This window comes from Dendropsophus ebraccatus, chromosome 13, assembly GCF_027789765.1.
Source record: "Dendropsophus ebraccatus isolate aDenEbr1 chromosome 13, aDenEbr1.pat, whole genome shotgun sequence".
Classification (NCBI taxonomy): domain Eukaryota; kingdom Metazoa; phylum Chordata; class Amphibia; order Anura; family Hylidae; genus Dendropsophus; species Dendropsophus ebraccatus.
Window position 1 is genome coordinate 43,985,699 of NC_091466.1, and position 288,358 is coordinate 44,274,056.

At 41.8% G+C, this 288,358-nt stretch overlaps 1 protein-coding gene across 2 annotated transcripts; it reads left to right on the forward strand.

Annotated features, from left to right (window-relative positions):
• Positions 1–32,113: 32,113 nt before the first annotated feature.
• On the forward strand, positions 32,114–221,377 carry KCNH5 (potassium voltage-gated channel subfamily H member 5). 2 transcript variants are annotated; one of them, XM_069949842.1, is made up of 12 exons: positions 32,114–32,260; positions 73,805–73,928; positions 80,999–81,105; positions 84,323–84,451; positions 102,666–102,781; positions 112,246–112,638; positions 119,716–120,145; positions 173,366–173,565; positions 198,184–198,436; positions 207,521–207,717; positions 220,442–220,710; positions 220,759–221,377. In XM_069949842.1, the coding sequence occupies exons 1-12, from the start codon at positions 32,188–32,190 to the stop codon at positions 221,375–221,377; spliced, it is 2,910 nt and encodes a 969-aa protein (XP_069805943.1). In that variant the 5' UTR covers positions 32,114–32,187. The 2 variants fall into 2 exon arrangements, with proteins under 2 accessions (XP_069805943.1, XP_069805942.1); XM_069949841.1 differs by having other exon boundaries at positions 220,442–221,377.
• The last annotated feature ends 66,981 nt before the right edge of the window (positions 221,378–288,358 follow it).

Below are 288,358 nucleotides of genomic sequence, written 5' to 3' on the forward strand. Positions count from 1 at the left end.
TAAAAGCAGGTGTGCCACCATACCTGTGTGCCCAACCGGCACTGGTGTCACAACACAACATGTCAGGGTCCGGCTACATCTCGGCCAACCACCACCGAAGTGGCGTCACACCTCACCACCTAGCAAATGACTGGCCGTTCCTCCGCCATAGTACCACGGGGGCTCACCACACATAGCTTTACAATGTGAGTTTATGGAATCATCTTGGTTGTGAGCACAAAAAAAATAAAGGGAAGTTCTCAGCTGTGTGCTTCTCTCTTCACTTAATTTAGAGATTGTTCAGACTCCAATCTAATATTAATATATATATATATATATATATATATATATATATATATACACACACACACACTGTATGCACTTTAAGCTGGCCTTTCACATAATGTATGAATTGCTTGCCGATTTCGGCAGGACTGACAGACCATGTAGTATGCTTGATGGCTTCCAGATTTTTACACAATGCTTGCAAGATGTTTGATTTCAACTGCCTGATCCTTTGGTTTTTGGGGAAATAGGTAGCCACAAGAGGAGGCCGACCACACATGCATGATTGGCCAAGCGTGTATGTGTATAGATAAATAAATAGATGATTACAGATACATATATGTCATACAGGTCTCACTGATAACATAGGTCCCAGCAGTTTTACTCTGACAAATGAGTTTTACTCTGGAGTGCCAATGAGTTGTCAAGGCAACTGGAGACCTAGTGAAGGCCCCCAGCTCTGCCATCTTAGCACACCTATTAGGCTCTGCCAGGGGGTAAGGCCTTGTTAGGGTGTCTCACAGCGTTACAAGTGTTTCAGTGTTTTATACCAGTGGGACAAAAAAATTACAGAAAATTTCAAATAACATGTTAGAAAAAAATAAGAGGGAAAAATCATATTGTTGTTTAAAGAGAATCTAGCAGTAACAGGTGCTGGGACACTGAGATGAATGCTATGCACTGTTTGTAAATCTGTGGTCTTGTTTCTAAGCAGTTCCTCTTTGCACTGAAAATTTCACTTTTGCCCTTTCCAAAAGAAAGGGGAAAAGTAGGAGATCGTGGGGGGTGCGACCCCTCATCCACCGTACTTGCCTCTTTCCGTCACTCCATAGGAATTAATAAAGCCGCGGGTCACGTATTCATAACATCACCCGTGTGTGTGTGTGTTTCAGGGGTTGGACCCCTCCGCTATCTCCTACTTTTCCCGGAATACCCCTTTAAGCAATGATGCTAAGCTATGGATGAAGCAGTGTCATTGCCAGGCTGGAAAAGAGGTAAACTGAGCACCACCACCCATGCACCATGGAAGCATATAACATGGCTATGTTCACACACATTATTTTGGTCACTATTTTTTCAACCAAAATCTGGAGTGCAGAAACTGTGCAAACAAATTGACAACATATACTGACAGAAATACTGGCCAAAATACTGTGTGTGAACATAGCCATAGGCTGTATCCACATTTCCAGGGCTCTCTAGGGCTGCCTGGAACTTCATCAGCTGCAGATAAAGGTTGCTCGAGGTTTGCACATCTATAATAAGGATTTGTCTATAAAGTTTTAGGGCAGTATCTCTGGAACAGGACACTTTGGACAGTGAGAAAATAAAACCCAAAAAACAAAACAACATAAAAATCCCTGTGTCCTCCAGGCCCCAAACCTGCTGCATCTTTAGAGATTTTTGTATGACTACTATTCAGCTATGGACAACATATACTGTAACATTGAAAACTGCACTGAAGAAACATTTATCGATGTGGCAATGGTCCCATAGGGATGGCTCTAATGTCTGGACAGTCAGCCTGTCCCAAGAGACAGGCATCGTGATGGACAGTTAATTTACCATGAAGAGGGAAAATGTTTCCTGACGGCAACTAGAAGTTTTTTGTTTTTCACAGTTGGCCTTGTAGGTATATTATTATGCTATGTTTACACAAAACGATAATTCGCCCGATCGTGCGATTAACGATGTCGGAGTAACGTTTTTTTAAAAATAACAATTAGCGTTTAGACGGTACGATATATCGTACAGAAAAATCGTTTTAAGATCGTTTTAAGATCGCCCCACCCACAGCCCGGCCCGCCCTCAGCCCGGCCCCCTGCCCGCAGCCTGGCCCCTGCTCATCCGCAGCCCGGCCACGCATCCTACAGCCCTCCCCCGCCGGCTCGATTGCCACCCCCGCGGCTCTGATCGCCACCCCCGCTGCTCCGATAGCCCCCGTCGCCCCAGCCACAAGCATACCTTACCTGCTCGGCGTAGCGGGTGTTCGAAATTCCCGGCACCCTCTTCAGTGAATTGATTGGCTGAAGAGGGGAGCCGGGAATTTCAAACGGCTCCTCTTCAGCCAATCAGTGCTGAAGAAGAGCACTGATTGGCTGAAGAGGAGCTGTTTGAAATTCCCGCCTCCCCTCTTCAGCCAATCAATGCACGGCAGGACTAATTGGCTGAAGAGGAGGCGTTTGAAGATCCCGGCTCCCCTCTTCTCGTCCGTCGTTCGATCGTAAACGCAGCATTACACTACATATTTAACCCCTTAAAGGAGAAACCGGCCAAAACAATTTTTTAATATGTTATTACTTATGGAAAGTTAGACAAATTTCTAATGTACATTAATTATGGGAAATGCACATTAACTGCTATTTCCCTTAATTTAGTAGATCAGGGAGACTTCAGATTCTCTGAAATACCGTTACGTCGCGAACCGAGGGTGTAATTACAATGGAGTGTCCAGCAGGGGCGCACTATATACAGTATATAGAAGTCAATTGGTACCATTGACTTCTATATGTAGTGCGTCCCTGCTAGACACTCCATTGGAATTACAATGGATGTGTATGTGAATGTAATATACAGTATGTTTTTGATTGAATACATTTATGGAATACTTTGGGGAGCAAGTGTCCTTGCTCCCCAAAGTAATCCATAAGTGTATTTAACCAGTAGATTTGGAGGGCACTGAGCAGGGAGGGAGAGAAGTGCAGATAATGGGGGAGTAGTACCTGTGCTATCCCCATAACGAACGCCGCCGCCGCACAGCTGCTTGTCACAAGGGCTTCAGCATGCCGCCTCCGCCGCTCTCCCTCCTCCTTCCAGCTAACAAGTTCTAACTATCGCCGCCGCTCACCACCGCTCACTGCCTCTCACTGACGCCGCTCTCTGCCACCGCCTCTTTCTGCTCGCACATACCGCTTTCCAGTCCGCACTGCATGCCGGCCGGGGACAGGAAGCACCGGGAGCGCCGTGCTTCTTGCGGGGTGGGGGTACTTCCTGTCCCCGGCCGGCATGCAGATCGGACGGGGAAGTGGTATGTTCGAGCAGAGAGAGGCGGCGGTAAGCGGCGGAGAGAGGCAGTGAGCGGCAGTGGAGAGAGGCAGCAAGGCCGGTGAGAGGCAGTGAGCGGCAGCGGAGAGAGGCAACAAGGCCGGTGAGAGGCAGTGAGAAGCAGTGAGCAGAAAGTTGTCTAACTTTCCATAAGTAATAACATATTAAAAAATAGTTTTGGCTGGAGTTGTCCTTTAAGGACAGAGCCCAAAATGGCCTTAAGGACGGGCCAATTTTCAGTTTTTGTTTTTTCCTCTTTGCCTTCTAAGAGCTATAAATCTACAGGGCCATGTAAGGAGTTGTTTTTTTCAGAAACAGGTGTATTTTGTAATGGCGCCTTTCAATCCACCATAAAATGAATGACGGAACCCCCAAAATATCATTTATGCGGTGAATTTAGGACAAAAAAAATACTATTCCATGTTTACCTTATGCACTTTATGGTAAAACTGACATGTTTATTCTGTAGGTTAGTCTGAACACAGCGATATGCATGTTTACATAGCTTTTCGAATGTTTTACTATTTTTATTAACAGTAAAACTTTTTTTTTGCGCAAATAGGTATATTTAAAACAGCCCTATTGTGACTGTTATAGCGCTTTTATTTTATCACCTACAGGGCTGTATGGGCGGTCATTCTTTGGGTTAAGATTTCTTAGTTTCATTCTTGGGTTTAAGTTTTTATTAGTACCGTATATGTGTAGATTGACGTATTGATCACTATTTATTAATTTTTTTTATATATAACATGTAATTAAAATTTCAGCAATCCTGGCGTTTTTTACCGCTTTTTGTTCATGCTGTTTACCGTGCAGGAATAATATTGTTTTATTTTAATAGAGCGTACGATTACGCATGTTACGACATATAATGTTTATTTATTTTATTATTTTTATGTGTTTTATTTATCAAATGGGAAAGGGGAGAGATTTTGACTATGATTGGGAGAGGGGCTTGGGGCATTGTTAAAACATTTATTTATTTATTTTATTATACTTTTTTAGTCCCCCCCGGGAACTATTACATACATGTAATAGATTGCTGATCATTGCTATGCCATAGCAGGGATGATTGTCCGGCATTCAGGCAGTGCGATCGGGACCCCGACAGACATGCTGCGTGGGTTCCAATCTGTAAGTGACAGGAGATGCTCCTGTCACAGTTAAATGCCGCATTCACGTTGTGATCACGGTGTTTAGCCCTTAGGCAACCCTGGACGTACCTGTATGTCCAGGGCCGCCCACAGATGTTGAGAGTGGTGCCGCGCGGCAGCCGCGCTCTGAACAGCCGTGGTCCCAGGTGCCGCATGTAGCCCGGGACCGCGGCTATTAGTGGGCACTGTCCGATCGCAGTGCCCGCTAATTAGATAATCGGATGCAGCTGTCAAAGATGACAGCTGCATCCGATTACCTGATGCAGCCGTTCCCTGGTGTCTAGTGGTGGAGATGCCCCCCCCCCCCCCCCGGCTCGGAGGAGCAATCCCCGTGTCTTCACCCGTCCGGGGTTTGCGCCGTAATGGCGCTGATCCTGGCTTGGCCTTCGGTTGCTTCCGGCTGCAGCAGTGCCTATCTCATCGATCTATGTTGTATTACTATGCAGCATAGATCGCAATGAGAGATCAGTGAGTATATAGTAGAAGTCCCCCATGGGGGCTTCTAGTATAAGTGTAAAAGTTAAAAAAAAAGTGTCATTAATAATAAAAAGCTCCCTCCCCTAATAAAAGTGTAAATCACCCCCCTTTTCCCATGTTATAAATAAAAGTAAATAAATAAACATGTTTGGTATCGCAGCGTGCGTAATTGCTCGAACTATTAATTAATCACATTCCTGATCTCGCAAACGCAAAAAAAAAAAAGTGGAAAATTGTGCATCTTTGGTCGCATCAAATCCAGAAAAATTGTAATAAAAAACGATCAAAAAGTCACATATGCGCAATCAAGGTACCGATAGAAAGAAGACATCATGGCGCAAATAAGGACACCTCACACGGCCCCATAGACCAAAGGATAAGGCTGGGAATGGAGCGATTTTAAGGAACATATATTTGATAACAATGGTTTGAATTTTTTAGAAGCCATCAGATAAAATTAAAGTTATACATGTTATATATCGTTGTAATCGTAACAACTTGAGGAACATATGTAACAAGTCAGTTTTACCCCAGGGCAAATGGCGAAAAAAATACCCTCCAAATAAAAGAAATGTGTTTTTTTTTTTTCAATTTCATAGAAACATAGAAAATTGTCGGCAGAAAAAGACCACCTGGTCCATCTAGTCTGCCCTTTTAGTATTTTCTTTCTTATTATCTTAGGATAGATATATGTTTATCCCAGGTGTGTTTAAATTCTGTTATTGTAGATTTACCAACCACCTCTGCTGGAAGTTTGTTCCAGGTATCTACTACTCTTTCAGTAAAATAATATTTTCTCACGTTGCTTCTGATCTATAGAAACACACATTTCAACACACATTGAATTTTTTTTCTGGTTTTGCAGTGTACTTAATGAAAAAATTTAGCCTGTCATTGCAAAGTACAATTAGTGACGCAAAAAAATAAGGGCTCATGTGGGTTTCTAGGTGAAAAAGTTCAAGTGCTATGGCCTTTTAAGCACAAGGAGGAAAAAACGAAAACGCAAAAATTGAAATTGGCCAGGTCCTCTTAGGGTTAAGGGGGGACTGATAGCAGCCTGTCCCCACCTGTTATGAAATTAGCTTAGCTCCTGAGCCCACTCCATAGCCCGGGACTCCGGTACGCCCTGCTGCGTTAAGGCCCAGGCAACAGGGGCGTCCATGTACGCCCGCCGTTGTTAAGGGGTTAAAGGACCATCCGTTTACTTTATGGTTCTTTACTGATATTGTTATTTATTGTTATACTGATTGTTATTTATATATTACTATCATGTTCCATAGCAATGTACAGAGAATAGGTGTACTTTCAGGCTAGATTTCTCTTTTGGGCAGTTTAACAGTTGTCGTTATATAAAACTTTTGACATGTCATAGAGACATGTCAAAAGTTTTGATCGGTCCGGGTCCGAGTGATCAGACCCGTACCAATCGGGAAATAGAGCGGGGAGAAGACACACGGCAGTGCATCCACTCTGTTCTGAATTAAAAAAAAAAAAAAGAGTCAGACTTATAATGGGCTCCTATGGACCGCTACTCTTTTTTTAAACTCAGGGAGAGGACGCGCTGCAACTGTGGTCCTCTGTCCGCTCTATCTCCCAATCGGTATGGATCTGAACACTCAGACCCGGACCAAAAAAAAACCTTTGGAACAGCCATGGTGTTGTTTCTGCCACCTTAAAGTTTAAGATACAGTAACTTGCAGGCTTATATTTTCAGGTAATTTTTTATTGCACTGAAAATACCCTATATCTTTCCAAACATGCTGTAATATTGTGACTACATGCAGATATCAACTAGAAAGAAAGATGTCATCTATACCTTTAAGCTAAATTGTTCCCCAATGTACTTTTCTTATTGAGTTAATGTTGACAATAAATGCATATAAATTATTCCATTAGATTATATGATGCTGTTGGGGTACATTGTTTCCAAACTTATGCTATATTGTACTTCTCCACAATTTTAACAAAAGGCGTCTTTAGCTTCGAGGCATGAAACTTAAATTGATGTTTCGACTATATCATATTTCTTGCAAAGCCAGCAGTAAAATCTAATATGTTACCAAACAGTAAATTGCTCCCGCCTTTATGTGAGCTGCCTGAGCTCTTTTGGATGAGAGAAGGGAGGGGAGGAAAGAAAGTTATTCTGTAGCATGCTGTCTGCAAGGTTTGAATCACATTATGAGCGTATAATATCATATGGTATTGTTACAGTACGTGGGTTTTAAAGATGATTCACTTATTTATTACAAATAGGGAAATATAACACCTGCATGTGTGTGTGTGTGTGCTCTGGATGCTGAGAAATACAATTCCTGCACTATTCAGTGGTGGCAACAATTATTTAAACTTAAAAAACCATTTATTCTAGGATACTATACGTATGACTGGTAAAAAGGAAAACAGGACCTTACCCATGAGGGTTTACTATTTACAAGTAAGGGCCTAAACATCCATTTTATGGTCGGGCGGATTCTGCCGTCTGCCTAAAGAATTGACATGTCACTCCTTTGGGTGGATTACGGAATCTGCTGGACCATAGAATGGAGCCTGTGGGGGGAGCGACAGAATCTGCCGGAGCTCATCTGCGTGATTTCCTCAGAAGGGAGTAGGTGAGGGTATAAGTTACTCATAAAGTTTTTGTTTTTGGTTCCAAGTCTAAGCACTTTCTAGGTTTTCACCTTTTATTCCACTCCTAGATGGGGAAGCTGGACTGTGGAAGACTGTAGCAGGCCACTTCCAAATAGTAGTCTTGGTTTGGTAGCTGTTGGCCCTGGGTAGAGGCACATGGGAATCAGACAATAAGTGTAGTACAATAAGGTACAGTTGGGGTCTGATGCATGGATCAGAATACACAGGGTAGTGGGATTGGAATTACACATCTTGGCTGAAAGGATATGAAAAATAGCTCTCACACCTCTTAAGCAAAGAGGTGTCCCTTCAAGTCAGTGTTTTACTGTATTTATGGAGAATAAGAAGAATTTGAATCCCTCAGTCCCACACCTTGGCTGGATAGTCTAGAAAACAACAACACTCGGAATTGTGGGCAGGATACACTTCAATAGCTACAGATGAGAAAAAATAGGTAAAAGAAGTATTGGTCCTTTAAAAAAGTGTGTTCACTTAAGGCACCCACAGGTGCAGTAAAGAAAGCATGACGGTGGGCGGAAGAGAGGGTCACAAAATGGTGGACAGAGGAAACAGCAGCATTCCACCTGGAGCCATGTGATGACAGGAGGAGAGAGGAGCCAGAGATGGGTGAACGTATATGACAGAGCTGTAAGCTGGCATTACCAAAAATTTCAGTGGTGGTAGAGAACCTGATGTGCTGAGGTTTCAGAGTATGGGAGAGCATGGAGGAAATCTTGAAAATGACAATGTTAGCATTAGATAAAGGAAGAGCAAAAAAAAAGTTTTTGTAAGAATTGAAAATTGTTTTTGGTATGGTTTGGGCAGATTAGGACGAGGTTGAAGAAAGAGCAGATTCGAGAACATTTTTGGAGGTGGCCAGAGATGGTAAGGGCTTGGGCGTATGGTTTTAAAAACAGAGCACAGTCAAAGGTTATTCTGAGGCTGTGGACTTGTATGGAGGTGTGGAGCTATTCACTGTAATTGATATTTCTGGTTGGGAATAGAGCAAGATGGGGGAAAGACAATGAAGTGTTGAGTTTTGAAGAGGAGAAGAAGAGGAGGAGGTAGCTTAATAACATAGAGGTAATATCTGGCCTAGATTTAAGTGTCGTTAGTATAAATGTGGTGCTGAAAGCTTTGGGATTCTATGAGCTGTCTTAGGCCAAAAGTATAGACTGAAAATACTAGAGGACTAAGAGACACAAAAACAGTCATTAGCATTTTTTTTATTCCAGACTGTCAAAAAGTCTGGACCCCCATCATCCCCATTGGGGTTCAATAGCTTTACTGGGATAAAGGTAAAAAGAGAAGGAGCAAAAGCAATTTCGGGGAAGGTGCAAATTTTGGGGACATTGTGAGGAGTTGGACAAGGAAAACAGAAGTCAATAGAGTCTATGTTAAAGATCGGTGGACAAATTCAGGTGCCAGGAGCTCTATGGTGGGTGATAGGCTCACATAAATTATGGCACAGAAACTATTAGATATATGAGCAAGTTATAAATGTTTAATAAATTGCTACACCTGAAGATCTGTTAGCTAGGATATTTCAGGTAGAACCATGCTTAAAAGCCATACCATAGGATTAAAGGCATAATTTATGATGAATAGACCACTACCAGACAAAATAGTCCAAGCATCAGATGTGTAACTAGTCCCATAGGGATTCATTACTTACAGATCATGACATTTCTCTGATACATTCTGACTATAGATCAATTGTAACCCAAACTCCAGACTGTGAATTGCTCAGGTATACAGTTTTTTGTTCTATAGTTAACAAGCAAAGACACACAACAGACTTAAGTATATATGGTGTTAATATAGCCTTGAGGTACCATTGCAACTGAGGTACACTTTGTGGACCTTTTCTATGAGCTATAAATGCATAGTAGGGTTTAAACCTATTTTATCAGACTTTTAAAGCACAAGTTGTCCTTTAGTTGCTGCAGGAATACAATAATCAGTGCTATACTCCAGCACAGTCAGCTGTATAGGGAACTAGTGACAGGGAGTTAATAACTGGGCATCATGAGAAAGCTGAGTTACAGAATGGGCTCTTCAGCTCTGTATATACAAAAGAAGAGGTTGGAGCTGCAGTGGGTGGGGCCAGTACTGAGGTGGGTGGGGCCAGTGCTGCTAACACATGTAAAATACTAAACTGGCTTACTGTAGATATGGTCAAAGATAAATTAAATAAACTCAATGCAACCAAAGCTCCAGGGCCTGATGGATTACATTCAAGAGTTCTTAGGGAACCCAGTTCTGTAATTTCTTTACCCTTGTATGAAATATTCTGTGATTCTTTGGTGACTGGTATTGTGCCGAGTGACTGGCGTAAGGCAAATGTAGTGCCAATTTTCAAAAAAGGGCTCTAGGTCTTCTCCAGGTAACTATAGACCGGTAAGCTTAATGTCTGCCATCACACATGGTTGTTTTTTTTGGAAAACTGCTCCTGCAGTTTTTGAGCCAAAGCCAGAAATGGATCTAGCAAAAAGCAGAAGGATAATTCCTATAGTTTATGTTCCTTTTGAATCCACTCTCAGGGTAGCTTCACATGTACCGGATCTGCAGCGGATTTCTAACTGCGAGTTTGCAGCGAAATCCGCTGCTGATCCTGTACTGTGAAGCTGAATGGGTCTCATAAACGCAGCGGATGCGGCAGCCGCCCGCATTCCCGGCTATGAGCATACATTACCTGTTCGGCGCCGCGACTGTGAAGCTCCAGGCTCCCTTCGCTCCCTATCAGCCAATCAGTGCTGCCTGATTGGCTGATGGGGGAGCGAGGGGGCTGATGGGGAGCGAGGGGAGCCGGGAGCTTCACACAGCCGCGGCGCCGAGCAGGTAATGTATGCATGGTACACTGGTTGATGAATCCTCATCTAGCCTAGGATTACCATGGAGGTGAAGCAGAAGGACCAGTATAGAAGACTCCATTTAGCATAGGATAAATTAGGTGTGGAATTCAAAAGGGATCACTAGGTGTTACAAGCCAGGCTGTGTGGCTGTCTCCCAGCACTGCTGGAGCACACAGCCGGCCTCCTAAACATGCCGATGGCGTTCCTGACAACCAGCCAGGCTGGTTGCTAGCGCCACGTCTGACTGGCAGCCAGTCAGTCAGCTGTATAGTGTGCTGAGGGGCTGGAGTCTCCGTCCCTAATCCCGTCCTAGGGCTGGGTCTCAAGCCTCAATAAAACTACTTCCCTTACTATTCCCCTTGCCTGCGATAGAGCCTTATACCCTGAGTGACTTTTGACCTATCATTGTATCCTGACTTGTATTTCTGGTTCCTTGAGTTTCTGTTTTTGACTTTGTGATTACTCTTTGGATTACGTTTTTGTACCACACAGACCGCTAGTTGCCAACTCGGACCCCTGACCTTGCTATTCCTGAGTATTGTTTATCTTGTCTCTGTTCTGTGTCACACCTGTACAGGCTAGGGACTGTCGACCAGTTGTCCACTGCCACCTAGGGCAGTCGAGGCAATTAGGCAGGGACAGCGGGGCGAGTGTCAATGCCAGGGCATCACCTGTCTTGTGTCGTCCAGTTCCCTACTCCTGACACTAGGTCTTCATCCCCAGACAGCCCCCAGAATAGTCAATGGCTGGCAGCAGTAGGACTGATACAGCAGTAGTATGACCAGGGACATCACCTGAAGCTGGGATTAGATAAAGCAAATGTACCATCAGATTAGTAAATTTTTTCTTTTCAGTACCCTGTCAGCGCTGGTGCCGTGATCCCAGTGGTATGGTCCTTTTTTCAAAACGCCACTGCCCAGTGACCGCACTTGGCGCCATCTTCTTTTTGTGCACCAGCCGGCTCGGAGCACTGGAGACAGGCCTGTACTGACATCCCATCTCCCCTTGGCACACCTCCATTAGAATCAAGCCTAGCCGCGTCACCAAGGGATGGAGATATCGCTACACTGGGGGTGCTGGCCCTGGGCCAGTGCACAAGAAGAAAACGACACAGAGCATGGGAACTGGGTGGTGTTTTAAAAAAATACCACACCACTAGGATCACAGCGATGACACCAACAGAGTAATAGGAAGAAAAAATTCACTAATCCTGATGCTGAATTCACTTTAATATGATATTTTCTCTTTTTTTATTTTTTTTTAATTTTACACAGCAATATTCACAACGTTAAAAAGCAGAGATTGAGAAAGTACCATGCAGGTCTAACGCCATACATGACAGAAAGTCTGCAAGTTTATTATTTCCTCCGCAGAATAAAACGTATGACCACATTTCGGTTTGCTTGGTCTTAAGTTACTGTAATAACAATCTGAATTACGGTTAAGTGGAGTTAAAGAGTAAATAGGTATTTTGTGTAAATTGAATGCAAGAATACCATTTTGTGGCTACAGTGTATGTTAACTACTATGAGAACAACAAGTCTGCTTCACAGCTTTACAACGTTTCCCAATAAATTATTCAAAAGTGCAAAGTGGCTTCATACAGGGCAACATCTTCATTGAGAAGATGTAAAAGGAATCATACAGTAACCATCTGTACATGAAAAAGTCCTATAGCGTGCAAACTTCTTAAAGCGAATGTGGTGTGATGGTTCACATGTAATGGCACATGAATAGAACAGTTCCGGCACAGGGAAGCCAATGTCGTGATCCTTTTTTGAGAATCAATGGAGCCGCGTCATAGAGGGGTAGGGGATTCCTTCCACTAGGGGTTGACCAGCCAACCTTGAGTGCTTTAGCCTGGGCCGGTGCTGGGTAATAGACTGGTGCCGTGTGTGTGTAAACTGGGCCATAGTTCAAAAGAAGGACTGTGGCACAGGCTTCCCCACGCCGTTGCCGTTCAAGTGAATGAACCTGATGGTACATTTGCTTTAAATGTACTTTAACTTCTTGAGAATGCCCCATCCATACTTGCCAAACCTCCCACCCTGCTGCAACAAAGGAGGGGGTAAAGTATATTTGAGAGAAGTTTTTTTTACAACCTAGAGGCAGAGTAGGTAGAACATTTTGGACATGTGCTGACGGACAAATGGGCTCCAGAAAGCAGCTTTGCCTTGGCCAGGGTATTTAGATATAAAGCAAGGGCAATAAACTGAATTTTTGCTCATGGTGAAAAGACACCTAGTTATGGCTATGGCCAGTTTGCAGATTAGAATTGAATACGGTGATAAGGTATGCTGTTAACAATTATAACCACATTATTGGAGCCTTTACTTCCTTTGTATTACCCCCCCCCCCCCTTACCCTGAGACCCTTCCCCTTCCTCTTTTTCTTTTCCAGGTTCATTGGTATGGTACTCACAACACAACAATAGTTCAGTATGTTGCTTAGTTATATGAAACTGTTTGTATGAAGACAATTAATACTCAAACTATCACCCTGTATACCACCCTCCCCCATCACTCCCTTATATCTCCCCCACCCTCTTTTTTTATTAAAATTCCCCCCCCCCATCCCCTCTTTTCCTTTCCAACCTGTTGATATTGTTTAGTGTGACATGATGAGTGTAAATTTTGAATGCCTTCATTGGATTTTTGTTTTCATGTTGTTAAAACACCCTCTTTTTTCCCCTTAATAAAACTAAATTTGCTAGAATTGAATACGGCAATTTATACGGTATAACCCATAGAATCCACTATAAACCATATTGAGAGCTTAGCTTGCAGATGGATACATCATTACTCATACGTGGCAGAAAGACATTATTGAATTTTTCTTAAACTGTCACTACAGACATGTCAAAAGTTTGCTTGGTTTGGGAGTGCTCAGACCACCATTGATCGCTAGAAGAAGAAAACAATGCCCAATAAAGCACTTCTCTCCCATCTGGCTACTTTGAGCAGGATATGAACTCTATAGTAAGTCTGTGGAGACTGTCCACTGCAGCGCAGAGAGAGATGGGGAGAGAAGCACTTAGCCGAATGCTTATCCCTACTCATTCTAGTGACCAGTTGAGGTTGAGCACCCAGACCGCAACTGAAATTTTTTTATGTGTATCTTTGACATGCCACAAGTTAATTCAAGTAACAAAAGAATGATGGTTGACCTTAGGGAGATGAACCAGAACACCGCAGAGACACCATTGTGTGTTTCTCAACATCAATGAAACTAGGAACCTTGGCCCCTGGGAAAATATGCAAAAATACTGCAGAGACACCATGACATGTTTTTTAATGTCAGTGAGCTAGCCAGACCTAGCTAGCCAGCCCTAAGGCTGTTTGGAAAACACGAATATAGCCATAGGCCATAGGCTCAGGGCCAGTTTCAGCACCTGGCTTACTAGGACAAGTGTTGGGGCCTACAGTGCCTCTAGGGGCCCAGTTTTACTACGCTACACTTTTTTTTTAGTTCTCTGTATTGATCCCTACTTACTGTCTGACTGTCTTAAGTGGCATTTCTGCAATGCAGTTATTTCCCACCTAACCCCATCCTCACTGGGCTGGGTGCACACTACACTAAGGGGGGATGAGAACGGGGGTGTTTTGGGGCATCATCACCCAAAGTGCCAAGGCCTGACTTTATGGCGTCACAGAGGGCCCTTCTACGATATATGTAGGCAGAGGCAGCTAACTGCAACATGGGGGCACATTGCGGGCCTTACTACTGTATGGATGCACAGAGGGGGCCTAACTACTATATGGGGGGCACAGAGGGACCTAACTACTTTATTAACTAAGGTAAATTACATCTCCCACAAAATGTAATATATATTATATAAAGGCCCCTTTAAATATTTAGATATTCAGGGGTGTTTAACCTGCAGTCCTCAAATTGTTGCAAATTCCCATAATGCCTGGACATGTAGTTTTGTAATTGTAGTTTTGTTGCAACAGCTGAAGGACAGCAGGCTGAGCACCATGACCCATGGATATATATTCGTGACCCCTGAATACATACAGGTAGATAGGTAGATTTCATATATATCAGGGGTATTGAGCGTCCCAGACTCACTTCTCACACATACATACATAATAAGCTTCTCTGGTTGCTGACACTTTCTTCAAACAAAGTGAAAACAATAAACTGCAAGAAGAGCAACTAAGGACTTATTACGAACATACCGCCAATGAATAAGAAGTGGCACTCCGCCTAATTACTCTGCTCAATAACGAAACTTTGTTATCGAGTTTGGACACATCGATGAATACTGAGTTTGCGATACGTTTTGCTTCGGATATCCGTGCGGCACCAGCTACCTGCTGTGTATACAGAGAGAATTGCTTTTATTTACCAGCTTATCTAAAAGCTCAGCTTCTGTGTTTAAGATTCCTCAGAAATGCTGATACTGTAAATCACCATAAAGAGTGGAGCATTTCCCTGATGGATGTGTACTCTATGATAAGAGCTGTTCCTTCCTATTTTCTACAAGAATTTACAAGTAATAAATGAAGCTGTTCTACTGGCTTCCATCAATTCTCTTTATTCTTTGCAATCATCCCAGGCCGGCTACACACCACACAAAAATGGCTGCAACAAATTATAAAAAAGAACATTTGTACTTTTCCAGGCTCCTCTACTGCTGCCATTAGGTGGACTGTCAACCTAGATGGATATTATTGGGGAAATGGAAATTAATCTGAAATGACCAGTTATGGTGGAAGAAGCATATTAATCAATAAAAGGGCAATTTGCTCCAAATGAAGTAAAATAGTTTATTTTCGATACCAATTAGAGCTGAAAGCAAGGCTATAAAATGCAAACTCCATCCATAAAAGTTTAATAAAAGAATGTGAAGTATAACTTCTGCAAGTTTGACTTTTTTAGAACTGTTAGATGAAGATTTAGTTTTTGTTGGAAATTCAGTAAGATGTTAACTTCAAAACAAATAGACACTTTGCACTGTTTTCTGTGGAAATGAATATAGTAGTGTTTTCTCGAGGGAGTTGTCTTTATTTAGCCAACCAGGTGTTAACTGGAGACTGGCTGAACAGGTGACAACATGGTACAACACTTTTTATATGGCATGGAAAATCTGGTAGTGCATGGCTGACACTTATAGTATTTGACTGGGCTGCCAAGAGCCTACCTGTTAAGAGCACTCTGGGTACCCATTTTAAATTACAAAAAATTATAACTTTCTTAGACATTCAGCATACAGCAAAATTACCAAAAAGTTAACATGCTTTTTGCAAAACAGGTGCATTAGTGCCTCATGTCTCGGTGCTATCCAGGAATTCACCCGTGATCTACCTGTTCCCCTGTGGGCAAGTCTGGGTCCACCACTAAAATTAATAGTTTCCTATGTGTGGATGGGCCAGGTCTGTACCCTGGTGCAAAACTTTATATTTATTCACATTGAACCTCATTCAGCAAGTGGATGCTCAAACACTCAGTGTGTCATCTTGTAACATCTGCTCATCTTTCATAGACTGTACTGTACTACAAAGCTTTTTACCCCTCTCGCCGCTGCACTGTAAATTAACGTCGTTGCAGCCTATGCCTGAAACTAAAATGACCCGGGCATTGATGCATCAATGACCCATGGTCGTGAAAGGGTTAAAAAACAAACAAAAGGGGCCCAATACTGAGCCTTGGGGTACACCACTTATAACCTGATACCATTCAGAGTAGGAATTATTTCCCACCACTCTCTGAGTACATTATGGTGCCGTTAGGAGGGTACAGGGTGCTGCTCCTGGCTGCTATCAGCAGCTGGGGCCATGGTTATTAGCTGGCACTGGCCTGATTTGCCATTCTGGCTAATTAACCATTTAAATGCCACTGTCAAAACTGACAGCAGCATTTAAATGTAGTTAAAAGGCATTCCGCTGGTCTAGTGGGGGTATTGGCTTCTCACACTGCAATTGTGAGAAGCCAATACCTTATAATTACCCGACCAGGCCACAGTAATGTTCTGACACTGGTCAGGGCTCGGTGTGTTCTGCGTTGATTTCTATGAGCAAGCATGGTATTGCTCATAGGTGTCCCCCAGGTGGACTACAAATTACTGTAAAAAAAAAAGTAGGCTGTATCCATGCCCAGGGCTGCATCCACTGCTAATCAGATGATGAGCGCTCATGTTTGGATGAGATTTGCTTATGTGGCTGGTGTCACACAATGAAATCTGGATTTAAGATATGATTTAAGCCAGGTCAGAAAATCTGATGGGCCTCCATGGTCATGAACTTTTTACACTGCATGTTGTCCTCAAGTCGTGAGCATGAAATAAACCTTCCAAATCACAAACTTGTAGCTTTTTTCTGCCATGAAGTCATAATAATTCCCTTCACTTACTTTGTTCCTGTGTAGGCCAAGGTAATCTTTCTAAGTGACCCATTTATAATTCTTGTATTTTCCCTACTTGCTTATTGTTGCATGTTCCAGGTGTTTTCGATGATGGTAAAAATACAAGCACAGTTCTGTTTTGGGGATCTTGAGCCTTAGCTGAGCAGGCACCATTAGTTGAATAAAGGTCTTTGAATCAGCTGGAATACAAGGGGTTGCACCACTCCACCAACAACCTGGCCACATGAGCTTTTCCAGTTCTAGCACAAATTCAATTCATTCAAGTCCAGCACTCTACAGGGACTTTGAAACTGACTTACAACAGCATACAGAGAATACTCCACAAAATTCTCTTCAAGAACTTTAAATCAATCTGAGACCATGTTCTTTCCTAACAATTTAGTTTCTTTGAGAGACGACTCATGCCCAAGTTAGAAATGTTTGCTAATGGTGGAGGATCCAGCACTTCAGAGATGACGGATTCAGTTAAAACCATAGAGTTTAATAATTGTACATTAAAAACATTCCAGTGGTATCCTGCTACACATGACGCATAGTATAGTAAGGCAGGGTATGTCCAGAGTGCTCAGACTGGCCCCTGTTCACCACCAAAATTGTCAATGAGCATATGTGCATCAAGACTGGACCATAGAAAAATGACGGCGGACTGGTCTCCTGAACCATATTTTGCTATACATCATGCGGATGGCTGTATGTGTGTGGACATTACTTATTGCTTACCAAATGGTAAATATGCCACCATGATGAACTATGGAAGAATGGTGACCTAGTGGAGCCAGTGTGAAGCTCTGGACATTTCCCTGCTAAGAAATTTTATGCTTTAATGTAGATGACACAGACTTCTTACCTAAATGTTGTGCAGACAAAATGCCCCTGTTCATCGCAGGGGGATTCAATGGCATTGGCCACTTTAAGCATAGTTAAAGCGATTGTACCAAGCCAGTGTTACAGTCTCTTACAGTTACATGGCCCTATTCCAGCACAAAAAAAACCCTCTCCTCTGTGACACAGCTCCATTACAATTAGCCACACTGCAAAACTTGTTAAGGAATAGTTTGAAGAACAAGGCAAAGAGTTGACGGTGTTGACTTGGTTGTCTAACAAATCATTCGTGGGATGTGCTGGAAAAACAAGTCTGATCCATGAAGACCACAACTTTCAGGATCTACTGCTAATGTCTCTGTCCTAGAAACCAAAGGGCACCTTCAGAGGTCATCTTCATAGTGGTCTATAATATACCAGATTAAACAATAAGAAATTACCCAATCCCTTTTCATTATTCGATATCTTTCATACTGAAAAAGTTCACAGTTCCAATATTTTCTATGTAGTGAATGTGTTGCTAATATTGTTATGGATTAGTCCTAGTGCCTATTTGAGTGTACAATCTAATTTCCTTATGAGAAACACAGACCAGGGCCAATTTGATAGGAAGTCAATTACAATCTGATTTCGCAGGCTCACACACATGTCCCACACTTCATTGAAAGCCAGTTAACTGTTTGTAACATGGAGACCAAAAGCAGCATAAAAACAGAGAATTTGCAGCTGCTTTGGCTTGAGGCAGGTATGGATCCAATAAAAGACATGATAAAGAAGTTGCTTAAATGTCACTTTTTTGGACACAGATGTTGATGCCAGAATGATGTCAGGATACTAGATTTTCCTTATTTTTCATGTCCAAACACAAGACAATACCAATAATATAAATGAGAATTGTACAACAATTAAGGAGGTGTTCTCTTTGGACAATCCCTTTTTGTTAGAAGGGTGTCTCAATAATAAGATTAATATAGCTGACTCTTTAATTTACTAGGAAACTTATCAGTAAGCACTCAATTTCTATACAGCACTGTCACATGGGAACTAAGGCTTTACACATTGTCCAGATGTCTGATGTCTGAGTACTGAATTGGCTTCCCTGGTCCTTTAGTGCAGAAGCTGCTCTTTGTCACTAGTTTCACCACTTAGAATGATAGGAGGAGTTCTATCTTTAAAAAAAACTGTTCTTATCATCAACATTCTAATTTAAACATTAAAAGTTTCACGACTTGGGGACTGGAGGACACAACAGGTGATGCCCTAGCACTGACACCTGCCCCGCTGTCCCTACCTAATTACCTTCAACTGCCCTAAATGGCAGTGGATAACAGGTCGACAGTCCCTGGCCTGTACAGGTGTGACACAAAACAAGGAGAAGACAGACAAACACAATAATACAAAGTCAGGAATCTGAGTCAGCAACAACCGGTCAGCGCAGTACCAAAACCTAGTCTAAAGACAAAGTCAAAAGACAAAAACTAAGGAACCAGGAACACAATCAGAAAACAAGATAGGTCAAAAACTCTCAGGGTGTCAGGCTGGGGAGACACAGACAATACAGTGAGCCCTGAACTTGCCCCAACCAATTTTGCTTCCTACTTGCCATGCATGGCCCTAAATGGCCAGGGACAACCATGGAGTCGGTCCCTACACTAGTAGGTGAACACACAGAACGTAGACAGACAAACAAACAAAATGGAGGAGAGTCAGCTAGCCAAGTCAAAACCAAACGGACAACGCAGTACAAAATCAGAAAGAGAGCAGATAGTCAGAGGTCAGGCAAAAGGTCAGAAAACTGCAAGGGTATTAGGACAGGGGAACACTGGGAAAGGAGCAGGGGAGCTGGGACTAGTAACAACTAATAGCCAGCTCAGAATGCTGGGCTTACATACTATTTATACAGAATCAGGAACTCAGTTCAGCAGCTGATTGAACCAGCCCCTGATCCTCCACACAGCTTACCTGCACAGCAGCAGGTTAACCCTAAAACTGCCAAGGCACAACAAGCAAGACGGTTGGGTCTGAACAAACCTTAAATAAACCTGTGTTCAAGACAGGGTTCTGGAATGCACCAACTCAGCGCCTTCTCGGACTGACACAGGGACTAAGGCTCTATCTCAGGCAAGGAAGGACACACAGGGGAAGATACTTAAAGGGAATCTGTCATCTCCCGGACCCTACCAAAGGTGTTGACTTTGATGTAGCTGGCAGGCCCCTAGTGAGCATTGCACCTTTTGGTAATTTGTCCGTGTAGGGGATTATACACTCAGACTTATCTCAGGTCTCCTACTGTAATGAAGTTGTTTGTGCCACACTCTGGCACCCCTCACCACTCCTTCCCCTCCCTCCTCTTCATGAATAATCAATGTTGCCCGGCCTCCTGCTCGCTCAGCTGTCAGCCAGTGTTTCTGATTGCAGACCAGTCCTCTGAAGGCTGAAAGAAACACTCAGATATTGTTGAATCTTTGAGCCCAAATCTGTTGGAGCTGTGCTCTAGGGGTAACTCACATGTCTAAAAACCTGCCTGCACTTCATTTTCTGGTTCAAATCCCCTGATGGAAATGAAATAGAGGTCTTTATTTTTCTTTTTTCTTTATTGTATAATTTTTAAGGCTATGTTCACACACAGTATTTTTGCTCAGTATTTTGGTCAGTATTTTGTAACTGAAACCAGGAGTGAATTGAAAACACAGAAAATTAAGTGGTCACCATTTAATAGCAAATAATTGCTGATATTTTGAAACAATGCAGTTATTTGCCATTAATTGATGGCTATCCGCTCAATATCAACAGTGTTTGAACATAGCCTTTCTGGGGGAAATTTAGAAAACTGGTATATTTTGCAAAATACTGAGCAAAAATACTGTGTGTGAACATAGCCTTAAAAATGATACAATAAGGAGAAAAGAAAAATAAAGACCATCATTTCCATCAGGGGATTTGAACCACAGAATGAACTGCTGGCAGGTCTCTAGACAGGTAAGTTACCCTAGACCAGAGCTCCAACACATTTGGGTTCAGAGATTCAACTATATCTGAGCGTTTATTTCATGCATAAAATGCCTACAGAGGACTGATCTGCAATCAGAGACACTGACTGACAGCTGAGAGAGCAGGATGCCGGGCGGCATTGAATATTCATGAAGAGGAGGGAGGAGGAAGAAGTGGTGAGGTGTGCATGAGTGTGGCACAAACAACTCCTCTTTGACTCTTCATTACAGTAGGAGACGTGAGATTGTATATAATTCACTGCATGGAAAATTACCAAAAAGTTACCATGCTTACTAGGGGACTTCTAGCTACAGCACACTGTCAGCACCTCAGGTAGGGCCCGGGAGCTGACAGATTCCCTTTAAGGAGACAGGAGTCCCAGCCCCAGGAGGTGATTGGCACTGAGACTCCAACTCCCACAATACAGCAGAAGCTGACTGGGTGTGGCAGCCACCAGTCAGCACAAACTTTATATCAAACACCTGAGCTGAAACCTGAGCGAACCCGGCGGAGGAAACAACTACTGAAGGAGCCATCGTGCTCCTAGAAACCTGGCCAGCCAGAAGCCATGTACGCCATCGGTGCGTTCTTCACAACTGGCCGTACACTCTGGCGTACACTTGTGGGAGGTCGGTTGTAAACACTGGCTGTGCTGGGAGCTGACTCCTGACAAAAAGCCTATGGAAGTCATTTTATGTTATTGAGTTATTGTGTTATTGCATTGTGTGTATTATGTCTTTTTTGCAATTGATATGAATTAAAAATTTCTTAATAGTTTTTCTTCTGCAGCCTGAATGTTGTACAGTACACTGCAAACTGCTTGATTGCTGACCCTGTTGATCTGATCTGTTGATCTCTATCCCAAAAACAAGCTGTTGGGATAGAGCAGGCTCTCCAGCTGTTGGGATAGAGCAGGCTCTCCAGCTGTTGGGATAGAGCAGGCTCTCCAGCTGTTGCAAAACTACAACTCCCATCATGCCTGGACAGCCAAAGATTTAGCTTTGGCTGTCCTGGCATGATGGGACTTGTAGTTTCGCAACAGCTGGAGAGCCAAGGTTCTCTACCCCTGGGATAGAGACTAAACAGAATAAAGCAGCTTGCAGTGTGTTGTACTGCATGCAAACTGCAGAAGCATAATGGTTAAAAAATTCAATGTATGCCAATTGCAATAATGTTTAATATGAGAGAATACACACAATGCATAAAAAAATACAGGTGTCAATAGCCATGTATTATAAGAGCTTGAGATAAGTGCCCATAGCCTTTCATCATAGAGCCAGGTGTCCATAGCCATGTAATAGAAGAGCAGGACAGGATCCAGGTGTCTATAGCCTTTCATTGTCATAAAGAAAATAATAATTACACACTTCATTGTCTACTCAAAACCTAAAACTAGTATTTTCCCTATTGAGTAATTGGATTTTAGGCCTTATGCACATGGCAGAGCTGGTACATGGAGGCACATGAGATCTCTGTAGCTTCATACGTTATGCCTTTTAGAATCGTTCTCCCCCTATACCTCCTTATCAGAATAGTACAGTGATAAAATTGGGTCCAATAGTTTGTCGTTTCCTTGTTTTTTTGCGTGGGTTGCACGATTCCGCCATGTTAAGTGACTTGTTTATAGATTGAGGCTATAAATGAAATATCACTCAGATAATTCCACTTATCTAAATGAAAAGGAAGATAGGTGAATTCCAAAATACAATTGTGCTGATTCCACCGCTTTAGTGGAAAATACGCTGAGCTGATGCAATCAATTACTGGCTCAATAACCGTTTATCAGAACAATTAATGGCCAACACTTGTATATAATTTATACACATATAGCACGGCTCATTCTGTGAAGCCTGGCTTATGGGCTGTTTATATTAACCTGTTCTGGATTTTGTCGGAGTACTTTTTTTTATAATAATTTTTTTTAGCTTAGACCTCATGAAGGACTTCAAAGAAAAAATAAATAAAAAAAGATTATGTTAAATAAAAAGCTAATTGCCAGTGGATAAACACAGGCAGGGGGTCAGGTTCTGCTGCAGGGGAGGAAACAAAATAGCATGAGTACCATACCCAAATACTGGGCCCCATCCAGTATGCATCCCATACATGTAATTATAGATAATACCGCCAACACATGACCAGGTATTGCAGGTTTTAACCAAATATTTGTGTTGATGAGTTGAATATACCTCTCGTAATAATAAGACATTGACTTTGCTTTCCTGGGATGAAGCCAAATATTTAAGCGTTCGATGTTCAACAATTTCCATTACTTTTCTGCCACCTAATACATCATCTCTGGGTGAATAGGAACCTAACAAAGACTGACACATATTCTGGTACATTTGATTATAAGGCTTGTCAGAATTATGTAGCCTGTTAAGAAAAACCCTTCACTTGTACTTTTCAAGTGTTTCTCTGGTTTTACTTACTATTACAGTTGTACATTGTTTTATATTACAATTGACTGTTATTATATAATGAATAACTAATGTTCACATTTTCTGGGAAATTAGCAGTATCTATCTGTCTATCTATCTATCATCCATCCATCCATTTCATATCTATCTATCTCTCCATTTAATTTATCTATCTATCTATCTATCTATCTATCTATCTATCTATCTATCTTCTATCCATCCATCCATCCATCCATCCATTTCATATCTATCTATCTCTCCATTTAATCTATCTATCTATCTATCTATCTATCTATCTATCTATCTATCTATCTATCTATCTATCTCACTATCTATCTATCTATGCATCTATTATCTATCTATCTATCTATCTATCTCACTATCTATCTATCTATCTATCTATCTATCTATCTATCTATCTATGCACCTATTATCTATCTATTAATTATCTATCTATCTATCTATCTATCTTCTATCTATCTATCTATCTATCTATCTATCTATCTTCTATCTATCTATGCATCTATCTATCTCCTATCTATCCATCCATCCATCCATCCATCCATCCATCCATCCATCTATTATCTTTCTCAAAATCTATTTGCCTCTCTCACTGTACCTGATATAGCAGAACTCATGTGTTTCTCATCTCATATCTGTTCCAGCAGAGGGTAATAGTGTTGGAGATATGATGTTCACATAACTTTAATCCTCATACCTTGTTATATATATACTTCCAAATTCTTACCTAATTTTTTGGTCCTGGCTACTGTCCTTTGGAGGCAAATAATTGTCAGAAACTTGCAATTTTAAATGTATTATTACTAGTGAAAAGAAACAATGAAACCTTTGCCTGTTTTAGTAATATAACTTACGATAAATAAAAATCCCTTTTCCTCTTAGATTTAGTATAAATCTTTGTATAAAAAAAAATCCTCATCAAGGAGATATGCAGCGCACAGGGACAGCAACCCAGGGGGGGCAGATGTTAGGAAGGGCCACTGGGCACTTAGCATGGTTGCCAGACGTGGAACAAGCTATAACCACCCCTGGATACACTGAACTGGTACTGGGGAAGTACTAGGAGTTGTAGTTATGGTAAGGGGTGGATAGTAAACTGTATGTAGCAAGGTGCAGGTGTCGTGGGGGAGGAACAACAGAGTGAATAGTCTGATAACGCTTAACTATGGAACAGTTTACTGAATCGGCTGAAATATAGTACAGAATATCCCAGTCTCTGAATACAATAGACAGTTTGCTCACAGTTGCAATAGCTTCAGTAGGGGCAATTACCTGTAGTCTTCTTAAATCGCATAGATACAGTACATATATAGAATTCACAAACAAGGCAGGTAGATAAAAAAAAAATACTTTACACAAGTCTTTGAATACAGTAGTGGCTTAAAATGCTCTTGAATACACCTGAGTATATTATAGTTAGTTAAAATAGGTTTTTTATCTGGTGTACAACAGGGTTACTTGAGATCTTGCAGGCTACAGACTGGTGCATATTTAGACACTGCGGTTCAGCTGGGGCTATGAGATAAAGTTCCAGAATCCATGGGGAAAGACATCCACCTATGCTACCATGTGGGCACAGAGTGACACACGCTCAGGGATTGCAGGCCCACCTAGTTGAAGACCTAGTTATCTGGGAGACCCTTTAGGTACACTAGCAACTTGCAGTAGAGGCTTGGCATGTGCACTTAGCTAAACTAATGGTAACAAGGTAGAAGAGAAGAAAATGGCTCCCCAGCATGAATAGGTTTAGTACTTTCCTACACCACAGTCCCTTCACATGGTGCCCTGGCAGGCCATGGCTAGCTATTCAGGAGATAGGAAGAAATAGAGATTAGTCTTGCCCACTCACCAACTAACCACCAAAAACCAGAACTGACCGACACCTGTGTGTGTGTGTGTGTGGGGGGGGGGATTTCATTGGACCAGAAGACAAGATAACCCTCTGTGATAGAGCAGTGACGGCTGAGGTAGGTAACTCACGAATTGGACAAGCACAAATTTGGAGACAATGGCATGAATATACACAATCAATAGAGGAACAAATTAACCCTTATATAGCTTAGCTTTCAGCTGTGCAGTAGAAGTTGTGCATCACAGTGACAGCTGGTGGTGGGAGTACTACAGTTATCTATTGCAGTGCATACACATATACAGGATAACCACCAATCTCTGCTAGAAGAAAGAACAGTTGACCCCCATTCTGGGACACTGCATATACATATAATAAAGGAGGGCCAAGTGTCTGTTATAGGGCCTTTAAAGGGGTTATCCAGCAAAAATCTGTTTCTTTTAAATCAGCTGGTGTCAGAAAGTCTTCCCATACTTATTAGCTGTTGTAAATCATGCAGCAAGTGTTTTTTTTTTCAGTCTGACACAGTGCTCTCTGCTGACATCTCTGGCCGATGTGAGCAGAGAGCACTCTCTAGAGTAGGAGAGGCTCTCTATGGGAATCCCCATTGAAAACCTCTCCTGCTCTGGACAGTTCCTGTCTAGTCCAGAGATGTCAGCAGAGAGCACTGTGTCAGACTGAAAATAATTTTCTGCATGACATACAGCAGCTAATAAGTATGGGAAGACTTGAGATTTTTCAATAGAAGTAAATTAAAGTAAATTACAAATCTATATAACTTTTTGACACCAGTTGATTTGAAGACGAGAAAAGATTTTCACTGGATAACCCCTAGGTCAAAAACAACAGGATCGACACTGGTAAAGTTTCCAGTGTAGTTTATTGAAGCTCAAACAACCAACGTGTGGTTCACATATACCCTTAGTCATGGCCATGCAGCTCGATCACATAGGAGCTTCTGGCAAAGACAGCGACCTCATTGAAAGCACAGAAAAATATGTACTTTCCAGGGGGTCACCATAAGATCACATGATCAAATTGAAGAAGATACAGTAGATGGAAAATGTACATTTAGTGGTGGTCCAGCCGCAAGGCCCTTACTGATCAAGAAAACATCAGACCGTCACACCACTCATCTTGTGCTACAACCTGTACTAGACTTTCTATTAAGAAGCACTGCATTGTTAATAGAGAATGTGATGACCCAAGAGACATAGATAGGTGTGGAGGAGAAAAACCTCTCCCCAAATTTGGTTTATGTTAACCCTTGCTATGGGCTCCCCTCTCTTCTGTGGCCAGTATGACATCAGAAACATGCAGCTATCAAGCATGGGTGCATGTCTGTGGGTGCCATACTACAGTTTTAGCCAACTCAACACAACAAATCTGAAATATGACTGTGTAAATGAGCCCTTGAAGTGACAGACGTAACAGAAGTATAATGAATATGAAGCACTCCTGTGTCTCCGGTGTCTAGACACAATGAAGAATTCTCTAATCCTAAGTCTTTCTATGCACAGTTGTATTTAGATGAAGAGGTCAGAGTCACATTATATCTCCTGGATCCAGCCAAATCATCCACTTGGCTAAATGAAGTGTGGGGGAAATGAATTTGGCTCGTGACTTGTTGGATGTATCTCAAGCATGACAATAGAGGAAAAGCAAAAAGTGCCTCATAGAAATTCATCATTTTTAAAGGAATGAGCTGGATATAGTTATAATGCTATAGACAATAATGTGCCTGGTCTTTGATGGAATAGTGAGTTTCTACTGACAGCAGGGATATAAATAATTCATTAACCTGAACAGGGCCATAGATTTCCAAGCACTGTCTATAATGCAGTCAATGTTTTTTTTTTAAGGATCCGGGTAAGCATGTGGTCCGGATATACAATGCATAAGTATTAACACCCAATATCTTGGGTGATAACATTTAAAGGAGTTGCTAAAATGTGTGTATAGAAGCCTTGAGGCTAATGGCTTAATATTATAATCTATAACAAAATACTTAGAATATATATGAAATATGAAGATGATGCATACAGTACATAACGCCCATGTGCTTGGGTAAGCCAGTATAAATGGTGCCCTTCATCCTTCCAATCAGTCATTGGATATTACATTAGGGTAAAACAACTGGATGGATAAAAGGTAAATTTTTAGTTACCACAATCCACTTCTTATTCTGTTGCATTTTGAAGACCTAGGACCTGTTCTTAAAGTGAATGTACCATCTGTACATTGGCTTTAAGTTATGCACATGAATAGAACAGGGCCGGTGTGGGGAAACCAATGCTGTGATCCATTTTTTTGAACTGCAGCCTGGTTCCCGGGATTCTAATGGAGCAGCGTCATAGAGGGGCAAGGGTTTCTCCCATTGGGGTCAGGCTGACCTGCCTCCAGTACTTCCCCCCCTAGGCCACTGCTCATTAATAGACTGGAGTCGTGTGCAGGAATTGGGACACAGTTAAAAAAAGGGGCCACGGCACTGGCTTCCCCGTGCCAGCGCCATTCTATTCCTGTGCAGAGCTTGAAGTGAGTCTACTGATGGTAGTGTCAGGATTGTGCAGTAACCTGGTGTGAACTGGGCCTGTTTTTCTTTTGTGTGACACCCCTGCTTGCTTCTCAGCTTCCTGGCAATGCAGGAGTTAAGCTGAGAAGCTGGTGGACTTGATTGATGCAGTTGAGTGGCTTTGTGACTGGCTTGTACCTCTGCCTGTCTGCAGCCTGAAGGATCAGAGCACCAGTCCAATGAGGATCTGGACCATGCTCTTGGTCAACCTAAAACAAAGCTGAAACAGCAATAGTGAAAAAAAAAGGGTAAAGAGAGATACAGCTCACCGGTTAGTAGATACAGCAACAACAAGTAAGACTGAGGAGGGTGCTCGATCTTCAGGGCATTGGCCAGGCGCCGTATGCAAGGCTTAGCTGAAGAGGGAAGGTGTTGAAGTCGGCACTCTAACGGTAAGCATGGCAGGACCTACGCATAGGTCCTGCCATGCTAACCGCTAGATTTTAATATGCACGAATAAAAGTTATTTTAAATTTCTACGTCCAGGAGTACCGACTTCCACACCTTCCCTCTTCAGCTAAGCCTAAAACAAAGCTGAGGCAGTCTCTCAGCGCTGGCTATTAGGTTAATACCCTGGTCCCAGCTCCCCCTGTCTGTTCCTGCGATCCCCGTCCTAACTCCCTCCGCTTGCTCCACTGTGTTACCTGACCCCTGGCTTTGACTTATGACTATCCGACTGTTACTTGTTTTTGTACTGCACTGCCCGTTCGGTTTTGACCCTGGCTGTTTGACTGTCCCATATTGTGTTTGTTTGTCTTCTTCTGTGTGCACATATCCAGCGCAGGTGAACATCATTGTGGTTGTCCACGGCCGCCTAGGCCCGGGTGAGGAAAGTAGATAGGGACAGTTGGTAGGTTCAGCGTCAGGGCTCACTGTTGTGTCTGGCCCCAACCTGCCCTGTCCTGACAGATACATTTGCTTTAAAGAAATTTGCATTCAGTGTATGAAATGTATGATGCTTATTTCTTCTGCTTAATAGGTATGACCACCTTTACAAGCCCCAATGTATCTACAAATAATACAACTTTGTAAATTCAACATTTTGTGTATACAGCATCTATCCCGACTTTAGTGTTTTCTTAGTATAAAACTGCAAACAAATCTTATGTAGTCTGCCTGCAATCATACCCCTTCTATCTGTACCTTACTTCTGGATATTCAATAGGTTAACAAGAGGATTGAAAATAAATACAACTGTGGGATAAAATAGGGTTTGTTTGTGGCCTGTGACCAAATAGACCTGCATGGGATCTGTATACACATAATGGTAAAATATTTTTTTTTTATATAAATACTATTTATAGGATTGCTTATTTATTTTTAATTTAAAGTGTCACTGTCGTTAATTTTTTTTTTTTTTTTTGCAGAAATCAATAGTCCAGGCGATTTTGAGAAACGTTGTACATGGGTTTATTAGGCAAATATGCCATTATCTGCATTCAAAAAGCTTTTCCCCAGCCCCCCCCCTCCCTTCCTCTGTCTTATCCACTGCTCATTATCAGGAAATCTCGACTAGTTTACATCGGTCGGACCCTGTCTGTGCTATGGAGAGGGGAGGGGGGAGGAGGGATATTAGTAGGCAGCAGAAAGCAAAGGATTACACAGCAGGAAGCTGTGTGAAGCCAGTATTCAGAGGTCAGTGCTGACATCAAAGGAGATAGCCCTGTTATGTAGCTGTAAATTAACTCTTTGGGACAAAGATGGTGCCTCATTTCCCTCAACCCCTCCCCTCTACATAGACAAGGGGGAAAACTTCAAACTGTTTTTTCATTATAAAAATTCATTTTTCGGCTAATAAACCTAATTACAAAGTTTCTTAAAATCGCCTGTACTGTCTGTATTGATTTCTGCAAAACATTTTTTTTAAAGACAGTGAAACCTTTAGATACATAGAAGAAAAAATGAAGATATCCTTTAAATAACTGTTACAAAATTGCATGTATTAAAGTAGGGATAGGGGAACCTTCTGCCCTCCAGCTGTTGCAAAACTACAATACCCATCATGCCTGGACAGTCTATGCTAAAGATTTGGCTGCCCAGGCCTGATCGGAATTGTAGTTTTGCAACAGCTGGAGGGCGGAAAGTTCCCCATCCCTGTGTTATAGAAATACAGGGGAGGCAAACGATTAGATTATAGTTCTTATTTTTGGGAGATAGTTTAGAGAATGAGAGAACTGTTCTAAATGACTGCAAGGGCAATTATCCTTTTTTTTGTATTGTAGAAGAAAAAATTAGTAGGGGCACTCACCCCATCTGTCAAATGGATACTTTATGAGGATATTAAAAGCAGATCATTTAAAGTGTATTCCACAAAAAGCGACGACTATTTCCCGTGACAATGCTTCTTCCGGGCTCACTATTGTAGGATATTTATTGTTTAATACTGCAATCTGTGTGGACTTTATAGACAGGTATCCTGTGACAGAGTGGTAATAACACAGTATTGCCAGCTACTTGTATTTGCATGTGTGATGGGATTTGTGTATGCATTACTCCTTATAGGCATATGCAATTTAATTAGATTACATAGAGAGAGTAGGAATATACAACAAGAAACAGCACATCTAGTAAGATCTGTATCTATTTGGTCTGTAACATCTGTTTTGCAATAAACAGCTTTATTCCCAATGCAGCACCTATGTGATCTCATTTCTATCCAGCTGAGAGATAGAAGAGCTGCAGCAACTTCAGGAGGAACCATTTAACTTCTTAGCAGCCACCTCCCTTCCTCTGTACATTGCTAAGAGGGTCAGGGAAACAGAGCAGACACAACCTGTCAAGTGATACTATCATCAGAGCAGGTCTCCTAGCAGGAGAGGATAGAAAGGGTGTTGGAGGATTATGCGAGATCATTGCAAAAGGGAGGGGAGTGGTTTAATGGGAGAGGATTTATTGGTTAGATTGGGAGAATACTGCAAGAGCAGAGCATGCCAATAACACTACTGGAAACTGGGGCTGCTACAGGAGTGTGGAGAGAAAGTAACTGGCAATACTAGGAGACAAGGAGGATACAGAGGAAGAAGCAGCAACTGCAAGGAAGAAAGGAAAGGTGACCATAGATGAATCCAACAAAGTGCAAGGCAAGCAAATCAGAAGGATGTTACCCATGCATGAGGAGGAATAGATCATGACCTCAGTGACTGGAGGGCTTTCAATACAGGAGCTGCAGTTATACTAAGAGGGGTGAGTATTATACTTTCTTTTTAGAGGATTAAAGCAATCATTTCCTTTGTTTTAACTATGACTCAGGGGTGACTCCCTGCTATTGAATACAGCTGAATGACACATCAGGTAGAGGATCCCACTCTTTGTTCTTTTTTTGGAACATTACAGCACACTTTGCACACCTCAATTCAAGTGCTTTCAGGACATATTCACTCTGTTAATACCCATAAACACAAAGATTAGGGACCACCAAAACTGGGAAATATCATTCTTCATTAGGTAAGGATAGTCCCACTGGTAAAGGTTTACATAGGACTTCACCATGCTGATCTCACTGTCTTTACTGCTTGCAGGAATCAAACCCATCTAGGTGAACCAAGTCAGAGTTTCCTATGAGACACAAGGTGGGAGCATCGTCCTGAGATACAGCTGTAGGGATCGGCACTTCTTCCCCGAGTCCTGAACTGCCTGCAAGTGTATGGAAAGCCTGTCTGATTACTTGATCACACTGCACGTTTTATATTAGGGACTATCCGAGGTCCCGAACTGCCTGCACCTATTGTCCGAGGTTCACTCAGTGCACCACAGAATCAGAGCTGCCTGCACTTTTTGCATTGAGAAGCTGTCCAGTTCCAGGGCTGCCTGCACTCTTATTAGGACTCAGTAGTTGTCGGATGTGCTGAACTGCCTGCACTTAGGCTGGGACGCTGCTTGGGGTTCAGAACTGCCTGAACTCCTATTTGGACGCTGTCCGGGACGTTGTCGGATGTGCTGAACTGCCTGCACTCAGGCTGGGACCCTGCCTGGGATTCAGATCTGCCTGCACTCCTATTAGGACGCTGTCCGGGACTCGGTAGCGTCCAGCCGTTGTCGGATGTGCTGAACCGCCTGCATTTAGGTCGGGACGCTGCCTGGGCACCAGAACTGCCTGCACCCCTATTTGGACGCTGTCCGGGACCTTGTCGGATGTGCTGAACTACCTGCATTCAGGTCGGGACGCTGCCTGGGCACCAGAACTGCCTGCACTCCTATAAGGACGCTGTCCGGGACTCCATAGCGTCCAGCCGTTGTCGGATGTGCTGAACTGCCTGCATTCAGGTCGGGACGCTGCCTGGGCACCAGAACTGCCTGCACTCCTATAAGGACGCTGTCCGGGACTAGGTAGCGTCCAGCCGTTGTCGGATGTGCTGAACTGCCTGCATTCAGGTCGGGACGCTGCCTGGGCACCAGAACTGCCTGCACTCTCTTCACTGGGACGCAGTCGGCGGGGCTGAGGCGCCTGTCCTGGCACTGAGACGCTGTCCGAGGTGCTGAGGCGCCTGCACTGGCACTGGGACGCTGTCCATGGTGCTGGACGGCAGCCAGATTACGCAGGCGCAGTGTCTCCAGAGCCTGCAGGTCCCGAGCCCTGTGAGCAGCCCTGCCACAGTCTCAGCACCAGCAGCCCGAGGAGCGTTACCATGAACTGCTACACCCATCCCAAAGCTACTCACCCGGACTCGGTCACCTCCAGCATCACAAGCAGCACCGTGTCCCAGCCCAGGAGCTTCCCAAGCGCAGAATGCCGGGGGGAAAACGAGGCTTGGTGGCACCTCAGAACACGTTTTTGGAGAACATTGTCAGGCGTTCAAGTGGTGAGTGCCAGTCCTCTGTGTCAGTGGTCTGCAACCTGTGGGCTGTTGTGAAACTACCACTCCCAGCATGCTATGGGGCCACCCTGGGAGCTAGAGTTTTACAATGGCAGCAGAGCCACCTGTGTGTGAGCACTTCTTTATCTTAGTGTGATGAGTGATACATGTAAGAAACTACTATATTCATCTAATCTCAGCTCTAGTTGCTGTGCAATCTCTTTTCATCTTTAGTCTATACAAACTGGTGTAAAAGATTAAAATCTCTGCCCCCCCCCCCCCAATCATTGTCACTACTTACACCCACAAAGTTCTGAGAACTTCCAGAAATCTCTGACCACAGTAATACACTTTATGGTACTAGTTCACCTGTATTATCTGTATCTATTAGTGCAGTCCTTTAATGGTAGTGGTTTTACAGATCACCAATTCAAAACTGAGGTATGGCAGAGGAGCCAGCCCAGATCAGACAGCAGCACAGGACAACAGGACAGACAGCAGCACAGGACAACAGGACAGACAGCAGCCCAGGACAGACAGCAGCACAGGACAACAGGACAGACAGCAGCCCAGGACAGACAGCAGCACAGGACAACAGAACAGACAGCAGCCCAGGACAGACAGCAGCACAAGACAACAGGACAGACAGCAGCCCAGGACAGACAGCAGCACATGACAACAGGACAGACAGCAGCACAGGACAGACAGCAGCACAGGACGGACAGCAGCACAGGACGGACAGCAGCACAGGACGGACAGCAGCACAGGACAGACAGCAGCACAGGACAGACAGCAGATCTGAGCCGGGATACCACCCTGTCTGCAATTATTACAATTGGATTGGGGTCATTGTGTTAACTTTTAATTGGCTGAAGAGTAATTGGAGTCATTAGAGAAACTTAGTTTTGCTAAGTACATGCTAAGTAGATGTGTGCTCCTATTTATTTGTGAAGTAGTGGTGCTTGTGATGGATTATGTTTCCATCTTAAAACTATACTTTTATTTATAAAATATTTGGAACTCAACTGTTAATGGTAACAAACTAGAGGAGATCTATCTATCTATCTATCTATCTATCTATCTATCTATCTATCTATCTATCTCCTATCTATCTATCTGTCTATTATCTATCTATCTATCTATCTATCTATCTATCTATCTATCTATCTATTTCTTATCTACATATCTATCTATCTCTTTCTTATCTATCTTTTATCTATCTCCTATCTATCCATCCATCCATCTATCAATCATCTTTCTCAAAATCTATTTGCCTCTCTCACTGTACCTGATATAGCAGAGCTCAGGTGTTTCTCAGTTCGTGTTAAAGAAACAGTTAATTGGCTATTTAAGTTTTGCTACACCTACACATACACACGCAGGTTACATTGGTAATATGTAACAGTATCTATCTATCTATCTATCTATCTATCTATCTATCTATCTATCCATCCATCCATCCATCTCCTATCTATCTATCTATCTATCTATCCATCCATCTCCTATCTATCTATCTATCTATCTATCTATCTATCTATCTATCTAATCTCTATCTATCTATCTATCTATCTATCTATCTATCTATCTATCTATCTATCTCCTATCTATCTATTTAATATCTTTCTATGTATCTGTCTCTTGCTCGATCTATTCTATCTCCTATCATCCATCTATCTATCTATCTATCTATCTATCTATCTATCTATCTCAATTTATCTATCTCAATCTCTCCAATATTCTTACACAATATAAATTACTAAATAGACTAAAATAAATTGATTTAAAAAAAGCTGCAATTGGGAACGCAATATGTTATGCAACATAGGACACAACCAAGGGAATAATTGGGATATGAATAACCGGAAGCTATTATCCACATTAGATAAGCTTCTAGAAGAATTTTATATTTCTTTCAGCTATTTAGAGTTGTTCAGTGATCCAGATGTAGTAGAGCTGAGTTTGTTATTTATTGCTACACCTAATGATGCCATTATATGGTATTTGTAGACTGCGGGGAAGCCTACTACATTATTGCAGTGCTGAGAGGAAGCTGTTAAATGAATTATTCAGCTCTGCTACATCTGTATCTTGTTTTATAGGTTGCAGTTATATCAGGTATAGCTGTATACAGTTATTTTATACTCCCTTTGGTCACATGAAAGGGAAAACCAGAAGGCTGGGTCTCCCCTTGGTGACATAGTTTACCTTACTTTCCTGACTTGCCACCAGAGGTCATCCTAAGTGCTTCCATAAGCTAAAGGCTCCTTAGCAGTAACTCACACCCTTCTAAAATGTTCCGATCAACTTACCGAGATATAAGACAGAAGTATAAAGGTTACACATAGGGAGTTTACATGAACAACAGAAGTCCTTACCAAGTACAAAGTCCTCTCCTACTAATACTCTTAGAGGGCTAACCCACTCGCATCCTTACCTAGTCATTGCCAGACAAAGATTCGGTTTGTTGCTTTAGCCCTATATATAAATATATAGCCCACTCTGCCACCCCTCCCCCTTACTTATTCTTCTGAATTTTTATTTACTGTCTTTCTTGCTTATAAATAGTACAAAATGACATCATATACCAGGACTGAGCCAGCCAATCAAGGAACACCACCGATTATGTCATAACTTTCATGCCATGTAGTGATTGGTTATTGTGGTCACATGACATAACGTATAGCTTGTATACAGAGCTTTCTTCACACATTGGAGCTGAGACAGGAGGGATTCCTTGACTTGGACTCCAGTCATATGACTGTGAGTCAAATATAGGCAAACATATACATATGATGGTCCAAAAGTAGGTGGATGTTATGTGTAATAGGGTTATGAAGGAGGAGATTTATCAAACATGGTGTAAAATGAAACAGGCTCAGTTGCCCCAAGCAACCAATCAGATTCCACCTTTCATTCCTCACAGACAGGAAAATGAAAGGTGGAATCTGATTGGTTGCTAGGGGAAACCAAGCAGTTTTACTTTACACCATGTTTGATAAATCTCCCCCTTCATAACCCCATTACTAATACTGTCCACCTACTTTTGGACCATTAAAATAAGTGGAACCTTATTACATTACATTAGGAGACTCATATATGAATATGACAGACTATAGGGGTGCTAATGTGTTGGGAAATTGGTGGTCAGAGTATGGGCCATACATTTGTAACAATTTATACTTGATTTCTGAGGCCAGTGGTCCTTGGATCTATAGCCACCTGTAAGGCCTTATTCTGATGGCGCATTGTATGTGTGTTTAATTGTGCTTATTAGGAATCTAACTCTAACAATCTAAGGCTGGGTTCACACTACGTATATTTCAGTCAGTATATTTCAGTCAGTATTGCAACCAAAACCAGGAGTGGATTAAAAACACAGAAAGGCTCTGTTCACGCAATGTTGAAATTGAGTGGATGGCCGCCATATAACAGTAAATAACGTCCATTATTTCAATATAACAGCCGTTGTTCTAAAATAACAGCAAATATTTGCTATTAAATGGCGGCCATCCACTCAATTACAACATTATGTGAACAGAGCCTTTCTGTGTTTTTAATCCACTCCTGGTTTTGGTTGCAATACTGACTGAAATATACATATACTGACTGAAATATACATAGTGTGAACCCAGCCTAAGGTTGTACTGAACCGAGATTACATCCCATAGGAAATCCAGATGTTACATCCAGAATATGGACAGTTACATACAAGAACAGTATGCCAGTGTTTATGAGGCCTAAGGCTATGTTCACATAAAAATTTTCCTGGTATGTTCAAGGTTTATGTCAGCAACTTGTAAAAATGGTACAGTATGCTGATTCAATTTAAAGGGAACCAATCACACACAAATTGGCCATAAAGATAAGGAAACGTGCTGGTACATCAGCCAGCACGCTTCCTAACCATCCCCCTGTCCCCTCCGTCCCATGAACATTCAGCCCGCAAAGTTAGTTTAATAGTGTCCCGCGCTGTATGCAAATTACCATCTAAGTAGTCAAGGTGGGCGGGCGGCTGGTCAAGTAGTCACGGTGGGCGGGGGCTTCGTCATGTAGTCACAGGCTCCTGGGCCGCCTCCGGTGCTGTAATCACGCCCCTCCGGGCGTGTTGTAAAGCGGCTCCTGGTGACGTCACTCGGGGGGGGCCGGCATTGCACGTCGGCCACGCCGACGTCTTTACTAAGCTGCGCATGCGCAGTACAGTGGGTGAAGCCGCTGCTGTACTACGCCGCGCAAGCGCAGTACAGCAGTGTCTTCTCAGGCTGCACTGCGCATGCGCAGCTTAGTAAAGACGTCGGCGTGGCCGATGTGCAATGCCGGCCCCCCCGAGTGACGTCACCAGGAGCCGCTTTACAACACGCCCGGAGGGGCGTGATTACAGCACCGGAGGTGGCCCAGGAGCCTGTGACTACATGACGAAGCCCCCGCCCACCGTGACTACTTGACCAGCCGCCCCCCCCCCACTTTGACTACTTAGATGGTAATTTGCATACAGCGCGGGACACTATTAAACTAACTTTGCGGGCTGAATGTTCATGGGACGGAGGGGACAGGGGGATGGTTAGGAAGCGTGCTGGCTGATGTACCAGCACGTTTCCTTATCTTTATGGCCAATTTGTGTGTGATTGGTTCCCTTTAAAGGACTGGATGTACCCTACTAGTGCTAATGTTAGGTCTATTTTTTAAAGGTATTAAATCCTGTAAAATGAATGCGTACATGTGGCTAAACCTCATTACTAGTTGACTATGTTTGTTCCATTAAAGTCAATAGTCTCCCTGTCTGTACACCACAGTGCATCTGTATACTTTTTTAACAGGTTGCTGGCATAAACTCCAAAAATACTAGGAAACCATTATGTGAACATGGCCAAAGTCAGATACTTACAATTAGAAAAACATAGCCGCCACACATCGTCACACCTGTCCTCAGGTTGCGTGTAGTATTACAACTTAACTCCATTTACGTCAATGTAATTGAGCTGCAATACTGCACACAAACTGAGGAGTGGTGCTGTTTCTGGAAGAAAGCAGCTACAGAATGTTTAACTAGTTTTGGATATCCCCTTTAAGATCAATGTACCATATACTCCATCTTGCAATCAAAGAAAAGAATATTTATTGGCTTCACTGAGCAGAGAAATGGGTTTCCGCTGTGCTAACACAACTACAAAAGTCTCCCTAAGGGTTCATGCACAATATACAGCCATATGGCTATATAACTGCTGTATAACGCTCCGTCAGGGGCTGTTTCTTCTTAGACATCCTCGCCTAGAATCAATGCTGCTAGTAAAGAATACCCCAGTACATATGAGAAGTAGCAAAAAAACTAAGGGAACTGCCAGATGTCTACTTATCCTCACAATTGAATTATATTAAAACATAGCTTAGGAATGGGCTTCAGGTGAAGGCCACAACCACACATCTTTTTTGGATGTGTTTTTGGACAGCCATCGTTTTTCACCCAGATAGGGCCGATTATTTGGGGGAGAAATGACGGCTGTTCAAAAAAATGGCCAAAAAATGTGTTGTGTGGTTATGTCTGTGTTATCATACAAAACTAAACCACAGCCACATTGAAGAAACATAGGTACATACTGGGTTTTTACCTACATTTATTATACGTGCACCCTTAGTATAAAATATAACAGCGACCCATTGTTTTCATCTGCTTAACATTTACAACGAATGTACACTGAAGAACTATTGTGCTGTTTTTTTCTGATGAGCCCACTCCATATGAGCGGTTCTGGTTGTATAGTGGCAACTGTTTGTGGCCAGGATCAATGGGTTGGCCTTGAAGCCAGCGTTCTGGTAAAGGTCTCCAACCCTGCCATCATAGTCCTCATGTTACTCATTACTAGGAGTGCAAATAGAAGATTGGTAAAATCACAGTGTACTGTAAAAAAGATATATTGCAGTGTGTTGTACAGGGTGTCTTAAAGTGTCACTGTCGTTAAAACTTTTAAAATCTAAATCAACAGTAGATATGAAATAAAGCCAGTTTGCAATATACATTCATTATTTTTTGTTGTTATCATGCTGTAAAACAAAGCTGAACTTACCAGAAATCCAGGTCCAGTCTCCTGAAGGCAGATTTTCTGACTTGTGCTGGTTGAAAAAAACTGACTAACAACAGGAATTCTGTCCAGTACAGAGAGTCACGGCTCAGTGTGTCCATCAATCACATGACTGACTTCTCTGTGAGCGTTCAGATGGCCTGGGATACATAGGACTTCCTGTTTTCTGACTGTTTCCTGATTTCTGAGAAAAAAAACAGGAAGTGCCGTGTTTTACATGATAACTATAAAAAAATAACCAATGTAAATTGCAAACTTGCTTTATTTCCCATCTACTGTTGATTTAGGTTTTGAAAGTTGTAACGACAGGGACACTTTAAAAAAAAAGTAAGCAAAAGTAATTTTTTATAAACATTTATTTAAAAAAACAAAAAACAAATCTCAAAACACTATCCAGTTTCCAATTTCTTATGTAAACGATAAATGTAATAAGTAAAAAACATACCATAATATCACCGCATCTGGGAAAAAAAATACCCATTGCCAGAATTGCTATATTTTTGATCTTCTTACCTCCCCAAAAACTGAATAAAAACAAATAAAAAAGTAATATAAGCTCAAAAATAAAACCGATAGAAACTAGGGCACCCTACAGAAAAAACAAGCCAGGAAGCGGGTTGCAGTTGTGCAGAGCCGAATCAGGGCAGGTGAGAAAACCCCTTAAGGGTATGTTCACACTTACCGACTCGCAGCGGAAATCTCGCTGCGAGTTTTGCAGCGAGATTCGCTATGAGCTAAGGTCCTGGCAGGTCCTTTGCATTTATACTCGCAGCGGTCTGAAAGACAGCCGCACCCTTAACCCCTTCATTGACTCCCGCTCTCTGTATACATTACCTGTCTACATTACCTGTCTCCTGCACTGGGTCCCGGCTTCCTGCTCTGCCGCCCAGCCAATCAGTGTGTTGCCCAATCACAGCCACTGATTGGCTGGGCAGGAGAGCAGGAAGCCGGGACCCCGTGCAGCACATAGTCGCCTCCTCCTTAGGGTAATAATTAGAATAAGTAAACAAACAAAAAACAGCCACACATGAAAAAAATGCCTTGAAAAATGTCACTGACCATATAATTTTTATATAACATACTGGATAGAGCAAAACTGTTGGCCTAGATCCCTAACACTGGGTGCCTGAGCATCAGCCAATCAGGGCCAGACTTGTTATGCCCCACCCACACCTGCTCAACACAAGCTGCAGGGGAGGCAGGAGCAGTAAGAAGATGCACAGTAGGGGACACTGAATATGGAGGGACAGAGGGTATGTGGGCTAACTACAGAGGGGGGGGGGAGGTATATAGTATGGGGACTACCTGCTGAGGGGGAATGTATACAGTATGGAGGAACAACTACATAGAGGGGAGGGAGGTATACAGTGTGGGGGCTACTTGCAGAGGGAGGATATATACAGCAAGGGGGCATACCCTGTTTGTCTGACAATAAGACCAACCCCAAAAATAAGACTTAGCACTTTTTTTCAGAGAATATAATAATAATAATAATAATAATAATAATACCCGGGCTTATTTTTGGAAAAACACGGTATATGATGGAAAAAATCTTCTGGAAAAGGGGCAGACTTTGCAGAAAAATAGAAAAATCAAAGGTCAAATTCTTCTTTTAGCCAATCCTTATTATTATCTGTAATATATATATCCTTTTATACATAGACATACAATGTAATGATTACACCCAGATTAATTATATATGACTTTCTTATGACTTCTCCATTCATTTTACTGTGTAATTTATGAGTTTTCCTGCACAACTGACATTTAATGTATCTAATAATATATTTTTATCATATTAATCTACTCATTAATTATAGAAGTGTGATATTATACAGTATATAGCAGGAAGTAAGAGAAGATTCTGTACTAGTTACATAGAACATGGTCATAGAGGATAATATATAGAAAAGCTTTGTCTCCTGACAACTACTCAGCTGTTTGGTAATGAAATATTCATAACTACCTGTTGGCCTATAACACTGCTTCCCTGATGTTCTCTGATAATTCCAATGTGATCCTGTCCCAGTATACATGTATATATGTGAAAGGAATATATTTATTTTAAGATGTTTGTTTTCTCTTTTTGATAATTTTTATTAAAGGGGTCTCCTTAAATTAAGCAGGTTATAAGCTGTTTGCTGGCAAGACTGACATAGCTATCAGCTGTGATATGTGATATGTTTATTTATAGAATATGTTTTATACATACTGATAAATAATAGTATGAGTTTGCTTATTTTTGTTGGATAACATAATATAGTTTGTTGTGTGAATAAACTTTTATTTCTTTGGACATTGATGCACAGAATTAGGCTGTGTTCACACAACGTATATATTCGTAAAAACCTACAATGGCTGTGATTTATACGAAAATATATGTTACCTTCCCGTTTATGGGATCCCGGCCGGAGCGTATACACAATGTATACCCTTTGGCCGGGATCCCTAGTGGCGCCGCAGACAACTGACAAGCTCCATAGTGTGCTGTGGGGAGTTCTGATGTGGGCGCGCACGGATACGCCCGCATCAGAACACCGCAGGGCTAAAGATCACCCGGCCGGTACTGCAGTACTGGCTGGGATGATCTTTTCAGAGACCGGCCAGGGTCACTGGACAGACGGTCTCTTACAGCGTCTGCACATGGCCCTACATTGGATTGGGTGCTGTCACTTGACATAGAACAACAACATGTCACTTTTGTGTGAACGCTATTCATTGAATAGCGGCCGCACGGACATATCAGCTCACACAATGGAGAGTGCGGCTCCAGCCCACATCCCAATTCAACAGAAAGTGCACCAGAGGCTCCTGGGACTGAATCCATCTTCTCCAGGCTGTGGGATTCAAATACCAAGCAATGGTGCAAACTTATTCTAAATTCAACTCTAGTTGGGATTATTTAGGGTCACCCTAGATGCACTAGCTGAAAATCCAGATTTTGCTGAGAGTGGTGATGCCTACTCCATCGCAAAACTTTTTTGAGTACTTAAATGCAGTACATAAAAAAAAAAAAACAGTGTTTTTAATAGAGGTCTATTATTTTCCCTTGACTACTTCCATCCTCAGCAAGCTGCTCGGCTTTTGTGCAAGTTACATAATATTTTCCCATGGAGGATTTAGGAGATCTTGTCATTCTAAACTACAGCTTTTTGTTTTACTGCATTAGCAGATAATTGAATATTAGTGATGTCGCTTGACCTTGTTTTGGGATTTAGGTCAATGGGTCTAAAATCTGCCATGACGTTATTAAACATTATAAAGCAAAACGCAAAAATTACAATGACTCGTGCAATATTAAATCAAACAATATCAGATTCTTTTTTCTAATCTGTTTTTATGCCTGATCAGGAATTTAAAAGTTTTGCTTTATATAACGCACAATTACAGCATCAGAAAAAGACTCATGGACTATTAGAGAGTGTTGTGGGCATGCCCTAAGGGTCCTTTTACAAAGAAAGATTGTCTGACAGATTATCTGCCAAAGATTTAAAGCCAAAGCCAGGAACAGACTATAAACAGAGATCAGGTCAGTAAAGTAAAGCCTGAGATTTCTCCTCTTTTCAAATCCATTCCTGGCTTTGGCTTCAAATCTTTGGCAGATAATCTGTCAGATAATCTTTCTGTGTAAATGGACCCTAAGGGTGGTATGACATGGGCCGATGGGGGCCCGATAATACCTGTAAATGATCGCTGATCTGCTAGATCGGCACTCGTTTACTGGGCCTATATCACGGCCCGATAATTGTTTAACAAGAGCTGCGAGGACATCATTACCGATATCCTTGCAGCCCTTGCTTAAACTGTATACTTTACCTATCCACGCTCCAGGGCTGCTCCTCCGGTCCTCTTCTCCCCGGGTCCCTTGCGCTCTAGCTTCAGAGCAGTCTGTCAGCTGACAGGCCGCTCAAGCAATCACAGGCCGGACCGCCGCGGCCTGTGATTGGCTGAGCCGCCTGTCAGCTGACAGACTGCTCTGAAGCTAGAGCGCACGGGACCCGGGGAGAAGAGGACCGCAGGAGCAGCCCTGGAGCGTGGATAGGTAAAGTATATTGTCAGTCGCCGGCTGCACACCAATATTACACGTAGCGGTGCGCGGGCGGCGCCCGACAAATATACGTTCTAACCTATATCAACAATCAGCTGATTATCGTTGTCATCGGCTGATCGTTGTATTTATTATACGGAACGACAATCAGCCGAATTGCTCCGATACTAAGGAGCAAGCGAGGGCCGACCTGTCAGGTTAGTGCTCGCTTCTTCCTTGGTGCCCATTGGCTGTCTGTGCGAGTAGTAGCACAAGCGGGTAGGAGTCGGGGGCTGCGGGGAGCAGCCTGGATGATCTAAAGATCCCATAGAAGATAACGTTGGTCTTCTTCTGCACCTTATACACAGAGCAACAGCCAGCAGAAGGTTAATATCTTTGTCGTTTTAATAGAAAATGTTTTAAGAGAATGATCAGCCGACATTGTGCATGTACTGTATAATATAGCTGAATAGGGAATTAAAAGGTGTCTGCTTGATGGTTAATAAAGTCTTGTGGTTACAGCAGCCTAGGCATTAAACTGTGTATGTAGAGGGAACCTAATACAGTGGTGCCTTGGATTAGGAGCATAATTCGTTCCAGGACTGCGCTTGTAATTCAAATCTACTCTTAAACAAAGCAAAATTTCCCATAAGAAATCATAGAAATGCAGACAATTGGTTCCACACCCCAAAAATTATTATTTATTATTCTGAATAACATGCAGATCAGATTAAACAAACATTCAGAAACAGCAGAATCTGTGATATTATAAGTTACTGTACAGTAATGGAGAGGATGGGAAACACAAGGGGTGACAGAGACTGCAGGGAGCATGAAGGAATGAGCAGGGCAGATGAGGGCACATACATGCAGCACTCTCTGTCCGGGGAGAGAGGGGTTACAGCTATGAAGAGATTTCCCCCACAGTCCTGTCACCTGATGTTAGCCCCAGCCTGAAGTGGATCTGTTATGATTTGGAAGGTGAGGGAGACTTCCTGGGTCAGAGTAAAGTGCTGTAGACCCCGCTATGCAGACTATCCCCCTCCCCTACTCGCGCTCCCACCCAGTACAGGAAGCTCCTAAACCAAAGCAATGCTCTTAAACCAAGTTACAATTTTGAAAAACTGTGAGCTCTTAAACCAAAATGCTCTTAAACCATGGTACCCTTAAACCAAGGTACCACTGTAGTTAATAAAGTCTTGTGGTTACAGCAGTCTAGGCAATAAACTGTGTATTTAGGGAAAACCTAATAGTTAATAAAGTCCTGTGATTACAGCAGCCTGGGTATTAAGGTCTGCGTCACAGCTCCTGTATTTGTAACAAAGCAGCTTCCTGTTGGTGAATTAGAAACAAAGAAGAAACTTTTCCTAAAGTAGCTCATTTCATTTTGCTCGAGGTTTAAGTGTATCGGCTTAGCTCTCTAGTAATTACAGAAACTTTTTCCATTGCGTATTTCCTTACTGAACACAGGTAGGATATTGGCTTAATTAACATTTTAATTCTGCTGGGGCCATATTGCCCTAGTTGTAATATAAAGCAATGTTGCAATGAGTTGGCTTACAGGGGAACACCGAGCATTATTTAGAAAGGAAAGACGCCAATAAAATCCCGGGACATGATTACATTTAATATACAAGCTCTTGCAGATTTGGCAGGAGGACTTCTTGTACAGTAGATAGATATAATGTAAATGAATGGCTCCGCATTAGAATGATTTGCATTGTGTGTGACCTAACTCTCAAGATAAAGTACATTCTATTGGTTTTGGAATATCGTATTTGACATTTCTCCATTTGTTGAAGAAGTGGAAGATGTTAGCAAGAGATGCTGGATCTCAAAAAATAAAGACTAACACAAATGGGTGTTTGAAGACTATGCCCATTGTTTGTAATCCCTTTTAATGGATTCATTGCTTGTAGAATAAAAGAAATAAAGCAATTCTGCAGTATATTAAGCTTTAGTCTCATTGGTTATACAGCTTCTTTGCAGATCTATGTGTTCCATTGGTTACAGAGAGCATAAAAATTGAGTGGAAAAGTTTAATGTGAGGTAGCAGGCTTGGAGTAATGGTTACGATGATTCGGCTGAAGCTTTTCTGTACTTGTAACACAGCAACTTACTGGTTGTGAATTAGGAGGAAGATTAGGTGTGCAGCACAAACAGACACATAAAGACCTAAGAGGAGAACCAGGGGTGAGCTTTGGCTTGTTGACTATGGTTATCCCAGGGTGACCCAGGTAGATGTTAAAGGGGTTATCCAGCGCTACAAAAACATGGCCACTTTTCGCCCTCTCTTGTCTCCAGTTCAGGTGGGGTTTGCAATTAAGATCCATTTACTTCAATGGAACTGGGTCCCAAACCCCACCCAATTTGGAGACAAGAGAAGGGAAAAAGTGCCCATGTTTTTGTAGCGCTGGATAACAGGATGCACATACAAATAAAATAAAAATAATGGCTGCTGGAGGTGTAATGAAGCCCCCAGTTCTCTGTTGTATGCCTGCTTTATTCCCCAGAAGAAAGGCCTAGCTAGAAGAGGTCAGAGTCAGTGCACCCATTTCCTGCATTATGAAATTGTGACAGATGAGTACAGTATAAGGATGATAAGGAATTGCAAGGGATATATATATATATATATATATATATATATATATATATATATACTCACAGTGTGTAGTACTTTCATGTGCCTTGTCTTAGCATGAGGATGAGGATTTTCTGTGTAGTCTGCCTGTGTCCAATCAGTACTGTAATAACTTTTATGATCTGCAGTGATGATAGTTGAAACAACAATTCCCAACATAACCTTTTCATTGCTCAAGCTTTACTGAGTGCTGTAGTTTCACGTGATAAAAAAAGTAAAGTTTCCGGTATGCGTTACACTGCAGGCGTCTATCACACTAAGTAGGGAATCGGTTTTAAAAATTTTAATCCCACCACTGAGGAGACTGTCCGGGTTTGGCAACTTCTCTGAACCTGAATGTTTAGCATTTGCCTCCTCAATAATATATACCAAGATGTGTATGGCGTACGAGAAATACCTTGTGTAGCAGTTCCTCTGTGTTAGCTCTCCGTAGTCACAAGAACATATATTCACACGAGTGCTGGCTTTGCAAGTAAACTTTAACTGTTTATTTCGTTATTTGCCTCCTGCCATCAGAAGAAGTTGGTTGCCACCCTAGGGCTGCCGTAGGCTAAATTTCAGACACCGGGAGACAAATGATGAACATTTGGGGAAATAGTTTCCTCAAGTCCACTCAACAATACTGACTAGCAGTTCCAACCACATTGAAGCATTTCAGGTTGTATGACAATTAGTTCTCGTTTCTGGCCTAGGAGGATTCAGAACAACATGTAGTTTCCATAACTTAAGGCCCTATTACACGCAACGATTATCATTTAAACATTTGCTAAAACGATCGAAATGAACAATTATCTGTCTGTGTAATAACACCCAAGATGAAATGACGAATGAAAAACCATTCATATTGGTCTTTTAACATGTTGAAAAATTATCGTTGGTAGTTCGCCAATCGTTCGCTTATTTGCTCATGTAATAAGTCGTTCGCCAATAAAACATGTTGTGTGGGCCCTCCTGAGGTACGATTAACAACCATATAACAACGTAAAAACGATTGTTCATAACAGAAATCAGTGAATGAAATAACCTCAGAATCGTTCGCTAAAAAAAATTGCTAATTATTGCTAGCGAATGATCGTTATAGCGAATCTTTGAACGCTAATCACTACGTGTAATACGGCCTTTATTTCCAAGAAGCAGAAATTGCAAGATAATGTCATGAGATGATAACTTTTATTATTGTTACAACACAGAACCTGACATCACAGTTTTTCTGCTATGAACAAAAGACTGTGGTTTCCATACAAAACCCAGACATCCTGCTATAAAAGTACAAAGGACTGACTGGACTTAGTGATGGCTGGAAGAAGCTGTTAATTGAAGCTCAGTAATAGGGGCTATCAGTTATTACCAGTGTTACACAGACCCTTTTATGTTGCATAAGCAGTTTGCAAATGTCATGTATGGTGATTCATTGGCCTCTGTTTTAGTAAATACTTGTACTCTCTATGAGATACCAGTTGTGGAACACCTTTTCCTATAGCTCTGAAATGTATCACTAAATAACCAACTGGGTGTTACTGATTGAGGGTGTGTCCCTACACAGTCTGGCTGCTGTTGATTGGATAATGTCAGACAGTCAGGGTCGTATTTACCACTAGGCAGCCGTGGTGCGGTGCCTAGGGCAGCACCTTGCACGTGGGAAGGGGGGGGGAAGCAGGGGGAAAGAAACAACTTTTTTTGTTTTTGTTTTTTTAGCCTCCCACCTCCCTTTTAGACTTGCCTGTATTTCTGGTGTCTTTTTGAGGGGGGGGGGGGCTTATGGTGGTATTGATCAGGCCTGGTATGTCAATATGCAGACGGCTCTGATCATTGATTCAATGTGGAAATTTGTTTATGTTTTAAGCAGTTAAAAGCCAATTTCAATTTTTGCGCTTTCGTTTTTTCCTACTTGTGCTTAAAAGGCCATAGCATTTGCATTTTTTTTTACCTATAGACCAACATGAGCCTTTACTTTTTGAGACACTAATTGTCTATGAGGCTGTGTGAGGTGTCATTTTTCATGCCATGATCTGTACTTTCTATGGGTAACTTGTTTTCATATATGCGACTTTTTGATCAGTTTTTATTACAATTGCTAATTGCCACGGTACACGGCTGAAGATAGCAGCTGGGATCGCGGCGGTTCAGATCGGGGTCGACACACAGCCACCCTCTGAATGCCCCTAGCGACGCCAGGGCGTACATGTATACCCTGTGTCGTTAGGGGTTAAAGAGGAATTCTTGCAAAAATAACAAATCTACTGCAGACAGGGGGTGAGTGTGGGAACATAAGAAACAAAGTATACTTACCGGTCCCCACTCACCGACACCACTCTCTGACAGCCACTGGATGTCATTTTCGGACTGCTTCCTTGCATGTCACAACTGCAGCTCCTGCTGCTAGAACGTCATTGCTCCGCTCATGGATTGCCCTCTAAGCCAGTCATTGACTGCCCCAGCTCAGTCACTGATAGCCTGAGTGGGCAATCCATCGGGGACGAGGAGCTAAAGGAGGCCGCCGGCTGACAGATATCGGTAAGGCAGTGCTACGGGGCACCGGGACAGGTAAGTATACTTTCTTTATTATGTTTCCGGACCCCCCCGTGGCAGTTCACCGGTCAGATAAAAAACAGATAAAAACATGATGCTTTATTAGGACATAGACAAGAGGTACAAGTAGTGTTCCAGAAAAATCAGTGTGACGTCCGTTTCACCACTGGCAGAAAAGGGGAACACACTAGACTAGAACTAGCTCAACTCTTAACTTTCCACCTCTCTTATTCTATCTTTGGACCTGCAGGTCTAAGTTTGCTAGCTTTATTTTACACAGCCACCAGCTATACACTATGCAGTAACAAGTTATATGCAATAAGTAACTGATTGTGTCATCCTGAGTCTCCTGAACCCAGATCCATTCCAAACTTTGCAAAATGTTTGGTTGGCAACCAAACTTTTTGCAAAGTTCAGACAGGTTTGAAGAGCTGCCGCACATCTCAAAAGAACAACAAAAAATCAATCTCACTTGTCTGCACTCCCCCTGTGTCTTCTTGTGGCTCTCCGGTTTGGTCCCGTCCTCTTCTCTGGTGAAGACCTGCTCAACCAATTACATGTTGCCTGGGACGAGACCACTCTACAGCCCTTGATTGGTTGAGCAGGCTGTCACTCTTGTCTCTAGAGTGACAGTCTGCTTGGACAATTATAGGCCATAACGCTGTTCTGTCCCAGTCAGCCTGTAATTTGCTGGACGGGCCTTTACCAGAAATATTGATATAATGGGACCGGAGAAAAAGGACCCCGGGGAAGTGCAGACTTGTAAGTATAATGATTAGCTTGTTAAAGTTAAAGGGGTATTCCAGGTTATTTTGATATTAATTCTACTGATTTCTCTTGTAATATAATTAATATATCTCATTGGTTTCTATAATAAATTTTGTCTCTTTCTCTCTATTTTTATGTAAGTCACGTGTTTCTGTGACGTCACCGAACCGGAAGTGTGGGGACTTCCCCGACTCGGCCGGCCTCTTGGTGTTTATGTAGTTAGAAAGCTAGCAGAGCTTTACAAACGGCCTCCCTGCACACGGGAGGTCACATGACACCCTGTTCCCGGGCGGCCTGTCAGTGTGAAGGAGGTCGCATCCACCTCCTGTATAATCACTAAAACCCTCCACCCCCTGCCAGTATAATCATCCCGATGTCTCCCCCGGCCCCCTCCATCCTGTGTATACAGTCCTTTTCAAAGATCTCTCACCCCATCCCCCGGTCTCGGCACCTCTTGCACTCAGCTGACAGGCTCTCTCTCTCTCTCTCTCGCTGTGTGTGAAGCAGGAGAGATTTCTTTCCTGCTCCGTACACAGTGCCTGTCAATTGCCCCGATAAAACTCAGCTGCCAGGCACTGTGTACGGAGCAGGAAAGAAATCTCTCCTGCTTCACACACAGCGAGAGAGAGAGAGAGAGAGCCTGTCAGCTGAGTGCAAGAGGTGCCGAGACCGGGGGATGGGGTGAGAGATCTTTGAAAAGGACTGTATACACAGGATGGAGGGGGCCGGGGGAGACATCGGGATGATTATACTGGCAGGGGGTGGAGGGTTTTAGTGATTATACAGGAGGTGGATGCGACCTCCTTCACACTGACAGGCCGCCCGGGAACAGGGTGTCATGTGACCTCCCGTGTGCAGGGAGGCCGTTTGTAAAGCTCTGCTAGCTTTCTAACTACATAAACACCAAGAGGCCGGCCGAGTCGGGGAAGTCCCCACACTTCCGGTTCGGTGACGTCACAGAAACACGTGACTTACATAAAAATAGAGAGAAAGAGACAAAATTTATTATAGAAACCAATGAGATATATTAATTATATTACAAGAGAAATCAGTAGAATTAATATCAAAATAACCTGGAATACCCCTTTAAGTTCGGCAGGAAACCAAACTTTACATTAAAGTTCGTCAAACCTGCCAAACCGAACTTGTGAAAATCTCTGATTAAAGGGATATGAAAAAAGGGCACATGTTCCTGCGTGTGTGTCTGTCCTTATTCGTCTAATAAATCACCTAAGGACACTATTCTCCTGATCCTAATTATACAAACAAAAGTGTACATTTTTTTTATTCCTGGGATCCAGCCTTTGCTTATTAACCTGCTAAATGAGTGTCACTTCTTTGGAGCAATGATTGTGATAAACCAGAACAGCCACTTCTGCTTGTGCACAATCCAGACACAAGTTTTGGTTAATGCAATCTTTGCTTTTGGACTTTGCTCTTCACACCCATGCGTCTCTGCATCTGCTTTTCCAATAATTCCTCATTTTGATCACTAGAACTTCCATAATGTTGCCAAAATTTTAATTTTGAAATCAATTGGAGTAATCTAGGTGAACAAAATCCTTTCCACGGTTTGGTGTTGATTTTTCTAGTTTGGTCTCCTGAAGTCTTGTGTATGGCTGCCGTTACTCTCCTTGTTCCTGTATGAAGGACAGTGTGACAGACATGACAGAGCTCTTTTGCTGCTGCTGCTCACTCTCACTCACTCTGTCTTTCTTCAGAAGACATTGTTTTTGCACTCATGAAATAATGCTTTTAGGAGAACGCTGGAAAAATTGGAGAAAGCAGGCAGAAGACATGAGAGGACATCCGGTTGCACGACACATTGAATTCCAGGACTCAGGTATGAAACTTTGGGTGCAGGACTTTACATCAGATCTGCCTCTTAAAGATAGTTTAAGCTGACCAGTGAGGACCACCCACCAGGAACACTATTAATCATGAGAATTGTGGTCAGTTCTCCTGGCTGTATGGAGTGGAAGTGCACCTGCTACGCAACTGTCACATTAATTCTTTACAAGACAAACATAGCCAAGTTCAGTGCTCAGTTTTGTTAGAAAGTCCCATAAAGAGTGAATAGACTGGTGGCTATGCATGTGTCCTACAACTTCATTCACTTGGAGGACAATGGACATCCATTCTCTAATTGGTGTTGGTCCAGGAGCTCTGACCTTATTGATCAGATAGTTATTCCCTATTCTGTGGATAGGTGATAACTTTTAGTCTTTGGGTTAAACCCCTTTAGGTTGGATTAGACTGCTGTTGTCTGCATGAATAGCGTTTTCTTAGACTGTCTCATCTCCAACTCTGGTCATCAGACTTCTTGGGTGCATGTTTCTTGCTTCATGCAATATCATGGCATTTCTCTTCTTCTTTACCATTGCAAAGGTTGTTCACTTTATTAAACCTATTTTTACACCCTACTAGATCATTCTGAATTATTACGGGTCCTTGGCCAGAGCAAAGAACAGTTACCTAGAGCTTCTCACTCTGAAGGACGTGTCCTACATTACACAGACAGCCCATGAATGTGAATGGACACTATTGTAATGCTTCCTATGGAAGCACTGCAAAGGAATTGAACACATTGGGGCTTATTTACTTTACTTATTTTACTTTTACTTATTTACGGACGCAGCGTTTAAGTGTAAGTGACAGGGGGACTCCCCTGTCACTTACCGATCGGGACCCCCGCAGTGTGACTGCGGGGGTCCCAATCGTTAAAACGGACCGCGGGAGGTCTCTCACCTGCCTCTGTGGGGTCCGATCGGCGCTCTCGTCACTGAGCCTGCACAGGCAGGCTCAATGAGCAGAGCGCCGATAACACTGATCAATGCTATGCCTATGGCATAGCAATGATCAGCGTAAAAATCAAAGTATTGTATGTACAAGTCCCCCAAAGAGACCCCTTTCCCATTATATAAATAAAACAAATAAAAATACATACATATAATATACATATAAAAATAAACAAACATATAATATACCGTAGCATGCGTAATTGTCCGATCTATTAAAATATAACAAGCGCCATTGTGAATGGTGAACGGCGTACACGAAAAGAGGGAAAAATATGCGCAGATTACGATTTTATATTACATTATATATAAAAAAAAATAAATAAAAAGTGATTAAAACGTCCGATCTTCACAAATATGGTATTAATAAAAACTAGAGATCATGGCGGAAAAAGTGACACCCCATACAGCCCTATAGGTGTAACAATAAAAGCGCTATAAGCGTCACAATAGGCCCATTTTATTAATAATTAATTGCCAAAAAGAAGGATTTCATAAAATATATATATATATATATATATATATATATATATATATATATATAATATTAGAGAATCTGTGTAAGCCTGCATACGGTTGTGTCCGGACTGACCTATAGAATAATAGTATCATGTCGCTTTTACTATATAGTGCATTACGTAGAGACAGGAACCCCCCAAAAGTTACCATATTGCATTCTTTTTTACTATTTCACCAATTTATATCTTCATAAATAATAATTTTGGGATTCCATCATACATGTTATGGTAGAAGGAAAGTAGCCATTACAAAGTACAACTATTAATGTAAAAAATAAGCCCTTACATGGCCTGTAGATAGAAAACTGAGAGTGCTGGAGCTCTTAGTAGGGGAGGAGGAAAAAACGAAAGCACAAAGAACAAAATTTGCGCGGTCCACTGGGTCATATAGGGCCTGGTCCTCAAAGGGTTAATTAACCCAGACACAACCGACAGTATAAAGACTTAAATTTGGCGCATTGTTAGTAAATAAGGCCCATTGTGCTAGATACAGTGTGACAGAAAGGGAGTCCTTTAGCATTGGTTTACTGTTAATGGACTTCTCTTATAGGTAGGGATTAACCCTTTCAGACCCTTTTAACGTCTGACTGCCCCTTTATGGGACTGTTCCCTGGTAAACACCATAATTACAGAGCGCTAACAGCAGGATGAGACTGACAGCATAACCCTGTACTATGACAAGGAACTAAAATAATTTCCTTGCCACAACAACACATGAGGGCTGTATCCACAAAAGTAGAAGCTTGGCTTTAGTTTATTGCTAAAATAGGATTTATATTTTAAGCATGCTGCAACAATGCACCAATATTTCACATTGTTATGCCTGGGAGATTTAGAGGATTACCTGTGTGGTAATTATTTATTGAACAAACTAACTTAAGAAATCATGTGCTAATAAGAAAATATATTTTTCCTGTGTCTTACTGTTATTTCCTAAAAAATACATATCTGCTCCAGTTTAAAATAAGAAAACCCAGATGTTTCCAGCAAATTTAAAAAAAGGAAAAACTTGAACAAACAAATAAATAAATAAAATGCAGCATTTTAAAAAGTGTAATTTAGCACTGTGCAGTACATACTTAAAGTGATTATTCAGGCTTAGAATAAAATGGCCTTATTCTTCCGGAAATGGCACCAATCTTGTCCTTGATTGGGTGTGGTTTTGCAGCTTAGTTCAATTGAAGTGAATGGAGGTGACAGACACTGTTTTTGCAGGGAAGTAGCTGTATTTTTTCTTATCCTGGATATCCCCTTAAAACATTTACCATTAACCTCTATGGGAGCTCCAGGGGGAGATAAGGGGGGCAGGGGCGGATTAAGGGTACCATGGGCCCTTGGCTGTACGGGAAGTGTGGGCCCCCTTCCAGATCAAGGGGGCCCACACCAGATTTTGAAGCACATTATAATTTGGTGTGGATTTAAGAACATTAGGGGAGATTTATCAAACACGGTGTAAAATGAAACTGGCTCAGTTGCCCCTAGCAACCAATCATATTTCACCTTTCATTCCTCACAGACTCTTTGGAAAATGAAAGATGGAGTCTGATTGGTTGCTAGGGGCAACTGAGTCACTTCTAATTTACACCAGTTTGATAAATCTCCTCCATTGCTTATACATTGACATACTGTACATGGTTTTACAGAGAGTCAGGCTGCATTCACACGTCCGTTGTTGCGGACAGAACATAAAACCAATGTTATTCAATGACCCCGTTCACGCGTCCGTATGTGTATACTGGGGCGCGATCCGTGGTGCAAAAAATCCGCACATGTTGTAATGCTGCCCGTTTTTTGAGGCACGGATGGTAATGAAGTGGGAACGTAGTGCTCCGTGACGCACGGAGCACTACAGATGCACATTCGTAGTGCGGGCCGCGGCCACTGACTGCACTACGAGTGTGTGAATAAGGCCTCAGGTGTTTAAACACAATGCCTGCTTTTACAAATTCACATGTACATCTTCATGCACATAGTTTACACACAGACACACCTTTACACACATACAACCATTTTCTTCACCCATTGGCACCAGAGATGAGTGAACCTGGAGCATGCTCGAGTCCATCCGAACCCGAACTTTCGCCATTTGATTAGCGGTGGCTGCTGAAGTTGGATAAAGCCCTAAGGCTATGTGGAAAACATGGATATAGTCATTGGCTGTATGCATGTTTTCCAGACAACCTTAGGGCTTTATCCAAGTTAAGCAGCCCCAGCTAATCAAATGCCGATCGTTAGGGTTCGGATGGACTCGAACCCGAACCCGGTTTGCTCATCTCTAATTGGCACACATTTACACATATACTGTACTTCTACACAAACCAACATGCTTTTGGACTGTACATACATCTGGACATGCAAGAAGTCTTTTGCACTAATATATGTATATTACACTACCTATACACAGTATATTTGTTACCCAATCAGATTGTGTGTCTCTGGCAGGGGCTTTGTGGAGTTTGCATATGACTCCAAGTGCTAAGACATCCTTATTCCTATTTACTATTAGCAGGGCTCCAGCAAAGTATTAAAAATCAGAGGATGTGGACAGAGCATGTGGCCATAAGTCCTGCCTGACTTTCCTCCACTGAACTCCCTCAGTACACTGACAGCGGCTGCATGGAGCAGCAGGACCTCTGAAAACACTACTTTTTTAAAAAAAAAATCTCTTTAGATATGTAAGGGAGCTTGAGAATTCAAACCCGATAATTTCCACAGCATTATCTGTGTGAGGTCAGTGTGGGGCATGGGATAGTATAAGGAGAGAGAAGAGGTCACCAGATCTACACACAGAGCGGGAGCAGAACACTCAGGCTCCCTGACACCTGGTAATCAGCACAGCCAGTGATATACAGCCGACACTCTCAGTGTCTACATGGGCTATTAACAGAAGATCTTCCTTTTTTCTTTTTTTTTTTTTACGGGCCCCATAGCAGCTGCCAGGTCTGCCTTCATTGTAGCAACACCACTGCTATTGGCTTCCCGATCACCATTGGTGCTATAAGTAGCCTGGAAGATGACCTTAATCTCAGGTTCTATAGGTGAAACCTCATATATAGGACATGGCAATGCTCCCTGTAATATAATACAGTATGGTCACTGAAATTGTGGCATGTATTTCCCATGGGCATTTTAAGAGTTGCTGATTATCTGACATAGTCATGTGATACACCATATGATTCCACAAAACTTTAGTACTTTTTTTTTTCTCCCTTGGTTTGACACTTAAAAATAAGAATTTACAGCTCCTAGTATAAATTTATTATGAGATCATCAATGGAGGACTGCCATGGTGACGTCTTTTCTTTACACACTTACAATGAGCCCATATGTTTAATATTTATTCAATCTTTAAATGCATAACACAAACTCTTACTCTTTTTGAGGGTTTATATTATTGTATTATATTCAGCAAGAAAGCTGTTTTGTTTTATTGAACATTTTTAAGATAATGTTTATGATTTATAGGGGTAATTTACGATATGAATTTGCCCTTTGCCCCTCTTCTTTTAAGAACCACATCAGTTGTATCTCATATTGGTGAAAGGCCACCATTGATTTCAGTGAACACTATGTAATGCCTGAGGTATCATTACATGAAAAATGAGCAGGTATGAAGCAGCCTCATACCCCTCCTCCCCCATATGATCAACTTGTATTTGTTGAATACTCAATGCAAGAAGGGTTGCCTCAGATTGCTGAAAATGAGTAAATCCTTTGAATACTGTGATGCTTATCTGAGGAGGATGACTCACTAAAAACATTTTTCCCATCTAGTTAATATTTGTTTTGACTAAATAATATGAAGCCAAAAGGGAATAATCCGCTCATCGCAATATAAACATTTAGCAGTGAGGCAAAGATAGCTGTGTATGAAAAGTGTATAGTATAATTTAACATTAGCCACTAGGAATAACACATGCATTGCATAATAATTACACACTTAGAACACCTTCACACATTATATTTGTGCAATAAGCAACGGCATTGTTGCAGGTTGGAACAACGGCCGCTGTTTATTAACAGTGTGAAATTACATTAGGGCGTAAGGAACAACGGCCATAGTGTATACACTATACACTGCGGCCTTTACAAAATAATTGACAGATCTATTTTGTGAGGCCGCTATTCAGTGAACAGCAGCCATACAAGACAAACCTATGCTTACAGTGTAAAGTATGGCTCCCGGCCATACTTTACATTGTGACGTATGGCTAATTCAAGTGCGGGCACACCTGCATTCCAATTCATATAAAGTGATGTTTATCCGGCAGATACTGCAGTATCGGCCGGCTGAACATGTGAGAGAGCTGCAGTGTCAAACAACGGCCACTGTTCTTACCATATGTGAACATAGCCTTAAATTAAATTGTGACTTTGAAATAAAATCTTTTAGGGTGCGTTCACGTAAAAGGGAATTTCTTTTGATAAAGAACTGTACCATTAGATATCTCCTATTGTTTCAATATTTTTTTTAAAAACGTTTTTAAAGAATCCCCCCCTCTTTTTCTTTTTTTTTTCATTTTACATTTTACTATCTATATTATAAAATACTATAGAAATTTTGCAGTTTTCATCCCCACCACTAGGTCTAAAACTGAGCCGAGGCTTCCGGCTTTATCTGTGTTATTAGACAGGAAGCTGCTGGAAATAGATGTGTACAGAATTACAGCGAAATGTGACACCAATAGATAGACAATAGACTAAGATCACAGCTCAGCCTCCCCCTTCCGTTTACCTTTTGACAGGTAACAGGGGTTAGAGATCATGCATAAAAATGTGTCCCATTGTTCATTCCATGTTATTTGAAGAGTTTCCTGTTTTATATGCTCTGTGCTCTGAGCAGAGTGCCAACCTCAATGCTACCTCAATGCTCACCCCTTTGGGTCTTGCAGTAGTGTTAATATAGTGTATTTAAAGGAGATCTTCATAGACATACTCCTGTAAAACTAGAATAGAAGGTATTGGTGAAATATTTTTTGCTTTTGAATTATACAGTTTCTTAGGATAGGGTCTCAAATGTTCTTCAGAATGAAGTGGTCACAGTGCTTTATGGAGTTTTTCCAGACATAGTGGTGCAAATCATCTATATATCTGTATATAGGTCCATACCTTTTACAGAGCGCTGAAAAAGTTGTAGAAGCACAAAAACAAACAAACTGTAATTCACTTGCAATGTTAAGAGTTTGGTAGTTGTCAAAGAATATACTGTGTGCTATAATCTAAGGCTGCAAATTAGCCTTGAACAATGAGTGCAAGTTGAGACGGAGCACTTACTTAGGAGCACTCAAGAGCTGTCACATGAGGAGCTGCCCTTTTAAGTCTTCATTGCTCCTCTAACACCTTAAGTTAAAAACAATAATGGATTGCTCATCAATATTGTACAAGTTAACAGTGCGGGCCAAGATGCGAGAACATCTAGATCTTGAGTACGGAGAATAGTGTTTTCCATTATGCCTTTATTGATAAGTCTATTGTTCTGGCGGCTTGACATTTATAATGCCTATGTTATTACCCGTCTAATTTACATTCAGCAGTAAAATGCCTGTCCTCCTCAGCATTTTGTATGTAGTTATAAATGTTAAATACAAACCAAACCTCTCTTTATGTTCTACTCTTTACTTGACTCTGCCATTGCTATCACAACCCAGGCAAATAAATATGGAATCTATACACTCAGAGCATGGCCTGCCAGCTTTTATAGTTTGTGGGAAATACATCAATAACAGATATGACAATGTTTAAAGGGGTATTAAAATAATAATTTTAAATCAACCTGTACCAGAAAATTATACAGATTTAAATTATTTCTAATAAAAAAAAAGCTTTCTTCCAGTTCTTATCAGCTGCTGTATGTCTTGCAGGAAGTGGTATATTCTTTCCAGTCTGACAAGGTGCTCTTTGCTGCCACCTCCGTCTGTGTCAGGAACTGTCCAGAGCAGTTGTAAATCCGCATATAAACCCCCTCCTGCTCCGGACAGTTCCTGAAATGGACAGAGGTGGCAACAGAGAGCACTGTGTCAGACTGGAAAGAATGCACCACTTTTAATGGAAAGGTTAATAAGACAAAAGGCTTGTAGAGAAGTGAATGAAAGTGATGTAGACTAGAGATGAGCACAACTCGAGCATGCTCTGGTCCATTTGAACCCGGAAATCTCAGCATTTGATTAGCAGTGGCTGAAGAAGTTGAATTCAGTCATAGGGGGTCCTGGAAAACATGGATACAGCTATAGGCTGTGTCTATGTTTCCAGACAGCCCGAATATTTTTCACCCTCTGCTAACCAAATGCCGAGATTTCTGGGCTCGGACGGAGGCAAGTATGCTTGGGTTGTCCTCATCTTTAATATCCACTGATCCATCACCCATTTGCATTGCCCAAGAAAATGATGCAGGAACTTTTGTCTGATATCATTCTAATGAAACATAAAAAGAGAACACCCAAAGAAAACACTACATTTCCCCGTTATTATTGATATGTGATGTCAGGTAAAGGACCAGGGGAGATGACCATCATTACCTTATGAATCACTGCATAGGTAGACAACAACATTTAGGACACTTTTTGCATCTCATTTGTATTAACCCCTTAACGGCAGCAATACGTAGACATACGTTCCTGCTGCACATACCAAGTGCAGCAGGAACGTATATGCACATTCCTGACACCGAAGGGGTTTGATGTGTGCAACACCACAGCCATGCTGCGGGGGTCCCGATCGCATGTACCGACAAACGGGGGTAAGCCGCTTACATCCGTCCTGTCGGTTCAGCGATCTGTGCAGAGAGTCTGCTCTCAGGTAGGCTCTATGCATAGATCGCCGATAACTCTGATCTATGTTATGCTATGGCATAGCATAAATCAGTATATGCAATCTAAGGCTATGTTCACATAATGTATGTTTTCGTAAAAGTACAGCCATTGTTGCTATCTGCAACAGCGGCCGTACTTTGTAGAAAAACATACGTTATCTTGACTTCTATGTGATCCCGGACGGAGCGTATATACATTGTATACGCTCCTGCCGGGATCCCTCGCGGCGCCGCAAAGAATTGACATGTCAGTTTTCTGCGTCCGCTATTCAGTGAATAGCGGCCGTAGGAAACCATGTGAGTGCACACTATGAAGCAAGCAGCTCCGGCCGCTTGCTTCATAGTGTGCAGTGGTATGTTCTGATGCATCAGAACTCTGCGGGCCGAAAGATCATCTTTTCAGAGACTGGCCTAATGGCCTAATGATTGCATGTTTTACTGTGAAAAAAAGTCTAAAAAAAAGTGTATTAATTTTTTTAAAGTATTAAAAAAACCCTTATACCCCCGCCCCCAATAAAAGTTTGATATACCCTCTTGCCCATTATAAAAATTAAAATATATAAAAAAACTAAAATAAATAAAAATATTATATATCATATCGTGTGGAAATGTCAGATCTATAAAGATATTACATTTTTTTGTTCCCACACGGTGAACAGCGTAAAAACAAACAAAAAAAAAACTGGATTGCTTATTTTTAAAAATTTTATATCAGAAAAAATTAATAAAAAGCGATCAAAAATTTTCTGTTACACCAATATGATATTAATAAAAACTAGAGATCATGGCGCAAAAAAGGACACCCCCAACCAGCCCTGTAGGTGGAAAAATAAAAGCCTATGGCGGGTAGGAAGGCGGGGAGGAACATTGCATTAATTTGACCTGGACTTAAACATCTTTTCCCAGCAGATTCACTCATCGCTAATGTATACGTATGAAAGCTTTACTTTAGGAAAGACATATCAACTCTTGAAGTTGGATCCTGCCAAGCTGCACTACTTGTGGAGAAAGTTACTGCAGCTGGACAGTTCTTTAATAAAGTCCAAGACTAGAAAAAGTTGATGATTCCATACTCTTTTTCCTAAACATTGAGTGTTTCCACATTGTTACCCTTTTTTATCTGGAAAAACTTCCATTGCACTGGTCCTGTTCTGAGCTCATTTACTAATTGTAGGCACTTTGGGGGTAAACGGGTCAGCATGAGTAGTCTGACTGGTACAAAGCTTTCTACTAGGTCTAAGGGCCCTATTCCACCAGACGATTTTCGTTCAGATTATCGTTAAATCGTTCCAATCTAAACGATAATCGTTCGGTTGATATGCAGTTAACGATTACCGAACTAACGAAAAATCGTTCATCGCTTTATAAGACCTGGACCTATTTTTATTGTTGCTCGTTCGAAAATCGTTCGCATTGAATAAGACGTCGTTCGCAGTAGATATAAACACAATAGCAAAGAAATACCGGAGAAAAAACAATCGCAATTACGATCATAAGTAACGATTATCGTTCCATGGAAATGAGTGAACGTTTTCAGGTCTTTCGCAATAGCGGTCGTTTGAGATCGCTAATCGTTAACAATTATGCAAACGATAATCGTCCGGTGGAATAGGGCCCTAAGTTTGCCCTACGACATATCCAGATCATTCTGCATGTTGTTATATCTTTCTGTTAGGGCCGGTTCACACTTAGCAAACATTGAGCAAAGATGGCGTGCGCTCTCCCATTCGCTCAAAGCAGCAAACTGAGCACGACGGGATTCCGTGGCAGAGAGCTCTGCCGCGGAATTGCGCCGTGTTTGCTCAGTGTAAACCGGCCCTTTTACTGTGTATTATGCATACTGCCCTCTATCCATGTTTATGGTGCTGATGGAAAGAGTTGAATACAGCAACAAGGAAGAACATGAAGAATTTTGTACAAATTAAAGGGGGTCCAATTAGAATAAAAAGGTAATAATTTGTAGAAAAAATCCTTTAAGACTGGTGATCTAATTTCAACGTATGTATTATATATGTCAGGCAAAGTTTGCGGTGTGCGGTGTCTTTGAAACGGGCATATTTTGACATCCACATTACAATTCCAGGACTTATACCCTCTTTGTCAGGTTTGTCCTGAACTCACATCACTATGTAATCCTTATTTAAAGTCACTTTAATTCTTTTAAGTTTATATGTTATTATTATTATTATTATTATTATTATTATTATTATTATTATTATTGATTGGACGAAGTTACATTTGAAAATGTAAGAAATAGAGAATGGCCCTAGGCGTGCCACGTTTGTTACTATTGGAATTTTTAATGAACAGCCCAGTTCTATACTTGATTCTCTTTACTTGGCTTTTATAAATGTCAGTCTGTCTGCCAGATTCTCATGTAATCATAATGTAAGTAGGGGGTGATGTCACACAGAGACTTATGAATATGCATTTGCATTCCGATAATGGGAAAGGACAATGATACATATTATGGGGCTCTGCTGATACTAATAGGAGTTGCAAATCAATCTTTATAATTGCACTGCAATGCACTTTCTGCTGATTTTAAAATCTGTGTTGGGAACTGAGCCTACCTTCCATTTCTTGGCAGGCTCCTTCAAGTATTGAACTTGCAATGGAAATAAATATTTAATTCTGGGGGTTTCTAAAGTGCATTTCAATGTTGTGTTTTGCTCTGACATCCACCAATATATGTAGCAGCTTATAGCGACTACTAATAAATCAAGACCTGTGGGAGAATATTCTCAGATGACGTTCACTTAATATGTCAAGAAGGTATATCATATATCTTTGGTATTAAAAGGAACATTAAAGCCTTTTTTTTTTACTCATAATGTTTTTATTAGTATGTTATAAAACAAACAAAAGGAAGTAATCGTCATTGAATCAGAGGCATTGTGCACAAACGGTCATTAACATTAAAGCCTTTTAACAATTTATGACATACCACAACTAACATTTACTAGGAGTGTTGTGGAACACTTTGCTTCACTGTAAGGAAACTCGGGACATGGACTAATAGACAGTACAAGCCCTAAAGAATGTCCCTGCCTACTTGCTGATCTCAAACAAGGTCCCAGTCCAGGGAATGATTGGACCAGCCCTCTGACATCCAGACCACACAGAGCTAAGACTGTCAGGGAGGGAGGGGAAGGGAGTGGCAGGAGATGAGCCAGCTCATGTCTTGCTCGTCAACGTTTGCCTTAGCAGCAGTAAGAAAAGAGAAGATCAGGGAACCAAAAGGAGGCGAAGGGGAGCTGCATAGGACTAAAGCTATCTAAGTACACACACTCTCCAGATGCATATTAGTTAAAGGGGACAGAATACCCCTTTAAGCAAGTACTTCCAAATGAAAATGTTTATGAATAAATTTGGCCTCATAATAAGCAGATTTGACATTGAGAATTGGAATTTTATTCTGGTCTCTATAATGCAACCAGATGGTAACATCTGAACTAGAAATATACGTACCGGACTTTCTTCTAAATGCTGTGTATATGACATGTTATCCTGCCTAGAGTGTTTCAGTGGGCTAAATATATATTGCATTTCATCTCAGATCAATAATACTGGTAAAGTTCTGCGCTCTACAGCAACTCATTACTACTTCACCACATTGCAGAATGCTACTTGAGTGGACTCCCAAGAGTCTGAAGATTGACTAATAAAAGTCTACTGATACAGTATCCACATTGATGAGTACCACTACTGTCTAATTCCCACTAGCATAATATGTATTGTGCCTCTTAAAATGGCTACAGTTATTAAAGGGGTTAGAAAAACATGGCTACTTTCTTTCAGAGACAACACAACTCATGTCTCCAGTTTGGGTGGGGTTTAACCCTTAGAGGACCGGGCCAATTAAAATTTTAGCATTTTCGTTTTTCCCTCCTTGTGCTTAAAAGGCCATAGCACTTGCATTTTTTCCCCTAGAAACCCACATGAGCCCTTATTTTTTGCGCCACTAATTGTACTTTGCAATGACAGACTGAATTTTTTCATAAAGGACACTGCAAAACCAGAAAAAAAATTCAATGTGTGGTTAAATTTAAATAAAAAAACGCATTTATTTTATTTGGGGTATTTTCGTTTTTATGCCGCTCGCCCTGGGGTAAAACTGACTTGTTATATATGTTCCTCAAGTCGTTACAATTACAACGATATGTATAACTTTTATTGTATCTGATGGCCTGTAAAAAATTCAAACCATTGTTAACAAATACTGTCTATGTTCCTTAAAAACGCTCTATTCCCAGGCTTATAACACTTTTATGCTTTGGTCTATGGTTCTGTGTGAGGTGTCATTTTATGCACCATGATGTGTTCTTTCTATCGATACCTTGATTGTGCATATGTGACTTTTTGATCGCTTTTTATTACAATTTTTCTGGATTTGATGCGACCAAAAATGCAATTTTGCACTTTGGGATTTTTTACGCTTACGCCATTTACCGTGCGAGAACAGGAATGTGAATAATTTATAGTTTGGGCGATTATGCACGCGGCAATAAAAAACATGTTTATTTATTTATTATTATTTATAACATGGAAAAAGGGGGGTGATTCAAACTTTTTAACTTTTACACTTAAACTAGAAGCCCCCCTGGGGGACTTCTAGTAAAAGCACTCTGATCTCTCATTGAGATCTATCCTGTATACTAATATTACTTTATTAGCGGGCACGGCGATCGGACCGTGCCCGCTAATAGCCACAGCTCCAGGCTACATGCCGTACCCAGGACCACGGCGGTTCAGAGCGCGGTCCCGCTCTGAACACACATTGGCGGCCTTGGACGTACAGGTACGTTCAGGGTCGCCTAAGGATTAACAGCTCCAGTTCCATTAAAGTGAATGGAGATTAATTGCAAATCACACCCAAACTAAAGACAAGAAAGATGCTGTCTCTGAAACAAAGTGGCCATGTTTTTCTAACGCTTAATAACCCCTTTAAGATTTCATAGCCACTGTATGTGAAGAAGAGAAAAAGTTAAGTTAAAAGGGTAATGTGGATTTTTACATGTTCTTTATGCTTCCCTTTTGTTCCTTCTCTTTTACTTTATTTTCTTTTTTTGTGTGACCTTTTATATTACTGTTGGCTTGGCTTCCTGACAAAAAAAAGGTCAAACCTGACTATTGTAAAGTTACCTCTACAACATAGGAGCATAAAGAATAGTGGAAAACTCTTTGTTTAAACTTAATTTGCTCTACGGTTTCCCTTTAAAAAAAAACAAAAAACATTGGCCACTTCAGATCCTCATTCTATATACAAATAGTGCCAATTTGCATGGATCTATAAGAGAACACATCTGAATAGCATAAGGAGCACTGGAGAACCTATGGCAACAATCTAGTTCTTTGTTGTTAGATTAGTACTGTTTTCCGGTTTCTAAAATTTTTATATATTTAGTTCTCACAAGTAAATTCTCCATTTAACTCTGTATTTCTTCCAGTGATTTCTGCTTTCTCTGTCTTGGGGCTTTGGTACTTGAGGGCTCTTCTTCAAATGATCAAGGCAGTTTGGAGAGTCCTTTATGTTATGAACTTCATTTGAATCAATGAAAGAAAAAGCACTTATTGAAAACTGTGGCAATTCGGTCTCGGCCTCACTGACATTTATGAAATCCACTTTACGAATGTCATTGGCATAGCTGGCCACTTCAGACATGATTTTAATTCACATGTAGCTCAGTACACAGTATGAGCAGACTACTTATGTTGGCCTGTTTTTTTCAAAACCCACAGCAAATGAATTATCTTGTGTCAGAAACAATCAGGACAGAGTCAGACTGGGTCTACTGGGCTAACTGGGGACTAGTGAACCCAAACTCTGACATAATAGATCCCAAAAACTTGAGAGCCAAATCGTGTGTCTATTTCTTTTGGAATCATTCACAAATAAGCTATTGGACCTTATTGATTATTATTAGTGATGAGCGAGCTTGGTACTCGATTATTAGGGTACTTGATGGTAATCGTTACTCGGACAAGCATCTCACGATACTCGAGAAAATCATCAGTTTCCTGTAAGTTTTGGCGCTATTTCTGAGCCAATAAACATGCAGGAGACTCTTTGGTACATCCTGCGATGACGTGGGACCCATACATGTCGATAGCAGTGATTGGTTGGCCAGATCAGATGACCTGCCATATAAAACGCGCAGCCGGCAGTACTTGCTTCAGATGCATGCTGTAAGAGATCAAGGAGAGAGCTGCTGCTGGTGAGAGGGAGTGTTAGTGTAGGATTTAGCGTTCCAGTAGGCAGGGTATATACTAGCAATATAAACAAACAGCCCTTTTTAGCGTTTTTTAATAGTATAACTACAGTCTGCTGGCTGGGACTTGCAGTTCTGCTACCACGATTTAACCAGCACACTGTGGTGATAGACTGCTGGCAGAAAGGGGACATTAGATGTTATAAAAAATGTATAAAAAACAACCGCACTCCTGATAGACACAGTAGCTCGTAGGTTACCAGTGTCCGCATAGCTGCAGGCTACCAACAAGTGGTTACTGCTCCCACTCAATAAAACAATAGTATAAGGTAATAATAGTGTTGTGCCGCGCTAAAAAGTTACCATAATATAATAAAATGGTTAACTAATCCACATACTCTCTTTCATATATTGTTAAAAATAGAGTCACTCACCACATTGGTGTACTGGTTGTGCTCTAACTTGTGGTCCTCCGTATCAGCAGATACATCATCCGATAGATTTAGTTTCTTTCAAATTCCTTTAAAGTCCACGGAATAGGTTAGGATTCTCTACGTCCTTTGTAGTTATTTGTAACTCCTTTGCAAAGCGTGTGCCCCGGCCGGTGGCGCGTGAGCCGCTTGCTGGGACACTCTTGCCTCCTATAGCGATCCGTACTGTGACGTCACAGAGGATTCCGTTCAGAATTATCCCAACAAGCGGCTCACGCGCCTGATACGGAGGACCACAAGTTAGAGCACAACCAGTACACCAATGTGGTGAGTGACTCTATTTTTAACAATATATGAAAGAGAGTATGTGGATTAGTTAACCATTTTATTATATTATGGTAACTTTTTAGCGCGGCACAACACTATTAGGACATTAGATGTTGCATACACACCCCTAAGAAGTGCTCAGTGTACTCTTTTTTTTTTTTTTTTTTTGGGGGGGGGCTGGTGGTCCTGCTGTACTACATTGGATTGCTGGGATTTGTAGTACACCTGCATAGAACTTCACTGCTTATTGGACAGGGGTGTCAGAGAGTGTGTCTAGGTCCAGCCACTACCAGATTGTACCGTACAGCCGCCCGTAAACTAGTGGGTACTACACTGTATTGCTGGGATTTGTAGTACACCTGCATAAAACTTCACTGCACATTGTAAGGGGGTATCACAGCGTGTGTCTAGATCTAGCCACTACCAGATTGTACTGTACAGCCCCCCCCCCCCAAACTAGTGGGTACTTCACTCTATTGCTGGGATTTGTAGTACACCTGCATAAAACTTCACTGCTCATTGTAAGGGGCTATCACAGCGTGTATCTAGGTCCAGCCACTACCAGATTGTACCGTACAGCCCCCCAAAAACTTGTGGGAGGGAAGTATTTTTCCTGATTTCTGTATTTCATACGCAAGGCCTATCTAATTTCAATCACATCACAACTGCTTTTACAGAGTAAAGGGTGTGTCAGAGAATGTGTCTAGGTCCAGCCACTACCAGATTGTACTGTACAGCCCCACAAAACCAGTGGGTACTACAAGTATTTTTCCAGATTTCTGTACTTCATACGCAAAGCCTATCTAAGTTCCATACCGTGCAGTGTCCATAAAATGGTGAACCCCAGGGGTAAGGGTTGAAGACGAGGACAAGGTCGAGGGCGTGGGGTTCCAAGTGATGCCGTTGCCGGAGGCCGTGCTTCAGGGCAGGGTGACACAGCACCACCTGTTGAGGAGGTAGCAGTGGCACACCACAGACGTCCACTCCCTAGCATCTTTGCCCAACTTACGGAGTCTCATGGTAGACCGATATTGAAACCGCAGCAGTTTGAACAGGTGATCACGTGGATAGCAGATAATGTGTCCAGTAACTTATCCACCACCCAGTCTTCCATGCAGTCCAGCCACGCTACCCAAGAGAGTGGAACCCTTGCTCCATTAGCTCAGCCTCCTTTCCCACAGCCTGGCCCCTCCAGGGAAAGAAGGGATTCAGATCCACCACCATGCTCCCAGGAACTCTTTTCTGGACCCTTCCCTGAGTTAGAGCAACCGGAGCAGTTGATCTGTCCCGATGCCCAAACTATGCAGGTCACGCAGTCAGTGGGTGATGAGAGTGGGGACTTGCAAGCGGGGTTGGAAGAGGTGTCTGATGATAACGATGAGACCTGGTTGTCAGACAGTGAGGTTGTTGTCATGGATGTAACTCAAAGTGAGGAGGAGAGTGAGGAAATGGAGGAAGAGCTGGTGGATGAGGACGAGGTGACTGACCCGAGCTGGATGGATAAGCCTAGTGAAGACCGTGCTTCTGAGGGGAAGGCAAGTTCACCCGCAGAACCAGTTGGAAGAGGAAGAGGGGTGGGCAGTGGGAGAAGCAGGGGCAGAGCGAGTAGATCAGCAACTGTTTCACGGAGTCAAACTCCCGTGGCCAGGGCTAGATGTTCCCAAGTCTGGAGTTTTTTGAAAGAAAGTCCGGATGACCGACGGACAGTAGTGTGCAACGTGTGCCATGCCAGGATCAGCAGGGGAGCCACCACTACCAGCATGCTACCAGTGCTAAACACCCCACTCAGTGGAACCAAGGCCGTTCAGTGACTGCAAGTCTCACACCTGCTCCTTCCCGTTTGTCACGTGCTGGCTCTGTCAGTCCCCCCGCCCAGGCCCCATGCACGAGGGCCTCCCGACGTACATGCACCCCTTCACCTCCACTATGCTCCACACCCTCCAGCAAGGTGTCCAAGCGCAGCGTTCAACTGTCCCTGCAGCAGACCATTGAACGGAAGCGCAAATACACTGCCACTCACCCGCATGCACAAGCCCTAAATGTGCACATAGGCAAACTGTTGAGCTTGGAGATGCTGCCCTATTGGCTGGTAGAGACAGAGGCTTTTAGGAACCTCATGGCGGTTGCTGTCCCACGGTACTCTGTCCCCAACCGCCACTACTTTTCACAGTGTGCTGTCCCAGCCCTACACCAGCACATGTCGGATAACATCATCCGTGCCCTGACCATCGCGGTCAGCGACAAGGTCCACCTAAGCACGGACACATGCACAAGTGCTGGTGGGCAGGGACACTATATCTTCCTGACGGCACATTGGGTAAACTTGGTGGAGGCTGGGACAGAGTCTGACCCTGGTTCCGCTCATGTGCTGCCCACACTGAGGATTGCGGGGCCTACCTCGGTCGCGGTCTCTCATGAGTTGTACATCTCTTTCTCCTCCTCTTCTTCCTCCTCCTCCTCTCTATTTTCCTCCACGAGCACATCGCCTCCATTTTGTAGCATCAGCAGTGCGGTGGGTAAGCGCCAACAGGCGGTGTTGAAACTGCTGAACTTAGGGGACAAGAGGCACACGGCCCAGGAGCTGTTGCAGGGCATCATGGCGCAGTTAGATTTTTGGCTCGCGCCACGAAGCCTAAAACCAGGCATGGTTGTGTGTGACAACAGGTGAAACCTGGTGGCGGCTCTGTAACTCAGCAGCCTCACACATGTACCATGCCTGGCCCATATGTTCAACCTAGTGGTGCAGCAGTTCCTTAAGACCTACCCAAATTTGGCTGACTTGCTCACCAAGGTGCGGCGCATCTGTGCGCATTTCGGCAAGTCAACTACGGATGCTGCCACCCTTATGGAAGTGCAAAGGCGCTTGCAACTGCCGGCTCACAGACTGCTGTGCGACGTGTCCACGAGGTGGAATTCCACCTTCCAGATGGTAGCCAGGGTTTACCAGCAGCACAGAGTCATTGTGGAATGCCAGATGTCAACCTCTGTGCAAAGCGGTAGTCAGGTCAGTCAGCTACCGTAAATCTACAATGAGGAGTGGACGTGGATGTCTGCTATATTTCAGGTAATGGGCCCCTTTGAGGAGTCAACACAGATGGTCAGCGGCGATGCCGCCATCATCAGCCTCACCATCCCGCTGCTGTGTCTGCTTAAATCCTCCCTGCTCAGCCTGAAGACTGACACTTTGCCTTCGTCTCAGGAGACAGGTGAAGAACAGCCGCTGCTAGATAGCCCTGCCCTGTCCCTGACGTCAGTTTCTCACCACGAAGTAGAGGATGAGGAGGATGAAGAAGAGGAGGAAGAGGAGCAGACTGCTGCCGCCACTGAAGAGGGTACCCATGCTCAATCCTTAGTTGTTGAGCGTGTATGGCCTGAAGAGGAGGATTTGGTGGAGAAGGAGTAGGAAATTGAGGCTAGTGAGGAGAGGGAGTTCTTGCGTGTTGGGACCCTGGAGCACATGGCTGACTTTATGTTAGGCTGTCTTTCCCGTGACCCTCGGGTTAAATTTTTTTTTTGACAACAAAGATTACTTTGTGTTCACCCTCCTGGACCCTCGGTACAAACACACTTTTTCCACTCTCATTCCTGCCGAGGAACGCAGTATGAGAGTGAATCAATATCAACAGGCCCTGGTGCAGAAGCTGAAAATGTACTTCCCATCTGACACCACTAGCGCTAGAGGACGTAGTTCTGTGGGCCACAGAGCGGGGGAGAGGATCGATGGAGCAAGCAGCTTGTCAAGGGGCAGGGGAACACTTTCCAAAGCCTTTGAAAGTTTCATGGCACCCCAGCAAGACTATGTCAACCGTCCCCACGCTAGACAGAGTAGGGGGGAAGCCTTCAGGAAGATGGTGAGGGAGTATCTTGCTGACCATACCAACGTCCTTACCGATCACTCTTTCTGCTTTCTACAACTACTGGGTTTCAAAGCTGGATACGTGGCTCGAACTGGCGCTTTACGCCTTGGAGGTGCTGGCCTGCCCTGCCGCTAGTGTGTTGTCAGAGTGGGTCTTCAGTGCAGCTGGTGCCATCATCACTGATAAGCGCACCCGCCTGTCAACTGACAACGCTGACAGGCTGACGTTTATAAAAATGAACAAATCCTGGATTTCACCTGAATTCAACTGTCCACCCGGGGAAAGCAGCTCAACATGAAGATTCTTGGTATTTCCTCTCCTCCTTCTCCTCTTCCTTCAATTCTCAGCCAACTGCCAAGTCTTCTTTCGCCATGCAGGGTCTGGCCTAATTATTGGGAGGCTCAATTGCTTTCTCACTCACTTCTAATGGTTCTCCGTGTCCTCACTGCCATGCTCTAACGTCACACTACGTCTGCGGAGGAGCAGGACTGGTTGCCAACAACCCAGCTGTTTTATTTTTATTTTTTTGGTCTAGCCGTGGCCTTACCATCCCCGGTCGAGAGGCATCAGGTGTACCCTTGATGGTGACTGACAGCTGGCTTAGCCAGTTAGCTGTCAGCAACCGGGTTCATGTCCACTAAATATCCCAGCCCCTGGACTCACTCCAATTTTTGGGTGGGCTCACTTGCTTCCTCACTCACTTTTAATGGTTCTCTGTGTGTTCAATGCCATGCAGTGTCTGGCCTAATTTTTGGGAGCCTCACTAGCTTCCTCACTCACTTTTAATGCTTCTCTGTGTGCTCACTGCCATGCTGTGTCTGCTATAATTTTTGGAAGGCTCACTTGCTTCCTCACTCACTTTTAATGGTTCTCTGTGTGCTCTCTGCCATGCTAGGTCTGGTATAATTTTTGGAAGGCTGACTGGCTACCGCTTCTACCTTGTTCACTCTGTCCTCACCGCCATGCTGTGTCAGGCTGAATTTTTGGGTGGTTCATGATATGCTACCTCTGTTTTAATGGTTCCCTGTGTTCTCACTGCCATGCTGTGTCAGGCTGAGTTTTTGGGTGGTCCATATGCCTACCTCTGTTTTAACTAGGCTGTTGCACAGAATTAGGCATAACGGTGCCATTAGGCAGCCTCAGAAGCATACATACATGCTTCCCCTGCTGTTTCCTGTCCATGTCCCTTGTGTTTCCATCAATTTCTGAGATAGACAGGCTTTCACTCGACCTTCCCTCTACCGAACTTGAGTCTCCTGCAAAAATGCTCAAGTCTCCCATTGCCTTCAATGGGGTTTGTTACTCGAAGCACACGAGCACCCGAGCATTTTAGTACTTGCTCATCACTAATTATTATTAATCTGACGAAGGTGCCACTTTAGGGTCGAAATACTTCATACTAGAGATGAGCGCAACTTGAGCCTGTTCAAGTCCGATCATTCAGCATTTGATAACTGGTGGCTGAAGAAGTTGGATGTAGCCCTAGGGAGTCCTGGAAAAAAGGATACAGCCAATGGCATGTTTTCCAGGCAGTCATAGGGCTGCAACCAACTTTTTCAGCCACCAGTATTCAAATGCAAAATGATTGGACTCGAGCATGCTCAAGTTGGGCTTATCTCTAATCATAACCAATAAGGATTTCATTTGATCACTCTGGGCCAAAAATCTATATCCTTCAATTCCAGAAGGGATTAACAAATTCTGATTTCCTAATTTCATATTGCTAGATCTTAGCACACATAGGGCAATCTTACTGACATAAAAAGGAGAACCCTGAGGAGCTTAAACTAAGGGGTTAATGCTTTTCACCCTTTAACCCCTGTACTGTAAATGGCTGCAGGAAACCCCCAGAGTCCCTGTCCCTGTGGTACCATAGGGACAGATAGAAAACATATTTAAAAAGCCCTAATTCAGGGCAGGCAGAGATTAGTTAAAAGCAGTTATCCAGCATTATAAAAACATGGCCACTTTCTTCCAGAGACAACACCACTCTTGTCTTTAGGTCAGGTGGGGTTTGCATTTAAGCTCTATTAACTTCAATGAAACTGGAGTTGCAAAACCCCATTCAACCTGGAGGCAAGAGATTTGCTGTCTCTGGAAGAAAGTGGCCATAATTTTCTAAAGCTGGATAACATGGGTTAAAAGCAGAATGTCAGAACAGTCAACTAATGTCCAAAAGACTAGTCAGGTCAGAAATAGGAAACACAATCGGAAATACAAATTTGCTGTTGTCATGTTGCAGTACTTGCTCTACCATCTAAGCCTGTCCCCTTCATGTCGGGAGGCAATTATACTGCTTAGATGGGGCCAAGTCGGAAGTAATGGCCCTATTCCACGCTGTCAGCGCTCGTTTGCTCCTCGTTCGCCGCTCGCTGCCGCCGCTATTCAGCGCGGCTGCAGCGAGCGGGTGAGTGCGGGGGGGGGCGGCGGGGAGCTGCGGGGGGGCTGCCCGGGGGATCGCTAGATCGTCCGGGCAGCCCATAGGATATAGCAGCGTCTGCTGACGATGCTCCTATTCAACGGAGCGACGGCAGCAGATCGCTGCTATATCAGTCGCTTGTTTTTCAACATGTTGAAAAACAAGCGACTGCAACGATCAGCCGACATGAACGATGTCGGCTGATCGTTGCACTCTATTCCACGGAACGATTATCGTCCGTAGCGGTCGATATCGTCCAAAAACGAACGATAATCGTTCCGTGGAATAGGGCCATAAGCTGCTAAGGAGGGAGGAAAGATAATACCTTTTCTGCTATGCAAATAAACCCCTTAAATGGATTCACAGGATTCACAGGGCCCCATAGCAAAAATCTTTAAGGGGCCCCCCTCCCCTAAGCACAACACAAAGCACTGTGTGTGTGTGTACATATATTTACTGCACTGATAACCCCTGACCTCTGCAAGGAGCTCTGCACATTTTCCTTTCCTACTTGATTTCCTACTTTCCTACTTGCCAGCTGGAGAACAGAGGTCAGGGGTTATCAGAGCAGTAAAGCAGAGATCTCTGTCTTCTGCTTGTTAACCCTTTTTTGTGTTGCAGCATGTAAGTAAACATTGGATCACTTACACACTGCAATACATAAGGGGTTAAGCAGAAGGACACAGCTCTTGCCTTCTACCCTGAGCCCACCTCCTGCACGGGCCCCATAGCAACTGCCTACCCTGCCTCTATGGTAGCTATACTACTGGCTGTGGTGATCAGAGTCTCTCTTGAGAACAGAGTGATGGTCATCCATGCATTTGGTTGCTCTATTGACTCTTAATGGGAGTGCCTACAGACAGCCAAGCCCAGCACTTGGCCATCTCCAGTGCCTCCTGCAGTCACACATGTACACAGTCAGTCTGTTAACTGGTAAGTGGAATTGCATGACTAGACACTAGTCACAAGTGCAGAGTGATTGCTGTTTGTGCATGACAACTCCCCATAGAGATGAATGAGATCCAAATATAGATTTTTTACTAGTGGTTAATTTTTATAATGTTAGCTCTAATATTAGATGTGAACTTCATTTACACCAGTGGATTATTTTGGATATTTACTTCAAATGATAAATAGGGTATTTTTTTGTTTTTTTTTTACTTAATGCTTTATATCAGTGTCATTTAATTTGTTTTTTGAATCCTTTTGGACTTATTTTCAGCAGTTGATTAAATCCCAAATTCTTGGTCTATCACATTTTTTTTCTGTTTGAAACTAAATTAAAAGAAGTCCTTTTATGTTCTTCTGTTATTCTGTTTGATGGGTACATGCTTTGATAATTTTTGTTTCATGTTTTACAATGCTTTAGCTTTGGAATTAATCATTCAGGATTTTATGTGGAACAAAGGTATTGCTTGCAAAAGGCAAAGTATGTATGCATGTGTGTACACGTGCATATGTATGCCTGTCAGTATGTGCGTGTGCGCACGTGTCTGTCTGTGTGTGTTTATTGTTTGTATGTGTGCTTGTATTTATATATGTGTGTTCTTACCTGAGAGTAAATTAATCACATGCTGTTAAAGGGGATATCTTTTTCTTTCAAATCAACTGGTTTCAGAAAGTTATATAGATTTGTAATTTACTTCTATGTAAAAATCTCATACTTATAAGCTGCTGTGTGTCCTGCAGGAAATATTTTCTTTTCAGTCTGACAACATGCTCTCTGCTGTCTGAGACAGGAACTTCCCAGAGCAGTAGCAAATCCCCATAGAAAACCTCTCCTGCTCTGGACAGTTTCTGTTTCAGACAGAGGTGGCAGCAGAGAGCACTGTGTCAGACTGGAAAGAATACACCTGCAGGACATACAGCAGCTGATAAATATGGGAAGACTTAAGTTTTTTTAATAGAGGTAAATTACAAATCTATATTCTGTAACTTTCTGAAACCAGTTGATCTGAAAGAAAAAGATTTTTTCAGGATAACCCCTTTAGCAGTTGCATTTCGGTTCTAATTACAATCCCTTGTCCTGAGCATAGCTTAAGCTGGTGCGATACACACACATACACACACACACACACACACACATTCTCTGCATCCATCTAGCTTTCTATTTAATACTTTCTATTTTGTTCTCCTTTTAGAATCAAGCTTCTTACTGGGAAACGCACAGATTGTGGACTGGCCTGTAGTTTATAGTAATGACGGTTTCTGTAAACTTTCTGGATATCACCGAGCTGACATCATGCAGAAGAGTAGCACTTGCAGGTTTGTGCCAATCATTTCCTTCTATTTCCTAGTAATATAAATCATGCAACATTTAAGTGCTGTAGACCTTTTAGGGGTCCTGACAGCGGTCAGTTCTATAAGTTTCTGCCCACTCTTACAATCAATACAGTAAAGCAAGTGAATAAACCTCAAGACAATTCTATTAATTGATTTAGAGCACAATGTAACATGGTAGTTCAGCAGGACCATGCTTTGCACTAGGGGTCTGATATAAAAAAAAAACCTTGTATCAGATACCGTTTTAGAGATGTAGAGGTTTCCTATTCAGAACCCACATTTATAAGCCAAAGCAGGGAGTAGCTACAGAGATGTCTGTCTTTGGTCCATTGCGACCATGCATTACATATACTGTATAGTCTATTGATTTTAATGGAATGTTTATTATACCTTATTTATTTTTCCTCTGGTGGGGCCCCAGGAAAAATTAACACTTATTGCTAATTTCTTCCTCAAAAAAACAGTTGATCACTGCATAGCCTTCTAAAAGAAGAAATTACCTAATGTTATATTTTATTATTAAGATTCCCTTTTTCTTTGACAGTATTGAAATCTATAACACCTAAATTGTGGGCTACAACTAATAAAGTAGCTTGATATATAGTTTTGTGGAAAAAAAAAGATTCAATAACTGTAAAATCCTTGCTTATTCTGAGCTTAGAAGTCCAGTGGGCGGTCCTGGTCACTGAGTAGGACAACCCACTGGACTCCTAGGCCTGGAATGAGCACGGATTTAGAACGATCAAATACAAGTTATGCAAAATCTTTTACCACAAATTATATATCAAGCCACTCAGTAACTCCTGCTCTATAACCTCCTAAACAGCCATCTTTCTTCTTTCCTATGTGCCACCTCTTCCAGGCTGTTAGCAAGATTATGGTCCGTTGTTAGTTTTTACTTTAATGGCTGAGTAGCGTGCATATCCTTGGTATGAAATCGCTTTAATAACATAAACCTCAGCATTGTATTTGGAGCGAGTGCTGTGATCTGCAAAGTGCAGATCTTTCAAAATATTTTGTAAGTAAGCTTCCAAGTTACTTGGCCGAACCAGAGAGCTGACCAGCCCAGCTAATGTCTGCCAGGTCCTTTAAGAACACAGCATATAATATAAGAACACTGCACCTTATATATCATGTCATAACTTGTTAAGACACATAAAACTCCTCCCTCCTTATACTCCAGCAGGAGGGAAGTGGTTTTATCTTAAAGGGGTACTCCGACTGAGACCGGAAAACATACTCCACTTGCAAACCTCTAGTTGATCTGCACTAATGGGTTTGTGGTCCTTCAAACGTACAGAGACTGTCAGTGGACTACAATCTTGTTGGCAATTATTTCTCGGATAGGATTTTTTAATGGGAACCGGTCACCCTCCATGCTGGGGTGAAGGCCACCTGAACCCCCGCTAGAGCCCCGGATACTTACCCCATCTCACCAAGTCCCGCTCCTGGAGCTGGGCTTGGGACAGAGATATCCTTGTCGGAAGCCCAGCGAGCGCGCTGCAGAGATTAGTCCAACGCCCATAGAGAATGATGGCTCCATTCATTCTCTATGGGCATTGGACTCATCTATGCGGCACTCGGCGGGCTTCCAACAAGGATATCTCTGTCCCGGGACCGGCTCCAGGAGCGGGACTTGGCGAGATTGAGTAAGTATCCGGGGCTCTAGCGGGGGGTCGGGCGGCCTTCACCTTGGCACAGGGGGTGACAGGCTCCCTTTAAGTAAAATAAAATAAAAATCTGGAGAGTTTCACATAGTCTCCAAATGTTCTTCTAGTTGCCAGCTATTTTTCTTTCACATAAATATATAATGGCATAATATAAAGCTGGCAGTGAATACTGATAGAAGACAATGCGTAGGACATTGTAAATCAATAGAAGTTATTGTTCTTTAGTGCCAAATTGTCATCTATTCCATTTGGTTAAACAGCCCTTAAGACTTTGACAAGAAGGTTAAAGAGGTTAAAGTTGTTGTCTGGGCTTCGACTAGAAAGTGTTACTGCGGCTAAGGGCTCTTCATCTATCCCTGCTGTTTGTTTTACATGTCGGGGATAGAAACCAATTGCTGCTGCATCTTCTGGTAAATTTGATCTTCATGCTCGAAATTGCCTTTTATGTTTTCAGTGGAGATTTCCATCACACACAATTATTTTAGGAGCTGGCACAGTGTTTTATCCCATTTTTTTCTCCCAGTGTGTTTATTGTTCCACAACAAGGATAACTTGCTTATAAGCGAGCAGAGCAATCAATAAATTGCACTTTAAGACTTTTTTAATATGTGCACTGCAGTAAAACAACACTAAAGACCAAATGGACTTTCTTTGGCTTGTACTGTTTGAGTTGAAACAGCCACTTAAGAATGTGAACAGTTTCCCCGAGGTTACGTTAAAATAACACAGCATCCATGGGAGTTTCTCGGCTTATCTTAGTGTGAAAATATATTAAAGGGTATGTAAGTATTGCAACTATAATAAAACAAAATGAGCAACCTTTTAAATAGCCTATGATATGGTTTGGGGTATACAGGCTTATGTGTCTCCTTGGTTACAGACTACAAGCAAACCCTGTGTTGTCTGATCTTGCAGTCATGTGTTTTTTCTTTCTCTCTTTTTACAATAACTAGTGATAAGCAAACTTACTGAACTTTCAGGTCCATCTGAGCCTGCCATAGGCTGTATATATGTTTTCCTGACAGCCGTAGGGTTGCATCGAACTTCTCAAGCCCCCGGAATCAAATGCTGAGCATTTGGTAAGTTCGCTTATCACTAGTCCTGACTCTTTGTACATGATCTTTGTACATTATCTGATCAACAGATTATCTTGAGCATTACTGTAAAGTGACTGAAATCAATAGCTAATCTGTGTGTGATCAAATGTATCAGATACCCAGTGCCAAGATACCCTCATACTGTATGTCAGTAAACATGAAATTTCCCTTTAAATGGTTGTTCACCTATGAACTATTGTAATATAATCTTATTAGAAAAAATGCCTCTTTCTTCACTAATCAGAATCCTTTTCTTCTTCCCCTCTCTCCTACATTGACCATCCAATGTGAAAAATTGCATAAATCTATTTGTGGATCAGAACATAGGTTTACAGAAAGGAGAAAGGTGGTGGTGGTAGGGAATTAGCTGGAAAGTAAGACAGAGGAAACAAGACATGCAACCATCCCAGTGCCAGATTTGCATCTTTTACTGCTTAGTACGGCTCAGTAATGTCCTCTATACCCGTTAGGGAAAATTCCATTTGGTCTTCTTCCACATGTTGGATCCTGCAACCATATTTATTTAGGCTAGGGATACAAAGTAATTTGAGTGTCACAGTGCCTGGCTTCATGACTATCACCTATAAAGTGAAAGGGGCCATTTTGTGACCCACAAGCAGCTGTGATCCTACAGTTGCAAAATATCCATCCTGAAGACTAGCGGGGACCAGGAATCACTGTGTAGCCCTAGCCTTTTTTTTTACCCACTGACCACCTTGATTTGGTTTATAATATTACAGAGCCTGTGAAGAAGGATAGCCAAGTTCAATGTCTCAGTTGGCATACCTAAACTGGGTCCCCCCCTTCCCATGGGCCCTATAATAGCTAAACGTACTAGTGTATCCACCTTAGAAGCTGTCATTTTTTCCTGGTTCATCATGACACCCTAGTGTTTACAAAGTCTTTATGAAATGTAAAAAGATTATAGAATAAAAAAATTCATGCTAACATTGTACAGTAGTAATCCCCAGCTGGTAAGGCTAAAAAACAACAAATGTGAAACGAAAAAGAAGCTTGGAAACTTTTAAAGTATTCTAGTGGATGACTGAGTACCAGCCATGATATAGTTAAAATGTACAGTATTTATCTAATGATTTAGCAAAAAACAGAAACTAATAATTCTTTGGCAAGTGCCACCAAATATATTAGATGTTATGTCTTACTGATATTATTGCTGCAGTTTCCTATTACTTGTGATTTATGCTTTAGGATGTTTGTCTATATGAAGCTCTGTTCTATTTCACGACGCAGTTTAGTTTTATACCATTTCTTTTATTTGTAGCCTTTGTTTAATATCTGCAGTGACAAGAAGATTGCTCATGTAAAAAACTGCTTTAAAATTAGATTTGTACTGTATTGTTAGTTTTTTGTACTTGTAAGATACACAACTCGCCAGTGCTGTTCATACCCAGCATCACCCTATCTGTACAGAACATTTGCAGGTTCACTTTGCATTGCCTCATAACTAGAGATGAATCCAGTCATTTGGCATTTGAATACAATTGGCTGAAGAAGTTGGATGCAGCCCTAGGGGTTCTGGGAAAATGCTGGAGTTGCACTCATCTCTACTGGTTACCTTCGTTGGTATCATGAGTTTTCTTCTCCTGAACTGTTGGGCCCCATTATTTCATCAAAGCCTGCAGCCAACAATCGATCCTCTACTCCAGTTTAACCATACTTATGCCCACTTAAAGGAACATTCAGCTTAGCACTGCATTTGGCAATGTTTGTAATGTCTATACAGAATGAATGAAGTAGTTGCTGCACACACATGGCCAACTCCATTCATTCAGGGCTGTAATATTATGGTGTTCTGAGGTTATTATGGTGTCCGAGCAGACCCCATCTATCTGCATCCTCTATTCATAGAGTGGTGAAATCAGAAAAAAAATCTGAAACATTTCGTAAAGAAACATAGGTACTCAGATTTCCTACTCGTGGCAGCGAGTTGGTCACATTTGCATGGTTGCTCTTAACTGCAGCCTAGGAGAGATATGAAAGCAGAAGAATCGGTGTATTCACCTATCTTCCAAAAGCCTGTACTAGAGATTGATCCCCCTAAGGATAATATATATATATATATATATATACATATATATATATATATATATATATATATATATATATATATATATAGTATATATATATATATATATATAGTGTATATATATATATATATATATATATATATATATATATACAGATAGAATGCATACATTCACTTATAGCAACAGAGATATGAACAATGATTTTTATATACTGTACATAGGAGGTGCAAGAGGGAGCTCATTTTATATACTATCATATACTGCTCATCCTACAGTCACCTCAGGGCATTTCCCATTTGCATTATGTTCTACCTATACACTGTCACTGTGCATGTACATGTTGCTACAGCATAGAATCAATATTAATTATGCATATAAGACCTCCCTGCTAAACTGTGCACACCATGTCCGACAGCACCAACATGATGCCCAATTATCTTGTAAGGTTGGATGAATGTCCCCAGTACCCAATAATCAGGGCACAGGCATAATAATGAAACATAAACAAGATTGGCAAGGGATTCATTAGGCCAACACATCACACATACACAACAAGCGTGCTGTGAGCCCAACATAATACAGCTAGTGCCATGCCTAGGAACAGGTGTTTGACTGCATAAACAAAGCTTAAAGGGATGATATATTATAATATTACCGGTAGATCATCACTAATCAATGAAAGTGAAATAAGATGTAAATGCTGCCTTTTAGAAAAAAATTACACAATATAGATTTTAAGCATTTTTAATTATTTGTTTTAGTAACCTATTCTGCCCCTCTTGTGTGTAAATAGCCAGTAAACAGCACCAGTTCACTGTCGTTAAAATTTTTATAGCAGAAATCAATAGTACAGGCAATTTTAAGAAACTTTGTAATTGGTTTTATTAGCCGAAAAATTAATTTTTATCATGAAAAAGCAGTTTGAAGCTCTCCCCCTGTCTTTATGGTTTTCCTATGGAGAGAGAAAGTAAAGGCAGCAAAACAGGACAACAAAGAGTTAATTCACATTCACATCACAGGCTCTCTCCTCTGCAGTCACCACTGACCTCTCTGACCTCTGAATAGGGCCCTGAATAGCTCCCCCACTGTGCAATGCTTCCCCCTCCCCTCTTCATAGACCAGACAGATCCGACTGATGAAAAAACAGTAGAGATTTCCTGATTCTGAGCAGTGGATGATAGAAAGGAGAGGGGGGGGGGGACCTGGGAAAAGGCTTTTTACATGCAGATAATGGCATATTTGCCTAATAAACCCAATTACAAAGTTTTTTAAAATCGCCTGGACTTTTGATTGATTGCAAAAAAAAATTTAACAACAGTGACTCTTTGCATTGTCTTTCATTTCCTGCAGTACTTTTGAGCGCTCTAAAATACTAGATGCTGTACTCAATGCTAGAGATGGAGATCATAGGGTATGGTATCAGGTAAAATTGTTTAGAGCTAGGTAACACTGAGGATAGCAAATTGCAGGCATGGTTTAGTGATCCCCTGCTACTGCCCGTACACCGCAATAAACATGCAGTAGCAGGCCATTCCCGTTGCTCTCTAGCTCTAGTCTAGCTGTGCTACTGCCCGTATACAGTTACTGTGCGTGGACAGTGCATAGCTTGGGATTGGGGGGGCACCTTGTGACAGTATCTAAGGACTTAAAGGGGAGGGCTTTGTGTGAGGTACCCTCAACAGAGATTGAATTTCAGGCAGCTTACAAATAAACCTTTTGCACTTCTATATTACTAATGTGTCTCATAGGGATTGGAGAGGAGTAAACCTCAAGCACGCTCAGGTTTGTCCGAACCCAAACACTCAGCATTTGATTACCAGTGGCGTACGAAGTTGGATGCAGCCCTAGGGAGTCCTGGAAAACATGACACAGGAGTCACTGTACAAGGTCTCATTCATGGTCAAGCTATACGTGAAATTCTAAGCATGAATAGAACAGATTGGTATTGTGACTTCTTGCTGTTCTATAAGCAGAGAAAGCTGCTTCATTGAGTGTCTGCACTGAGAGCTGTGCCAACAGCTGTAACATAGGCCTTGCATTCTAAACTGCTCCAAATTTATTAAATCTATCTTTGAGATTGTTTGCTGAGTACAATGTTTAATATGAGATTCATGGATCGGATGTCTTAGACTTTTCTGCTACTCCATAATAATAAAATCTATTTTACTGTGCAAACTCGCTGTTTGCAAACTCTCAGTTCCTGATAAGTTTCAATGTGTGTATCTCTTCTTCTGCAGCTTCATGTATGGGGAATTGACAGATAAGAAGACCATTGAGAAAATTAGGCAGACTTTTGATAACTACGAGTCAAATTGCTTTGAAGTTCTTCTGTACAAGAAAAGCAGTATGTATACCGCCCAATTGTGTTTGCTATATAGACAGACTTTAGCAACTGTGCGATAACTGGATGACCATTGTACTGTATAATTTCTACTATTTGCTCCTAATGTTTAATACTGTTCGAAGGTCCAACCTTACCCAATATTTTACTTTGAGTGAACTTCTATCTACCGTCTCTTTTAGAGAGGGTTGTTATTTCTACTCTTTGTTATACCAATGCACTCTGTCAACCATGACTTTACATTAAACGACTATACCATCAGTACATTCGCTTTATGTTTCACACATGGATAAAACGGTGCAAGAAGCCGGTGCCACTGTCCTTTTTTTTAACTGTGCCCCGCTTCCCGCATACAATGCCGTTCTATCCCAGGGCACTGGCCGGGGGGAAGCAGTGGAGGCAGGCTGGCCCACCCCCTGTAGGAGGAAACCCCGGCCCCTCTATGACACGGCTCCATTAGAATCAATGGAGCCGCATCATATAGGGGCAGGAGTTTCCTCCCACTGGGGGAGGGCCGGCCTGTGCCCAGGAATAGAACTATCTATGTGCAAAACTTAAAGTGAATGTATTTATGGTACTACATTCGCTTTAAAGCGACTCACAATCTACCCCCCCCCCCCCAAACCACTTGTACCATCAGATAGCTGCTTTTAATCCTGTCTCATCCTTTCCCTTCATAGTACGTGTGCCGCCATAAGGCTTTATACCTCCACTATAACTTCAGATTATCATGCTGCATAGTAATCCACCTTATAAATGTATTCAGAAATCCCCAGAATGATGTTTTAGATTTCCCCTTAAAGACTCATAAAGACATTCGATTGATCTCAGCTAAGGTTTCACTCATTAAAATCAATATTCAGGTCCACCTGGGAGGCCAGAACATGGACTGAAATAAAGCCGGTTATTGGGCTGTTAATTTCCACGTCAATAGTTATTAAAGTATTACTGTTAATGGATTCCATGAGATTTTCTCGCTATATAATTAGGCTTCCAGTGTTTAGCCTTCTCCTATGACCGCAATGATTTAGATCATCCATCTTCTGTATTCATGGATGTAACCCACAATCCATATAAACATATATGACATTGCCTAGCAGTGCATTCACGTGCTTTGTCACAGCTGCACTTATAACCAAGCTTCATTGAACAATATGAAGTATAGACCAGCAATAAATATAAGCGTGTAGAGAAAAATGCTTAAAGCGTGACCTTCCTGTTCGTTCTTCTGTGATATGTTCAATAAAAAGAACATATGAAATTAGAGAGCTTATCATCATCAAACCAAAATCTCCCAAATTGTCAGGTTGGGTCATTTGGGGTAGAAATATAGATCCCTGTGACCGCGATTGTCATGGTAAATCCCACTATACAGCATACAGTGGTTTTAGTTCCTCGAGAAACCCCTAGACCTATGCAGGGGCCATAGCAGGGTAAGATATTAAGCATGACAACTTAGCCAGCTATATGAAAGTGACATCAAGGTCATACAATAGACCCCCTATGATGGGCCCACAGTCTGGAGATCTGTAATATGGAGCCTAAAGCATTTATGGATTCTTATAACCCTATGGGCTCCCAGTTTAATGTAGAGGCTTTTATTTTGCATGGCTTCAGGATTAGAAAAGTTGTGATATCACGCCACATATTATGGAGTCACCAATGGTTCCTATTAACCATGGTGATAATGTGCCACTGTTATAGTATTTTAATGATATTAAATTTAATTTAATATATCCCCTATCTACAGGATGAATCTCTGATTATGTAGAGTCAGACCACGACACCCCCCACAATCTTCCGAGTGGGAATCTGACTCTTTTGGCTAAATGCAGGGGGGTGGCATGCACACTGCAATTTGATTTGGCCAGTAGAGTGAGATAATCTGGGGTCCCATAGGTCAGATCTATGATGATCAGACATTTGTCCCTTGTTCTGTGGATAGGGGATACATTTTTAGTCAATGGAGACCCCCTTTAAGGCTATGGTTTTATCCTGTGTGAATGAGGTCTTATTTTGAAGGGAAAATGTCCAGTGATTTAAAACTTTTCAGATCTTGGAGAGCAAGTCAAGATCATGATGCTGTGTACTGACCTCCCAGGCGTGCTTTGCTGTTTGTGTAAGGGCCTTATTACACGGGACAATTATCGTTAAAAAAATCGTTAGATCGTTCGGATTCGAACGATAAGCGTTACATGTAATAGCAGGCAACGATTAAACAACCAACTAGAAATTGTTGATCGTTTGATAGAATCTGGACCTATTTTTACCGTTAATCATTCACAAATCGTTCGAACATTGTATCTTCCGCTCGTTCCTTAGTGTATCAGCCAGGAAAGGACGAGCGCAAAAACAACCGCAAGTAACGATCATTGTCCTGTGTAATAGGGTGAATGATTAAGATCGTTCATCACAGCGGTTGTTTGAGATCGTTTATCACCGAAAAATCGTCCCATGTAATACCAACCTAAGTCTCAGTCAATGGAGTTATGCAAATTGCTTTGGCTGTTTTCAGTTTTGTGACTGCAAACAAGCTTGAGGGGAACAGGAAGCCCAAAACAGGAGATAGAAATCCCCCATTATTACTTTTTGTTTATAAGTGTACTGTAGGAGGTGTAGATAGTCATACGTACTGAACCTTTAACCAATGTCTTATGGACTGTGCAAACAATTTCCACTGCAATGAGATATTTTTAAAATTCTAATAATAAATTGTTGCATGTGCTACAAACAATGTATGTTTTGCATAAATCACGTCCATTGCTGCAATTTGCAACAATGGCCATGATTTATGAAAAACATATATTGAATCAGAATGAATGGATGGAATCTCGGCTGGAGCATATTCTGTGTGTCCTCTGGCTGGAATTACATCATGTCAGTTTTGTGCGGCCGCTATTTATTGAATAGTGGACGCATAGAACATGTCAGTTCACACTGCACTCTCCATTGTTAGCCGCATGCTCCATTGTGTGCAGCAGTGAATTGGGATCTGGGTGCTCTCAGGTGCACCCGCATCCGAATTCAGCAGAAATGAACATCGGGATAATCTTCAGTAACCCCAACCATTCTGCGACCCGACCGTGTCGCAGAACGGCTGGTGTTATACGTAGTGTTAACCTGTCCTTATGGTTATAGGACCCTTTAATGCCTTTATATTATTTACATGCCTAGTTTTTCCATTGTGTTACTAAGTGTTCTTTTAATTCCATCTTCACAGGAACCCCAGTTTGGTTTTATATGCAGATCGCTCCAATAAGAAATGAACACGACAAGGTTGTTTTATTCCTTTGCACTTTCAAAGATATCACGTTATTCAAGCAACCGATTGAAGATGAATCTACACGAGGTAAGGGTTCTGTTACCCATTAGTGACGTGTCTCAAGTGTCTGTATACAGCATGTGTAGTATTCACTCGTACAAAACCATTGTCTACATGTTCCATGGCAAGTAAGTTACTGATACCTTGGTGAAAATGCAACATATAACACTTAATACAAGTTAGTAATAAATATGCTACAGGGCAGTTAATTGTAGAAACTAAGATTTAGCACTGCAACACTGTTCTTGATGCCGTGCACCGCTATACTAAATTCCACTATTTTCAGATCATATAAAATGCAAAGCAAAAAAAACAAACCAAAAAACAAGAAAAAAGTCTTCATTTAATAACAGTTTCAGTTGGTTACAAATGTGTGTGCGTCTATATGGCCCTGCACAGAAGGTGGGCAGCTCTGTACACATGGGGGAGATTTATGAAAGGATGTAAATATACACCTGGTGTAAACTGCCCACAGCAACCAATCACAGCTCAGCTTTGGTAGAATATAAGAGGAGCTGTGATTGGTTGCTGTGGGCAGTTTACACCAGGTGTATATTTACAACCTTTCATCAATCTCCCCCATGGACTATGGCACTCAGACAAATCATTGTAGTTAGATTGTTGGGTAAGGAAAGAAAGTTAAACACCTAGGGGGAGATTTATCAAACATGGTGTAAAGTGAAACTGTCTCAGTTAACTCTAGCAACCAGTGGCGTCGCTAGGCATAAATATTCGGGGCACAAGCCCCAAATAAATTCACCCTAGCCACGAAAGTTTTTTCCCCTCCGCCACCCACGGCTAATCAGCGCTGTAATACAGCAGCCGTGGCCTCTACTTGGGATTCCTGGCCTGCTTGGACTATGCATTGCCTGCCCCCAGATACCGCCGGGACACAAGCATCCAATGAACAAGTGCCGGAATGACGTGATCGAATGCGTGCGTTGCGGCCAGCCACAGCGGCGCCCAGCCTCTCTCCTGCCCCCGATTCCGGTGACAGCTGATAATCTTCAGTGACACATGTGAAAGGTACCGCCCCCGCTCCCCCGGGCTAGTGGGCACTGTATAGCCAGAATCTTCCCCTGGGTACCTCGGGGAACTGGCACCTCCTCACTGGCCTACGCTCAGCACACATATGTGCGTCTGCTAGGCTGGAGCCCTGGACCTGGCACTGACCACTGTGTACTAATCAAGGCTGACAGGCAGAGCACTACTACTCCCAGCATCCCTGGTTGTGTGTGTAGGTATGTGTGTTTGTGTGTGTGTGTGTGGGGGGGGTTAGGTGGGGTAGTGTGTGTGTGGGGGGGGGTGTCAGGTGTGGTAGTGTGTGTGTGGGGTCAAGTGTGGTAGTGTGTGTGGGGGGGGGTCAGGTGTGGTAGTGTGTGTGTGTGTGGGGGGGGGTCAGGTGTGGTAGTGTGTGTGTGTGTGTGGGGGGTGTCAGGTGGGGTAGTGAGTGTGTGTGTGGGGGGGTGTCAGGTGGGGTAGTGTGTGTGTGTGGGAGGTCAGGTGGGGTAGTGTGTGTGTGTGTGTGGGGGGGGGTCAGGTGTGGTAGTGTGTGTGTGTGTGGGGGGGTCAGGTGTGGTAGTGTGTGTGTGTGTGGGGGGGTCAGGTGGGGTAGTGAGTGTGTGTGTGTGGGGGGTCAGGTGGGGTAGTGAGTGTGTGTGTGTGTGGGGGGGGTCAGGTAGGGTAGTGTGTGTCTGGGGGTGTCTGGAGTTCCCCAGAGGCCATATGTGCAGAGGGATTTGTGAAAGTGCTGCCTGGGCCACTCTTGCAGTGGTGGGCACTGCTGGGGCGTACCGCTGCCGATGACAGTGACACTGACAGGAGACTATAGGGAAGGTGGCTGCTTGTGTCTGCTTAGCCGCAGTTATGAGTAGCAGCAATAAAGCTAGAACGGTCATTGGGATAACTAGCTTCTACACTGGACTCCTTCGCTAACTGCTTATGATGGCACTCAGAGGGCCTGGAACCCGGATGTTTTAGGACCCTAGCAACGCCCCTGCTAGCAACCAATCAGATTCCACCTTTCATTTTCCAAAGAGTCTGTGAGGAATGAAAAGTGGAATCTGATTGGTTACTAGGGGCAACTGAGACAGTTTCACTTTACACCATGTTTGATAAATCTCCCCCTAATTTTTCAAAGAATGAACCAGTTCAGATCAAGATCGTCAATGGTTCAATGTGTCCCCAAAATGAAATATGCTACTACCTTGTTGTTGTCTCGAATGTGGTCATACCTCCTAAGCTTTCACTATGTAGCAGACTGAATTGAGTCTGAATAAATCAAGAAAATGCTTATCACAGGCCGAGTGTAAGCAACCCTCCCTCTTCCTGAGGTAAAACTGCCACAGACGGGAGGGATTGCACCTAGGTGTTATGGTTGGTGATGGTGAATCTTGTAGTTCCCCCTGGGCTTCTCTGGTACCGCTGCCTTAGGTGTTGGTGGAGACACCCTTGTTGGTGAGGTGCAGAGTAAAACAGACAACAGGGAGTCAAGGCTTTGATGTAGAGCAACTGAAGCATGCTCGATACAGTCTATGGCCATGTTCAGATGCTGTATAAACATCGGCCATTGCTTGATGCGGCTGGTGTTTGACGTGTAAAACAACGGCCAATGTCTCAGACATCCTCCCTGCTGATGCTGTAGTGAACATCCGTTTTTTTGGGGGTTTTTTTGTATCGGAATGCGTGCACATTCAGGTGTGCCCGTACTCCAGTTAGCCATAGAGCTCAATATAAAGTATGTCCAGGAGCCATACTTTACATTGTGATAACAGGCTGTTCAATGAATAGCAACTGCACAAAATAGACCTGTCAGTTATTTTATGCGGCCACATAGAATACCAACCATAATGTAAAGCGTGTGTATATACCACGGCCTGTGTTCTATATACTTCAAAGCAGCCGAGTATTGTTAGTTAACAACGGACGTTGTTTTACTAACAAATACGTTGTGTGAACATGGCCTATGGGTGTATCCATGTTCTCTCAGACTGTGTAGGGCTGCATCCAACTTCTTCAGCCGCCCATATTCCAGTGCCGAACAATCAGACTTGAGCATGCTTGAATTGCTCTCATCACTAGTTGTCACCAAGAGATGTAGATATCTTGGCTCCTTTCTCAAAAGTCTAACAAGCAAAAACCATGCTTGTGAAAGCTTTTACAATGCCAGATAAACATATATATGAGATGGTATAAATAATTGATAACAATAAGGAGCATTGGGCCAAGGCTCTTTAATTAGTTTCTTATTGTTATTGTTCACCTGTTTGCTTGCTACGGAAATTAATAAAAAAAAAGGCTCAGTGCAGGCTTACAGCTCTAATGGAGGCACCTAGTTAAAATTTGAGGCTGTGCTGCTTACAAATAACTCCTTGTAAGATAACAACACGTAATGATTTGGAATACAGCAATCAATGGAAAAACAAGAATAAAGAAGAAATATATGTATCGCACATCAGGAACCAGAAGTAAAAACTTACTGCTCATAGTCACACTTTTAATTGTTTTAGGGTACAAACCCACACACCGTATACGCAGCAAATACGCAACAAATACGCAACAAATACGCAGCAAATACGCAGCAGTTTGATGGTGAAGATTTAATGCTGAGTTCAGTTATTTAGATCTAATCTGCTGCGTTTTTGCTGCGTATTTGTTGCGTTTTTGCTGCGTATTCGCTGCGTATCGCAGCAGTAAATACGCTGTGTATACGGTGTGTGGGTTTATACCCTTAATCACAAATTAAGATCTTGTTTTTCGGAGCTTGACTGCTTCGCCTTTGTTAATGAACTTGCCCCCTGAGATCCAAACAAAGGCTTTGATTTAAGACTCCACAGTCGTATGTTATCTTTAGAAAGCACTTCAGCTTTGGGTGGAATTTCTCTTGATCTTTCAATTCAAGGGGGTCATGTATTCACCTACTCTATCATTTGACATTACAAAAGTTATCTGGCAAAAACTGAATTTATTCTTTTTTTTCTTTGTTATCATATTATGCAGTTTGAACAGTTTCAGTTTGCACAGAAGATCGCTGCATCAGTAGTTTGGCAAATTTAATGCTTCATTGATGACCATGCATCATCTGTTTACATACAGCAATGCGACAATGAAGCACAAAAACGTCAATGAACCAATGAATGAGCAAACATGTCTGACAGTGTAAAGGTATTGTGGCTGGCTGCAAATAGGTGAAGAATGTGAGCTGATCTTACTTAGTGGCTTTTTGGATCATGGAGAGTATGCCTCTCGATAATGTTAATATGTCTGATTGGGCAAATCAATAAAAAGCGTCTGCTTTTTTCCTCATATAAGCAGCACCTCTCTAGTTCACAGGCTGTCTTGTATTGAAGCTCAGTCCCTACTATCCCAAGCTTATAGAAAATTTGTAAAGCTTCCTTAAAGCAACTCTGTACCCACAATCTGACCCCCCCCCCCCCCCTCCCAAACCACTTGTACCTTCGGATAGCTGCTTTTAATCCAAGATCTGTCCTGGGGTCCATTCAGCAGGTGATGCAGTTATTGTCCTAAAAAACTACTTTTAAACTTGCAGCCCTGTACCAAACGGCTGTGGCCTAGAGTGTGTGTGCATTAGGCTGGCACAACCTTTCCACCCCTCCTCCACGCCCTTCTCATCATTAGGAATGCTTCAGGCAGATTTTCTACTAATTATAAGCTGTGTGAGCACAGCACATGGGCTGGATCGTTAAGGCACCTGTGCAGTTTTCACTGCAGAGGAATAGGAAAAGTACTGCCAGCAGCATTTCTAATAATATAAAGGGGGGGGGGGGGGAGGAGGGAGGGAGGGGTGGTGCAAAGTTAGGGCACAGATACTCTAGGCCACGTCTGTTTGGCACAGGGCTGCAAGTTTAAAAGTTGCTTTTCAGGACAATAACTGCATCACCTGCCGAACGGACCCCAGGAGAGATCTTGGATTAAAAGCAGCTATCCGAAGGTACAAGGGGTTTGGGGGGTCAGATTGTGGGTACAGAGTCGCTTTAAAGGGAAACTGAGGGAAAACTCTCAAACTGTTATGATCTTAAAACACACAGAACATTGAGGATGGTAATTTTTTTTTACCTTCATCCTCAGAGCTGTCGTTGGTTACTCTTTACTTTATTCAGTATTCAAATTATGCTTTTTTGTGCACTGGGGGGGGACCCCTTCTTTTGAATATTAATCCGGTGCTCTGCAGTGATAAGCATTAAAGTGAGGTCACACTGCAGACCAGTGCTGGTGGGGTGCACCATACTGCCTAATTTCATATTGAATAAAGTGAAGACTTACCAAAAATGGCACTAAGAATGAAATTAAGAAAAACATCTCCATTCTTAGCGTTCCCAAACCTATGAGAACATAACATCATGTTGGAGTCTTCTAACCTCCTGATAGTTTCCTTTTAATTCAGTTTTATTAAGTTAGTCAACAATTTCTTAGATGGTGGCTCAGCACTGGCAAATACGGAGTACCTGACCTGTGATAAATTACGTGATATTTCACCGTAAGCAACATCATATATAAAGATGACCTATATAGAGCCACTGGCTATCTTATGTAAATGCCATCTTCTGAAAGTCATACATTAGTTAAACTTGGAGCGTGAAAAATTGGTATATTTTGCTGACTTTTACATGAATTGTCAGCATTGTGCTGAGTGCGCATTGTGCCACTGTCTTATAAATCAGCTTAGGGTTGATCTGATGAGGCACATGGCAAGAAGCTGTAGAATAAAATCATGGAGAGGTGGCTGGTGTGTTTGTTCTCTTTTTACTCATTATATTTGCTTGACATCTCCTGGGTTTGAGTGGTTCATGCTAATGGTTTTCTACCATGTTGACATAGCACAATGGAAAATCAGGTTCCTTAGTTAAGGCAGAAAACAGGATGTGTGCAAATAACTATTATAGGATATATAAATTTGAAAGTTAGTTAAAAAGGACTCTTTAGCTCTTTTCTATTTTAGTAAATGCTCGTATTCTCTATGAAACAACAGTTCTGGAGCATGTTTTCTTAGAACACCGCAATGTGCCGGACCTTTGTTGCTTATCCTAGGAACCTAGAATTAAATTGACAACTGGACGTTCACGTGTCAAATGGGTGTGATACTGAATTAAGAAAGGTCCTTTAAGGAAAACTAACAGAAGATTAGAAATATTAAATCTACTGTTATGTTCATAGGAGAACAAATGTGCTGTTTTGAGTAAAGTAACTTACATCCCTGTACCATTTTTCTTCCCCATGGATCTATTCACTTCCTGGTTTCCTCTCTGAGCTTTGGCCCTGCAACAGTGCAGACACTTTCCCACAATCTCCTTTGCTTGCATGTAAAGTGAAAACCAACTGTCCCAGTACTAATAGGCCAGATTGTGTGAGTGGATTGAACTGAACATGAATGACCCAACCTAGTGGATCTGGTGGGCCTTAAAGGGGTTATGCGGCTAGGGAAAACATTACATATGGTTGCAAGTAAGCGAATCGCTTTATTAGCTCTGCTATCTGCTCATCAGTCTGCTGCCTTTGAAGTTTATGCCACTCCAACCGGGGTGCCTGAAAAAGCTAGATCTAGTCCTGGGAGAAGTTCATAGGACTGGATCCAACTTTTCCAGGCACCCAGGGTGAAGCGGCACAGAGTGGCATGGACTTCAAAAGCAGCAGGCTGCTAAGCAGATTGCTGAGCTAATGAAACAAAAACAGTAGAGGGCTTCAAAACAGGGCTAGACAAGTTCTTAGACCAAAATAATATAGATGCATATGTATAGAACCTATCACCCCTCCCCCTTCCCTGTATCCATCCCCTCCTTGGTTGAACTTGGTGGACATGTGTCTTTTTTCAACCGTATTGACTATGTAACTATGAAACTATTTGCTTTGTTTTTACTGTAAATTTGCTAGTTGGAAGTATATAGAAAATAATAAAGAAGCTAGGCAATAAAGAACCTCTCCGCACTTACCCAGTCTTAAAAGAGCCTAAATATCCCAATGGACAACCCCTCTAAGACGTGTTTAGATGCTTCTCCTTGAGAACTGTATTTAGACATAGTCAGTTAGCAGGACACTCTACATAGACATCAGTGCCCACAAAATAAATCTTATTTTAACGTAAATGCTACTCAGTGTTATATAGTGTTGACCTTTCACCTGGGATTGTAGAAATAACTAAGTAGCTGCTTGCTCTATTGCGTTACCATCTCCATTATAACGAATGTATGTTTTCTGAGAACGGTGTTCGTGACGCTCGACTATGACTTTACTTGTTTGTTCATTTCTATGACTGTTTATTTTTTTTGAACAAGTAAAAAAAGAAAAACAAAACGGGAATTCTTTTTCGCGCAGCTCACCTTGGATCAACGCAACTAAAAAACACACAAAGTAAGTCCCAGTAGCTGCTCTAGTAGTTTGTAGCTTTTTACTAGTAGTTATATATTTTATTCCCCCAAATATGTGGTTTTGTGACTGTCCTTTCCCCAGAAATACTTGTGATAATGTTTTTTTATTATACAGTTTAAAGAAATCATCTGGAATTTCGGTTTTTATTTAAAATCTAATGAAAAGTCTCCAAAAAAGACCCTCTTTGAGAAGACCATCCACTTATCTAGACCTGAGTACTACCTTCTAAAGTTTTTGTACAGTTTTGGATGGTTGTCTCAAATAGGTTTCAATGTAGGTCAGAAGATGGATGTGATTGTGACATATTATTAGTTTGCTAATTTTATGTTTTTCTTAAAAAAGTAACAATAGGGGTTATTGATAAATGGTGACTAACCATTCAATTACATTTGTATGATGGATCAACTCACGGAAAGATCAGGTTACATGCTAGCCATAGAAGACTATGGAAGAAGGATGGAGCTTTAGCGTGAGACAAAGGGAGACATAAATACTGCTGAAAGAGCTTATATTTGTTATTTCTCACCTGGTGAACATACAGGATCATCACAACATAAAGAATAGGGGGGGGGGGGGGAACTCTGTTAGTGTCAAATACATTCAATCACTAGAAACTAAAAACATCCTCACCATTCATTATTATGTGACCCAAAGTCATTACAGATGTGGTCTGAATGAAATACTAGAGCTGTATTCACCTCTGCCTGATGGTGATATATCAGGATGGTAGTAAATTCAATGTTCTGTCCTTAATCACATAGAACATTCAATTTTACTACCGTCCTGATCTATCACTATCAGGCAGTGGAGAGTACAGGTCTAATATTGAACTCAGACTACCTCTATAATAAATAGTAGTCAATTCACAGGGTCACCGTAAAAATAAATAGTGGCAGCAGGTTTTACTTTGTTCGAGTGGAATGCATGGTTGCAAAAAAAAAAGGAAGTAATCCCTTGATTTATTACTAATAAAATGTGGTCTGATTCATATCAAGACACAATAATCAACACAATCTACACAATCTAACAACAGTCTATGGGGGAGATTTATCAAACAGTGTAAAATTTAGACTGGTGCAAACTGCCCACAGCAACCAATCACAGCTCAGCTTTCCTTTCAGCACTGCCTAAAGCTGAGCTGTGATTGGTTGCTGTGGGTAGTTTGCACCAGTCTAAATTTTACACCTTTTGATAAATCTCCCCCTATGTCTTTTAGAAATGAAAAGAGGCCCGACACTCACCATTCTTCTGTGCAGTTATTTCAGGAAACCATCAGGAAATACCTTTAGGATTTCCTGATCAGAAAGTAAAAATAGGACATGATGGTAGATGTAGTTCTGCAAACTAGATGGTAACAGCTTGCAGAAGTACAACTCCCATCATGACCTGTCAGCAAAGCATGATGGGAGTTGTACTTCTGCAAACTGCATGGTCAAAGCTTGCAAAAGTACAACTCTCATCATGACCTGTAAGCAAAGCATGATGAGAGTTGTACTTCTGCAACCTGGATGGCCACAGGCCGCAGAAGTACAACTCCCATCATGACCTGTCAGCAGGACATGGTGGGAGTTTTAGTTCTGGGGGGGGGGGGGTGATCTCACCTGTCCTGTGGCTGGTGCAATCCGGAAGGCAGCATGAGGTGAGTTCGGGTGGGGGCGGTGACCGGAGACGGCAACAAGGACAGATGGAGAGGGGGTCCAGGGGTCACTGACATCACCGACGCTGCTCCGGTCCGTGGGGGAGGTCGGCGGGGCCGGATATGGAAATCTTCGGCGCCGCTGCTTCGGTCCTGCGGGAGGATGACGCAGAGATCCGGGGGGGGGGGGGGCGTGTAGTGGCGCTGAGGAACCGGGGGGGGGGGGCGGTGTTCTTGGGCATGTAAGCGCGCTGAGGGTCAGGGGGGGTGTTTCAGGGGTAGTGGCGCTGAATGTCTGAGGGGGGCTTTGAGGGTAGTGTCGCTGAAGTTCTGGGCAGATGGGGGAGGGGTAGTGGCACTGAAGGTACGAGGGGGGAGCCAGGTGCAGGGCAGAGAGGTGAGCTGAGGGGTGTCACGGAGGTACCGGCGGGCTCTCAACCAGTCCGGAATCACAGGCACTGTCCTGATGCACATCAGGAAAGTGCCCATGATTCCGGCGCTCCCATAGATTTCTATGGGGGCGTCCAGGCCGAAGTTCCGGACAAAAATAGGACATGTCCTATGTTTTCCCGATCTATTTTCCGGAACGGAACACGGAAGGGTGTCCATGACTAATTTAAGTCTATGGGTCCGGAAATACGTCCGGATTTCCTGATAGGAAATCCAGATTGTTTTTCCGGACGTGTGAAGGGGGCCTCAGACAGGAGATGTCTCGGGCCGTTAGTTGCCTTTGTCACAGTTAACAAAGGCAACGGATGGGCCGAAAATCGCCCTGTCTGAGGGATGTATACGGACTATATGGAACAAAGCATAACTGCAAAGAAGAATCCTTAGTGTTGGGCCTGTTTCCATTTTTAAATTTCTGGGATCACGCTATTGCCGTGAGCACCATAATATTTAGTGGTTTGACTTGTCAGCCAGCTTTCTCTGAATGCTCTGCTTCGGGTGTCGGGAAAATCTGGGTCCAATCCTGGGAAATTGGGAAAAGTTTTCCAGGACAGGATCTAGCTTTTCCGGGCACTTGGAGGGGAGCGTCAAGGAGTGGAACAGAGTTCAAAGGCTGTGAGCCAAGCCTAGCGATACACTTTACGTAGTCATGGACTTCTGTTTTTGCAGCAGTTCTTTAGTTAGCTGAGTCTTTAGTAGGTATTTACCCTATTACCCTAGGTTCTTCCTCACCTCAATTAACATAACCCATAGTGGAATAATCTTAACAAGACACCCACAGCCAGCAAGGGTAGCAGATGTCCTGAGTTTTCTCACTTTGTAGAAGACTTTCCTGCGTATTGAAAAAAAGTTATATAGATTTGTGATTTACTTCTATTTAAAAATCTCAAGATTTCCCCGCACTTATTAGCAGCTATTTGTCCTGCAGGAAGTGGTGTATTCTTTCCAGTCTGACACAGTGCTCTCCGCTGCCACCTCTGTCAATGTCAGGAATTGTTCAGGGCAGGAGAGGTTTTTTATGGGGATTTGCTACTGCTCTGGGCAGTTCCTGACATAGACAGTGGTGGCAGCAGAGAGCACGGTGTCTGCAAATAATACACCACTTCCTGCAGACATACAGCAGCTGATAAGTACTGGAAGACTGGGCATTTTTAAATGGAAGTAATTTACAAATCTATATAACATTCTGACAAGTTAATTAAAAAAAAAAATTACTTGAGTACCGCTTTAAGGTACACCCTTGTTATTAGTTTACTTGGATTCTGTTTGTCTATATTTGCAACCTTTTATCAGTAATCAATGCAGGAAACCAGGTAGTTACAAAAGTTTCACTTACTTTTTCCTGCACCTCAATTTGACACTAATATTTTAACAATACCTTTATTTTCTAGTTTCTCTTTAAATCCTTTAGTGTATTTACTGTAAATTTCTACTTGTAATTGAAATATGACCCATGACAAATAAGTCCTTTACTGGTAAGAGAGAAATTCTAAAACAGCAAAAATAAATGTGTATGTTTTCTCAAACGAAGAAGCTCTGGATCATATTAATCAAAATGGCAATTACTAATATTATTAAGAAAGATGCTGTTTAATTAATAGGGGTTATTCCAAGATTAGAAATTATAACTAGCTGATCGGTGGGAATCCAATCACTGGTACCCCCACTGATCATGAGATCGGAGGTCACCTAGTTTAATAGAGTGGGAGAGCGCACTGTCTATGTGACCTCCAAACATTGCCCAGTATGTTTGGAAATCCCCTAGCAAATGAATGGAGCGGCAGTCAGTCATGTGCAATTGACCTCTGGTTTCCTAGCTTTTACCGATCAGCTAGTTATTGCCTGTTCCATGGATAGGGGATAATTTTTAATCTTGGAATAATCCCTTTAAGAATACAGTGGTATCTGGGTGCCTGGCAAAGCTGGATCCAGTCCTGGGAAACTTCTCCCAGTTTCTTAAGACCAGATCCAGCTTTTCTAGGCATTGGGGGTGGAGCGCCAGGAGCAGCAAGGAGATCTAGTCTCTGAGGAAAGAAAGTCAAGAATACGGTCTCGGGCAAGAGGAATACATTTCAGCCTCTCTATATATGTAAGGTTTTTTGAGAAGTTAACTTTAAGACAACCTGGGGTAAGAAAGTTCCAGCTAAGATGTCATTGCAGAACACAGTGCTAGCCAAGTCCTAGTTCTAATTCTAATTAATCATTGCTTTCGGGAAAGTTAAGCAAGGACCCCATAGCTACATACTAAAAATAAAATGTGCTTCTCGATAAGCCTAGTGCAGCATGGATTTCAGGTCAAGAACCTTCAGATCTGCATCCAACTTTAATAACTGTAGTAATGGTGAAACAAGTTAATGTGTTTTCCTATCTCTAATAGGAACCATAATAGGGGGAAATATTGCAGTAAAAGGTACAAAATTGGGGGTAGCAGCAGCAAAGCGACTTTGTATAGTTGAGAAAATGGGGAAGGGAATGTCGGAAAGTAAAAAACATAGAATTGTCACAATTCTGGTATATGGGCTCAGGTTTGCTCAGGCTTAGCCAGTCACTGGATGTTGTTGTCTCCTGCCATGGCCAGCGATTGGCTGAGAAAGTGTTTTTCTGCATGTCAAAACAAAAGCTTAAAGGCCTGCTTAGCTAGACCAGAGAGCATCAGAACATACACCCAATTACTGCCGGCTGAAGAAGATGGATGCAGCCCTAAGGCTGCCCTGGAGAACATGGATGCCATAGGCCATAGACAGTGCCCATGTTTTCCAGGACTCCCTAGGGCTGCATCCAACTTCTTAAGCAGCCACCAGTAATCAAATGCAGAGTATGCCCTAGATTCGCTCATCTCTACACCTGATTTGAGTATTACCCTTGGAGACATAGATGTGTATTGCTTCACTTTGACAGCGACCATCTTATTGTCCAGGGCACTGCTCAATTGTCGAGGAAGAAAGGCTTTGGCGTTTTGTCGTTTTTGCCTTGTGTGTGTAATGTGAATACAGTGTGTGTTGTATTATGGCCATAGACTATTCTGTTGTGTGCATGTTGGGTGTCTCTATGGGTCCTGTGTTGCTACAATAGGCAGGCCAAAGTCCTCTGGCATGGTTCCAGGAAATCAGAATGGTTGGTTGCTCATGGAACGGGGCTGCTATTGGTGTATTGTGATCCTGAAGCACTGCACCCAAAAGAAAGGATAAAGTGGATGGGATGAAAGTGTGCAGAAAAGCTGAGAGTTAATGCCACTTGTGGTATTGTGTTATTAGTTTGTGTAAACTGCTCTGTCCAGGACTTCTCCATCTGAGATGCAATGGTAAGCTGAAAGACAGCAGTCTTATTTACAAGGGAGCACTGATGGATTGGAGACAATGGAGCAAGGGGCCTATTCCATGGAGCGATAATCGGACGAATCAGCCCGATTCGGACGATTATTGCTCCGTGGAAGAGAGAGAACGATCAGCTGATAATCATGTCAGCGGCTGATCGTTCATATAGGTTGGCTACGTGGAATAGCAGTGCGCGGCGGGCGACCGATGATTTGAAAATATACTTTACCTCACCAGGCTGCAGGTCTTCTCCTTCTCTTGGTCCCGCACCGCAGCAGCTTCGGAGCGGCCTGTCTGAGCTGACAGACCGCTCAGCCAATCACTGGCTGGGACCGCCGTGGCCAGTGATTGGCTGAGCGGTCTGTCAGTTCAGAAGGAGAAGACCTGCAGCCTGCACAGGTTAAGTATGAAACAAGGGCTGCAAGGACATTGGTGACGATGTCCCTGCAGCCCTCGCTAAACGATTGTCAGGCCATGGAATAGGCCCAGTAAAAGAGCGCCGATCTAGCAGATCGGTGCTCGTTTACATTGTTGATCGGGCCCTGGTCGGCCCGTGGAATAGGACCCTAACTATAGTGTGTGCAGAGGGTGTGCATGCATCTGAGCCCAGAAGCCTGAGGAGGCCCCTTAACTCTGTCTTCCCCATATGACAAGGACAGTACTTTAAAGGGGTTATCCAGTGCTACAAAAACATGGCCACTTTTCCCCCTCTCTTGTCTCCTGTTCAGGTGTGGTTTGCAATTACTTTAATGGAACTGAGTTTGAAACCCCACCCAATCTGAAGACAAGAAAGGGGGAAAGTGGCCATGTTTTTGTAGCACTGGACAACCCCTTTAAGTGAATGATTATAGTTGAAGGACCCTGTGACAGATTTTGCACTGGGGCCCACTGGCTTCAAGTGACACCTCTTTCTGGGAGTAGTGGCAGTCAAGGAGGGCCTTTGAGAAATAACTGCATGAAACAGCAGTGTGGTAATACAACTGTAAACGCCATGATGATAGAAATTATCTGCCCCGAGTCCTTTGGTGTGGCCTAGTTGGTTCAGTCTTGTAGTCTCTAAGTGTTGTTAAAAACAGCTCAGACAAGATGGTGGCCTCCATAATAATATGCAAAACAAATGAAATGAAAATAAATTACAATCAGAAAATAAAAAGTCTTTCCTTACTTATCAGCTGCTGTATGTCCTGCAGTAAGTGGTGTTTTCTTTCCAGTCTGACACAGTGCTCTCTGCCGCCACCTCTGTCTGTGACGTGAACTGTCCAAAGAAGTTGCTACTGCTCTAGACAATTCCTGCCAGGGACAGAGGTGGCGGCAAAGAGCACTGTGTCAGACTGGAAAGAATACACCACTTTCTGCAGGGCACACAACAAATTTTTCTATCTTAATTATTTAAATATATATATAAAAAAATACACAGTATGAACCTCTTCATCAAATTACACCAAAGAACAAGTACCAGGTCTCTAGAGGCTCAAATCACTTGCGGCCTGTTAGCTCACAGGGAGAGCTGATACAGAGCAGGTGCAGGGCTTAGGCTCCATGCACACGGAGCAAAACAGGCAGAATCTCGCCAGCCTCCCTGTCATAATGACAGTCTATGGGAGGCTAGCGAGATTCTGCCTGTTTTGCTCCGTGTGCACGGAGCCTAAGGGTATGTTCACACTGAGTAAATACGGCAGAATCCCGCCATGTTCAGTGTCCCACTGTCAGTGAATGAGAGGGCGCGGGCTCCTCCGCAGCTGCCGCTCTCTGCTCAAAGGGTGTGAACATACCCTTAGTGTGGTTAGTCAGGTAGGTGATTAACTTCCAAACATACCCAACAGTCCTTTTAAGGAATAATAGTAGTAATCAGTATAGTATAGTGGTATATATACACATGGTAGTAGTTGTCAGTTATATCCACATTCCACTATAGTAAAGTCTTTTTTAGGACTAGAAAAAGAAAAAAAAAACATCTCCCATACAGTATATAATTATATTAACTATTATTAAATTGACATCAAGCAAATGGGAATCAGTTATAGAGGCTACTTCAATATTTTCTAATATTTTGCTCATCCATTGCCAGGTTATCTTACATATTCAGATTTTATTTATTTTCTTATGGAAGATCATTAGCTAGACAAGCTGTTTTGCTGGCAAAGTATCTATGTTTCTGAAAGGGCAGACAAATGATCAAGCGGCAACGTGGTAATAAACAGCAGAAGTTACCACTTGGTTATTTACATAGATTGCTTTATAGCTATTTAATGTGAATTAATGGAGCAGCTGAAATCAATCCCTTTCTAGAGTTTCTCTTCTTTGACCTAAAATACAAGCAAAAATGTAACCTTTGTGGAATTAAGCCTGTGTAAGCTTGAATCCCGAGCAGATGTTAGTTATAAATCCTATGAAGTATTTTGTAACGCAGGTCATTCAAGGAACTTTATTTCTCGATAGGAATTCTTTGTGTATTACAATGAAATATGTAATTGTGGTATTAGAGTTAATTATGAGGATTGTAGTGATCACATGACTAATTTTATACCAATGTTTAGACTCCTATAGGGAAGGGGACACTATCGTATTTCAGAATATTGTACTATATAAATGGTTTAGTTAGTGTATTTTGTGTTTAGTTTTTGGTTAGGAAGGGGAGCACCCCGTGGGCGAGACATTTCATCCAAAGCTTCAAGACGTGTTTAGTCTGGTAATCCACCTGTGTCCAGTGAGTAGTGCCGGTACTACATGCCTAAAAAAAGGTTTTTAGTTTTTGGTTAGGGTACATTATTACATTATGATGTATTAGTTTCTAAATGGAGGTGTCAGACTAGGAAACTGGTAGACACAAAATAGGTAAAGCCCTAGCACTGGCACTCGCCCGCTGTCCCTGCCTAATTACCTTAACTACCCTAGACGGCAGCAGATAACTGGTCGACAGTCCCTAGCCTGCACAGGTGTAACATAAAATGGTGGCAAGACGAACAAACACAAACTCATGGTCTAGAAAGCAGGGTCGGCAACACACTGTCAGCAAAGTACAGATTCATAATCAGGAGAATAGTCTAAAGCCAAAGCCAGAAAACCAGGCATACTTGTCAGGATACAACGCTAGGTTAAGATAACAGTCAGGAACTAAGGCTCTATCACAGGCAAGGAAGGAAGGAAATAGACAGGGCTTTAAGGGAGGTAAAGTCCCAGCCCCAGGGTCTGATTTGGGCAGGAACTCCAATAGGAGTAAAAGCTGACTGGCAGCTACACCTGCTACATCAGCATAACCAAAAACAATACACAGCTGGAATGCCTGGCCGGGGAGTGGTTACCAGGGACGCCATCGGCACATTTGTCAGGCTGGCTATGGGCTCGGCCCCTGGCACCGTCCAGCCTATGAATGGAGGACACAGGTTTTGCACAGGATATGTTGGGGTCCTATTAGACAAAGTAATTTTAAAGATAAAACTATCACAAATGAAGCTACCTGAAAGCATTCACCATATTACACAGAATGATAGTCGTCAGTTATGAACGTTACTGCAACAAACAAATGGGAATTACACTGAACAAATAGCAAATGATTACTAATTATTTTAGCTTCAGCCTGCATTTACATTAAATTATTTATTTTTTTTAGAATTTATTTAAAAATATTGTTTAAATTTAAACGATATTTAACAATTTTTCCTCACGATAATAGTCTTGTATAATAGGGCCCTTAGGATAAAGTCCCTATTACATGAGGCGATTAGTGGCCGTATTTGGCCGATACCAACTGTTATGGACGATAATCGCTTTGTTTTATGGTGCGTTTACACAGTGAGATTTATCTGACAGATCTTCGAAGCCAAAGTTAGGAATAGACTAGAAAAGGGGAACAGGTCATAAAAGGAAAGCCTGAGATTTCTCCTCTTTTTCAAATCCATTCCTAGCTTTGGCTTTAGAAATCTGTCAGATAAATCTCTCTGTGTAAACGCACTATAATAGAAGACAATGATCAGCCGTCATGCACAATGTCGGTTGATTGTTGTCTTTCAACATGTCAACAAAATGTCAACAGTCACTATAGCAACGATCTGCTGCCATCGCTCCGTGGAATAGATGTGGCAGCAGGAGACTGCTGGCAGGCGATCAAATTATTTTGTCCTTTAAAAAAATCATCACTTGTTGGCTACACATGCACTGTTATAGGGGACATGTGGCTAATGAATGATGGCAGGTTCTGTAAGTGAGTGCCAATCTACAAGGTCAGCCTCCTCCCATGGCTGATTTATCCTGATTTATGCCTAAATAATAATACAAATACAGCAGGGGCAGATTTGTTTCACCAGGAGCAGGGCTGGCCGGGTTTACTAAAAGGCATGCACTCCTGGCTAGGCAAAAGGGGATGGGGCCCAATTTAAGACTAGGGTACAAATATGCCGGTCTTCACAAATGTCCCTACTGAATATATCTTTTCCATTCTCCATTCTAAAGGATAGAAATACAGCGCTACTCTTACAGTCCTCAGTTGGTATTTGGTATTGCAGCTCACCTCCATTAAAGTAAATGGAATAGAATTGTAATACCACTACCACACATAAGCTGAGGACAGGTGTGGTGCTGTTTTTAGAAAAATTAAACTTTTTTTTTTCCTTCAAATTTTAGATAACTGTTGGAAAAGCCATCAAACATAAAGAAGTTTCCTAAAATGTATCTTTATCTACCAGCTATGTCATACACAAGTTATATTAGCTTATACTGTGTTAAAACATGTGCCCATAAATAGTAAATGCTTTATATGCATGAATGCTATAATATGTGATTTCATATTATGGATGTATTTTCTCAAATATTGATTTATGAATCTTTTTGAGTAGAGTGAACTAATATACAGTAATAACAAAGGGGATTGCTTTGTTAGCTCAGCAGTCGGCTTATCAGCCTGCTGCCTTTTAACTCTGTGCCGCTCGGGTGACGGAAAAAACTGGATCCAGTCCTGAAAAACAGGAAGACGTTTCCTAGGACTGGATGCAGCTTTTCCAGGCCAGGGGGGGGGGGGGGGTAGACACGGAGCTGATAAGCTGACTGCCAAGTCAACAAAGCAATTTGCTTTGTTATTACTGTATATTCGCTCATCTTTACTTTTGAGTACTTTTATCTCGTCCCATCCTTATTGCATGTTAGTTGTATAGTGAAAAACATGATGCTGTCCCTCTGTCTGGTTTAATTTGCCTTTTAATAGATTAGGTTCTACTCTTGATTTTATAGGAAGCCATATCAAGCCAAAACTTTGTGGTTATTCATTAAGCCATATCCAATATTTCCTAATCCAAATTTTTCCCCCCACAAATTTAGAAAGAATCTGTAGAAATAATAACTAATTTTTATTACTGATAAAAACAAAACAAAACAAAAAGTTCAATAAATTCCAGAAATGTCAATAATAAACATGTTTGAAGATATTCAAAATTCACCATTTCCGCTATTTTTCTATTTTTCTCTAAAGGATGGACAAAATTTGCCCGCTTAACCCGTGCACTGACAAACAGCCGCAGTGTTTTGCAGCAGTTGACTCCTATGAACAAAGCAGAAGTGGTCCACAAACATTCCAGATTAGCGGAAGTAAGAAATGAATTATTTCTATTCTATTCATTATTTATTTCTTCTTTCCTCATTATTTTTCCTGTTCAACAAAACATAGTATGTCAAAGTCCCGGCATGGCTGAGACATACAGCTGGTACCATGTTGACCCTGTCCTTTTGACCTATTAGGTGCCGCTGTGAATTGTTGACAGGTTGCAACTATGAAGTGTTGATGGGTTGCTATCGCAGCTGAAAGCTTATAAAATGTCCATATCTGCAATGGACATGAACCTATGAGTCCACTTTCATAATACAGTATTTTGCATCAGTGCTTGTAAACCAGAATAAATACAGAATGTTCCACTCCTAGTTTTGCTACAGATAAAGAATAGTTGGAAATACTGCTGAGTGAAAGGGACCTTCTATTAAAAGGAGTGATATAATGCACCTAATGGGTAGTGTACTGTGTTATTTAAGCAATAAAAAAACACAAGTAAAAAATAACAAAATAAATGACCCAAAAATGTTTTATCATAGACAACAAATACTATATAAAATTGGAACATATTGGGGGAGATTTTTCAAACATGGTGTAAAGTGAAACTGGCTCAGTTGCCCCTAGCAACCAATCAGATTCCACCTTTCATTCCTCACAGACTCTTTGGAAAAAAAAGGTAGAATCTGATTGGTTGCTAGGGGCAACTGAGCCAGTTTCACTTTACACTACGTTTGATAAATCTCCCCCCATAGACTATAAAATTGTCATATTGTCTTTTATATTGAATGAAATGGAAAAAACAAACAAACATACAAATTGAATTGCTGCTCTTTATCACACCCATTAAAGGAGACCTGTCACCCCCTGTGTCGGGGTGACAGGCTCCCGACCCCCAGCTAGATCCCCTTATACTGACCTCATCCCGCCGAGTCCCGCTCCCGAAGCCAGTCCCAGGACGGAGATATCCTGGTCAGAAGCCGGTGCGAGCGCTGTGGAGATAGGTCCGGTGTCTATAGAGAATGAATTGAGCCGTGCGCGCGCTGCAGAGATGAGTCCGGCTCCATGCATTCTCTATGGACGCCGGACTTATCTCCACAGCGCGCGCGCCGGCTTCTGACCGAGATATCTCCGTCCCGGGACCGGCTCCGGGAACGGGACTTGGCCAGATGAGGTCTGTATAAGGGGATCTAGCTGGGGTTGGGAGCCTGTCACCCCGGCAAGGGGGGTGACAGGTCCTCTTTAAGTGATGGTATATAAAAAAAAATTGTATGAAACTACAAAGTTGCCCCCAAGCCATAAAAAAAAGTTTTCACTTAAAGGGGTATCCCCCCCAAAATCTTTTTTACAGTGTTAAATAGCCCACCCCTAGCTCAATATATTGCTCAAAGCAAGTAATTACCTGTTTTGAGCCGTTTTGGAGCTATTCCTGCCTATTCCCCCCCTCAGTATTCACAAAATAAGCTAAATGGAGTCCAGGCCGACACGCGTGTCCTGCTCTCTCTTCAATGGGATGACACGCCCGCTCCCTTGGCTAGCTCTGTGACAGGGAAGCAGCATGTTTAAAGAGAACGCTGCAGCCGGCCGACCTGTGTGTCATCAGGTTATAAATCTCTCAGTGTGTGTGTTTGTGTCAGCTGCGGAGTTCGGCCGCTTCCTGGGCAGTGTGGTGACCTGTGACCTCTGTCTGGCCATGTGCGTCCTCCCTCCTCAGCCTCACCTTGCAGCGTCCCTGGGTGATTCTTCTCTCTCCTCTGTCTAGGGGTGGGTTCATACTGAGGAATTCTCGCGGAATCCCACAGTATGTCATCGCGCACGGCCGCGCGCCTTTCCACCGGCTCCATAGACACCATTCTATGGGTCTGCGTATTCCGCTATCCGTCGAAAGAAGTGACATGTCACTTCTTTCGGCGGATAGCGGAATACGCCGGCCCATAGAATGGTGTCTATGGAGCCGGCGGAAAGGCGCACAGACATTATCTGCGAGAATTCCTCAGTATGAACCCACCCTAGCTCTGTATCCTCCCTCCCAGCTACCTCTCTCCCTACCTTCAATGTATCAGGTCACACAGTTTCTGATGTGGACAGATAGCAGCTTGCTGGGACCTGTAGTTCTACAGAAGTTCTGTGACCTGATATTTTGTGTAGAACTACAGGTCCCAGCAAGCTGCTATCCATCCTCATCACAATATATCAGGTCACAGAGCTTCTGTAGAACTACAGGTCCCAGCAAGCAGCAGGAAGCAATGCATGATGGGAAATGTAGTTTCCTGGCCAGCACCATCTTGCATGTATATATCGGCTTTTAGAAAACCTTTTTCTCAGGAAGGGCAGCAGCTAGAAAGACGGGAGACGGCTCAAAATACTCAGGAAGGTTTGGTGAGTAAGACCAGCTAGGTTTGGGAGCTAGGTTTGCAAAAACATTTCATTTGATGAGTCCTACAAATATAACTATGTTAGTTGAGGTGAGAAGCCAATTAAAGGAATAAAATATGCCTAGTAACTGACAGTCTGTCTGGTATTGTACCAGACTGAAAAACAGCCAATATACTATCTAGCCATCCCATTCTCTTTTCCCCACCCAAGTTTTCTCGGGTGATTCTTTTCATGATTCCACTCACTTACCCATTGTTTCAGACAGATCTCTACATAAAGTTTCGGAAGACCATTGACAGGCCAGGGACTCAGTGAGACTCTTTACAAAGTTCACAACTTAATTACAAATTAATTAGAGAAACTGAGGCGCTTAATTAGGTCACTGGCCTCCAAATACAGCAGTGTTCAGGCCGCACAATTTGGTTTTCTCATTTACTAAGTTTCTCCTGTTTTATAATTCCAGGTGAAACATCAAAATATATGAAGTATTTTCCATAAAAAAATATAATAATAATAATAATAATTTCCAAGATTGGGAATGTCTCGTAATAATATGTTTTATATATAGGTCTTTCTACTATCCTTTTTGCTCTCTGTCATTCATAAAGTTGCGTATTGTGTTACTTAAAATAATGACTGCTAAATTGTAGAAAGACAATAGAGGTAATGTGGTAGTCATTACTGCTCAGCGTCTTTAGCAGGTTGGAATGTCCATGTTTTTTGTGATAGTCACTTAGAGCTTTCACGTTTCTGTCCCTGAGGGAAACATTGAAGTTAAAGCAACTCTAGCACCAACCTTGAACATATTTTATTTTTGGATTGCCAAAATGCAACTACCTCTTTCAGGTGGTGCCTGCTCTGTAGTATGTATACCCCCTCTGACAGTTCCAATTGTGCCTGTGCTGGATTTTGCGAGTCTGGGATCGAGCTCACTGCTTCATCCTGTTGCCCATTCATTAGGCGGCATGGGTTCGACGGCAAAGCACTTCCAGTGCACCAGACTAGCTAATTTGCATATTTCAAAAAGCAGGCATCTCGGGAACTATAGAATGGATTTGGATTTAATTAGGCATAGTGCAGTAGCAAAATCCAAAGATACCATGAATTTATCAAAGCATCTTATATATACCTATCCTAAGCTATCTTAGTTAAAAAGGCATCACCTTATTTACATATTGATATTCAGATATCTATATTTAGATATTCAGATATACTAATATTATAGGAAAAATACTAAATGCCCTTTCAACAATTAACTAACTTATTGTGTGCCTGCTGCAAGGAGCCCCAGTGATCATCATTAACGATGATTATAGGGTCAGATCAAAATTTTTAAATAAATTACACGGGTCAATCTCCGGGAGCAAGCGAGTGCCGACCTGTCAGGTCAACGCTCGCTTGCTCCTCGTTCCCCGCTCGCTGGTGGCACTATTACACGCACAGGGAACGGAATAAGAGGAGCAAGCGAGCGCTGACCTGACAGGTCGTCGCTCGCTTGCTCCCGTGGATCGATTGGTGTAATAGGGGCTTAAATAAAGGGTTTTTTTATTATCTGATAAGGGGTTTACCAAACATAAATCTGTCAGATTCACCATTGAATATTCAGCCCTACCATTACAGCGACTCTTAGGGGTCTATTCTACGGAGCTATAATTGGCCAAATCGGCTGATTATCGCTCCATGGAATAAATGCAACGATGAGCCGATGGCAACGATCATAGGTTGATATAGGTTTGAACCTGTAATTGTCAGGCACTGACCGCGCATCGCCATGTGTAATAGTGGTGGGCGGCCGGCGACTGACGATTTACATTACCTATCCAGGCTGCAGGGCTCCTCCTATGGTCTCCTTTTCACTGCGTCCCATGCGCTCCAGCTTCAGAGCGGCCTGTCTGAGGTGACAGGCCGCTCAGCCAATCACTGGCCAGGACCGCAGTGGCCAGTGATTGGCTGAGTGGCCTGTCAGCTGAGACAGGCCGCTCTGAAGCTGGAGCGTGCGGGACCCAGGGAGAAGACCGCAAGAGGTGCCCTGCAGCCTGGACAGGTAATGTATAGTAATGAGCGAATAGTGAAACATTCGAATATTTGATATTTGTACAAATATCTCCCTGATATTCGACTATTCGATAGAATATTCAATTCCATTAAAGTCTATGGGAACAAGTATTTGATTATTGAAAAACATCTATTCGACCACTTGGAGGTTCACCAAGTCCACAATGACACCTCAGGAAAAGGGAAAAGGGATTTATCAAATATTCAGCGTACTATTCGATAATATTCGAATATTGAATACTATTGAATACCTTACTATTCGATCAAATATCTATTCGATCGAACAGTATTCACTCATCACTAGTAATGTCTAAAGTTTAAACAAGGGCTGCAAGGACATCGGTAACAGTCGTTTAGCAAGGGCTGCATGGACATTATCGGGCTGTGTAATAGGCCCAGTAAACGAGCGCCAATCTAGCAGATCGGCGCTCGTTTACAGTTATTATCAGGCCCCCACTACCCTTAGGCCCTAAGTAAAATTGCAAAGCAATGCATGTTCTGTATTTTCCTATTTATTACGATGAAACCGGCTTCAAACACTTTCTCACTGTGGCACAAAGGTTCCTTATTGCCGCCTAGGTCTAATTAAAATAACAATAATGTTTGATTGCCTTTCTAAAATTAGCTCCTTAGTGAAGTGGAAATGCTCTAGTTTACATGCTAGGACTATGGAGAGATACCTCTGTTTTCTTTGTCAGAGTGTTCTTTTTTTTCCAGGCTATTTTGTAAATTTAACCATCACCTTCCTGGCAACAGTTTTGTACCAGTTTAATGCACTAGTAATAGAGAGCATCGTCACTTTCTCAAAATTCAACCCGTTTTGTAGATGGATATGACACCGTTTTCTTTGCCCATGTGTAATTAATCCCCCCGGGGGTATGGTTACTCTTGCAGCCTACCTTGCACATGGAGTGCAATTGTACGTGGCCGGCCCTGTGCTGCATGATTCATGTACCGATGAGATCCTTAGATTGCCCCTATTAATAATTCACCCAGTGTTGTTAGCCTTTGGAACCTAATCAAAATGTAAGATAAAAGGAGCTCTTTTTACTTGAAGGCAAGGGTGTCTGTTATCCAGTTAGACATGTTCACAGATCCCTCCGTAAGTGTTACTATGCCACCGAGCAACCCAAATCCATATATTTGTTGATTTTACTTCTTTAGATAAACAGGCCTGAAAATAGAACACTGTTTGATGTTCTTACCGCTGCGCAGCCATCCCCGGGGGTAGCTACATTAAGATTCCTGTAGGCGTGTGCATTTGGGGGGCTACTGCCTCCTGAGACTTCACAATGAGAGATAAAATTACAGGTATCATCAGGGTGTATAGGCCTGTCACTTGTCACTTATGGACAGATAGGATATAGGAATATATGTTGTGAGGAAAGAGGCTTCTAGATAGGATGACAATAATAGATAGAAATTAGATAACTAGATATGAGAAAGTGATGGATGAGGGTTAGAGAGAACATATGAAGAGATTGGATGCGCACGTCTGTCATCTATCAGGTAGAAACCTAAAGCCAAATCAGGGGGCTTGATATGTTATAGACGGAACTGAAATCTGTACATAAATGGGAAAAAAAGATGACCCCACTCTTAGAATACATGCAAAAAAGTGATCCTCTTTAACCATGTCCCTGGTACAATGTTTCAGTCCTCCTATGCCAGGGATGGCGAACCTTTGGCCCTCCAGCTGTTGCAAAACTACAATTCCCATCATGCCTGGACAGCCAAAGCTTAGCTTTGGCTGTCCAGGCATGATGGGAATTGTAGTTTTGAAACAGCTGGAGAGCCAAAGGTTCCCCATCCCTGTCCTATGGAATCTTTTAAAGCTTATCCCATAGAGCAGGGGTGGGCAATTCATTTTCCATGAGGGCACATGAGTAATTTAAACGCTTATCGAGGGCCAGACTGGTATGTGGGGACAGGGGTGAGGCGGGTGTGTGTGTCCATTGAGGGGGGGGGGAGGGAATTGAGCAGACTCACAGGTGATGTCTTCTTTGAACCGAGGCTTCATTTCCCCTTTTCCTCTCCATCTGGCCCACCATGAAGATTTCTTCAAGCTACAATTCATCTTTTCAGAACCTGTAGACAAACATCTTAGGCTCTGCACTTTTCCATAAACTTCCTCCCCTTTTTTTACCTATAGGGTCCCATACAGTGGTGATTCTGCTTTGGTGTCATGCGCAGTAAAGTGAGTAGATATGTTGGTTGCCCCATATGTAGGATGCCCCATTTACTAATAATGTCCCCTGCTGTGCATCCCCACCCATAGTAATATTGTCTTCAGTTCTGTACAGCACCCCCACTCACCCACAGTAATAATGCCCCTTGATGTATACAGCCCCCCCCACCCACAGTAATAATGCCCCCTGCTGTATACATCCCACCCCCATAGTAATAATGCCCATTGCTGTGTATCCCCACCCACAGAAATAATGCCCTCTGTTGTATACAGCTCCCCACCCACAGTAATAATGCCCCCTGCTATATACAGCTCCCCACCCACAGTAATAATGCCCCCTGCTATATACAGCTCCCCACCTACAGTAATAATGCCCTCTGTTGTATACAGCTCCCCACCCACAGTAATAATGCCCCCTGCTATATACAGCTCCCCACCCACAGTAATAATGCCCTCTGTTGTATACAGCTCCCCACCCACAGTAATAATGCCCTCTGTTGTATACAGCTCCCCACCCACAGTAATAATGCCCTCTGTTGTATACAGCTCCCCACCCACAGTAATAATGCCCTCTGTTGTATACAGCTCCCCACCCACAGTAATAATGCCCCCTGCTATATACAGCTCCCCACCCACAGTAATTATGTCCCCTGTTGTGCCCCAACATAAAAAACAAAACACATGATAGTCACCTATTGCAGGAAAGGCGCAGGACCCTCCATCTTCTGCCTCCAGTGTCTGTCAGCCAGACGGAGAGTGGTGGGGTGTCGAGTCCCAGCAGTGGATGTAGATGAAACTTTGACAGGCGCTGCCCGATAGTAGCTATAGGACTAAGTCCAAGGCAGGTACTACTAAAAACACATTTATTTGTCTCAAGGGACAACGTGTTTCGGGGTACAGGAAAACCCTTTCTCAAGTCAGGGAGACATGCCTGGATGGGTCCTCCAGCAGGTGTGATGTTATATGATTGCACCTGCTGGATAGATCATCTGGCTGCTCATAAGCAGTGAATAGCTGACAGGTCCTGCTGCTCTATTCTCCTTATGTTACTGCAGTGAGCAGGCTGAACATAGCAGCGGGCATCCCTAGAAGCTGTGCGGTCACGGCTTCCAGGGATCCTGAAAGGTTGACGCAGGCCTGCAATAGAGGAATTGAACCACTGCAGCAGGGAAATGGTTAAATAAGAAGCTGTGATATTTCTTCTTAAAATTCATGTATACTCACATTAATATCACAGTTAAATTTCTGAATAAATAATAGAAACGCGCAAGACAAGAAGAAGACATTGGTATGAGGTAAATAGGAGAAACATTAAACCATTAAAAGAGACTGAAAAAGTAAATGTAAATGATAGATAGATAGATAGATAGATAGATAGATAGATAGATAGATAGATAGATAGGAGATAGATAGATAGATAATGTCTGACATTGTTGGAAGGATAAGAGGTAGATAGAAATACATGGCTGAAGCTGATAGATGTAAAATAAATAGAGATTAGATATGAGCTGGACAGATAAATTTACGAAGACATAGGGCGATGTTTGGTTTTATTTTAAACCTACTGTACATCATAGAAGAGGAATATCAAGCATCACTGCCTGAACAATGTGCATTTTCATTACTCTGAATAATCCATATAAACAATTCTTGATGTTCCATAATAGAAAACTGGCTCACTGGCGTTTGATAAAACATCTAATCTTCATGAAACTAGAGCTGTGGCAGGATTGTATTTTCCTTTTATGAGTGTTTCCACAAGTAAGGAATCAGAGATTAGATATAAACTGTCTCAGATCTTATGAGGTTTACTGAGTTGTGTGAAAAAGGCAACTGTGCGGAGCAGAACAGTGTTTGATGCTTCCCATATCTATGACCGGCTTCAGTCCCTCTAGAATACTTCTTGATAGGGACACTTCTCTTAATGTCCTCATTCATTTTTTCCAGTTTCTTTCACCTCCTCCGTTGCTGGTGCACGTAAGGCCTTTAAACTATACGCAACAAAAACAACTCTATGATGGATGTATTTTAAAACAGATGGACCATGCTGACTTCTATTGAGGTCTGTCAGGGTTCTAGTATTTTTTTGTGGCAAGAATAGTGTTCTTGACTTTGCTATTAAAAATACTATAAGGAAATAAAACTAACTTAGGGTCCTATTACATGGGCCAGTGACAAGTGCCAATGTGCTAGATCGGTGCTCATTTACTTGGCCTATCACACGGCCTGATAATCATTTAGAAAGGGCTGCACAGAAATAATTAGTGATGTTCGTGCAGCCCTTGCCCAAACAGTTAATACAATACCTGTCCATGCTCCCGGTCTTCTCCTGCGCTCTGCATTCTTCCCTGTCCAACGGCTGCAACTTCAGAGTGGTCTCTGAGTGGACAAGAAAAATGGGTGCGTGGACAGGTAATGTATCAACAGTTTGTTCAATAGTCAGCTGCACATCACCATTACACATAACAATGCACACCTGATGCCTGAGAGTCTTATATCAGAGCCTAAAGAAATGATCAGCGGATGATTGTTTCATCGGCTGATCGTCGTCTGTTACACGTAGTGAAAAACGCCCTATTATCGCTCTGTGTAATAGGGCCCTTAGACTTCACTGCATGTTTAGGAATGGTACAGTGAAAACAGACCAGCCAAACTAAGCTTTACCCCAATAACTTAGTCTCTCCCACCTAGCTAGCTAGAAATAGATGGAGCCCTGTAGATTTTGTGCAAGACTATTTTTCTTAATGGCTTTCAAAAAGTTTTAAAAATTTGCAAATATGTTAAGTGACCCTCCCTCATCCATTTATTTCAAGTTTTATTATCTCTAAAGTACTGTACTCTATTATCTATCTTGTATGGAAGTCACTTTTAACTTCTTATCTCATGCAGGTTCTTCAGTTGGGATCAGACATCCTTCCTCAATACAAGCAAGAAGCACCAAAAACTCCACCACACATTATATTGCACTATTGTGCATTCAAGACCACCTGGGATTGGGTCATTCTAATACTAACCTTCTACACTGCTATCATGGTTCCTTACAACGTCTCCTTCAAGACAAAGCAGAACAACATTGCCTGGCTGGTGCTGGACAGCGTGGTGGACGTTATTTTTCTTGTTGATATAGTTTTGAACTTTCATACGACTTTTGTTGGACCTGGAGGAGAAGTTATTTCCGATCCCAAACTTATTAGAATGAACTACTTGAAAACATGGTTTGTCATTGACTTACTGTCTTGCTTACCATATGATATTATTAATGCCTTTGAAAATGTGGATGAGGTAAGTGTATGGCAACAAAGTATTTTCATAAATGTCTGGTGAAATTCTAACACCGCTATATAATAATCACATTATACCACTATATATTGACCAACCCAATGGGCAAAAAAAGTGCTATACATGCAGGGCTTCATCGTGATGTAGACTAAAGCCAAAAAATGCTGATCATATGAAGACAATAGCATGGTTTTCCATTCTTACCCATCCTATACTTTCAGCAATGCTTCCTCCAGCTATTCTGTATGTGGCACCACTAGAAGATGCTTGAACAATCTATAAGATAAAGTTGACACTGGCAGCAGTAGTGAGCAGAGAATCTTTATTCTGTTTCATGCTGCTCGAACTAAAGGCAGCATGAAATAGACTAACTCTCTCAATGGGGAAGTCCATGGTAGCTTCTCCTCGGAGCCCCTTGCAGCTGGTGACATAAGTACAGTATTATTCAATTAAATTGCTGCAGTGTTTCAGTGTCAATTATACCACATTGTAATAAGATAGCCTCTCTCTGTTTCTATCTACATGGCAGCATGAAACCGGCAGATGAAAATTCCCATTAAAAAGTCCCTGGGTAGAGGGCTCCTGTGTTGTTACCCCCTTCCTGATGCACCTGCAATGGCCACAATAAGTTTAAGCACTACCTTGCTAAGAAAGATAATGTAAAGGCTCTTTAATGAAAATAGTATATGGAATATTCCTATGCATATCTTCTTGTACTATAAACAGTTACTCCAGTGCTCCTTTGCACAAGGTTTCATACTTTCCCCCACAATGTACAGGCAATTGCTGGTCAAATGTGGCTTAAAGGGAACCAATCACCGGGAACCATCAAAATGGCTATAACGCTAAGGAAATGTGCTGTTACATGACCCAGCACGCTTCCAAAACATATTCCTATAGCCCACATGCCTGACCGGTATAAAAAAACAAACTTATATTTATAAAGTCCTGTGCTCTATATGACTGAAGCCTTAAAGGGGTTGTCCAGTGAAACTCTTCTTCTTTCAAATCAACTGGTGTCATAAAGTTATATAGATTTATAATTTACTTGTATTAAAAATCTCAAGTCTTCCCATACTTATTAGCTACTAAATGTCATGCAGAAAATGTTGTTTTATTTTCAGTCTGACGAAGTGCTCTCTGCTGACATCTCTGGCCGAGACAGGGACTGTCCAGAGCAGGAGAGGTTTTCTATGGGGATTCATAGAAAACTAAGACAGAGTTCCTGTCTCGGCCAGAGATGTCAGCAGAAAGCACTGTGTCAGACTAAAAATAAAACTTTTTCCTGCATGACATTTAGTAGCTAAAAAGTATGGGATTTTTTAATAGAAGTTAATTACAAATCTATATAGCTTTCTAATATCAGTTGATTTGCAAGAAAAAGATTTTCGCTGGACAACCCCATTAACTAGGCATCTGGGTCCCTTCCTTTCGTCAACTCGTCAAGGTCACCGGGTGTGTCAGCACTGTAATCACACCCCTCTGGGTATGATTTAAAGAGCTGTAATCTCCATGATGTCACCAAGGGGCGGGTGTCGCTTCGGCATCTTCCTTACACCAGACATGCGCATGTGCATCACCTCTCGGTGATGCGAAGGCCCGCCTCTGGGTAACGTCATGGAGATTACAGCTCTTTGAATCACACCCAGAGGGGCGTGATCACGGTGCAGACACGCCCGGTGACCATGACTAGTTGGGCCTCATTTAGATAGAGCAAAGAGTGAAGCAATCAATCAAAGGAATCCTGTCTCACCTGTGCCCCCATCAGTTTACCAGAATTGGCAGTAATTCACATACTGTATGCTCTAAGAATAATGAGATGACTCTGCATACATTGCCCCAGTTTACACAGCAAAGCTGCTAAAATAGAAAATTCCGATGAATCACAGCTGCCCTAGAGTCCAGTATAAAAACTAGAATTTTTCACGATATAATTTTGTCCTTTTCTTATCATACATTCCCTTTAAGGCCAGCACAGCATTTTATAAGAAAAATATTAACACAGAAACACAGAAGTGTCTTAAAACAGTAAAAATAACATAGCAACAGAGTAAACAAGCAACATCCAGGGACTATAATTTCAGATAATGCTTTTTCACCTCCATCAGTTTATATTTTGCTCTGCTCTTGGAAATGGTTATTACTTTGGTGCTGATAGTGAGAGAATAACTTACAGGTAGTATACCAGTTTAGTATTGGTCAGCCATTTCCGAATCCCTGCCGGAGATAAACACGCATTAATTGGAAGCAATTTACAATGATAACACTCTGGAGTATATGATGATATAGTCACAAAGTAAACACTTGGCATCTGTGCTGTAGGCCAGAGCTATCTTGTGCGCACATCTCCAGAGCTGTCACTTGATGACCCACTTTACGGTCACACTGGCTAAGATAAAGGCTTTTATTGGTATACAGGGAATTGAAAATATCAACTTGTCTTATTGTAGGGATAACAGTACAACGAGGCTATAAAACATACCTGCTATTATACATTATTGCTTAGGTTGTCTCTTACATAGAAATATCCATGCTATTTTAAAAGCGAATGTACCATCACATCTAGTAAAAAAAAAAAAAAAAAAATCATCAGCCAACATGCACAATGTTGGATGATTCTTGTCTTTCAACCTGTTGAAAAAAATCTTAAAAAATATTTTTAGCATAGCTAAACAATAAGCAACAGGAGCGGCGGCAGCAGACCGCTGATAACTCCTCTTATTGATTACCTGTTTGCATTGATACATTCTTTCATATATTTGTTCTTGCAACAGTCTTATTTGTTACACAATTCTGCCCTACTGTAAGTCCTGGAGGTATTTGAGTACTGGGACCCAGAAAAGGCAACTTCTTTAGATGACAGCCGGTTTTGCTATCTATCCATACAGACATTATCTTTCTCCAACATAACATCTGATTTGTAAGAGAGACACAGCAAATTAAGTGAATAAATGCCGAGCTTGGATGCCAATGCCAAGGGTGTTACTGGAAGGACTAGTACTCATGGTTGCCAACCTGAATTTTTTCCCCCTATTTTTCTGCAAAACCTATCCAAATGTCATTGACAGCCAATGTTTCCTATGCACACACTGGAAAACTAGAATGAATTAAAAAGTTCATAAGTTTTCATGGAGACATAATGGATTAGCTCTATGACAAAAGGACCCATGTACTGTGCTTTCAGGGTCTGTGTCTACCCCTGCTAAGTGTGTGGAATTACAAAAAAATTTGCTATTTTCTTTGGGAAACAGAGCCACTCTTGTCCATGGGCTGTAATGCCAGGCACTTAAAGGGTTAAAGGTAAACTCTCAGCAGGTAAAAAGAATCTAACCTGCTGATATCTCCCTTTAGTACACATGCTGAGGGTGCAGGTAAGTAACTTGTCCCAGTTTCCCAGGATTAAATCCAGCTTTTTCTGGCATCCTAGGAGGAGGGGCAGGGAGCAGAACGCCAATCAAATGAATCGCTTTGTTTAAATAAGCAATTCATTCATCTCTACAGGTAAGTTTCTAACGTTATCCTCAGTGCTGTTTATGTGCTATTAGCAGTATAATCCATATGCTAATTAAATGTGTTGGTTCACTGGGGGTTGGACTACCGCACCGAACCTTTAAGCTGGACTGCTACTCATGATGAATGTCAGCAGAGCAGGTCAGCTGGAGCAGATCGCTGCACTGGGGGCAGTAGTCCCACCCTCAGTGCACCAAAACACCTAATTAGTATGAGGATTACACTAAGAACACAAAAACGGCGCTGAGATTAAGGTAAGAAACTTACCTTCATCCTTAGCGCCATGTGTGTTATAGGGAGATGATAGCAGGTTAGATTCTTCTAACCTGCTAATAATTTAACTTTAAGGGGAACTTGTAAATTTATAAATGAAGTCCTGTTTTTATTGGAAAATATTTGGTGAAATTTGCAATTTTATTCTTTTAGATTTTTGCTCATTATTGTTTTAGGAGTCTAATGGGTTGATCCAAAGATTAGGATCACCAACAAGACTCCTAAGCCCAGAATGAGCAGGGGTGTAAACGAATAAAAAAGCTAGTTCCACCAAATTTTTTCTATAAAAATAGAAATCAGTTTGCTCAAAACGTTTTACTTTACAGCATGGTGCCTAAAGATATCCTATACAAGCCCTCCTTTTTCCAGTTCGTGCACTATCCATGGTTCTGAACCTCTACTCATGTATTCAATCTGATATCTGTCTGACCAGTCACTTATAATAAGAAATGAGCGAAGCAAATCAAGATTCTCTGTAAATCGTGCTGTCAATTCGCTTCATTCTGCAAAGCGAATTCCTGCTGATTTGTTAAAGTGTCACTGTTGTATTCCCCCCCCCCCCCCACACAGAAATCAATAGTACAGGTGATTTTAAGAAACGTTGTAATTGGTTTTTTTTAGGCAAATATGCCATTATCTGCATTAAAAAAAGACCCCCCCCCCCTCTCTCTCATTCACTGCTCATTATCAGGAAATCTCGACTCTTTTACATCAGTCGAGTCCTGTCTAACCTATGGAGAGGGAAGGGGGGAGGAGGGAGATTAGTCGCCAGCAGAGAACAAAGGATTACAGAGCGGGACCTGTGTGAAAACCGGTATTCAGAAATCAGAGAGGTCAGTGCTGACTTCAGAGCAGATAGCCGATAGCAGATAGTCATGTATCTTTAAATTAACTCTTTGTTGTCGTGTTTTGGGGCCCTCCACCCCTCCCTTCTCCATAGAGAACAATGAAGACAGGGGGGAGATCTTCAAACTGCTTTTTCATGAAAAAAATGCATTTTTTGGCTAATAAACCCAATTACAAAGTTTCTTCACATTGCCTGTACTATTGATTTTTGCAAAAAAAAATGTAAACTACGGTGACACTTAAAGGATTTTGCAAAAAAAAAAAAAAAAATGGCGGCCGCACATGCTGTCTGGAGCATCGCTGGGCGGGTGAAAGGGATTAACCATAATCCCCATCCAATCAGCTGCAGGCCCCTCTGTGATGTCAGCACCTCCCCCTCACCTTCTATATTAGGAGGTTTGGTAACGGAGGCGGCCAGTCGGCTGTGTGTGGGGGAGAGAGCAAGATGGCAGCAGGCAGTTAGAGCAGAGCAGGGAGAGACTAACAGAGTGATTTAGGGACAGAGAGGAGAGCAATAGCGGAAATTGGATGGTTGACTGATTTACTTTTTTGGGGGGATTTGGATTTTCTGATTTTTTTTTTTTTACACTTTTACAACAACATGCTTTAACAAATTCGCCCTTCTGTAATAGTCCAAGTACTGTAGCTTCTACAGTTTTGGCAGTTTCAAGGAAATTCATTAAGATCCGATTCATGAATCTTAACGAGTTTGACCGAACATTTGCGAAGCTTGTGAAGCGAATTTCTGGCTGCTTTGGTCATCTCTACTTATAATATGGCTATTATTCCTATTGTGGCCATTATGCTAAATTATTCTAAAAGCAATGCACAATCCTAAAAAAAGTTTGCTTTCTTTCAACTAAAATAACTTGACCATTGTTAACTTATTACATGCTAATTGCCGCTTATGTTTCCATGACGGCTAGATAGCAACAAGCAATCACACCGCAGGTGATATTCATCATTGTTCCAAGCCAATTACTACCTACACACGAGATTGTACTTTTGTATGATTCCAAATAAATGTTCAATCGAACGCAGTAGCTCTACAGAGAAATGTTTGCTTTAATTGTGGAAAACGTCATGCCGAGAATGCAGTGGGGATGTTTTTCTCCTCAAATCCCACAGTGTAAATGTATTAAGGATCACAGCACTTGACAACAGGACGGGTCTGAGTTCAGTATTGAAATGTGGTCATTAGTGTTTACGGGTCAGTCCAATTCTTAGATTTTTCAGATTTATTATGCTGTTTAAAAAAGCGTTAAGAATATCCTAAGCTTTTGATACAACATAATACAATCCATTTATAAGTAACTTATTTCCACAATATGATTACTGGTTTAAAGGGATTGTCATATATATAGTCAACACCATTCCTTATCCCCAGTTAGGGCATATAGACATCATAGAGTTCATATGGGACCACCCTCCATGAGCCATGGAGCTACTATCAAGAGCAGATTTGATCTTTAACATGACCATGTACAACTAATGAATGGGTGCCACAAAATACTACAAAGAGATGGCCATACTTAGCTTCCCTCCACCAGTTGGTTGTCAGGTCAGCTTTGTATGAAAGGGTTACCCAGATAGGACAATCACATCCTTGGACCATTTTACGAATGGAAAGTCTTTACTTACCGATGTAATACTTGGCCATTAATTAGTTAAAATTACATTGTCATACCCCCCCCCTTCTATATGCATGGTTCTACAAACCATCAACAAGCTGAGATGGCACATATTTGAAATATACCTTCATAAAACTTGTCCTTGGTTTCTTTTAGCTCAAAAATGCTTTCTTTTTTTGGTGTTAGAGTGTCACCTAGGTGGGGCTTCATGGCCGTTTAGCCCCTTCTCTCTGCCTCAGTTGATGCCGTAATCTCTGCCCCTTCTCCCACAGTGACATCTCGTTAATGGGTTGCTACTGCAGTGTGAACGCCTGACATCATTACAGTGGTGCAGGCGCAGTTGGGCAGTAGAGTCGCCATATCCTTAGTTGCCCTGACCACGCCTTCATCTGTACTCATGTCTGCCTCCAGCTATTTTCATTTTGGGTTGCTAGTGTACCAAGCTAGATGCTAAAGGAGGGAACTTACTTAACCCTTTAGTTTGCTGTGTCCCACCTGAGGTGGGGAGAGCCCATGAAGCCCTTCCTAGGTGACACTTACCGCCAAATAACTTTTTCAGTATAAAGAAGCTGAGGACAAGATTTATAAAGTTAAATTCTAGATGTGCAGAATCTCAGCTTATTATGGTGCAGAGAACCGCACATATAGAAAGGGGGGGGGGGTATCGACTTAACATACACTATACTATAGTATACTGAAGACTACCATGACTTTCCAATAGATGTTTAGCAAAAATAAAATAAAAAAGGCCTCATATTATACTTTAGTATACTTATCTTATTGCCACTAATTTTACTAACATTCTTCTTGTGTTTCCCAGGGCATCAGCAGCCTCTTCAGCTCTCTTAAGGTGGTACGACTCTTAAGATTGGGTCGTGTGGCCAGGAAATTGGACCATTATTTGGAATATGGTGCTGCAGTACTGGTTCTGTTGGTCTGCGTATTTGGACTTGTTGCCCATTGGCTAGCCTGTATTTGGTATAGTATCGGAGACTATGAAGTTATCGATGAAGCAAACAACACAACCAAGAATGATAGCTGGCTTTACCAACTGGGAATAAGTATTGGCAGTCCTTATCGCTATAATGCCTCTGGCACAGGGCAATGGGAAGGTGGACCCAGTAAGTACTCATTGTACATATCATCTCTCTACTTTACCATGACAAGCCTTACAACTATTGGATTTGGAAACATTGCTCCAACCACTGATGGAGAGAAGATATTTTCTGTTGCAATGATGATGGTTGGCTGTAAGTAAATGATTTTTTATTTTATTTTATTATAAAGTATTATGTATTTAATTCATTTAGGTAATGGGAACATTTGGCACAGTGGTTAACACTATTGCTGGCTTTGCTTTGATGCAGATATATTAAGAAAATTACAACAAATAGGCGACACTGCAAATTACACTGAAGCATTGTGGACATAGAGCAGTAGGTACACTGCTAATAACATAGGGTACATCTGCCCTGATCTATGTACGGGTGGTAAGAGATGATAGAGAAGCCATAATTGACTAATGTGGATCATTTTCAGCATGCAGATGGGCCTAGCTTGCAGGTACACAGCTCAGGGATTACGTAGGCTCTCTTCCTCTCCTACAGATACCAGTAGCTAATCCCTGCCCCCAATTCTTTTGTCTTGTCCTGGGTCTCTTTGTTACTAAAGACAAAAATTCCCTGAGAACAAGCAGTGGACAGCAGAATATAAAGAAGGGAGACACCAAGTGGCCAAAATTTTAGAGCTATTTTACAAATATGTTAGGAATCACATAGGTTAAGGTTGTTGTTTTTTTTTTTTTTAAATGACTGACCTTTTTAAGGGGTATTTCAACTTAAAACTAACTTGTCCTCTATCCCCAGCATAGGGGACAAGTAAGATATTGCAGGAGGTCCAACCTCCACACCTCCTGGTGATCTCCATATCGGCCCCCAGCTCCTTCTTTTTGAATACATCTGCGGGTACGGACGGCATTCACTACCGGTGCTGTACTTGGCTCTCTCTGGTGAATTCATTAATTTTCTATGGAGCCGCTGGAGACAGCCAAGTACAGCTGTGGATAGGGGACCAGTTAGTTTTAAGTTAGAATAACCCTTTAAGGCCCCTTAATCAGTTTAGCCATATTTTACTTGGTTTGGATTAAAAGGGTTGTCCATGATAAATTCCTAATCTGTGATCCTGGTGAGGCTGCAGGGGACATGTTCTGCTCCGCCATAGCTGCAGGTTCCTGGGTCGTCCCCTCTCCGCATTTCAGCAACATCTGATGACGTGCTGCTCCCACCAGAAATGGTCACTCAGCATAGATTCTACACGGGCAATGCTGAGCGGCCATTTCCAATTGGCACGTCACTTGCTGAAACGCTGACAGCGGGCGGCCAGGGAACCTGCAGCTGAAGTGGAGCAGAACAGGTAAGGATACATCACTTCCATGTTCCCCCAATTTATCCCAGACAACCCCTTTAACAAAGGGCAACGGAGAAGCACATATGTCCCATATACTGGTTAAATAATGCTTTCTTATGTACATTCTTCCCTTCTATCCGAATCCGACCAATCACAGAGCACTATCAATGCAGTCGTCTACATTCCATCCATATCAGAAGCCTCTATTCCTCCCAGTTTTACTCTGCAATGAATTCCATTACTAATGTGCTAAACCCTGATCTATCCAGTTATTATGATAAATGATTTAATCAGATAAAATGCTCTACTAATGTTTTATTGATGTAAGAAGCAGTAGAAAATCCTCCAAGTAATTTTTCCGGCATGATTTGAATTACTCGCGTTTAACGTAGACTTTGAAGTGATTTATTATTTTGTGTAATTGATCTTGATTGCCATGATTGAAGCAGATGAGACTGAAAATGTACTGTCAAGCTAGGAATCCCAACACTGGGTTTTCAAAGCTGAAACACAATGCAATGATTTTCTACTGAGTAAAACATTTAGCTAAACATAATCATACAGTAGTATACTGAGATGCAGAAACCAGTCGCTTCCTTGGTGCAGAGATTGCTTCTACGTATTATATTCTGTTAGGCAGAGATGCAACTAGCGGGTACAGACTGTTTGCAGGATGATGGAAGGAAAAGCAGATGTCCAGCACATCATTTTCTTCCATGAAATTACACTTTTATTCATAATTCCGTAAAAACTTTATATCTATGACTGACGGATTTCAAATTTGCACCCTTAGTCAAAGCCTATAAATAAGGGTTCAACCCCTAAATGCATCAGTTTGCCTTCTTACTGCCCCCCAGTGGCAACCATATTGTGCAAGAATTTATGTATTTAGGTTGTGTCAGCTTGGGTTAATATACATGCAGTTTGGAAAAATGAGGGACTTGACAAACTTGACAAACTCCTTTACAGTCATGTGTCTGCTACGTGATATATACGCCGGCACCATCATTGTTTTTGTTGTTCTGCTCCTATGGAAATTAACAGTGGGAATAGAGTCTTAAAGAGGTATTCTGGAGAACAAAAATGTTTTCAGATCAATTGGTGTCAGAAAATTATACAGATTTGTGAATAATTTCTATTTAGATATTTAAAGGCTTCCAGTACTAATCAGCTGCTGTATGTCCTGCAGGAAGTGGTGTATTCTTTCCAGTCTGGCACAGTGCTCTCTGCTGCCACCTCTGTTCATGTCAGGAACTGTCCAGAGCAATAGCAAATCCCCATAAAAACTTCTGCTTTGAACAGTTCCTGACATGGACAGGAGTGTCAGTAGAGAGCACTGGCTCATACTGGAATGAATACACTTCCTGGAGGACATAAAGCAAATGATAAGTACTGGAAGGCTTGATTTTTTTTTTTAAATAGGTCATTTTAAGTCATTAACAAATTTCTGCCCCCAGTTAATTTGAGACCTTAAAAAAATAAAATAAAAAAATAAAATAAAAATGGAATACCCTTTTAAGAACCCCATTAAATCTATCAAGCAAAAGCTAAAACATTCATCTATGTTATACAAAATTGTAATTACAATTTGTATGGGGAATTCTCAGCATTTACAGAGGCAGAAAATTTTTCATTCACAGGCTGCAGAAATTTTTTTTTTGCGGAAAGTGCACATTTCAGTTTTGGTTGTTAATACATTGTGGATTTCCCCCATTGACCTTAATAGTAAAGTCACAATTATTCTGCAACAAATCCACACCAAAATCCACATGATTTAGTGCAACTTTTCTGAGATGGATGTTGCTAGTGCTGTTTCATGTCTGATTTGGGGGCTGGTGTTTTTTTATCAGTGAAAAACCACCAGTGTACATTGTGTCTAGATCCAATGCAGCATCACTTTATTATCTAACATAAATATGGGATATTGTCCCTCACCCTGAAGGAAACTGTGTAGATTCATGGTTAGAGATCCCGCTGAGAGCGCTGTCTATTATTGGAGATATGTCCCATGCACCCTGCTGAAAATGCTGATCATGTCACATTCTTCACTTCTGAAGCCTTCAGTCAAACAAATAGATGGGCCCCATAGGGTCAAAACAGAATTTTCTTTTGCAAAATATAGTCTATCAGACTTCTAAGCATACTGTTTCTGGATGAGCCTGGGGAAGGAGAGCTGCTAAATAAATTCTCCACTCTAAATATAGCATGAGTGACATTAAAGGCAAGTGGCAGAGATTTTTAGAGATATTTACAGATCCATTGCAGACGTTCGGCTCTGCTCTCATTGGCAAGCCTTGCATCTATAACTAAGGGACAGGGGGAGCAGAGCTGAATTTGTGAAATAACTCTTAAAGGGAATATTATTTGTGAGCATTTGTAGTTTGAGTGAAACAAAGTTTTGTTTGTTAAAAAAAAAGTTTAGTGGTTATTTTAATATGTTAATAAAACATAAGTTGTTACTGTATATGAATAATACTCTGTATATAATTGTTTGGGGTAAATCGTTGACATTGTCAATGAAGGGGGTATCATATATATGGGACTGGCCTGGTAAAACAGCTCAGCCCATTCACTTGAATGTCACAGCCACGATTTTATGACTGTCAACAAAGGATGAGAAAATTCCCAGTACTTTGCTTTGCTAGGCTCAACGGTCGGCTTATCAGTCTGCTGCCTTTGAACTCTGTGCTGCTCGGCTCTGGGTGCCTGGAAAGGCTGGATCCAGTCCTAGGAAACGTCACCCAGTTTCCCAGGGCTGGATACAACTGTTCCGGGCACCCTGAGCAGCACGGAAGGAGCAGCAGATGATAAGCCGACCGTCGAGCCTAGCAAAGTACATTGCTAGTACTGTAAATGCACTCATCCGTATTATTAACTTGCCAGGAGACAATGCTCTTTGTTCAGTCATTATAATGTCACTGTGTGGTTACAGATGCTTTGGTGCTCTGTGATAGGAGAGCTGACCATACAATGCAGCACCCCCAGGATTCTCTGCTACTAAATGTGGATGTGAAGCAGTGAAGATTTATTCTGTTTTTGCACCATAGCAATGGCTGTTAATACCAAGCCATGTCTGTGAGCGTCTGTGTCTAGTTCCTTTTTTTGAACAGAGAAAAGATCAAATATCGGCACAGAATGAGCATGGACCACAGTTCCACAGGAAACGAGACACCTAGTGGCCATATGTATAGTGTTAATTTAAACATAGAAAACTTAAAAGAAAATTGAATATATTGCAAAACTGCTATTTATTTATTAAAATAATTAATTTTTCTAATTTACTAATTATTTTGGTTGTGTGATATATAATATACAATGTCCTGTCCTGCTGGGGCTTTTTCTGTGGGTATATAATGCTGGCATCAAACTGTAATATAGGACATTGCTTCTCTATAAGAGAATGCTATACATGGTGCCTGAGCCTGCTATATACATTAGGGACCAACTCTGAACAGATATGAAAAAGAAACGTTCATTTCAAGGTAGTGCAAAGAAAGGGAATCAGGGATTGTCTGTGCCAAGTATGGATGTTTTCTTCCAAAGCACGACACCAGGTTGCATTTGGGATTGCAGCATAGCCCCATAGAGCTGAGCTATTAAATGCTATCTGACCAACTTGTCATTGGGGCAGTCGTCAGTGGTTTCGCTTTGTCTCCACGGCCGGCCTTAGGGTAGATGGCGCCCTTAGCGCAATTTGCTTTTTGCAACGCCCGCCCAACCCGAACGCAGTGTTATTAGAATCAGTGCTCCACATGATGCCCTAAAAGTGTCCCCATACAGTATCAAAAGCCCCAATACATACATACATATGATAGTTATATTATAATACTTTTATCACCATAACGTGATTACATATTGCCTCCAAACTGATTTAAACAAAATAGAAAGATATTACCAATGATACCATTATCGCCACATCATGACCACTATCACTACCACTACAGACCCTATAACAGAGTTTAGTTACATTCAGTGACTTACAAGGGGCGTGTTCTCTGATCAGAGTCTTTCACTTTTTCTCTCAATCCAGCTCAATAGTATATATCCCTTGTGTGTTGCCCCCAGTAGTATATACCCTTTGTTTGCTGACCCCTTGTGTTAGCCTCCCCCCCATATCCCCCTGGTAGGTATCCTCCATAACAAAAAAAAGAAATCGAATCGTTTATTACTCCCCTGATATCCACATGTCTCCTCTTTTTTGCGTTTTGAGTTATATCAAGGAGGCAAAACGCAGCCTGCAGCCACAAGAGTGACTGACAGGGAGGGAACCAATGGCTCCTTCTCTGTCAGTGCTGTTGCATCTAAATATGAGCGCTTGACACAAGTGCTAATTGTTATAGTGTTGGGTGCAACACCGGGGAAGCTGATGTCGGTCCTGTAGGGGGAAGCATGGTTGGATAAGTAGATCAATTACCTATCTATCCTGAGGGACCAATAAGTGTATCCTCTCTATAGCCCACCTTGTGATTTATTCAGGTATATCCAGTAAACTCCAACAGAAAGAAACATCAGTGGTGACAATGAAGAAATGCTTCCTAGCACCCACACAGTGTGGTTGCTTCTCACAGGGTGGATAAGTTATAGGTACCCGAGTTTCACGAGTCCTATCATGTAATCCATCTGATTCTTATTGGGCTGAATTTTCTCCCTTTGTGGCAAATCCAGCTCTTGTGCTGTGATCTGTGGCTGATGTTTTCACACAAATCTGTCTTTCTCTTTTTTTTTACCTCACACACAGGACATTGTTTCCTTTTACCTCACGCAATACTGAACTCACTTCCTGATTACTGTTAACCCTCTCACTGCTGGGAAACTAGCAATGTTGTGTGCTGTCATTCTCTAACTGCCAGGCATTAACCCTTGACAGTGACATACAAGCTTATCCTGGGCCACATATCCATCTACATACATAGATTAGGAAGAGAGAGAGAGAGAGAGAGAGATAAAACAACAGTGTTTCCTTACCTTTATACTGCTCTGGAGGCTGTCACTGTTCTGTTGTTCCCCTTAGTCACTGATGGGTATGATGTCAGTGGTTGGCGGATTAGAGATGGGGTGTTACATCTTGCCTGGCAACAGAAGAGACAGATCATGTGACAAGACCATGTTGACCAGGAAGTGAGGATTGTCAGCAGCTTCAGGGTGTAAGTCAGGATGTGCTGCAGAGAAACAGACCTATTCATGTAATAAAAAACCTTTTACAAACACGCTTAGATTATAGAAAGGAGTTCAACAAGATAAGATTTTCTTGGAATACCCCTTTAAGATTACTTCATCATTGATTATTTAGGTACATAAATCTAGTTATATGCCATCACACTGATCTTTGTGGGTCTGACCTCCAGGACCCCTATCAATCTGAGAAAGATCGGAATCAGTTCTTTGGCGCTTTCCTTATGTTTTTCCTGCAGTGACCACTGCAGGAAATGGCTATGACACCCTATGCAAGTCAATGAGACCGGCTGCCACTTCCTGCTCAGCTAATTTGCTGAAAGCCCCACTGTACATAAAAGGGGCTGCAACACAATATGAGTGTTGTGGCCCCTTCTTTCTCATTTTCTGTGGCTGTCCCAGGAGTCAGAACCCCTCTAACCATAAAGATATGACATTACTTAAAGCGCAACTATAATTTAAGTGACTAAAAAATTTAATTCCACAAATAAAACACCCATGTGTTACCCTTTAAAAAGCTCTAACTTGTGTGGATATCTTGTGCGGTTGCTGAGATATCCCCAGTTGTTTGGCTAAAACAAATAAATGAATTTTTCTCCTGGCTGACAAAGTGGGCGTGGCCTCCCTCTACCTCACGCCGCAGCTAGCTCTACTATAAATCAGTGGGCTGCTGGTGGAGGATCAGTTGATAGAAGATGGGCGATCTGTGATGACAACTAGCTGGGATGACTTCTTTATATACTCCAGGGTTCTCCAACCTATGCCTCTCCATAACTACAGCTCCCAGCATGCCCTGCTAGCCTTAATATGGCAGGACATGATGGGAATAGTAGTAACACTGGTACAGTCAGGCACTATGACTGACACAGTTCTACAAGACAAGCAGGGATGTGTATATATCACTACAAAGATGGCTGCATAGTGATAGTGAAGAATAATGGCTGCACACATGTAGCGGTAGCGGTATGATGGTGGGATCAGGGCAACCTTACACCAAACCCAGGGGCGTAGCTAGGGGTTCACCCTAGGGGGAAGCAAGCGAGTCTGAGCGAGAACCTTAGCAGGTGACTATCTATTAATTATCTATCAATGAATTATCTATCTACCTTCTATCACATATCTGTCTAATATCTATCAGGCAGCACAAGGATGATAGGGTGACCTTCATTATACTTAGTAAAAGATGCTGGGAAAGCTGGGTGACCTCTATTATACTGGATTTCGAGTGCTGGGAAAGCTGGGTGACCTCTATTATACTGGCTTTAGGGAACTGGGAAAATTGGGTGACCTTTATTATACTGGCTATAGGGAGCTGGGAAAGCTGGGTGACCTCTATTATACTGGCTATAGGGAGCTGGGAAAGCTGGATGACCTCTATTATACTGGATTTGGGGTTCTGGGAAAGCTGGGTGACCTCTAACTGGCAATACGAGTTCATACTACACGATGTACAGCCCCTTTGCATTCTGTCAGAGTACCCATCCATGTAATTCATCCCCAAACCCATATGTAGTGTAGGGCAGGGCTGTTTTGGTTAGGGGGCAGTGAGAGCAGCAACAGTGTGCACATTGATTATACATGTTATTCCCATAAGTCTCTGGTGGGATCTGCTGTGTTAGGGAGGCAACAGGTGTCAGGTGCACTGTACCCACAGACCCCCAGCTTCCCACTCGTACCTTCAGTGTGGAGCTGACAACACTGCATCCCCACTGAGCAGGAAGTAGTGGAGGCTGAGGTGTTTGCTGTCAGTTCAGGACAGGCTGAGGCTGGGGGCAGGCTGTCAGTAGAGATGGGTAATGGCCCCAATATTACTGATGTACAGCCCCCCTGCACTCTGCCAGAGTACCCCACCCGCGGCAGGGGCAGGGGGTGCCCCACACAAACAAATGAGTATCCTGTCATCCGGGGCGGGGTTTATCAGGATACTATTTGTTTGTGTGGGGCAAATTACTGTCCCGACAAGCCCCGCCCCCTGGCCTACAGAGCACCTGATACCTACTGACACCTTCCCTAACATAGCAGAGCCCACCAGAGCTTTATGGAAATAATAAGTATAATCAATGTGCACACTGTTACTGCTATCACTGCCCCCTAACCAAAACAGGCCTGCCCTACTGTACATATGGGTTTGGGGGAATAAATTACACTGAGCTGCCTGACATGTGCTTGCTGTCTGAATATCCGCACATAGCTTAGCCAGAGTACAGATCTCCAGGGGGGCGTGGCCAGCAGGAATGGACAGATAATGCAGAGGCAGACAGACCGCTGAGAGCACATTCAGCCACATGTATTAGAAAAACTGTCCAATTTAGATTATTATTGTATATTGCAAAAATTCTTAACATGGCCTAACTAACTAAAACTAAATGGTCAAAATATTTTATAATTATGCTTTAACAACATTGGACTACACCTTGAAGTACATAAAAACATTTCCTTTAAGAGAATAGAAGACAGAAAATATGGTGAAGATGGGAAAAATATTTAGCTGCTTTGTCATTGCAGACAAAATTAAATTCATAGAACGCCTCAATGGCCGCAGGCAACACTGCTGAGTAATTCTTTATTGGACGGTTTTGTTTGTGAAACCCAATTGAATCAATTCTTAATTGATTTTCTTAAACGATAAAACTTATAAAGTCGACTCTAAATGAAGAGCTGAGACAGTGATAATAAAGCATAGTGTCGGTTCATCAGTATAGACGTCTAGCGCACGTCCGCTTTCCACAGCTTTACATAGTAGATGTTGAATACGTTCCAACCTCTGTATTAACCATCTGCTTCTAAGGCTAAACAGCCATCTGTCTGGGGTATTATGGGATTGACTCGTATTAAGTACATCTCACTTCAAACTATCAAACATTACAGGCTTTCCGGTTATTTCTAAGGGTCTGATGCCCATTTTAGTATAGTTCCTTAGAGCAACAAGCTTCTCTGGCTATACAAGTATGTATATGTATATATATATATATATATATATATATATATATATATATATATATTTATTTATTTACAGTTGTACCTTGGTTCTTGAACTTAATTAGTTCAGAAAGGCAGTTTGAGAAAGGAGCAATGTTTTCCCATAGATGTGTTTTATTGGTTCCAGCACCAACCAATAATTACCTACAATCCTCATTTATTACATTGAAAAGTGCCCAGTGTAATCACTACAGGACATTACAGAGCAGCACTATATACTGTACAGGACATTACAGAGCAGCACTATACTGTACAGGACATTACAGAGCAGCACTATATACTGTACAGGACATTACAGGGCAGCACTATACTATACAGGACATTACAGAGCAGCACTATATACTGTACATGATATTACAGAACAGCACTATATACTGTACAGGACATTAAAGAACATCACTATATACTGTACAGGACATTACAGAGCAGCACTATACTATACGGGACATTACAGAGCAGCACTATATACTGTACAGGACATTACAGAACAGCACTATATACTGTACAGGACATTACAGAGCAGCACTATATACTGTACAGGACATTACAGAACAGTACTATATACTGTAGAGGACATTACAGAGCAGCACTATATACTGTACAGGACACTACAGAACAGCACTATATACTGTACAGTACATTACAGAACAGCACTATACTGTACAGTACATTACAGAGCAGCACTATATACTGTACAGTACATTACAGAGCAGCACTATATACTGTACAGGACATTACAGAGCAGCACTATATACTGTACAGGACATTACAGAACAGTACTATATACTGTAGAGGACATTACAGAGCAGCACTATATACTGTACAGGACACTACAGAACAGCACTATATACTGTACAGGACATTACAAAGCAGCACTATATACTGTACAGGACATTACAGAACAGCATTATGTACTGTACAGGACATTACAGAACAGCACTATATACTGTACAGTACATTACAGCGCAGCACTATACAGCAGGGGTGGGGATCCTTTTCCATGTCGAGGGCCGGCATTAATAAAATCATTTGAGGGCCGCATACCGTGTGCGGCAGTTAGTAGCGGGGGTTTGCAGCACCCAGGGCAAGGCAAATTATTGTTCCCCTAGTTCCCCTGCTATTGTAGTTAACCCCCCCCCCCCCAGTGATGCCCCTTGTAGTCTAGTTAACCCCCAAGTCATGTCCCTGGTAGCCTAGTTAACCCCCCCAGTTATGCCTCTGGTAGGCCTAGTTAACCCCCATCAGTCATGTCCCTGGTAGCCTAGTTAACCCCCATCAGTCATGTCCCAGGTGGCCTAGTTAACCCCCATCAGGCATGTCCCTGGTGGCCTAATTAACCCCCATCAGGCATGTCCCAGGTAGCCTAGTTAACCCCCATCAGTCATGTCCCAGGTGGCCTAGTTAACCCCCATCAGTGATGTCCCAGGTGGCCTAGTTAACCCCCATCAGTCATGTCCCAGGTAGCCTAGTTAACCCCCATCAGTCATGTCCCAGGTGGCCTAGTTAACCCCCATCAGTCATGTCCCTGGTGGCCTAGTTAACCCCCATCAGTCATGTCTCTGGTGGCCTAGTTAACCCCCATCAGGCATGTCCCAGGTGGCCTAGTTAACCCCCATCAGGCATGTCCCAGGTGGCCTAGTTAACCCCCATCAGGCGGCATGTCCCTGGTGGCCTAGTTAACCCCCATCAGGCATGTCCCTGGTGGCCTAGTTAACCCCCATCAGGCATGTCCCTGGTGGCCTAGTTAACCCCCATCAGGCATGTCCCTGGTGGCCTAGTTAACCCCCATCAGGCATGTCCCTGGTGGCCTAGTTAACCCCCATCAGGCATGTCCCTGGTGGCCTAGTTAACCCCCATCAGGCATGTCCCTGGTGGCCTAGTTAACCCCCATCAGGCATGTCCCTGGTGGCCTAGTTAACCCCCATCAGGCATGTCCCTGGTGGCCTAGTTAACCCCCATCAGGCATATCCCTGGTGGCCTAGTTAACCCCCATCAGGCATGTCCCTGGTGGCCTAGTTAACCCCCAAATAAAAAAAATAAACATCCCACTCACCGTACCTCCGTTCCCACGCTGCCCATGTCCTCTTCTGTCCCAGGTCCTCTGTGCCGGTCTTTCTCCTGCAGGAGGCGCGCGATGAAATGACCTCATCGCGCGCGGCCCGCAGGAGACTGAAGACACGCGCCGCTCTGCTGGGGAGGAAGCCGGCATAGTAAGCATCCTCCTATGTCCAGCAGCTGTCACAGACACCGGAGGATGCTGTGTATGCCGGCTTCTTCCTCCTCCAGAGCGGCGCGCATCACGGAGGTTCCCCACCCCTGCTATACAGTATACTGTACAGGACATTACAGAACAGCACTATATACTGTACAGTACATTACAGAGCAGCACTATATACTGTACAGGACATTACAGAACAGCACTATATACTGTACAGGACATTACAGAACAGCACTTTATACTGTACATGATATTACAGAACAGCACTATATACGGTACAGGACATTACAGAGCAGCACTATATACTGTACAGGACATTACAGAGCAGCACTATATACTGTATAGGACATTACAGAGCAGCACTATACTGTACAGGACATTACAGAGCAGCACTATATACTGTACAGGACATTACAGAGCAGCACTATATACTGTACAGTGCATTACAGAGCAGCACTATATACTGTACAGGACATTACAGAGCAGCACTATATACTGTACAGTGCATTACAGAGCAGCACTATATACTGTACAGGACATTACAGAGCAGCACTATATTAGTGCATTAGAGCACTATATTAGTAATTTTAATAACTTTTGTTGGGGAATAACATATCTTCAAATTATTTTGCCTGGACTTCCCCTTTAATAAGGGCACAAGAATAACTCATTTACTGTATGTAGATATGAAAATATATGAGTTAAGGGTGTTTAGGGTGTGTCTGACAACAAGCCTGTTGACTGTTTCCTATGACAACCACCAGAAATATGCTACATTACAGCTGGTGACAAAACAAATTGACTTGTTATGTATTTATTCTATGTGTAAACTCTGTAATGGTGTTTACAGGAAAACAAAAAGGATTCTTGGCTGCTTCCTTCTAGGTTATAACCGTCTATCCTGGTCATGTGATGTACACACAGGTGCACGGCTCATTATAGTAACGTTATCTTGTAATAAAGCAAGCGCCCGTTTGATCGTCACATGACCAGGATAGATTTTTATCCAATTGAAGTAAACAACAAAGGTTCAAATAAAATTAAATTGAGCAGAAATCTTGAATACCCTGAGAAATTGATACAGAATGTATATCGGAAAATGGTATAATATGTGATTTAGGTGAAGAATAGCTTTCATTTGCTAAAACCAGAATACCCCTTTAAGAAGGAAGTGCATGCCTTAAATAAAGAGCAGAGACTCTTTGGCAGGTCTCCAGGCATCGTCAAAAGGCTCAACAGGATTAAGCTTTGATCCCTATGAAAACACAGCATAATGCAGAGAAAGCTCAAAGAATTAACTGATATCATGTAAACGACCAAATAAAACAACTTTGCTCATATCCAATTCAACGCGGATCAATCTATGGAAACATTTTTTTCTTATCCCATCAAGGTTTTGGATGAATCATTATACCTTGCAAATTACAGAATAATTGAAAAGATTATCGAGCTTAATTAAAGTGCAGCATCTTATGTGTTAATCTACTGTCAAATTAAAAGGCAAAATTCTACAAGGATTAACTCTTAACTATTTAGTTATTGCAGCAATTCAACTTTTACTTTTCTAAATAGGAAAAAAAATATGGATATGTTGGAGGGGAATTTATCAAGACTGGTGTTTTATACCCCACACTAATCTGAACGACAACCCCCCCACCCCCCCCCCCCCCCCCCGTCTTCGCACTGCTGGACTTATCACACCTATTGATAAATCCTGAACATCAACTGCCTAAAGGTTTATAGTCTATGAGTGGTCCACAAGTGGGTGTTCTAAAGGCCCTATTCCACGGGCCGACTGAGAGGGGCAAACTAGCGCTAATAGTGCTCGTTTGCTTCTTGTTCCCCGCTTGCTGCCAGTGAGTCTGGGAGGTGCCGCAGGGAGCTGCAGGGAGGCTGCCCGGGTGATCACTAGATCGTCCGGGCAGCTCATAGCATACAGCAGCGTTCTGCTGCTGCTGCCGCTCCTGTTCTACGGAGCGACGGCAGCAGATCGTTGCTGTATGTGTCATTTGTCTTTTAACATGTTTGAAAGACAAACAATGCAATGATCAACCGACATGAACAATGTCGGCTGATCGTTGCCTTCTATTCCATGGGACAATTATCGGCCGTAATGGTCGTTATCGGCTGATAATCATTACGTTAAATAGGGCCTTAAAATGCATTCCTTAATATATCCTTTTGGTGGCTGGAGCTTTGTTTTCTTTTGTATTTTTTTTTTTTTTTTTTACAATTATAGAGCGTGAAGCAGATAGCCATAGACTGCAGGATTCAAACGCTGATCGTTTAGCTTCTTCACTCATCTCTAATTGCCTTATAAGAATACTGTCTCTAATAGGTGAGACAAGAGAACAAGAACTCTTCCTTCTGGAGGAGAGCTTATTTGCATAGTTTTTTCCCAGTGGAAACCAAAACTTGCTATGTATGAGTCCACAAACCTCCAGGAGAAATGTTACGCATTCAGTGCCATGATATCCATTAGAATCTTGTACTGAAAGTTTATTTTAACAACTAGAAAACGCTTTATTAAAAAAAAAATACACAAATGGGCATAGACAGATATTTCTTATTATAGAAGATAGAAGAAATGTTCATCTTGATAAGATCCATTAGAGAAGGATGGAAACATTTCTGGTTCCCCCATTAGTATTTCAGGCTACCCGCTAGACACAGTCATTACTAAAGACTTTTTTCCTTCGAGCATTCCCCCATGATACACTGTATAATACCGGCATCTTCTAGTATTTATCTCCGGCTTTCACATGCTCTGATGTCCAGATATAGACTTCCCAGACGTTGTAAATCATTGTAGTAACACTGTAAGCCCGGCAAGACGTAATAGAAGAGGAAATATACATACAGTAAATGGTGTAAATAGATAGAAACAGATGTAGCTTTAGATAACAATTTTATTTTATTGGTTCATATATAGAAAGAATTCCCTTGATGGAGCAATGAAATTGAATTAGCATGTTTAACTGTATATAACAGTATTTGGTTGTGCAAAATCTGCATGTTTTTTTTCTCTCTTAATTTTCTGTACATTATAGGTGAGCTTATAGGCTTGTACAATACCATAAATTACAGTTAGCATACTGACCACAGTACCAGACCCATTGTATTCTATGGGCAGATGCACATGAATGTGTTTGTCTGGCCAAGGGGGTGCCTTTAATAAGGGGTATTCAGAGAGGGGGGCCATCAATAAGAGGGTCTTCACAGAGGGGAGCATCAATAAGGGGTCTACACAGAGGGGGCATCAATATGGGGTCTACACAGAGGGGGCATCAATATGGGGTCTACACAGAGGGGGCATCAATATGGGGTCTACACAGAGGGGGGCATCAATAAGGGGTCTACACAGAGGGGGCATCAAAAAGGGGTCTACACAGAAGGGGGCATCAATAAGGGGTCTACCCAGAGAGGGGCATCAATAAGGAGTCTACACAGAGGGGGCATCAATGAGGGGTCTACACAGAGGGGGCATTAATAAGAGGGTCTACACAGAGGGGCGGGGCATCAATAAGGGATATACACGGGGGGGGGGGCATCAATATGGAGACCTTCTGTTTTACTGTCGCCACAAAGAGGGCCTCTGAGGCTCAGTTGCCCAAAAGCCTGGAGTCGGCCTTGACTCCATGGGTCACAGCTGTTTAGGAGACTTGAGGGGGATGCACATGTAATATAATTTTTTCAAATAATATACATGTTATGGTTAATCTTTCTATGGTATAAAATACCATATATGACTACTATATTATGCAAATGATTTAATAATTAAAATATATATAGGCAGTTTTTATACATTTGAAAGTGCTGCATTCTGAGACATGGGCGTTGGCCAGAAACACAATGCAAATCAGATCAGCAGTGATCATACTGTGTTACCAATATGGTTAATAAAAAAGTATAGCAATAGATATCCTTAAAGGGGTTATCCAGTGAAAATCTTTTTCTTTGAAATCAACTGTTTTCAGAAAATTACAGTATATAGATTTGTAATTTACTTCTATTTAAAAATCTCAAGTCTTCCCATACTTATTAGCTGCTATATATCCTGCTGGTTTTCTTTTCAGTCTGACACAGTGCTCTCTGCTGCCACCTCTGTCTGAGACAGGAACTGTCCAGAGCAGCAGCAAATCCCCATGGAAAACCTTTCCTTCTCAGGACAGTTCCTGACACCGACAGAGATGGAAGCAGAGAGCACTGTGACTGGAAAGAAAACACCACTTCCTGTAGGATATACAGCAGCTGATAAGTATGGGAAGACTTGATATTTTTAAATAGAAATAAATCACAAATCTATATAACTGTCTGAAAACAGTTGATTTGAAAGAAAATTTTTTTTTTTACGCTGGATAAAGGAGGACCTATCTCCTAACTAACCTGCCTGCTTCAGTAAATTCTTACATTTTCCATGAAATAGCAATTCTGGAGAACCCTTTCTCAGAGCCATGGGTTGTGCTGATCCTTCTGGAACTATATGAATATATATACAGCCGGGTTTATCCCTGCACACTGACTGGACAAGAGGATAGCAGTCCCATCTGGTTAATCCTATTATCAATCAGTAAAACAAACTCAAACAATACAAAGTCAAATGACAATAGAATTATGGAAAACAATATATAATCTTTCCCATAATATCTATTCCTTTCAGATTGCATCTTCACAGTCTCTTTAATAAAGGAAGAAATGGACTTGTCCTTCTATTACGGAAAAAAAAAAAAACGGAATCATTTTGAAGCTTTATGTGGGAAATGCTGACTTGTAAAATAATAGAATATGCTGCTTTATAACTCGGAGCAGGGAAAATGATGTGAGACATTCATACTTTATACTCAATGGGTAGGCAAATGTGTCACATTAAATATAGGCTTTCTCCATCCTGTTTTACAGTTCAGTGGGTGAAAATCCAGCTAAGAAAACAGCGCGTTTCACTGGTTTCGCGTTTTAACATTGCTAAATAGACACTGCCGAAGCCAACCTCATTGCCTGCGCTGCCTTTTTATGCACTTTGATTTCTGAGTTCTATATAGGGGAATTTTATATTTTTTTTTAAAAAAAATTTTTTTCTTTCTAAACAAATAATTTGAAGGCAGAAGTAATTGCTTTCTGAACTATGCATCAATGCCATGGAACAAGATAAATGCATTTAGTCACCACAAAACCACTTTGTTTCCCGAGCAGCTCATAATGCACCAGAGCGTACTTTCTACACGCTTAGATTTACCCATATGATGCCTTAAAAAAGGAAATGATAGCTGCTATAGATTTTTTTTTAACAGCTGCCACTTTTATGTTTTATTTTTGCAGCTGGATAAACGGGTTATATAATTTTTGATGACTGCGGGAAACAAAAGACTAACAGGGAATATATTAAGTTGTTGACCCTGTTTTTTGGCCAATTTTGTATGTTTAGACCAAGGATGGGAAACCTGCTGTTCCCCACTTGTTGCAAAACTACAATTTCCATCATGGCTGGACAGCTGAAGCCAAAGCTTTGGCTGCCTAGGCATGATGGGAATTGTAGTTTTGCAACAGCTGGAGAGCCAGAGGTGGCCTATCTCTGGTTTACAAATACAAATTTGTTGCTTTTTTTTTTGGCAACTTTTTGACATGCTTGTAAATTATTTTTTTTTGCTTTGCGTGTGGTTTAAAGGAAATCTGTCAGCTAATATCTGCCAATATCCTGCAGGCATGAGTAAGTAGCTGATAGGGAGAAAAAACAAATGATACCTGCCTCTTATTAATTATTAATTATAAAATTATGTTTTCTTTCTAAGCTCAAGAGTTGAGACTGGGCTGCAGCATGCACACCTCCTCCCTCTCCCACCCCCCTGTACTGCATGATTGATATATAAAGGTTTGGCTTCTAGCACTGAGTGTGTACATTATGTAGAGCAGGAGAAAGGAGGTGTGCATGATGCCCAGCCTGAGCAATGCTTTGGACCATCCATCTATCCCTACCGGCCCCTTGTAAAAACTTATTGTGCAGGTTGTATGGTTTATTTTTATTATTCCATATTTAGATGCAGCGGTTCTATCAGGTTGAGACTGGAAACCAGTTTATTAGCATATTACTATATGATACTAGATATATTCTTATACTCACCTGTATCTGTATTTATCCCCTTATATGGGGTCTTAACAGAAAGGATCAGCTGATGGGGGATTAAAGCACACCTTATTATAGTGGTGCTTTGTTTTTGTTTTTTTGTGCTACAATAAAGTATTTTTCTAACACTGAATGGAGCGCTGGCTGGTGTCTATGACACCAGAGCGTAGAAGGAAAACAGTCTTTTATAGCTTTACAAAACAGCCATTAGTTAAGAGACAGGTATAATTTGTTTTATCTCGCTATCCGCCGCTCTGAACAAAATAAAGAGCAGAATTTTTTTTAATGCTTTGTTTTAAGTTTTTGTGCAGTCTCACTCCGCTCAATAGGTGGCTAAATTTTAGACAGCAACCCAAGACCCCCAGCAAGAAATTGCATCATATACTGTATCTTTATAGGCTCTGTTTTTTTTGACGAAGTCCTTCAAGTGTCTTGCTCAAAGGTTTGGCTAACAGGTACCTCTCCTGCCCCCCCCCCCCCCATATACATACATGCTGAGATTATCTAAGTGTACATGTGTTTTGTACGGAGAGAGGGGACAATAAAAGGATTTGGTTGAAATCGACTGCTGATCCTTTCCTCCCTGACCTCTAATGTGTATGGTCAGCATAATGGGTTGATTCACAAGTTAGACCTTATTGATCATATATGCTATGTATACTATGGTAACAGGTTTGCAATGCAGCGTGTACATGTTTAGTGCCAAGTCTCATTATCTTCTGTAATGACTGATACACATTTGGATTTTATACCATTTATTTATGTGAATTTAAATTGCACGCAGACTGAAAAAAAAAGGAAAGAGAATGAGCAGCCCCAGATTTATGCTTTCTGTAATGTACTGAGGCGATGAAGAACGTCCAGGGTTAATGAAGCCTGTGTGTCCCGGCTGCTCAGCACGTGAGCCGGCTTGTTGTCACCAGTCTGCTGATTGGCTGAGCAGCTGTGACATAACCTCCCCTCACATGTTCCCTGTCTATACGGATTTCTACAGGAGCCTTTAATCCACAGAAAACACCATTATATAAGAGTATAATGGAAATATAGAGGAAGCATTCAATATTGTAAAAATATCTCAACGCAGTCAGATTGTAACTGTCGAATTGGGGTTACGCACATTGCAGCCTCAGTGTGTTCCTTGGCATGGATACCCAAACTTCGAGGTAAAGAGTGAAATTTACAGCTGATCTGAAATCCTTTATGACAGGTACACTTTAAGCTGTTAGTTAGCCTTTGTTGGCCATTGCAACCAGTAAGAGCTCAGTGTTCATATACTGTACTGTAAATGAGCTCTGGTAAATTTAAAGCTCCCCCTCAAAGTGTCTGCCAGGTGCAATGGCCTAAATGGAGAGGTGGCCCCAATGCTTGGTCTGCTCTTTACATAGCTCCAACATGCAGTACTTCAGATAAATATTGGACGAACCAGATTTGAGTAGATCCAACCAATCATCTAATGTGTATGAGGGCTTCCTGACCCTCCCTTGAAACATGTTAGAGGAGAGAAGGATGAAGTTTGTTCGTTTGCAACATGCCCAATCCTTTTGTTCTTGGGGAGACAAGGTTCTTGTACTAATACTATATATGTTAGTGGCCTCTCTCCAATACAAAGACAAACAGACTTGACCTAGCTGAGCATGTATGTGTATGAGGCTGTTAGCCATCTAAAGCGAATAGCCAGCTCTGCGGGCAAGCACATCTGCCAGTGGCTTTTGTATCAATAAATTGTGGCCCGGTTCTCCTGCTGGGTAGTATATGGTACATGCCATATTTTTGCTATGCTCCTCTCTTTTAAAAAGTGTTGTTAAAAGTAGGTAATTTTAAGATTTAGACCAGAAAATAGAGGGAAAAATTTCACAGGAGGCTTGGCTGGATCCCCCAATTCCCTGAGTGATTCACCATCTCTAACCAGCCAGAAGCAGGTGCAGCACTAATTTTACTGATTGTGATGGGTGGGGGACTGTGATGATCAGCTGAGGGAAAGCTCAACTAGGAAGGACAGAAACACAATACCAAAACAAATAGATTTTTGGTAGTTTTAAAACTGGGATAGACAGGTTAGTAATGCTATATGCTTCTGCAAAAGTTTCATTTTTTTAACCTCTACCTGGAGTTTAAGAGACGTGCACCTCTTTTTTTCCCCCAAATACATAGAGGCAGGCACCACTTTTTTTCCCACATTCCAATGTACCATAAAAAATTAAAATCTTAAAAGACTATTGTCATTTGTAGTAACTTTTGACATGTCATTGCTCCGAGACCCCTTGCAATCCTCAGATACAGCCTGGGGAATGTGCCGCAACGAGCGTCCATCCCTGGCTGTCAATCAGATCTAACTCTCTTGCTTTTTTTATAGCCTATAAAATGCAAGAGAGTCAGATGTTTGGCTGGCTGGAGTGTGGATTGCACTCCTTCCCCCTTCCCTGACTATATCTTAGGATTGCAGCAGGTTTCAGCAGTGAGATCCGCTGCAATCAGTAACTTTTCAAATGTCTGAGGGTATGTCAAAAATTACAGTAACGCATTAAAGGGGTACTCCAGTATGGATTAAGGTGATAGGGTGAGGTGGGGTACATTTGATATCTTATAAGCACTGGCTTTTGCACAATTCTTCTTTAACATTGCACCCCCATTAAAAAGCCAATAGGCCTAAAACAACTCCTATGATGTCCCCTAAAGGGCAGCTGCCTGGTCTTACTTCTTCCATAGGACAGAAGGCTAAAAAGATTATTACTTGACTTGCATCTATAGTGTTGCGTCTGTTGGTCTAAGCTCATCCTTTGCCCTATGGATGTTAACTGAGACTAAAATCTTCCATATAATTAACTAGTAATTTTCCATTAAATGCACCATTTCCCCGATCTCAGAGAGAAAAAAGACTGAAAGCTTCTCTTCTATTTTTAGCCATTAAAACCCATAAACCAACAATGCAGAAAGCAATAGCCAAACACAATTATTCTGTCTGTTCTATACACTCCAGGCTACTACGCAGACTTTCTCCACTTTCGTTGTAACACAAATTACATTGCACATAGAACTAGTGGACCCCTTAAGGACCCTTTGGGTACAGAGATGACCTCTTTTCTATGCCATGAAAAAGACAATAATGATCTAATGGGTTTTATTTAATGCATCACTGACATACACAACCTTGTTATATCATTCTGAGCACAGTTCGCTAAAATGGTATATATAGAAATCCTTTCCAATATGTAATGATGATGCAGCTCCCCTTTTGGTGCACCCAACTCATCTGTTTTACACTGATAGCCTATTAATTTCAATGCGCACCATTGGAAAAAGAGTGTCTCTTAAAGGGTTTTTTTCCCCCATAAAAGACAATGCTGCCTATATCAGTGGGGGGTTGAGAAAAGTGGTCCTGTGCTTTCCTTGGGTCTAATGGAGCACCAGTAGGACATGCATGCTACTGCTCCATTCTACTCTTTGGGCAGGTATGAAGAAAGCTGACTGCTGGACACAGTCATAAACACGATCAACCTGCAGAACCTGGAAAAATGTAGGATAAACAGTGGCTATTCGGATACAGCTCTCCATTATGGCTTATAGGAGAAAGTCTGTAGTAGGGATTGCCTTGACACCCATATGCTGCAATAACTCACAAAAAGCTCATCTCCTATATACCGAATAGGGAAATACAACTGCTAAGAGACCCACCGATCATGAATATGGCGGTTCTGTGATCCTCATGGTTGAATGGAACAACAGTCAGACATGTGCACCAAAAATAGGACGTGATGTTTGTGGAATTTTTCAGGGGCGCCCTTTCATAAAATGAATTGATTAGCTTTAGTTAATTTTTTTTTTTTACATTTTCACTATCTTTGCACAACAAAAAACTATTTTATGGGCAACTGCTTTTCTTATGCAAATGCATTCTGGGATCCATAAATTAATGTTGTTAGATTTCTTAGGAACAGGTTGACATTTTTATTGGTACTATATTGAATTTTTAATTTTAATTTTTATCATTCTTAGAGGGGAGGATGCAAAAAAATATTGTTTGCAGCTGATTTACATCTGTGATTATTTGATTGCTTTGAAGTTCATTGTATTATTAGCTGTCACTGTTACACAGAATGGTGTAGTAGGCAGATTCTCATGGCAGACCTAGGGGACTTTGGTAGGACCTTTGGGGACTCAGCTACCTAAGACTGCAGTGTTGGGCACTGTTGACCTGAAAAGGATCCCCTGCTTCTCTATCACAGTCCCCACTGATTACAACATCTAAAGGTTTAAAGGGAATCTATGTAATAGCTAACATCGTTTCATGGCCATTATTACAAAATTACATTATTACACATGGCTTCTAACTAGGTTTTAATCCTTTGTTAAGAGTTCCTGGAAAGTGCCCGCCAACTGTAACACCTCTCACCTCTGACCTCTGCTAATATCACTGTCTGCTGTACTGGCTCACTGCGTATGTGCCTGCAAAGTCGTAGCACAGAGCCCTGCCTGTAAGATGTGAGGGGGGAGGGAGGAGTGTTGCAACCAGGGGCACCTTTGTATCCCACCGCGCCTCTTTGACTCTTTACAATGAGATTAAAACCATCTCACCACTAGCCAGGGAGGAGTCTTATGCTTATGCTTTCTATTAGTCTCGTTGTAATGCTTACCATGAAACTTCATCAACAGTTTAATAACTTTCACAGTGGCAGATTGTATTTAAAGAATAAGGGACCGGCTTTATTTGGTGTGGGTCTGTGTATGTTTACTAGTTATGCAGTAATTCTGCTGTTTGTAGGATAACCCCCTCCAAAGGGCCCTATTCCACCGGACGATTATCGTTAGCATAATCGTTAACGATTAACGATCTCAAACGACCGCTATTGCGAAAGACCTGAAAACGTTCACTCATTTCCATGGAACGATAATCGTTACTTATGATCGTAATTGCGATAGTTTCTTCTTCCGTATTTCTTCGCTATTGCGTTCGTATCTATTGCGAACGACCGAACGATGTCTTATTCAATGCGAACGATTTGCGAACGTTTTGTGAACGAGCAACGATAAAAATAGGTCCAGGTCTTATAAAGCGATCAACGATTTCTCGTTCGGTCGTTAATCGTTACTGCATTTCAACCGAACGATTATAGTTTAGATTCGAACGATTTAACGATAATCTGAACGATAATCGTCCGGTGGAATAGGGCCCTAAGGGGTTAAATCATTGTCTGTACAGCGACTTTGAAGCTCAGCATCATGAAAACAAAGCTCAGATTACTAAGAGACAGATAAAGACGCTGCTCAGCACAGAACCATGAACCTATCTGGACATTCACTACAGGAATCAGACGTCTCGAATATTGTCATTGTTCAGTGCAGCCTGTAATTTTCCTGGGCCAATATGAAATACATTGTTTGATCTGCCGAGCTTTATCTTTAAGCCATCACTCCAGCGCTGAAGAGCTTCGGGAAACACATTTGTAATTCTTTTTATGTATTCATTTTAATAATAAGCATTTGATTCCTATTTCTGAGCTCGTAGAAATTTTTTTTCCAAGAAGGAGATATAGAATGGAATGCATTCTTTATTGCTGAAATTCAGATCATTGGAGAACACTCGAGGACGGTTCTTTGCGGGTTTAACCTGTACGTGGCTGTCTCCCTCTTTGTCATTCATTCTTCTCTTCATTTCCTAATAACTATTCCCAGTTATTCAAAATGTTTATTTGCCAGTGGGCTCAACAGAGTTCCATTAATGAAGCCATGTAAACTTCCTTTAAATTATAATTTTGTAAATTTAGTGAAGCAAAACTAGGCCAGTAAACTTCTGAGTAACCACATTGGATCTATATTAACTATTTAAAGCACACATGTGCTTTCAATGTCATTTTTAACTATACAGTACTGTAAGTTGACAGCATAACATCCAGGAGGGTCCTGTACATGGAAGCCATTGGTGTGACGTTCCCCTGTACAAGCCAAGCCAGGCTGGTGGTGCCATAGCATCCCATAAAGTACAAAAAAGCAGCCAAATGCAATATAAGCCAAATGCATATTATAAGGGCTTGGTAGGACACATACATACGGCCGGCATGATTTTTTCAGAGACCGTCCGGGTCACGGAACGGCCAGTCTCTTAAGCCATTTGAACATGGCCTAAGGCTGTATGAGTGAAAGAAGCTGAGCAATGCAGAAAAGACGATCAGGGGTGGATTAACTTTACCATAGGCCCGGGGCTGGGGCTGCCCCCCCCCCCAAATCCATTGTAACTATGGCAGCACTAGCATGATGTTCATAGTACAGGATAAATAATGTCATGATGCCCTGAACTGTGCAAAATTGCTGTAGAAAAGCCACAATTTTTTGGAAATCATGGCAGCACTGTAGCCAGGAGACATTTCACCACTAAAAGTATCAGTCTTTTTGGGTGGTCATGGGCCCCGGGCTACTGCTTGAAACGGACCTATAATATTCCTCTACTGAGGACGATACATATATATCATGGTGTGTACGAAGCAAGTATCGTAAATAGAAAGATAGAGGCCCCGTTTTAACCCCTAAGAACTAAAATAGGACTTATATTCACTAGACAGAGAAGATATATTTATATGCTATAATTGGCTTTCTGGATCTGTAAACCCCACAGTGACGTAAAAGAAGATTTTCCCATTAAGTGGCACTATGTCTTTGTTAAGCAGACACATTTCTCGATGAAAATCGTGCATTATTCATGAACTCACAAGAAAAATGTTATCTCATGAAAGAGTAATTCACCATATGTTTCTTCATTTTCTTCCCACACTTAAAGGTGGACACAGACTAGGTATCTTAAAAGAGGTATCCTGGAGATTTTTTTTTAATCAACTGGTGTCGGAAAATTATACAGATTTATAAATTACAAATCTAAAGCCTTCCAGTACTTATCAGCTGCTGTGTGCCCTGCAAGAAGTGGTTAACTTTTCCAGTCTATGCTCTATGCTGCCACTTCTGTCTGTGTCAAGAGCACTGGCAAATCCCTATATAAATAATCTTCTGCTGATAAGTACTGGAAGTAGTGCTGGAAGACTTGAGATTAAAAAGAAAATTTACATTTGTATAACTTTCCACCACCAGTTGATTTGAAAATAAATAAATAAATAAATATAATAACAATAATAATTCCAAAGCAAATCCATGTTCTTTGTGATTTTGTTGCAAATTGTGCTGTAGATTCAAGATGGATTTCACCCCACCACAACAAAAATGTTAATGGCAGACCCAATCATTTCTTCCTCCTTCTAAAGAGCCATTACACTTTTATTTTTTTGTTGACAGAGTCACTTACTGTACAATGTATTGTGATATGGTTGGGTGAAGAAAAGGCCTGCAGCTTAATGCTAGATAGAGTAAGTAGAGTCAAGAGAGGGAGAAGATGGAGAAAAGGGAGAAGATGGGCCCACCATTACACTGACACATGACAAGTGGCAAGATGATCTGACATCTTGCCACTTGCATAGTGAATGACCATGTCTCTGTTGCTACAAGTAGCAAATTTCCTCCACTCCAATCACTGGGTAGATAGGGCTCAGGTCCAAGAACGTTACAGGATAGGTAAAAAGATTTTTATTTAAAACACAACGCGTTTCGAAGTCGTGCCGACCTCTTTCTCAAGTGTATAATACCAAATGTTTTTTCAGCATCTATAAAAAGGTAGTTTGCACATGCCCAGTAGCAGCAAAGAAAACAGGTGACAACTAATTTCATGCATCATGGATCACACCTCTCATTTAGGGGTGGGTCACATAACAAATACATCTGTTAACCATTAATACAAAAAGGCAGTGGTAAAAGCAAAAAGAAAGAACATAAAATACATATAAACATAAAAGAACCTATCTTGTATTCTCAACCGTTTCATTTCCTATCCTATCCTGAATGCTTCTAAGTCTACTGGGGGCAATATGACCCCGCATAGTTTTAGTCCTACGAAAAATAATATTGGGCCTCTTCGGAATTACCGATCTTAATATTGGATCATCACATAGAATGGACCAATTTTTTTTGTAACCGATTTTTAATTACTGACACTCCACAATTGTACTCTGTAACAAAAGCACAATTAAATGGATTATTTCTAGAGGGGTTTCTATCTGTTTTTTTATTTAAACTCTTTTCTTTCATATTATTTAGGATCTTACTTTGGGTAGTCTTCCTATTTAAATTGTATGCATTTTTTAGGATATTTTCGGGGTAACCCTTACTTAAAAATCTATTTTGTAATATTTTAGCCTGCGTCACAAAATCTTCTTTGGTGCTACAGTTTTTTCTTATTCTTTGATACTGCCCAAAGGGCACATTTTTTAACCATTGTGGTAAATGGCAACTGTTATACTCCAAGAAGCTGTTTACATCCACAGATTTAAAGTGCGTTTTAGTAATAATACTGTCCATATTTTCCATTACTGTTATATCCAAAAATGTCTATTTGATCAAAACTAAAATTTAATGTAAACATAATTCCCCACCTGTTGTTGTTGATCTCATCCACAAATAATTGTGCATCCTCCTCTGTTCCCGTCCAAATCACAAATAAATCATCTATAAAACGACGATACTATACACCATAATTCATAAAATATTGGGATATCTCTAATATCTGTTACAACAAGACAGAAGAGGGGGCCCACTGTAGCTAGCCTGCTGCTGATTCTATGCTGTTGTTTTTCCAATGACACTGGTCCCCCCTACTGAGCATTTTCTGTTCCCCCCACATAGTAAGTGCCCTCCCCCTACACCAAATTGCAATAAAACACCTCCTCTCCTGGTAGGGGAGTTGTGGGGCGCAGGTCCAAGGAAGATCAGTGTCAGGAGAAAAAAATGTTTATTAAAATTCCCATAAAAATAGCTAAAAAGCGACACAACGCGATTCCAAACCGAACTGGTTTCTTTTTCAAGTGTCAATGCCTGCTAGGCTCGGGGCTGTGTACACAGGGGAGGCCTCCTCTGTGTACACAGCCCGAGCCTAGCAGGCATTGACACTTGAAAAAGAAACCAGTTTGGTTTGGAAACGCGTTGTGTCGCTTTTTAGCTATTTTTATTGGAATTTTAATAAACATTTTTTTCTCCTGACACTGGTCTTCCTTGGACCTGCGCCCCACAACTCCCCTACCAGGAGAGGAGGTGTTTTATTGCAATTTTTATGGTCCTGTTTGTGGATCGACTGGGGGAGAGGCTGCGGTTCTATTATTAGGCTATTCTGAGTGTTGTGCCTCCCTTTGCACAACCTCTACAGGTGAGAGCTTCTATATTGTGCTCCCACCTATTTTGCCGTCTCATCTGTGCTATGGAGCGCTGTTCTATTTCTTTGTCCTACACCAAATTGGCTTGGACTGGTGTAGACAGCATGGTAGCCTCAGTTAGTTCTGATTTATTAAGAGGTATGAGAGAGGAACAGGACTAGATAAACTGGACCGGATCATTTCCTCCCAAAGTTTTGGTTAAATTTGACTATGCCACCAACTTATGGACCAGTGGTCTCCATCCTCCAGCTTTGCAGTCGCTGGAGAGCCATAGGTTAGAGCCCGTTGAAGCAAGCCATGATGCTGCTGCCTTGACAGACACAAAGTCCACTAATGTAGTTTCAGCAAAGCTCCAAACTTTATTTCTATTTAGATTTTATTGAAATTGGAAAACAATTGTTTTCCGAATAAGACACTTCTAACAATCAAATCCCAGTACAACAAAATTGTATATTTATTACAGAGTTTCCATGAAACAAATCCATCTGTTCTAACATAAAAATCTGATCAGTCCTCACAGTTTCATTTCTAAGGCTATAATAGCTTCCAAGAGTCCCATAATACAAGTAATTACAGTCAATTAGGCAAATGAAAATTACCTATTAGAAATGTTTGCTTCCATATTTTATTAAACACTGGAAACGCATTCTTTTTACCACTTGACGTTTCTAAGCTCCGGGGCTGTTTAGGAAAAAAAAATATTTTTCTTTTTTTCCATTCTACATTATTAACGCCTAAATGTGTCATTGCTTAATTTTCAAAAGGACAAAGAAGTGTTAGGGCTGCAGGCGGGAGCGGTAGTCATTTTCTGCTGATTACTAAGAAAATGATAATGCTGATATTAAGCTTTCATGACAATTGGATATTTAGCATTGGCATAAGGATGAAGCAACTTAAAGGGATTGTCAAGGTAGAGAAAATCACGGCTGCTTTCCTTCAAAAACAGCACCGCACCCGTTCATGCATTGATGCGGAGAGAGACAGAGAAAAGGACCCTAGGACTTTTTAGAAATACAATGCACTGCAAAGGTGTTGAAGTGCAGTACCAGGCACAACCCATGAACAGGTGAATTTTTTTCCTAATCCTGTACAACCCCTTTAATTATATCATTGTCATTTTAAAGTGGAAAACTGTAAACACCAATGCCAACCCATTGACATTATGTTGTTGATTTGAAGTACAGATGAAGTGACTACCAACAGCAATGGCTTTAGGCTACTCTGTATCCATGACAAATTACTATTGGTGTAGCTCCTTGCTTCTGTACCTTGAGTTCCTGTATGTTCTTTTTCTATTTTTTTTTTTATTGTAATTTTTTGGTACATTATTATGGGAGCTGCCATCTTGCCTGAGCTGTTTTCAACTGCTTTTGGTGATATGCTTTACAGCAAACCCTATGGAGACAACAATAAGCATGAGGAATTGAGATGAATGTGAAACAGTACTGTGACCTTTTGAAAAGGCCATTCCACATGGAGCTGCTATTGTCTTATACTGGTGCTATCTTTCTGCTGATAATTGTACCTTCCGTGTAATAGAAGGCAACGATCAGCCGACATGAACGATGTTGGTTGATCGTTGCTGTTGTTTGTCTTTCAACATGTTAAAAGACAAACGAACGTCCCCTCCCCCCCCCCGACTCACTCGCTGCTGCCGTGTGTAATAGCGCTCGTTTTCTCCTCATAGTCGCCCTGTGTAATATGGGCTTTAGTTTTAGGCTTAGTGGTGAGAATGGAAACTGAAATTTCTGGATTTTATTATACGTAAAGAAAAGTGAAAAATTGCAAAAACCATTCAAAACATTTAAAAAAATATATGTTAAACATAAAAACTTAATATAAACAGTAGGCCATTTTCTGTTGACACATTCCCTTTAAATTTCCCCAGGTGTCCCTACTTGAATGTTTAGAAGTATGCGCCAAATCAGAATAAGTGATAGCCAGAGATATTACAGTGTTTGGGTGTGGAAATAAAAACCATGCCAGCAATGTAATGATTAAATTGCTTTAATTTGCAGCCCAACCAGCAGGATACATTACATTGCATGCCACATCAAACTTCAAATCCTAAGATCACACTCTAGTTATAGATATATAGTTAATAGGTAATATTTAATCACTGTATAGTTGGAATTTCCCCATTTAGTGGAATTTTCCTATTCCCCCATTAGGGACTCCACTTGAAGGGGAAACACATACAGCTCTCAACCTGGCAAATGTTATTACAAATTCATACAATACCGTATGCATCACTGCTTACTTAGTGTACAGTGTTAGGGTGGTATTACACGGGCCGATGGGGGCCCGGTAATACCTGTAAACGAGCAGCGATCTGCTAGACCGTTGCTCGTTTACTTGGCCTATTACACGGCCCGAAAATCGTTAAACAAGGGCTGCAGGGACATCGTTACCGATGTCCTTGCAGCCTTTGTTTAAACTGTATACATACCTAATCCATGGTCCAGGGTTCCTCTTCTTCTTAACTTCTCCCCGGGTCCGCGCACTTCAGCTTCACAGCGGCTTGTCTCTGCTGACAGGCCGCTCGGCCAATCACTGGCTGCGGCGGTTCCGGCCTGTGATTGGCCGAGGGGCCTGTCAGCTGACACAGGCCGCTGAGAAGCCGGAGCGCACGGGACCCGGTAAGAAGCTCTGAGGAAGAGGAACCCTGGACCATGGATTAGGTATGTATTCTTCTTTGCTAATCGTCAGCGTCGGCCGCGCACCGCTATTACACGTAGCGGTGCACGGTCGGCGCCCGACGATTATAGGTCTGAACTTATATCAACGATCGAACTTATATCATTGATCAGCCAATGACAACGATCATCGGCAGATCGTTGTCTTTAGTATCGTTGTCTTTAGTGTAATAGTACCCTTACAAAAAGCGTGAGGCCCAGCTAAGTAAAGTGAACAGCCAGCCCAATGTAGGGAATCTAGTGAGCAGCAATGCATATGGTGCCATATGCATCGCCACTCAAGGTAAAGGGGCAAGGAGTACTGCGATAATCGCTTGGACAGGTGTACTGCTATATTTTTCTAGTCCTGGACAATTCATTTAAGGAATACTCTAAGTAATTTGATAGGATGAATTATAAAATGACTGGTCTGTTATTTTTCATTGGCTGGTCACCCAGTCAGGTAATAACAACCTTTCCAGTTACTATCACTATTTATGGGCACAGGAACAATTATACTTTGGGAAACAGCCAACATTTCTCTCTACTTGAGGATGCTAAAAAATATCACTGTGTTTTCCCTGCAGCGAGTGTTTGCTTGTTCGGGACTTTTAAAGAAGGAATCTTCATTAATCATAAAACAGACAGAAACACTAGACCAATACATTTAAGAAAGACAATGCAGAAAAGTAACATTATTAATCATATACTGGTCAGGAAAACAAATAATAGACTTTCCTTAAAGAGCATTTTTCCTTTAGTCTTTGAAGAAAGCTTAATCTTTATATGATAAAAAAAGAAAGTTCTGCAAATTTCTAACAATACATCAATTTTTACCCATTTATAGACATTTCGCTTGCTTAGGTTGGGTTCATGCAAGTGGGACACCAATGCATTCTGGCATCCATATTATGACTGTGGGTCTGATGACCTGAACTGATGGCTGACTGCTTACCAAGGCTGAGCTAAACAGACGACTGCTTACCTAGGCTGAGCTAAACAGGTGACTGCTTACCTAAGCTGAGCTAAACAGATGACTGCTTACCAAGGCTGAGCTAAACAGATGGCTGCTTACCTAGGCTGAGTTAAACAGGTGACTTCTTACCTAAGCTGAGCTAAACAGATGACTGCTTACCTAGGCTGAGCTAAACAGATGGCTGCTTACCTAGGCTGAGCTAAACAGATGGCTGCTTACCTAGGCTGAGCTAAACAGATGGCTGCTTACCTAGGCTGAGCTAAACAGATGGCTGCTTACCTAGGCTGAGCTAAACAGATGGCTGCTTACCTCGGCTAAGTTAAACACATGATTGCTTACCTAGGCTGAGCTAAACAGATGACTGCTTACCTAGGAGGGATTAAACAGTTCACACAAGCATTTTTGCATCCATATTATGGCTGCAAGTTTCAGTCTGACTTCAATCGGATATAGATGCAAAAACGCTTCCGTATTACACTAGTGTGAACCCAAACATGAAGCACTCTAGTTTCGGCTGATCCCTAGTCCGGTTCAGTAGACTTCAAGGAGGTCTGGGTGTTGCGATGTAATATAATGTGAGCGTTTCCAACTTAAAGCCTACCCGGAGGATTATCTGTGCTAGGTAGACTTGTAGCAAGCTGTCAGTATTAGGTCAGTAACATCATCTAGATTTAGCGTGAAAATAAAAAGTATACCCATTTGCTCGACAAAGTGAAATCTTGGTGCCAAGAATTATTAGAATGTTGTATGCAATGTTATATACAATTCTTGGCCACAGTTGTTATACATATAACACCCATTAATTTGTATGACAATAGATAGATAGATAGATAGATAGATATTAGAGAGAGAGAGAGAGAGAGAGAACATCAATATTTATTTAGCTATTTTATTATAGGACACAAGCTAAGAACTTTTTTCCTATAGAAAAACAATAAATTAGGTAACAGTTTTCCTGAAGTTGTACCATGCATCATCCCGTCATGAAGTCCCAGCCGTAGTCTGAACAAGTAGAAGACTGGATGCCTTAAGATTTTTCTACTTCTGCGACCTCAGCCCTGTTTTCCACTAGAATACCCATTTACGCTATCAACCTGAAATGTGATCCCATTCTGCTGTGATATTTATATACTGCATTCAGCCACTGCTACACGGAAAATGAAAACATAGCACAAGGGCTGCCAACAGCAGTGTCAGGATAATATCATAAAGAAGCCCTGCCAATTACTAAAGGAAGATTTCACTCAGTATCATTAGTTGGGAAAATGTGTAAAATATAGGCTAACACTCGTTCCTCTGTAGAACCAAATGTTTTCTGTAGTTATTTTTGGAAGGGCGCACTGACTTGTTCCTTCCTCAAACATATGTTACTTTTTGCTTTACTATTAATTAGTTTGCATTTTGAGTCTCTTCGGCTCAGATGTTGCGGAGCAGAATCATTAGAGGTTTTGCTTCAGCTTATCCAGGCTATTGAGGCAAGGCACATGACAAATTTTAATTTATGGGTCAGGATCCCATATGACATCTTTTCTTTTGAGTCCTGAGGTTATAATATACACATTACATGATATGACCTGTCAGTTCTCCTGACCTGTCCGTTTTAGTAAATACTTAATTCTGAGGCATCTTTTCTCACATCTCTATCTTGTGTCATTTCCCTTTTTTTCTTTCCGAAAGTAAATATGAATTCATTGACAACTAGGTAACAACATTTTCCTTTTCAAAGTGGTGAGACCATACACAGTCTAATACTAACAGCTCTGATTGGATTATATAGGGACACGCCCCCTGCTGGTAATGCCCAGTTATCAATTTACTCATACATTTCCTGTAGGAATGGCACAACACAAAATAATAGCAAAACAGAACAGAATTGCTATATTACACAGAACCCTTTGTTTTTTTTTTTGTTTTTTTTAAAGATGCCATTGATTTAAAGGGGAACTCCAGGTAGAGAAGCATATAGCATTACTTACCTATCTATCCCAGTTTTGAAATAAAAAATCCATTTGTTTTGGGGGTTTTTGTTCTGTATTGTGTTTCTGTACTTCCTGGTTGAGCAGATGTACTCAGTATTACAGGTTCCAGAATACATTGCTTTCCCTCAGCTGTTCATCACAGTCTACAGCCCTCGCTGCAGCTGCTTCTGGCCGGTCAGAGATGGTGAATCACTCATGGGATTGGGGGATCCAGCCAAGCTTCCTGTGACATCACGCCCTGCCCCCTGTCTGCATCATCAGCCTGTGCTCAGCAAACACACACAATGTGAGACAGAGGCATGGAAGATTTATCTTCTAAGGTGGGAGAGCAGTGGGAGCAGGAAACAATGTGGATTGGCACATTTTTTCTTCACTTCCTGGATTTCTATCAGCTCCCAGTGTGGTAGAACCGTACAGATACGGTAATACATTGTATAGACACATCTATATAACTTTTAATGTACTTTTGATACAAAAACACATTTTTCTTATGTGGAGTTCCCCTTTAATATAATGTGCTCTTTCTATTGAGATTCCCCCCCCCCTCCAGTAGTTAAGTCAGTCCTGGAAATCGCTCCATGTGACGCCATCTGCTCGTATCATTCGTCCAAGATTAAAATCCAAATAATGATATTAAATATTGATAGAAACATAACAGTAAATGAGCCAATACATTTTTAATAGACTGTTGTATTTCAAGTATCGTGCACACAAGTGCTGTGTTCTCTACTTCTTAGACTACCAGGTAGATAACAGATCGGATGGCATACGGCTTTTCTTTTGTGTCTGCAAGTAATGTAATATCGTACAATTTCACACATTCATTTCTATCTCAGCTTGCTTTCTGTTGTATTATAATAGAAAATATTACGGCGTTCATGGCTTTAGCAGTCAGAGACTTTATAATGCTATTCCATACTTAGGTTGGTTCTGGTTACTTAATGTTAATCTATGTAGACTTTAAATAAAGGGGCGAGATGACATGACATTTTTGCTAGCATGTAGTTTTAAGGGGTATTCCAGCCCCAGAACAGGAGTAATGCTGCTAGAAAAATATTTCCAATGGATCCAATCCCTGTTGCTCACACTTGTCTGTGCACTGATTGCCTGCTCAGTCAGTCATTGTATTGCATTTGCTGTAGGGGGCAGATTGGTATAGGCACTGTCACCAATATGGACTTGCACTTCATTAGTATAGTATGCAGTGGCAGTTGCAACATTTAGTCCCTTATACGTGTGTCTAACAAACAGCAAGACATTGAATTGGCAGTGGATTTCCAACCTATGGGGTGCCTTTTTACTTTATAGGGTGCACGTATGTGCACACCAGGAAACTATAGTAACAGTAAATTATCTGTGGACACTGCTATGTGAAGGGAATCTGTCACTAGGTTTATGGTGCCTTTAAATGATGGCAGTGTAAACTAATGATATAAATGCTAAACAGATTGGTGTATTACTTACATCATTTTATTCAGCCGTTCTCCTAATATGCAGGAGAATAGGATTCTTGCCACACCCCTCCCCCTGACGTTCAGCTGCTGATTGACAGTTGACTGCTTTGTCAGTAAGTTTATGCTGTCTCTATCTCAGGATAGCATAAATTACTGACAGAAATACCAACATGTTTTGGGTGCACAGGGCCCTAGTCATGGCATACCATGCGCCCGAAACATGTTGGCGTTTCTGTAAACATCTTTATAATGCGTTTTACTCAATAAAGACATTTGGATTGAAATTTTACCACATTGCTGGGCTGCTCTTCCTTCCGCCTGTTGTAGTATTTCGGGTTGCCATTACCAAGCAGAGAGTCTGTGCACAGGTATATCTCCAGGTTATTTGGTGAGTAGCTTGTGTGTTACCATTGTATAGTAGGTACAACATTGTTTGTCATTTTGCATTGAGGGTAGTGTTGAGCGACCTTGTCAAACTATTCAGGTTTGGTAACATTCTCTGAACTCAAATGCTCGGCATTTGCCTTCTAGTGGCTGGAAAAGTTGGATGCTACCCTAGGGAGTCCTGGAAAACATTGATACAGCCATAGGGTGGGTTCATACTGAGGAATTCTCGCGGATAATATCCGCAGAATTCCGTCGGCTGTCCGCGCGCACGGCCGCGCCTTTCCGCCGGCTCCATAGACACCATTCTATGGGCCGGCATATTCCGCAATCCGCTGAAAGAAGTGACATGTCATGTCAGCGAGAATTCCTCAGTATGAACCCACCCATAGGCTGTTTCATGTTTTCCTGACAACCTCAGTGCTGCATCCAACTTCTCCAGCCACAGGGAGTCAAATGATGATCGTTTGGGTTCAGAGAACGTTGCCGGACCAACATAATTTGGCAAGTTTACTCAACACTAATGGTGAGTATATGTTTCATAGTGAGGATTTCTTTCTTTGAAATATTTTCCTTTGATATAAAAGGTAAGAAAATGAGGCTGCAGAACATTAGCACCAAACACCTGAATGATCTGTGTGGGAATCCTACAAGTGTTCAGTTCCTCTGCAGCGCCACCACATGGATAATGAAATATTACATTGTGCTCATAAAATCAATAGGCCGTTATGTAACTTATATAAGTACTAGGTCCTCCAGAAACAGAGATGCTCTTTATACCGTAGCTGCTCTCTTGTTTATAAATAGAAACTTCAATGATGGACTCCCCCACTTAACCCTTTCTTAACACAACCCCTTTCACTTTTAACCATAGCATATGTAAAGTCGGAGCCTTTTTTTTTTTTTTTTATCCTATTCTATACTGTCTAGTTTAACATTTTTTTCATCTAATCTACGAATTTTACATTACTTTGTAAGTATTTAATGGATTTGATCTTTGAATTACTGTCCTACAATACGAACTCCTTATTTCTCCTTCAGCACTTCCAGAGGCTGGGCGAAAGATGGTGCGTCAACATGTTCTTATGCTAATTGGTGAGCTCATTACAGCTAATGTCAGTTTCACTAATTCCAAGTCAGCGTGTTCAACAGATTCTAAGCGAGGAACATCTTATTTACATAGAAAACTGATCAGAGACTTCAATGTAATGACTGTTACTTATATGGCGCCCATGCTCACCTTTAGATTAAGTGTTTCATAAATTTTCTTCTGTATAGACAGAATACTATTAGAATTAGAACGACGAAGGACGCGGTGCAGAACTTGGCTGGCTTCAAAGGGACAAACATAGTGTATTGTATGTCAAAGTAAAGTTAAAGCAATTTTATACGTTCCAGTCAAGTTGTTCCATGTAAGAACACTTCAGGGTTTAAAATAAATGAGAAAAGTATAAAAGATGGAATAAGTTTGGAACAAGCAGGTCACCGACACTTAATAATAAAATATATGTTATTAAGAAAAGGCATGCGGTTAATTAACATTGTGATGTGTATATAAAGTAGAACAAACTAATTCAACTTCTAAACATAAAAACAGTCAATTAACCACTTAGTGACCATCCTATTTTGGGCCTTAATGGCCAACCCATTTCCATACTTTTTTCAATGTCGCCTTCCAAGAGTCGCATCGTTGTTTTATTTTTGCCCACATAGCCATATAAGATAGAGGCATATACATGGTAATCCCAGAGCCCTTAAAAATGCATCATAATCTTTGTTATTATTGCAATGACATCATCAAAAGGATCTAACAGGTTATTTGTGACTCATCTCATAGGAAATAGTGACAAGTCCTTTTGGACCCATCTTTGTATCAGAGGTTTGGCCCACTGGAAGATCCTGGTACTCTATTGGGCCAAGTCAGTACTAAATGCAATCTACAAAGTTAGTTAACACCTCCTAACAAAATGAATGGGCAGGGAGAAATGTATTTTTAGCTCAATGCCTAAGCAAGAACAAAAACGCAACTGTTCATTGTAAATTGTAAGCCGATCACATTGTATATTTTCCTCTGCCTTAACAGTGCATGTCTCTTACGTGGTCACCAACACTAATATCATACCTATACAACAGGGCACTCACTTAAGACCTGAAAACAACCCCAGTGAAATAATATTTACTATGTTGACCAATCTTTACTGATAAAGAAGAAAAGGAGTGCTCCATGTACTGTAATTGTATGCTCCTTCTGGGGGTGCTCAGGTCCTCAATCCACAGATTACTCAAGACAATCCACCCGACTCAAGTGTTTCAAAAATAGTTCAAGGTCTATTACACAACATAAATATTTTAATGCAGTCGGTGAGGGCACACAGCAGGTCATACTTTACAGAAATTGGAAGGCCAAAAGGGTCACCTGTTAAGATGTTCTTATGACACTTGAGCCTGTTGGACGTCAACCAAAGACAGATTGGTATAAAAAGTCCCTTATTATGAACAAAATATCTGCATCCCATTAATGGAAGCCAAGACCAGCCCTCAGATCATGCTACAGGCCTTTAATAACAAATTGAGAAGATCATGACTATCTAAAATCTCTTATGTATGTCCAGTTTAAAGTGTTTCCAAAGAAGACATTTACTCCCCTATACATAGACTCCCACCAAGACTGGTTCCCCTGGTTGACTTGAACAGAAATTAGACATGCACATTTAAAGCAACTGTGTACCCACAATCTGCCCCCCCCCCCCCCCCCCCCCCAAAACCACTTGTACCTTCGGATAGCTGCTTTTAATTCAAGATCTGGTCTGGGGTCCGTTCGGCAGGTGATGCAGTTATTGTCCTAAAGAAATACTTTTAAACTTTAAACCCGTGCTAAACGGGAGTTTCTGTGCCCTAACTGTGCACAACCTCTCTGTCCCTCCTCCCCACCCTCTTCATCATTAGGAATGCTCCAGGCAGATTGCCTCCTATTGCCCACCTGTGGCGGCCCGGCACATGGGCTGGATCATTAAGGACCTGTGCAATGTTCAGCATGGACAAAATGTTTCAGTGGCATTCCTAATGATGAAGAGGGTGGGGAGGAGGGACGGAGGGGTGGTGCAAAGTTAGGGCACAGAAACTCCCGTTTGGCACGGGTTTAAAGTTTAAAAGTTTTTTTAAGACAATAACTGCATTACATGCCGAATGGACCCCAGGACAGATCTCGGACTAAAAGCAGCTATCCGAAGGAACAAGTGGTTTGGGGGGGGCAGATTGTGGGTACAGAGTCGCTTTAACTATACTGACACAATAGCTTTGTTCTGCCCACAGGAATCAAGCTGCAGCCCAACCAGCTCTATTCAATCAGGGGGACTGAGACCCTTATTCATGGTGAGTTGGGTTCTTAGCAGTTGAACCCCCATGGGAAAACCCCTTTAAGTCTATTTTCATACTGAGGTGCAATACCAATCATGGCCCATGGCCAGGAGTAAAACTATTTCTTGTTCTTAAGAAACCTGTGGGATTTAAAGAATGAATGGAGGACTGGATGCAATTGATTTGGGCTTGGATTCTAGACTTCATAAAGTACATTAGTCTGACAATTGAAGCATGCCATCCCTATTCTCATAACCTTCATACACTCATAACTCCTATTCCTGTAAACTTAAAATGGTTTTCAGTAGCACTACAGAGAGGAAATCACTATATAAGACCTTAATTGATCCATCAGTAAAGTTGTTTTACATTGTTGATGGGTTGAGATCAATACATTTTACTTGATCTCCTTGTTTCCTGAAGCTCACAATTTCCTCTATTATAATGATAGAAATAAATCTTTACTGTGAACCTAACAAGTCATTCATAGGTTTGCAGCTAGTACTGAGTATTGTACAGTATTGTAATATATCTTAACAAAAAACTGATCATCATGCTCAGTCATTGTTCTTCGCTAAATAAAGAAATACTGTGAACTTTTATCTTTTTTATTAGTGGTTAGAAAGTAGGTGTCTGTTGTAAAAAAAAACATAGGTTCAAATATGCTACTAAGGAGTCCATTATTTAGCACTGAGAGTAGTAAGTAGCTATGGCTAGAGTCTCTTTCCTTGGAGGACTCAAGTTTAAAGCAATAGTCAGGTGCTTTCAATGGGAAACATGTAATTCTTCACTTCTCCTGTGGTGGCACTGCAGGGAAATTGAACACTTTTTGCCAAGTCTCAAAGTTTACAAATTTTACTAGGGGGTTCTAGTAGTTGGACAATTGGATTAAAAAAAAATTCTACTTAAAGGGGTTATTTGGGTAACAAAAACAATATTCTAAACAATCCCTCTTCACAATACCACCCTATGTCTAATATACATGTATAACCTATCTTGCACCCTTTCCCTGTTGGCTTTGGACATGTAAAATCCTCTACTCTCGGTCCACTCTGACCACGCTCAGCTCCCTCTTCCCCCTGCCTTTGTAGTCACAAGACATGTGATCTCCTCTCTGGGGGCTGGGTTAGCTGTCTATTGACTTGGTAACCCCAACCCCCAGGAGATATCATCTGCATCATCTCCATGCACCTGTGCTGCTTCCATAGACTTACATGTGTAAGTCTGTATATTGTAAGTGTCATGGATGTTCTTAGACTCTGGATGGAACTAGAATGTTTTCATTCACAGTCTCCATTCCCTGGTAAACATATGCCTGTTATGCAGCACAAAGCTACACCATGCGTGCATAAGCTCTACTACATCACCAGCTAGTATGGAATTCCTATTGGGGTGATGTGATGCAAAATCAGTGAGAAAGTCCTATGTTTACTGTACAATAGTAATGACAGCAGTGGGCAGGAAATAAAGCTAAGGGGGCGAGTTTGTAAATGGACCAATCAGGGAGGTGCATGATGGGAAATGTAGTTTCCTATCTTGGATATAGATCGGCTTTTAGAAAACTTGTAACTCAGAAATGGCAGCAGCTAGAAAGACAGGAGACAGCTCAAAATACTCAGGGGAACTTGGTGAGTAAGACCAGCTAGCATTTCTTTTTTAGCTCTTAGGTGGATAACCCCTTTAAGAAACGATTATCACCAATTAGTGGCTCTTTGACTGTAGCAAAACTGCCACTCTCATCATACCCTGCCTGCCTGCAATTATCAGGGTATGATGAAAGTTGAGGTTTTGCAACAGATAGAGACTGCAGCATGGGGAACACTACCTAAGCCAGTCAAGAAGTCAACATCGAAGGTTTGTTATGTGCATTTTACACAATACTAGAAAAAGTGTTTGACATTGGTTCTTTGAGCATGTCTAGCACTATCCATACAATCCATTATTTTGGAGGCATTTGGAATATAAACTATTCCCAGTAGCAATTTTTGACTTTTTTGGTTGAAACTTTTATCATTTGGCAGAGTGAGCAGATTGTGCAGCAGCAACTACTAGAAGTTTGTCACTGATGGCCTTTCACCAGAGGAAGGTGCCTACTGATCATGAAAGCTGTTCGTCTCCTTGCAAACCTCAGGCTTTTACTTTCTGAAGAAACAGATCTTTATTATTTGTCGAAGTCTCTGTGCACTTCATTACGCTGAGTTCTGGAGGCATGTTTGAGGCTAATCTGTACAATAAATGAGGTGGGATGGGTTAGTTATTTATTTATATAGCATTGTGCTCGCCTTTAATTAGGAGAGATAACAGCATGTAAGACAATTAGCTGTGGATGTAAAAAGCTGCGCGGGTCGCAGACAAGGCTGAGCACTTGGCAGCAATTATTTAAATTGCAGCTACCTTTAGTTTACATGTTTTAAAGATGCTGGAATAAGAAAACCTGACCTAATAAATAGAAAGAAGCAAAAGTGCTTAAAAAACCATTATAACATTTACAGTGTGTCAAAGTTCTGCACTAACAACGTCATAGGATATCATTTGGGGGTTGGCAGGTCCTGTTTTTAAAAAAAAAAAAATTATGCAGAGCTTCGTATTTCCAGTTTAGTTCACAAAAACCTGGTTGCTAACATTTGACCAACATTTTCTGGATGAGCTGTTATGTGTGTACATGAGGAGAAGCAGGAGATGGGTATCCACCACTGAATGAAAGGAAATTAAAATAATAGTAGCTGCTTTGTGCTAAGATTCAGCTCTGTGTTCAGCACCATGGAAAACACATCACAGGAAATGTTCCAAGTTGTTGCAACTTTCTGTGTTAATAACTTTTGCACCACAAGAGATATTGGATTGGATGATTGGATCAATTAATTTCTAATAAAATTGAGGTTTTCTTTGACACGCTGGAAAAATTTGCCCTTGATGCAATATAGTGGCTTCAAGGTGGAAGCCATGTTCTTGACATAGCTTAAAAGATTAAAAAATAGATGCACTTCTCCCCTTTCTTCCTGGGGTATTCAGAAATTTAATTTTTCCTTTTATTCTGAGCTTAACCTGTAGATAATAGAAAAAAATTGTATGGTACGGTGTTAGCCAGAAAGGTCAATGTGGTGGTAAATACTTTCGATCTTTATTGGCCAACAAAATTTTTTTAGATTTGTGAGCTTTCGGGATTCAAAGATCCCTTCTTTAGACACGTTTACAAATAAATCATAGTAGAAAGCAACAAACTTAAATTGAGAATTTTATTGAGCAGTACTGAGCTGTATAGGCAGCAAATACATCACTGAAGTGAGATATAACACTTACTACTAGCTCTGTATGCCTCTTTCACTGCCTTCATATTTCTTTAGCAACTGGGGCCTTCTCACTCCTCTCTCCATAGATTTCTATGGGCAGCACTTACCTGATCTCTCAGTGAGATGACAGTACATGAGGTCTCTTAGGAACAACTAAAGCAGTTTTTAGGAGTAAATGATGAGAATAAATGGGGGAGGGCCTAAGAAGTGAAGAAAGAGGCATTTTGTTTTAATAAGATATATTAGAAAATTATATTCTTTTGATTTCTGCAAAGTTATTGGATAGCTATTGTCCTTTTAATTGTTAACATTCTGTCATTACAAAAGAATTAGAACTTAGAACTTCATTAAGCCTGTTTCCAAGACAATCGCTCAGAGCAGGTCCTGCTCCAAGTGCTTGTCTCACGAGCAGGCCAAAAAGACAAACAGTAGGGAGCTAGAAGCAGAACAACGAGAGATGTGGAAGGACTAACCCTCAGCTGAGGGTAGATAAGTATACTTTCTATTTTTCCACGGCCTCATCACATTAATTTTATAAAGTATTGGACAACCTCTTTAATTATACAATATGAAGCCACCTGGTATTCTCAGTGTGTAGCAAATTGCACCTTGATCAGTGCGCTAGTGGTCACACAATGAATTGGGCACTAATCCTGGATTATGCAAACTTTTTGGTGAATACTTAAAACGTGCAGATTAAAATAAAAAAAAAAAGTTGCATGTTAAATACTGGTTCATAAATATAACTTCAATCCAATTCCCTAAAAATACTATAGGTGCAAAGCCCCTGAAAAAATCCCCCCGTCCCCTATAGTTATACCTACCAGAGGGGGATGGAGACTGACCCGGGACCTTACTGGGGTTTATATTTATAGCTGCTTAAGTAGACTTGAGACTGGCTAGGTGACGTCATGCGCCAACTGCTATAGAAATATATACACTTAATATGCTCAGAGTTCTGCTCTGATTAGTTTCTAAGATAATACTCAGGGGTGGATCTTCAGATAGATAGATAGACAGACAGACAGACATTAAGTGCAGTTAACATCTCACTAATATCTGTCAGCTGAGAGTATAAGGAATATAAAAGAAGATCAAAGGTGATACATGAAATAGCAGGTCAGCAGAAAAAAGTGTTCTTTCCTATCTTAATCCATCAATCACAGCTACATCCTATGACATTACCATTACCCTATAATGACCCTTGTTGCCCTCCATCATTGTATACAAGTAATATGGGGAGAAAATGTAGCTTTAGGCTTATGACATTTTTTAAACCTGGGTCATTCGGAAAGCAACACACAGTCAAGTCTTTACATTTTCTTCAGAAGAGATCTCTTAAAGTTCAAAATTTCCTGTTTGAAATGCCAAATTCTCTTTATAGAATGAATACATTATACGAATTCACATATAGTCCATTTGTGGAGCTAATTGATCGATTAAGTTCATTAATTGCATAACAATAGTTACACAATGGGAAACATTTATGAAAGGTCCGGCAGGGGCGTACACCAAGGAGAAATCGTAGATTCTCCCTGGCGCACACCTGCCATATCCCCCCCTTGCCCAATGGGTGGAGGGGGGGGATGGGGTCGGCAAGGCGGGAAGCTTCTCTCCGGTGCCCTCTATTGGAGATAAGCCAATGTTTACTCAGAAAGCCAATGTTTGACCAATTAAACAGTCTTGGAACACCACTAGGGATTGCCAACCAAACCAGAATATCCTCCAAAAGGATGAAGTCCTATCTGTAGACAGACGTTCAGAGGTCTTGCCCAGAGAAATCTGCAGGTTTGCTAAGGGTCTTTGATGTAGGACATAGGTCTTTGAGGTGGGGTTTTTCTTGTGAAGACCACAAGCTAGTGGACAGTGCTTTATAGGCCGCATAATGCTCTATGGGAAAGTTCGTTAAGTTTGGGAAATTCATTTCACTCCAGATCCATAGAGAATCCATGAAGCATGATCAGCCAATCCTTTCCAGAATTAGAAATGGAAATAACTTTATCCATTCTTTACCTGGGCTGTGTTGAAGCGAAGAGAATGGAACAGCTCATAATCATAACTCCAATGTATTGCAAAGTTCTGAGCAGAGCTCCTAAATATCACACATCATTGGTGTCTTTATATGTGTCGGAGGACCTTTGGGTCTCCTGAGGAACCAAGGTACAATTGCTATTTTTTCACAATATTGGTGTGCAGTAAATAGTTAATTCTGTAAAATGGGAAAACTGAAGAAACCTGGTATAAAATGTTGTAGACCGTGTAGAGCGGAGAAGGTTGTGCCTGTGTGTTTGGTCCTCAGCACAGGGATTAATTATCTGAATGTAAAGCTGAACCATGCAGACACTTATGTTGCATAGCTGAGACAGGGCTAAAGACCTATTTATCGAAGGGTTAAAGTCACTGTTCATCAAATGTGACACTTAAGCATGAACACATTTTGCATAGTTTAACAATCTACAGTGAACAGTTAAAAATCTAAGAAACACACTTGCATTGTTAAGGATAGAAGAGAAATTATTCTCCTACAGGTCTGGCATCTAAAGTGTTATATAGACGTACATATTCAGTATATTATCACTTGCTAGCGTAAGCTTTAACTCGCATCACCACCACTGGGAGGCCAGATAAAAATATGTATAGTATAAAACATCTCCCGACAGAGTATTGCAAAATTGGGTTTTGTTTTCAAACTTTCTCCATGCTTTTTACATATATGTGCTCCAGTGACATTCATAGAACAGAGGGGGTCCATCGATCAAGGGTGTGTAACATATGAGGGGCCCTAATCGCCTGCCATCTCATTTCCTGCACTTCCTATCCCACTTGCATGATATAAAGCTGACAAATTTCCCATAGACAGTGTTCTTGAAGATGTCTAACAGTGTTATTTACGCACCTTACAATAATACTATTTGAGCACTATATAGTATGATTATATGGATGTTATATCATTGTAGTAATTGCACACTAGATGGTACAATATATGATGGTATCAGAAGTTATTGTACAGATTGTGTTAGGATAGGTACAAGATGAAGGGCCCTGAAGCTGGCACCCGCCCTGCTGTCCCTGCCTACTTCCCTCAGAAGCCCTAAATGGCAGTGGACAACTGGATGACTAAACCCTGTACTTAGCTAGGTGCAACACAGAACAAAACAAGACAAACACACACAATAAGGCAATGTCAGAGGTCCGGGACAATAACATACGAGCAGCGTAGTACAATATGGAATCCCAGAGGGTAGTTGAACAGTAAAGAGCCACAAGTCCAATAACTAGAAAATAAATGCAAAAAATAATGCTAGGTCAAGATACTAAACTAGGCACACCATCGCAGACAAGGACTGAAACAGAGGGGAAGATACTTATGGCACCTGGAGTCCCAGCCCCAGAAGCGCTGGGGGCTGAGGCTCCAGGTTTGGCCCAGGTGCTCACAGCTGACTGACGTGTCAGCTGTCAGTCAATCAACACATATAACAAACACCTTATGCTGATTGGCAGGAGACTGTGAAACCCTGGCTAGAGCTACATCAAAGGAAAGCATTACAGCACTATACAGAAGCAGGCCGGCTGGTAGGGACACTGTCGGCTCACTCCCAGAAAGCAGCCTGAGTGTTTACCAGGGGCGCCATCGGCGTCTCCACAAGTCTGGCCACCGCTCGAGTTGTAACAGATAACTTCCCAAACTAAGCCAAGATCCCCTTTACTTTGCCGGGTTTACCACCTATGGTAGGACACAATCTTTAGAGTGGAGTTCTTATCACCCAAAGCAAAAAGGGATAAAGTATTGACCAAAAGGTAATGTAAGGCAAAAGGTCTAAAACTGAAGGGTCTTCTGCATTGGGTAACAAAATGAGATATTGGATGTATACAATACATGTAGTCATTATAGTGATAGCTCTGACACCAATACTGTGCCCAGGCGGTTAGGAGTAGATCCTTTTAAGCCACAACCTCTGTAATATCATTTAATAGAGAACCATTGCATAGTAGTATTATCTTTTTCTCTTAAGGTTTTCCCACAAATAGAACAAGGTCTGCTGAATCCCATCGAGTTCTGAATTTTAATCATAACCTGAATCGTAAGTTTAATGATGTATCTTTCCATAGACAGTAAAAGTATTAATGAGAAGCGTTCGGAGCTGAGCACTCCATCCTATTACCACTTAACTGGCCTGAAAGAAATGAATATTGTTTAGGGTCACAGGGTTATTGATTTCATCTCCAACAACTCCATTAAGGAAATTAAGAAGGTATGAGGCAGAAACATTGCTTCCATACACTCAGATGGTGAATACATGCAAGTAGAGAAGCAGGGAGTGCTTGACCTCTGCTATCCTAATAGGAAATAGTTTAAGCGTCATGTAACTTCTTCTTCCTTGTAGGTCTTTCCATTGAGCAAATGTTTACCAAGAACCCATTACCTGAATGCTAAGCCAGTATGCAAGGTGTTAACGTATTATTGGAATCAATAGATTTCAGATATTCTGGAACAATTGAAATTAATAAAATATCCTATTATGGGGTTTACACAAAGCTACATTCACACGTGGCAGAAATTTCTGCAACTGTCCCATTCATTGATATTCTATTAACGCAACCTCATTCAGATGTACAGATGAAGTTGACACAAATGGGATCATGGTAGCATACAAGGATCAGAGAGTGCAGGAAGGGACAGTGTCCACTATGCCAAGATAGCATTGGCCACATGGCAGAAAGGATATAGACAAGCACACAACCTTAGATCACCACTAGGGATGAACGAATTTACAGTACTAGCGTGGCGCTTTGCTGGGCTTGGCCTTTGAATTCAGTGCCAGAAAAACCTGGATCCAATCCTAGGAAACTGTATGAAGCTTCCCAAGACTGGATCCAGACTTTCCAGGCACCTGGAGTGGAGCGGCACGAAGTTTAAAGGCAGACAGATGACAAGCCGACCGCCAAGCACAGCACATCGATTTGCTTTGCTTGTACTGAAATTTGCTCATTACTAGTTTGCACATAATGTCTTGCAACCGCCAAAAGGGTATTTCCCTCAGTTAAAATACATGCTGAATCATCCCCAATGATTCCATACTTGTTATTACTTTTTCAGTCTCCTTCCCCTAGTTCTGAGCTGCTGCTTTCGGCTGAAGACACAGAAAACTCAGTGTGAGCTGTCCTCCTCTCTCCCTTCCGAGATAGCTCATGTAAACATGGTGACGTCTGTTTCTGCACTCTGTGATTCATGGAGGGTTAATCAGTGAGGTCATCAGCAACTTGACCATAGATACGTCTCAGCCTGCTGCCAGGGGAGTAAAAAGAAAAGAAAAAAAAAGAGAAGTGGACTGCTTCTTTAATGTTAAAAAGCATAAACAATTTGTTAAACAAACTGCTAGGTACTACCAAGTACCGGGCTTCTAGTGATCTTAGACTTCATATACACAGGTTTTACAGCTATTCTGGTTCTGGTTCAAACCAAACCTTTTGCTGAAGTTCATCAAACTGAACATTTGAAAGGCTCCCTCATTTCTATTACTTCGTATATTACTAGGTGTGATTATGTTCTTTTTTTTTTTTACAATAAGTATTCAAACCTCATTCACAATCCATCTAGGGAAAAAAATTGAATAGCACCTGCGTAATAATACATAGGTGAGCTTTTTCATTACAAGTTGCTCAAATCTTACAGTGTAAAATCTTGGAATCTTTCAATTGTAAACATTTTTTTACCCAAGACTATTACCCTTCTACATCAGGTCAATCACATGCTGCTGCCCTGAGACATTTTTATTATTTTATCTTTTATAGTGCTTGTGCAGTTCTGTATAATACTGTCTAGGCTATTTTACCATATTTCACTGTGTAAGTGATATCAGCCTCTTCATTACCTTACCGTGACTTCTTGACTGTTGTGAAAATTATAAGACTTAAAATAAAAAGGAAAATGTTAGTGAGTAAAAAAAAAATTCACATAGTGCATAAATTAATGATAACAATAGCTATGTTATTGATGTTTGAAAAAGCATAAAAGGCAAGAAATATATATTGCTAAATTATCATTAAAGGAGCATGAAGTGAATGTTGGGCACCAAGCATGGTAACGGGAAAAACTGATACAACCAAATGAGAGTCACAAAAGACAAGAAAAAGCAAAACTATGTAGAAGACATGGATCCAAACAAGAGAAGAAACTGAAGATGAAGGAGGCAAAGAAGTGCTAGTAGTGGAGGAGAACATTAGAAAATCAGAGGAGGGTATAGAGAAAAGTTGGGAAGGAAAACAAAGAGACCTCAACAAATAATACTGTTGGGTCCAAAATTATCCCCTCTTGGTGGCAGATGCCGGTGTCTATACAAACATGGAGGTATCAGAAGCAGCAATATTTTTTTTCCCTGTCCCAACATTATCCATTCTTGAAAGCAGCAACAGGTTTCTGCACTTGGAAACAGATTAAGAACATTCTCTGCAGTGCTGCTTTAACTATAGTAATTGTGTTTGTGAGATACTACTCCTAGCCTCTCGTTCACTGATCACTGTCCCTCGTTGACATCATCTTCTAATGGTGCGTTTACACAGGCAGATTTATCTCACAGTTTTTTTAAGCCAAAGCCAGGAACAGACTATAAACAGAGATCAGGTCATAAAGGAAAGACTGAGATTTCTCCTCTTTTCAAATCCATTTCTGGCTTTGGCTTCCTAAATCAGATAAATCTGCCTGTGTAAACACACCATAAAACTTGCTATCTCCAAAAATATTGACGCTATGTGCATAGGCTTCAATGGCTTTGACATCACCCCTATACTCTCTTCTGGCTGAGGAAGCTGTTTGCAAGACACTGAGAGCTGAGTACAACTTTGGCTATGTTCACACAGCGTAAAAGTACGGCCGTACTTTGCCGTACTTTGTACGCCAAAACACCTTGCATGTTCTTTTATGGGATCCCGGTCGGAGCGTATACACATAACATACACTCCAGCCGGGATCCCAAGCGGCGCCGCAAAGAACTAACATGTCAGTTTTCTGCAGCCGCAATTCAGTGAATTGGGGCCGTAGGAAACCCTATCAGTTCACACAATGAAGCGAGTGGCTCCGACATTGTGTGCTATGAGCAGTACCGGCTGGGATGATCTTTTCAGAGACCGGCCATTCTGTGACCCGGCCGGACACGGAACAGCCGGTCTCTTATGCCATGTGAACATGGCCTATATCTGTAAAATCTGTAACAGGGTAACCACCAGCAATGTGTCTTATTTTGTGGCAGAGAATCCTTTAGGCACAAGGGCCCAAGTTCTGCTTTCTATGCACCACCTTTAACTACACTTCTGATCATACCTTGTAAAATTACAGGATGAACTGCCCAATAGGTTATACATATTGGAGGACATTTATGAAGACCGCCGCACTTATACGTTAGTCTTAAAGCGAGCCACTCTGGGGAGATCTCAAGCACACAGTTCATGCAAGAAAGCCCAGGCATTTACAGCAACTACCACAGAAGACTTCAAGCTGTCATTGATGTTAGAGGGGACAATACGTGGTATTTGGATGTTTTTGGTTGTCATTATGATTTTAAAAGAGAAAACACAGTAGTTCGACTGGCGGGGGGAGGTTTTTGTGCTATCTCTGAAAAAAGGACAAGAAATCCAAAATTCTGCTGGGGTATGTAAACGTTTGAGCATAACTGTGTATATATTAATATCTGAAGAAAATAAATATATTTTTTGCCAAGTGCAAAGGCAGATAGCTGAGCATGTATTTTTGTATGCCATAAGATCTTCAGTAAGGGTCAATTAGGAATAGTGGATTGGGTCTGCAATCTTTCATTCTTGGAGGCGAGAGCCGAGCACATTAATCTCCACAGTTATCCACAAATTGAACCTTATGAACAGAACCATATATCATGTCCTGAGCTACAGTAACCACCTCTCGTCACACATTTTATGCAGCCAGGGTGTCACATTACGTATGGAGGTGTAGGAGATGAATATAACTTGTAGCTCTCAATGTAATTTACTATATCTTTCACTACAGTTTCCAATAGGAGCCTAAAAAAAATACTTAAGGTGTGTTTTACTTAGGAAAATTTATGTTGCAAGTTAAAAAATGCCACAAGGTGTATACGATTCTGTCTGCGGAGATTTAGAATTAGTAATATTATTTATGCAGCACTGACCTAGGAGGTGAAACCCTATAAAAACTATTTTGCCTATGGAACAAGTTTTAAAAATAAATCCTACCCAAAGATACTTAACCGTAAAAAGTTGTAATGAGAAGAAAAACTTTTCCATGGGCATGAACTCCTGGAAACCCAGCTGTGCTCCTCATTTACTGCTCATGCATTCACTCTTTCCAGACTTTAGATTTTACCTTTGCACCTTATCAGAATGTAGAAAAATAAATCTTAGTTTTTTTGTAATGCTTATAATACTGATAAAGTGCTTCCATACCTTTCCATGACATAACTCCGGACCTAATACAAAAAGTAAGTTATTCCCATATATATATACCTAAGCTACTCATTAGAATTGTGGTGCAGGACTTGAGTGTAATGGAAGTGGCCATCAAGTAACCAACTAAATAGTGGGTCTTAAATAATAGAAACCTTATTACGTCTTAAAGAGGAACTCCAGCAATTTTTTTCTTCTTCTTTCAAATCAACTGGTGTCAGAAAGTTATGTAGATTTGCAATTTACTTTTACTTAAAAATCTGAGGTCCTTCAGAACTTAGATGATGTAAGCCCTGCAGGAAGTGGTGTATTCTTTCTAATCTGACACAGTGCTCTGCTGCCACCTCTTTCCATTACAGGATCTAAAGCAGTAGAGGTTTTCTATGGGTATTTGCTACTGCTATGGACAGTTCATACCCCTTTATCCTTTCACAGTGCAACTGTATGTCATGTGGGCATTAAGAAGAAATGGAAAGGTCTCGAGAGCTAATCCCGCTTCCTACCCAAGCTGTTATCAACAGTTTTTATTAAAGAAAGGTTTGCTGTCTCCCTGCACTAGTTTACCCAGGGGTTACAAAAAAGGATCAATCCTGCAGTCATAAATGCAGCTTACATAAAGCAGTATGGTTTGGTGCAGGAGAGAAGGAATACTCACCTAGGTTGTGATATGGACAGATCGGACAAGTAGGCTCAGTATTCTGGATGGTTATTATAGAACACATCCATCATGGCCCTGATGGGAGATCAAAGGAAGGTTTCCCATTCAAAAACGGTAAAGTGTTTGATGTCTCTTTTGCAGAGAAAATTGACATTTAAGCAGTAGGTAATGATCAAGGAACTCTGTAATGGTCTTTACCAGGACATGACTAATGTAGCTTCCCGAGGATACAACTGGTAGTGACATAGTTTACGAGAAGACATGTTGATATAAAGATGCAATGGCGTACTAAAGCACCAATGACAATCCACTGTGTAGTAGCATAAGGGCCCTATTCCACAGTAACGATAATCGGCCGAATCGGCCCCATTTGGCCCGATTCGGCCGATTATCGTTCGGTGAAATAGAGAGAACGATCAGCCGATGATCATGTCATCGGCTGATCGTTCATTTAGGGCCAGACCTAAAATCATCGTTCCCCCACCGCGCATCGCTACGGTTGAAGAGAAGAAACAGCAGCATCATCATCATACATTACCTGGCTGCAGGGCTTCTTCTCTGCGCTGTCTTCATCCCCGGGTCCCGCGCGCTCTATCTTCTGAATGGCCGGTCAGCTGACGGAGCGCTCAGCTAATCACAGGCCGGGACCACCGCGGCCTGTGATTGGCTGAGTGCGGCCTGTCAGCTGACCAGCCATTCAATAGATAGAGCGCAGGGGACCCGGGGATGAAGACAGAGCGGAGGACAAGCCCTGCAGCCAGGTAATGTATGATGCTGCAAGGGCTGCAAGGACATCCGTAACGATATCCCTGCAGCCCTCGCTCAACGATCATCGGGCCGTGGAATAGGCCCAGTAAACGAGCGGCGATCTAGCAGATCGCCGCTCATTTACATTGTTGATCGGGCCCTCCTCGGCCCGTGGAATAGTACCCTTAGTGTGTTCTCTCTCTCTCTTCTATTTTCAGTTTCTTCCATTTTTAACCTGTAGTAGTTGTATCATCTGTAATGCAGGTTGGTGCGCTCAATGTACATTAAGGATGGAATAAATCAGTCTGTTAGTGACTCACTCCTAAAGTTCTGGGTTCAGCATCTGCAGGATATTACCTTTACTGTCACAGATCGTCTAGACTGGTGTTTTCCAACCTTTGACTCTCCAGCTGCAATGGCCATCATGTGTTGACTGCCCACGGCTATCCAGACACAATCGGAATTGCAGTTTTTCAACAGCTAGGTAGTCACAGGTTAGGAATTCGTAGTCTGTACATTACCTATTTCTGTTTAATGAAACACTCCATAAAAGAACTGATACCATGAAAGAACATATATCTGTGTATTTGTGTTATATAAGTACTTTGCTTTGCTGTCCTTTCTTTAAGGATCTGCTACAATGAGCTAATCACAAAGTCCTAAGGTCTCACACTCATCTGCAGCAGATTGTTGCAATGAAGCCCTGAACAAATTTTCAGTATGCCAACAGCGCCCTCACAGGAGCAATAGAGCATTACATGGTTCTTGTTGGACTTACTGGACTAATAAAAAACTGCATTGACTTGTCCTCCAGAGCTAGATATACTCTTTAAAGCAACTCTGTACCCACAATCTAACCCCCCCCCCCCAAACCACTTGTACCTTCGGATATCTGCTTTTAATCCAAGATCTGTCCTGCGGTCCGTTTGGCAGGTGATGCCGTTATTGTCCTAAAAAATACTTTTATTTATTTATTTACTTTTTGAAGCCCCGTGACAAACGGAAGTATCTGTGCCCTAACTTTGCACAACCTCTCCGTCCCTCCTCCCCACCCTCCTCATCATTAGGAATGCTCCAGGCAGATTGCCTCCTCTTCCCCACCTGTGTCAGTTCGGCACATGGGCTGGATCGTTAGGGACCTGTGCAAGGTTCAGCATGTAGAAAATGTTCCAGTGGCATTCCTAATGATGAAGAGGGTGGGGAGGAGGGACGGAGGGGGTGGTGCAAAGTTAGGGCACAGATACTCCCGTTTGGCAAGGGCTTCAAATTTAAAAGTATTTTTTAGGACAATAACTGCATCACCTGCCGAATGGACCACAGGACAGATCTTGGATTAAAAGCAGCTATCCCAAGGTACAATCGGTTTGGGGGGATCAGATTGTGGGTACAGAGTCGCTTTAATGTGCCATCAGAGCAAGATGAGGTGGGCTCTTCTCCTTAGGTGTCCTAAACACTGTATTTAGAGCTTCTCTGGCTCCTCCTGTAGGCTAAAGCTGTAGTAGTCCCTTGTTTGGAAGCCAGAACAATCAATCATAGCTAAGAAGAGGGGCTAGGGAAACTCAATGCAGCGAGCTCCATGTGCCTATCAGGAAGGGCTGGAAACTTCCTGTGATGATGATCACCACATGGCCAGGACATCATATATTGATTGTCGGAAGATTTGGTGGCTCACAGACTGACTTCCTTTAAAGGGGTCTTTTAGTAGAAATATTAATGTCAAAATAGCCCTTCAATGACAGGGGATCCAGTATAAGAAATACAGTTATACATTCAGAAGAAATAGAGAAAAAGTTTATTCAGCATCTATACCACCAGATCCCCGGTACACAGGTCAGGTCAATACATAGCAGGTATGCTCCACTGAGGCTACAGCCGTTTTGTGCATACACACTCAATGTAGCACACCGGCTATATAATGACCTGAGCTGTAAACCGGGGGTCTGATGGTATGGTCGCTGAATAAACTTGCGCTTTTTCATGGTGAGTGGCTGCAGCTCTATTTCTTCTGGATGTATGACTACTTGTAAGCAGAGCACCACCTAGAATGTGCTATAGTGTCTACATGACAAAGTACCAATGAACTCTATCCTGCGTTAAAAAGGCTAATAGAAGCAATGCCAAGGTTTATATTACAAACTTGTTGTGGATATTTGCAGAAAATATATTTAAAAACTGTATCAGGAAAGAATGTTATTGGAAGCTAAGAAAAGACGTAAGAAAATGCTACAATCCCTTGTGAAACAGGTGCCTTGAGTTTTCTGTATATAATGGTATTGAACCTATTAAGTGTTGAAATTGTATTTCATAATTGCATATATTCTTAATTATGAAATAATGTAAATGTCACGGTGCTACTTATAGCTGACTTTGACCTTTTTCTTTCAGCTCTCCTTTATGCAACTATTTTTGGAAATGTGACCACCATTTTCCAGCAAATGTATGCCAACACCAACCGTTATCATGAGGTGCTGAATAATGTGCGGGACTTCCTCAAACTCTACCAAGTTCCCAAAGGCCTTAGCGAGAGGGTCATGGATTACATTGTATCAACGTGGTCCATGTCGAAAGGCATTGATACAGAAAAGGTACGAGTCCATGAGGTAAACTTTCAGAAATTCTGCATTTCAATTTTAAACAATTAACCATGCCATGTCTATTACTAACCATCAGCTTACAAGCATAACATTTCTATGAAGTGTGTGGTCGTGTGAAAATCGGCAATGGCTACTGAAATGTGTGATCGGTGTGGCCGGCCATTAATCTTTTTTGCTTACTGTAAAGTTTGGTACAGTTATTTATTATGAAGTGTAAACCTCTAGGTAGCAGAAAGGGAGTTGAGTTTCAGTAACTCACATCACCACCCTACAGTAGACAGTGCCAGGCTTCCAGTACCTTTTGTTGTGTATGGGTGCAGATGTAGGGGCTTTACCAAACAGCTAATTGGCAGGGGTGCTGGGACTGGATAGGCCATCAATGTTCTAAACCCAGACCAATGTTTTATTCTGATGCAAATATTCAGATAGACTAATATGGCCACAAAATGTCAATGCTGTGCCAAGTAGCTTGGATAGAACTTCCCTTTGCTGTTACTAGATTAAGTGAGCAAGTCTACAAAGATTAAGTTGCATAGATTTATGGGTGCTGAACAGCCGATCGTCAGGGATGCTTGATGTCCTCCCCTTGCCGATCCTGTGGATTGCTCTTCAGTCCATTTTGCCATATTTTTCAAATCTGACCACTTTCGTTTTATGAGCTAATAACTGTGTTAAATGTATCCAAGTGATACTGATATCATTTGCTTGGCACAAAATGTATCATGTTTCATGTTAGTAATAAATTTTTGTCCATACTTTGTGAAACACTCTAAAATGTCATAAATTAGATAATAATTCACATATACAATATGTCTATTCCATGTCAGCATTATTTGGTAAAGATCCTTTTACTTTTTAGGATATGTAAAAGTTTAGTCGCAAATTTTTAAAATTTCCCATACACTAACAGCGTGACAATCAGATGCCCTAACAGGAACAATGATTAGGTACAGTGACAGGGGCAACAATCAGACACACTAAAATGAGCGACGATTAGGTACACTAACAGGAGGTAAGAAAAGGGACAGCAACAGGGGACAGGAATGAATATCAAGTACAGTAACAGGGGTGACAATAGGTACAGTAATGGGGGATAATTGAGACTTATGTACAGTAACAGGGGACAGGCTAGATTATCAGGTACAGCAACAGGGGAAAGGGATTGCAGGAACCCCTGGCCGAGTGAAGATTGGTCTCTGGCTGGATGCCGGCACCTGTCACACCTCCCTGACACACTAACTTGGCATTAAACGGTTGCCATGCAATTTCAAATTGCTTCATGTGCATGTGCAAGAACAAAGCTAAGGTAAGTCATCATTACATTGGGATGCAGCAAGTCATGAATGAGATAGAAGCCTTATTGGGATCAACAAGTCAGAACCAGCATAAAAACAGGGGTTGGATGAAAAATCCACAGGATAAGATGATAGTAAGGTAAGGTGAGGTGGAGCACCTGGAGTCCATTTAAATTAGCAGAGGTATTATTGCAGCAGAGGAGAGGTGAGTCATATTGCCAATGGGGACCAGACACTGGAAAGAGGAGAGGTGAGTAACAAAGAATAGAATTCATTTAAAATCTCATTATTAGACATTCTCTTCTTACAAATAATAGCATGGTCGCAGAGTTTCCAATTCCCAGCTGTTGGCCTGAAGGTACCAGCACAATATATGCCACTCTGCACTCTCTCACTATAATGCTGAGACAGAATGTTATAATGTGCTGATGGTCACTGCAATAGCCTGACATCTCCTACAGAGCAAGAAGTGGATCAGAACTTCCCTACAAAATCAACACAAAACGTTTTTTTTTAAATAGAGAACATGAAGATGTGTATGCAGAATATATAGGTGAGAGCATACCAGTCTTCTTGTACAGATTGAGTTCAGCCTGATCTCTATAGATACAGCAAGTGCCGAACTATTACTTGTCCCTTGGCATCATTCGTAAAGCCATGAATTAAGTAACATAGATAAGAGGCCATTAATTTTCTAATAATGGCATTGTCATATCACCTGTTCAGACCTCAGTCCGGTCTTCTACCCATAGAAAAAATACAGCTGAATTGTTTGTTTCCTTGCACTAGTCTGAATTTTTTCTTATTTCATCACTTGCTGTGTGGTTATTGACAGGTTCCACCACACCGGTCTATGTTTCTGCTAGGCTAGTCCTGGAGGCAGATAGTTTACACTGAGTAGTGATGGACAGTTGCCTTCTCCACTGATCTGTATTCTTTGCCAGTCTTTGCTCTGTGTGGTCTGGATGTCAGATGGCTGGTCAAAACATGCCCGGGACCATGAGAAGTCCCCTTGTGCTCTGGGACTTTGCTTGTGATTGTCTTTTGCAGCTTGAGCTGCCGTTTATATTCAATTGGAGTACTTGGAATTCTGACAACGTTGCCTGTTCTTACAACCTTCATTTTTTGTCAACTGTTCTTGTACTGTTCTGCTACTGCCTGACTATTCTTTATTTTATTTGTCCGTCTTGTCTCTGTGTTTCACCTAATCCAGCGTAGGGACCTAGCGATAAGGCTGACACTGTTTATCTGTCCCGGTCTACAATCTAGGTCCCGGAATCCCTTACAGGCATGTTATGAATAAATTGTTTTCAGATACACCAGATATATCAATCAGCCACTGTAATACATCTGGTGCATCTGAAGGCTGTAAGGCTGTCCATCTAGGTTTGCACTAAGAATTAGGCCGAATTCACACGCTGTAAAAACAGAGGCCGTTCTGTGACCCGGCCGAGTTACAGAACGGCCGTTGTCTGTGATGCAGTACCAGCCAGGTAAACATCACTTCATGTTAATTGAAATGTGGGTACATTTAGGAGTGTACCGCGCTCCAATGAGCCATAGGAGACAATGTCGGGAGCCGTACTTTACATTGGGTGCACAGTCTATAGACATGTGAGTTTTCGGTTTGGCTGCACAGAACAGCAGCTGCAGTGTATACAGAGTTATGTTATTTCGCATTTCAATAAATAGCGGCTGGGTTGCAATCTGAAACAATGGCCTTTATTTATTAAAAATATACAGTGTGTGAACATAGCCTTAGACAGTTTGAAGAAATCTGGGCCATTGAGTTGAACCTCATACCTAGAGATACACCAGGTGCCACACTAAGACCTGTCACTTGCAGTCATTTGAGCAGCACTATATTGTGTAACTTTCATTAGTAGGTGGGGATTATTTAACCCCTTAAGGTCAAAGCCAATTTTCGTTTTTGCACTTTTGATTTTTCCACTTTATGTTTAAAAGGCCATAGCACTTGCATTTTTTCACCTAGAGACCCACATGAGCCCTTATTTTTGGCGAAACCAATTGTACTTTGCAATGACAGGCATTATTTTTCCATAAAATATGCTGCGAAACTGGAAAAAAATCATTTGCGCTGTCAAATTGAAAAAAAAAGGAATTTATTTAGATTTTGGGTAGTTTTGCATTTACGCCGTTCGCCCTATGGTAAAACTGACTTGTTATGCATGTTCCTCAAGTTGGTACGATTACAACGATATGTAACATGTATAACTTTTATATTATCTGATGGCTTGTAAAAAATTCAAACCATTGTTAACAAATATATGTTCCTTAAAATCGCTCTATTCCCATGCTTATAACGGTTTTATACTTTGGTCTATGGGGCTCTGTGAGGTGTCATTTTTTTGAGCCATGATATGTACTTTCTATCGGTACCTTGATTGCGCATATGCGACTTTTTGATCACTTTTTATTGCATTTTTTTCTGGATTTGATGTGACCAAAAATGCCCAATTTTGCACTTTCGATTTTTTTTGCGCTGACGCCGTTTACCGTGCGAGATCAGGAATGGGATTAATTAATAGTTAATGCGATTATGTGCGCGGCGATACCAAATATGTTTATTTATTTGTTTATTTATTTATATTTATAAAATGGGAAAAGGGTAGTGATTTGGACTTTGGGGGGTGATTGGGAGGGAATTTTTTATTAATAAAAAAACATTTTTACTTTTATTTTTACTTTAAATAGAAGCCCCCCTGGGGGACTTATATATGCACAGCAATGATCTCTCATAGAGATCAATGCTGTGTATATACACAGCAAAGATCGATCAGATCGGTGATAGATTGCTATGGCCTGCTGCAGGCCATAGCAATCTATTGTCGAGCCGGGATCAGCGTCATTCCTACACTGAGGCCCGGCATGGGCAGAAGAACGGATCTTCCCCCGCGATCGCATCGCGGGGAGAGATCCGTCCCACTAGACACCAGGGATGTGTGGATCTAAGCATCTAAGTAGGGATGGTCCGAACAGAGTTCGGTTCGGGTTCGTACGAACCCGAACTCTCTGTAATGATTCCCGCTGTCTGCCCGCTCCGTGCAGCGGGCGGATCCAGCGGGAGGACCGCCTGAAAAACTGGGATACAGCCATAGCCATAGACAGTCATAGACAGCGTGAATCTGATGCCGAGCATTCGGGTTCATACATCTAAGTGCAGCTGTCAGGTTTGACAGCTGCACTTAGAGGCTTAATTAGCCGGCGCCGGCTAATAGAGGCACTGATATGTGCAGCCGGGATCAGCGCCCCCGGGACCCCGCTCTGAACACCCCCCGCGGCACCATGACGTATCAGATACGTCATGGGTCACTAAGGGGTTAAAGAACTCTCATACCATAGAACAGTGCTTCTCAAACTGTGAGATGGGCCTCACCAGTGAGGCGCCCCCTAGTTGTTGGTGAGGCCCAGCTGGGGAGGCAGTTTGCACAAAGGTTACTATGATCTGCACAGTCCTTTTGCTGTTTGCAACTATCTACATTTTAGCAACATTATTACTTGCTTTACTAGAATCTAGAGCTTGGGAAAGGTAGCCCAAGCATTATTTTCAGCTTTTAAATGAACTTTCACCACAGATGGTGAGGCCCAGGCATCCTCTTGGTCAGTATGGTGAGGCCCAGGCATTGCCTTGGTCCGTTGGGTGAGGCTTCAGTAGAAAAAGTTTGAGAAGCACTGCCATAGAACAACTAGCGCTATGAAATATTCACCATCGATAGTAATAGTCTTTAATGTTCGATATTCTACAATATAGCTGTAGACCTGAAGAAACTGCACATTACAGCTTATGGAGATAAAAGAGACCGAATACCGTTCTCCCCCCCCCCCCCCCCCCCCTCACCACCACCACACAAAAAAAAGAAAGAAAGAAAGAATCTAAAAACTATTCAGCCCCAACAAAGGGAACTGTTTATCTTGTATATTTGATGAAGTAACACGTTACTTGGGAAGATCAGTCTTCACCAACTTTGTGAGCTTTAATGCATTTTGCACTTAATGTTATTAATTACAATCCATTAATTTTTTTGAACATTTCAACATCTAAGGGTCCATTTACACAGAAAGATTATCTGAGAGATTATCTGCCAAAGATTTGTAGCCAAAGACAGAAACAGACTATAAACAGAGATCAGGTCATAAAAGAAAGCCTGAAATTTTTCCTCTTTTCAAATCCATTCCTGGCTTTGGTTTCAAATCTTTGGCAGATAATCTTTCTGTGTAAATGGACCCTAAGGAGATTACCAGCCAACCCCATATTGTCCGATGGATGTTCAGAAACGTTATTGTTAAACTGGTTGAAAACATCCATTATTCCACAGTGCCCTAAAGAGCCTAATAGTAGAAATTTCAAGGACAAACACTAATCCACATTCACATCATATGTTTGGAAAAAAGATGTATGTCCATTAAGTTCAACCAAAGAGTGGAAGAGGATGAGAATGAATGGAAAGGGTAAACTCTAGAACATAGAAAGGAAAAAGAAATCTTGTGTTCAAATGATTATAAGACTGGATCAATGCTGAAAACAAGAAATCTATATGCATATGCAAATTAGTTTTCCTACAAAAAAAAACTCTCTAATTATAGCCAAACCAGAGACAAAGCCAAACGGAAGAGTCACCCATAAGTGGAAAGTTGCTTTTGGGGTTGTCTTCCAATGGGTGACACTTCTTTATGCCGGAGACTCTGGTTTGGCTTCTGAGAGTTTTCTTTATTCTGCATAAGAGCCAATTTGCCTATTTTTTTTTTTCTTATGGAGCACTGACCAAAAATAGCTCTCCATATGTCACTGGATCTCCTCAATGAGATTCAGCACATGCTGTTGATTGATCTAGATATGTCTCATTTTATTCATATTGTGGATTATTTGAATACCCTCCTAGGCTCAATAATACATAATTATATCATATTTTACTACTTTTACATACATACTTATAAAAACACCTCTCCTGACCCTTAGAGATTATAATAAATTATTTTAGGTAAAACTCCTTACTGATTCTAAAAGGTTAGAATTAGTAAGAAAAAAGGTTATCCACAGTAATAATCAGTATTACATTCATGGCTTCGACTCCCTTGCCATTGCCCTACTATTAATATCTGTGATGAAAGGCACTGCAGCGTTGTCCTATTCAAGTAAAAAATATGGCAATGAAAGGATGAGAGGCTGCAATGCTGGCTCGAATACCTTAAAACTGATAATCTTACACCAATGTTAACAGAGTCCATCCTACACCAAGGTCCATCAAGTCCATCCTACACCAAGGACCACTAAATCCATGTTAAACCAAGATCCATTTGTCCTAGATTTAAAATTTTTACATAGTTACTTAGTTATTCAGTTGATAAGGTTAAAAAAAAGATCAAGGTCCATCAAATCCATTTTATACTAAGGTCCACCAAGTTCATTCTATGCCAAGGTCCACAGTGCCTATTCTACACCAAGATCAACCAAGTCCAGTCTACACCAAGGTCCACTAAGTCCATTCCACACCAAGGTCTACTGAGTCCATTCTACACCAAGGTCCACTACAGTAGTGGATTATAATAGGGGCGTTTTGGGCGTCAGCCCGGAGCCCTGAGCTCCTGGGGGGCCCATGACCACCCAAAAAGACTTATACTTTCAATGGTGTACTGTCTCCTGGCTACACTTCTGCCATGATTTGCTAAAAATCACAGTTTTTTATGGCAATTTTGCACAAATCAGGACATCATGACATTATCTATCCTGTACTATGAACGCCAGGCTAGTGCTTCCATAGTTACAGTGGGGTGGGGGGGCCCAGGCTTGGTGAACAGCCCGGGGCCTATGGTAAAGTTAATCCGCCCCTGGTCCATTAAGTCCATCCTAAATCAAGGTACATCATCCTACCAAGCCCAGTGTACAAGGCCTGAACCAAGGTTCACCAAATGCATTCAAGAATCCAGATTGGCCTATCACATACAAAGCGTTATGCAGCAGCACTCTAAATCCTCATAATTGGGGAGCCACAGGAACTGTGTGTAAGAGAAACAGATCGCTGATCTCAGGGAGACCAGCCAAACAATAACACTGCCAGCTGCTAGTGAAAGCGTTAAATGCAGTGAAATCCTAGGTGCATTGCCCCCTGGGAAACACTATGCACAAGAAGAGCCCGTGGAGCCTCATTGAAGAGTCTCAGAACACAGGACTAGCCAGATATCACTCTGTTTTTCCCTTGTCATTACATTGACTTATAGGGCCCCTTATTATGGTGGTTTTGGTGGTTTCCTTACAGGAGCCACCCCTCGGCTGGGTCCTTCCCGGAGGGATGTCTGGCTAGTCCTGTGTTTCGAGGCTCTTTGATGAGGCTCCACAGACTCTTCTTTTGTATATTCATGTTTTCCAGGGGGCAATGCACCTAGGACTTCACTGCATTGAGCGCTTTCACTAGCAGCCGGCAGTGTTGTCGTTTGGCTGGTCTCCCTGAGATCAGCGATCTGTTTCTCTTATGGCTCTACTAGGCATTGCTCCCGCCTAGCCAGAATCCTGCTCCACACTGATTAGGGGCAACACCCCAAAACAGCTGTATGTGGATGGTTACCTGGCCTTGGTTTTTCCCTTGTCATTACATTGACTTATAGGGCCACTTAATATGGTGGTTTTGGTGGTTCCTTTACAGGAGCCACCCCTTGGCTGGGTCCTTCCCGGAGGGATAGATATCTGGCTAGTCCTGTGTTCCGAGACTCTTCAATGAGGCTCCACGGGCTCTTCTTCAGGAACTGTGTATATCACTCTAAAGCAACGTTTCCCAATTTGTGGTTCTACAGCTGTTGAGAAACTACAAGTGTCATAATGATGGGATTTCTACTTTTGGAACAGCCAAACAGTCACGGGTTGGAGAACACCTCTCTAAAGGCTCCTCGCATGTATCTTTAGCCTAAGAACTTTCTTCTTCGCTTAGCTGCTTGGTTTAATGATTTCTTTTCTCTTTCTGTCAAAAATCCCACAGGCTAAATATCTCTGTATAAGAATGCACACACCATCTATAAATTAGGTAGTTAACAACGAGAAATCTATTTATGGCTTCAATATGATATGGTTACTACTTCCTTACTGAACAGGTTTCACAATCTCAGTTTTCATTGCCTGGTGGCTTTAATGTTGACCTTTCTCTGTGTGGGTTGTGCTATTCACTATATGCCGAGAAAAAAAAATAAAAAATAAGGAAAAAAAAAATCTGTCATGAAAATGGACTTTTCATAATGTATTCTGTGCATCTGCCAAAAGACTAGAAACTAATTTTATTTTATTGGTATGAAAGCTGGTGGCGTACAAGTAATATTTAAGTAATAAAAAAACAAAACCGCTAATTTTACGGACTTTACAGCGCTTACCCCAAAGGATTTGTGCATTTATTAGTATTTTAAAGGATCTGATGGCTGGGGTAGAACAACCTTATTCACTTACGTATGATCGTCCCTTCACTAAGAATAGGGAAACAGACTTTTTGGGTGATTGTGGAAATACTCTCATCATTTATTTAACAGTGAACTCTGTCTGTGTCACAGATGGAAAATAACATATTCCTGCCAACACAGCACACCACAATGATACCAATTATTTATTTAGCAATGCAATCTGCCCATGTCACAGATGGACATTCAGAAAACTTGCTTAAAGGGAATGTTTCATCCGAAAATGACCTATTGTTTAAAGCAAGGCTTTATGTTAAACATACTTGAGATTTTTTTTTCACGTTCCATTTAACTATCAATAACTATAAAATAATCCTAAAATCTTGCAGTTTTCATTATTGCCACTAAGCCTAAAACTAAGTTGAAATTTTTTGTTTTGCTTCTGATGATAATGAGGAGGCTACTAAAAAAGTGTCCTGTACAGCATTATAGTGCAAGATAATAAATAATATGAAGCTCACAGCTCAATCACCTCTTCCCTGTGGAATGACCTCTTGAAAGGTCACAGAGCACAACTTAGAAACCTTGTCTATTCATGTCATTGGGACAGCTCCTATTTATCTGTGTCCATGGGACTTACTGAGACCTCCAGAAGAACAAGCAGAAAGATGAGTGTTTTAGACCAATTCAGTTGCCTACTGTCAATCTCATGCCCTATTGCCTCATAAACTTATAATGGGGCCATCCAGAAAAACAGGAAAAAGATCACTACAAGCTGGAGATTGGATTGCAATGCACTACTATGTGCTTCTTCCCGCCCGTTCTCCTTATTGCTGGGGTTCAGGGGCGTAACTAGAAATGGCTGGGCCCCATAGCAAACTTTTAATTGCCCCCCCCCCCCGACTGACCACTAAACGGTCAAGTGAAGTCATAACTACATAACTGCTAGCTCTGGTCAGGAGTGCTTGCAGTTAAAGGGACATTTGCAAAACCCAGGAGACCAGCAGGGCCACCCGGTGCTGCAAATGATGACGGCTCAGGGGGCCCAGTGTATTGCAGGAGCAGGCCATGGGGCCCCCTGATGCAGCGGGCCCCATAGCAGCCGCTATGGCTGCTATAGTGGTAGTTTCGCCCCTGCTGGGGTTCCCAGAAGCCAACTGATCAAAACGTTTGACATGTCAAACGTTTTTCTAAATTTGATGGGGTACTCCAGGGGAAAATAAATGTTTTTAAATCAGTTGATGTCAGAAAGTTAAACAAATTTGTAAATGAATTCAGAACTTATTAGCTGCTGTATGTCCTGCAGGAAGAGGTGTATTGTTTCACAGTGCTATGCTGCTACCTCTGTCTGTGCCAGGAACTGTCCAGACCAGGAGAGATTTTCTATGATTTGATACTGTTCTGGACAATTCCTGACCCAGATACAACCACACAATACTGAGTTTCAGTAGCAAATAAATCTTTATTTTATAGCATTAAAAATACAATTTATTAAAAAGAGGGATGCATTAAAAAGATAGTGGCAATCCCGGAGGGTATATACAAGTACACTCCTTCCGGAGTGCGCCCCGAAGGAGTGAGATTGTCATTGACTCATAGGTAATATGTCTATCCTGTCCCAAACCTTTGCGGGGTAATAGAGATTGAAGGGCGAAATGTGGTCCAGCTATATCAGTGGGAAGTGATGTGAAGTATGTCATTATTTGCATATAGCACTTTATACATTGAGATTCCCAGGTAGCGTATATATTTTTTGCACTTTCACTTTATTCTATTTTTATATGGACCCTGTAATAATATGTGTGATATGATGTCCTAATTTATGCAGCTTTTGTAAGGTGGGCAGATAGCAATAATATAGTATTTTGTACTTGTGTATACCCTCCGGGATTGCCACTATCTTTTTAATGCATGGTTTTCCCTCTTTTTAATAAATTGTATTTTTAATGCTATATAATAAAGCTTTATTTGCTACTGAAACTCAGTATTGTGTGGTTGTATTTGATCTAAGGTAAACGGAGGTAGAAGTCACTGTAGTGCACATAATTTTGTGATTAATTTTTATACCATAGAGTGCACATTGACAAATTAGGTATTAACTAATTCCTGACACAGACAGAGGTGGCAGCAGAGAGCACTCTGTGAGGCTTAAAAGAATACACCACTTCCTGCAGAACATACAGCAGCTGTTAAGTACTGGAAGGCTTGAGAACTTTAAATAGAAATAATTTACAAATCTATATAACTTTCTGGCACCAGTTCATTGGAAAACATTTTTTTTTTTTTAAATCTGGAGCATCCCTTAAAAGGAAATTTAAAAATTTCCCAAATTTTTCGTAGAATCCTTGACAGAAAAGCTGTGGAGTTATAGCTTTAATTTTCTTTTTTTTTTTTTACAAGGGTTAGCCCTGTTCCACGAGGCTCATCAGTATTCAGGCTGCTTGTGTTTCCAGGATGTCCATCAAAGTAGTAATGTCACTTTTTCTGTGACACAGATTTTCAAATTTGCTTCTAAATCCCTGTTTTAGTTCACAGTAACTGTGACTGCTGACTTTGACTTAGTCTACACAGCAAAGCCAACGAGTGGCAGAAAACAGGAAATGTCAATCTATTGCAAAATGACTCTGCATTTTAGATATTTTTTATGTGAATATGGGGGAAGATTTATCAAACACCGTGTAAAGTGAAACTGGCTAAGTTGCCCCTAGCAACCAATCAGATTCCACCTTTTATTCCTCACAAACTCTTTGGAAAATGAAAGGCAAAATCTGATTGGTTGCTAGGGGTAACTGAGCCAGTTTCACTTTACACCATGTTCCATAATTCTCCCCCATGATTTATATGTCACTTTCTGATGAGAAACTTCTTTTAAATCGTGATTTTAGGTAGGGTAGCCATTCCCAAATAAGAATGTGTGTGAGGATTTCTTTAAATAGCATCTTGTCATATAAAATAAAAGTGGGAGCGCACGCTGAATGAAGGTGCGCTCCATAAATGAGCACTCTGGGTTCCTATGGTAATGAACAGCTGCCTTGATTGTTATGGCAACAGATCTTCTAAAAATAATACAGTAAGGAGCTGTCAAGGAAAAGGCTGATATGTAACTTTTAGACCAAGTGGAATGACTCTGGAGGGAGAAAGGAGGCACTTTGTGGGCTGTAATGAATGATGCTTCAAATGACTTGTAATTGTGTGAAGTTACTTAGCTAATTCAGATAACAATGTAATATATATAGATGGAGCGGTGGGGAATCTGACAGTCACATTTTTTTTTTAAGTGCAACTGTAGATATGCAGAACTCTCATGGACTCTCAACTCTCAACTAAAGATAACACATCAGAATGACAGTAAGCTCTGATGCACATATAGTAGAGCTACTAGTAGCAAAGGGTCCTTAGATAGAAGCTTCCATCTATAATCCTCCATCTTTCTGAGAATCAGTGGTGTAGCTACCATACAGGCAGGGTAGGCAGTTGCTATGGGGCCCATGCAGGAGGGGGACCCGGGGGAGACGGTAAAAGCGTGTGTCCTTCTGCCTAAACCCTTATGTACAGCAGTAAGTGACCCAATGTTTACGTACATGCTGCAACACAAAAAAGGGTTAACAAGCACAAAACAGAGATCCCTGCTTCACTGCACTGATAACCCCTGACCTCTGTTCTCCAGCTGGCAATCAAGTAGGAAAGGAAAATGTGCTGAGGTCAGGGGTTATCAGTGCACCAGCAGTAAAGCAGATTCTACATGAATGCACACACCGTGCTTTGTGTTGTGCATAGCGGAGGGGGCCCCTTAAAAAAATTTTGATATGGGGGCCCCGTGAATCCTACCTACACCCCTGCTGAGAATTAAAGCTAACATTACCAGCAGGGGTGTAACTGTAAGGGAGATAACCCAATTGCCCCTAACCGACATAAGAAGCATTCATTGCCCCAACAAAGATTGAACATTTGCCACTGATAACCAACTACTATAGGATTACAACTTAAAACATGCCATGTGCCACATTTATTATGGCTTTTACATGATTTAGAAAGATGATGTGACTTAGAAGAAAAGGGAGGGTAGCTTAAAGGGGTTTTTAATTTATGGCCTATCCTCATGCGGCATTTACACGAAACGATAATTGGCCCGATCATACGATTAACGATGTCGGAGTAACGATTTTTTTTCATAACGATCAGCGTTTAGATGGTACGATACATCGTACGGTAAATTCGCTTTACAATCGTTTTGCGATCGCGTAAGCCTATCTCACACATTGGTTAAATCGGCAAACGACTGTTCACACGGAACGATCTGCAAATTTTTCGCGAATGATCAACGACGATTTGAGAACATGTTCAAAGATCAAAATGAACGATTTCTCGCTCGTCGTTTGATCATTCGCTGCGTTTACACGTACGATTATCGTTCGAATTCGATCGTAATCTCGCAAATTCGAATGATAATCGTTAAGTGTAAACGCAGCATCAGAATAGGTCATCAATATGTGACTGGGGGAATTGTCTTTACCTGGCACCCCATGGAGGTGCTAGAAGCCTTGGCTCTGTTCATTGTATAGTGGCATTGGCAGGTCACTGCAGCTCAGGTTTCCTTCATGTCAGTGCCACTCTGACCACACTCAGCTCCCTCTTCCCCCCCTCCCTTTGTAGTCACAGAACATGTGATCTCCTATCACATGCCCAGGTTAGCTTTCAATTGACTTGGTAACCCGGCCCCCAAGAGGCATTATCTGCATCATCTCCATGCACCTGTGCTGCTTTTGTAATCATACATGTGTCCCTGAACCTAGGTCTCTGTAACATGAAAAGTTATAGTTCTATCTTTTCTTGCTGTCAATGAATGCAAGCATATGTACCCGTTTTTCTGTCTCAGGTCTGTATATTGTAAGTGTTATAGATGTTCTTAGAGTCTGGATGGAGATAGAATGTTTCCATTCACAGTCAGCGAACAGAGATCTAAACATACACTACACCCCCCAGTAAACAGATGCCTGTTATGCAGCACATAGCTACACCATGTGCGCGTCAGCTCTGCTACATCATCAGCTAGTATGGAATACATATTGGGGTGATGTGATGCAACATCAGTAAAAAAACAGTCCTGTGTTTACTGTACAATAGTAATGACAGCAGTGGGCAGGAAAGAAAGCTAAGGGGGCGAGTACGCAAATGGACCAATCAGGGAGATGCATGATGGGAAATATAGTTTCCTATCTTGGTTATAGATTGGCTTTTAGAAAAACTTGTAACTCAGAAATGGCAGCAGCTTGAAAGACATGAGACGGCTCAAAATAATCAGGGGCGGCTTGGTGAGTAAGACCAGTTAGCATTTTATTTTTTCCCTCTTGGGTGGATAACCCCTTTAACAAATATAGAAATAACAGAATTTACATAAAAGGAAGAAACTTGCAAGCACAAAGCTCAATGATGCACAATAATCTCCTCAACTCAGCATCTAGTATGGTGTTAAAAGTAAACCAAACCCCAATTAAATACCCACTTACCCAATGCTGCGCCTCGTCTGGACACTTTATCAAGCACCCTTGATAACTGCACGGTAAAAAGCCCTTTCATTGATTTTGCACCCAGTAGCCTTATGCCCGTTCTATGCTGGATCATTGTTTATTAGAGATGAGTGAACCGGGTTCGAGTTCGAGTCCATCCGAACCCGAACATTCGGCATTTGATTAGCGGGGGCTGCTGAACTTGGATAAAGCTCTTAGGTTGTCTGGAAAACGTGGATACAGCCAATGACTATATCCATGATTTCCACATAACCTTAGGGCTTTATCCAACTTCAGCAGCCACCGCTAATCAAATGCTGAAAGTTCGGGTTCGGATGGACTCGAGCATGCTCCAGGTTTGCTCATCTCCATTGTTTATGTTTTTACTATCTTTTTAAAACACAAATGAAATAACAATAAAACACATGCTGTATCCATGCTCCCTGGTAGATTCTTGCTCTTATGTTATTTTTGGATGCCGTCTGACAATGTAAGAGTTACACTTTGACATTTTAAGGCATATATTTATAAATTAGTCCCCGTGTGTTAGAATAAACTCTTGCCAAAAAGAATCTCAGAGGTCGCCCCATTTGCAATCCTATTTATAAGACAATGAATAATATCTGCCAAATGTATAAGCCGACCGTATACGGGGGAGTTTTCTTGTACTCTTAGAAATGTCACTCCTGCTATTAAAAGGTACATGTCAGTCATATTGATGGTTCAACATTTTTATTTTATTTTTTTTAGAAGGTTTACAACATTTTAAATCTAATACAGGACTAAAAAAAAGCAGCGCTGATAAAATTCAGCATTTACATTATCCACAGGAAGAGAAAATGGCATTTACAATATTTTCTGGAGCTACATTTTGCCTCTAAATCGCACTTGCACTGTGTAAAAGATTAGTGGAAGACATACAAAGCTCCTATCTCAGAAAAATAGAACTCTTCGGACTTTGAGGAGATTACTAGGCTTGGAATTTACGTAAAGAATGGGAAAAAAAAGGCCAAGTCGCTAGAGCTGTTGACTCTTTACATTTCTTGGTTAGGTTAGAGGATAGACGCAGTGCCACCTAATTAATGAATAGCTTTTTTTAGCATTGCATGTTGTTTGTTAATTGTTGGGATTAAGGCTGCAATCACACGTGCAGTTTCTTTATACTTCACCTTCTTACAAGATTCACTTTCGTCTATTGTTTTACATACAACATTTCTTGTGTTTCTACAATAAAATACATTGGATGTATTAAATTTAATTAAGGAATGGTTAAAGGGGTAGTTCACCCCCCAAAAAAAATTCTTTTAAATTAACTGGTGCAAGAAAGGGCCAGAGATTTGTAATTTACTTCTATTCAAAAATCTCAAGCCTTCCAGTACCAGCTGCTGTATGCCCTACATGAAATGGTGTTTTTTTTCCTAGTCTGACACAGTTCTCTCTGCTGCCACCTCTGTCCTTTTCAGGAACTGCCCAGAATGGTAGCAAATCCCCATAGAAAATTTCATGTGGTCATAGCAATTTAGAATTCTTACCACAAGTTCAATTTGGGTTTTGGAGAATCTAAATAAAGTGAGGCATAAAAGATAAGCAAATTGACTATTTTGTGATTAGTGAAACAGTCCATGGTATAGATTATAACAAATTCAAATGGGTGAGAAGAGAAGTTAAAATGTCTCACTTGCAAACCGAGAAACAGCGCTAACAAGGGCGGAAACCAAACTGAACTGCAGCCACTCCCGTAATCTCTTCTAAGGGATTAGACAATAAGGGTGCCTTTATACAGACAGATTTATCTGACAGATTTTGGAAGCCAAAGCCAGGAATGGATTTAAAAAGAGGAGAAATCCCAGTCTTTCCTTTATGACCTGTTCTCTGTTTATACTCTGTTCCTGGCTTTGGCTTCAAAAATCTGCCAGATAAATCTCTCTGTGTAAACGCACCATTAGACAGCTTTTCCTCCACTCAGGTCTTACAGGCCATACACGTCATCAGGGGCAGGTCCAAAGGCAATGATAGAACGGACTTCTTGAGAAAGAAGTCAGTTCGACTTTGAAACACGTTGTGTCTTAATAAATTATATAATTTTAATCTACGTTCTACCATCTATCATTGCCTGTGGACCTGCGCCCAATGACCTGTATTGGACTGGAGGAAAGTTATGTCGTTTTGGGGTTAGGGCTGCATGACCAAAGGTGCTGATAATTCCAAGCGAAAATAGGTTGGAGAAATACCGTTTACAAAGGGGTTGCTATTAGAGGTTTCTATTAAATTACTTTTATTTTAAAAACGTATGTCTTCCAGCCATGTTATCAGCCACTGTATGTTCTGCAGGAAGTGGTGTATTCTATCCAGTGTTCTCTGCTGCCACCTCTGTCCATGTCAGTAAGTGTCCAGAGAAGGAGTTTTTTTCTATGAGGACCTGCTACTGCTCTGGACAGAACCTGTTTCGGAAAGAATACACCACTCCCTGCAGGACATACAGCAGCTAATAAGTACTGGAAGACTTGAGATTCTTAAATAGAAGTAATTTACAAAACTTCCTGGCACCAGTTGATTCAAAAACTTAGTCAATTAAGAATGCAATATTACTACCGTATAAAAAATACATTTTTGTATGGTAACTTTCAGTTTATTTTTTTTTTATCTGTTTTCTATTTTGTAAGCTTTTGCACGTTTTCATTGGCAGAACTGTAGCCCCTGGTAACTCAAGCATATGGATTGCAAAATGATTACCTTCCACATTCAGATTCCCTTGTCTAAATGTCAATCTGTCACCTTGTAACGTTCTGACGCCGTTTTTCCAAATTAACATTAATAATTATAGTTTGTGCAAAGCAATCTTCAGTCAGGCAAAACCAAATAACAAACACAATAGAGATTACAGTATTGTATTTGCTCATTGCAGTCACACAAGAGGTTGTTGCATTAGCATAGGAATATGGAAATGTGTCTGTATCTTGCAGTAGCAGCAAGGAGCATTATGAAAGAACATCCCAGCTTTTTAGTGAAGGTTCTCTAACCCTTTGTTATTAGAACATTCCTAGATTTCAATATCGTTTTATGAAAATAGTAACAATGCCCGGTGGATGAGAACTGTTCTACTTTTCATTCCAAATGCATTTAAGAAAAAGCTGAATGATAAGTAAAGGTTGATTACGATTACATATATATTACTACTTGCTTAATAAAGTTTTCCTATAGGAAACTTTTATAACATGTCAGTCATACTAGATTAGTGAGAACCCTGTGATTCCGAACAGCCAAGGAACAAGTAGATCACAGTCCCACTGATCTGATCGGGAACTGGAAATATGATAAACAACCACTGTCCGATTGAAGGGGATCCAACCACTGATGACTAAAGGAAGAAGATGGCACTATGAAAGCACAGCGCTACTTTGTATCCTGTAGATTCTAATAGACCTCTGTAGAACCAGTCTTCACTTCTAGTAGTTACCTTTCCTGGGTCCTAACAGGGGTTCAAAGTACTGGGGTACCTTCAGGGCTTACTGTAGGGTGAACAATATGGAACAACTAAATGGTTGCAAGAACAAATATTTGGCGACACCAGTGGGCGAAGTCTAAGGGCCGTCTTCACCTTTATCTCACTCCAAGATGTGGAGCTGGACTTCTGTGGCTAGAGGACAACAGGTCGCTCCATGAGTGTGAGCAGAAGCTGATCACCAATGACCAGACGGGCAGAGAGCAGGAGCTTAACCCATATAGCGCGGCTGGGGGCAGGTAACGCTTTGCCACCAAGTGCCAGCTGGCAGTGTTAGAGGCAGTTAGAAGTTGACACAGGCAAATGTTGACCTGAAAAAACAACTTTCCCTAAACTTTTCCATAGATGTAACGTGTCAGGCCCGCTCAGCCAGTCAGTGGCCCTAGCTGGGTCCTGCCTTGGCTGCTGACTGGCTGAGCGGGCTTGACGTGTCACGACCTAGTTCCCTGCTCAGACCAGAAAGTGGCCGGGGGACCGGGAACCGGTGCAGAGGACAGTGAACCGCAGCGCTGGGGCAGGGAGGTAGGTGCCTGTGTTTATGTTCAGCCATCTCCTCCCCAACTCTTTTGAAAAAAAAAAAGTTAGAGACTGGACTTCTCTTAACACTTGGCACCACTGACACTTACTGTCCCTGCAAATAACCCTTGTAAAAACCCTAATCTGCAAAACTGACACAAACAACAGGAGGACTCTAGGACAAAAAACAAGACTGAGCAAGCTAAAAATGGGAGAAATAACAACTATAGATACAAAAACAAGGACTACACAAGACTTGACTGTGAACCAAATGGACTAACTAGCAACAATAGGAGCCTAGAACAAAGTATTTAGGATTATTTCTGCTATTCAGTCATACCTTTGCGTATTCTACACCAGAAATTGGATACGTTTAAGTCAAGAATATACAGGAAAAGCTTTTTTGAGGTACTTTGATGCAATATTGAGCAATAAGGAGATAATTTTTAAGCATGTGTGAGTGCAGCCATGTGTGCATGTCATTAAAGTGACTCTGTACCGGCATGTAGCTGCCCCAAAACTACTGATACTGAGTTGTAGAGGTCCTCACACCGCATCCGGTTCGGGGGTCCACCCTTTTCCCGATGCCAGTATTCTGAAGAAAAACTACTTTTATTGCTGCGGTGTGGCGGGGGTCAATCTGGTGTGGTCTAGAGCATCATTGCCCTTGGCCTGCAGGTCCTCGCTTCCGCCCTTTCAGCACGCCCCTGGGCTGGATGGAGGTAGGGGGAGAGGCGCTGCAGCCTAGGGCACAGATGCTTTAGGCCACGCCAGATTGACTCCCTGCCCTGCTGCAGCCTTTTCCCGATGCCAGTATTCTGAAGCCTTTTCCCGATGCCAGTATTCTGAAGAAAAACTACTTTTATTGCTGCGGTGTGGCGGGGGTCAATCTGGTGTGGTCTAGAGCATCATTGCCCTTGGCCTGCAGGTCCTCGCTTCCGCCCTTTCAGCACGCCCCTGGGCTGGATGGAGGTAGGGAGAGAGGCGCTGCAGCCTAGGGCACAGATGCTTTAGGCCACGCCAGATTGACTCCCTGCCCTGCTGCAGCAATTAAAGTAATTTTTCTTCAAAATACAGGCACTGGATGCAAGACCAAACCCCCAAACTGGACGTGGCGTGTGGACCCCTACAACGTGATACAGGTGGTTTAGGGGTGGCTACATGCCAGTATGGAGTCATCTTAAATGGGGACTATCAGCAGGTTAGATGTTAGGTTATATGTCCCTGTTGCACAGGAGAAGCTGAGGAGGAAGGTATGTCTCTTACCTTTCTCCTCTGATCCATTCTGGTGCAGCTACTTGTGTGCTCCACGGTCCAGTGAGACAGTAAGAGCAATGGGGCACCTGTAAGGAGCACTGCCTGCTCCCATAGTGCCGATCCACCTACAGCTAGCCTGCCCCTTTCTAATGATAAGAAATGGAGCAGGCCAGGGGTGGGCAGTGCTCCCAACGATTTGTCTAACCGGGTGAGAGCAATACAGAGCTTGATATCAACATTTATAGAAGACAATACATTGAGAAGTGGCAGCCTCTAGCATTCTTATTTGTAAGGCAGTGGCTGTAAATTTTAAATTTCTCACAGTCTTGTGTGTGTTTTATAGGAAGCTTTATTAAGGAATACTCAAACAGTAACCATCTGTGTAACTGTAGCGCCACTTTAGACCTTCTCTTTGGCTAAAGCAGCTCAATCAATACCGAACTACAGTTAGATTGAATACTTAAAGTACTAAAATGTTTACATCAGTCAAGGGAGCTGTGTAATATTACTCTTGTGCAACTTGGCTCACTTTACTCCTCCACTGTGACAGTTCACAGGAACTAAGTGCTACAAACCAAGGCAAAGTGGTCTACAGATTCAAAAGGACCTGAGCATGAAATATGTCTCCTTGAGGAGAACGTAGAGGTCATGCACTGTTAACCTGAGAACAGTATGCAAAGTAGCTCACTTTGAATGCGCAACATGGCTAAGCATTTTACCATAATGGATGTGGAGAAGAGGCTACCAAATATTCACAGTTGGTTCCAACATAGTCTTGAGAGTCAACCAGCATTGGGTACTTGGGTCAAACATGTCAAAATTTTTGATTGGCAAGGGTCTGGACGTTCAGATATTCACCAATCGCTAGATAGAGTGACTTAGCACTATAGTCGCCAGGTCAATGCTGTTTCCATCTCACTAAACAAGCTGGGCTCCATAGACTGCAATGGGACAAGGAGCAGTGAGCTGGGGAGTGAAGTCCAATGGGTGGGTTCTAACAATCCAGACTGATCACTATATTTGGCATGTTTGCGTAAAATGTAACAGTAACCTTTTTTCTGGTGGCAATTGGAACGTCATATCAGACATTAGTCACACATTATGATATCTGCACATTTTTTCCACTTTCCCAATTCCAAAGATTATGATATTCTTTTAATACAAGTGACTCCCACATTATGTAATTTCTATTGTCGTCCTATTATCAGTCATGGTGATGTTAGTTTATACATTGATGTGACGAAGTGGAGACAGCTGAAGGAGTTCTCATTCGCTTCCTCATAAACACACACAACAAAACACCTACACTGATAGTGTTGGCAATTTACCTGAAATAAGTGTCATTTATTCTCCATAACGCCTGTCAGAATGAAGCATGGCTAAGCAGCAAGACATGAGGAACAGAAATCAGATTTGATGCAATATTAGTTGAATATAAGAGCATATTGTCAATGGGTGCCATAGCAGACAGTCATCTGTTTGTCCTTTGCTCTGTCTAGTATTGGACAGGACAGGTGAAATACAATAACATATTCCACTTGACAAATGTGAAATGTTACATATAAGGAATGTATACAATTCAGATTTCGCTTTGTATGTATATGACCCACCAGAAGCATAACTTAGACCATTATGCAAAATCTGTAATGGGGTCTTTAAAGGCGTTATTCAACTTTTTTTTTCTTTCAAATCAACATGTGCCAGAGATTTGTAATTTACTACAAGTCTTCAAGTACTTATCAGCTGCCATATGTCCTTCAGGAAGTGGTACTCTTTCCATTCTGGAGAGTAGGAGAGCTTTTCTATGGGCATTTGCTGCTGCTCTGAAAAGTTCCTGACATGGACAGAGGTAGCAGCAAAGAGCACTGTGTCAGACTGGAGAGAATACACCACTTCCTGCAGGACATACAGCAGCTGATAAGTACTGGAAGACTGGAGATTTTTTTAATAGATGTAAATTATAAATCTCTGGCACATGTTGATTTGAAAGAAAAAAAATTTGGAGTGAACAACCCCTTTTACAAGAAATTATTTTATGTATATGGAAGCGAAGCCTGCCTGCACTTCATATTCACCTGTGAAATTCCACACAGTAGTGTTACTGCATATAGTAGTATACTATAGATGGGCAAGCGGGAGTTGCATAATAGTACTTATAATAAGTTGGGTGCCAAAACGGCACCAACCAGCCACTCTACCATACAGAACCAAGTACTTTACAGAACTTGAATAATAGCCCATGACATATCAATGATTTCAGAGATAATATACACAGAAAAATGCGACAGATCACCGCAATCGCAAGATACAGACACGAAAATAGTTCAAAGCAGCCCCCCCCCCCCCAACTGCTTAAAAAAATTCCCACAAAAATAATGAGGCTCTTGGTTACCGTTTGCAAATAGTGTAAACCACCCCACCAACGATAAGGTGGCCCCATGCCGGGGTGGACCCTACACTTTACTGTGGCCTCTCCATGGCATGTAATACGCCTATGCTCAGGGATAATATAGTCATGGTACAGTAACAATAAATGCAATAATAAAGTTGGAATATGATGTCACAGTATCATAAACAATGACATCACAGTGCAGTGCTGGCATTCCTTAAAACGGTTGATATGCGCCAGCCGCTATTTACCTTAGGACCGTAACACTGCTGTTTATACCTTTGTGGGGTCCGGTACTGTGCCGATATTAGCTAATTACTGATATGCTAATAAGCGGCTTCCGAGCATTTGGGGCGTTCCCCGTCGGCCTGAAGCACCTGCTCGGCCTGCCTAGCCTGCCCTACCAGCCCACCTACTATGCATATTGATTTATGCATAGTTAGGCTGCTTGTTACCACGCTCGTGCAGGGAGCAGCCTGTAACAAGCGGCCTAACTATGCATATATGACTATGCATAGTGGGAGGGCAGGCTAAGTGGGCTTAGTGGGTGCTCTGGGCTGACGGGGAATGCCTCGGAATCCACTTATTAGCATATCAGTAGATAGCTAATATCGGCACAGTATCGGACCCCACAGGAGTATAAACAGCGGCACTGCAGTCCTAAGATAAATAGCGGCTGGCGCATATCAGAAGGTTCACTGGCCTGAACCTGCTGCTAGTGCCGCTTTAATGTTTTTTATTGGTAAATGTGTCCCCTCAGGCCCTAGGGCCCAGACATGGCAGCTACCTTCCCATTCTCTATAGCAATGTCCTAATGACCCCCTATAGAAAGCTCACGCACATGTTGCACCCATTGCCCTTCATTAGTCATATAGAGTTCATACATGCTGTGTAGACACAACTAATCGGTGAGTAACAGGTAACATCGTTTTAAGCTTTAAGTATTGACAGCTTCCTAGATCACATGACGTGAAATTAAAAAAAATAGCTTTCGGGCTCCTCTGAGAGTAAATGTGCTAATAAATTGCCTTTTTTAATGATTCCTGAATAATTCATTTTAACAGCTGTGACAAATAAAGAGCAAGTGTAGAAAAAATAAAGCCATAAAAGAGGAGGCTGGAAAAATAACTGCAGCATCCACAGGGTCTTGTGTTATGTATGGCACTTTCCTGTGCTAGACATAAAGAGCACGAGTTTAGGAAATTGGTGATTCATGTCCCTGCTCTCGCTGTGGCTCCTCTATTTTCATTGCTCTTTCCTGGCAAGCGTGCAGTATATCTTGTCAGTGGCAGTAACTGCATGGCTGCATGATACAGGTCCCCCTGCTCAGGACTGACTGCCTGAAGGTTTGGAACTATAGTTCATTACGATGCTACTAGTCACTAAAGTAAAATGGGGACAGAAATGTAGCCTGAAATTACTGGATCTCAATACAAACTCTGTAACAGCTACAATATACATGCTTATATAGCAGAGTCCATCAGACCTCACCATTGACATCACCATTTTATCCAGGAAGTGAAGCCTTGATGCAGTAGTAGGTGCAGGGAAAAAAGCACTTTATAAGCATTTCCCGTGATAAGTGTATATTGGTGATTTGTATAACTTTTGGGGGCAATACAAAGATTCAAATAAAAATTTTAAGGGCATATGGAGGACATTCAGTGGATTCCGAAACTCGTTCGCGCTTGACTCTCCATCCGTGCCATAGACTTCATTCTATGTTCGTGCAGATTCTACCATCTGCCCAAAAAATTGACATGTCAATTCTTTAAGCGGATGGCGGAATCTGCATGAACATAGAATGGAGTCTATGGGACCAGCAGAAAGTCAAGCAGGAGCGAGTGGTGGAATCCGTGTGATGTTTTCCATGCGGATTCCGTAGTCTGAACACACCCATCAGGAGAAGTCTGGCCATGTTACAAATCTGACAGGCAGGAGGGGCAGGGGAGGAAATAAAAATCAGGCATTGCTGTGATGCGCCACGTGACCGGATCCAAGACCCCCGCCAGACGCCATCGCAACTCAGGGAAAAGTGACCACCTCGGCTGTTAGATTGCACGATCAGCCAAACAGTGACCCTAGCAACGGCCGTCTCAGTCACTGACTGGCTGAGTGGGCAGTCCATCAGCCAGGTCATGACGTTGGAGGAGATCCCAGAGCCCAATGGGGGTGCTGAAATGATGACCAGCGTTTGAGAGACATGGGTAGAGGGGAGTAAGTATGGTATGGTTTGATATGTTCCCCCCTGCTCCTGCAAATTTGTGGCTGGATTGTGGCTGGATTTCTCCTTACAGAGGTTAAAGTAGTTGTATCACACACATTAACACATAAAGAAGGGGTACCCCACTCTGTTACTAAGATCTGGCTCATTCACCCTAACCACTTTACTTGGATGACTGAAAAATATATGGTTGGTATCTACAGACCATGTAAACTGTGGGATGATGTATGGGAAAGAGAATGTATGTTCCTCTAATATTGCCTATGTGTCAAATGTTATTTACTGTGCATGTGTATTTTATGTGGTTGAAGTTTAGGATAGATAGATAGATAGATAGATAGATAGATAGATAGATAGATAATGTTTTATACTTGTACAGTTTGTATACAGACTGGTCACTAGGCTGTTCACATATCACCACTAGTGTCTTCAATGACTCCATCAAATCTCCCGAACATACATTCATGTGAAAGTAATATCTTTTATGTATTATTAATACAATTCTTGTTTTTATTTTTTTGTAGGTTCTGGCAATATGTCCTAAGGACATGAGAGCAGATATTTGTGTGCATCTGAATAGGAAAGTTTTCAATGAGCATCCGGCTTTCCGCCTTGCCAGTGACGGCTGCCTGCGTGCTTTGGCGGTGGAGTTTCAAACAATTCATTGCGCTCCAGGCGACCTCATCTACCATGCTGGTGAAAGCGTGGACGCTCTCTGTTTCGTGGTGTCGGGATCACTGGAAGTAATCCAAGATGAAGAAGTGGTGGCCATACTAGGTAAAAACAAGCTACATCATGGCCTTCACTTTCAGGCTATATTCACAAATAATATTTGGTCACAGCCAAAATCAGGAGTTGAACCGACAGAGAAACATTATAATGGCAGATGTGCACAGTTTCTGTTTTAAACCCACTCCTGGTTTTGGTTGAAAAAATACCAACCAAAATACTATGCGTGAACATAGCCTCAGAGCATTGAGCGTGGAAACGTGAAACCAACATTTGACCAAGTTATTTAGAAATTCCATACAAATGCATGCTAAGTGGATTGTGCATGGGGATTGTGAATAGGAAGAGAAGAGAAAGCCAATGCCAGACTTATCTCCCCAAGGGCAAAAAGATCAAACAAATTGCCTGATCCTTTTCTTCTCTGTCCTTTCCCTTAGGAAGAGAGTCAGGAGGCACCCCCATACACAATTGATGGTCAGCCAGTGTTTGTATGTGTCATGTCCCTACCCAGTTTGTAGGGTCTCTAGGAATAATGCATCAGCCAACATTGCTTCCCGATATAGTCAACACAACTAACAGCACATATAAACAGCCTACACCTTGTGACCACCATGTTCACTAGTACAAAGGTCTTGAGTACTTCATTTCATCTCAACAGCACTATCCCATAAAGTTATATAAGGCTTATTGTGAATACGCTGATGAGGAGGAAGGAGAAACCTGGGACCCTAAAACTAGTGATCAGGGGAGCAATGTAGGGGGTCCTTTTAGTGATTTTCTGTTATTGCCAGGAAAGGGGGGACATGATTGAAACCTTTAAGTATGTTAAAGGACTAAAAAAACTGAGCTCAAGAACAAGAGGACAAAGTGAGAGGTTAGTTGGGGGAAAGATCAGAAGCAACGTGAGAAAATATTATTTTCCTGAAAGAGTAGTAGATACCTGGAACAAACTTCCAGTAGAGGTGGTTAGTAAATCTACAATAACATAATTTAAAAATGCCTGGGATAAACATATATCTATCCTAAGATAATAAGAAAGAAAATACTAAAAGGGCAGACTAGATGGACCCAGTGGTCTTTTTCTGCCGACAATCTTCTATGTTTCTATGTTTCTATCACAAACAAGCACTTTAGGAAATGACCTGAAATCGTTCACCACAACACACAGAACGATAGACGTTAGTCACGTAATCATGATCATTACTATGATCGTTTACACCTTCTGATTCAAGCAAGCAAACAAATGATGTGTTCATACACTGAACGTTTGGCGAATGATTAACAAAATATGCAATCAACGAGACATGAACGGCTTCTCATTAGTCCTGCATTGTTGACCACATATATAGGGAAAGATTATCGTTTAAATTTAAAAACGCTATAACGTTTCTTTGCATGATAATCGCCTGGGAAAATAGGGCTTTACAACTTATAATCTATACACATAAATGCTGTTGGTTGTAAATACCTTTAATTCAGCAAAGAAAAGACTGAACATAGGTCACCTTATTACAGCAATTACCCTGCACATAAATCCCTCACAAAGTTTATTTTTTCATTAAATGAGAAGTCCAGCCATACCAAACTTTTGTCTGGTGGCCGGGGAGACAATGACCATCATCGATTTCTTACCTCTCCTCGTGCCCGCATTGAGCTGCCTGACTAATCTTGGGGCCCTGCCAGTATACGTTCCCCCCCGAGTGGTGACATCATCACAACTTAAATGCCCGTCCTGGCTGAAGGACTGGCCGCTTAGCCAATCGGTGGAGTACAGTGGCGTCCCACCCCAGTCAATGCAAAAGGACGCTGGTTGACCTCAGGGAGATAAACCAAAACACAGCAGAGACACCATCACGTGTCTCAACGTCAGTGTATTCTAGAACATTGCCCCCTGTTCTAGAATACACTGACGTTGAGACACGTGATGGTGTCTCTGCGGTGTTTTGGTTGATCTCCCTGAGGTCAACCAGCGTCCTTTTGCATGCACTTACTAGTCATTGCTCTCACTAGCCAGAAACCTACTCCACACTGATGAGGGGCAAAAACCCCGAAACAGCTGTCTGTGGATGGATACCTTGCTGAGGTGGTTTCCTTGACTGGAGAACACCTTTGGCTTGGCTGTTCCTTCCCGAAGGGAAGGTCTGGCTAGCTCACTGACGTCGAGACATGTGATGGTGTCTCTGCAGTGTTCTTTTGCATATTCCACCCCAGTCAATGACTGGCTGAGCGGGCTGTCAGCCAGGTCGTAATGTCAGCTAAGCGGGGCGGGAGCCCGGCGGGGGTCCCAGAGCTACGAATCATCGCTGGAGAGGCACGGGAAGAGGTGAGTTAGCATCGTTTATTATGTTTCCCTGTGCCCCTGCTGTTTGGAATAAAATACTTGTGGCCGGACTTCTCCTTTAAAGTCTTCCCCATGGGCTGCTCCTCAGTCTATTACAGAAAATGATAAGACATGGAACCAATGGCTGCTCACTTTGCCATAGTTCTCAGCAGTATCCATGTCCAGTTGGTTGCTGATGTACACCTGTCATGACCCCAATGTCGGAGCACCATTTACTCTATGGTTAGATCTGCCCCGGTAACACATGTATCCACACTACCTGTAGATTTCAATAATTTCTAGCAAACTTGTAAATAGCTGAGACATAACTAATAGAACAATCAAAATTTTGGAAGATTTGGTAATGAGTGTTAATCCGGTTCAGTAAGGAGCAAACAGTGCAGATCATTATTCTTCATAGATTTGGGGAGTCGCTGAAGCAAATTGTGCAGCAGAGAATAGGACTGTCTGGATGACTGATGTGTAGATATTCCTTCAAGCCTCGCTGCACCACAACATGTTGTATTTCTCACTTTAATATAAACTTGTTTTTTTATTTTTATTTTTTTGGCTGTTTGCCCCTTAAATTAATAGGATTCCCAAACATAAGATGAAGTGTTTGATATTTGAGTGAGCGGCACACATTTATCTAATAAACATAATTATGTCAGCGGTTGATATATTGGGCCCCTGCTTGGTGTGGGCTTGAAGACATGAATGATAGACTAAGCCGTACGAGGCAATTTGTTACTAATGACACGGGCTATGGGGGTCCAATGTAATGTCCTTTTTAAATAAATGTTGCAGAACGCCAAGCTTTTTAGGGTTCTTAAGAATGAATCCTTGGTTATTTATAGACATGACGTAAGTAGTAAGCTTGCCTTTATAGCAAATCTGTTTAATAAAAGGGGCTGTACCGGATTGGAACAGCAGTTTGTTTTGTTTTTGTTTAAATAGCACCACCCTGGTCCATAGCCTGTGTTTGGTATTGCAGCTTAGCCCTTTTACTTCAATATCAGACAATTAACATTGGCTAAAGTAGAAGAGTAGAAAATCTCTCCTGACTCTTAAGAACTTCAATTGGGTGGGACTTGTCCTAGTAATAGAACAGTGGCTAGGCTTTCTTTAACCTGGTTAAAGGGTCACTTTGTTTCCCTAAGCCTGTATTCAAATACTCTGGGGGAAGGTGTGAGATTGAAATTTCCAGTGAGGGGTTTTGTCAATCTGTAAGTGATGGCATTGCTGCCAGAGGAGGTAGGAGGAGACATCCATCTTAAGGGTATGTGCACACTATGGAAAAGAGGCGGAATTTATAGCGGATTCTGCATCTACTCCGGCCCCACCTCACCTCTAGCCCCCCCCCCCACCACCACCACCACCAGGCTAAACAAAGCCATGGGTTATAGGGTGGCTGGATCATGGCAATAATATTTTGGTAAATATAGGAGATGCTGTGTTGCCCAAGAGGATGGAAAGGATAGTGCTAGTCATATGAATAGTAATAATTACAGGCTCTGTTATAGAGTTGGCACCGGAGGCTTCGCTTCTTGCCTGTAGTTGTAAGTTTTCTGTCAAAGTGCCAAATCTCCATATCTAAAAGCTGTCTTACGCGAAGACATTGACAAATGTTGTGGCTGGGGCGGCATATGCTGAGCATAATCAGATTTTAAGTTTACAGTCTGAAAGTGAATAACACCATTATAAAAAGAGCTCTTCAGCTGTTATGTAGCCGGGAAGACTTTCTGATTATTTATGTTTCATTTAACTAACCACTGTCCCCTGCTGCCTCTTCTCCCTGCAATCTGCCTCCCGCTGAACTAGGCTCCTTATCTCTCTGCAGCTCAAACAGCGCTAAAATGTCCTCCGATATAAATGCATCATCACTGGATTGTGCAGCGCCCAATCTGAGGGACACAAAATTGAGTATACAATCACAGTATTAGAACAGTGTAACAAATAGCTTAAATAATATTCAGATGTAGCAGAACTGAAATTGTCATGGAGATGCAAAAAAAAACAATTGCATTGGTAAAAACAACATTAAATATCTCATATTATAGACTCAGCTCTGCTAAATTTGGAGACTATTCGCATCTATACATGTTGTCCACCTAAATTATTGGAGTGTAGGAATAAGCTTGACTGCCAAGACTTCTTGACTTCTTTTAGCTCAGAAGCTTAAAGCAAATGTACATTTGCTTTAAGATGAATAAATGAGAAGAAGAAGTGTAGTCACTTGAAGCCACGATACTGCGACAGATGAAGTATTGTACTCTGGTTTTATGCTGATAGCGGTATAAGACACAAGCAGTTGACATTCGGTTCTCCTATGGTACACCTCTTACTGCACCAATGCCATTCTTTGGTACTGTATCCTAAAGACCGAGGTCAACTGGGCATAGGAGGGGCTCAGCTGGTCAAGTATAGGATGTAGCACAAGTGGGCTGACAAAGCTGATGTAAGCAAATGGGCTCAAAACACACAGGTTATAGGTTTACAGATTAATAGGTTCACAGCCAAAGGTTTAGCTTAAAGCTTCAAGACCCCAGTACAAAGTCTGAAATAGGACCCACACCTGTCATATGCCATTGTAATACCTGAAGGTGTCATGGCAAAGTGGGCTGTGGACTTTCTCCAGTAGCATTGTTTTAGGTGTCTTTCTCCATTTTGGTAGTATTTACTGTGTCAGGGCAGAATAAAGATGTTTTCTAGGACCCACACGATAGGCCATCAATGTCTGATCAGAACATACATAAAGAAATAGATTCCTTCTGTACAGATGGTGCCAGGCTACTACAGTGGAGCTTTCATTTACTTTAGTGGGAGCTGAGCTGCAGTAACTCAGTATGACCATAACACAATGAATGGAGCCATCTGTCATTATGTGTATGTGTGAATAGCTGATTGGCAGGGGTGGTCGGGTCAGTTTGGGTTGTATGTGTAAATACCTTTGTACGCTAATTAATTTTGTATTTTTCATACATCTATATGTACACCTTAAGGCTATGTTCACACAATGTTGCCCATTATTAACGGTAAATAATGGCCATTATTAACGGTAATGTTCATTAATAGAGATGAGCGAACCGGGTGAGATGAGTCGATCCGAACCCGAACGTTCGGTATTTGATTAGCTGGGGCTGCTGAACTTGGATAAAGCTCTAAGATTGTCTGGAAAACATGGATACAGCCAATGACTATATCCATGATTTCCACATAGCCTTAGGGCTTTATCCAAGTTCAGTAGCCACCGCTAATCAAATGCCGAAAGTTCGGGTTCAGATCGACTCGAGTATGCGCGAGGTTCGCTCATCTCTATTCATTTATTATTTACACATATTTTTACATTGCGTGTACATTGCCTTAGCATGTATAGTACATGCACACATCTACTACTTTTAAACACATAGAAAGAACCTAGGGGCTATGCGAGTCATTGAATTGGAAACAACCACTGCAAATTATTTAGGCCATGTCCAGACTTGCTGGAAACAGTTTGCGCAATATTCCTTTTCTGTTCATACTGTTTTCTAAACAGTTTCCAGTTGTCCAATAGTTTAAAAACCGTATTCTGGAAACAAGTTTATAGGTTGTTTAGCATCTAAACCTGGCAAATGAGCTAGACAACCTTAGTAAGAAGGATGTGGCCAGGCAAAGCTTTGTGCTCCCTAAGGAATTGGATGTGGAGCGCCTTCAACTCCTTGTCAATCTCATCCTGGCTGTGATTTCCTTCAAAGTATTGTGCCACTTTTTTTTTTATTTGGAAAAAACAAACAAACAAAAAAAAAACATCACTGATTAGATAAAAATACAACAGAAGTGCTTAAACAGCACAGTGTCCAGAGAGGAGAACAAGTCCCAGACTTTGTTGTTAAACATTTTCAAGCATGCTAACTTTGTTGCTTATTATCCATCTAGATTGAAAACATAAAACATTGTTTCTTTCTGCAAAAACATCAAATAGAGTTTGTAAACTGCTGTTTCCTAACAATGTACAAACAATTTTAAAAATCCCCCCCAAAAAACCAAAACATCAGAAACACAAAAGGCTAATTTCAAACATGTTACATGTTTGTGAATCAAGCTCAGTACATGTGTCCATATAAAGAGCATAATGAAGAATAGTCTATAGTTATAAAGAGTCAAATTTACTGGCGTAGAAAAGATACCATAATCGAGCACAGGTTTGCTATCAAGCCGAATTTCAGTGCACAAATACTTTAACGTAGCAAAGTCAAAGTAGTTAATGAATGTTTACTACAGATATATGACAATAAAACTTTTTTTACCTTATTTGTGCAGTAAGCTTTGTTCTGTTATAACATCTACTTAGTGAATATGGTTCTGTTACCCTAGGTAGATGTTGTAACCGAACAAAGCTTACTGCACAAAAAAAGGTAAAAAAAACAAGCTCACCGAGTAGATATTCTAACAGAACCAAGCTTTTTGCACAGATAGGGTAACAGAACCAAACTTACCGTGCAGTGCAGATACAACACTGTTTTCACATCTATCCAGATTACAGAGCTGTATTATATTACAACAATATGATGAATCTTTGGCTGTTTGGTTGTACTTTGCTGCAGTAAGCACTGCAGTGTAACTGGAGGCTTTTGTGTGAAGAAAAGGCGATGAGAAGCCTTCGAAAGAATTAGGACATGGATAATAAGCAAAGGAGTTATTGGCCAACAGTTCTTGATTGCAGAACTCTATTCTCCCCACACTCCAGAGGTGAATAAGGAATAACAAAAGTATACAGAAAGATGTATCTAGCTCACCTTGAGTGACAACCGGTGCACAGGTCCATATTTTTCCAAGTGTGCTTTAACACCTAGGAGATATGAAACTCAATCCAACACTCAGAAAAAATTGATTTATTCAGTTCATTAAAAGCAAAAAAACAAACAAACAAACAAACAAACAAAAAAAAAACACCACACTAATATGCTACATATACTATGTGATCCATATGCATTTTAGGTGCATGTACAGTATGTCCTTATCATAGACACCACCCATTTACCTGAAAAGCTAATGGAGTCAAAGTGACTGTGTCATCAGAAAATGGCTTCTTTTTTATATAATGTTTTTATGTTAAACATACTTTTTAAGATTTTTTTGTGACATGTTTTTTAATTTTTCCATTTTTTTTAATCTATAGTATAAAATAATCCTGAAATCTTGCAGTCACTGGGGTTAAAGATAAGACTTCCTGTTGTTTCTGTAGTGATAAGAGGAGGCTGCTGTAAAGGAATCTGTACAGTATTGCAGCTACATGTGACACCAGTAGATAGATTGCACCAAAACAAGACAATAGCAGCTCCCTGTGGAATGACCTCTTTAAAGGTCACATAGTCTGGCCAGTAATGCTTCACATTCATCTCAAGAGGACAGACACTGACTACTGCAGTCTATGTCTATGAGTCTTGCAGTAAAGCATGCCAATGAATGCTGTTAAAAACAGCCCAGGCAATATGGCAGCCCCCATAACAATGTACAAAAAGTGAAATAAAAAAATGACAGTCAGATTTGAATAAAAGAACAATTTTTAGTATCTGATTCTAATCAGTAAAATAAAATTAAGGTGATACATTCCCTTTAAGGTAGACTTGATAGTTAGATTTCCCTATGACAAATTAAAGATCCAGATGAATCCATGCACGCTGTTTCAGTATAAAACCTGATGACATTTATGTTTCCATCTCTTCTGCAGAAGCCGAGCTGCAGTTAGCTAAACACTTCTAGAGCCAATATAAATGACAAAATTACATGTTTGAGAAAGGATCCAATTTAGAAAACTCTTCAATCCAAGAGCTGCTTGTCTGTAAATATACATAATAAATTACTCTTCCGCTATGTGAATTTCAGTAAAAATAAACAGTTTATTTCCTAATTTTGATCCTCATCGACAAACATCATTGAGATTGGCCACGTGCATGTACAGATTGATTTCCCAGGTGCTCCAAATGCAGATATGACAAAAAAGAATTGGTCATCTAAATGTTCCATTAGTTCTTTGTAACCATTTGCAGGTGCCCACAAGACCAGCGGCAAAATATATAGAACCACCTTAGCTCAATCATCATAAGTTGTGGTCATCCACCCACCTGTTCATGGGTATTACAAATAAGCTGTAATGAAGAAACTTAGGAGGCGTTCAGACTACGGAATCCGTGGGGAGATCATCCCACGGATTCCGCCTCTTGCTCCCACTCGCATCTCCGCCCGTCCCATAGACTCTATGCTGGGGCAAATTCTGCAGTCTGCTCAAAGAATTGGCATGTCAAATCTCTGGGTGGACGACAGAATGCACCTGACCGTAGAATGGAGTCTGTGGGATGGGCGAGATATGAGCGGGATCGCGCGGTGGAATGCGCAGGGACTTCATGTGGATTTCATAGTCTGAATGCGCCCTAAGGTGCAATACCACATTTTTGGACATAGGTTTATGCACATCGCATCTCTTGCCCTTGGGGCAACCATGTAATACTTGGGGGGCCATATACTACTAATTTTCTCCGGCTGTGCCACTAAAAGGCTGTGTTTCACAATCTGTAGCCTTCCTATTCTTAGCATGATGGCAATGATATTTTTGCAACTGCTATAGGGCCATAGTTTGCCAACATAACTATATCTCACCATGAAGGGGGCAGTCTCAAAAAATATGCTAGATGGCAACGAGCAATTTCTAAGATTTGATACCGTATCGCCATTGATGAAATATAAACTCCCTTTTTTTTTTTAATCTTTGACAGGGTTACACAGCCACAGAATTGATATATTCCTCTTGTAACACCTTAATGTTTTCACAGGAAAGGGGGATGTCTTTGGAGATGTGTTCTGGAAAGAGACCACTCTTGCTCATGCCTGCGCCAATGTCAGAGCGTTAACCTACTGCGATTTACATATCATCAAGAGGGAAGCATTACTGAAAGTCCTGGATTTTTACACGGCCTTCGCCAATTCATTCTCCAGGAACCTTACATTGACCTGTAACCTGAGGAAAAGGGTAAGGTGCTGTCTAATGTATATGTGTGTCTGGATTTCTACTCTGTGTCCTGTTCACTATATTAGTCACATTTATAAAAATAAGTTACATTTTAGATGTACTGAGTCATATTAGCCTGGTTATTACTTGGGTTTCTGGGCATTTTACATCGATAGCTTATGCCCAGGATAGGCTATAAATGACTGATTATTAGGGTGCTGACAACCTGCACCCGAACAACTAGTTGTTTCACAGAACCATGGTTCAAGCACATACATAATTAACAAGGCCGAAAGCAGACAGCTCAGTTCCTTGTGTAGTGGTAGTGCCAGGTTACTGTAGCTCAGCTTATATAGAAGCGATTGGGAGCTCCTGGCACCACTACTACACAATAAATGGATCCATCTGCGTTCATCCTGGTTCATTGTGTATATGCTGGCTGCCAAAGAGCTGATCAGTGGGGATGCACCCTGCTGATCAGACATTGATGGCCTATCCAGAGGCCATCTTTATTAAACCAATAGGTAAGAGACAGTATCCTTATGATCCTTCTTTTCCATGACATTATCTGTCAGGGGTGAGTAGAAAGGCCACAATACACAATGATGTGTAATGTGTACAGGGCCCTTAAAGGTTTTTTTTTTTTTTTTTTTTTTTTTGGGGGGGGGGGGGGGGGAATCCTTCAAGATTGGCTGTTCCAAAGTAGCATACTTAAAGGATACCTCTCACTTCACAACCACGACAGGATACTCCAATAAAATCTTGCAAGTAGATGGTCCTCTTCTGATATGAGCCATTGCAAGAGGTATCCTTTAAAAGGGCTGAAAAAAGATAAATCCAATTCAGCCTAAGGGACTATTCACACTATGAAATCGGCGCATAGACTTGGCGCCGAATCCTGCCTTCTGTAAGTTTGAATGGGAGGGCTTGTGTGCCTCAGCTCTCTGCCCCTCTCCACTCAAAGAATTGACATGTGGAGGTGAGCCCTCCCATTAAAACTGCTAGAAGGCAGGATTCAGTGCCAAGTCCACGTGTGTGTGTGTGTGTGGGGGGGGGGGGGGATCAACACAGAATCTCGGCGTCAATTCCATAGTGTGAACTGGCCCTAAAGTCTGTTGAGTTCAGAGTCCATCTTTAGTAGGACTGTCCGATAAACAAGTTGGAAATATAGCAGTTCCAACCACAGTGCCCCCTTCATAGTGCCAGTAACAGTACCCTACTGCTGTTGCCTTATGAATGACCAGAAGGGTAATTAAAGCTCCTGGCACCCCAAGCAAATTTTGTAAAATCTCTGACAGTGCCCCCAGTTCATTTATAATACCGATTTTCTCTTCTGGGACGAGGAAACCAGTTGGACTCCTCTTTTGCTCTACGAGCACCCTGTACTCCTAAAGCTATTCCCTTGTGAATGACCCCTGCTGCATGAAGGATTCGATATGCTAATTAGAATATATACATGACTTTTTCCTACTTATTGTATTTGTTCTTAGCGCTTTAGGCTTTTGTAGGTTGGAATTCTGTCTGAACTTAGCCATGCAAGACGTCAATTTCATTTAGCCGAAATCCCAAGGCAGTACAACAGTTTTAGTTGAAAACTCTGACTATATGCAGTAAATCAATCTTTCACTTTCCTCATTTCAGTGTGTTTGAAGCTGATTAAAATCTTAAAACCAGCATTTTCTTTGGCTTGGGAATAGGATCATTACATTAGCTTGGAGGGAAGAGGAAGTGGGAAGTGGGTTTAATTAATTCTCAGTTGCTGCAGTAGATTCAAATAATTGGTTTGAATCTGGAAAAATATATATGCATGCACCATAGTGGAGGCATTGCTGGATGAGTTATTCTATTTCCTTTCTGGTTAAACAGTGGACAATCATTTGGCATAACAATTGCTCCCAGACTATAATGTGACCACAGGATGTACTGCTTCCCAGACCCCCAGCAATCGGCTAAAATGTATGGAAGAATCCAGTATCAAGCATTCAGTTGTCCTACACTGCAGGATAAATGAGGCATTACACAGTTCTCAAGTAAATCAATGGCAGTCAATATAAAGCACAGATGTACAGAGATCTCCTAAATGAAAGTCACAGCTAGTGTTACTAAACCTTGGCTGCCCACTGTTCCTTCAGACTTAGAAGACACAGGACTAAGGGTCCTATTCCACAGGCCAAGCAGGGCCCGATAAACTATGCAAACAAGCGCCGATCTACCGAATCGGCCGATTATCCCTCCGTGGAACAGGCCCCTAAGAAGCTACTTCACCCTTGCCTGAAGGATCTACTCTTTAACCTTTTGTGGCTTTTGTGTGGAAGTACCAACATCATCTGTACTCTGTAGGGTTAAGCTGCACAAGGACCCTTTAGTTTTCACCTGGTAATTGTAAAACCCTTTGGGCAGGATCGGTAGCTGTCTAGTCACTCAGACCTGTATCCTACGATAGGAAACTGCAGCTCAACCACAGTGTGAACTACAAATTTAAGGAATGGCACCCACCAGGAATCAACAAGTGTGCATAACATCGTTCAGAGCAAAGTTCACACATTCACTAACCAGTCACCATCTGCAAGTGCCTTAAAAGGGTTATCCAACTAAGAGCTAAAAATGAAATGCTAGCTAGTCTTACTCACCAATTCTCCTGAGCTGCCATTCCTGAGTTACAAACTAAATTTCCCATCATGCATCCCCCTAATTGGTCTGTGTGCGTCCTCACCCCCTTAGCTTTCTTTCCTGCCCACTGCTGTCATTATTATTGCACAGTAAAAACAGGAGTGTTTTTTCACCGATTTTGCATCACAACACCCCAATATGTATTCCATACTAGCTGATGTAGCAGAGCTGACACGCACATAGTGTAGCTATGTGCTGCACAACTAGCATCTGTTTACCGGGGGTGGAGGGTGTAGTGTAGGTTTAGATCTCTGCTTATTGACTGTGAATATATACATCTATAACGTTTAAAATATACAGAGCTGTGACCCAAAAGCAGGTAGATAAGCCTGCATTTACTGTACCCACAGTCTGACCCCCCCAAACCACTTGCACCTTCTGATAGCTGCCTTTAATCCAAGATCTGTCCTGGGGTCCGTTCGGCAGGTGATGCAGTTATTGTCCTAGAAACAACTTTTAATCCGGCAGCGCTGTGTCTAACGGCCGGGGCTTACATTTGTATATGCTTTAGGCTCCCACCACCTCTTCTTCCCTCCTCAGCATTAGGAATGATCCAGGAACATTTACTGCTGTTTCAGCTTTGCACAGGTGTCTTAACGATCCAGCCCATGTTCATTATGCACACAGAAGGGGAATAGGAAGCAATTTGCCTGGAGCATTCCTAACCATGAGGAGGGTGGGGAGGAAGGACGGAGAGGGTGTGCCAGCCTAATGCATATACAAATGTAAGCCCCGGCCATTAGACACAGCACTGTAGGATTAAAAGTCGTTTTTAAAACAATAACTGCATCACCTGCTGAACGGACCCCAGGACAGATCTTGGATTAAAAGCAGCTATCCGAAGGTACAAATGGTTTTGGGGGGGTCAGATTGTGGGTACAGAGTCACTTTAAAGCTTTTGTACCTCCATGCTTTGGAAGAAGTTGAATGGTTCAGTATGCAATTTCTTGACTCCTGGCGTCTTGGCTTCATCTGCACTTCACTGACCAACTGCCATTAGCCAAGATACTGTACCAAAGTGTGATCCAGGGGAACCTCCAAATCTCCATCATCACTGATGGGATTCAACCCATGAGACCCAAAAGCCTTAATGTGATAGGTCACACAACAACACCAGCACAACATCGCCAGCTATTCCATCAGCTCATGTACTCCTCGGGGTTGCTGCATTTATATGTAATGAAAGAGCAATGAAGTGAGTGAGTATCTGGACTTGGTTTTCAATCTCTCCCTGTAAAACATAAATCCAGTGGGAGCATACATTTCTATAGCATATTCAAAGGGTTGTTAGTAGAAATGAGCAAACCGTGTCGAGGTTCGGGTTCGTACGAACCTGAATTATCGGCATTTGAATAGCGCTAGCTTTCCATTCCATGGGGAAAGTGGAGACCGCCCGAGTCCCACTTGTAAAACAGGGAGACAGGCTATGACCTAGGCTGTATTCCTGTTTTCCAGGATGGACTTGGGCTGTCCCCACCTTCTCCATGGAACGGGAAGACAGCCGGATTTAAATGGCGATGGTTCATGTTCGTACAAACCCAAACTTCAGCACGGTTCGCTCAACTCTAGTTGTCGGGATAAGACAAACATGTCGACACATCCTACTATGGAAATTCTTATTTAAAAGAGAACCCTCAATCAACATCGTATTCCTCTATTCGCTATAGGGAAGAACCACTGCAAAGAGTGCCTGTCCCTCTTGAAGACCCAGCACAATTATGTATTACACATTTAGGGCCGTTCACACAAGAGCAAGAACGTCGGAATTCCGACAATTCCACAGCGGAATGCCACCAGCCTCCGTGTCATAATGACACTCTATGGGAAGCGGGCGCTGCATCTCTCAGGGTCTCTCCGCGCTGAAGAATAACCATGTTCATTCTTCAGCGCCCGATCCTCCTATAGAGTGTCATTATGACACGGAGGCTGGTGGTATTCCGCTGCGGACAATTCTGCTGCGGAATTCTACTGTTCTTGCTGTCTGTGAACGGGCCCTTAGCCCACTGATTTTAAAACAACAGCTGTTGTTTTAAAATAACTAAAATTATTTTCCATTAAATGACAACCATACACTAAATTTCAACAGTGTGTTAACATAGTCTTTCTGTGTTTTCAATCCACTCCTGGTTTTGGTTGCTAAATACTAAGCAAAAATACAGTATGTGAATGTAGCCATATAGTATATGTTGTCCAATATAGCTTTCCCTTACCAGAGGCAAAGATTCACTTGCTGTCCTAGTGCTATGTATAGATTCCAGAGCCAAGACAAAGTGTTATTTGGCACTTCTCCTGCCAGCCTCCCCATAAACTTGTCCACATAATTTCTTGATCTCACTCTTTGATCCTTAAGTCCCACAATGAAATTCTAAAATATTCATTCTTATATTCTCAGTCCAAACAATGGTAGCAACCTTGGTACACACTCACCTATGAGCGTATAGACTGAGAGAACATAAGAGGTTAGCAGGCAGCTCGGGAGTCAGAGCCGGCCATGGAAACCCACCAGTAGGATGATTACATAGCTGCCAAAGCTTTTTGTTGAAACATCTGTCAGCTTTGGCAGAAATCTCATGAGATTTTCAGCAACAGCCGCTATAAAGCACAATTATGGAAAGACTGCAGATTCCAGCAGAGAGAGAACCAGAACCTTCTCCACTAAACTTGAGCTCTGCTTCATCTTTTATTATGTTAGAATCAGTCACAATGGTGTGTCTGTGCATTGCCAACGTGAAGAATTGCTGTGATTGGTATCATAAATATATGGCCTTTGGTGCAGTCACTTTGCACATTGGTATATACGTCGTATGTATTGGAGAGATGGGCGTGAGTGTTTTGGGCAACTTTTCTCACTGCAGTGGTCAACTAAAGTGGGCCAAATTATCATTCGCTCACAGGGTATTAAAACACCCTGATCTCTCATGTCTGCCCTAACAGTGCTTCGTCTTAGATGAGCAACACTTTTGCTTTTGTTTTAACATGCAGGAAACACCTGCTATACCAATAGTTGGATGAGGCAACTTACAGCTATACCTAGCGATCATCTAAACCTTTTTTGTGTGTTTAGTTGAGACCAAGGGTGGGGAAATTACAAAATGGATGTTACAAGGGACAGGGTAGATAAGTATATTATTTTCATGATAGTCTAAGGCTGGAAATTGCCCACGATCTCCAGTCTCTCAGAAATTACCTAAAAATGGAGCAAGAGAATATTCTACTTCACTATCAGCTCCAGTTATCCAGTATAGGCCAATATAGAAAATCTCTATGGGGAAGATTTATCAAACTGGTGTAAAGTAGAATTGTCTTAGTTGCCCCTAGCAACCAATCAGATTCCACCTTTAATTTTTTTTAAAGAATCTGTGAGGAAGGAAAGGTGGAATCTGATTGGTTGCTAGGGGCAACTAAGACAATTCTACTTTAGGGTACACAACACAACTTATCTGCAGCAGATTTCTCGCTGCAAAATCCGCTGCGTATACTTGCCCATTCACTTCAATAGTCATCCTGCTGTGAGTATGTCAAATTCAGCGCCATTAACCTCGGGAACATACTGTACCAGGTCCCTGCTCTGGCTTGCTTCGAGGGCTCCTGAAGACTCTTACACCAGTTTGATAAATCTCCCCCTATGGCTTTTAGAAAGTCACAGGGGTGTTGTCACGGCCGCGGCGGCGTCCCGTGTTCCGGGCTGCCGCCGCGACCTCCTCCTCCTGCCCCATGCTGCCGCCGGGGTCCTTGTGCAGGGCCCCTGGGGGCGCCTCACCTCTCCTCCGCTCCTGTCTCTCACTGTGCCGGCCGGCGTGCGCGTCCCCGCCTCCTAGGGCGCGCGCGCGCCGGCTGTCTCAGATTTAAAGGGGCAGTGCGCTCCTAATTGGTCCATGTGTCAATCACTCCCTATAAATTCCAGCCCTGCCCCACTACAGGTGTTGGAGCCTCTACATGCTTCCCATAGCGTTTTGCCCAGCTCCCTGTTGTTCCTGACCTTAGTCCTTGTCCCTTGTTCCTGTCTTCAGTCCTTGTCCCTAGTCCTTGCCCGCTGCCTTCCCATTGTTCCTGAGTCCTGTCCGCCACCTGCGAGCACGTCTACAGTCCTCTGCCTGCACTATCTCCTGCCTACTGCTCCTGCCACGCCTCGCCTGCCGTCGCTAGCAACCAAGCCAGGGGTAGCGACCTGGGGGTCGCCTGCCGCAGCAAGTCCATCCCGCCTTGCGGCGGGCTCTGGTGAAAACCAGCGGCCCCTTAGACTCCGCTCCCTGGTGAGGTTAGTGCCATCTCTGGTGACGGCCCAGTGGATCCAGGCGTTACAGGTGTCAATATCTCATGACCTATACCAGGGGTGGTAAACCTTCGGCACTCCAGCTGTTGCAGAACTACAATCTCCAATATGCCTAGACAGCTATGATATGGCTTTGCTTCCAAAATTGTTTGTGATAACTGGAATGCCATAGGTTTGCCACCACGAGGCTTATACTGTTGTTGTAATAAATTATTTTAATATTGGAACCCAATAGATGACATGTAATTAACCTGATTAGGTATTAAAAACCACCAACGATTATATTTTTCTGTTTCCCTAGAAACTAACTCATTTTCTGTCCTAGACCATCGGAGAAGTAATAGTTCTGTTCACACAGAAAAACAGGAGGAATTCTGCACCGAGCCACCACCATGGACTCCCCTGGGAATCCTGCCTGCCTCAGTGTTTTAGTGCGATGCTTCGCACACCTACACTCAAAGAATTTACATATTAAAGCTAATGTTTCACATGGATAGAATGGTGCTGGCCCAGGGAAGCCAGTACAGCGGTCCTTTTTTTGAACTGCAGCCCGGTTCCCGTGTACAGTGCCATTCTGTTCCTAGGTACCGGACGGGGGTGAAGCACTGGAGGTGGGGTGAGCCGGCCCGCCCCCTTTGGCGTGAAACCCCCTCCCCTCTGACGCAGCTCTATTGTGGATCAAAAAGAGGACTGCAGCACTGGCTTCCTCACCCCAGCGCTGTTCTACACATGTACTCATGGTACATTTACTTAAATTTTTTTGTGGGGAGCGGCAGATAGCATAGGCACACAAGGCATTGTATTGACACACTGAGGTAGGCGGGATTTTGAGTGTGTGGCGAGGGTTCCGTGTGGAATTCCACCTGGCCTACTCCAGGAATTACTATTAATCCATATCCAGGAATCCTGTCATTAAAGGGGTATTCCAAGTTTAAATAACTTGTCAATGACAGATGATGAGGGGTCCTACTGCTAAAACCCCAATTTGCAGCTCTAGGGATTTATTCGTCTTTTCCAGGCAGCGGAATTCAATGCCCAAGTCATGAGGTTCAGGTTCGGCTGAACTTACTGTAAAGTTCGCGTATCTCTAGTTATCATAAATCATTGCTGGTTGTCAGATTAGTTAATGACCTATGGTATAAAATAAAGAAATATTAAATAAAATAAACAGATCAGTCAGACCAAGTACTGTTTGCTGAATGGGTATGTCGTCATTGATGTTACATCATCCAATAATTAGCAAGTGGGGAATAATAAAGCTTAACACTCTTAGGGCATTCAGGGTCAAGATTTATTTGTAGGTAAAGCTTAAAAATATATTGCCACATTTTATGTAAAAACATAATTATTTTCTATACAAAACTATAGCAGCATGTGTCATACCTGCCAACAAGCCGAGTTGATGGCACATTTACAGTTGCCGTGGGTGGATTTTAAATTTAAAATGGGTCAAATGCTTGTACTTATGGGTGCAGAAGAGCTGTTTACAGACATGACCTACTTTATCATACATTTTATTTCAACAATGTTGCTAGTTAAGAAATCGCTATTTTCTATTACTAGAATAAATTAACTAAAGTGTTACTGAAGTAGCAGTTTATAAGTCACATCAGACAGATTTCGATTATCAAGGGGGCTGATAGAAGGAGGTGAGAGATGTTTTGTGCCATAAGTACCAGACACTATCTAGTCAGTAACCTCTTAGGGGGCTACTCCACAAAATATATCAGTGTTATCATCATGAGTTTGGTAGATGGGATCCCGGATCCCCAGAATTCTCAGTATTCTCAAGATCTCGACTCTCAAATTCTTATCGTCCACACATCTCTATGTGTAAACAAGAAATGTTTGGCCAATCGTTCGTGCAGCCCCACAGTAGTTGTTCTTTGTAAAGGAACAACAAAAGATGTATTCTGCATTGGGTTTTCTCAGCCAAGTAGCAAAACTTCAGCCAAATCTATTGACGTGCCTTTCTTGGATTTCTTCCGTAGATTGCACAATTGATGTTTCTAAACAATTGTTTGCAATAATGTTCCCATACACCAGAGAACCCATATCAAACATGGTATTGTCCATACTACAGAATAGGTGAGGAATTTCAAGCAGAATCTATGCTGTGGATGCTGCTTGGAGTTCCACCTGTCCCATTGATTCAATGCGATTCCGCTTGAAATTCCTCGTCTTTGCATTAGTGGCTGGGCCAATTCCACGTTAAGCCGAAACAATCGACATGTCAGTTCTTTCAGCAGAACGCGGAATCGGCCTGGCCATAGAATGGTGTCTATGGCACAGGCGGATATTCGCGCCGCCGTGAACGGGTACAAGCCACAGAATCCGCCAGAACTTCTCAGTGCAGATTCCATAGTGTGAACCTACCCTTATAGTTGAGAAAACCCAAGTATGCTCGAAGTTAGCTCAACTCTAATATCAATGGAAGGAAATGTCAGTGGCGCAAAGCTTCATTCCTTCTGTGGTGACACTTTAGAGGAATTTAAGCTAACCTTTCTAAAATAAATAAATAGGGATGATCCAGACAAAACAAAAGTTGCGAGTGATCATTATGCAGTACTGTTTTGCAATTCCACAGTGTCGGCACTAACGCTGGATGCAAAAATAGTTTCTAACTTCTATATGTAAATTATAACTATATCTTTCGCTAGAAGACCGAGAATAATATTAACATTTTAAAAAGATAAAGTTTTGTCATCTACGTAGCATTTCTACAACATCTATTTTCAAGGTAATAAAATGCAATTACCTGTAGTAAAAAATAAAGTGCGTAACTTCAAGATGCACAAGAAATACTTTAAACTATGAAGGCCTGTGGACCCAGGTGATAAATATTAAATGCAGGCAATTTACTGAGTTCTAAAATCAATGAATTTATCATTGCATACATAACGGCGCTATTGCGCTAGGTTGATGTCATATTAATGATGCTGTCGCAAGGTACGGCTATGTTGCATTATTTATCAGCCTATTAATTATTCACGTGTGCAGCACTCATAAACTGGGATATTAACGTTCTACTTAATTAGCCAAAACATGTTCGTCAGCAGCGTTCGCCGCGACAAAATAATTGTCTTGTTTTGCTATTTTAACTAAGGAACATGAGCAAGCGCCAGCCTTCTAGGAAAGAGAGGTGATTTCAGTTTTTTATTATTGAATTTGAATTATAAATATTTTTGATTGATTGATTTATTGATTGATTGGGTGATAGAACATATGGATAGACAGAAATACAGACAGATTGATAAATAGAGAGATAATATTGTCAGGGGATGTAGCATACAACATAAGCATTTCTAACTGTAACATTTACGCTAATCTTTGTTGATCCTTAATACCATCTTTATTGAGCTATTCTGATGAAAGGGACATTATTTAAAGGAACCCGATATCTGCTCAAGTGACACACATTATCTTGCAGGGAGGGGGATCTCTAAATAGAAGGCAGCAGCATGTGCCCTATATCTGATCACAAGATTAATTCATTCACACCTTCAAGGAAATTTAGCAAGACCGTGTGAAGACTAGATGCTGGTAAGGTGATGGGGTTACTGATGCCCATGCACATTGTCTTAAAAACTGTGCAAAGCTTAGACAGCTATACACATAGTGAGAGATTATCAACTTTATCAACCACGTTCTTGTGTATGCTAAAAAGTTTGTGTTTTGATTGTATTTTTTTTGTAATAGAAGTCAATAGAAAAATGGATCCAGACGGAAGCACGCAAATGCATCAGTTTTTTCTCCCCCCGTTAAACAGATCCGTTAAATGGACAGCAAAAATGCAGTGTGAATTCAGCCGAAACCACAAATTAAACCTTAGGATGGCCATGTAGCAATGCACTTCTCCCACCCAACTATGCCCTTGACTAGTCTATTTATACTGAGCTGAGCATATATAACCTTTTAGTTTTTAATTATATGTACTGTGTGGGTAATGATAACTAAAGATTTGTGATGCAGTTAAAGGTGATGCTCTGTATAGATGAAGAACCTCATAAGAATCATTTCTTCTTGTGTATTTATAGAATGTTCTCAGCATCGAATCATGAAATTGCCTACAGTATGTGCAGATAATGTAGATAGATAGATCTCTCCAAACGACACCCATGATAATGTGAAAAAAAGGACCTTCCAAATGACTTTTTAAAATGATGCCGAGAAAAGGTTCCTGTCCCCCAATGGTTAAGATGTTAAAAGAAAAAAGGAGCCATTTGTTGAGCTCATTAGGGAGATAATGAACCGCAAAGTAAAACTTTAATAATATAATGATAGCATGTGCTGCTGGTAATTGAGCAGCTAATACTGGAGACTGTAACCCTTCCCTTACAACATTTGTAGGCCTTAAAATATTAGGTTGAACATAAACCATTTATAAAATTATTCCCACCTACTTCAAGGGGTTTTCCGAGTTATTTTAACATATATCTAATAGGCTTGTCTTGATATATAACTTATATATGCCATTGGCTTCTATAGCCAATTCTGGCTCTTTCTGTTGTCTTCTCCATTATTTATATGCGGCGGTGGCATCACCAACCCAGCCAGCCTCTATCCAAGTATTTGCTTTCACGGCCAGAAAATGGCTCTATGGAGGGCCCTCCCCGAACACAGGGCTTCACAGTGTTGCCCCGGTCCAGGGCGGGCCTCCACTGTCAGTGATTAGGTTGTTTCTCCCCGAAAACATAGCATCCCACTGACGTCCCAGTCCGGGACATGATCTTATGCCTATTTACTCTTATGTTGCCCCCTCTCTGGTGTATTCATCTACACTCCCCCCCTCCAGCGTACTCACCTATCCATCTGTTCTCCCACTGCAGGGCTGCTATACAGGGGAACAGTATTATTCCACTCATATGAGACTGCAGAGGCCAGGTAATGGACCTTTTAGACCAGCTTCAACCGAACACGCCCATTGTTTCCCCCACATGGGCTCTGTCATCCTAATACGCCATATGCAGCTAGCCATGTAGCAGTGTGCATACGAGTGATGTATAGAGATGAGTGGCGAGCCTTACAAAATTGGTTTAGAAAACTCAAGTTTGGGTGTTAGAGCAACCAGCAGTGAAAATATACAGTACCAGTGAATGTAAGCATATACTGTAGAGTATTGCCGCTTATCTTTGGAATGTTGTACAGGAGTCTCTGATCGTATAGCAATGTGCCTTTCTGCAAAGAGAACATTCACTGTGTGAAGAACTCCCAGCCTAGTGAATGGGATTAAGAGCCGTTTACTATGCTGTGTATCTCTCACCATTCAGTCTACAGGAGCAGGGACTCTTGTCTTTGTCAGGAGTCCCTGCTCCTGTACTGATTCCATAGAAGACAATCACAGTTGGTACTGCAAATCTAGTGACCGTAGCTAAGCTCCAGACACAGCCACATGGAACTCTTCTCCTTAATCCTACTGATCTTGGGGATCCTGATGGTCAGATCCCCAAGTAAAATAGATAAAGAACCCCTTTAGGTGATAACTGAACATAAGCAGTGGTGGAAATCCTATTGGTAATAAAATTGGAGATTTTTTTATTTTATTTACTATCTCTTTAAGGGTAATATGTTTTTTTTTTCTTGCTTGTCTTGAGATACGGGGCATGCTTCTCAAGCCTTAAGGAGAAAAGTATAATAAAAATAAGATTGTTTTTTCATCCAAATACTTATTTCAGTCTCCTGCCTCGGAGCAATGTATTTATACATAAAAACAAAGAAATTGCTGCGTATAAGGTTTCCTGACCATGCATGTCTTATTTTCCCCGGAGAACTCTAACTTTATTTATTTTTATTTTTTTTTAGATTGTATTTCGCAAAATCAGTGATGTTAAGAAGGAAGAGGAAGAGCGACAGCGGCAGAAGAACGAGGTGACCCTTACCATCCCTGTAGACCACCCCGTACGGAAGCTCTTTCAGAAATTCAAGCAACAGAAAGAGTTACGAAACCAAGGCTCGGCACACAGTGACCTGGAAAGAAACCAAATCCAAGTGGAGAATCGTTCCATGCACAATGGAGCTGTTATTACTGGCACCAGTGTTGTAACAGTGTCCCAGATAACACCCATACAGACGTCCCTTTCTTATGTCAGAACCAGCGAGTCATTGAAACAGAACAACAGGGATGTCATAGAACTAAAGCCAAATGGCAATAGTGACCCGAAATGTCTTAAAGTGACCAGTCCTATGCGCATGAAGAATGCAAATGCAAAGGGTTGGCTGAGATTAAAGAACAATATGCAGGCCCACGAAGAGAAGAAAGAAGATTGGAACAATGTGACAAAAGCAGAGTCCATGGGCTTGCTTTCTGATGACCCCAAATGTGCTGATCCAGAAAGTGGGGTGTCCAAAAATCCCTTGAGGAAAACAGACTCTTGTGACAGTGGTATTACAAAAAGTGACCTTCGTTTAGACAAAGCAGGAGAAACTCGTAGTCCACTTGAGCATAGTCCAATCCAAGCTGATGCAAAGCACCCTTTTTACCCTATCCCTGAACAGGCCTTACAGACCACGCTGCAAGAGGTTAAACACGAGCTCAAGGACGACATTCAGTCTCTAAGCTGTCGCATGACCGCCCTTGAACAGCAAGTGTCGGAAATCCTAAAACTATTGTCAGAAAAGAAAGAACCCCCAACACCCCCGAAAACACCCTCCAGCCCTCTCCAAATACCATGTCAGGATATTTTTAGTGTTTCAAGGCCGGTGACCCCGGATTCTGACAAAGATGAGATTCAAGTATAACATATACTGTACCTGTGTGTGTGAATGGGGTGTATGGGTGCATATATGCAGATGTAATGTAAGAATATATATGGATATATGCAGTCATACTTATCTAATCTCAACCTCTTCAGTGCACTGTTCCCTCCAAGTGGAGTGATCTGGAAATGACAGCGTTCCTTTAAGAACTTGATTCATTGCACTGAACAGTACCTCCAGGGTGGAGCTTCTAAATTTGACTCCAGTTTAACTCTTTCATTTCCAGAGTGTATAGCTTCGAGGTAACATTGCTTGTGTGTAACTTGAATTATCCTATAAATTTTATGATTTTTTTTTTTGGAAGTGTAAATATTGCATGTCCAGCTGGATTCTGGCCTGCCAAAGAAACAATCCTTAATATAGATATTGCTTGTAAAATATGCAGTTGACTGCATGCGTTCTTTTTGGTCATTTATAATCTTCATTACTTAGGTTATTTGTATTATAAAGGCAATGCTATATATATGGAGAGAGAGAGAGAAATATCAGGGTCCAATATGCCAATATTGCTAGAAGCTGTAGACCTCAGGCTTGTAATACGGGGCATCTTTCCTTAAAGCAGGGATGGGGAACCTTCGGCCCTCCAGCTGGTGCAAAACAGCAATTCCCATCATGCTTCGCTTTGGTTGTCCAGGCATGATGGTAATTGTAGTTTTGCAATAGTTGGAGGGCCAAATCCCTGCTTTAAAGCTTTCCAATAATAACATGAATAAAATAACAGTCCAGAGTGTAATAACATGTATACCCCAGGTGGTATATATGAGTTAATTCAGGTTTAATAGCAGTAATAAAAAGGTATAGAATGTATTTATTGGCACTTTTCCTTCAAGTACATCAATAAATCCTATTTATGTCATAGATGAATTACTTGTGCACATACAAAAGGTGTTGCTGAAGTATAAAACTATGCATAGACAGTAAATGCTCTCTTCACCACCAACAGGCTAAAAGAGGTATTACATCAATCTAAAAAGTATCTTTTTTACTAATAACTTATCAAATGATCCTTTATTTCTATAATATAAACACAGTATATCATCTGAAGTGCTATCTTCATATATTATGTAGGTAACACAGCTATTATTGCTGTCCATAGAGTCGGTCAATATCTAAATTATATTTATACATAACAATTTAGTAAAAATAGGAGCATTAACATATTAAAGTAATAATAATGAAAAACTATGCATTTTTGCTAATGGGATGAATAGTAGGAATAATTTCAGTTGCTATTTTTATGCTACAAATAGAGAAAATTTATATTTTAATAGACCTTCCTTCGTGTTCTTAGCCGTCATTATGGGATGTGTACAAATGCAGATGACACTGGAAAACATATTGCAAAGCTTAAAAAAAATTCTGGGTTGGTCATGAAAAATATTGCTTATGCAACAAGATTTTTATAATTGTTATTATTTTCTCCAAATGTCATTTGTATAGTAGAATATAAAGAGAGACCCTCCCTCTCCAGCCATGGTGCCTGCTGTCGGCACTCCAGAACCAAATTGTAACCTTGCATATTACCTTGTGCTCTGCTATAATCATCAACAACAGGAAGGGGCAACATTTGTCCAAGTTTACAGACACCAAGGGGGGCCATCTTGGATCATGTTGCCACTCACCTACATGCAAGTGTGTACCCTCTCTACTCTTCTCATTTTGCTATTTATCACTTTGACAAGTGCATCCATGTAGCCCTCATGCACCCTTAGGCTGGGTTCACACTACGTATATTTCAGTCAGTATTGTGGTCCTCATATTGCAACCAAAACCAGGAGTGGATTGAAAACACAGAAAGGATCTGTCCACACAATGTTGAAATTGAGTGGATGGCCGCCATTTAATGGCAAATATTTTATGTTATTTTAAAACAACGGCTGTTATATTGAAATAATGGCCGTTATTTACTGTTATATGGCGGCCATCCACTCAATTTCAACATTGTGTGAACAGAGCCTTTCTGTGTTTTTAATCCACTCCAGGTTTTGGTTGCAATATGAGGACCACAATACTGACTGAAATATACATAGTGTGAACCCAGCCTTAAACTGATCCTTTTAGAGCAGGCGGTCAGAGCTATTGCAAAATTACAGTTCTCATTATGCCTGGACAGTCAAAGCTTTGTTTGTCCAGGCATGATAGGAGCTGGTGTGTCGCAGTTTGCTACCTGTGTCTTAGGCCAGGTTTACATTCACCTGTCAATTCGCCATTGATTTCAATGGAACAGTTTAAAGCATCCGGCATGTTAATATGTGGCATCAGTTTTCACAAAAGAAGGATGCCGGACCGCCGGATAGACGTGAACCCAGCCTTACATGGTTCATCTATTTCAATAGAGTGTACATCTTGAGAGGAAGTAGATATAATGTAAAGCACTATCTTCCAAATTGTTAGTAGTCTTATAAGTAATAGGATTCACAAGAGTGACTGGCAGAGCAGAGAGCCAATAACTGCTTGCTCTGTCAGTCCACTGTTTTTACCTATAAGGGCCCATTAGGAGCCCTTATGGTTAAATACATAAGTTCACCAGACTACCTTTTGCTTAACCCCTGGTGTACTGCAGTGTGTAAGTGACCCAAAGTTTCAATTCTTTTCTTCACATTTTCCTTTCCTACTTGATTGCAGCTGCAGAACAGAAGTCAGAGGTTATCAGTGCAGTGACTACTGCTTGTTAACCCATTTTTTCTAGCATGTAGGTAAACATTGGGTCACTTACTGTACACACTGCAGTACATAAGGGGTTAAGCAGAAGGACAAATGATCTTACCTTTTCCCCCAGGTCACCCTCCTGCACAGGCCCAACTGCCTACCCTGCCTGTATGGTAGCTACGCCACTGGTGGTCCAGGTCTGCTTCTATAGACCTACTGAGTTAGCAGATGCCCATGGATCTAGTACCATGTCCTATTTATGAGTAATAGAGGGGACACCGGGTGAAAGATCTGGCTTGTTCCATCCTGTGTGGCTCTGAACCATAACGTCCAGTTGATAATGCAAGCTGCAAACCAGCAGAACAGCGTCAAAACTATACGGACACACCAAAAATCCCTTCTCAGCTCAATATAATATTCTCATTTTAGGCTGTAAGCAAGTAATGTCATATATTACTATATTATACTGATATTTTATTGCAGGGTATGTTTTCAATATTATATAACCACCTTTTATTAAATATATGATATAACACAAGGAATGTACTGTATGTATGTTAGATGAGAGAATCTACCTGTACAGTGCTTACACAAGCTCTCTAGCTTTTGCAAAACTACTGTACAACTCTGTAGTTTTGCAACAGCGGAAAAGCGACAGGCTGGAGAATGTTGCATCAGTATATAAATCTTGCGTCAAGTTTGTTAGCTGGCCTTGTTTTTGTGTCATTGAATATCGACTACAGATGAAGCAGAGCTAGATGGGTTTGTTATTTAGGGGGACGGGGAGTAAAAATATAGTGTCTGTAAAGCCAAACATTTGTACCCGCTACTATAATTGTGAAATTACTACAGACTGCACATAGGATGGTGGAACCTGTCACTTTCCAGCAGTGAAAAAACCATAACTCCCAGCATGCCCTGACAGGTGGAGAGCCATGGTTGGGCACACTGCATTAGTTCAATGATGCTTCATTTGCAGCAGTTGCATGTGCTATGCATCTCGTCTGCTGGATGCTGCTTGATCACAAAGGGCAGAGGGTTGATAACTGATCAATATGGCCATGTAAACAAGTCATAAATACAGTGGTGTAGCTAGAATTCATGGGCCCTAAATGGCTAGAAACTGTTTGGGGCCCCATGAATCCTCTCAATGAATGGATGAACGAATGGCCTCTCACATAACCAGACGCAGTCAGGTGGCAACCCGTTCTCCCAGATAACACAGCACACAAGTGACGTCACTGACACGCTGGAGAGCTAGGAGAACGGAGCGCCGAAGAACTGCACCAGGGGTCATGTGAGTATGTGCATCGGGGTGGGGCTCTTGTGGCTGGAAGTGCAATGCTGCCTTCGGCCACAAGAGAGGCTGGCAAGGCTCCTTGTCAGTAAGTACTCTGAGTCATAGCAACTAAGGAGACAGACCAAATTTCGATGGGGTGGGGGCGTCCGGCCCCCCTGTCTTATGGGCCCCGTAGTATTTAAAAGGTTTGCCTCCATGGTAGCCACGCAACTGCATAAATGTATGTGTATTAAGTACAACCCCATGCCCAGTACAAAGCTACACAAGATAGGACAAGGGACACATTCGACAGGTTATTCACTGCAAGATCTAGTGCAAAAGAATGCAAAGAGCAGATGGATAGAATCTTGTGGGATGATTATTTGCATCCATCATGTCTCCTCTATAGTGCTGGGAAGAAAGATATACTAAGCATTTCTATGACTTTTTGGAATCATCTTTTCCCTTCAAATCAGGGTTCAACTCCTTTAAGAAGCTTAAGAATGTGTTTACTAAGCCAGATACTCCACAAAGGTTACCCATAGGTCATGTTCTAAGGCTTCTTAAAGAACCCCGATTTTGAGGGAAAGTTACCTTTAGTGGATGGCATTGGAGAAATGCTTTGTATATCCTCCCTCCCAGGATTCCCAGTCGATCTATGGTCTAGGAACAAGTAGATCTATGGTCTAGGAGTAGGAAAATTGACTTTTTACAGCTGCAGGATGGTTAATGCATGTAAAACTAGATAATCCGGGATATCACACAGCATTTTGCCAAGTGAGTACAGTATCTTAGCTCTGCTACATCTGTTGAATCTCTGTGTGTCAGATTAAAAATAAATTGAGCCTGATAAAGCATATGCTTTCTATGGTGGAATAGGTATGGAGATAGAAACTCCCCAAGGCGCAGATAGTATCCATATTTTTACTTCACTTTCCATGATATGTGTCAGCAGCTATAAATAGACAAGCAGATACTGTACATGAGTAATGAATGACTAACTTTACCTGTACTCCAAAGAATATTGGGGCATTCCCTCCAAATGCTACACGACATTATATAAGATTCCCATCATATCCCATCTCTGAATGTTTCAACAGAAAGACCCTATGTACTATGAGACTTTTAAGAAAGAATGTACTTAAAGGGGTTATCCAGCATTAGAGAAACATGACTGCCAGCTTCCAACTACAGCTTCATATCTGTCCTTAACTGCAATACTGCACACAGACTGAAGACAAAAGTGGCGCTGTTTCTGGAAGGAAGCAGTTATGTTTTTGGAATTCTGCATAACAAATTTAAATAGGCACAGTCACTTTATAAAAAAAAATTCACATATCTTCGAAGTGTGTCAAAAGTTTTAGCCGGTAGAGTCTGAAACCATCCCTCCTTCCCGCTCTTCTCATCATTAGGAATGCCCTTGGGTAGGATTTCTCCTAATCTGTTATCTGAACACTGCACATGTGCTGGATTGTTCAGACAAGTAATGCATAGGAGAAATCCTGCCTGGAGCATTCCTAATGATAAGGAGGGCGAGGAGGAGGGACAGAGGGGCGGTGCAGGCCTAAGGCATAGACTCACTAGGCCACGCCAATTGACACAGGGCTGCAAGTTTAAAAGTTGTTTTTTAGGACAATAACACCATCAGCTGCCTAATGAACCCCAGGACAGATCTTGTATTAAAAGAGGGTGGTTGGGGGGGGAGGGTTGTGGCAACTTTAGGTGCTTCACTTCTCAGTTTACTGCCTGTACAATCTTGCTGTAAGCAGGCCTAATTGTGAGTCTATAGAGAATAAATCCTGCAGCGAGATGAGGAGTGAAGCACTAAGTTGACTGCTTCTCCCTACTCTAGCTAGCAATCAGTGGGAGTCTGAATACCCAGACTTAAACCAATTAAAACTTTGGAAATGTCAGTCATTTTTGCCATTGCTGAATGCCCTATATTTCAACAGGTTGTATTATGGGGACAATAAAGACCAATCTCTCCAGGGGACGGGCAGAGGCTTTGAATAGTGTTGCCTTTACCAATTCTTTACATCTTAAGACCTAGACCATCAATGTGCAATCAAAAAAAATCTCCTTTAAATTACAGGGGTTCAAGGCTTTCCAATGTTTTTACCTTTGCAACCAAAGTAAACCCTTTCTCCTTGGGGCTCACCACACACTTCATATTCATATTGCTAGCAAACAAGCATGAAATATCCAAAAGACACAGTTCAATTCCTTCTATCCATCACTTGTAAGAGCACCAAGGCTGTAACCTAGGGTGCCAAAAATGTGGAGGTAGTAGGAGACTCAATGTGCTGTAACCATGTATAGTTGCCTTTTCCCATTGTAGAGTGAAATTTTAAAAATGAACAATACATAATAAAATTATTTAAATGAAAATTAATTTAAATGATGTTCTGAGTCAAACCCATCAATTTTGTCAGGATGGGCCAACCATCTAATGTATATGGGAGTCAGCAGTCAGGGCAAACATCAAAAGGAAAAAAGGATCGGGCATGATGGATTAAGCCAGTCAGAGGAGAGAACACCTGGCCTGGCACCAGGCATTACAAATTCTAAGATTTATCTGGATTGTTCCTTTAATGTTAATTTTTATTCGAAATAATGTTTATTTTCAGCATGACTTTGTGTTTTCATTCATCACAGATTTCAGATGCCCCTTTTTAGGTTATTTTCTTTAATGGACTTTGAGTTGTATGATAGGGTAAATGATGTAATATATTGTATGTAATTAGAGTTGTACAGCTTTAAGAGTAAAGTACTTTGACTATATAAAATATAAAGTAATATAAAATTATGCTATAAAGATATATATACACATTTATGATATATAGGTCAATTGGTTTTTTTCTAAACAAAGAAGAAATCGGACATTTCAATTTAACAATTTTATACTTTAAGTTTATTTTGGAAGTCATTGAGTCTGTGTTGCTTATGTAAGTGGAGAAAAAAATTTAGGTGGTTGAACCAATATTTATGGTAATGCTCATATATTCTGTATTAGTAAATAATGATCGAGTAGGATCTGAGGATCTAGAGGATCTGACATCTCAGTATTACCTAGATCCAATAGCCTTGTCCAGTACATCTGTGACCAGTAGGAAATGATGAACTTACCACCCATGGAGAACTTACCACCCATGATAGCCATGATACTATGAATTTGGGCTAGAAGAGATTAATTATTTAATGAACCCCTGCTAATTTAAGTGGGCACCCTTTATACTTGAATCCACATTGATAAGCTCTGCCCACAACTAAAAACTTTGGGAAGCCCAAGTGGTTTTGGCCAATGCCCCTTTAAGGCCATTGTTAAATAAATATTGTTTCAACCAATTTTTTTCTTCACTAGTTTAAGGCAACAGAAACACAAGTTCAAATGTTTATGCGATATCAACCTTTCTTTTTAGTTAGGATGGATACATGGGGCAAATGTTAAGCCATTGACATATAGAATAAATAAATTCTTAACCCAAAGGATTCTGGGTATCAGCACAATTAAATGTAACTCATCAGGGAATGTCTTGTTTGCCACACAGCTCCTTACTAGTGTGGGTATTTTTTCATTGATACAAAAATAAAAAGATGCATTTTATTGAAAGATGTTTGGAGTTGTTGTTTCTTTATATAGAACAGTCAAAAAATTTGTAATTTTTATTCTTATAATGATACTTTATAATAATAATAATACTGAGTATTATTGGAGATCGGGTAAATGTCACCAATGAATTTACTAACACCTCAATTTAGTTTTGATCCTTTTGTGACATTGGTAAAGATTCTACATTAAAAGGTATACACAACTATTAAAAAAAGTAATAGTTTTATACATATGTCATACTTGGAGGTCCATAATATCTGATGCTTTGGAACTAGATGTTGGACAGTAGAGACTCAATCTTGAAGAGGACCTGTACCCCCTTCAAAAATGTTAGAGAAAAATTAGAGATTCCTGTGATTTCTTTTTTTTTTTCTACTATCCCACATTTTCATTAATACACGCCTGGGATAGTAGTAGATGATATTATTAGGCTGGCAAGGTAAAAATAAAAATGGCCCTTGCCACCATGTCAATGGCAGGTTATTATTGCTTGGTTTCGTATTTGACAAATAGTATGTGTTATGAAAAGTAGGGGAGAACCCCATGTTCTTTTTTCATGATTAACATGAAAAATATGCATGAGGTCTGCCTATTTTCTATAACCAGCCAAACAGAAAATCAAGCAGTAGCAGCCTGGCACTACCAGCGTGGCAACAGCCATTTATTTCAACCATAGCCAGGTTAAAAACATCTAGCTACTGTTGTCCCAAACACGATCCATAATTTTCATCACTCCAGGCCTACCAATACTCTTCACAGTGCCCCTAATGTCAGTGGATTCTGGGGTAATAATGGGGGTTAACATTTAACTGTTTATAGGGGTAACTTTAAAGTGTCCATGCCACCTTAAAAAGCTTTAGAGATGTGTCAAAAACTTTGATCAGTTTGGGTCTGAGTATTTATACCCGTACCAAACAGGAGAACAACTCTGCTAAGCACGGCCCTCTCCCGGCTCTGTGTCACATGATCAATCGGGCTAATAATGTAAGTCTATGGCGCCCGAATGATTATTTCGATACAGAGCAGGGAGCAGACAGGTTGCAGCAAGGTCCTCCCTCCACTCGTTCTGATGATTGGTACGAGTCTGAACACTAAGGGCGGGTTCACATTGAGGCATTCTTGCGGATGAAAGAATTGACTGACATGTAAATTCTTTCGGCGGAATGCGGAATCAGCTGGCCCATAGAATGGTGTCTATGGAGCCGGCGGAAAGGCGCGCATTCGTGAGCGCGTACAGCCAGCGGAATTCTGTGGAGGTTATCAGCGAGAATTCCTCAATGTGAACCCACCCTTAGACCCGAACGGATCTAAACTTTTGTCTTTTCAAAGCTTAGCAGTAGACAATGTTTATCAAATGGCTTCTACTACTAAACCACAAATAAATCAGGAAAAAAAATATTGAAATAAATAACCTCCCTTGTTGGATTTAAAAAAAAAATAAAAACTTTCTTTGTAATCTTACACTGTAAAAACAATATGATGCTATGAAAAAAATACCTCTCCTCTTCAGCAATGTTTAGGCTTACTGCCACAGTGATCCTAAAACTTTCTGCTTTTGCCTGGGAAACCCCATGGCAGTCAACACTTGGCAGAAAGCTAAAACTGCTAATGTTAGCATTGGCTAGTTCTGAAGTTTGGGAAAATGATTCCCAGGGTTACACGGCCATGGGAATCTATTAAAAGTAATATAGTATAAAGTTTGATTCGGACAGAACTAAATTGGCCTTAACCAAAACATTTGCACAGCTCCTACTCCCTTTTACAATATGCATTTGAAGTAGAGCCAGTCAGTGGCTTCTATGACTTTTTTTTTTTCCTAACAGCCTATGTGCCAGACTCTGCCCGTTCTATGATCACACAGGCGTTAGTTGGCAGGTGCACACAGCCTTGTAATAACTAGGGCTTGCCAAAGGGAGATGGTGGGAAGGAATGAGAAAACCAGATTATCTTATCACCTAGCTAACAAAACAAAGAGCCATTCATTCTCCACTTGTCAGGTCAGATGCTATATTACGAAATGATGACTGGAGATTTTCCTTTGAAATAACACAGCAAGCATCTTGGATACTGGAATTATAATGAGAGTTTGGTCAGACATATTGAAGGAGCACTCGTGCGTGTCATACATTGTATCATTTTGTACCAGAACACAAGTGATTTATCGCAAACCATTGACATTTCTGTTCTACATTAAAGTCATTATCCAGGACTACAAAACAAAACAAAAAAATAACAGAAAAAAAAGCAGCTCGGCCCTAAGCACTTAAATGGGACTGAACTTTATTGAGTAGGGATGGTCCGAACCTGCTTTGGTTCGGGTTCGTATGAACCCGAATGCTCGGAATCAGATTCCCGCTGTCTGCCCGCTCTGTGCAGCGGGTAGATACAGCGGGAGGACCGACTGGAAACTGTGATACAGCCTATGGTTATGGCTGTGTCCCAGTTTTCCGGGCGGTCCGCCCGCTGTATCCACCCTCTTCACGGAGCGGGCAGACAGCGGGAATCATTTCCGAGAGTTCGGGTTCATACGAACCCGAACTCAAGCAGGTTCGGGCCATTCCTATTATTGGGCTATAATATGCTTTGTTTAGTCTAGTGCCCATTGCACAAAATCATCAAGTGAGCCTCATAAAAAAAATACTAGACTGTCCTTTATGTTTTTGGCTATGTTTCCACAATGGGATCATGATCATTATTTGCAGCCATCAACATAGCCTTAATGGAGAACTCCACATAAGGAAAACTTTCTTTCTATTAAAAGGTACAATAAAAGTTATATAGATGTGTCTATACAATGTATTACCGTATCTGTACTGTTCTGCCACACTGGTAGCTGATTGACATCCAGGAAGTGAAGAAAACTGGCCTTTGTGCCAATCCACGTTGTCTGCTGCTCCCTCTGCCCTCCCGCCTTTGTCTCACATTGTGTGGGTTTGCTGAGCACAGGCTGCTGATGCAGACAGGGGGCACGGCGTGATGTCGCAGGAGGCTTGGCTGGATCCCCCAATCCCCTGATTGATTCACCTTCTCTGACCAGCCTTTTTAGCCTCTAGTCTAAATCTGAGTACATGAGGAATAGAAGCAGCTGCCGCAACTTCACTGAAAAAGTCTGCAGTGAAATTAGGGCTAAGTTCACACATTTTGGAGTGTCATTGCAGTACTGCAGCGTCTTCACAGAAATTATTTTAACAAAATTAAATGATGCTAAATGGCATAGAGGATCAGAGCCAGCACTGCTTATCCCATCTGGACAGAAAACAAGGCATAAACAGTGTGTAATATCGGATACAGTCCTTATTATGGGCTCAACCTTAAAGATCAAAGAGGCTCGATCATAATACGTGCATGGAGATGAAAAGAAATAATTTTTTTTTTAAAGTTTCTTATTCCAATATAAGTAGAGAATACAGCGTGCTGTGTGGTATTACAGGTAGAGAATACAGCGTGCTGTGTGGTGTTACAGGTAGCAACAGTGCGCTCTGTGGGTGGGCCACAATGAACTGATAAAATACTGCAAATAATTCAGTAACACAATGAAACTGCAATGTGTGACAACAGATTTGGACAGGAATGGGCAGGGTGGAGGACTGTGATGAACAGCTAAGGGAAAACAATGCATTCTGGAACTTGTAGTACTGTGTACAACTGCTCAACCAGGAAGTACAACCATACAATACAGAACAAAAACCCCTAAAGCAAATGGATTTTTGGTAGTTTCAAAACTGGGTTAGACAGGTAAGTAATGCTATGTGCTTTTGTAGCAGGTTTATTTATTTATTTATTTTACTTCTACCTGGAGTTCCCCTTTAAAGGGGTTGTCCAGCAAAAAAAATGTAAAATCAATCGGTGTCAAAAAGTTATATAGATTTGTAATTTACTTCTATTTAAAAATCTCAAGTCTTCCCATACTTACAAGGTGCTGTAGGAAGTGTTGCTTTACAGTCATGGCCAAAAGTTTTGAGAATGACACAAATATTCACTTTTACAAAGTCTACTGCTTCAGTTTTTAAAATGGCAATTTGCATATACTCCAGAATGTTGCAATTACTCGCAAAGTCAATATTTGCCTAGAAAATGAACTTTAACCCCCAAAACACATTTCAACATCATTGCAGCCCTGCCTTAAAAGGACCAGATAACATTGTTTCAGTGATTGCTCCATTAACATAGGTGTGGGTGTTGATGAGGACAGGGCTGGAGATCAATCTGTCATGATTAAGTAAGAATGACACCACTGGACACTTTAAAAGGAGGCTGGTGCTTGGCATCATTGTTTCTCTTCTGTTAACCATGGTTATCTCTAAAGAAACATGTGCAGTCATTATTGCACTGCACAAAAATGGCCTAACAGGGAACAGTATCGCAGCTAGAAAGATTGCACCTCAGTCAACAATCTATCACATCATCAAGAACTTCAAGGAGAGAGTTCCATTGTTGCCAAAGGCTCCAGGGCACTCAAGAAAGACCAGCAAGCTCCAGGAGCGTCTCTTAAAAGTGTTTCAGCTGTGGGATCGGGCTACCAGCAGTGCAGAGCTTGCTCAGGAATGGCAGCAGGCAGGTGTGAGTGCATCTGCACGCACTGTGTGACGGAGACTCTTGGAGCAAGGCTTGGTCTCAAGGAGGGCAGAAAAGAAGCCACTTCTCCACAGAAATAACATCAGGGACAGACTGATATTCTGCAAAAGGTACAGGGAGTTGACTGCTGAGGACTGGGGTAAAGTCATTTTCTCTGATGAATTCCCTTTCCAATTGTTTGGGACATGTGGAAAATAGCTTATTCGGAAAAGACGAGGTGAGCGCTACCACCAGTCTTGTCTCATGCCAACTGTAAAGCATCCTGAAACCATTCATGTGTGGGGTTGCTTCTCAGCCAAGGGAAACGGCTCTCTCACAGTCTTGCCTAAAAACACAGCCATGAATAAAGAATGGTACCAGAATGTCCTCCAAGAGCAACGTCTCCCAACCATCCAAGAGCAGTTTGGCGATCAACAATGCCTTTTCCAGCATGATGGAGCACCTTGCCATAAAGCAAAAGGTGATAACTAAATGGCTCAGGGAAAAAACATAGAGATTTTATGTCCATGGCCTGGAAACTCCCCCGATCTTAATCCCATTGAGAACTTGTGGTCAATCATCAAGAGACGGGTGGACAAACAAAAACCAACAAATTCTGACAAAATGCAAGCATTGATTGTGCAAGAATGGACTGCTATCAGTCAGGATTTGGTCCAGAAGTTGATTGAGAGCATGCCAGGGAGAATTGCAGAGGTCCTGAAGAAGGGTCAACACTGCAAATATTTACTTGCTGTATTAACTCATTCTAACTGTCAATATAAGCTTTTGTTACTCATAATATGATTGCAATTATATTTCTGTATGTGATAAAAACATCTGACAAACACACATAAAAACCAAAGGGCAGCAGATCATGTGAAAATATAATATTTGTGTAATTCTCAAAACTTTTGCCCATGACTGTATGTTCAGAAACAGTGCTCTCTGCTGACACCTCTGTCCCTGTCAGGAACTGTCCAGAGCAGCAGCAAATCCCCATAGAAAACCTCTCCTGCTCTGAACAGTTCCTGACTCGGCCAGAGGTGGCAGCAGAGAGCACTGTTTCTGAATGTAAATAAAACAACACTTCTTGCAGGACATATAGTAGCTGTTAAGTATGGGAAGACTTGAGATTTTATGTAAATGTAAATTACAAATCTATATAACTTTCTGACATCAGTTGATTTGAAAGAATTTTTTTTTTTAGCCAGACAACCCCTTTAAGGAGTAATGGCACATGTATCGCCTTTTTTTCTCTTCTTTTCTTTTACACATTGCAGTAACATAAATAAGGCACACAGTGATGTCATAGCATAAGCATACTTTTCATAGTGGTGAAAAATTTCTTAGGCTGGGTTCACACTACATTTTTTTCATCCGTTTTTTTCCATAAATTTTTGCAAAAAACGGATGAAAAGCGAATGGAAAACGCATGCAGCTGTTTGCATCCGTTTTTTTTCCAATGACTTACATTAAAGGGGTAGTGCGGCACTAAACAATTATTCACTAAATAACACACATTATACTATACTATATAATATACATTATATTATACAACTTTATACTACTGTACAACGGCACAAGGGATGGTCGGAGCAGTTTGGCCGGCCGCCCGAAGATTACATCATTGTTGCAAGATGGCGGACGGGGGTCGACACGCATCAGGTGAGTATAGAGCACTACACTTCCGGGGGTGGCGTGGGGAACATAGGGAAGGGGGCCATTCACTAACATAACATACATTACAAAGTTATATAACTTTGTAATGTGTGTTTAGAGAATAATTGTTTAGCGCCGCACTACCCCTTTAAAGAAAATGTATTAAAACACATCCGTTTTTTTTAACGTACACAAAAATAAGGTCAGCTAGGTTTTTGTGTATGTTAAAAAAAAGGGGGATGCATTTTGATCCTTTTTTTTTATAATTAAAGTCGATGGTAAAACCGATCAAAACAGATGCACACAATTGCATCTGGTTTTCATCCTTTTTGTGCAAAAACGGATGAAAAAAATGTAGCGTGAACCCAGCCTTATTCTTCTATATTCATATATATTGAAATACTAGCTGGAAAGTTGTCCGCCAACAATTTTGCCCATTTGCTCAGCATCTTCTCCACCTATAAATAATGAAGTTTTACTTTATTGTAATTCCAGAACTGCAGTATGATCATTATGCATAACCCCGTCTGGGATCTCCTCTCCAAACATTTGTCAATTAGCATAATATGTGTAATGTCTGAAAAGGCAAAATGATTTTTTTTCTTTAATTCAATAAGATAATATTCCAAGGAAGACAGAAGTGAACGGACAGAATGAAGATTCATGAAGATTAAATGAAGGTAGATGAATGCAGGTGCTCAAATTAATATTTATTATGTGTATTGTAAAAGAACTTAATGAGGAAAAGATTCAAAGTTACTAAAAACTGTGAGGCCAGTCACTTACTGCACAGTGCTGAAAACTTTACAGCACTGCCAAAAATCAATTGGAGCTATATTATAAAATAAATGTTTGTGCGGTGTGCAATCCAGATGGTGTGGCAACCCCAAGGTCAGTAAATGGGGGCTGTGTTGTGAAAGTTGTAGTGCTTGGGGGCCTCTCATTATGCAGTCTCCTCATTGACATAGTTGCTGTCCCCCAGAGCAAACCCTGTGTGATATGTCTGGTAGAATGTAGTTGGTGTGCCTGTGGTGTTTAACCCTTTGAGGACCAGGCCCAAAATGACCCAGTGGACCGCGCAAATTTTGATCTTAGTGTTTCCGTTTTTCCCTCCTCCCCTTCTAAGAGCTCTACCACTCTCAGTTTTCTATCTACAAGCCATGTAAGTGCTTGTTTTTTACAGGAATAGTTGTACTGTGTAATGGCGTCATTCATTTTACCATAACATGTATGATGGAATTCCAAATATATTATTTATGAAGATATAAATTGGTGAAATCGTAAAAAAGAATGCAATATGGTAACGTTTGGGGGGTTCCTGTGTCTACGTAATGCACTATATGGTAAAAGCGACATGATACTATTATTCTATAGGTCAGTCTGAACACAACCATATGCAGGTTACACAGATTCTCTAATGTTATATATGTATTTTTTTATGAAATCCTTTTTTTTGGCAATAAAATATTAATAAAATGGGCCTATTGTGACAGTTATAACAGTTTTATTTTTTCACCTACGGGGCTGTATGGGGTGTCATTTTTTCCGCCATGATCTCTAGTTTTTATTAATACCATATTTGTGAAGATCGGACGTTTTGATCACTTTTTATTGATTTTTTTTAATATATAATGTAACATAAAATCGGTATTGTGCGCACTTTTTCCCCTCTTTTCGTGTACGCCGTTCACCGATCACAATGACGCTTGTTATATTTTAATAGATCGGACAATTAAACTGCGGGGGTCAGCCGGCCCCCACCTCCTATGAAGCACGCTCTGGAGCCGGAGCGCGCTTCATAGCGGGAGAACCACCCAGGACGTACAGTTACGTCCAGGGTCGTCTGGGGACAGACTTCCATGACGTAACCCTACGTCCTGGGTCGTCTAGGGGTTAAAGGGGTTATCCAGTGCTTCAAAAACATGGATACTTTCTTCCAGAGACAGCCCCACTCTTGTCTTCAGCTTGGGTGGGGTTTTGCTGCTCAGTTCCATTGAAGTGAATGGAGTTTAATTGCAAACCGCACCTGAACTGGAGAAAAGAGTCGTGTTGTCTCTGAAAGAAAGTGGCCATGTTTTTGTAGCACTGGATAACCCTTTTAAGCCACAATAAAGTTGCCAGTCACAGGTTTTAAATACAACTTAGCAGTTATTTACGGACATAAAATTGGCAATAGAAATGTTCAACCAACTCTTGTAAGAACAGTCTCATGTACGCAATAGTGTAGTCGTGCTTCAGAGGAGGTAACACTTTCTATCCATAGCTGAAGATGATGTATTTGGGGTATGTTCGGTGGAAAGGTATCTCCTCTAGCCCTAGCTTTGACATAAAGAACAAACCTGAAGTGAACTTTACTGCTTAGGAAGAATTGTGCAGTAATAATGCACCTACAAAGATTAAGCTGATGTTTGCAATTACCAGATACAGGTAAGTACGGACATGTGACAAGATACCCCCAAAGACACGGTCCTAGCCTGAAGCCTGTGCAGTTACCTGGAAAGCTAAGAGGTCCTTGTGAAGCTTGTCCTTTTAGATTGCTTTAGACATATACAACCCAGTGGGGTTCAAATTTGGCATAATACTTGTAAAAAGACATGAAAAGAATGGCGTACAGTAGATCGCGGGAACCAGGCAGCGTTTTGAATGGACTGCACCACCGGGATCTCTACGCCAGCAATGACCAGGTGTTGAAAAAGATTTTCACTGCAGCACTTGGTACATTCATAAAAAATTTTATGAAATATTTAATAAAATTTTTTATGAAATATATAATAGAATTTGGCCAGTTTTTGGTAGTATGTGCAGGATCTGACTGGCCCACTCAGTCTGATGCCAGTCATCAACATTTTCATCTCCCACAAAATGATACAAACAAGTCCTCACATAGCTGTTGATGAAATTTGTAGATGGGCCTGCAGAAGCAACTTGGGGTATAAAGTGAAATCTTTGCCCTAGATGAAGAAACATCTAGCTAGGCTTCTGGTGATGGCCAGTTGAGAATTGTAAACCTATTTTACTTTTCACTAGTAAAGATCATTAGCAAAGAAACGTTTCATCCAATGGAACTAGGTGACAAATACCCACATGGGGCTTTTATGTGACTTTTTTCTGGATCATTAGACATTACAAGATACTGTACAAAAGCTGGTGGACGAGATACTTCCCCCCCCCCCCATCATAAATCTCAGCATATTCAGAAAAGAATTGGTATTTTATCACCTTTATGCTTGCGTATCATAGCGAACGGTTCCTAATACTGCAATCTATATCACGGCTCTCTTGACGGAATAATCATTTTATAGATTTGTCCCCAGTCGACACCAGCAAAACAGTGGGGGATAAAAGCCACACATTTTCTAATAAGTCTGAGACCTATGACTGAAATTAGTTTGTGGTGGGTGTATATTTTACCAATGAAATCATATTCCAAATGTTCCCTGATGAAAACCCATACCATCATACTCGATTGAAATTGATTTGTTACTATGGCAGCCATTTAAACAGACTGCGTTTCCGAGAACAGTATATAAAGAGATCCATCTGAGCAGGTGAGTTTTAATTACTCTAGAGCTAAGAATATATAGCATCAAGCAAATAGTATCTTCTTGGAAAATTCATTATGACAGCATGATCAACCATGCAGACTATGTAAATTTATTTCAGATTGTTATTTTATTAATGTTCTTCAGAAAACAGTATTTTGTTAATTTTAAGGTTTTTATGTTGCTCACAGCTATCCACCATGCTGCAGACTCTGGGGAATCTAGCAATGAAGCAGGCCATACATATTAAGTCTTGGCCAAACCTTTGATTAGGTGACTATTTATAAAATATGGTGGCCTTCCAATTCTATAACAACAACAGATGTTGATGGCATGTCTGATTACAACTGCTCTATCCTTTTATTTTTAGGTAGATAAGATGCCACCACCCTGACAATAGCTTTTTTTTGTTGTCCCACATCATTGAGAACACATGGAAGCTGACTAGCTTTAGTGTTAAATGTGCACTGACACTAAAAGAAACTTCTTATGTCAGTGAGATGTCCCGGTACAGTTTTTTTCACGCTTTTAAGGAAAAAAGACCTGGTCGACCCCTATATAAAGTTAGTTCCTGGTGGGAGGTCTTTTGTCAGTGGGTGGTGGGAAGAAAGGCAAAGCCAGAGAATTTATTCAGTGAGACACTCTAGTAACTATGCAGTGCTAAACACACAGAAGTATAACTGCCCTCTAGGGCAACCTTGTCTACACCAGGGACCCTTCTTTAGTTTATTAAGACAGTCTGCAGAATTCAAGAGGCCAATCCCCAGTAGGACAAAGAGCTTAAGCTGAAGTATCCTACTGATACATGCATAGCTACTTGGGAGATCTCTAGGAATCTGCTGCGCTCCGTTGTATAGGCCTGGGGCTCATACTACCTAACCAGACACTATGATATGGTTGGGCAAAAGGCAGTCTTCTATGTCTGGTGCTACGAGTATTCTCTTTTGAACAGTAAGTATCTACTTAACACAATCCAGGCAGAGTACAGTTCTACCTTAAAAAAGGCCACCAAGATGGTCCCCACACCTGAACTCAGTCAAGGTACATCTTTCGAAAAACTCAGCCTTTCTACTCCTATCAACCAGCTTCTTACGATACTACCTCCAGCATGTCATTTACTTACACCTGCACCTAGTGAGCCAACCTGTTTTATTTGTATTGCACGAAAGCCTACACTAAAGTCTTCATTTGGTTAAGTACCGGGCTCTGTTCTTTTTTGCTTGCCGTGCCTGCACCAGCACCCTCACATTGTGCTCCCCTTACAAGTACCAGTGCCGGTGTGTCCAGGGGTGGGTAACACCACTCCTGGTCACCGTGACAATGGAACCAGCCACAAATCACCAAATCCCCATCTGCTGCATGACACCTCAGCACCCCAGACCACAGCAAGAGAGTAACCACATATACAGAAACCATGATGTGGCAGCATACTCCAATAACTTCATATTGTTTATTGTCTCTTACAAAACTAAATAAAGTCAATGTTCCGGTAGGGCCTCTGCAGAAAGCCAGGAACAGAGGACCACAATAAGGCAGTGTGGTTTGTGCTCATCCACCCCAATATCTCAGACCACTTAGTGAAAGTAGAAAAACTATTTAAAGAAGGGATTCTCAGAAGGTGGAATGAGAGATAGTATTTATAGACATCAGGCACTGCAATTCCCCCATAGGAGACTATTGCTAAATGTGCAATATAGGTTTTAGTGGCATCTCCGACTTCAAATAAACCTGAAAAGTACAGATTAAAAACCTCTTAAATGCACATCCCGGGACAGGCACAGGGAGAAAGTTTTCCATGATTATTAATTCTACCCCATTTAATGTAATAATATTACATCCATTATATATTGAGTGATTGTAAGAAGCATTTCCTGTCCATGCTGATCTGCTCCAGAATTCTCTAAATGTCTCAGCCTGTCAGATGTCTTCCACTTGCCTGCTGGTCAGGATATACTTTATGTCAGGATGAGATGACCCTAGGCTGTTTCTTGCTTTTACAGTATTTCTTGACTACTTAACTTCAGGCAGGCCTTTACACTTTTGCCATGTTTCCACTTTTTACATTAATCATTTCTCATTTTCATCTGTAGGAATCCTTCATCAGATTGCTTTTGTTGTTGAGGTACTCTGATGGCACTGGTAAGGATATACCATCAATAGGAAAAGGTTACTATTCTCACAGGGAATTTTTACCAATATAAGTAGCATGAATGTCATAGATCACTTCTCTTTTTAACCCCTTTTTGAGTTGCAGCGTGAAAGTAAAGTCTGAGTCACTTACACACTGCAGTACATAAAGGGTTAAGCATAAGGATACAGGACAAATGACAAATAGTAGAAAGAGCCTGGTACTCACCAAATAATTAGGTATACTATATAATACTACTATACTATAGGCATATGTACATTTATGTTTATTCATGCTCTATGTACCTTCCCAGTATTCCATCCCTGTGACTCACATACTATTGTTTACTATGTGGTTCCCCCCTCCCATTTTATTGATGTTTTCCCTTACTGTTTACTTTATGACGTCATCACGCTGGCCTCGCCCAAGTGATTTGGCTATTTTGCCATGTATATATATCTGTTTGTTACCCCACTGTATTGTACACCCTAAGATGATGAAGGCCATGCTTGGTCGAAACGTGTCCTTCCTGCACCATGTGTTTGCTGCACTGCAATAAAAAAAAGCTATTTGAATATTTTTCTGCCTCGAGCACCACCACTATGGAAGTGCCGTCTTCTACACATCTCTACAGGACAAATGACAGACACAGGTAGTCCTGTGTAAAGGGTGTGTAGTCCTTGGCTGTGTAGTCTGTGGGGCCAAGAAAGGAAACTTTGTGGCTCTCACCTTCCCTGTGCGGTGGGAGGGGTTGGCAGCAGAGGGGCTGCAGACTTGCCACTGAGGCACTGTCCTTGTGAGGAAGCCAGGGCTGTTGTTGAGCTGTCATGCTCTGGAGGGGCAGTGGCTAGTACCATGCAGGAAGGCCACATTTTGCCAAGGAGAGGGGGGCGCGGACCCCTTAGCAGCTGCGTGGTCTGCCTCCATGGTAGCTGTGCCACTGTATGTACTACCGGGAAACATCCCAAAACTAGTGCTGCCCCTGTAATGAAGTAACAGAGAACACAATAGTCTGTGACGTTCTCATAATATATTTTTGGCTTGTTGATCCAGAAGAAGACAAAATAAATATAGAAGTGCAATACTTTCAAGCATGTCAAGTGATAACTTAATTTGCCGTCACTGTTCCTGGGTTATGAAACCCTACATCTTGACATCTTGGATACTAATACATGGAAGACGGGATGAAATCCTGGTAGATGACATCATTTGTAGAACATATGAGATTATTTTTGATCACTGCAGGGGTTAAATGTGACAACGTAAGCATAAGTCTTAGAATGAGTGTGGAGGCCGCGTGTTAACCTGTGTTGGTGTGAGAAATGGTCCATTTACATCACTTCTCTTCGGCAGCATTAGATTGGTGACAGTAGTGCTGCCTCTGCTACATGGCTCTGACAGGTAATTAGTCTCTGGGGACTATAAGAATGGGAACCGCTGGTTTCTATAGTAATGCATCAAATATACTGTAGGCAGATGAGTTCCTCCTATCCTATCCCAGCTTCACAGATTGGTTGACTTGCTCTAACTTTAGATGATTACAGGATTAATTTACATTAGATTTGATTCAGAAGATCACAGTCAACCTATACATGAGCTGATGGTTAAGAATAGATAGAAGGTAATATGGTCATACTGGAATATTGGTCTCTCCACATGCGAAGCATTGCTATTATTTATCTCCGCCTCTCTACACAGCAGGTAGATGATTCCTTTTATGCTTCATATATAATAAAGCTCAAAGCTACCTTACCTTGATGTAACAGCAACTACACTATGTACATTACATACTGTAGAGCTACAAATGCTTAATGTTCCTGAAATGTTGAATGTACCCCTGAAATTAGTTTTTCATTAGCATATATATATTATATATATATACACACACACACACAATAAATATATATACAGTGGTACCTTGGATTACGAGCATAACTCGTTCCGGGACCGTGCTTGCAATCCAAATCCACTCTTAAACCAAAGCAAATTTTCCCATAAGGAATGACTGATATGCAGACAATTGGTTCAACACCCCAAAAATAATGATTTTTTTTTTTTATTCTGAACAACATGTAAAACAGATGAAACAAAGAATTAAAAACAGCTGAATATGTGATATTATCAGTTACTGTACAGTTTAGCAATCAGCATGTGGTGTATAATGTATAGTAAGAGCATAAACCTGAAAAAACAGCCGCAGTTTGTAGATACAGAATGGAGATGCAGATCCCCATAATGTAGTAGCGTAGTACAACAGGCTAGAATGGAGAAGCAGGGCTGCTGTAAGAGGTCTGTGTGGTCACATGACAGCAATGGGGAAGGGGGGGGGGGGGTGTTCAGCATGAACCAATCAGGAAGTGAGAATCACAGACCAGTGCAGGAGGAGAGACAGAAACTTTATATACAGCAGTTTGAATGGCTGAGTGTGAGTGCAGGGACATTATAGTAGCAGTGTGTATAGCTGAGTGTGAGTGCAGGGACATTATAGCAGCAGTGTGTATAGCTGAGTGTGAGTGCAAGGACATTATAGCAGCATTGTGTATAGCAGTGTAAGTGCAGGCACAATATAGCAGTGGGTATAGCTAAATGTAAGTGCAGGCACATTATAGCAAGAATAGGGAAACAAGGGCTGATAGAGACTGTAAGGAGCATAAAGGAATGAGCAGGGCAGATGTTGGCATATAAATGCAGCACACATTGTCCAGGAGAGGGGTTACAGCTATGGAGTGATTATCTCCACAGTCCTGTCCCCTGATGCAAGCCCCAGCCTGAAGTGTATCTGCCATAATTTGGTAGGTGAGGGACAGTATATGTCTGTCTGTCCTCTAGAGGCATCTGAATGCCTCGATCATAGGTACATTGGGTGTTCGGAAAGGTTTCAAAAGATCGAAATAGATGCTTTTTTTTGGCGCACACAAAAATATTTACCACGTTTTTGTGTACCTTAAGAGTGCATTCACACGTACAGTATCCGCAGCAGATTTGATGGAGCAGACTTGAAGTTGGAGATTCATAGTTAATCAAATCTGGACTATCAAATCTGCTTAGGATCTGTTGCGGATCTGCTGCAGATTCAAATCTGCTGCGGATCCTGTACGTGTGAACGCACCCTAAGGGTCTGTTCACACGTACAGACTCGCTGTGTAAAACTCGCATCAAACTCGCATGAAAGTAGCTGCGTTTTTTTTGTGGTGTTGAACTTGCCTGTGAAAATCAAAACTCGCATGTAAAAATTGCACCAAACACGCAGGGAGAACACACATACATTGACTTGATAGCAATCAGTATCGCTGTGGATTTATGTGCGAGAAACTCACAGCAATAAACAAGCAAGTCTGTACGTGTGAACAGACCCTAAAGGTAACCATTTAAAAATGGATTCCTTCAGCAGACTGCAATGTAAACCCAGCCTAAGCTAGAGTGATGTTATAGACAGATTTCAGTCAGGAAAGTGCCGACCTCATCTGTAGAAGTCATCAGTAAATGGCAATTGGTGACTTTGATGTATATATGCACTTCACGTAGTGTATTTTACTGACGTGGTTATTTGCTATTCACAAGTGTGTCACATTTGTCTAGTTCTATCTGACACATTCTCATCCAGAAGTTAAGATGAAAATCTGCCTCGTAGAGCGATCAATCAGATCAGTGGTAATTCGGTCAACTGGAATGGGAAATCCAGAATCAGGAGATTTTATTTCTGACCCTGTCACATATTGACCACCTAGCGCCCACTGATTAGCATAATAAATAATGGCACAATGATTAGCGCAGCACATAATGACAAAGCCAATGGAGCCGCATAGTAAATGCGCACTGAAGCACAAAATAAGCAGCACATAAGCAGTATACAAGCTGATACACACTGACACCCTGTGTCACATCGACAAAACAGGGACATGGTCAGGAACTGGGACTCAGGAATACAGAGGAAACACTGTTTATAGGAATTGTGATAGTTAGGTTGGTTATCCCAACTAGCTGATCAGTGGGCGTTTGACCAATAGGACCCCCACGCTTATGAAAACTGGGAGCCTTGTCGCCGAGGTAAATGGAGGGATCAAAGCTGTACAAACATATGTCAAACATGTGGCCCTCCAGCTGTTGAACTACAATTCCCATCATGCCAGACTGCCAAAGCTTTAGCTGTTAAAAAGACCGACACATTAAAACGTGCTGCTGTACACATGTTCTTTTAGTGGATTTATTTGTACTTTTATTTAATAAAGGATCATGATTATATGGGACAGAATGCTACGGAAATCTTTTCTATTGGACTTTTGCACTTTATACCCAGCAAGTTCCTGGGTTATGAGTGCACCTGCCTTGATCCTATAAGACACTTTTGTGGACAGGTATGAACCAACATTAATTCTAGGCATTATTATGGTTAAGTGATGAACCTACTCGAGTTGTTCTAATTGCAACAATTGCCAAGCTAAACAGGTAGGGTGCTGTGAGTGTGACACACCTGGTCTAAAACCCTGTAGACAGTGAATGGAGTAACGGTCACGCATAAAGGTATGTTCACACCGCAATCCACTCAAAGAATTGACATGTAAATCCGGTGGATAGGGGATCATTTTATAATAACCCTTTAGTAGAGTTCAGGATTCAGGACCGTTGTCTATTAGCCAGAGTAAACAATCGCTACAAAAGACGACATTCTGGAGGACCTGGTGCATACATAATAATGTACAAATATTTTATGTACTGTACATGAATGTCATAAGAAAGAAGTATGGTATAATCTTATAAGCATAATCCATCCCATACACCAGTTGCTGGCTGTCTTATACAGCTGAGACTTGCTGGCAGTGGCCATGATCCAATCAATAACGATCTGCCATCCTATCACACCACTAAAAGCATAGCTAGGATCCACAGAGCCCCATAGCAAAAAATTTTAAGCCCCCTCCCCTACACACAACACAAAGCACTGCACATATATATAAGATGTGACCAAAAAATAAAACTTTTGTGGCCAGAATCCTGGCTGCAGCCACAAGAGTGACTGGCAGAGCAGAGAGCCAATGGCTGCTGGCTATAACAGTCCACTGTTTTTACCTATAAGGGCCCATTAGGAGCCCTTATGGATAAATGCACAGGTGCAGGAGCAGACTACCTTCTGCTTAACCCCTTATGTACTGCAATGTGTAAGTGACCCAACGTTCAGAAGACAAGGAGATATCTACTTTACTGCTCGTGCACTAATAACCCCTGACCTTTGCAGAGAGCCCTGCACATTTTCCTTTCCTACTTGATTGCCCAGCTGGAGAACGGAGAGCAAGGGTCATCAGTGCAGTGAAGCAGAGATCTCCTTCTTCTGCTGCTTAACCCTTTTTTTGTGTTGCAGCACATAAGTAAACATTGGGTCACTTACACACTGCAGTACATAAGGGGTTAAAGAGGTTATCCAGCGGTACAAAAACATGGCCGCCTTCTTCCAGCGACAGCCCTACTCTTGTCTCCAGCTTGGGTGAGGTTTTGTTTCTCAGTTCCATTGAAGTGAATGGAGTTTAATTGCACCTGAACTGAAGACAAGAGTCGTGTTTTCTCTGAAAGAAAGTGGCCATGTTTTTGTAGCACTGGATAACCCCTTTAAGCAGAAGTACACGCGCTCTTACCTTCTCCCCAAGGCCCCATAGCAACTGCCTACCCTGCCTCTATGATAGCTACGCCACTGCACACCACCACAGTGTCATCATATCAAGTCCACAGGATAGAAAAAAATTAGGAGTTCTAGGAGGGTACGACCCCTGAAACCCCAGTGATCGCCATAGCAGACCCCAGCCAGCTCTGTTATGAATAGAGCCCCAGGTCGGCATGTTACCCGCAGCTCTATTCATTCATTTGGAGTGTCAGAAAGAACCGAGTATGCTGGAAAAGCGATAAACTTAGCTCTTTCCGACACTCCATAGGAATGAATAGAGCTGCGGGTCATGTGCCGACCCGGGGCTCTATTCATAACAGAGCCAGCTAGGGTCCGATATGGAGATAGAAGGGGGGTTAAGAGGTCGGAATATCCCTTTAAGATGGCCCAAGAGCACAGAAGGGTGTGGTTCTTCACCAGCAGGCATGACAGCCACACATGATAAATTTACCATGGTCTATGCCTGCTAGCAGGTATATATCACAGTTAAAGGCTATGTTCACACTGCGTATATGTCCAGCCGCATATTTTCGCGGGCGGACATATACGCGGTAAACTCCGGCCGGAGATTTACGCTACTTGCGGCCGGCTACGTACGGACCGCGAATTTACGCCTGTAGTCTACTTACGCTTCCCGAGCGCCCTACGTAGCGATCTCACAGCGGTCTTTTACTTGGAAATCTTCGCCTAGCCCCGGACACCCCACAGAACCTTTTGGATCGGCACAAAAAGCTGTAAAAATGAAGAAATCACCACTATGTACAGGACCGCATGTAACGCTACGGGCATAAGTTACGACATTTTCGTCCGCAAACAATGGTCTGGTTCATTTTTTACGCCGCCGCGTACGATCCGGGCGTAAGTTCGTACGTAGTGTGAACTGTGCAGCCGTACTTCGTATACTTTCCATTATACGCAAACTACGTAAGTCTCCGGCCGCTTTTTCACGGAACGCGCTACGGCCGGAAACTTACGTAGTGTGAACATAGCCAAAAGCTACACAAGCTCTGAGATGACATAGACTTCTGAGTTGTCACACACTGGTCTTAGTAAATGCCCAAATTACTCATTAGTTGCAATATCTGGCTCATATTAAGTTAGTAAAGATTTGATAATCGTATCACTTGTAAATGACATGTATAGCACTTTTCCTCGTAATAATCGATGAATTCTTTCCTTGTTGTCCGACCCTCAGTGACCCAATACAGAGAGTCTGCAATTCTGCACAGATCCCTTCATTTAGGTCAGTACATAGCTTGACCTCCATTTTCATTCTATTTTAGATTTCTATATTAACAGTCCTCTCTTCTCGTATTCCTGCTGATACTTTTGTTGGGGTCACTCTGTTCAGCATTAAATACTTCTAATTCCCACAGCTCTACCTCCTTTTATATCCTGTGTAATGTACTCACTTTTTTTTAAGCATTAAGCTCTTTTCTTTGTCACAGCCTAAACTTTTTGATATATTTTTTGTTTTAAATAGCGTCACTTTGCAATAAGAGTATACAGGGCCGGCCTTAGGGGTGTGCGAGCAGTGCACATGCGTCCCCCTGAGCCCATAAATCCGGCCCTGCCTCTGCACAGCAGCCTTGCTGAGAGACAGCAAGGAAGAAGCCCTTCTCCTCCGTACATGTGACTGCAGCCTGGCCCCATCCCCCGCCCCCCCCCACAGCGTCTCCCAGCTCACAGATGCCCATAACCCCACCCCCTCTCCACTCTACCTCCTCATGGGCAGAGACATCCTCCACTGATCCTTCTGTGTGACTGTGAGTATATGTGTCTATCTCTGTCTGTGTGTATGTCTGTGTGTTAATGGAGTTTGTGTGTGCTGTGTGTTAGGGCTCTGTGTGGTAGGACAACAACTCCCAGCATGCTGTGTGGTAGGACAACAACTCCCAGCATGCTCTGTGTGGTAGGACAGCAACTCCCAGCATGCTCTGTGTGGTAGGACAACAACTCCCAGCATGCTCTGTGTGGTAGGACAACAACTCCCAGCATGCTGTGTGGTAGGACAACAACTCCCAGCATGATCTGTGTGGTAGGAGAACAACTCCCAGCATGCTCCTGTGTGGCTCTGTGTGGTAGGACAACTCCCAGCATACTCCTGTGTGGCTCTGTGAGGTAGGACAACTCCCAGCATGCTCCTGTGTGGCAGGACAACAACTCCCAGCATGCTCCTGTGTGGCTGTGTGTGGAAGGACAACAACTCCCAGCATGCTCTTGTGTGGCTGTGTGTGGTAGGACAACTCCCAGCATGCTCCTGTGTGGCTGTGTGTGGTAAGACAACTCCCAGCATGCTCCTGTGTGGCTGTGTGTGGTAAGACAACTCCCAGCATGCTCCTGTGTGGCTGTGTGTGTGTGTGTGTGTGTGTGTGTGGTAGGACAACTCCCAGCATGCTCCTGTGTGTGTGGTAGGACAACAACTCCCAGCATGCTCCTGTGTGGCTGTATGTGGAATACAACAACTCCTAGCATGCTCCTGTGTGGCTGTATGTGGAATACAACAACTCCCAGTATGCTCCTGTGTGGCTGTGTGTGGACAACTACAACTCCCAGCATGCTCCTGTGTGGCTCTGTGTGGTAGGACAACTCCCAGCATACTCCTGTGTGGCTCTGTGAGGTAGGACAACTCCCAGCATGCTCCTGTGTGGCAGGACAACAACTCCCAGCATGCTCCTGTGTGGCTGTGTGTGGAAGGACAACAACTCCCAGCATGCTCTTGTGTGGCTGTGTGTGGTAGGACAACTCCCAGCATGCTCCTGTGTGGCTGTGTGTGGTAAGACAACTCCCAGCATGCTCCTGTGTGGCTGTGTGTGGTAAGACAACTCCCAGCATGCTCCTGTGTGGCTGTGTGTGTGTGTGTGTGTGTGTGTGTGTGTGGTAGGACAACTCCCAGCATGCTCCTGTGTGTGTGGTAGGACAACAACTCCCAGCATGCTCCTGTGTGGCTGTATGTGGAATACAACAACTCCTAGCATGCTCCTGTGTGGCTGTATGTGGAATACAACAACTCCCAGTATGCTCCTGTGTGGCTGTGTGTGGACAACTACAACTCCCAGCATGCTCCTGTGTGGCTGTGTGTGGAATACAACAACTCCCAGCATGCTCCTATGTGGCTGTGTGTGGACAACAACAACTCCCAGCATGCTCCTGTGTGGCTGTGTGTGGACAACAACTCCCAGCATGCTCCTGTGTGGTGTGTATGTGACTGTGTGTCTGTGTTTGCAGGATATATATGTGTGTCTGTATGTGTATATCTATCTGTGTAAGCAGTATAGACAGTGTGTGTCTCCAAGAGATAGGCTTGGAATGGGATACAATCAGCCGGGGGGAAGGGGGGGGGGCCTTGGACGCCAAAAGAATATTCTGCACAGGGCGCCATCTACCCTAAGGCCGGCCCTGAGAGTATATATGAGCATATGTGAGTATATATAGTGCATTATTAGTACAGCAACAGAGACTGTATAGCAAAGTACAGACTGTATAAGTGATTATAGTGCAATTATATTTATAGACTGGATTTATTGACTGCTCTGATCGGAGTGAATTATTTTCCCTGTTCTTCTACATTTGTCCTAGACCACCAGGCGAATATCTTTTGGCCATTCTAGACATAGTCTCCTGCTGGATAAATATTTATTAAATCTCCCCCCTTACTATTCTCACATCTATAGTGTCCCAAACATATATATTCTCACATCTATAGTGTCCCCCAGCTTCCACATTTAAAGAGAATCTGTTAGCATCTGGGCCCTGCTGACGGTATGCTGTAGTTGGCAGTTCCCTTGTGAGCATGGAACCTTTTGGTAATTTGTCCGTGGAGTGGATTATCGGCAATCTCGCATCTCCTACATTCTGGCATGCCTCACCACCTCCTCTCTCTTCTTCATGAATAATCAATGGTGCCCAGCCTCCTGCTCACTCATCTATCAGCCAGTATCAGTTAACAGAGGACTGATCTGCAATCAGATATCGTTGAACCACCTAACCTTTGTTGGAGCTGTGGTCTAGGGGTAAGTCACCTGTCTAGAGAGCTACAGCAGGTTTTTCATTGGTTTCAGTCCCCTATTTCATGTCCATCAGAGGACTCAAAGCAAAGCAAAATCTGCTGCAGGTCTCTAGATAGGCAACTTATCCCTAGACCACAGCTCCAACACAGGTTAGGTGGTTCAACTATATCTGATTTTAGATCAGTCCTCTGTTGGCAGATACTGGCTGATAGCTGAGCAAGCAGGAGGCCGGTCAGCACTAATTATTCATGAAGAAGAGGGAGGAGGAAGGAGTGGTGAGGTGTGTCAAAGTGTGGCACAAACATTAAACCACAACTCCTCTTTGACTCTTCAATTACAGTCCCAAGATTGTACATAATCCACTCCAAAAATGACCAAAAGGTACCCTACTAATAAGGGGACTGCCAGCATAGCCTGTGATCAAGTGTGGTGCTATTTCAGGAAGAAAATGGACATGATTTTACAATCTATAGAATTTGGGAGCCACATATGTATACTGAAAGAATGATTAGGGATATCCTGTAATGTTATATGAGCTAGACACAAATCGAGAAAGTCACTGACTTGGGAAAAATAAGTAACTGTGGGGAAATTAGGAAACTTTTAATATGTAAAAATTTTAGATTGCTCATGAAAGAAAGGAACTGATGAGCCAGACATTTCATTTCTGCCCCAATCATATGTTTAACAGGCGGGTAATCACATCATTTACCTAATGAGGATGTAATGAATTGTCTGCAAATCTCTGGCACCTATGAAAGATGAATGGCCAGAATTAGATTGGTAGCCCCTCCGAGGTCACTGTCTGCCCGTCCTACATCCATACATGAAGTATAAGGTAATTAATGGGGACTCATGGCTTTTCATATATCCATATGCATATTCAGATTAATTTAAAAGGTAAATTTACATGCATTAGTAAATTAACTTTTCTCCATATGTTCTATCAAGTCATTTACAAATATACTGTACAAGGTTAGAAAATCTGAACAAGGTTAGGATCTAAAGCAGTGCTAAACTTGTCTATGTGCTGTGTGCAGGCCTGTATTTAAAGTTCATTCTGCCCTAGGCACTTTGCATGCTGAGGCCCCCCCCCTCCCCTCAACACTGGCAGGTTACTTGCATGGTGTATACCCTGGCACAGCTGGCAAGCCAGCACCCCAGCGCCCAGTACTTCTGAGCGGCACCCCTCGGCTGTCAGTAGTACTGGGTGCTGGGTACTGGGGTGCCACTCTACTTGATGCCCACTCTTCTCATCAAGCAGACGTGATGGAGGAAGGAAGGAGGCCGGGGACGTCTTAGTTTGGGGACGGCTTTTGTCCAGTGTCGGACTGGGGTACCTGAGGTCCACCAGAGGAAATGATCCTTGTGGCCACCATTATAGAACCAGTGATACATGACACGCTAACCCCGTCCTTTCCTGGAATCATCTGTATCTGTGACAAATCCCTTGTAAACAACATTTTCAATCAAACTAAAACTCTTAGAACCCCCTACATTTATACAGCTCTCAGGGTATGCTGGGAGTTGTAGTTTCTGAGAGGACAACCCTGTAATAAATCACTGTGTGCAGAGTCTCCTGGTGGCTGCAATCTGTGGGTGACATCAGCCCTGAAGGTCCAGCAATACATCTGTCTACACTGTACTACAACTCCCAGCATATCCTGAGGGCTGCAGACTGTCAGTACATGCTGGGAGTTGTAGTGCCTGCAGCTGTAGTAGTTGGGTCCTTTACACTGGATGCTTTGTGGGAGATCAGAATACATAGATTTGTGGGGGCTCAGTGTAGGGAAGTGACCCCAGAATATCACTAATAGGGTTAGATGTTATTAGATAGGAGTGAGCCCCCACAGATCTATGTATTCTTATATGCCACAAAGCATTCAGTGGATGAAGCACCTAGGACCCAACTATAGCTGCAGCTGTTGTAGTAGGGTTCTAGTTTAAAAGTTTGCACTAGTGTACTGTAGAGACTGCGGGGCTGTGTCAGTACACTACTGCAAACAAATACACTGACCCATTTAGACCCCAATGGAACACAGGCTCTGCACACTATAGAAGTGATTACAGTGCAGTTACTAATGACTCACAGATGGCGTCTTCTCCGATTGCCGTCGCTCACTTTTTGCTTTCATCTCCATCTGATGCAGCATCATGAAGACTTCCCCGACCACAACTAGTCTGCAGGCGGGCAGCTGGGGTGACTGGGGAAGGGAGGCAGCTGGCGTGACTGGGGAAGGGAGGCAGCTGGGGGTGGCAGGGACAAGGGAAGCAGCTGGGGGTGACAGGGAAGAGGGGCAGCTGGGGGTGACTGGGGGATCAGCTGGGGTGACAGACAGGGGTACCTAGAGTACCCATTCCCTAGGATTGCAATGCCCCTCCATCCCTTTTTCTCGCCCTCTTCACCATTAGGAATGCCCCTGGGCAGGTGCTTTCCTATTCATCAACTGTCTGAACAGTGCACAGGGCCCTTAACAATCCAGAACACATGCAGTGTTCAGGCAGGTGATGAATAGGGAAAATTGTTCTAGGGGCATTCCTGATGGTGAAGAGGGCAGGGAGGAGGGACGGAGGGGCGCCCCAATCCTAGGGTATGGGTATTCTAGGCCATGCCAATTTGACACAGGGCTGCAAGTTTAAAAGTAGTTTTTTAGGACAATAACTGCATCATCAGCTGAACTGACCCCAGGAGAGATCATGGATTAAAAGCAGCTAGGCGAAGGTTCAAGCGGTCCGGGAGGGGGCAGATTGTGGGTACAGAGTCGCTTTAAATACTTGCAGCGGAATGAAAAATCCATCCCGAGTATGTTAACTATAGAAAATGAGACTACAAAGAATTGCAGCGGATTTTGCGGCGTGAAATAAACTACGAAACTAAACTGTGAAACTGGCCTGATGGAACAAATCTGGTGAACTGTTAAACTGATAAAAAAAAACGGTGTGAATGCAGAGGTCTTTAAGAATCTTTAGCTGTCTGGTTAATTAAAACCGAAAATAACCAACTTGGAGCCTAAGAACAAATCACAGGATGCTTCAACATATGGTTATGCACTGCAGCATTAGAGAGTATATTACAGTAGTTATAATGTGATCGCTGTCAAACCACAATTCATGTGAAACCATTTAAAAAAATGCAAGTACTTATCTATGAATGAACCCCAAAGACCTGTCAAATATGCAAACCTACAATAGTCATATATATATATATATATATATATATATACACACACATACACTGTATATATATAATTTATTTATTTATTGTGGCAGTCCTTGGCAGCTTTACCTGTTATGGTAGAGTATACTGCCCTGCTTACTCGTGGTTCAGGCAGCATTAAAGTGATGGTTCCTTTTAAGTTTTCCTACTTTTACATAAAAACTTTTTTTTTTTCTGAGAAAATTATCTGCTTTTCAGATGAACTAAGACAGCTGTGACACTGTATTCAAATACCTTAGAATTTTTAGTTTTCCCTCAATGGAGCTATACAAGTGCAGGACGAAAAAAAACAAACACAACCCCCAGAAAAAACCCAGTGATTTCAGCATTCTAAATAAGAATTTCTAATGAATCGTAATTAGAGATGAGCAAATCTTGAGCATGCTCGAGTCGATCCGAACCCGAACTTTCGACATTTGATTAACAGTGGCTGCTGAACTTGGATAAAGCCCTAAGGCTATGTGAAAAATATGGATATAGTCATTGGCTGTATCCATGTTTTCCAGACAACCTTAGAGCTTTATCCAAGTTCAGCAGCCCCCGCTAATCAAATACCAAACGTTCGGGTTCGGATCGACTCGAACCTGAACCCGGTTCGCTCATCTCTAATCGTAATACAGGGATGACCAGTCTGTCACTATGCCAGCTAGGCAATGAAGAGGCTGCAGTCCTTAATCAGATATTGTAGATGCTGAGAGTTAGACTCCTATGATAATACTAATTACCCAAGAACATGCTATTTATATTAAAACTTTTTCAAACTTTAAAAACTTTGCTTTTTTTTTTTTTTTTTTTTTTAATCCCAGTAGAATTCCAGGGCCTGAGTGCTATAAGGCAATAGTGCCAACCAGTAAGACAGTGTCCTACTGATGAGTCCAATTGATTCTGTCTGGCTGTATTATTATAGGGAACATATCGGTTTAGGGTTCTATTTGCTGTAATATGTGTACAGACATACATATTAATGAAGACAATCCATTAAGGTTATAGACAATGCTCTTAGTTGAGTTGCCAGTAAGTTTTGCCAGTAAATATTCAGACATCATGACTTACATTCACATATAATAAAGATGGGTCTCTGCAGAGTAACATATAAATCAATATACTGCTCATTTTAATGATAAGCTGATGGGGAGGAAAGTTAAGAAAGAAAGGTTCCCTTGCCCTGGTGAGACAGCTACATGTTAGGCTTTCAAGTTTAGATTCAATTTGAATACAATTTTATAGTTTGTATATTGGTTGAATATATGTAAAAAGTTTTGGTACTTGGCAAACCCAATGGGACAGTTTTAATATTTCAAAAGTGTTCTAGAAATCAGGTCGCTAACCGCCCAGCCAATTACAGTGAGTGGCTGGCGGCCTGCAAGTTGCTGAGCGGCCGATGGCCTGTCGGTGCAGAAAAGGCAGAGTTGCAGGCACTGGGAAAGGCTTTGGAGGACACCAGGGAACATGGTAAGGTAAGATTACTTTAGTATTTTATACTACAGTCATCAGGACCTAAAGAAATGATCAGATGATGATCGTTTCATCGAATGATCATTCTCTCTATTACACAGAGCAATAATAGGCCAATTCAGCCTGATTCAACCCATTCTTGCTCTGTGTAATAGGGCCCTATCTATTTCAAACCAACAGTAAGGTTTCTAGCACCAAAAAAGCAGAGATTACTCCTCACTCCTCTAGACCACCAGGGAAGCAGGTATTAACCTCTAATCTCCAAGGCCAGTGAATGGCTCTATAGCAGCTACATGGTCTTCCTTTATGCTTCCTAATTGGTTATTATTACCAACCTACTTACATCTTTTTTAATCACAACCCATGAGTCCAATTCCATGGGAAGATTATCTATTCTCTATTGTTTCCCTTTGGCTGAGATAAAATGTTTGCATTTCACTGGATTGCGGATACTTTTTCAGCCTACAAAGAAACCAATAAAAAGATGCATAATGTGCTTAGAGGATGAGAGATGGAGATAGGTAAATCAAGGGAGAGATAAATAATGAAGAAATAATGGGGCTGCAGGTGAACTAATAGAAATGAGGACTTGAAAGGAGTGAAGAAAAGCCCAGAACTAGAAGCAATATCCTTTGATCTTCATTTATCAATGTTATCATTATTACCGAGGGCTCCAGGGCTCAAACACAGAAACAGGGATTAAAATAAAGAATTCTGTTCTGCACTGTATTAGGCTGCATGGTAATGTTTAGGTTATTAGTGCCAGGTTCAGATGTAATCCGTAATTGTTTAGGATACTGTAGGCCCTCCTAATAGCACAAGGGCTTGAAGGGGTTAGCCAGCGGGAAAAAAAATCTTTCAAATCAACTGGCATCAGAAAGTTATATAGAGTTCTAATTTAATTCTATTTAAAAATCTCAAGCCTACCAGTACTTATCAGCTGCTGTATGTGCTGCAGGAAGTAGTGTTTTCTTTTTAGTCTGACACAGCTCTCTGAGATTTTTAAATAGGAGTAAATTACAAATCAATATAACTTTCTAAAACCAGTTAATTGCTGGAGTACCTCTTTAACATGATAAAAAGGGAAAGGGTCTGAATTTGCACTGTATTTTATATCTTGCATGTAGTAATTATATTTAACACTGCACAGATCTAATGGTACATTTACACGAGACGATAATTCGCCCAATCGTACGATTAGCAATTTCGAAGTAACGTTTTTTTTTATAACGATCAGCATTTAGATGGAATGATATATCGTACAGAAAATTCGTTTTGCGATCGCTTAAGCCTATCTTACACATAGGTAAAATCAGTGAACGAATGTTTACACGGAACGATCGGCGAATTTTTTGCGAACAACGTTTTAAGAACATGTTCAAAGATCAAAATGAACGATTTCTCGCTCGTCGTTCGATCGTTCGCTGCGTTTACACGTACGATTATCGTTCGAATTTGATCGTTATGGTGCAAATTCGCACGATAATCGTTCCGTGTAAACGTAGCATAACTCAGATCAGTCCCTTTACCAATGATGTTTACAATGTGAAACTCCAAATGAGCCTATCACTGGATTTAAAAAAAAGGGCCAAAGTTTATATGCTAACAACTCAGCCACAATATCCATACCTGTGAACAAAATTCTGCATATTCAAATCGACTCTTTGACTTCATTATAGTCCATAAAGTGAAAGAGTCAGAACTTACACCATCTGAGTAGTGGATCCCACTGTTGCTCTCTTCCTAACGGTATTTCTGCATTTCAGAGGGTCTCAGCAGTAACACTTTAAGCCGGCCATACAGGTTAGATTCATCCCCTAATGATGTTAATGGAGGGAAAGATTGGGCTGTTGGAGTTTATATTTTATTGTATTTTGTATTAGGGAAAATAATTACAAAAATTGCATGCTACTGTAAGAGTGTGTATATAATGGATTCTAGTGATTCATCAGGATTCAGCACCACAGAGGCTGGATAGTTCCCTCAGACAGCTTGATTGAAGCTAAACGCATGCATATCTATATTGCATAATAGCCATATGCCATGAATGAAACGAAAAATTATGTCACTAGATATATATATTTTGGAATTATGCAGCTGTCAGTTTCTGGTCTAAAAAGTGTCTGAATACCAGGACACTATCACTATCTGATAGTATCGGGACACTTTCACTAATCTGCTTCTGCTCTCTTTAAAGCGACACTGTACCCACAATCTGCCACCCCCCCAAACAGCTTGTACCTATTGATAGCTGCTTTTAATCCAAGATTTGCCCTGGGGTCTGATCGGCAGGTGATGCAGTTGTTGTCCTAAAAAAACAACTTTTAAACTTGCAGCCCTGTGTCTCTGTGGCGTAGTGTGTCTGTGCCCTTGGCTTGCACCAGCCCTCCTCTCCGCCCTCCTTATCATTAGGAATGCCCCTGGCAGGATTTCTCCTAACCATCACTTGTCTGAACACTGCACATGTGCCTTAACGATCCAGCACATGTGCAGTATTTAGAGAGATGATGATTAGGAGAAGAGGGTGGTGAGGAGGGACTGAGGGGTGGTACAGGCTTGAGGGAACAGACAATTTAACACAGAGCTGCAAGTTTAAGAGTTGTTTTTTAGGACAATAATTCCATCACCTGCCAAACAGACCTCAGGACAGATCTTGGATTAAAAGTGGCTATCGTTGGTACAAGCAGTTTGGGGGTGGGGGTGAGGAGCAGATTGTGACTACAGAGTCACTTTGAAAAAAAACAAAAGAATCCCTCTTATAGACCCTGCTTTATATGGAGGTGGGGGGGCTGTAACTGGAAACTGTCTTCAAAATTCTCTAGAACATCACTGTATACTGTGGCATTAAGATTTCTTTTCATGAGAAATAATGAGTTCAACCCAAACCATGACAAATCCAGTAAACTTTACAGCTGAATCCATGCACTTGGCTGGAGGCATTATCTTGGCATCATCAATCCCAGATTCATCAAACAGACTGCCAGATAGGGAAGTATAATTCATCACTGCAGAGAACATCTTTTGCATTGCTTTAGAGTCCACTGGCAGTGTACTTTACACCATCCCAGCAGAGGCTTGGCATTGAGATCTCGGGTTTCTTTGTGACTACTTAATTGTGACTGTCTTCAGGTGTAACACCGGTTGTCATTCCCTGCCAGCGTACTGTCGCTTTGTAGGCTCAAAGCTACCAGGTTACATCGTGCTGCAGCCCAGCCCTTGCTCCTACCTCTGCTGCCCCTGCTCTGACTCTTAGGGTGTGTGCATTCTCTCCTTCTGCTGCTTAATGATTTTTTATTTAATTTTTTGCTAACGCATTGTAATTTTTTTTAGATGTAACTACATTAAAATGAACGTATATTTTTTTTCTTTACGCAGCCACTTCCAATGAGAGGCAGCAGTAAGGGCCAACAAGGGCCCCTCTGCCACCACCAAAGTTTGTGTTAGGAACTATAGGGCCGTTTAAGCCCTGCAGTTTGGGTTGTCCTGCTCTGCTTTATACAGAGCAGGGTCCTATTCTCCCTGTATACAGTATATTTATATATACACTACCTGGGGGAGGCTGCCAATTGCTCTAGCACAGTGTTGAAGTCTTTGAACAGTGAGCGGTAATTGCTATCAGTGCTCACTGTGCTAGAACTGCTAACAGAGAGGAGAGGCTGCTGTACCATAGCAATGGGCCTTCCCCCAGGTACTGTATCTAAAAAAAGCAGGGGATCGGGAGCTGCAGGGCTTTGACACAGCCATTGGTGGCAGCAGAGGGGCCCTTGTCGCCCCTTACTGCTGCCATTTTACAGAAAAGGCTCTGTAAAGAAATACTATGGACCTCATTTACTAACAATGTGTCAATTTTAAGCCATTATTTTGTAATTTGTGTTGGGTTTTCTACATTACGCCCTATGTAAATCTGGAAGGTTTTTCACAGGACAAAACCATAACCCGACCAAAAATGACAATTTGCTCTCCAGTTAGCTCTCCCTCCACACACAATTCCCCAGGTGGTTGCTAACCTGCTCATACTAGTGCCGACTGCCTGGAGCAGCTATTGGTGAAGCGGTTAATTCAGGGGTCAGAGGGAAACAGCAGTGATGCAGAAGAGCAGCGGAGGAGAGCTGAAAGGCATTTGATCACTGTCAGAGTTGTTCATGTAGCCATGGGTTAAAATGAGTTTACAGAGTTACCACATTTTTTAAATCGTTAAATCGTTGCAAAGCGCAGACAAAGTTTGGGCCTGTCACACTGAGCAAATAAAGGCGAAAATTCAGAGCGGAACCCGTTTGGGATCCCACCTGCCCCACCGTCTCAATGTGATGTCTCACGCGCCTCTGTTCTCCACTAAAAGAATTGACATGTCAATTATTTGAGCCAAGAGCGCAGAGAACAGAGGTGCGCGAGATATCACATTAAGACCGCTCGGTATTTCTGTCTGTTTTTCTCAGTGTGAATGGGCCCTTACTTAATATCCAAGGTTTCATTATATTATAAAAAGACTCTGTAGACTATTTTATTTGAGTTTCCAGAATACCCCTTTATAAGGCCTATGTGCATGCACAAAACGTCTCCCACCAAACCTAGCTCCCTACCTCCTGTTTAAGGCTGCTCCTCATGCTACATAGTGTCTGAGCAATAAGGTTCACTAGTGGGTTCAAAATTAAAAGTGTTTTATTGTATTCTGTTCCTGAATCCATGTATATGTGTATCTGGCAATTTTCTGACTCTAGTCCTGTCAACTCCTGGGTACTGTGTTGCTTTTCCTATATATTACTTGAAATACATGACCATTTTACCTGTACTTGACCACATCATCTTGCCACTGGACCAAGCCTGTATCCGGATTTAACCCCTTGGTGGCAGACATCAGAGTCTCTTGGGCTCTGGCAGCCACCACTCATACGCAGACCACTGGCTTCTAAGAGTGGCCCAGCGCTAAACTGTTTGGGTCCCCCGGTTTGTCCATACCCATTGCATGTAATATCCGATCTGCAAGGAGCTTACATGCTGTGGCAGTCTCGACAGATGCGAACTAATAAAACAAAGATGAAAAAAGGGAAAAAATAAAGGGTAATCAACTTTGGACAACATCTTGTTAGAAAAAAGCTGACGCTAAACTGTCCAGCTTCGCAGCAATTAGTTGTAGCCTCTAGGGGAACACAGCTTCACACTTCATTTCCCTGCAGCACCTCCACAGGGCAAATTGAAATCAAGGGGTTTTCCATATAATGGTCTGATGGTCCTCCAGAGAGAGTCATACTATTTAAAGTCTCTTGCCAACTCTACTTTATGGATGTCCTGATTGGGGGACCCATTCTATTAACTATTACATTGTAAAAGTAACGTTTTTTGTTGTTTTTAATAACTAAAATTCCACTGTATTATATTTTTATCATAGACACATAACTATAGATTTTTACACTTTGTATTTGTAGAAAATTTGTCTCCCTCCTTCCAGCAGATTCCTCAGATGCTCAGATAGCCTAAGGCTCTTTCCACTTCTGGCTGTAACCTGTATTGAATTCTGTGGCCTCATTAGATAGAGGTCTCCTAGCTTTGCTGGATCAGCAGATTGGGACTCTATAGCTGCTGAATGTAGAACAGAGATGAGGCAGAGTCGTGTAAGGATGCTGAGACTCGGCTGACACTCCTCTGTTCTGACTCAATAAACAGGCAGAAGAACCTACAATATATGAAAATACAATAATAAAACTGGCAATTTTAATAAGGTTTTGGTTTTTTTAATGGATTGTTTTTCTGCATAAATTTCCCTCCTTTTCCATTATTTTCTGTTGTATATTCTCTTTTTAATTCTCTCATAGGGCAACTATTGAGCTGACATATCGACTGCAAGTTTTACGATACAAAGGTTACCTATTTGTTTCTGAATTGGCAATTAAACATTTTCCTTTGTTGCCATCATAGAAAAAAAAAATCGTATAATGTATTATGGCAAATTGACTATTGAGCTGTAATTGGTTTATTTATTTATTTTTGCTTTTAGAAACAATGTAATATATAATGCTTTGCTAGGGGGCTGGTAGTATCAGACAAATTAATTTTATTAATTTTACTTATAAAATTAATATTTTAAAATTAAAATTTAACTTATAATTGTAAATAACAGCACAGATTATAGTCATTTACGATACAATTTTTTTGATTGATTTGGTTTCTGTAATAGCAACAGTTTCCAGGCATATAACACCTGAGACCTTTGTCATGAAATAGGCTAAGCAGGGATGGTGTTTGCTATAGCCCCACCACACACACTACACTAGGGGCCCGGCACTTCCAACTCCCCTCGTCCCAACTCCTAAAACACTTAAGGTATGTTCACACGGAGCAAAAGTGGCAGAATTCTGCGGCGGATCTCTCCGCCATGGAATCCCGTCTGGCTCAGTGTCACACATTGTTTCTACGCAAGGGCTTGCACACAGGACAACGCACTGATTGGTTGAGTGTGACATCCAGACGCCGAGAACCCCTGAAGCAAGCTGGAACTTGTACCTTCAGATAGCTGCTTTTAATCTAAGATCTGTCCTGGGGTCCGTTCGGCAGGTGATGCAGTTATTGTCCTAAAAAACAACTTTTAAACTTGCAGCCCTGTGTCAAACTGCCAGGGTTAAGAGTATCTGTGCCCTAACCTTTCAACACCCCTTTGTCCCTCCTCCCCACCCTCTTCATTATAAGGAATGCCTCTGGCAGGATTTTTCCTATTCCTCTGCAGTGAAAAGTGCACAGGTGCCTAACCATCCAGCAGTATTCACACACCTGATGAATAGGAGGCAATCTGCCTCGGGCATTCCTAATGATGAAGAGGGCGGGGAGGAGGGAGAGAAAGGTTGTGCAAGCCTAATGCATATACACTCTAGGCCACGCCAGTTTGGCACAGGGCTGCAAGTTTAAAAATTGTTTTTTTAGGACAATAACTGCATCATCTGCCGAACGGACCCCAGGACAGATCTTGGACTAAAATCAGCTATCCGAAGGTACAAGCGGATTGGGGTGTGGCAGATTGTGGGTACAGAGTCGCTTTAAAGGGAATAAACAGACATTGGTGAGATTAATCATGTTCTTCTACATTCTTCTATATTTTCATGGAGTTCAGATTTTAAGTCCTTATGGGCAGGGTCCTTTCTCTCTTTGAGTTTTTTTAATATGCCAGACTACTGACGTAGCATGCCATGATGTTTGCGTTGCACTTTTAAGGTACAGTACAATATTGTCCTGTATGTGAGCAGTGATGCATACTATATGCATTGGCGCTCACACATACACTAGGCTGGGTGCAATGAGTTTGCTTTGCCAAAACTGCAGTCCCATCGTCAAAAGTGATCCATTGTGCCACCCCATAAAGGGGACAAAAGTCCTATGGTAGGAGTGGCATATATTTGATAGCCAACAGGTCATCTATTTGCTTAAATGCTCCTGTGGAACGGCTTGCATTGGACAAACATACAAAACTAAGAGGGAGCTGTTAAAGGGGTAGCGCGGCGCTAATCATTTATTCACAAAATAACACACATTACAAAGTTATACAACTTAATAATGTGTGTTATGTATGTGAATGGCCCCCGTCCCCGTGTTCCCCCCCACCCACGCGAGACCCGGAAGTGTTGGTGCATTATACTTACCGCATTCGTGTCGAACCCCGTCCGCCATCTTGGGACAATGACGTAGTCTTCAGGAGGCCGGCGAACCGCTCCATCCGCCCCTCATGCCGCCCCCCCTATGACGCGTCATCAGCTGCTCAGCCGCGATTCGCTAAGCACAGTTATGCTCAGCCAATCGCGGCTGAGCAGTTGGTGACCGGGTGGGGGGGGAACACGGGGAAGGGGGCCATTCACATACATAACACACAGTACAAAGTTGTATAACTTTGTAATGTGTGTTATTTTGTGAATAAATGATTATCGCTGCACTACCCCTTTAAATGGATACCGTCTATCCATAGGAAAAATGAAAAGCCATGAAATAAGATGGTGATGGTGGCAGACTGGTGCATTTACATTTATCTAGTATTTTACTAGTACTGTTGTAGAAAAACAAAAAACTATAGTTATTTATTGCATTAACCAATGCAAATAGAATATGTAGTATATGTATTATAGGTCTTATGTATCTAGGATTATTGCTCAAATACATTAGGTTATATGCAAGACAAAAACACTCCATGAACATTCATTTCTTTCTAATGTGTCAATAGCGGGACAAGGAACTGCAAGGTTGCACCCAGATTGCACAAATTGGTCAAGTAGATTTATACAGCAATCCGCCTGCTATGAGCCATGGAATTAAGTAATGATTTTCTTTTCTGCATGTTGAGAATTAATACATTGTTAGTCATAACACTGTTCCCAGCATTTTTAATGTATTGCATAATCAGCTTTTAATCTGGTCATAATTTAATATAGCAGTCAATAGCAGTCCACAGAACACAAGGTTTCCTTATCTACTTAATCATCCACGGTGCTGTATGTAGGGAATATCTGTATCGAGTAGAAAGTAATTCAAATACACATAGAACAAATTGTACAGGCTCATTGCTCGATCTCACAGTATAACAATGACTACGATCCTGGTCACATCACGTTTTGCCCCCACATGTAAATGTACTGTATGTTAGGAAAGCGCTCAGTGTTGATGCAAAAAGGTAGGGTGGGGGTATTTTTAGGAATCTTTCAGAAGGTCCTTTGGGATTTGTTTGTTGGCTGTTATACTCCAATGCAGGGGTAGGGAGCCTTGGCTCTCCAGCTGTTGCAAAATTACAACTTCCATCATGCCTAGACTGTCAAAGCTAAAGCTTTGGCTATTCATGCATGATGGGCAATGTAGTTTTGTAACAGCTGGAGAGCCAAGGTTCTCCACTCCTGCTTTAATGTAAGCCTCAGGCTCTCTTGCTTTGTTATACTGTGCTTTACTCTATACCCTTCAATGTACATAGCCTCAGCTGGTGGCTGGTGATGGTTGGAAACCTTATAGAGTGGAAGCTAGACATTCCCCACTGGGAGTCCAGAAGCCAGCATACCACTTTATCAGAGCACAGAACAGAGTAGGGGATCAAAAACTGCAGGGCCTCAGGGCCCAGTGTGAAAAGGCACTGCGAGTGCCGATCTCGCTGATCATACTCACTTGGGGGGCTTGGGGAGGATGATTGCACTATAAGCTTCTGTCAGTGATAGCTGAATTTTGTGCAGAAAGCACGGGAATGGCCCTATTATTTTTTACAAGCAATATGTCTACATATACTGTGCTGCCTGCTGGAAACTTCAGGTACATACATCCGGGTAGTCCCTTTTTTTATTCTCTGCCTTATCTACTAAATTGAGAGAAATAACACTATATGTGCATTTTCCATAATTAGTGTACATTAGGAATTTGTCTAACTTTGCTTTTGAAACAACATATAAAAAAATAGATTTTGCCCGCAGTTCTCCTTTAACATGCAAAAGCTATAACACAGTATGCCCCCCCCCCCTAGAAACCAGGGCCCTTTGCAAGTGGAAATCCATGGTCAGCTACTCAGTGGAGGACCACAAAACAGAAACCAGGGAACAAAAACATAAGATATGCAGTAACAACCCAACAAACAATAGAAATAATATAGTATTACAATCAACTTGCAACTTTCTTAAGCAACAAAAAGATAAAGGAGGGGAACACTTCTCATTTCAGCACTAAGGGATGGGGGCCCTTACAATAATTACAGCTCTATATTCTGTCCATCGGGGAACAATTGATTTCGACACAGTGAAAAGGAGGAGGACTGCAAACAGTGCTAAAAATACATAAGCAATACAAAAGATTACAATTGTTGAGCGCTGCACATAGAGAGTCAACCAGAGTTGTCTTAATGTCCAGCTTTTCAATGAGTAGTGTATTGATTCAGTTATTTTCAGCTTCTTAATACATAGTTTTCGGTTTACGTTCGTCACTGACATTTAATCCAAACAATATTCAATTTGTTTACTTTTTGTTCTCGGGGGATGTTCTCCTCCGCCTCCTACTCGCACAGCTGGCAGTCGGACATATTTGTGTGGCATAATTATTATGCCGTACACCACAGGACTGCAGCACTTTACTTCATTCAAGTTGAACGCACAAAGATTATTAACAAGTCTGGTGAACATGTAACAAATACACTGCTTACTCGATTTGCCTAAATTAAAGGGGTGATTAAGCAAATGAGGGATCATATCCATAAACGCTGGGTGTGTGTGTGAACAGAAGTCTGGCTGTTTGGGCTAATGGGGGTTTGTTTAATTGCTTTATGTGGCTGCAATTGGACACAGGAGAATTACAAAGCTATAGGCTTCACAAATTGCAAAGGTTGGGTTTCTTGGTTTTTCATAGTTTCATTGTTGCTTAAGTTGAAGAGAGATTTATATTTATATATTTATTCTGCTGTTTACATAGCACCAATCAAACTGGCTTTTTAATCATTACTAGAGATGAGCGCAACTTGAGCATGCTCGAATCCGATCATTGGGCATTTGAATACCAGTGGCTGAACTAGTACAGCCTATGGCCGGGTTCACACTCTGAATGACACTGGCTGTTCTGTGACCCCACTGTGTCACAAAACAGCCGGTGTCAGTGAAGATCATCCTGGCTGGTATTGCAGTACCGTCCGGATGATGTTCATTTATGTTAAATTGGGATGCAGGCGCATCCATGTGTGTCCGCATCCCAATTCCCCATAACACACAATAGAAAGTGCGTCCAGAGACGCACTTTCCATTGTGTGAACTGACAGTTGTGTGCGGCCGCTATTTAATGAATAGGGGCCGCACAAAACTGACATGTCAGTTTTCTGTGTGGCCGCTTGTGTATATACACTCTGGCCACGATTCCATTCATTTTCAATGCAATGTATCTCTTGTATTAATCACAGTCATTGTTGCAAATTGCGATTGTGATTAATACAAAAGATATGTCGTGTGAACTTAGCCTATGGCTGTATCCATGTTTTTCAGGAATCCCTAGGGCTGCATCGAACTTCAGCCACTAGTATTCAAATACTGAACAATTGGATTTGAGCATGCGCTCATCTTTAGTTTATCCGGGCAGCCCATAGAGGATAGCAGTGGACTGCTGCCACCGCTCATATTATGTGGAGCAACAGCAGCAGATCGCTGCTATCTAAATTGTTGATATTTCAACATGTTGAAAGACAAAAACGGCCGACATTGTGCACGTCGGCTGATCATTGTTGAATACGGCTGATAATTGCTTGATGTAATATAATCGCTTCGTATTACTATTTACATCAGTCCCTTTATCCAATGTATACAAAAGCTTGAGATTACTATATGCATTAAATGAATGTCTGCCAAACAGGCTGATGACAGTGGGACAGGATGACGAACTAATGTGTACGAGGGTATGAGCGTATGAGTAGATTAGTAAGAATAGTTCTTGGCAGAACAATTATAGGGCCACCTGTAAACCAATAAACTTATCAGTACGTTTTAGGAATGTGGAAGGAAACAGGAGGAGGAAGAAGAAACCCAGGCAAGTATTAGAAAACCATAATTACTTCTTCAAAGTATTGTCCATGAAGTTTCAAGCCCAGAAATAAAAAATAGTCATTGAGCCTAGTGCTGCTCCGTAATAGAGTTTGACCTTTAGACTGATTACAATACTAATTGATAAATAATTTTAAGCCTCTAAATGCCATTCATTATTGGACCTTGGACACCTAATAGTATCTGTTATTATTACCTTTTGACATATGACTTATGCACATGGAATGGACCCTGACTTCTCCTTAAAACATCTGCAACCACAATAAACAAACATGAACTATGAAATTGATTAAAAAAAGTACACTTTTTGGTGTCAAAATGACAACAGCTATATTTAAAGCTGCCCATTTTCTTAGCCTGCTCACCATATTCTATTAAATAAAATAGGTACCCCATAAGTTCCTTTGAATTTCCACCTGACTTCTGAACTGCCAAACCAAAGCTTTGACATTATATGAAATGTCATGTGTTTTGTTTTTTAATTTACACATTTTTGAATACTTAATTTAATGCCATGAACTAAAACTATATCCCTCAAACCCCCCCCCCCTTGACTTACGGCTCTTGGGGGGTCTTTTCATAGATTGACTACTTTAACTGTAAATAATCCTTTTTAATATAAATTTATTTGTCTAGAATGGCCCAGATGTCTTCCAGTGATGCCTATGTTCTTAAGAAACTCATGACTATTTCACAGTAGATCATTGTATACCTTTTTATTTGGGGGGGGGGGGGGGGGGGGGGGGGAGACAGAATAGCAGCTACTTATTCTTTGTTTGAGAAATATTTATTTTTTTGTTGTGGCATCACATGCGCTAATGCCAATATATTGTGATAGCTTCAGCATTACATGCAATTATATGTACCTGGTAAATTACAGAGCTCAATACATGACATTACAACTCACATGTAGCATTGTTCTATACTAATTAGATACAAGGGAATAAATACGGCACAATTTAAATCCATTGTATATAAAAGGATAAAAGAAAATACAATGACAAGCAAGAAACGTCTAATACCCGCCTGACAATTAAAAACTCTGATCTATCTAGCTACAGTATCTGTAAACCTGTAAGTACCTACTCCATGTTTAAATTCTATGACTACCTAAACACATTTATACTGGCAGACTTGTAAGAAACTATGTGGAGAAGGAATGACATGTATGATTTCTTATATTTATATCAAGTTCTAGAAATGATTCACTTTTTGTTTCAGCAAAAACACCCTTATTTAGATAGGCCCCTGCATGTCACCATGTTTTCGTGTAGACTAACATAAAAATGAATGCATCTAAGATACTGTACCTTAGGGCCCCATAAGCGTCTATCGGTGACATACTTAAAGTGTACCTGTCCTTATAACTTTCAAAATCTAATGTGATACATGTGACACAATCTAATGTGATACATGTGATATAAAGAAAGTTTGCAATTAACATTCTTTTTGTTTTTTTGTTATTATGGAAAACACGGCACTTGCTGTTTTTTACTATTTTTTCTCTCAAAAAAACAGGAAACAGTCAGAAAACAGGAAGTCTGTGTTTCCCAGGCCATCTGAGCGCTCACAGAGAGAAGGCAGTCATGTTATTGACGGACACATTGAGCTGTGACTCTCTGTACTGGCCCGAATTTTTGTGTTTAGTCTGTTTTTTCAACCAGCGCACGTCAGAATATCTGCCTTCTGGAGACTGGACCTGGATTTCTGGTAAGTTCAGCTTTGTTTTTCAGCATGATAACAACAAAAAAATTTATGTATATTGCAAACTTGCTTTATATCACATCAACTGTTGATTTAGATTTTAAAAGTTTTAACAACATGTACACTTTAAGTTCTTTAGAAATTGAGAAAAACTTTAGGCTATGTTCACACAACTTACGGACAACAGCCGTTGTTTGGCATTAAAAAAACAGCAGCCGTTGTTGCATTGAACATAGTGTTGAAATACACAACGGACAGAAATAATTGAAATTTTTTCAAAGGCTGCATGAAACAACGTGACACGGAACGAGCGGTCTCTAAAAAGATAATCCCGGCTGGTACTGCAGTACTGGCTGGATGATCTTTCCCGCCGCAGAGTTCAGATGCGGGCGCATTCATTGACGGTGAGGGCCCGGCTACTCACTGCAGCTGGCCCCCACCTGCTCCGGCGCATGCTTCACAGCGGGATAAACACGCTGAACGTACAGTTACACCCAGGGTCGTGTGGTGACAGACTCCCTGGGCGTAACTGTATGTACAGGGTCATCTAGGGGTTAATTGGTACTCCAAGACAATAAAATTGTTTTCAAATAAACTGGTATCGAGAAGTTATGCAAATTAGAATATTACTATTATTATTATTTAAAATCTCAAGTTTTCCAGCGCTCATCATCTGCTGTAAGTCCTGCAGGTATATTCTCTCCAGTCTCTTAGCTGCCATCTCTGTCCGTAACAAGCACTGTCCAGAGCAGGAGAGGTTTTCTATGGGGATTTGCAACCGCTCTGGACAGTAAGACATGGACAGAGGTGGCAGCAGAGAGCACTGTGTCACACTGGAAAGAATACACCACTTCCTGCAGGACATACAGCAGCTGATAAGTACTGGAAAACTCGATATTTTTAAATAAAAGTAATTCGCAAATCTGTATAACTTTCTCATACCAGTTTATTTGTAAACATTTTTTTCTGGAGTACCCCTTTAAAATGTAGGAAACCTCTGTATGCATTGCACAGGCACTTTAACATAGGTGTTTAGAGTCCATTTTCATGATTTATTGCGGACATATATTTCCCATTTAACTGGTATATTCTATCTGGTCCCCTATGGCTGAAACCAATTTCCATAGGTTTTGTTGTTGCATTTTTCTTTTTTTTTTTTTTACCCCTGTAAAAAAAAAAAATTGTTTGTGAGGAAAAGGATCTCCCAGACCTGGAACTTCCCACGGTGCAGCCAGTTGTTAAATTGCACTAAATTCCGGCAGATGCACCCACTGGCTCTCGCTCCAGATTATAGCTAAAGGCCAGCTGAAAAAGCAGGTGGTTTCACAGATCCAATATGAAAAAAATAAGGTTAAAAAATGACAGCTGTGAGAAAATGAAGCAATTCTCTACAGGCCACTTGCTTTGTGAGTTGATAGAGTTACCTGGATACAAGTCCTTCTGCTGTTCATTAGATAGTTTGGAAGAGAAAATTTGATTTGTTTAGATGATATTCTATGGCGGTATCTGTTAATCCTATTATAAGCAACACAATATATCAGTTTCAGAATTACCCCTCTGCTATTGTAGACTAAACTATATGTGCTGGTGTAAGATGTATTTCTGGCTATTTCGTACAATTTATAAAAAATTTTTTATAGTATAATAATGGTATACACTACAGAAAATCATTCACACCCGCCATATCAACTGTAAAAATGAAAGTTATGACATCAGGGTGAAAAGAGACAAAGTGAAGGTGTCATCTAGAATTTTTCTTACAGATTAGAGCCGGATGCTGAAACACGTTCTTTTTTTCTATTCTGTTTCTATTCTCCAATTATAATTTTTTTTTACCTATACACTGGTGTCTCTTTTTTACAGCAATCCTGTAGACATCACTTTCCATCAGTCTCTTCCTTATACTCACAAGACTCTAGAGATGAGCGAACCTGGAGCATGCTCAAGTCGATCCGAACCTGAACTTTCGGCATTTGATTAGCGGTGGCTGCTGAAGTTGGATAAAGCCCTAAGGCTATGTGGAAATCATGGATATAGTCATTGGCTGTATCCATGTTTTCCAGACAACCTTAGAGCTTTAGCCAAGTTCAGCAGCCCCAGCTAATCAAATACCGAACATTCGGGTTCGGATAGACTTGAATCCGAACCCGGTTTGCTCATCTCTACAAGACACAGCTCATTAGAACATGTCACATAGGGATGGTCCGAAACTGGTTCAGGTTGGGTTCGTATGAACCCGAACTCTCCGTAATGATTCCCGCTGCCTGGCGGGCAGACAGCGGGAATCTGATGCCGATCGTTTGGGTTCATACGAACCCGAACCTCGGAGGGTTCGGACCATCCCTAATGTCACAGCTTAGTTTTAGGCTACTACACTACATTTTTGCAATCCATTTTTTTATTCACTTTTCGGAAAAAAAAAAAAAAAATGGATGCAGTTGTGTGCATATTGATCTGTTTTCTCCTTTGACTTCCATTATAAAATAAAAAAAACATCAGAACTGATCCGTTTTTTTTAATGTACACAAAAAACGTAGTCTACCTCAGTTTTGTGACTTATCAGTTTTGATCAGTTTTTTTTTCATAATAGAAGTCAATGGAAAAACGGATGCACACAAATACATCCGTTTTTTTCATCCTTTTTTTAGCCTTTTTTGCAAAAAAATGAACCAAAGAAATGGAACCAAAGAACCCAGCCTTAGTGGTCAGAATAAAAACTGCAAGATTTCAGGATTATTTTATAATAAAAGATATTTAAAAAAAGATTGAAATGGAAAATTAGAAAAAAATTGCCACAAATTCTTCAAAAATAAATAACTTTAATCCCCTATAGGATCCATAAAGTATCTGGTAAGTCATGCAGTCCCTAAGGAGGAACAGAGAAGGGCCCACAACTTGACCCCTCTCTGTACCAAGCTGCTCGCGGCTGCTATCAGAAGCCACAGACATTGTTTCATATCCAGCACAGACCATCCATTTAGATGTTGCGGTCAAAACTGACAGGGGCATTTAAATGGCATTAAAATACCTTCATTGGTGGTCCAGAGGGGAGATCGGCTCCTTGTGCCTGGGCCCTCTGCAACACTCCAATGCTGTCCCAGCTCGGTGATTACTACAGGTTTCCTTCATGAAATCTAGTGCTGATAAAATTGATTGAGGCAGTACATACCATGTTTCCACGAAAATAAGACAGTACCCTATAATAATTTTTCTTCCCAAAGAGGCATCATGTCCTATTTTTGGGGTGTGTCTTATTTCTATCCCTCAACCTCCTCCCTTGGTTCTCTGCCCTCGTCTCTCTGCACCTGGCCTCCCCCTCGGCTCTCTTCCCCCGCATCTCTCTCTACCCTGGGCATACTCACAGGACATCAGGACATGGTGCGTCAGGACGTTGGAATGTGCGGTGGGATGTCGGGATGTGCGTACGGACGTGGAGGCCATGGAACAATGTGCCTGCTGTCAATATCCACAAGGGGATTAGACGAGATGGGGGGGCTGGGTAGTTAGCGGCCTTACTTTTAGGGGGTGCGCCTTATTTTTGGCTAGTTGGTAGGATAGTGTGGGGGGGGTCTTATTATAGGAGGAAGTCTTATTTTCGGGGTAACACAGTAGTACATTGCCATTTTTACCAATTGTACAACCAATAGCACCCAGGCAGCCACTTCAATGAAATCCATACAAATAATTAAATAAAAATGTGTTTCTACTGCAGTGAATGGAAATCATGTCTATAGACTTTAAAGTGACTGTACCACCAGGCCCAGGCTGAAGCACTGGAGGCGGGCTGACCCACCTCCAGTGGGAAGAAACCCCAGCCCCTCCATGACGTGACTCCATTAGAATCAATGGAACCCTATCATAGAGGGGTGGGGGTTTCCTCCCACTAAGGGTGGGTCGGCCCACCTCCAGTACTTCAGCCTGGGCCTGGTGGTACAGTCACTTTAAGGTTAAGCAGTTGGCATGCAGCATATGTAAGTATGAAAGCATCTAAGCCACATAATAAAGAATCATTAAAGAATACCCCATACATATAATGGTTTTCTTTTGCCAGAAACACTGGCTGCTTACACATCAAGACAATAACCCTTTCTCTGTTCTAGGAAACTAAAACTAAACTCATGGCAGTATATTCCTGAGGGAAAACTATGCAGCTTTGAAATGATAGAGTCACTTAAGGACATTGTTATAATAGAAATGAGTGGTTTGCATTTAGCAGAGAAATGTTCTGAAGAATGTAATAAAGACAAAGCACAATGTGGAAGATTTACTATTATGTGCATGCCTTAAAGTGATCATTTTTTTCCTTCAGACTATGTTTGGTGCAACTTGCCATGGAGGAGGATGGGGCTAAGGAAATCTGTGGTGAAACAGAGAGGCAGCGCTCCCTGCACTGTCACTTGCATTTGTAGGCCTCAGACTACTTTAGCTGTCAGTGGCAATCCATCATCCTAGTTTAGAAGCCATGATGTAGTGTCAAGTGAACCGTACTGCCAGCAGGAAGAGGACTAAGGCTGAATTCACACGTTCCGTGTGGAATGCCTGTAACACACTTCTCTTCTTACATTTAGCACTGGGGGTTGATGGCTACATTTAAAAGAGAAGTCAGGTGAAAATTTTTATTAAAGTATTGTATTGCCCCCCAAAAGTTATATAAATCACCAATATACACTTATTACAGGAAATGCACATGAAGTGCTTTTCCCCCTGCACTTACTACTACATAAAAGCTCCACTTCCTGGATAGAATGATAGCCATTCTGGTGGCTGTATGTATGGTCCAATGGTCACTTCCAAACTGCATTTTCGTGCTTTGGCATCAGGACGGGTTCCGGGAGCAGAGAACCAGAGGCCAGGCAACCCAACAAAAACGCCTACTAGTGTTGTGCCTATGATTTGCACAACACCACCAGGTTAGTTTGGTCATCTTACAAGTAATTTTCCCACTGTTATTGTTTATGCTACACTATATTAGCGCCCCTCTTTGTCCATATATGTTGTTCATCTGGATAGAATGATGATGTCACGACCTGACTCCCAGAGCTGTGCGGGCTGTGGTTGCTGGAGAGGATGATGACAGGGGGACACTGAGGGACACAGGGCACTGGAGGGACACTGAGCATGCCTCTGCCATCAGCCACAGCCCACACAGCTCTGGGAGTCGGGTCGTGACATCATCATTCTATCCAGGAGTAGTAGGAGTAGTAAGTGCAGGGAAAAAAAGCACTTTATAAGCCTTTTCTGTAATAAGTGTATATTGGTGATTTGTATAACTTTTGTGGGGGCAATACAATACTTAAAAAAAAAATTGCTAGCCTAAAAGATAGAGATGATGCCACTTAATAGCAGTGGTCTGTAGCATAACTACATATTCACATCACCAACATCAGTTGTATAATGGATAGAAACTCATAATAAAGTAAAAGAAAATAAACCAAATTGAATATGCCAACGAATGGTGACTAAGACCCCATTAAGAATGTGTTACTATATGAACAGAGAACCGTAAAAAAAAAAATTGTCAAAGCCTTAAAAGGTAAAATACGGAGCTTATAAAACACAGTCCCCTTGGACTCTCCTGAGGAAGTGTAACTCAGAAACCCTATAAATTACTGACATGTTGACAAGCAACTTAATATAAAAAGAATAAGACATGAACGTTGCTCTCTTATGTCTTACAGAGCTATGTCACTATTCAGATTGATCCTGGCACTTCTCTCTTTTACCCGACTCTGTACCCACGGCTCCAAGCTGTAGAAACATCACTAGAAGTAAACATAAATTCTTTTATTTGTGGACTGTGCAGTTCAATGAACAACTGACGCAGCCAGTACCATTAAATTCTTAATGCTTCCAAGGGGACACATATTTCTTTTGCTACTTGAGGCTCCTGTGTGTTTGGACATACCCTTTAATCAGCTGCGTCAGCCCTACCAAGAGAGAGCCACACTGGTTCTACATCATCTTGAAGGATTGGAAGAACAGAGAATGAATGTTTCCTTAACTTGGGTGTTTGTTTGGGACTTAAAGTGAAACTCACCTTAAACAACTCCTAAATGAATACTGGAAACTTTAACAGGTGTATCCTTTAACATAACACTTAAAGGGGTACTCCGAAGGGAAAAAAAAATTAACTGGTGCCAGAAAGTTATACAGATTCATAAATTACTTTTATTTAAAAATTCCACTGCTTATCAGCTGCTGTATGTCCTGTAGGAAGTGGAGCATTCTTTCCAGTATCACACAGTGCTCTCTGCTGCCACCTTGTTCTGTGTTAGACACTGTCCAGTGGAGTAGCAAATAACCTTTCCTTTCCTAAAAGTATTCTTCCCATTTTCCATTGAGGTTTTCCCATGAAGGGCACTCAATGTCAATTCTTTGAGCAGAGAGGTGCAGAGAGCAGAGGCATGCAAGACCTCCATTGAAAGATAGCAGGCACGATTCCGTAGTGTGAACAGGCTCTAAGAAGATGAACAATAACAGCCTCAGGCAAATATGTATGCTAAAATTAGCAGTTTTCTTTCACTTTAACTAATTTGGTCTAAACCATGTATCCTTTGAGGCCACTTTGAAAATGTGGTGAATAACAAGAAAAAGTAATGTAAGGTATAGATGTATTTTTTATCCCCTCATGTCCAGATTAGTGATGATCAAACAGTAAAATTAACGAGTTCTAGTCGAACCTTAAACAGTACAGTAGGTGTGTTCGGTTTGAGTCGAACCCGAAGCCCATTAAAAAGAAATAAACTGCAAAAACATGTGGTATGTGTCAGTCTAAAACATAACGTTTAATACTACTATTAAAATATACGGACTCACAACAAAGAATAAATCAAAGAACTCTGCCACAACAAAATCAATAGCCACAATTGATCTATATTGCAGAGTGGGGACAGAGGACAGTAACACTTACGGTTATGATGTTATTCAGGGTCAGTCGACCCCAAGCTCAGTGATGGTCTGGGAAACAAAAAATCCCACAGTGAGTCACAATGATTACTGTACCTCAAAAATTAAAAGGACCTTGATAGCTGGGAAAATGCCCTAAACAGCCCTCGATAGTCAAGGCTCTCCCTAGTCTGTCCCTGTCCCAAGACACAAGGCCATTGAAAAAAATCCTACGGGGTCTCATAAAGACAGAGATCGCAATATAATGTTACACTCTGATGCAATCCTGTTCAGACCCCATATAGAATACCTCTAAATACCTCTACGCGTTTCCCTCCTAAGCAGTAAAAGTCTCTAGGAGTTCATCAGGAGGTCAATACAAAAGGATATATACGTCCCTGGGGAGAAGGATACTGATAGATGAAATCCCACAGCGGAACCTGGCACCATGGATGGAAGGCAGCACCTTGCTGCCTTCCATCCATGGTGCCAGGTTCCGCTGTGGGATTTCATCTATCAGTATCCTTCTCCCCAGGGACGTATATATCCTTTTGTATTGACCTCCTGATGAACTCCTAGAGACTTTTACTGCTTAGGAGGGAAACGCGTAGAGGTATTTAGAGGTATTCTATATGGGGTCTGAACAGGATTGCATCAGAGTGTAACATTATATTGCGATCTCTGTCTTTATGAGACCCCGTAGGATTTTTTTCAATGGCCTTGTGTCTTGGGACAGGGACAGACTAGGGAGAGCCTTGACTATCGAGGGCTGTTTAGGGCATTTTCCCAGCTATCAAGGTCCTTTTAATTTTTGAGGTACAGTAATCATTGTGACTCACTGTGGGATTTTTTGTTTCCCAGACCATCACTGAGCTTGGGGTCGACTGACCCTGAATAACATCATAACCGTAAGTGTTACTGTCCTCTGTCCCCACTCTGCAATATAGATCAATTGTGGCTATTGATTTTGTTGTGGCAGAGTTCTTTGATTTATTCTTTGTTGTGAGTCCGTATATTTTAATAGTAGTATTAAACGTTATGTTTTAGACTGACACATACCACATGTTTTTGCAGTTTATTTCTTTTGGACTAGTAGGTGGATGATTTAAAATTGTTTTTTTTTGCTGTGACTCTCCGAAGCCCATTAAAGTTCAAGTTCAAGTTCAATGGGAGATGTTCAAATTAATTTTTATACCTATACAAGCGAGGAGAAGTTGGAATTACCATCCAGAAGAGTAAACTGGTTACATGGAACTGGTTACCGGAAAAAGGGTAAAATACTTCATTCCTTTCAATGGATAACTGACGGAGCAGAGTTGAGATAGTTACAAAGCAGAGTTGAGGCAATAAGGTAGTGACGTAGCAGTGTTGAGGTGCCATTGACGTAGCAGAGTTGAGGTATTAAGGTAGTGACGTAGCAGAGTTAGGGTAGTACAGTGGGGATATGGGCAGCCACAATCAAAGGAGCAGAAGAGCTCCGAGGTGGGGGGCAGTCGGGGGACTTCTGTCAGACAGGGAGCAGGGTCCACTGTGCCTCAAGGGTCCCCACCCTGGCATGCAGGGCCACTGGACACCCATGAAGAGTTTTTGCAGCCTCCCCATCCCTCCCAGTTCCCAGTTTTGTACTGGCAAATTAATGCCCTGGGGATATGTCCTGGTAAGCCCCAACCCTGTCCTGACAAGCCCTGCCCCCCGGTTCCGACCACGGGTGAAAGATTAGCCTGAGGAGGAAAGAGAGGCTGTACAGCAGGAAGGATGGTGACTATATCACTGCCAGTTGCAGGTCACCCAGCTTTCCTAGCATCTTGTATAGTAGTCAGCATAATGGAGGTCACTCAGCTTTCCTAGCATCTCGTATAGTAGTCAGTATAATGGAGGTCACCCAGCTTTCCCAGCAACTTGTATAGTAGTCAGTATAATGGAGGTCACCTAGCTTTCCCAGCATCTTGTATAGTAGTCAGTATAATGGAGGTCACCCAGCTTTCCTAGCATCATGTAAAGTAGTCAGTACAATGGAGGTCACCTAGCATCTTTTATAATAGTCATATTTAGCAACAGAGAGAACTCTATTTCCTGGATATATAAATGTATGACAATAACAATATATAATTTGAATGTTAACCACTCTGGATAAATGTAACTAAGCAACTCCTATGTATGATTGATTGATTCGTATGACAGATGGGGGGACTTTTTAATACTATTATTCAGCAATGAAAACTGACAAAAAGGTCTTCTGGGCACTGAGTGTGAATTAGCAAATAATGGAGGTCACCCAGCTTTAACAAACCCAAGTATTGCTGTCTATGGAGAGGAAAATGCTATCTAACTAAGTCTATGCTTGTCCCTAAGTCCCTAAGCTTGCTAAACACCCCACTAACTAACTAACTAACTAACTAACCTAAATAGTGTATGTACAGTAAGCAAACAGAGAGCAGTGTATACAGAACAACGATTGAGCAGAAAATGGCATCCATAACGCATCACAGTCAGATGTATATGAGATGGTCATGTGATTTTAGCAGCCAATAAGACCCCTACACTTCTGCAATCACGTTTCTGACACCTCTATGTGCTCTGCACTGATTGCCTGGCAGAAAGACGCTCCAACTTCATCTCGAACTCGAGCGCTAACTCGAAAGAACAGTAAAATTTTCAGTTCGAGAAAAATTGACATGTTTGACTCAAACTTAACTTTTCTCGAACAGTTCGATCAACACTAGTCCAGACGTGGACATTTCTTTTTTTTCAATGATAGTAGTTGTGGTCCTCCTGCTCAGAGTTGGGATAGCTCATGAAATAAAACATAATTCCTCTCACTCTGGTCTTCAGAATCACAGCTTTCATCTCAGTAGTAATGAATAGAGATGAGCGAGTAGTAAAATATTCGACTTTCGAGAATTCGAGTCGAATAGGCACCGATATTCAACTATTCGAACGAGTATTCCCAATATAGTGTATCCCATTATAGTCGATCCCATTATAGTCTATGGGAAAAAAATTTGCGCCACTTGGAAATCAAAATTCGACCACTTGGAGGTCACCAAGTCCCCCATGAAACCTCTCTAAACGATGCAAACACCTCCGGAATGACACTGGGACATCAGGGACATCAACATCCCAAAATCGCAGTATAATGCCAATGCAGTTGCGAAGGAAAAATATTTGTGAACGCTTTACGAACATTTATGGCAATGTTCACACATTTCGTTTGTATTTCTTGCGCAGTGTTACATACATGATTCCAATGTGCGTCCGCAGAACGTCATGTTATTCGTGCGTATCACGCGTAATGCTGTACGAACGTTACTGGAACACTATGTATGACGTGCCTTTTACTGGGCTACTGAAACAGTATATATCAAGTGCCCTTAGTGGGCTACTGGAACAATATGTATAACGTGCCCTTAGTGGGCTACTGGAACAATATGTATAACGTGCCCTTAGTGGGCTACTGGAACAATATGTATAACGTGCCCTTAGTGGTGTTAAACAGGGACACTATAAGTCACTTGTACACACAGGGAACTGGAATGAATACACCTGCTGATGCTGCTGTTATATCATCTATTTCTTAGCACTGAAAATGTGCTTTTGATTCAGAGATGACTTTTTCCCTTGATCTTAGCCCTGAAATGGACTTTTGGGTTCAGTAGTAAGCCTGCCTAACCAAAACGCTACTAAAACCTCCCTCTCTCTGCTGCAAGATCTTTCACTGGCTAGGTTGAAAGCTCATCTGCGGTCGAGAGGCGGGAGCCAAGTATTTAAGATTCAAGGTCATGTGGTTCAGCCATCCAATGAGGGTAGATGCCGTTTTCGCGCTGCGTGCATACTCCCAGGGTCCCTCACAGCCTCCCTGCATGGTCATTGGATTAAAAAAAAGTGGCAACTGCGATGGGAGGGCTTTCAAATGTTCGCCTCACTAATTGATTGAATTTGAATCTTTCGAATACCGCAATATTCGATCGAATACCTACTCGATTGAATCGTATTCGCTCATCTCTAGTGATGAACCTGTTATTATGTGTCATAAGTGAAATAACATTTCATACACAGTCGCATCAGGGTCAATTCGCCTACCACCACCACCACCCCCGAAGCAATAGGCCTGCTAATATAAACTCCTCCAGGGATCTTAGAATATTCCGATCCTCAATTACATAACACCTTACCTAGGGCTGCATTTACATTCTTCAGCCACGGCTAATCAAATGCAGAGCGCTAGGCATTCAGTTGATTTGGTTGATCGTTCCTGCCAGCAAATAATTATTCTGTGTATAGAGGTCTTAAAGGGGTAAACTGGCAAAAATCATTTTCTTTCATATTAACCGATTTCAGAAAGTTTTATAGATTTGTAATTTACTTCTATTTAAAAAGTTTCAGTCTTCCATTACTTATCAGCTGTTGTATGTCCTGCAGGAAGTGGTGTATTCTTTCCAGTCTGACACAGTGCTCTCTGCTGACATCTCTGTCCGAGACAGGGACTGTCCAGAGCTGTAGCAAAACCCTTCCTGCTCTGGATAGTTCCAGTTTTGGTCAGGGGTGGCAGCAGAGAGCACTGTGTCAGACTGGAAAGAATACACAATTTTCTGTAGGACATATAGCAGCTGATAAGTATGGGAAGACTTAGGATTTTTTAAATAGAAGTAAATTACAAATCTATATAAAACTTTCTGAAACCAGTTGATCGAGTCAATAGGAATGGAAATAGGAATGTAACACAAGCATTTTTAGGAATCCCTTAGCAGTGAGAATAACATGTTGAAAATAAACAGGTGATAACTTAATTGTAATTAGGTTGGTAATTGGATTGGGTGTGTCTATTGGAGATGAGCGAACCGGGTTCGGGTTCGAGTCGATCCGAAGCCGAACGTTCGGTATTTGATTAGCGGGGGCTGCTGAAGTTGAATAAAGCTCTAAGGTTGTCTGGAAAACATGGATACAGCCAATGACTATATCCATGTTTTCTACATAGCCTTAGGGCTTTATCCAACTTCAGCAGGCACTGCTAATCAAATGCCGAAAGTTCGGGTTCGGATCGACTCGAGCATGCTCGAGGTTCGCTCATCTCTAATTGTAATAATAAAAAGAGAAATATTAAAATATACAGTATACAGAGCAGCAGGACCCTGCTGTGTGTAGTGTGGCAGCGCTAGAACAGAGCAGGGAATCGGCTCTAAGCCTTGTCAGAGGACGTACATAAAAAAACTATTTTTTAAAATAAATTTATGCTACAAAGTGATATAACTTTGTTATATCACTATAAATGTTTAGTTTCTAGAGTGCCCCTGGGAGAGATGACAGCACTTATATACACACATTTCTTTTTCTATATTATGTTTGAAACCACATTATTTTCTAACGATTCTATGTAGGGATGAGCGAACCAGATTTGTTACGAACTTTGCAAAAAGTTTGGTTCGGCACCGAACCGAACTTTGAGAAAGTTTGTTACGAATCTGGTAAAAATAACAACGGCGACGCAAAATTGTACTTTTTTTCACAGAATAGACCAGGATACAAGGGATTCTTACTCCTAGAATGCCTTGTATCCTGGTTTTCTGTGAATATCAAGATGTGTGCAGTCTCATCAGCTGTCTCATCACTGCACAGTCTTGAAGAAAAATGTTGGCAACTTAAACTTGTCCTTAAACTTGTTACTGCCCATTGGGTCAACATTTCCCCAGAAGACCACTAGAAAGTTAGCCTATTCTTGCCACTGTCAGCTCCCCGGTTCTTTAGGGGGCCAGTTCTGCAAAAGTTCTGCCTCCACCAGCTTGCAACCATCCACCGCTTTGACTGCAGTCCAACCTGCCCCCGGTGTCTTACCAACAATGTCAGGCCCGGCGCTCTCAGGCTGTCCTCCATTTTGGGAGCCTGGGTGAACGGAGCCACAGTGGGCAGGAGCTCCTCCGGACCATGAGGGAGGAGGAAGAGATATATGAATGGCTGACCCAAGGTCAACTAACGGTGGGAAGTGTTGTAGCCCACAAAGGGAGGAACATTGTCTCTGCAGTGCAGCAGGAAGGGCTGCGTCATACACCTTGTATGGCACATGTGATAAACCTCATAGTACACAGGTTTCTTCGAACATGTCCTGCCAATTGTTGATCCCTTTTGAGGACATGACTCTGTTTGTGAGCAGTCATGACTATGGGATCAACAACATCCTCCCACTTGTCTGTGTTCTTGAAAGTGCAGTGAACAACATCATCAGCAAAGATTCCCAGGCCACCACTCCAAGTCTGAACATCCTCCTCCTCATCCGTGAATTGTCTGTTCTCAACCATACTGGCCTGGGTGCAATTAGGTACTGCCTCCTCCTTCTTAAATAGTCTGTTCTTAATCATACTGGGCTGGGTGCAATCAAGTGGTGCCGCCTCCTCCAATAGTCTCTTTTCAACCTTACAGGGCTGGGTGCCTCAAGTGCTACTGCCTCCTCCACCTCCACACTGGGTCCAATACAGTACTATTACTGCTGCTAGTTCCACTGTCAAATGTTGGTTTTCCACCCTACTGGGTCCAAGGAACTTTGTGTCCTATGTCTCTTGTAATCACTTACACCTTGGCCCATTTTTCTTTTCACTATTTTTGCACTTAGATTTTTTCCACTTTTTTCATTGTAATAGCAACTGCAACGAAACTATACCCTATCAGACTCCCAGCATTGTAGCTGCAATTATTCAGCCGTTATAGCAAGGTTCGTTTTAGGTTCGGTTCGTACGAATCCGAACTTCACGAAAGTTTGCCGGATCAAACCGAACTTTTCAAAAGTTTGCTCATCCCTAATTCTGTTATCCTAAAAAAAATTAGAGCATCTTTGTTCAAAACTGAAAAAAACTGAAGGAAAAAAAAAAACAGGTTATAACTATAACAAGCATTAGTATCCAACAAGTTACAAATGCCCTCTAATTAGTGAGAAGCAGCGAAAACAATAGGATATACAGAGATGTTTGATAATCACACCAAGAAAAGATACTCTCAGTGGATTGTGTTGCATATAGAAGGAATCTTCCTGGCTTTGGTGTTTACGACCAGTGCTCATCCAAGTGAATACAATCAATGAGATCAGACTCACCCGCTGTATGTTGTTAAAGGGAACCAATTAGTCCAATTGGGCTCATATGGTTCCCCTGGAGCAATGTATAGAGCGGCTGACTCATGACAGACATGGGCCGGGAAGTGGTCATCTGGCGGCTCCCTGCCCGTGTCTAGTCAAAGCGTTCTGCCTGTCAGCACGCTCGGCGGGATGATTGACAGGCAGAGAGGCCAGTAACGGACCGCTCTGACTGTCAATCATTCCCAGGGAACCATACCAGCCCAATTGGGCTGATTTGTTCCCTTTTAAAGAGCACGATTGCCCTACCCACTCCATCTAGAATGCACAAAAATCTTTAGTAGATAGGTGTAGATCCCTGTTAATAAAAAACATCTGCAGGGAGGACACTCAACAAAACCCAGAATGATAGCGCTCAGGAACTAAAACCAACAGTCACTAACACATAATGACGGCTGGGAAGTAAAGTGAAGTTATATGGCATACCAAAAAGTGTCATTGTGTGTTTGTTGCTGTTGGTTTTATTGTTTTATCCTTGCCTTTGGTGTTTGAAATCACTGAGCCTCTATTAGTGTGCCTAACTAGCAACTTTAAGCATTTTGCCATAAATGTGTTTCTCTGAGTATTACTACTTTCAGGTTGTTTCTTTTGCATAGTTAAAGGGGAACTATCAGCCGCAGATGAATCTAACCTGCCAGGGATGCTGAGTAAGAAGGTCTGTGTGTTACCTTCCTCCTCTGCATCGGTCCTGTGCAGTTAGTTTGGGTAAACTGTGCTCTGGTGCACCGGTAGGAGCACTGCCACGTCATCGGCCGGTTTCTAATCATAATCAATGGCGCGAACAAGCCCATGACATAACAGTGCACCGGAGTAAAAATTATTCCATCTGACAGCACGGGACCGGCGCTGGGGAGGTAGGTAACACACATACCTTCCTCCTCAGCATCCCCAGCGCTATAGTGGGCTATCAGTAGGTTAGATTCTTCTAACCTACTGATAGTTCCCCTTTAAGTCCAGAGCTAATACAGGTGTAGTTCAGCATCAGCTAGCTTAATTTTCTTTTCCATTTAGTTTAGCGGAGGATGGAAAAAAAAAATTTAAGTTAAGTAATTTCAATGTCGCATGTCGCTTATGTTCCACACCTGTCAGATACTATCCAGTAAAATCATCATTCAGTCATCTTAATTTTGTTAACAGTCATCCTTTCCTGCAGTACTATAAGTCCTGGGAGTATCTGAGTACTGGGAGCCATTATTAGGACCCAGGATTGGTGACTGCTATAGGTAAGGCCAATCTTTTTCGTTTAATGACCTCCTAGCATCTTTACCCTGCTGCATTTTAAGAGTAGATTCCAATCTTTGTAACATTACCTCTTAACATACAGGAAAGGAGGATCTCTAAGGGACTTTAGTTATAGGTGCAGAATATGTACTCATGTAGTGCCTGACAACTTTTCTAGTCTGACTCCTTCCAGCCAAGGGAACCCAGGGCATGTGAGGTGTGTGGTGGCAATGTATACAGTATTGTATCTGTACTGGAGTGGGGGTTCTCTATTTAGGGTGGCTTCTCTGACAGTAAAAAGGGATTAATAGCCACCTGAGCACGTTTTATGATCCCTGGAGTTTATATTAACAGGCCTATTGCTAAGGAGAACAAATTGTGATCTTGAAGATCAACAAGAAATAACATTTATTTAATTCTATGAATCATATCTAGAGACATATTGCTGTGGTGATCATGATGAGCGATGGGAGAGAAACTTCACTTCATGCTATGAGTCATTGAAGTTCTGAAATGGAAGGCATGATTATTATACTTTTAAACTTGAAGCCCGTGCCAAACGGGAGTATCTGTGCCCTAACTTTGCACAACCTCTCTTTCCCTCCTCCCCATCCTCTTCATCATTAGGAATGCTCCAGGAAGATTGCCTCCTATTCCCCACCTGTGGCAGCCCGGCACATGGGCTGGATCATTAAGGACCTGTGCATTGTTCAGCATGGAGAAAATGTTTCAGTGGCATTCCTAATGATGAAGAGGGTGGGGAAGAGGGACAGAGAGGTTGTGCAAAGTTAGGGCACAGATACTCCCGTTTGGCACAGGCTGCAAGTTTAAAAGTATTTTTTTAGGACAATAACTGCATCACCTGCCGAACGGACCGCAGGACAGATCTTGGATTAAAAGCAGCTATCTGAAGGTACAAGTGGTTTGGGGGGGGGGGGGGGTCAGATTGTGGGTACAGAGTCGCTTTAAGGCCTGGAGCCAGCCATGTATCTAGGATTATCTGGGGAAAAAAACAGCACCACTCTTTTCTTTAGATTATGTCTGGTATTGCAGCTTAACCGCATTCTCTTGAATAAGACCAAGCTGCAGCCAATTGCCAAAAAAGTAGACCTTTGTCTTTTTTCCCAGACACCCCTTTTATCAGTAGAGTATGCCTTACTGTAGAGTAATGCAGCCCCTTTAAAGCGACTCTGTACCCACAATCTGACCTACCCAAACCGCTTGTAGCTTCAGATAGCTGCTTTTAATCCAAGATCTGTCCTGGGGTCCATTCGGCAGGTGATGCAGTTATTGTCCTAAAAACAACTTTTAAACTTGCAGCCCCGTACCCAACGGGCGTTGCCTAGATAGGTTGTGCCAGCCTAATGCATACACTCTGTCCCTCCTCCCCATCCTCCTCATCATTAGGAATGCTCCAGGCAGATTGCCTCCTATTCCCCACCTGTGTCAGCTCGGCACATGGGCAGGATCATTAAAGTGACTGTACCACCAGGCCAAGGCTGAAGCACTGGAGGTGGGCCGACCCACTCTTAGTGGGAAGAAACCCCAGCCCCTCTATGATGTGACTCCATTAGAATCAATGGAAGCCTATTATAGAGGGGCTAGGGTTTCCTCCCACTAAGGGTGGGTCAGCCCGCCTCCAGTGCTTCAGCCTTGGCCTGGTGGTACAGTCACTTTAAGGCACCTGTGCAATGTACAGACAGAAGAAAATGTTTCAGTGGCATTCCTAATGATGAAGTGGGTGGGGAGGAGGGACAGAAGGGTGGTGCAAAGTTAGGGCACAGATACTCCCTGGGCACGGGCTTCAAGTTTAAAAGTTGTTTTTTAAGACAATAACTGCATCACCTGCCGAACAGACCCCAGGACAGATCTTTGATTAAAAGCAGCTATCTGAAGGTACAAGTGGTTTAGTGGGGACAGATTGTGGGTACAGAGTCGCTTTAAAGCCCCCATGGCACTAAGCAAAGAGCCATTGACTGGAATATAATATTGATATAATAATCATCATGTTTTACACACAAAAAAAGGTAAAAACAAACAATGGAAAGAGGAAGTAGCAAGTCATAGGATTTGATGAATGATATATCGGGGTGGTTTGCACACTTCATTCATCAACTGTTGGTAATGATGTTTCAGCGGTTTGTAATTGGATTGGCGGCCTCTGTTAGCGGGCATCGGTTCATGTCGTGTAAAATTAGATTTTAACTGGAGACTTTTACAGACTCGCACACAATCTTGAGTGAACTATTTCGAAAATGTTTGCCCCCTCCCTGTTCTCACTAGGACAGCAGTGTACCGTGAATTATTTATATCTATTGTATATTTATAGCAATTACAATGTCATCCAACAGCGTCCAAAATTGGTAATCATTTACTTCTTGTCTGCCGGGATGGTTCATTGTCAGTAAAATTCTACATAAGTTTAATGAGGTAAGCAGCCAAATATTCCAGGTTTTAATAAAAATTCATGATAAGGTTATACATCCTCCATCTGCTTATGTCTATGTTTATTTTAAAGTGTTTTGTAAAGCTATAGTATACAAATATTTTGAATAGAAAAGAGTAGTAAGGTTTGCTGCACCTAACTGATGTATATAGTATATCGTAAATCGCCCCTTCGAGTGCACTACTGTCTCAGCACCTGGAGAGTGGGAGTAAATGGAAAGATGTAATAGGCTCTCTAGAGGAGGGTGGTGTGGTAGAGAAAATATATATACTTAAATAAACAATGTGGAATAGTATTGAACATTTATTATAACCTTATAAATGGGTATGATGATTGGTCAGTACCTGATTGTACCGAAACAATGATTAAGAAATATTCCAATAAATAAACCTTAAAATAAATTCCAATTGTTATACAATAAAATGTAAAAAATAAAATAAATAAAATGCAAAGAGCCTAGTGGTACCGGCTGCGCCGGGGCCAGCGCAGGCAGTCCACACAACAGTATTATGCGATTTTCCCGAGTTCCTGGATGAGATCTTAGATCATATCGGTATCTATGATTATCGTGATCCCGTTTGGCACAATATCAATCCTTGTAAGTTTTGTATGTTATATCAAGATAACCAATGGATGAGTGTTTTAAATCGCGTATCGCTTAGTAGTTTTATATAGCTGTATAGAAGTAGCGGGCCCCATGCAGTCAGGCAATGTTAATTCATATGTAAACAAATAATGATACAGTTGGATTAATGGTGGTGGAGCAATCCACCTCTCACCCTGTCGTTGGCAGCTCTCACAATCCAATGCGGTGATGTCAGGATTGACAATATAGATATGTTTGGTCCGCTTGGAAGCTCTATCGACGTGGTCTGAATTTGTGCCTTGTGCTGTCCTATGTGGGGTTATCTTTGAGCAGTTGATGGCGTCCGCATGTCAATGAGCGTGCGCTCTTTTGAAGCTACTAATAGTGACGATACGGCTTCGGTTCGGGAACTATAGATCACAATGGATCGTAATTATGGCTCCGTTATCGGTTGTGTTCATGTATAAGGAGTGATGTCATTAAGCTTTAAAATGGATGTTCATGAATACAGTGTGATGTCATCATTTGTGTTCGTGATGTCATCCGTGAAGCTTTAAATTTAATCTGCCTGGAGCAGCTGCAGCAAGGTGTGTGCTCTGACCATGTAAAAACTGTATTCATGAACATCCATTTTAAAGCTTAATGACATCACTTCTTATACATGAACACAACGGATAACGTAGCCATAATTACGATCCATTGTGATCTATAGTTCCCGAACCGAAGCTGTATCGTCACTATTAGTAGCTTCAAAAGAGCGCGCGCTCACTGACATGCGGACGCCATCAACATAACCCCACATAGGACAGCACAAGGCACGAATTCAGACCACGTCCATAGAGCTTCCAAGCGGACCAAACATATCTATATTGTCAATCCTGACATCACCGCATTGGATTGTGAGAGCTGCCAACGACAGAGTGAGAGGTGGATTGCTCCACCACCATTAATCCAACTGTATCATTATTTGTTTACATATGAATTAACATTGCCTGACTGCATGAAGCCCGCTACTTCTATTGCAGCTATATAAAACTACTAAGCGATACGCGATTTAAAAGACTCATCCATTGGTTATCTTGATATAACTTACAAAACTTACAAGGATTGATATTGTGCCAAACAGGATCACGATAATCATAGATACCGATATGATCTAAGATCTCATACAGGAACTCGGGAAAATCGCATAATACTCTTGTGTGGACTGTCTGCGCTGGGCCTTCACTAGGCTCTTTGCATCTTATTTATTTTATTTTTTACATTTTATTGTATAACAATTGGAATTTATTTTAAGGTTTATTTATTGGAATATTTCTTAATAATTGTTTCGGTACAATCAGGTACTGACCAATAATCATACCCATTTATAAGGTTATAATAAATGTTCAATACTATTCCACATTGTTTATTTAAGTATATATATTTTCTCTACCACACCACCCTCCTCTAGAGAGGAATAATTGACATTTTTCCTTCTCAGCCTGACCTGGAATGTACAAAATTTAGGCGTAAAGTAAACCAACTAACAGGTGGTATAAGGTTAGGGCCCTATTACATGGAGCAATAATCGTCCAAATCGAGCCGATTCGGACAATTATCGCTCTGTATAATAGAGACAACCATAAGCTGATAACAGCGATCATCGGCTGATCGTTGGTTTAGGTTTGGACCTAAAATTGTGGGGCGCAGACTACGCATCGCTATATGTAATAGCGTGGCCAATGGC

Excerpts from the sequence above, each read along its gene's own strand:
- KCNH5 (XM_069949841.1), top strand. The coding sequence starts at position 32,188 with ATGCCGGGGGGAAAACGAGGCTTGGTGGCACCTCAGAACACGTTTTTG. Across the intron at positions 81,106-84,322 it reads TCTTCTGTACAAGAAAAGCA|GAACCCCAGTTTGGTTTTAT; the intron begins GTATGTATACCG and ends CCATCTTCACAG. Across the intron at positions 120,146-173,365 it reads TGCAATGATGATGGTTGGCT|CTCTCCTTTATGCAACTATT; the intron begins GTAAGTAAATGA and ends TTTTTCTTTCAG.